General features: G+C 44.6%; 3 protein-coding genes across 18 annotated transcripts; 1 reads left to right on the forward strand and 2 right to left on the reverse strand.

Annotated features, from left to right (window-relative positions):
• Positions 1 to 4,796: 4,796 nt before the first annotated feature.
• On the reverse strand, positions 4,797 to 184,565 carry ATXN7 (ataxin 7). 15 transcript variants are annotated; one of them, XM_089781268.1, is made up of 16 exons: positions 184,425 to 184,557; positions 181,150 to 181,240; positions 164,249 to 164,323; positions 142,197 to 142,290; positions 122,035 to 122,168; positions 117,047 to 117,286; positions 116,365 to 116,433; positions 75,845 to 75,949; positions 24,227 to 24,479; positions 22,147 to 22,409; positions 20,891 to 20,973; positions 18,882 to 19,147; positions 17,355 to 17,553; positions 15,482 to 15,603; positions 10,729 to 11,677; positions 4,797 to 8,686 (listed from the first exon to the last, which is right to left on the reverse strand). In XM_089781268.1, the coding sequence occupies exons 5-16, from the start codon at positions 122,120 to 122,122 to the stop codon at positions 8,669 to 8,671; spliced, it is 2,655 nt and encodes an 884-aa protein (XP_089637394.1). In that variant the 5' UTR covers positions 122,123 to 122,168; positions 142,197 to 142,290; positions 164,249 to 164,323; positions 181,150 to 181,240; positions 184,425 to 184,557; the 3' UTR covers positions 4,797 to 8,668. The 15 variants fall into 15 exon arrangements, with proteins under 15 accessions (XP_089637394.1, XP_089637392.1, XP_075794607.2 ...); XM_089781266.1 differs by lacking the exon at positions 164,249 to 164,323; XM_075938492.2 differs by lacking the exon at positions 122,035 to 122,168.
• THOC7 (THO complex subunit 7) lies at positions 184,500 to 203,853 on the forward strand. The gene is made up of 8 exons (XM_075938503.2): positions 184,500 to 184,634; positions 185,746 to 185,863; positions 188,796 to 188,923; positions 189,282 to 189,368; positions 193,463 to 193,520; positions 200,590 to 200,656; positions 200,791 to 200,860; positions 203,418 to 203,853. Exons 1-8 carry the CDS (start codon positions 184,616 to 184,618, stop codon positions 203,483 to 203,485), a joined length of 615 nt encoding a protein of 204 aa, XP_075794618.1. The 5' UTR covers positions 184,500 to 184,615; the 3' UTR covers positions 203,486 to 203,853.
• Positions 203,854 to 273,214: 69,361 nt separating this feature from the next.
• On the reverse strand, positions 273,215 to 280,666 carry SNTN (sentan, cilia apical structure protein). 2 transcript variants are annotated; one of them, XM_075938489.2, is made up of 5 exons: positions 280,411 to 280,666; positions 278,278 to 278,312; positions 277,079 to 277,218; positions 273,824 to 273,945; positions 273,215 to 273,739 (listed from the first exon to the last, which is right to left on the reverse strand). In XM_075938489.2, the coding sequence occupies exons 1-5, from the start codon at positions 280,518 to 280,520 to the stop codon at positions 273,652 to 273,654; spliced, it is 495 nt and encodes a 164-aa protein (XP_075794604.1). In that variant the 5' UTR covers positions 280,521 to 280,666; the 3' UTR covers positions 273,215 to 273,651. The 2 variants fall into 2 exon arrangements, with proteins under 2 accessions (XP_075794604.1, XP_075794605.1); XM_075938490.2 differs by lacking the exon at positions 273,824 to 273,945 and having other exon boundaries at positions 280,411 to 280,558.
• Between the last annotated feature and the right edge of the window lie 7,692 nt (positions 280,667 to 288,358).

Here is a 288,358-nt window from a genome sequence, read left to right on the forward strand (position 1 = left end):
TCATCCCAGGGTGGAATCCCCATTTCTCCACCTGCCCATTTCTCTGGGCCCTCATCTAACAGCACAAATGAAAAGAAAAATCCCAGGCGGCTAAAACCCCAAACAGCCAGATGAAGGCTCCTGTTCAAAGCTGCCAGGCTTAAGGAGTGACAAAGACCTGGCTGACCAGCAGAAGCTCCCCGGAGGACGATGCACAAGCACCTCCTGCATTTAAACGTCAAGCTGCTCCCCGCGTGCCCTCCCTCTCTGTGACCGAACGAGGTGGCCAGCAAACGGGTGCTGCGGGTCTGTCCGCACTAGCGAGCTTCGTGTGGCTGCATCTCCCGCTATCGGCTGGACTCAGCAATTGGACTTGCTGAGAGCTCCACTTGAGATCAGCTGGGCACGGCCTGCGACTGGTGCCAGAGGGCCTGAGTTTGATTCTGGCACCGATACGCCGTGTGTGCTCTGGTTCCATTGACTTCTCCCGGGTCTGCCCATGGCTGGTCACTAGACCGCAGCGTGGCATATACTAAGGGAACAGAGCCTATGGGGTCAGTGTGCAGCAGCCTTGCCATGTGATCCTTTCTTCCCACTTAGAGCAAAGTGTAGGGGAGGAACTATGCAAATCCCGCCTGCCTGGGAGGAATGTGAAAGGTTAACGGGTGATACTTACAAATTCTGGTTAATCAGTGGGGGCTGAAGCAGCTCCCCCCGCCCATTATGGGCAAAGGCTGCTCCAGCCCTGCCCACCCCGGACAGGGGCTGCTCCGTTCGTCCGGAGCAGCCCCTATCTGCATGCAGCCCAGGTGCCCCATAAGCAGGAACTGCTGGGGCGGAACAACGTGTGCCTTCAGCAGGTGAGGGGCTACTCCAGCCCTGGGGAACCGGAGAGCCCTTCCACCCGCTGCGCCCTTTAATCAATGAGCTGGCTAAATGTTTACCAGTTAGCCAATGGAACAGGATATTACGCCCCTCCTGCCTAGCACGTCCAAACGCTGGCGCGCGCTCAGCCCACGTGGGTTCGCAGCCAGCAGCAAGACATGCTGGAGGTGGGGCCTCGGCCCCCTGCTGCCGCCTTTTGGGATAGGTTGGGGGAAGCTGGTCCCTTTGCATGAAGGGCGAGGGGAGTCGTGAGTGGCTTGTCAGTAACGGGCACCTGGACAGCGGGTGAAATCCCCACCCCCTTTGTTCACCCACCGCTCTGCTGAGCTGCCCAAGCCTGGCTGGTTCCTTCCCCTGCAGCAGCCCCCCCCCCCGTACCACCCCGAGCTCACCTGAGCGGCTTCCCGCAGGCATGTGTGATGTGGGCCCAACCCTGAGCTCTGCAGGAAACTGCTTGGGGGCCCCTCTCCATCCCGGGAATCACCGCTCGGTCTCTGGCTACTGTACAAATCACGGGTCACTGCAGCGGGGGGAGAGGGAGAGTGTCAGGAATCGAGGCACGTTCGGCACCAGCTCAGAGCTTGTGGCTTTCAAGTAAGCTGCACCAGCTTCAGCCTTCTTCACCGGGACGCGACACCGAGTTGAGCACCAGCTTCACTGCCCTGGGCAGCGGTGGGTCGTGGCTGGAGGGCGGAGGAGCCCTTTCTGTGCCATGCATGCTAGGTCTCAACCCGTGACCAGGCTTGTGTGCAAGTCGGTTTGCTGGCGTTTTTCAAGTAAAGCGTCTTCAGATCCGGTCACCGGCTGATCTGGGGAACCAGCAAACTGCCCACAAATTCCTCTTCTCCAATAAGCAGCCTGTGCTGCTGCCCAGTGGGGAATCAAACATGTAATAATTCTCCCTGAAATGCAGCCGGGGGCTGGTTGCTGCATTGCCCCCCACGGCAGCTGGTGCAAGTAGGAGCAGCTCACAGAATATGCTCACGTAGAAAGGGAAGCGTAGTTCACAGGTGGCCCAGGGGTGTGGATTCAAGACTAGGAGCCGCTTTTCCACTCCCTCCCCGAACAGCGCGCTCTCCAGCTGCACCATGCGCTTTGGCTGCCTTTTCCCCCTATATGTTCTACAGAATCTGAATCCACCCCGGAGGTGGCAGAAATACACCGAGCAGGGAGGAAATTGACATCTTTGGGTTCTAGCAACATGCTACCAATCTGGATCCTAATGTAAAGGGACTCTGTATGGGGAGTTTTATTTACCTCTTCCCATAACACAAGAACTAGGGGGCACCCAGTGCAATTAATAGGCAGAAGGCTTAAAACAAACAAAAGGACGTGCCTCTTCACACAACACACAACTTGTGGAACTCCTCGTCAAGGGATGTTGTGAAAGTCAAACTTCACCTGAGTTAAAAAAAAACCCAACGTGAAATTCACAGAGGGTAGGTCCATCAACGGCCATTAGCCAAGAGGATCAGGGACACAACCACATGCTGTGGGTGTCTCGAAGTCTCTAGCTGCCAGAAGGTGGGACTGAATTGTCCCTTTCCGTTCATTCCCTCCGAAGCATCTGGCACCGCTAACTGTGGTAAGACAGCATACTGGGCTAGCTAGACCATTGGTCTGATCCAGCCTGGCCATTCGGATGTGAATTTGCTTTAAGAGCCCTGCCGTTTTCAGCAGGATAGGCATTGGGAATGTCATCTGGTGGGCTCACACTTTTTTACCTTACCAGTCTTCTCTGCTGCTGAGAACTGGTTAATGTGCTAGGAGAGAAACTGCTCTTTATGGGCGTTAGAAGTCAGAGGGGTGTGACTGGGCTGGGTCACCGGTAGTGCTGCCTAGCAGTTAGGTCTTCGCATCCCATCCAAAGGGAATGCCAACTCCTATGTCAGTGGCTCTCCTGTCTCCAGCATTCCTTGCCAGTGATGTTGTGGGCCCTCGTATGGTAGGTAGCATCTCAGTCATCTGGCCAGGACCCCAGTGGAGTCACCCCCTTCTGAAGTAACAGAGCCCCTCCAAAATATATACCTCCATAGGTAGCCCCAATCGGCAGCGCCAACAGCCGGCCCAGGGCACTTGGTCCTGCGCAAATGAATGTCCCCTCTTCCTTCCCCGCTCTTTTCATGCCATTGCTTCACTCTTAGCACAACGGGTAACATCTGCACTTTGTTGGCAAGTGATGGGTGAGAGGAAATTTGAGGCCACGTTAAACACTAGCAACGAAGAATGTCACCCAAAACCTTGACATCCTTCTCTAGTAGTTGAGGCGTTAGAGGAGTAACCAAGTTAACCAGCGGCCTGGCCGGGTTGGAGTAGCTCCCCATTGGTGTGTGGTGGGCCTGGCCTGGCCATCTCCTGCCTGGAGCATGGTGGACCTGGCCGGCCTGAGCAGCCTGTCGCGCAGAGGTCCCAACTGGGCTGGAGTAACTCCCCCTCCTGCCCGCAGTGCCACGGGCAAGGGACTGCTCCAAAAACATTGTTTAAATGGCAACTTACATCCCTACCGCTACATGGGTTGGTGACTTGCCACCCAATCAAATTCGTTCCTCGGAAGTGGTGGAAGTTTGGTTATAAAGAATCTAACTGCGGGGGGAGAGGGAGGCGGTAAATCCTACCTTCCCTGAGAAACTCAATGCCTCCTTCGCCCTGAGAGTCACTACTGACCCCTACAAGATAAACGGGGATGAAAACATGCCCTAAAACCAAGGCGGGAGCTCTCCTGCATGTACAAGCCCACGGCCTGTCTGTCCGCTGCGCCTTTTAAAAGAACAGTTTAAAAACTCCTTCCCTTTGTGCCATAAAAGCAACAGAGAGGATTACAGCTACTCTGCACCCATGGAGTGCCACGCCACTAACAGACCTTGACCCACGCTTACCCAATCCTGCAAACCAGCCCTCGCAGGCGGAGCAGCCCCACAAGCCTCCAACTAAGTCTACACTTTACTGTGCTGCAACTATCTGGCTCAGGGATGTGAAAAAACGCCTTCCTCCTCCCCCACGCACAGCAAGATCCAGTGCTGCAAAGAGCCTGTGTAAACAGACTCCCCGCATGGCTCCCACTCCCCTTGTGGTGGTGGTTAAACAGAGTGCTGGGAGAAGGGATAGCTCAGTGGTTTGAGCATTGGCCTGGTAAACCCAGGGTTGTGAGTTCAATCCTTGCGGAGACCATTTGGGGCAAAGTTTGTCAGGGATGGTACTTGGTCCTGCTGTGAAGGCAGGGGACTGGACTCAATGACCTTTCAAGGTCCCTTCCAGTTCTAGGAGCTAGGCAATCTCCATTAATTTAAAAAAGAACTCTCTCCTGCCATGGCTACGCTTTCACCGGAAAGCGCTGCCGCTTCCATTTTAGAAGCGTCGACAAAGCCTACAAAGTCCCCTCACTGATCGTCGTTCTGTCACCAAACACTGCATGCCTGAGTGAAGCCAGACCCGATGCTTTGGTATCTTTCTGTGGTTTTCCACAGCTTTTTAAAATAAAGATTGTTCGGTACGTTGCATTTCGTATTTCAAAACAGAAATATTAAAAAGCTTCTTCCAGTCATGCTATTCCACTCCACACACTAAGAATCTTAACTAATCAAACTTTTTGTGAATAGGCAAAAGTATTTAAACACATCTCAAGAATATACCAAAGCAAACAAGGTTGTACTTCTTAAAGGATCGGATGCGCCCAGCCCCTCTCAGGCTGCGGTAAGGGTCTGGCAGAATCTGACCCAAAGTAATTCTCTGAAATTAGTACACCAATATGGATGATTACCTTCAATGCTAAATTGTTTTGCTTGGAATTATAACGAAGTAGAAACATATTATGTATTTTATGTAACGAACCTCATTTATTGAAAAATCCTAATTTTATTGCCTTGCTTAGTAACGTCCGTTTTGTTCGACAAACTAATTCTTTTTCACGAAGCAAAGCACAACTTTTTCTTATAAATAGTATAAATTATTTTATTTACAGAAACTTGTTACAAAACAAATAGACTATATATTTCTTTTCTTTTAAATATCCAAAGTAATTTTTCTATCCCATGACATTTGTTCATATTCTATACAGCAGCCAATGCAAAGTTCAGCTGATCAGATGCTCTTGATTATGTATACAAATTATCAAACTATTCACACATTTTACACAGGAGATTGCTTTTTAGAACCAGGCTCAACACGGAGCAAGAGACTTTTGAGGCCTACATTCACATTGACATTATGTAGTGCTCATTTTTAAATTACCTTTAAAACATAAAATATTTTGCACAAAATGTAAAAATGATTTTCTGCTCAACAGTGAAAAGTTAAGATTTTTTTCAAGCCCAATTCCCTCCCCCAAGACAGAAAGAGTGAGACACAACAGATATTCCTTGGCAAGAGAACTCTTAGAGGAAGACAACTGCCTTAGAAATGACATTTGGAAATCACACTTTTTAAAAATGTTTTAAGAGGTACTTTATCTGGTTTTTTTCTTTTTTTTTTTTTTGTTTGTCCCCCCGCTCCCAGGAATACAAAATATTTTCAACATTCTCTTTTTCTAAACTATACTGTTTAAGAATGAATAACCAAAAAAGGAGACAGTTCTGAAAATGTCTGTTTGAAAAAAAATATGTAACCCTTGGCATTATTTTGAGATGCATGATTAATGGGCTTGTTTCAAAACAAGTTATTCAACTGAAAATGCTTTACAAAAATCACAAGCATCAGTCATTTTTGTTTTTCGAACCCCTTCGAATTAAAATTTTAGAAATATATAGGTGGAAAAAGCAAGCTCCATAATTTCAACCGAACATTCAAGTCTTTTAAGGAGAAGCTGTCTAAAACAGTCCAAGCTTAAAACTAGTTATATCAGGCACTTTCAGTTTTTCCATTAGTTTTAAACCACGAGACCCATACAAAATGCGCACGCGCGCACTCAGACACACACACACGCACACACACGCACACACTAAAAAAAGAGAAGCAGAGTGTCACTTAACTAAATGTAGTCTTCTGGGAATCTGGCATTGCTTATCAGTTGCCTTCTAGACCATTTAGGTCCCAATCCTGCAATCAGATGATCATGGCAGATCTCTGCATAGATCCAGTTGCAGGATCTTGGGTTTAGCTTGTACGTTTCCACTCCCAAGACACTAAAAGGGACACAACTTTCACAAAACAAAGGCATCCCTTAATTTGCAAAGTAGGCATGTTACTATTAGCTTGGCAGTGAACCACTTCAAATTATAAAAAAGGTATTTGCTATTTTTAATTAATAAATAAATACTAGATGATCTCAATTGTACCAAAACTGGATATAAGAAAAAAAGACCTGTGCAAAAATACATATTTAAATATGTACAATCAATTAACAAAATATGTCTTCTGAAATAGGGATACTTCAATATTTATAATAGAACAAGAAATTCCAAAATAAAGGTACAAAAGTATGTTTTTGTATAATTCTTTGTTCATCATTGCAGCGATATTTTAGGCTAAGAAAACTGCAGGAGTCATAACGAGAAGTTGGAAAGCCTATAAAAATTGTATCTCTTAAATTACTATGAAAATCCGTCTAGAAACAACCCAGCCACTGCAAATTCATTTTTGCAAGGTAAATTAATGTTAAGCTTCCTTAATTATTTACAGTAAGAATTATACACGACAAAAAGCTTCAGGAACAGTGTTCTGTTTGGAACTAGGATCTCACCTGTAAAATTTAAGCAGGTCTGTGCTCAAAGGCGGATGAAATTTAAGATGTCCTCACTTCCTAGTCCCAGTAGATTAAAACTACGAGCCCTGTTGCAGATGTAGTTAGAACCTGGCCCTACATGAAGCACAGTGATTAAATACTAACTTTCACATGTCTGCATGGTTTTGAATAAGCTTTGCCTTGCCATTATGTATTCAGATCAACATAATATTTACACATCTAATGATGTTCCACGGCTTAAAACAAAGAGGGTTGATTAATATACATTTCTGTTTGCCTGAAATGTATGTCTAGCCAACCAAACTGCACTTGTGACTGAAAGGGGTGAACGCGTGGGCCAAAAATTTCACTCCTGCTGTGCAGGAAACAATCCTTTCAACGGGGCATCATATTACATCTTCACTTTTTGTTCCTGAAATACAGTTAGTTTATGTTTGCATAATAAACGTCTCAAGTGTTTTTTCTTGGTGACCTTTTATATAAACTCAACGCTAAAGTGTCTGCATAGAGGCTTGCTGTTATGTTGTGGTATATAATAATTCTGCAACAAGTTCATATTAACTTGGAAATGTGAACAGGTAACCAAGTACCTGCTGCTCTCAGTGGCTTGAGAATCCCTGATGTACAATGTGCCACCAAAATGGGGAGAAGGCTGGGCCAGGTGAATAATTTGATAGGCTCAGATTGTCTGATCTCAGCAATATCTGGTGCCGCTTTAAGGCAAAGGAGTATATTCTTGATTTATATTTTCCTTTATATTTTCTTTTACTTCCCCCCATTAACAAAGGTTCAAGTAAAGTCTCAAAATTCACTGTTAAAAAGCATATTGAAAATATCCCGATCAATTCCATTCGAGTAACACGAAAGCCCTTTTAAAGGATCTCATTTTTGAGATGTTTTAAAACAAGATAAACTCTCTCATGAAAACTGACAGTCTACTCCGGGCTATGGCATAGTAAAGCCCCTTTCTTCACAAAACATGGGTATGCGAGACTAAGACGACCGTAACCCATATTCTTGGCGCACTTAAAGCTGAACACAGTTGCTAACCAGCATCTAGTGCAGCATTTTGAAATATTCTCTTGTGGGTGGTTGAAAGCAGGACACAATGTTAATGATTTGGTTACAAGCACAAGGCATAAACTAACTGAAAATCTTTTAGAAAATATTTAAATATTTTAAAAATTTTGTTTTAAAAGGGCTGTTTTTACAGGCTGGAAGATACAACCAACCTAATTCAACTAGCAGAGTTCTTTAAAGTAACAAAGGCTTCTGGTATACAGTATAGGTCAAAAATATGTTCTTTGGGAATAGATTTTTAAGGGAATTTGCCTTTGTTGACTTGATACTTTTCAGATTTCCTTTATCAAAAGGAATTAAAAATGTTTACTTTCTTTTGCAATAGAATCTTATTCAAAATATTCATCACTTTTGCATCAGGCAAGTACAACATTAGTTTTATCTTTGTTTTTTGAAAGGTGGCCTCAAAGAAGTTTTTAAAAAGTTTTTGGAACTCCTGACAGCTTCTTATCCCAAATTACTTGCAAAAGGCTGGGCAAAACACAGACTATTTAGTTTCTGAATTGTGCTATTTTTGTGTTCCGTTAAAGGAGCACTGTTCTAAAAACACTAAAGCCGTATTCCCTTCTTGAGGGCTTCTTTTCATTGTGCCTAACACACTGTACCCCTTTTGGGGGGGGGGGGGGATCGTTCAATTGACAGTGTCTATCAACCTACAAAAACACCATCGGGATAAAAAGAGTCCACAGTAATGGTTGTCCCCACACATTCTTTTGCCCAACCAAACTATGTCAAATAGTGGCAAGATGATGTACTCCTGTAAGTAAAATCTCACAGATTTGTAGCAAATAGTCCAGACCACTGTTAACACTGGTAAGAGCAGGTATGTGGCTGAACTTCATCCAGTGTCCATTTACAATATTCATTGCTACAGACATGGCTTCAGGGAAATTCCTTGTTTGAATGACAGTCCAGTAGACTTCCACACCTGAGGACCATGGAAAGCTGGGATAACTCAAAGGCATCTTGGAGTCCAGAATTCCAGATGGAGGTTTTGCTTAGAATGAACGTTGTCCAGTTCTCTCCTCGCCATGGAATATTCAGCTATCAAGGACGTGCCTTTGGCTTTGAAACAAAAAAGAAAGGGGTGTAAGCAAGCATGTTGTAAGAGACACAGGAGAGGCCACATCAGACAGCACCTTGCTGGAGAGAGAGAACACATTAGAGGGTGTTCCAAGGCACCCAGGCAGCATTATTAACAGCTCGTCTGCTGGTTTGCATCTGGAATTCTAAAGTTTCTGCTTTCCCAAGTAATTGGGCTCTCCAATTACACCCCTGGGATCGCAATCATGCCAAGAGTCAGAAGCACTAAGGTGCAGCTTTCCTCTTTTCTTAAGCATACTCATTCAATTTAATTATTTAACAAGTGGCTTCCCTCCCTCCCTCCCTCGTCCCCTCAGTTTGGGGGCTCAGTTTAATTAAATCTTTCAGGAAGTACCATAAATGAAAGTTCCTAGAGCAATGCTGGATGAACCAGACTGTCCACAGATAGTAATTCCTTCTTCCTATAGTTTGTACACCAATCAGCAAACAGCAGCAAGCACAGACCTGGTTTTTAGAGGAAAGTGAACACCCAGGGAACTGCCCATGATGAACTTTCATGAGTACTTAACTCTCCGACTATATGAGCTTCCACAGTAGAATGGGAAAAAAGCAAAGCGGGGAGAATTTGTAAGACTGGAAGAATTAGAGAGACATTATGAATATTTCAACACACTAGCAAGCATACCATGGCAATCTTACAAGTGTCTGGGATCTGATCTAATAAATCTTCATATCTAGCTTCTATGAGTCCATTTGTTCCTTTAAATTGTCTCTTTTCCTTTAAGTGATTTTTCCAACCTATTTCTTGTAGTTTTGCTAAAACATCCTTCTCTGATTTGTCCTCTGATATTTCCCAGTACTCTCCTCAGGACCCCGCTATGCAGGGCAAAATTGGAATTAAGGTGTTGCTGAAACCTTATATTGTTTTATTTTACCTGATCACAAGATCTGCCCCCATTAGGTTTTCCTTGTCATTTCTGCTGGCTTTAAAATACCTCAAGTAAATTTTAACTACTCTTTTCTCCTGTTAATACTGCAGAGCCAATCAATAGAGCTGTGGGGGAGGGTGCTGAGTTTTACTGCGGCTGAGCTATAATCAAAATGGTTACATATGTTCTGACAGTAGAGTACTTATTGCTGAGGATACGGAGGCCAGGAAGAAGCCAGTCTGACTTCCAGATCCTTGGCTCCATTTGCAGGCCTGACACTCCGGAAAACTTACTGTGACTTGCAAAGAGTGGATTTCACCTGGGAGCAATTAGATAACAGTTAGGGTGTGTCTAAACTACATGGCTCCATCGATGGAGCCATGTAGATTAGGCTGATCGGCAAAGGGAAATGAAGCCGCAATTTAAATAATCACGGCTTCATTTAAATTTAAATGGCTGCCGCGCTGAGCCGACAAACAGCTGATCAGCTGTTTGTTGGCTCAGCGCGATAGTCTGGACGCTCCCGCACCGACCTGAAAGCCCTTTATCGACCTCCCCGTTATGCCTTATAGGATGAGGTTTACCGGGGAGGTTGATAAAGGGCTTTCATGTCAGCAGGGGAGCATCCAGACTGGCGTGCTGAGCTGACAAACAGCTGATCAGCTGTTTGTTGGCTCAGCGCGGCAGCCATTTACATTTAAATGAAGCCGCGATTATTTAAATCGCGGCTTCATTTCCCTTTGCCGAACAAACAAATCTACATGGCTCCGTCGACGGAGCCATGTAGTTTAGACGTACCCTTATGGAACCCACTAGGTCACTTTTAGAACACAACTTTTCAGAGTAAAACCACACTTTCAAAAAGCGGATTTGTTGTAATAATCTGGCTGCAACAGATTCATAGGGAAAATAATTCAAAAGAGGAACAGTCGAACAGAAAGAGAGAGATCCACCATTCAGCGAGTCAACCTAAAGTGGGGCACAACGCAGCTGTTGTACAGGTCCCTACTGGCCTTAAACCTCTGTGATTGTGACTAATGTAACCCCGGGCAGCCACCACTGCAAAGCTGCTGATTCCAAAGCTCACCTGCCAAGCTTATTTCAGTGCAATAGCTCCCGTGCAAAACGTCATACCTGATGAAGTAGCGAATTGTTCATCAGTCCCTGCGTCCCTGCGATTGCACCGGCGTGTTTTGCATGAACATTGTTCACCGACGGCAATTTGGCAACCTTGTTTGATTTGCTGCTGTTTATGCTGCTTGACCCAGGGGAGCACTTCCTTTTCTTTCCTATGAACTTGTCTAAGGAAGGATGTGAATGTGAAAAGCTGCTGTGCGAATTGACAGTCAGTTCACTGGACTGATGAACAAATGGCCCTAAGGAAAGAGTGGAATCGCTACTGTTCATCATCACACTCATCCTTTTTATCGATTCGGCGGGGCTTCCCGTCGGAGGCCCCCTCCCTGATTGGTCATGTTTGAGGCTAACGGAGTTAGCTTTACTAGTCATACAATTGAGGCCAACGCCGTGGGACGAAGACGTCACCGCTGAGTGATACGAGGTCCCCGAGGTTCCAGAGTTAACCACACAGTTTTTCCTAAAGGATTCCGTGGAATGAGACGAAGGTGCTAGCAGCGCAGAACTGTTTTTACGCTTCTTTCCTGAGCCGCCGCTGCTACTGTTGCTACTGGTGCTGTTACAGTTGGCGCTGCTAGCAGAAGATTCCTTAGGTTTAAAAGACTTGCTGGATTTCAATTTCTGAGGTTTGCTGGGCATAGGTGAAGGTACCGAGGAAAGCACTGTAGGTGTAGAAGGGGACGAAGACACTTGTCTTGATTGCATACTGCAGAAAGGATCCATCGCACCCAGATTAGCAGGGTTGGCAGTTAGTGTAGTTCCGTGGGGTGGGACTGATTTACTCGTCAGAGACGTACAGGAAGGAGAAACCAACGTTGGTGAGGATATAACCGTGGTGGGGGAAAGGAAACCTGCAGCACCGACACCATACTGGGACGTAGGCATTGAGCTTGTCCAGTGCGGAGCACGAACAGACGCTGTGTTGCTGGATGCGGGAGGAATTTTCCTAGGATAGAAAGCGCGAACAGTTAGTGTTGGTCGTGCCTCGGCAGCGAGATACTCACACTGTCCTGCACGAGGATAATTACACTTTGCGTTTGTTCACTGCCAAAATTTTAATCTTATCAACCCCTAAAACATTTTGATCGATTAACCCAAGTATGCTGCAAACAAGCCAAGTGCGGATTAGTGATCCTATGCCTTTGGCGGTGTATACGTGGCTGGTTACTTACCTGTAACCCGATTGCCCTAAATACTACGGTTAGCATTGGCCCAACTCTGCTCCCACCGAAATCAGTGGGCGTTTTACAACGGATTTCTACGCTGAGTGCAAATAGCACCCGCAGCCTCATAGATCTTGAGCCAGGTAAAGACGTCAAGTCGCTGGGGGCACAGTGCCTTGAAACGGTGACCTAGGTATCACAAAGGAGGCTCCAGGGCAGCTCTCAGCACCGCCTGCGATGCCGTTTCTGCAGAAGCGTTGAGAGGTGACGAGCAGGACCCTCTGTATTGCGAGGAGGGGTCACAAGAACTTTTTGACCTCCCCCGAAGGAGAGGAAAGCAAATGGAGAAAGAGACCCTAAAAGGACTGCGCTCTCTGCTTGGTGTTAGTGACTGGGCTGGGCCAGGCACAAGCATGGGTCTAGGACAGCTAATGACCACGTGGGACCCAGAGCCAGTCCAACCCAACAATTCAAGTGCTCATGACACTCCCGCTCTCTACCATGCGCCCCTCACTGGATACCCAACAGCCTCCTTGTGAACACCTGCAGCCAAACTGTGTGGGCCCAGTAAGACCCTTCTTAAGTCTAGGGCCTTCATTTGTGGATACCTGGATACTGACAATCCACTCCTGGCCTTGAGGGTTACTCAAGACGCGTACGATGTTTCCTAAATGATCTGACACTGGCCTCAATGTAGATTGCACTGTCAGCTTCCCACCAGGCTCCCTGCCCCCGGTTATCTCCATATAGCCCGTCTCAAGGCAAAAACTTCGGAACAAGATTCACCTGCTGGTGAAAAGTCCCAAACACACGTATTAAAGAGTCTCTCAGCTTTGAGATACAAAGGTATGAAAGTTAACCTCACTGGCTGTTCCCACATCGGAGAGAACTGAGGGGCCCCAAACTCCTCCCAGACATGAAAATCCATCGAGGCTCAAAGAGGAAGGCCAAATGCTGACTAACCGGTACAGGAAAAAAACAGGGAGTAACAGGCTCGGAGGTAGCAAAGGATCAAGGAGCGACTCTCCTCTTTACTACAGCCTGGGGCATATCTGAAGGCTATTACTAGGTCTTCCCCACCTCCCGCAGACCTCCCCCCCCCTTCTTGTCTCAAGAGGAAACAGGGCCACTAGTTTCATGCCTCCCTCAGAAAAGGTCTAGAAACCCCAACCTGCCATTTTTGTTGCTCTCAGAAAGATTTGGAAAACTGGGTAAAGTGCGGTGAAGTACCGGACCCAATGCTCAGGGGTAGGGTAGGACAACACTCCTGTACATACACCTTGGAAAGATCCTAGTCTTTCTGAATCCGCTCCCTCGCAGTGCTGTCTCCCGCCCAAGGGAGAACACCGCCACCCCACAGATCGACATGGAGGCTGCAGGTAGGACACGAAGTCACGAGCTTAAGCTGCAGCAAGGGAGATTAAGGTGCGAAATTAGGAAAAGACCTTTCTAAGTATGAGGAGAGTTCAGCGCGGGAATACACGTCCAAGGGAGGTTTGGGAGCGAAGGACGTTAGGGTAAGGGGCCCCACTGCGGCTCTGCGGTGTGAACGTAGGAGGAGCCGGGCGGGCAGCTACCTTTAAACTGCAGCGCTGCAGTGGGGGCAGGTCGGGGACATGGTGCGAGCCGGGACTGCTGAGCCACCAAGCTCTTTCTACATTTCCAAGGCAGCGCTGCAGAGGGGGGCCCAGCATGAGCTGGGACTCGGGAGACCTGGCTTGTGCCGAATCCCAGATCGCTGTGCCTCTGCCTTCCCTACCCCACTCTGCCCCACAGCATCAGGCCGGGGGGGCGGGGTTTATGATGGGTCCCCTAAGCAGTGGTTTCTGCCCCCCCAGTGGTGGGCGTGGGAAGCGAGTAGTTGAGTAATGATTCGACTAGTCGCTTCCATCCCATTTTGGAATCCCTGTCATTTTCAACGATAGGCCGGACAAGACAGCTGTCAGGGATGGTCCTAGATTGACTCGGTCCCAATCAGTGCAGGGACTTCATGGCCCTCAAAGTCCCTTCCAGCCCCACGTTTCTATGGCTCTCTGGCTAATTACAATTTGCCACACGCCACACTGCTAGAGAACGTAACGTGAAAGCTGTACACAAAGGAATTGTTTAAGCTACTAACACAGTAAGAAAAGCTAAAGAAAACAGATGGGCTGGAAAGGGCCATCTAACTGGGGCGAGACATGGATTCAGCATGCGGGAGGATGAGACACAGTGAGGGTTTGAGGCACTAGAAGTTTGGAAATGGCAGGAGATTTCATTTCTAGGTCCAACAGGAAAGCTCACGCTTTCAGCCCCCATCCCTATACGATTTTTTCCCGACACACAATGGAGTGACATCAGCACGTCCCGCTGCATCCCGCCTGCCTGCTCCCTCTCTCCCCCACCCCCAGCCCGACCTCGCTGCTTCCCCTCCCCGCTTGGAATGGCTCTTTTAAACCGAGCCCCTGCTCCCCTCCCACCACCCCCACCCCACGGGCTTTCAACGCCAAGACACACGGCAGAGTAGCCGGCAGACCCCACATCGCAGCCGTGACAGCCCGGGGCAGAGGGTGCTCAGGACAGCAGCCCGGGGACAGGTGCTAGGATTAGGGCTCCCAGCCAGGCTCATGTGCCAGCAGCAGGCTCTCAGGGCCCCCCCGCCGCCAGGCTCTTGCGGAGTCGGAGCGCGGTGCCTAGAGTCCGGCGGCCCCCACAGAGACTCACCCCCTCCCCAGCAGCTGCACTCACTGCGGCTGCCGGAGCCCCCCCGAGCCGCCTGGGGGGCTGTCCGCACCAACCTGTCTGCTCCCTGCTGGCGGGAGGGCGGCCCTGGGCGCTGCGGGCAGAGCTGGGGGGGTGAGCAGCGCAGGCGGGATCGCATGGGGGAGAGGCTGACACGGCAGCCCCCGCACTGCTGCTTTCCCCACCGCAACAGGCTGCAATGCCCGGAGCACCGTGTGCACACGGCACTACCTGTGCCTCCCCGGCCGCCAGGGTTAGAACCAGGCCTGGCACGCGCTGTGGCCGGGAGGGGAGGGGGGGAAAAGGGGCTGGTGGGGGGAGGGAAGGGACCTGGGCTGGCAGCAGTGGGAGGGAGAGAGGGAGGGAGAAGGCGCCCAAGCTGGTCGGGGGGAAGAAGGGAGAAGGGACCCGGGCTGGCGTGGTCACAGCTCAGCCCTCCCTGATGGCCTGCGGGAGAAGAAGGGGGAAGAGCCAGAGTTGCCTGCCCCCCACGAGAGGGGGGCTGGCGAGCACAGCGAGCAGGGGTCACAGCCCCCTAGTATTGCTTAGAAAAGGCTCCTGCTACTTTCAGCTTAGCGCCAGAGGAGCTCTGTGGGCACGGATTCATGAAGAGGTAGAGGTACAGTCTCCTGGTGAGTGTAACTCAACCCCTCCTACTCTCCGCATGGCTGTTAAAACAGACCCACTGCTCACATGTACCATGGCACTGGGACGCGCTACTTTAAAAAGAGGTGAGAAGAAAGTTGAGTTTATTCTTTCATGAATTATTACACCAGGCAGACCAGTCTCCCCTTACGCTTTATCTATTGAGTAGCAACAACAATAATAATAATAATAATTTAAAAAAACCTGTCATTTCTACTCACTTCCACATCTGTGAATTAAGATGCTTGTCCACCATGAAGTTAAGTGCACATCGGATATGGTTCCACCGCTTATCAAACACGTAATAACCTCTTCCAATTTGCCAGCTACCAAATGTGCAAAACTGAAAATACAGATTTGATTTTAGTGTTTTCTAATTTGAACCACTCCCCAAATAATACATTAATGCACTTAATTACAACCCAATAAGACACAGGATCAGATGGAAAACATGTACATTAGGTCTTTGATCCTAGGAGCCTATGCAATATGTTCAAGTCATATTCCCAAGTAGCTCGTGCCCAGCCCGCAAGAAGGACTATATTTCTGTGAGATGCTGCCACTTTTAATTGGCGTCTCCTTGATTACAGAGAGAGGGGGAAGGGAGTACTTTTTTGGGGGGAATGTGGGGGGCAGGGAGCTGTTAGGTTTGCAACCTGCTCCCCATACTTGCTCTCCTATTCAGACCACGCTGTAAGGCAGGGGTGGGGAACGTTTTCTGTGTTGGGGGCTGCACACAAGTGAGAAGCAAAAAACCCCAAAAAAACAAACCCTCACTGATGTGGCCCCACATTCCTCACACACCAGAGACTACAGAGGGGCCCAGCATAGCAGATTTTGTGTCCTCCAGCCCCGTGGGGAGGGGGAGGGCAGATGGAGCGCCAGGGTGGGTTCCCCAATGCAGGGGGAGGAGGGAAGGGAGGCCTGAGCTTCAGGGGTCGGATCCAGGCAAGCCTGGGCCTTACGTTCCCCAGCCCTGCTGTAAGGTCTATGTGGAAAGGTTTGTGGGGAGCTGCATTTGCTCTGAAACTTTTGAATCTTTTTGTGAGATAGTTGCTAGTTTTTAGGTGAGTACGTTTTTTCAATTCTGTCAAAGGCAACTAGGAGAGACATTGAACAGAGGAGATGTACATCATCCATCTAAATAAATATCTGCTAGCTCTCTAATCCTAGGGCTGGAAGAGGCCTCAGGAGTCATCAAGTCCAGCCCCCTGCCCAAAGCAGGATCAACCCCAACTCAATCATCCCAGCCAGGGCTTTGTCAAGCTGGGACTTAAAAACCTCTAGGGATGGAGATTCCACCCCCTCCCTAGGGAACCCAGCCCCATGCTTCCCCACCCTCTAAAACTGTTTGCAGTCGTTTAAAATCTGTTCTTAATGATCCCTTGAAAAGATCGAAGAGTTCAAGTACATCGCATGCACAAATATTTCAGTGATTTTTTTTTTTTGGCTTCTGGAAACGAAAGTATGCCCCACGTACCACAGACTTTCACATGAGGCCAGGTTACTGCATTGTTTCTCTACAGACATATGGCTAGCTCCAGGATTTAAAACCAGACAGGGTACTGAAAGTGTTACTGAACCATACCACTATTTTGCATACATCAGTTCCACATCTACCCTTTTCTCAAAACATCTTAGTGTTTCACTCCCACCTCCAATAGGGGCAGAATAGTGATAGAAATGTAGCCGTGTTAGCCTGGTGTAGCTGAAACAAAACACAGGCCTCTGTAGCACTTTAAAGTCTAACAAAATGGTTTATTAGGTGATGAGCTTTCGTGGGAAGTGGGTCTGGCCCACGAAAGCTCATCACCTAATAAACCATCTTGTTAGTCCTGTCTTTTGTTTCAGCTCCAATAGTGGCAGCATTTTGATTTCTCTCATGTTACAGTGGAAGGAGCATTGACTGTGTTCTCATAGCACATTCACTCTGCTAACTATGATTAAGCCCTCCCTCCATAACCAACCAATTTTCCTGCGGCATGAGAACGTTTTAGCGAACCCACCAAAAAAAACAGACAGTTAAAAACCGTAATTACGGTTACCCCAAACGCAAACCCAACAAAGGACTTAGACGTTTCACTTGCAACATACAGCGGCTGGCTGAGGATGATGACCTGAATAACGACAATCCAGTTTTTCAACATGTTCTTCTTTCTCGTCACCCTCTCCCTCATCGCTGGATAAACGAGACGTTGGCTCAGCTGCAGGCAAGGGAGGGTGTGGAGATTCATGGACCGAGAGAGAGTCACTAGGGGCATTTCCGCTGTGCTGGGCTGGACAGCCTGCAGGCCTGGATAAGAAAATACATTTGAAAAGGGTTTACTGGACAAAGGCTATGCCTGGAATTTGTGGCTTGTATATAGAAAGGTAGGTTTTTTTAAATAGGTTTTCCACATTTTCATACTGTCTCTCACGATTCGATTAAACCAGGGATGTCACCACTCTTCTGGAAAGGAGGAATAATTATATCCATTTTGCACAGGGCCGAGACACCGATTAAAGTGGCTTATCAAGGCCACACAGTAAGTCAGCAGGCCCTAGTGTACACTAGGATGTTATTTCCAAATAACCCCCCTTAGGTTGAATTTATAAGCGGAGCATCCACACAACCAAGTCTGTTATTTCAAAATAACAGGCCGCTCATTTCAAAATCTGCACTCCTGTTTCTCTCAGGGAATAATGCTAATTTTGAAACAGTTATTTCGAAATAGAGGTAAGGTGGATGCTCTGGGGCCGCTATTTTGAAATAACGACTCCCCAGAGTCATTCAAACTAATTACCACAGTGCTTCCTGGGGCTCTAAGTTGAGATAGCACATCCACAATAACGGAGCCTGCCTCGGACTAATTTCGAGGCTTCCCTGGAGCGAGGACATGCTAGTTTGATTTTGTTATTCTAGGAGTTATTAAATCGATTTTGGTTATTTCGAAATAGGGCATGTCTACCCTGGGAAACTAACAGAGGTAGAAATTAAAAAAAAAAAACACACAGTCTATTCCCTGCTCCCAGTCACCAATCACTTCCACCAGTTCCTCCCAACCACTAGATTTTTTTGTTGACCCTTCTTTGTCTCCTCTCCAAAAACTGCCGAGTCTTTTTAAAAGCTGGCAAATATAAGCTCATTAAAGAAAGATATCGCCTTCATACAGGAGCCTGACTTACTGATATACTGGATCCTGATGTACTGGTACACCAGATAACTTGAATGAATTTACTGTTGCAACAACTTCATTTTGCATTCTCTTCCATCTCCTCTGTGCTCCTAAATCACCACATTTCTATCAGCCATCTTCGCCTTGCTGGAGCACCAACACTGAACAGTTCTCACAGAATGGAGCTTCTGGCTTTCGTTTACTTTCCTGGACCACCCATCATGGCCTCTTGCTATAAGGGCAGGAGACAAAGCTTCCCTAAGACTAAGGATATGTCTACACTATGGGGCAGGGTAGACACAGCAAAGATCCAGTGTGGAATTTTTGAGTGAGCAATCAATTGGCACAGACCAAGAGCTCTCTGGTTGCGAAGGAATCTGCATCTAACACGTTGTAGCACTCACTGCCACTAAGCCATCAGCTTGCTCCTAATTTCACACTTGGTGGATAAACAGATTTCACTTACCTTGGAAGACTGGGAGGGTGAGGTTTGGGTTTATTGGGTACTAAAGGCTTTGATTCTGTAGGAGTAAGTCCATGAGAATTTTGGTGCAGCTCCTGGGAAGTTTTAGAAGGGGAGGGATGTGGTTCCCTGAGAGGGGGCATCTGCTGATGATGATCCGAATGTCGAAGCAATTCCTTTTCCCTGGTTTTGCTTTTGTGCTCAGCTAATAACACATCAAATCGTTTTCGTCGACCCTGTACAGCCCTCCGCTGGGTTAAGGAATGTGTCTGCAAATCCAAGCATCAAAACACTAAACAAAGGTATTCAGATTTGCAGAAATTAAGCACTCAAACAGATACCGAACAATTCTAGAACTCGGCCAATAAAGCAAGAGATGGCTTTTACAAGAAACTTAAAGGTGGCCTAACGAGTCTTTATATTTCTATTTGATAAGCCAACAATAATTAAAGAGACTCAGTGCTCTTTTAAAAAAAATCAAAACCATCGAAGGTCCTAATAAGCGTGGAGTTTGAAAGTCAAACCCTTTTCAGTGTCTCACTTTCATTCAAAACAATGACACAATTTGACGGGATCAATTAATTTTATATATTGTGGAAGCAAACAAGTCTTATATTCCCCCCTAGTAATAAGCTCTGAAAAGGTATAAAAGCAGCATTTTTGAGGGGTAAGTAGAGTGGAAGGAATTTCCATGGGATACTCTTATTTTTTGTAGTGCATTCCCCAGTATTTACAAGCCTCTTTTAGAAACTCAACACTTTTCCTTTGGAAGAACAATAGCCATGTCTTCAAGTTTTCTTCCTGGTTGTCACTAGTATCAGTTAGGTCAATGCTTGTTCCCGGCCTGATTTATTTGTGATTGTTGGTGGTCCCTCTGCTGGCAACACAATTGCTGTGCAGGAGCACAGCTACATATTTCAAGGATCACACGATTCATATCTTTCCTTTTTTGTAACTTCTCAGGGACAAGTGATCGCTTTTGTTCAAACTGATATTTAGAGCCAGACTTCACCAGACTGTAAGTTTGAAAAAGATGTTTTGTGCACAGCGTTTGACCTCCTAGCCAGAGCCTCTTTAGATAAGAGCTTCTCAGAAAAAAGACGTGAAGCATTATCAAGCTACCAGTCCATCAAGGAAGCAGCATTTGGGTTGATACAACCACCCTCTAAAATCTGCTACAGACTTGGTTCTTTGGTGGGAAAAGTCTTGCTTTGTCTAGGGCCCATCTCAGCAGTGACTATATTTTTAATTTCTTTGTGATGGGTGGATTTTTTAAAATTAATCTTCATAGCCGAAGAGCCATTCCCCAATAAAAACATCTAACCATTTCGAGCTGGGTAAAACTGAGGCCTGAATACTGCCACAATGCATATGTTTATGTTTATGTTATATTATATTAAATTATATTATATTATGGGGTCAACCATTACAAAAAAAAGGCAGTCTGGGCTACGATATGTACTTAAAGTCGAACTGTGTGAATAATTATTTAGGGTCAACATTAAAATTCATTTTGAATTACTTGGTAAATTGAAAAAAGCAAAAATGAATAAATTTTATATATATTTGGAAAAAAAAATATATATATTTGGAAAATGTTTCATATGGTATCACACAGACAAATTTGCTTGACTATATATATGTTTACCAAGATAAATCTTCTGTCTGATCCGAAATGAAACATTTTCAAGGTTTTTTTTTTTAACCTAGCTCTGTTTTACAGTGGAAAAGTCATCAAAACCTATTCATAGATATTACCAATGACATTATTAGTTTATAAAAATCATTAGTCTTTTTTAACAGCAATTTCTATACCTTAGCATAATTTAATTAAAACTTTGGAAAAGTGTTTTTTCCCACCAGCATCATTTTTACCAATTTCCACCAAGAGTTTATTTGAGGATGCCATCCCTGAATTTTAGCAGCGAGCTGAACGATATTCAGTTCTCTGTTATGATCCTCAGAAAGTTTAAACTTTGCTTCATAAAGATACTCTGAGGAACGTGTCCTACCTTGCATGTCAAAGACCTTGTACAGGGTTTCTTGGTTTCCACATCAACGACGCCACAATATATATCAGGATCAAATTCTCTCTCTGTCAAATACACATAAATATACCATTATTGTAAAACCAGAGATGTCATGAAATATTTTTCGAAAATACTGGTTAGAATTTTAATCATAACAAACTATTCTCAAGACACATAGAATTGGTACTAAATATTAGAAACTGGCGAATTTTAAAAACATTTTCTTTTTTTTCCTAGTCAAGCTGAAACTTAGGCCCCAATCCTGCACCAGGAACTATACAGACATATATGACTGTGCCAAGTTTCACAGCAGAATCAAGTGTAGTCATATAACAATCACAACAGACTTTAAGGGGAACTACAGCCATTTGCATATTGATGGCCACATTTTTTTAATCTACTACAAGTAACACCCAAAAGCACTACAGCAGAAAGATTAGTGAAAAGTTTTTCACTTTGTTAGGCATTCACTTACAGGTGGGTCTTTCACACAGCAAGAGAAAGAGGAAAATAGAACTGTAAAAATTGGGGTATTCAGGGTACATCTAGATTGCAGGCTTCTTTCAGAAGAAGCTTTTCTGGAAGAGATCTTCCAAAAAAACTTCTTCCAAAAGAGAGCACCCACACAGTGAAAGCACATCAAAAAAGCGATCTTTTTCAAAAGATAGCATCCACTCTGAGTGGACGCTATCTAGCATGTAAGCTGTGATTCCTATGGACGGAATGGCCACCAGGGCACCTGTGCTTTTTCCTCTTTCCTCTTCTTGCGAAAGAACTCCCTCTTCCCCATCCACACACACCTTTTTCCGAAAGAGCTTTTTCAGAAAAAGGCTTCTTCCTCGTAGAAAGAGGTTTACCAATGTTGGAAAAACCCCTCTGTTCTTTCGATTTTTTTGTCGACAGAACGCAATTGCAATGTGGACGTAAGTGAATTTTTTTTCAGAAAAACAGCCGTTTTTCAAAAAAAAAACTCTGTAGCATAGACAGAGGCAGATGTAACGCCTGAAGCATGTTATCAACTCATTTATAAAAATGAGTACCAACCGGCTAGTGCCCCTTTCAGAAATGAGTCACTTTAAAGCAAAACATAGAAGATCAATCCCAACGCTTAAATGGCCATCTTTCTGCATTGTAATTAAAATGTATCAACTACCTGTTTAAACGAGCACTTTTTTATTATATTTATAATGCTATACATTACCGATAATATGAATATAGCAAACAATAGTTTTAATTACCTGATAATCTTTTATGTAAGAATTTCCTATTATTTGTACTATCTTCTGGTTTCTTTTCCAAAAATGGAGGCACAGAGAGAAGTCCTTTACCATTCAGTATCTGTCCAGGGGAAGGCAAGGGTGGCTTTGGTATTGAGGGACAATTAAGGCCAATCTTTGTTGAGGAACTCACAGTAGTAGAACAAGTTGGACCAACAGCAGTTTTCAATAGTGCACCATCTATCTTTGGATGAATCTTTTCCACTTTGACAGATGGAGTCATGCTGTAGTTAGTGGGAAATAGAGGAAAAGATCATTTGCAAACAATTGTAATATCCCATGCTCGTGATTATCACAGCTACCGAATAAGTGTTCCATTGCTCAAAAATATTCTGAATTGTTTTGTTCACAACAAAAATATAGGTAATAATAACTCTGTCTCTTTCCCCATTTTAAGATTTTTAGAACTTGTCCGTTTTATTTATACATCTATATATTTTTTGCTACTTTCTGATATCCACGATAAGGTGAAAGGCAATCTTTTCCTGCTCTCTTTAAATGATCTCCTCAGAAACGTTGCTACAGCATTAGCAAAGAACTCAGGATGTCTGGTTAGCACACGGCTAGGTAAGGTGCAGCCTGGGGGCCGGATGCAGCCCCCCTAACACTTTGTCCTCCGGACTGCATCTGGCAAATTTCTATTGATGCCCTGCTGCCCATGCCACCCAATTTCCAAGCCGTGGCTCAGGCAGCAGGCTCCTATTTAAATGGCTCCCGGTTGTGGTGCTACCCTAGCAGGGGCAGTAGCCGTAGCAACCCCTTTGCTGTGCTTTTAATTCAAAGCCTCTGGTTCCAGACAACTCCAGGGGAAGGCTAGTCCCAAGCCCCGCCCCTTCCAGGGATAGAGCAGACCCATGACCACATACCAAAAATGCATTAAGTGTCCCTCCCCTCCCTCTCCGGTGAAAAATATTGCCCACCCCTGGGTTAGCAACAGACAGCTGTATTACAGTTATACTCTATTGCACAAATAGCTAGGATGGCCCAATTTTGGCAGAAGAGCCAGTGAGAGATGCCCTGTTTTGAGGACAACCAATTAGGGTGCTATCAGATGTATGCAGGTCAACCCTTAAGTCTGGATGTGAAGTGTCACTGAAGTCCAATCGGACCATTAGGGATGTGAAGGTTTCGTCAACTAGTCACTGCCTCCTCTTTCTGCCTCTATCAGAAAGAGGCAGCAGGGGAGGGGAGGAGGAGGGAGCAGGGGATACTTCAAGGTGGCAGCAGACCCCGGGTTCCATGTGGCGCTGCCGCTTTGAAATGCCACATGCAGCCCGGGGCCAGCTGGGGTGTCCCCAGGCTCCACGTGGCGTTTCAAAGTGGCAATGCCATGTGGAGCCCAGGATCAGCTGGGGACTCCTGCGCTGACCCCTGGCTCCATGCAGTGCTGCCACTTTGAAATGCAGTGGGGAGCCCAGCATCAGGCTATGGGCAGTGTTTCAAAGTGGCAGCGCGACGTAGAGCCCAGGATCAGCTGGAGTCCCCAGCTGATCCCAGGCTCCAAGCACCGCTTTCGCCTTTGAAGTGTAGCAACAGCCCCAGGGTATGTCTAAACTGCACGCCTATTCCAAAATAGTTTATTTTGAAATAGCACGTCCACACTGTAGGGAAGCCTCAAAATTAGTCCGAGGCAGACTTCCCTAATGTAGATGTGTATCTCGATTTAGAGCCCGAAGAGGCACTGGGGAGGAATAACTTAGAAATCTCCTCGCCAGGGCCAATTTCAACATAGCAGAAGTGGAGCATCTACACACGCCTTATTTCAAAATAGCTATTTCAGAATAGGCGTTATTCCTTGTAGAATGAGGGTTACAGATTTTGGAATAAGCCGTCTGTTATTTCGAAATAACAGAATGGCTGTGTAGACACTCGCACTGTTATCTTGAAATAATGATGCAGTGTAGAGGCACCCTTTCCAACAAACTGTTACATTTCACCTTTCATAACCAAATGCACAATATATTTCCAACTGCTCCAAACTGTTGCCCTTGGTTCATGGAAGGGATAACACTGAAATTCATTCTCAAAAGAACACACTCACATTTTATCGTGGGGAAGTTTGCTATGCTGTACCGGATGCATTAACCTATTGTTTCCACTGATCTGCAGCTTGTCTTTGGGTGATTTCAGCAACTTGGAATTGGATGATGATGCACCAGGACCTCCGCTGGATGAGCGATTGCTCCCACTTCCATTGTTACCTTTGCTTTTCGAGCACACAGATGAAAAGAAGGAAAATACTGAAGAGGAAGGAGGAGTCAAAGGCAGCTTGCTGGAGGTGCTGTGTCTTCTTTCTGAAAGGAAAACAAGTGCTTGTCAATTTCGGCATCAACACGGAAAGAATTCCAAAGTTCCTTCCTTCATCATTTGTACCATTAAAATTGTTCTTCGCTGGTCTAGGGGTGCCCTACTCTACACAAACACTAAAGAATTCAGCACATGGCAGTACTGAAGCTCCATTCAGTTCTGCTCCCTTGTCAGTCACAGGATTCCACCTTGCAAGGTTTACCGCTTAGCTGAACAAGCTGCCTTATAAATAATATTCCCACGTTCTTCTCAATCCAAGGAGCAGGAGACTGGGAATCGGATCCATGTCTCTCACATAGGAAAGCACCAAACTATCATCAGCTCAACCAAGTTTAACTTTCAAATTTCATCAAGAATAATGTAAAAGGTTTTGTTCTAATGCCGCCTAATGATCAAAATAGTAAGAGGATGAAAGAACTTTCACACTGATCATTGGCCACTGTCTACTAACTCTTAGGGCTTGTCTCCACTTACCGTGAAATCAATGCTGGGAGATCGATCTACTGGGGTTCAATTTAGCAGGTCTAGGAAGGATCCGTAAATCGACCACTGGTAGTCAACCAGGCCGCAAGTCTATGGGAGAGTTTCTCCCACTAACCTCCTGCAATGGGGTCACGTGGAAATTCGACCTAAGGTACGCTGACTCCAGCTACACTATTCATGTCACTGGAGTTGCGTTTCTTAGGTCAACTTTGTCCGCTAGCATAGACCTGGCCTTAGATCTGGAACCCCATCAAGACAGGGGACAGTCACTTCTAGAGTTCTACTATAATTTTCCCTGGAAGCAATTTTATTCCCCTTTCATCATCTGACCAGACCAGTTATGGCAGAATTCTATCTTACAGCATCAGACATCCGTGACTCACAACATTCATAGGAAAAACAGTTATTCAGGTGTTAGGTCTGTTTTTACTCACAAAAAAGATATCTGAACTGCTGAACAAAGAACATTAAGAGATTCCCACAGTGCACATTTCAGAAAAGAAACGACTGAGTTTATGGAATTAAATGTAATAAAAGGATAGCCATGTCATTACCATTCATAAATGTTTAGATACATTTCATTTCAAATGTATAGTCTGCAGGTTTTAATTGCGGATATGTCATTACAGTTAATTGCTGAACGCCACCACTTGTATTCCTCACAGCTTTATGGGACACCCACTTCCACCTGCATATGGATGCAGTAATAAGCCATTTGCTCACCTGATATGTGGGTACCCTAAACTCCCAGTGGGATAACACTTATAGGCAACTATCCTGTTTCCAGGCACGTTCGTGTTCTAGTGCAGCACACTAGACCACAGAGCTAGGGTGCGTAGATGCATATGCAGGACGTGGACGGGCACATACTTGCTATTAGTAATAATGTTTCTTCTCAGCCAATACTGTTATCATTGGCTAAGACTACCCGGTTGGCTACTGCAATCTCAGAAATGCCCACAGGGCTATGACAAAACCTAATTAAACTAGCAGGAAGCTTGGGCATCAAACTGTAAAAAAATTCTAGTGAACTCTGTCACCGGCTGGATTTACATAGTGATCACGTTCACCTCTCCATACAGCCCGCGTGATGGCCCACCCAGCACAGCAGCATGGGCAATATTTTGCTGAGATTCTTCTAGCTGAATTCAGGGGGGAAAAATCCTTCCCAGCCCTAAATATGTCAATTAATTTGACTTGGTGACTACTAATGAGGATCCCAGTCACAGGTTGAAGCCATCCACAGAAAATCTCCAGCCCAAAGCCAAACTAGCCAGCAATGGCACCGCCACCCCCAACTCTCAGGAAGAGAGTCAGGAGTAGGGATGTAATCGTGGAGTCGATTAACCAATAAGTAAAAGCATATAGGTTAATGCTTTAGACTACAGGCAGTCCCCGGGTTACGTACAAGATAGGGACTATAGGTTTGTTCTTAAGTTGAATCTGTATGTAAGTCGGAACTGGCGTCCAGATTCAGACACTGCTGAAACTGACCGCCAGTTCTGACTTACATACAGAATCAACTTAAGAACCCCAGGCGTCCCCAAGTCAGCTGCTGCTGAAACTGATCAGCAGCTGATTCCAGGAAGCCCGGGGCAGAGCAACTCTGCCTGGGGCTTCCTGTAGTCAGCGCTGGTCAGTTTCAGCAGAAGCTGACTTGGGGACGCCTGGGGCAGAGCAGCTGGGGTGCTGCTGGGTTGCTCCAGTAGCGCCGCTCCTGGGTGCTACTGGACCAACCTAGCAGCACACCATCTGCTCTGCCCCAGGCGTCCTGATTCAGCCGCTGCTGAAACTGACCAGCAGCGGCTGAATCAGGACCTGGGGCAGAGCAGCTGGGGTGCTGCCGGGTTGGTCCAGTAGTGCCCGCTGCAGGACCAATCGGCAGCGCCCCAGCTGCTCTGCCCCAGAGTCCAAAACAAAAGCCTGGTCTGCTGGGGGGGGGGGAGCACACTAGCTGCGCCCCCCCCCTCCCCAGCAGACCAGGGACACGGGGAGCAGAGCCTCTGAGGCTTTGCTCTGGCAAAGCCTCAGAGGGAGGGACCCCGCCGCGGCTGCGGCTTCAGTCCGGGAGCCTGTGGTCTGCTGGGGACGGTCCCTAGCAGACCACAGGCACCCAGATTGAAGCGGCAGCAGCGGCGGTTCCCCGCGCCTCTGAGGCTTTGCTCTGGCAAAGCCTCAGAAGCGCGGGAACCCGCCCGGTGCCCCTGGTCTGCTGGAGACGGTCTCCAGCAGACCAGGGGCACCGGAGCAGCTTACGAACAGGGCTTTCTCGCCCCGACTTCCGGGGCGAGAAAGCCCCGTTCGTAAGTGCGGATCCGACATAAGTCGGATCCGCGTAAGTCGGGGACTGCCTGTACATGCATTTCCCTCCCTCCTCCCCTTGCCACTACATTTTTTTAGCAGACTGGCCAGCCACCTGGATCAGTCCTGGCTTGCAACGGTTCTGGGACCTACCCCCACTGCGGCTCTGCAGTTAAAGTGTATTAGGAGCGAGGCGGACAGGCAGCCTGGCTCAGTTCCAGCTCGTGCCAGATCCAGGAGCTCAGACCCCCTCTAGACAGTGGCTACTGCCACTCCGCCCTGCTGCCTCTTTATCAGAGGCAGCAGCTCAGGGCAACAGGAAGTCGGTCCGTGAGGCGGGTTGGTTTTCAAATGGTCTCCCCTTGCAGACCAGGGCCTGCCTGGCACCCAGCACTGCTGCCTTTGATACAGAATGCACTGGCTGCCGGCCCCACCCCTGGGGACTACAGACTGGTCGACTAACCGATAAGAATTCATGAGGTTACTCAACTATTCAATTAACCAATATTTAACATAGCTAGTCAGGAGAAAAGTAAACATGGAGAAACGAGTCACCTCTTCCCATTGGGCAAGAAAGGTGTAGGAAGCACTAGACTGAGGCCAGCAAACTACATCCCCACGCATCTGGGAGCATTTTAAACATGTTTGTTGATTCTGAACTCAAGTATTTATAATTCAGGAGATGAACAGGTTAGATCAGGAAACTAGAGTGTTGAAATGGGCTCTTTAACTGACTCACTGACTGTCTCTCGAGCCTCAGTTTTTCTCTCTATACAATGGGTATAATTACTGACAGCGCCCTACAAGAATATTGTTAGGCTTTAAATAATGTTTATAAAGAGCTTTGAGATCCTCAGATAACATTCTCACAGAAGTATAAATAACTGCAGTAACTATCACCACTTTTTCTTTAAAAATACCCGATGTAAAATGATACAAGAAATCTTCTATGATGTCCAGTGATACCCACTTAATATATTTACAAAATTGGAACTGTATAAGAATTTTCAAGCAAAGTATATTAGCATCTTGTATCCTAATAAATGGATGTGCTTCTAACATGACATACTGTTTATTGCCAGATGTCTTTTTATAGCAATGCAAGAATCCCTGGGTAGCTTTGATAAGTTACTATTTGAAGGCCATTAGTTCAGTGAAGTTTTATGATGCAGCTAGAGTCCGTACATAAAGCATGACAGAACCGTTTTGTGAATTCGAGATAAATTAGTCAATATTCCCCAACTAAAGTCCAAGTATTTGTCTCAGTTAAAAATAGGTTTTGATAATTTCTCGGATCACCAATGTAATCTATTTTAACTTAATTTATTTTAAATAAAAAAGGGTATTTCTTCATTTAAGTGTGTTCAGAAACAAAAAATAATTAGGACAAATACTGATGTTATGCATTACCTACCAAGTCACTAGTGTTAAACTGTGTAAAATAGCAATTTATTAATAAATCCAAATGATATGAATACATTTTTTTCTACAAGTTGAACTTCTCTAGTCCAGAACTCTTTGGTCCAGAAACATCTGTCACCCAGAATGATTTTAGTTAACTGGATGGATGTCCACTTTTCATGGGTATGACCAAGTTTCCGGGGATCCCATAAAATTTGTTTACAGAAACCAGTCCTGGCTCTCAGTGTTCTGTGCTGTTATCTAGCTCTAATTTACCCCTACACGTCCTCTAAAAGCCCAGCAAGCAGCGGAAGGGTTGGTAATGCTGCTAGAAAATACTGACCTCCCTTGGTCCAGAAAATTCTCTCATTCGGAACCAGTCAGGTCCCGAGAGTGCTGGACTAGAGAGGTCCAACCTGTAGTGAGTTTGGTCAGGACTGGCTTAAAGTTGGACTGAAAGACAGACAGACAGACTATATATACTCTGCCCACACATCTATACAACAGACACCATCACAGGACCTAACCACATAAGCCACAACATCTGGGCTCATACAACTGCACATCTTCTAATGTGACATATACCATCAAGTGCCAGCAATGCCCCTCTGCCATAGATACTGGCCAAACTGGATGGTCTCTATGACAAAGGATAAATGGACACAAATCAGACATCAGAAATGGTAACACACAAACCTGTAGGGGAACATTTTAACCTGCCTGGTCACTCAGTCATAGTCTGCAGAACTGGAATTCATCTACAAATTTGACACTGTTACCCTGGGCTAAAATAAAGACATTAAATGACATGCATCTGACGAAGTGGGTCTTTGCCCACGAAAGCTTATGCTCCTGCACTTCAGTTAGTCTATAAGGTGCCACAGGACTCCTCGTCGCTTTTATTAAATGTTTGGTGCATTATAAAGACAAGTTCTTCTGCCTTTAATATTCACATTTCCACATCAAAAGCTATGAATGACACACATTTTGGTTTCTGCAAAAGCGACAAGGAGTCCTGTAGCACCTTATTGACTCACAGATGTATTGGAGCATAAGCTTTCGAGGGCAAAGACCCACTTTGTCAGATGCATGTAGTGGAAATTTCCAGAGACAGGTATAAATATGCAGGCAAGAATCAGGCTAGGTAAATTCATTCAGGGAGGATGACGCCCACTTCTAGCAGCTGATCTGGAGGTGTGAACACATTTTAGGGTTCATGTTTTCAATCTTCACCCACACACCCCCTTTTATGTTTCCTGGCTCCCTGCGTACCCAGGTGGTGGCGGCTGCTGCACTCCAATTTATCTGATGAAGCGGGTTTTACCCACAAAAGCTTTTATATATATGTTAGTGTCTAAGGTGTCACAGGACTACTCAATGTTTTTGTATTTGGTTTGTATTTGTACAGCTCCTAGCACAATCGGGCTAGGTGTATGACTGCGACCTGTACACATTTCCATGGTTGCTTTCACTGTTCAGAACTATGTGATTAACAGCAACAGCAAGCTGTGAAGTTATTCGCGAGGTAGTGAGGCTCACTTGATAACAGTGTCACCGTGGACCACACGGATCAAGGTTTTGTTTAACGATAGGTCGTCATTTGAGAAGCTTTTCCTATGGTGGGGTGAGACAGCTTATGCTGTTTATTGCAGGCTGTTTTTGTGAGCTGGGAATATGCTACCTGTTCCAGTTTTATTTAGCGTGACAAATGAATAGGAAATGAATAGGACTCACTGACAAAAATTACATTGGCTGGATGACTGGCTACATTCCACATCCTAATGACATAAAAAAACCAAACAATGGGCACTTAAGAACAATTAGTACCTTCTCCTTCAGCTTTATGTAGCACGGACATGCTAATTGACTATTTTTTTTCCTTTTTTTCTTTGTTTCCCCTGCTTTTTCCTTTCTCCCCCAATCCCCTATTTATTTAGAAACTGGACCTTTAATAACTCCAGTCATCTGAAGAAGTGGGCTGTGCCCATGAAAGCTCATGGTACCATCAACATGTTTTGTTAGTCTCTAAGGTGCTGCAGGACCATTAGATGTTTTGTAAGTTTTTCCAGTTACAGACTAACACGGCTCCCCCTCTGAAGCTTTTGACATAAATTAATATACTTAAAGTTGTGGGGGGGGGGGTCTACCCTCCATTTAGGGAACTAAATAAGTAGCCTGATTTTCCAAGGTCCTCCTGACTTTAATGGGAGCCAGTGGGTGCTCTCACACCTCTGTAACCCCCCCCCCCTTTTTTTCTTTTTGCAATATCTTTTTTCAGGAGAGCATGACCAAAACTATCTGCCAGCACACCAACAGCATGGGACAGAGAGATAACAGTCCCTCTCTGGCGACTTTTCCACCCTAAGGATGGCATCCACAATACTGACTTGCCCTTCAACCCAAAAAACCCCAAACCAAGCAGCGAATATACAAACAAAACCTGGAATAAATTCACCTGCACACAAACAAAAAGGAAATGAACACAATCTAACAAATAAAACCAGAAACATTACCCTAGAATTTTCATAGTAAAAGAAGAAAAGGACCGTAAGAACGTAAGAACGGCCATACTGGGTCAGACCAAAGGTCCATCCAGCCCGGTATCCTGTCTGCCGACAGTGGCCAATGCCAGGGGCCCCCCAGAGGGAAGGAACTGAACAGGTAATGATCATGCGATCTCTCCCCTGCCATCCATCTCCACCCTCTGACAAACAGAGGCCAGGGACACCATTTCTTAGCCATCCTGGCTAATAGCCATTAATGGACTTAACCTTCATGAAGCACTATAGACTTTGCTACTGATTTTGCATGGCAGGTGTCAGACACTACGGTGGTGGTTGGCAGTGCATGAGAAATATAAAGCTTTGGTTTAGTTATATCTGGAATATTATATTTGCTTCTGGGTTTCTCATCATCAGGAAGAAATTGACCTAATACTGTCAATTCTCATGATTTCCTAGCAAATCTGGAGATATTCTTAAAGATTCAGCATCTGTAGTTATGCGAATCTCTCCTGCCTTCCCCTTCGCAGACCTCAAAATCCTGGAGTAAAGCTTGAAAACATTAATCCTAAAGGATTACATTTCAGGAAGCAAATAAAAATAACTGTATATTTTAATTATTTTTAAAAAAAATCACGATTATTAAGCCAATCTCAATTTAGCTCTTAGGGGAGGTAATACTGTTGAAAAAAGGAACGAGTTCAGATAAACAAAAAATGGCGAAAGAACAAAACAGTGTAATTGAAAGTTTTACTTTTGCTTTTCCCCCTGTTCATATATAATAGAGAATCGGCTTAGGAATTTCTTAAATCTTTTCAATATCAGTCACCAAATAATTTTGGCTAATTATATCCAATCTGTAGATTGTACCCAGGCAGTTCACTAAGAATATTCAGTACTCATTTGAGCTCTTTGGAGTAGATTTTGCTAGACTCCGCACTCACTTCTGTCCTGCAAGAATGTAACTGAGAATCAAACTCCCAGTGACAATACTCATTTCTTAATTCAAAATGTGTTGCTAATGTTCTCCAATATATTCTTAAAATTAGCGATTTCTATTTATACTCGTCAGCAAATTCATTTTCTCAAATGGACAAAAAAGTAAACAAAATGCTCTACTTATGAGAAAAGATTAAAAGAACTAAATACACAGTACTTAGTTAAACTAGAAGTAGGAGATGGGAAGAGACATGACAACATTCGACCACACAATACCAGGGCTGGAAAGGAAATTAAGGCCATGAGCAGAAGTAACAAAATGAAATTAAAGTCAAATTTAGGTTAAAGAGGAGAAAAAGATCTGGAAATTAAAGATCTGTTGGACCAGTAGGGAAATGCAGTACAAGCTCTCCTTATAGATAAACACCAGAAAATATACAGTCAGATAATCCTGCCTTGGCAAGGCTGTCTCTAATTTCTATAGTCAACACTGAGACTGCTACCGACAATCATGAGACAGATGCAGCTTATGCCAGATGCACAACCATCACTGGAATGTGGCGCATCTCTGGGAAGAAATGAGGTGCAAAAGGGGTAAGTGAATTTAAAACAAATTTTTAATTTTAAGTCATATTTATATTAAAATTGGAGCACCAGTATGTTAGTCAGGGTGATTTATTTGCTCCAAGTATCATAATCTATTAACAGAGGTGTAAGAAACAACAACAACAAACATTTTCAGAAGAATGACTGTAAAAGCTGGTATGTATGATGTGTTTACCTAATTTAGCAACATTGAACGCACTGGATTGATGGGTTGTGGAAAAAAATACACACCGTGGAGATTACTTGGGGTATTTTGTTTGGATTTCCATTTCAAACAACAAAACAGAACCTTACCCAAACAGTGTTTATATATTCATATATATTCACAAAATGAAAAAAACCAACAAACTAAGCTTGTGTTAGTCTTCTTTCTCCTCCTCCTGTTGCAGATGCTGCATTTGTTCCAGTTTCACTGTATCTGTCAGGAAAGTGTCCATCAAACATTAAATTAGACCCTCTTACAATACACAGCATCCAACAAAAGACCATTACATCTATTATAAAATACTGAAATAGTAAAAGTAACTAGTATGGTAATGATGGAATAGTAGGAGATGCAGACTCAGTCTTTATATAACAGATCATTACTTTTATGGTGGTGCAAAATAAAATGAGGCCTTTTTCCCCTCAGCAATTTCCAAGCCTTTGTTCTCTAATTTTGGATAACCTGCTTGTCTCTGCTGTTGAATGATTTACCAGATATAGGGGTGCTGTTACTATTGGTAGTTTGGGAAGACAGCAATGGGAACCAACAGGGCACTGTTCAATCACCCTATATTACCAGCAACATTACATCTGAATCTTGGAGTTAAATTCACATTTTCAAGGGAGAGTTTTTTTCAGCTGCATCTTGTAAAACTAGTTTAAGGAATATAGCAGCTCTTTCTTGTGTGAGAAAGTGAATATTCTTTTCCAAACTTGACATTCATTGTCGGCTACGATGAGACAGATTTAGTATCAGTTTGACAGTGTCCTTTAATGGAACGATTACATACAAACTTACAGAGCAATCGAGAAGATCTGGCATTCTATGCTAAACATATTACATTGCTGAACACTGCTTAATCATCTGCCAGCATTTTACAGTTCTCATTTGTCACTACCTACGACAGAATCTAAAAATAAATAAAAATAATTATGTCCAGGTACTCTACACTTTCTATATCATCCTTGTTTCTTTCTCTTCAAATAATTCTCCCAAAGTCAAAAAACTATATTATAATAATGTCTGATTTGCCTTTTCTAGGACAGCTGAAAAGATTTCAAATGATACAACAGTGATTTTCCAAGCTAATAACTTGATTCCAGTAACGGAAGTCTGTTTAAAAAAATATCAAAAAGATGTAATGTGGATTGTGGACAAACAACTTAGCTGTATGTTGTTACCCCCTTCAGACATGTACTGGATACACAACAAAGCCAGCTGCACAAAGAAAAGTAAAAATGAAACCACTTTTCCCCCCCCACTCTTCAAAGGCTTATTCTCACCAGGTCTCTCACACTGTCACTTTCCCCATCAAAACCACGAATGTGATGGGTGCTCAAAACTTTGCAGGACTGAGCCTCAAATACATGTTAGAGCTAACTTTCAATCATACTGTGACACATCCTCTGCCCAAAGTCTTTGCCACCCATTTGCACCGGCCTCCATACGGTGAGTAAAATTACATAGATCCACACTTAGAGCCCTCCTGGGACAGGGCATGAAGTTTTGCAACTTCTATTAATACAATCACCATTCTGAAAGATATTTCCTGGGTTCCAGTGGACTCATGGTAGAGCAAGACATTTTCATATGAAATGATTCCTGCCTAGCTGGTACAGAATATTGCAATAGAAAGGAAAATCTCCACTTGAAATTCATTCACAATAGAAAAAGAGGGAAGCAGTTTCTAGCCCTTCACTTGCCCCTTAGTCCTACTACAAAATGTGTGGTTTTGTACAAACATTTCAGTTTTTGTCACTGTTGCTGTGTGAAAACCTCACATGCAGAAAAAAGGAGCCAACGGACTGCACAGGGAAAACCTTTAAACTACATACAAGTGCTGTCAAATGCATGCCACAGTGAACTGGAAGTGGGGGGAGGAAGCGGTCACTTTCTGTTAATATTAGGGTGTTGTACCACTAGTGGGTAAACAGTTTTCTGACAAGTGTGATTTTTAATCTTGCTTCCCCTTAAGACTTACACCACATCAGAAGGAATCTCTTGTATCAAGTTGAAGAGATTGTTTTAGATAAATCACCACTCTCACAGCTGTTATTTTAACCCAGCAGCTGCAGCCTTTCAAGTTTTCCAAATGTTCTCTTCAATATTATACTTAATTTAATAACCAAGTTTTTAGGAAGCTGTTGAAGGTTTTTATTATTCCTGTATGCCAATGGGTATAAGCAACAGAATCTAAAACGAACCCACAAAGTTTTGTAAACTCAAGTTTTGTACCGACTCCTTATGTAAGTATTGGGCAATGAATCAAACTGTCCTGTGCCAGTGCTAATAGAACACGCATTAAAAATGAAGTAAACATACTCAGCTGAACACACAGAAGTTGACTTCTATGAAAACTGCGGTAACCTTAATTTTCATTCGGAATGCTGGAGCTGTATCACTTACATGAAATAATTACATTTTGACAGTGGAGGTACTTAGACAAATATATTTTTGCTACAAGGAGTAAAGAATTATTTTATGTTGAAAATTCATTTTGTTTATTATCTCACACTTCTAATTTCTCCTACAAAGATATCCAAGTGCTTAAGGTTTTCCACTAAGAGGAAGTCGCAAAGTGCACAATTATAATATTTTGGCTACTCTTTGATGGTGTTATTCGACTGTTCAAGTGTTCAGACTTACAGTATTATACTATTTCAAAACAAAACACTGAAATAACTCAGGATTTCACACAAACCCATATCAACAAGGAAATCTAAAGTTTAAACTGATGCTTCTTCCTGCAAAGTATTTAGATCACTGTGGGATTCTGTGAATCAAGCAGAACTGTATCTATGGAACATTTAAGATGAAGACTTGGACATAATTTCAAATTTGCATTTCATGTGTGTGTGTGTCAAACACAACACAGCAATGGTATTTCATCTGCTTCCTTCCTTCTATTGTCAGAGAAGTGCACAAAGCGGATCCAGTTAGAAAAAGGACACTGATTAAAGGTAGTATTAAAAAAACTTCAAACCCGTAGATACTGTACGCAGGGTGATGCTATGCTGGCAGAACGTCACTGGCTGAGAGCAATCACCTATGAGATATCTTGGTCTGCTGCTCCCTTCCTTACTGCTTTTCATTATTGTGTTCTAATCACGGGGCCTAGATAGAAGCATTCTGCCTTAATCTTCAATTGATGTTCCTTTAATCATCCGTTTTGTTTGCCTTGCAAATCAGGCCTAGGCCAGTTCAATTTCTATTGTGTGGTACTTAAAAGTACGTTATTTATTGAACAGACTGTTGAAACAAGCGATACTTCTAAAACAAGAGATCTAGACAAACATAGCCGTCAGAGAGCACAGGTTATTGATCTGAGAGATTACCGAGGCTCGTTAAGTGATGTTCCAATTAGGGATGTAAAACGCCGGTTACATAGGTAACCATGTAACCGCTGAAAATCTCAGCAGTTACAGGCACTGCGGGCTCTGCAGTATAAAACTTAAATAAGCTTTATATGGCAGGGTCTGCCATGAAGCTTCCCAGAAGCAGGGATGCCTGCCCTTGCCGGCCCCACTCCCGGGGAGGTGGCTTCGCTGCACGCTCTGCTGGCCCTGCTCCAGGGGGACCAGTGTGTAACCTGCAGTGGCAGAAAGGAGGATGGGTTGGGACGCCATGGGCAGGGGTTGCTCCCGCCAGCAGTGGGCCCCTGCCTGGGGTTGGAGCTGCTCCAATCCCTGCAGTTAACCTTTCACACCCCTAGTTACACCCTTCACACAAGAGTTACACTATAGAAACACTGTGTTCAGGTGAGTTAGTGAAGGAATTGCAGTGCATCAAGAAATGCAACTCAACTGCATGGCACAGCTGCAGGTCAGCGCTCCTCCACCAGCGGTATGCATATCCCTGGGAATTCGACGAGATCTTCCAGGGAGTACATCAACTCATCTAGCTACGTGCCTTGTTTTACGACACGGTACGTTAAACGCACTAGTGAAGTCAGTATACGTTACAATTTGTATATACTGTTTTATATACACCGAAATGTATGATTGAGGATTTATTTTATAATGGTATGGTAAAAAGAGGAAAAAGAAAGTTTGCGGTAATAATGTGCTGTGGTACTTTTCTATTTTTATGCCTGATTGTGTAAACGAGTAGTTCTTAAGTTAGTTGAAACTTGGGGGAGGCAAGAGAAAAATCAGACTCTGGAAAGGTAGCGTATTATGGCATTTATGGCTGTACATTTCGAGTACAAGGAGGCCCTAGATCTTGGCTGAGGTCTCTAGGTACTATAAATAAATAATACACAAACTATTTAACTAGGGAAACAGTAAGAGAAAATATTTCTTACGTGCAATGTGACCAAGTTAACAGTGCTTTTGCAATCTTCATCCCTGCGTTTCATGATTTTTTTTTTTAAATAGGCTTACAACAACACAGTGTGCGCTTGCTTTGCCTGTGATTCACAATGCCATCAATTAACCCCCTGATTAGGATCTAATGACGAAACTTCATTAAGAATACAAGGTGCGTCGTTTGTCAATGAACACAACTGAAAACCTTAGAGCTCATCTCCACAGCTGACACACGGTAAAATACAACTTGCCCTGTCTACACTAGAACTTCAAACTGTGTCAGCTTCTTCAGATGAGTGGAGCGGCAGAGAAGAGTGAGCTCACACAGGTCATGCTTTTGTTCGGCTGGAGACCGTTTTCTATCCATGTTTAGTGAGATGGCTCTATCTGCCTTGTAGAAAAAAAGACAGCGAAAGTCTTGTCCCTCCCTTTAAAACTTCAAATCTGCATAATCATAGAATCAGAGAATACTAGGACTGGAAGGGACCTCGAGAGGTTATCAAGTCCAGTCCCCTGCCCTCATGGAAGGGCCAAATACTGACTAAACCAGTGGTCCCCAATGCAGTGCCCACGGTGCCCACCAGGCCATTTCTGTGCGCACGCCAAGCGATCGGGAGCCGACCCTGCCCTCGGGCACGTGGTACATGGGCAGTCCCACCCCCGGGTGCACGGCACAAGGGCTGTGCCGGCCCAGGGCATGTGGCGTATGGGTGGCCCCGCCCGCATGGCACAGGAGCGGTGCTGACCCTGGGCGCATGGCGTATGGGCAGCCCCACCCCTGAGCATGCGGCACAGGAGCAGCACCAGCCCCGGGAGTGTGGTGCATGGGTGGCGCCGGCACCGGTCATGTGGCGTATGGGTGGTCCTGCCCCTGGGCGCAGCCCCACCCCAGGGCGCGCATGCAGCCCCGCTCCTGGGTGCCCGGCGTGAGTGGCCCCGCCCCCGGGTGCCCGGCAGCCCCAAAAGGTTGGGGACCACTGGTCTAGACCACCCCTGATAGACATTTATCTAACCTACTCTTAAATATCTCCACAGATGGAGATTCCACAACCTCCCTGGGCAATTTATTCCAGTGTTTGACTACCCTGACAGTTAGGAACTTTTTCCTAATGTCCAAATAATACGTACTGTGTGTCTAAATAACGATAAAGGTCCCGCCCACCCCACCGCCCAGGAATGACAGGATTCACAATTCTTCACCCTTTACAGACTTGCTCCTCCCTGCTTGTTACAACAACTTTCTGGAAGATACTGCTGCGTGCACTTCTGTGAGGCACCCACAATCTCTACCATGCTACTGTATTTCCCAACAGCCTCCTACTGACTGAGCCCTACAGTCAAGCCAGACATGAATAGGCAGAAATATCAAAGAGGTGAGACTTCATTAGACGCTGATGAAGTCTTAGCTTAGCAAATATTGATTGAGCATGGTTAGAAAAGATTTTTCAGTCCTTAATACACTGAATTCCCCCTCGCCCGCAACCACTTCTCACTGAGGACTTCAGTTTTTAAAGAGAGCTACTTTTTTAAAAAATTGTTTTAGGGCCTCATTGTGTAGGCACTGTATATACATGGCTAGGAATGAGAGAGTATATTTTTTCTTCCCTCCGTAGTCATCAAACCCAAAAATATTACTGAAAGGATTTTCCCTTAAAACAACTCATAAAATAATCACCATCAGGTAGAGAACAAGCAAAGATTTCAGTCCTAAAAAAATGCATGTTTAGAAAAAAATTATGAGCATATGAAAATAGCTCACTATCAAGCAAATTGTTTTACAATTTTCAGTGCAGCAGGGTCATTACAGATGTCATGCTATAAGAAGAACAATAATGAATAGTACCCAGCATTTATATATACAAATACATGTACCAAAAATTAACTCCCTAACACCTCTGAAAGCTTGGTGAGCAACATTATTGCAATGTGCATATGTCAAGAGGAGGAGATACAACTTGCCCAAGGACACACAGCAAGTCAGTGGCAGAGCAAAGGTAACATCCAACTCAAAAATCTCTTGGTTCTCAACACCGCACTCAACTCTTCCAACTTTGCTGTCTCTTAACGGCGATTGCAAAGGACCTAGAGGCCTGAATTAGGGATCAAGGCCCCAACGGTCCCTACTGCAGAGAACTTCACTAGTAGTTGCTTAAGTAAACTTGCTTTTCCAACCGGATTTTAAATCCTGATGTAACACCGATAGGCCAAACCGAAAACCCGGGATCTCTGGAGCTTAGTGCATGAGCCTCTACCACACGAACAAAAAGCCAGCTGGCTCTCAGCTAAGGCTATGGAGTAAACTCATTTTCTCTCTCTCTTTCTGTAAGTGGTCTAAGGGCCACTCCTCTCTCCTCTGATCCTACCTCGGAATACCAAAAGAAATTACTCTGTCTCCTTAAAAGCCTCCCTACAGCTACTCGGGAACAAATCCACACAGAAACACCTTCTGACCCCCGACCAGGATTTTTCTATCTGCTTCCCAAGATCCATAAACCTGGACACCCCGGACGCCCAATCATCTCTGGCATTGGCACACTCACTACTGGTCTATCCAGCTATGTAGACTCTCTCCTCAAACCCTACGCAACCAACACCCCCAGCTATCTCCGAGACACTACTGACTTCCTAAGGAAACTACAAAACATCGATAACCTCCCCAATAACACCATCCTTGCCACCATGGATGTAGAAGCACTATACACCAACATCCCACATGAAGACGGATTACAAGCTATTAGAAACACTATCCCAGAGGACACCACTGCCAACCTGATAGCAGACCTATGTAACTTCGTTCTCACCCACAATTATTTCCAGTTTGAGAACAACTTATACCTCCAGATCAGCGGCACAGCCATGGGTACACGCATGGCCCCACAGTATGCTAATATCTTTATGGCTGACCTAGAGCAACGTTTCCTCAACTCCCGTCCCCTTTCACTCCTTCTCTACTTACGCTACATCGATGACATCTTTATGATCTGGACGCATGGCCAAGAAACACTGGGGACATTCCACAGAGATTTCAACAACCTACACCCCACCATTAACCTCAGCCTGGACCATTCCACACGAGAGATCCATTTCCTGGACACCACAGTACAAATCAACAATGGAAAATTAGACACCACCCTCTACAGAAAACCCACTGACTCATACAGTTACCTACATGCTTCCAGCTCCCATCCAGCACACACCATATGATCCATCGTCTATAGCCAAGCCCTTAGAGAAAACAACCGCATCTGCTATAATCCCACTGAGAGAGACCAGAAACTTCAGGATTTATAAACCTCAACTACCCACCCGGAGAAATAAAAAAGCAAATTGAAAGAGCCAAACGAATACCTCGAAACCATCTACTACAAGACAGACCCAAGAAAACCAACAATAGAACACCACTTGTCATCACCTACAACCCCCAACTTAAACCTGTCCAACACATTATCAATAAATTACAGCCTATACTGGAACAGGACACTAAACTCCAAGAAGCTCTGGGAGGCAGACCCAGTCTCCTATAGACAACCACCTAATCTCAAGATGATTCTTACCAACAACCACAGGACATACCACACTAATACCAACCCTGGTACTTTCCCTTGCAACAAACCCCGTTGCCACTTTTGTCCACATATTCACTCTGCTGACACCATTATTGGGCCTAACCAAGTGAGTTATAAGATCAAGAATACATATTCCTGCGCCTCCAGAAATATAATCTATGCTATCATGTGCCGAAAGTGTCCGTCTGCTATGTACATTGGAGGACAAACGTCTCAGACACTTCGCCAAAGAATCAATGCCCACAAAACAGACATTAGGATCACAAAGAAAAAACAGTTGCTTGCCATTTCAACCAGAAAGGACACGGTCTCAATGACCTACTCACCTGCATCCTACTTCAGAAGACATTCAAATCTGCACTTGAAAGGGAATCCTCTGAACTGGCATTCATGCTAAAATTCAACACTCTACGCAGGGGGCTGAACAAAGACTCCAGCTACCTTACCCATTACAGAGATAGCTTCCCCAATTATCACCTCTAATACTATTAACTCACAGACATTTACCCTTCTCCACCTCTAATATCATTAACTCACAGGCATTCACCTTCCTGTCTCCCCCCCCTGCATCCTCCTTCTGTTCTGAAATGTGATTTGTCCTTTTCATATGTGTTCATTTTTTTTAAATTGTATCCTTTGGTATATATGGTTGTGACTATTTTCTTCCACTATTTGATCTGAGGAAGTGGGTCTGGCCCACGAAAGCTCATCATCTAATAAACCATCTTGTTAGTCTTTAAAGCGCTACATTGTCCTGTAGGTGGTACAGTGTACCACACCCAGTAGGTATGTGGGTTATGCAGGCCTCTGACACAAACTAGGGACTCTGGAGTAGGGATATAAAATCCTGTTTACTTGGTTAACTGGTTGGCAGGAGGGACCCTCCAGCCCAGCTCCCCTCCTGGAAGCCCCTTCTGCCTGCGATCCTCTCACCTCATGTGGGGCTGCTCCAGACAATATAAAGGGGTGAGGCTTACCGGTTAACCATTCATATCCCTACTCTGAAGTAGGGTGACTTTCCTGAGGCGTAGAATCACAAGATGATGATCAGGTCAAACAAAATAAGCAGCCGTTTCTGACCATACTGAACATTTGGGAACACACAAAGAAAGGCTGGTTAAGAATGCGAGCCCAGAACCATCAGTTTTAAATGCAAGTATGTTTTTTTTTTTAAATCAGGAGGGAGGGATTTCAAAATGGGAACGATATAAGATACATGGCTCTCATTGTAAGCATGTGACTTGCTGCGTTCTGAATAAGCTTCATGACCAAAACAAAAAAACAACAATAAAAAAACCAAAACCAAATAAAGTGATCAATACCTTCAGGTGAGACTCTCCAATATTTATTTACCTCGTTTGTTATGCTATAGTGACAGAGATTCTATCTATACGTTAAATCAAGCTTATGAAAACAATCTTAGTTTGCTCATTTTTGCTATTTGCGGTGAATACAGGAATGAAACATCTCACATGTTGTGTAGCTGCCTTTTTTTTTTTTCTTTTAAACCAAAAAGGAAAAGAACAAGGATTCCCAGGATTAAGAACTGGGGCGGCAATTTTTACACTTCTGCCCAAAGCTCTATTTAAAACATCCCCCAGAATAACAACAACAAACTAAAGTCTCTCCTTAATTTGGAATTTTGTCATGAAAAATGAACAACTAAACCTCACTACAGAGGAGCCAGCAGAACCCAATAACATCCTGGGGACTTTGATATTTCAGGTAAGTCATCTCAGCTGGCCTGGTTGAAACATTATTAAAACTGGCAGCATATAAAACAACAACAACAACAGATTACAAAGAAAGATTACTACAACAAAGAAAGAAAACTGAATGGCTCAGGAAAGTTTCTAAGAATATAGCAGAAATGGAACAAACTAAGTAACCCTCACTTGCTACCCCTCTTCTCTTTCCCTTTGTCTCATAACTATATTCATCCGTAATGCTAGTTTTCAATTTTTCCATATAGATAAGATGACTAATCTGTTTAAATCCCAGCTAAACAGAATGCAGGGGCAGCTCAGTAATACATTTTTACAGGATTTAAGGTATCTTTTTTGGTTTGATTGGGTATTTTTTAGCCCTTAGGGTTAAAAATAACTTTCAAAATAAAATTAGATGCAGTGCTGTTTTCCCAAGTCTGCAGAAAGAGGTCTTCTGCCTTTTTCTGCTCTCCTGAGAAGTAAAAGAATGAAATTAGCAACATACTGGTCCGGTGTTTTTCAGCTCCTCAGAACCTTATGGGTCACATTAAAAATGTCAAAAACCATGTGGGAATGTCACAGGGGCAGAGGCAGGGTCTTGTAAGTAGCAGGACAGAATCATTAACAAAATGGAGCCACAGACAGGGACTATCAGGAGGCTAAGGGAGCAGACACATCTCTTTTTCAGTAGCCAGGTGGAATAGGGCCTTCAAATTTACCATATGCCTACTAAAAAGAGAAAGATGCAAACAACAGCACCACTGAGCAAACTCAGGGATAGCACCCAGAGAGGAATCCCAACACAAACCCACCAACAGGAGAAGAGGTCAGGGAGGGACGGATTTCTCACCAGGAAATTGCCGCTGCAGCTCTAGGCTACTAGATGTCTTGTAAATCCATCAAACCCAGGAACATGGGTATTGTAAGGTTATTATGGAAAGACAGAGCATCTGCATGGTCTCAGGTTGTAATCGGGCCATGCGGAGATTACAGCCTCCACAGTGGAGTATCGGATCACTAATCTCTGGGTTACCATATCCGCATGGTTTGATTACAATATTAGACACTGATTAAACCATACTTTGTCTATACTAAAATTCACTGATGTGATTTTCAACAAATCATAGCTCACTTTAAAACGTGGTGATAATATATAAAACCACTGGTAAACAAAGACAACTTCTATCTAACCAGTAATGCACACTAAAGTACCACTGGACTCATAAAAAAAAAAAAAAAAAAAAAAAAAAAAAGGTTTGAGAAGTTTCTGGGGAATTCTCAGTCACACACAAGCCGAATGACCTTAACAGGACATTATAGATTTCCAAATCAATCAAGCACACAAGCCATGAAAAACTCAAAGAATTCCCTTTGAGACAGTCTCACTGAAGGTTTTACAAAAGATGAACTGTAAGAAAGCATGGAAATACACAGAGCTCTGTGCAGATGGAAAACGTGTATCCGTAACCATATCTGCAAAAATCCTCATCCCTATTTGCAGATGTAGACATCTGTGGCTGCAAAGCAGGTATCTGCAGATTTGCAGGGCTCTAGAAATACAGAGTTAAGGGCATCTTAACTTTATTTCTTACTTGATATCTCTGCTCATCCTACACTCAGCAATTAGAACAGGAACAAAACAAAACAAAAATTACAAGGCAACATTACACCAGCATGGTGTTCCTCTTCAACACTGACAATGTCAGTTACATGATCATATTACATATCGGCAGGATAATGCTAGTGTATCACGTTCACTGAACTAATGAAAACACCACTTGCCCCCTACATGTGTGACTACAGGCTATGCTCCAAATTCATCTTTCCCTGAAGAAAGAGCATCACGTCATGTACTAAAAGACCTATCTTGCTTCTAGCTTGCTTTTTCGTGTCACTTCAAACCACAGTTGTGAATTTTACCATATTACTCTTTTACTATCTGAATCCTCATACGCTCACTGGTAGCGCATGAGTACTCTGCCAGGAAAACCATGCTGAGTCTGCAAACTTCTCCAAATTTGCAGCTGAACCACTGAATAAGGAATGTTAAAATGGCCCAGCTGCTCGAGTTCCTCACAGACAGGTCACAAAGATGTTAAGGCAATGAGATTTCCATATGAATGGACAATGAAAAACAGTGACTGTTTAGTGTCAGGACGAATGAGCAGGAATAGGATAGAAATGTATAAAATAATTATGTAAAGTAGGTAAATGAGACCCACCTTTTTACAGTCACAGGAAACCAAAGACATGGGGACTGCCACAGGGTAGATGTTATCTAGCTCTAAATTACCCCTACATGTCCTCTAAAAGCCCAGCAAGCAGCAGAAGGGTTGGTAATGCTGCTAGACAATATTGACCTCCCTTGGTCCAGAAAATTCTCTCATTCGGAACCAGTCAGGTCCTGAGAGTGCTCGACAAGAGAGGTCCAACCTGTAGTGAGTTTGGTCAGGACTGGCTTAAAGTTGGACTGAAAGACAGCCAGACAGACTATATATACTCTGTCCACACATCTATACAACAGACACCATCACAGGACCTAACCACATAAGCCACAACATCTGGGCTCATACAACTGCACATCCTCTAATGTGACATATACCATCAAGTGCCAGCAATGCCCCTCTGCCATAGATACTGGCCAAACTGAATGGTCTCTATGACAAAGGATAAATGGACACAAATCAGACATCAGAAATGGTAACACACAAACCTGTAGGGGAACATTTTAACCTGCCTGGTCACTCAGTCATAGATTTAAAAGTAGCCATTCTCCTACAAAGGAATTTCACTATCCAATTACAGAGAGAGTCTGCAGAACTGGAATTCATCTACAAATTTGACACTGTTACCCTGGGCTAAAATAAAGACATTAAATGTTTGGTGCATTTTAAAGACAAGTTCTCCTGCCATTAACATTCACATTGAAGCTATGAATGACACACATTTTGGTTTCTGCAAAAGCGACAAGGAGTCCTGTCCACCTACTGGCTTTCTCTTCAGAAATGCTACAAGTTATAAAGTACAATGCAATGCTTTCTATATAAGACTACTTAATCCACTAAGTATGGGAGGCATCAACAGGAGTGTCGTGGGCAAGACATGAGAAGTCATTCTTCCGCTCCACTCTGCACTGATTAGGCCTCAGTTTAGTTCTGGGCACCACATTTCAAGAAAGATGTGGAGAAACTGGAGAAGGTCCAGAGAAGAGCAACAAAAATGAGTAAAGGTCTAGAAAACATGAGCTATGAGGAAAGACAGAAAGAACTGGGCTTGTTTATTTTAGAAAAGAGAAGACTGAGATGGGACATGATAGCGGTTTTCAGGTATCTAAAAGGTGTCATAAGGAGGAGGGAGAAAAATTGTTCTCCTTAGCCTCTGAGGATAGGACAAGAAGCAATGGGCTTAAACTGCAGCAAGGGAGGTTTAGGTTGGACATTAGGAAAACGTTCTTAACTGTCAGGGTGGTCAAACACAGGAATAAATTGCCCAGGGAGGTTGTGGAATCTCAAACATTGGAGATCGATATAAGAACCGGTTAGACAGACATTTATCAGGGATGATCTAGACAGTGCTTGGTTCTGCCGGGCGGGCAGTGGGCTGGACTTGACCTCTCGAGATCCCTTCCAGTTCTAGTGTTCTATGCTTCTTAAAGTAAAAGCACTACAGAGCAAAACCTATTTAAAACGGTAACACCGTACATGCATGCTAGTGAGATTACCACAGATCACCCCAGCTCCCATGCGGGGTCTGGCAGGAGCAGTCCTTCAGCTCAGAGGACTGCTTTTGGTTACAAGCTCCTCACAGCTTCAGCTCAGAACCGAGTCCTTCCAACCCTCTCTCAGCAGGCCAGAGGTCCTGTCCATGTGTTGGATCAGGAAGAAGGCCCTGAGTCAGTTTCAAGCCAGACAATTTCTCCTCTCTCCTCGTCCCCCCCCCCCCAAAAAAACCCCTCCTTTGACTTGTCTCTTGGTCCCTGGAGAATCCAGTCTGAACTAGTATATGCAATTCTCTCCAGGGGAATGGCTTCAAAGGGCAGATAATGGAGGAAAGCGCATTAGCATCATCCTCTCTGCTAGAGAAGGCACATAAAATGGCACAAAAACGCACACACGGTTGCATTTTAATACAATGTACCCTACCAAAACATCTGAACCTTAATTGAGTTACAGTTTATCTTAATTCCATAAAGTTAGTTCAGGACATTACAGGATACTGTCAGTTTGTTACAGGGACGTTCAAACAATTCCTACAGTGCTGTCTTCCTGCATCGGAGGTGCCCTTGTAAACATCTGCAGAGGTACTTTATTACCCTCGTTCTAATACCTCCTTTGCCATGACACCTCCAGACTCAGCAGTTAGGTTGCTGGTCCATGGCTATCCCTTTGTGTTGTACTAAGCAATAATCTCTTTTTGTTCTTGTTCTCTGTCTGTCTGCATCTCTGCTAACTCAGTCCTCAGGCTGTAAACTCTTTGGGGCTGAAACTGTCTTTTTGTTCTGTGTTTGTGCTAGGGATGTTAAACTTCGATTATTCAGTCCAGCCGGCTCTTCCTACATTGAAAAGGCAGAGCCGCAACGTTCCAGAGCCAGTGCAAACCACAGCTCGTGCCAACCCCAGGAGCTAACCCCACTGCACCTCTGCCTTTTAAATGTAGTAAGAGCCCACTGGACTGCAGCAGCCTCCCCCAGCCCACAGGCTCCCCACAGCACCGACTCCTGCTCCCCTGCAGCCTTGCTGCCTCTAAAAGAGGCAGCAAGGGGTGTGTGTGTGTGTGTGTGTGCGTGCGTGTGTGTGAATAGTCAACTCAACTACCCGATAAACCCAGTCTTATCGGGTAGTCAACTATTCGACTATTCTTTTACACAGCTAGTTTGTACAGCACCTAACACAATGAGGTCCTGGTTTTGAGTAGAATTCTAAGGAGCTATGGTCATATAAATAAAATAATAATACACTTTTACACCATATAAAATTAAACTGTGGAACTCATTGTCACAAGATAAAAGCGAAACCCAAAGCTCTCAAGGAAGGATAAACATTTACGTGAATAAGTAGAACAATAACAGCTATATTAAAAGTGATACAAAATATACGACACCTTTCGGCTTCAGGGAATAAGATAATCACTAACTGTTGGGGTTAAGAAAGGAACTTTCCGTATGGACAGGTAATTCCACTATTATATGAAACAGCATCTCTTGTGCTTTCCTAAGAAGCATATGGCACTGAACTCTGTCAGAGATAGAATATCAGGCAAGATGCACCACTGAGCTTATTTAATAGGACAATTGCTATATGATAAGAAATGCAACTAACAGCAACATCAAGGTGCTTATCATAGTGAGTATATCAGGGAAAATAAAAAGGTGCCAGCATACAGTGCCAGAGCTCAGACTGATGGCGGTAACTCCATTTTCGTGCTTTCCAATTTTTGTTGTTGTAAATGACAAGCCATAAGAATTGTCACATTTCCTTTAGGGGAGATGGAAGGGAAAGTAAATAATAATATTTTTCAAGGTTCTTGGACTTAAGATACTTCTAAGTTTGGGAAACCTTCTCTTCACTTTAAAGTTCTGCATCTTGGAACACTTGCTGCACCACACAGCCAGGACAGGGCAGAAATAGTATTTATTTGTTTTAGGATCAGATCCTTAATGCTATTTTACACTGGGTTTAGGACACTGTAACACAAACATTTTATTGAGCACAGGAAAAGAGCCATCATGGGTATTCCATTAACACTAACACAGTTCATTCAGAGAAGTAAAGATATACAAAAATTCCTAGGATCCTGCAGATCCTTAGCACCTCGGATATGTTTACTAAATACTGCCTAAAATGTTACCACAAAAGTTTTAGTACACACAGAATCTCACTCGGCCATTTTAAATTTGGGACGTGACAGACTAACACAAAAAAATAATGCTTATCTAGAAACCCAGATATGTTTTATTTCAACACATTTAGGCCAATCATTTATTTTTATATTTCAGCCCAGTGATTAGCAGAACAGCAAAAAGATCGTCCTGTTCCCTCTGCAGACCTTGGTTTATAACAAGGAACGCACTAGATCTCTGACTTTTAAATTGCATTGCTGGGTGCCACAAGGAAGACCATTACAATAAACATGTTCTTAACTAGTTTCATCTCCTTAATTAATAAACTGACAAAATGCTACTGAATTGCATAGCAGATTGACAGGATATAATCCATATTTTACATGTTTGACTGCTGTTTCTGTCCTCATTAATACAGTTTCTTTACATAATTTGTTTGGATTTCATATTTCTGTAGGGAAATAGCTTTAATGTAACAGATTATGCTTGTTCTCAGCACTTCCTGTATCATAAAACCACAGTTACCACAAATAAGATATCCCCCAACCCAGTTAAAACTTTAAAACATTAACTCCAATTTTAGACATCAACTAGGTAAACAATCATACTGCTTTTTAGTACATTTAAAAAAATTACTGTTTCAGGATACTTGGATGGTTTAGTGCAAACCTCAGCATTTTGAATTAATAGCAAACTCAACTCCCTTCTGCTTTTGAACTTTGGCCAAATCTCTCAAATGACATTTCAGAATGGCTTATGTGGGCCGCTTGCAGCAGTTAATCCCTCATTTTGAGATTATCCACTCTGATCAACTAACTGCGAAGACCATCTACACGACTTCACCAGTGTTCAGCTCTACCTCTGGCAGAAGTATAAACACACTTAGAAAACGCACACCGTATACGTCCTTTAGTTCCATGTAGTGTTAGTACAGAACTATACCAACCTCCTGCAAACTCCATGCAGATCTGGGCTGTTTGCCAATTCCTGCCTCTGAAAACTGCACAAGAAAAGTTACCCAGAGCTTTGAGCCCTGTGCAAAAAGAAAGGCTGTTCTGGAAAGCCTTCTTGTTAACTTCCATTCACATAATTTGATTGTGCTCCATTGCACCCTTGGTACTAAAACCTTGCATCATAATTTGGGTCTGCCCACAAACTCCAAACCAGCTCCATGTTTGGGTTTATGTAACATTTGCTACTACAGTAAAGTGCACTTGAATCGCAAAGGTCCTGGCAGATAAATAGTAAAACAGGAGGAGGAGTCTAATTTTATTTAATATGGTCATACCAGGAGTCCTTGCTGATGTAAATTAATCCCTCTATTTTCACAGCTACTTGCTAGAGTTTAAGAAGGTGGCATTTACGATGTTAATATGCTAATCACTTACTGTCCCAATTTTATGACTGTTTCTTTAAAGTAACCTTAGCACCTCGGATATATTAGCAGATCTACACCGACTATACAGTACAACAAACAGACATTATTTAAAACTATCTAACATTAACGAGAATATTAATACCCCCGTTTACAGCTACTAGGCATATAATACTCAAGAACAGAATGACTGTCTCAAATTACTTTGTACTCTAAATGTCAAGAATCTCTCAATCTTATTTTCTTTTCCCATAGGACTCTACCCTTTTTAACATTTTCAAATGCAATACAGTTTAGACGTATCTTTCATGGGCTATTTTTATATCTGAATGCTAACAAGAAAAATATGAATTTCTTCCCCACAATTGTTGTGTGGATACTAACAGATGAAATAATGATTATATGCCTATGACAGAAGACTAACGTAGAACTGATTAGTATGGAATAATTTGCTGTAAACTCTGCCTACCCTATTTAATTTTATAAAATCCATTTTGCAAACATCCCATCTACACAGCAGCAAAAAACCAAACCAAACCAAACCAAAAACAAAAAAAAGGGGGGGGGGGGATCATGTCTGACAGTTCATAAACCAAAAGTGTGGCTAAAACCTGAAGTCAGGTATTAGTTGATTATTCACCCCTCCAAATTACACTGAAATGACTCACTATGGCTCAATTACTAACTTCTGCCCTATTTTCTGACTGACCAACTGAAAAAGTTCCGTATGCTGCTGGAGAGAAAAGAATACGAGAGGCAGTTTGGCGGGTGTTTTTCTTGGGTTGTGCCTTTTTTGTTTGATTTTAAATGACTATCAAAGCCAACATTTCTTTTCACACGTATCAAATTGCTTCCAAATACATTTTTTAAAGTAAACAACAGCTTCCGTCTCTGAAATACAAAGGTGCCCAGACAAAAGTCATCTGGCTTCTACTAGTGTCTTTGTGTTGTCAGCTGATTTGTTTCACCACCCAGAATGGCCAGCAGAAGCAAGGAATAGCATTTCAGCAGCTTCCTTTTCAGGAAAGCAGGGGAGCCTGGGGACTACTGTTCTAATCAAACAGATCAGAAACAAATAAATCCAGGCACGGCCGAAGCTCACTTCACAGGTTTGGCATGTTTATAGCATCAGATAGCCATCAGTGTTTCCCTTTCCCAAGAACTTCAAGAAAGAGACATAAATGCTGACTGACCATTAACCACATGAAAAAACTTTGTGCTACAAGGATATTTTCCTGGATTTTCCTTGTGAAAATCCACTTCACCTATAATCCACTGTTAAAATTAATTACCAGAGGCATGTATTTTTTTCTTTGTTTGTTTTGTATTTACTGCATAGTATCTTAGTGGGCCACTAAGAATTACATTCTGGAAGTCCGCTACTTCTATTTAGAGGTTCACAGAATTCAAGTACAGGTTGAACCTCTCTAGTCCAGCACTCTCTGGTCTGGCAACATCCGTGATCTGGCATGATGTTCGTTAGCCGGATATCCACTTAATATGGGTGTGGCCAAGTTTCCCACAATCCCATAAAGTTTGTTTACAGTCACCAGTCCTGGCTCTCAGTGTTCGGTGCTGCTATTTAGCTCTAACTTACCCCTAAATGTCTTCTACGAGCCCAAAAAGCAGTGGAAGGGTTAGAATCATAGAATCATAGAATACTAGGACTGAAAGGGTCCTCGAGAGGTCATCGAGTCCAGTCCCCTGCCCTCATGGCAGGACCCAGCACTGTCTAGACCATCCCTGATAGACATTTATCTAACCTACTCTAAAATATCTCCAGAGATGGAGATTCCACAACCTCCCTGGGCAATTTATTCCAGTGTTTGACCACCCTGACAGTTAGGAACTTTTTCCTAATGTCCAACTTAAACCTCCCTTGCTGCAGTTTAAGCCCATTGCTTCTTGTTCTATCCTCAGAGGCCAAGATGAACAAGTTTTCTCTCTCCTCCTTATGACACCCTTTTAGATATCTGAAAACAGCTATCATGTCCCCCCTCAGTCTTCTCTTTTCTAAACTAAACAAACCTAATTCCTTCAGCCTTCCATCACAGATCATGTTCTCTAGACCTTTAATCATTCTCTTTTAATCATCCTCTCCAATTTCTCCACATCTTTCTTGAAATGCAGTGCCCAGAACTGGACACAATACTCCAACTGAGGCCTAACCAGCGCACAGTAGAGCGGAAGAATGACTTCTCGTGTCTTGCTCACAACACACCTGTTAATGCATCCCAGAATCATGTTTGCTTTCTTTGCAACAGCATCACACTGCTGACTCATATTCAACTTGTGGTCCACTATAACCCCTAGATCCCTTTCTGCCATACTCCTTCCCACACAGTCGCTTCCCATTCTGTATGTATGAAACTGATTGTTCCTTCCTAAGTGGAGCACTTTGCATTTGTCTTTATTAAACGTCATCCTGTTTACCTCAGACCATTTCTCCAATTTGTCCAGATCATTTTGAATTATGACCCTGTCCTCCAAATTAGTCGCAACCCCTCCCAGCTTGGTATCATCTACAAACTTAATAAGCGTACTTTCTATGCCAATATCTAAATTGCTGATGAAGATATTGAACAGAACCGGTCCCAAAACAGACCCCTGCGGAACCCCACTTGTTATGCCTTTCCAGAAGGATTGTGAACCATTAATAACTACTCTCTGAGGGCGGTTATCCAGCTAATTATGCACCCACCTTATAGTAGCCCCATCTAAGTTGTATTTACCTAGTTTATTGATAAGAATATCATGCAAGATCGTATCAAATGCCTTACTAAAGTCTAGGCATACCACATCCACCGCTTCTCCTTTATCCACAAGACTCGTTATCCTATTAAAGAAAGTTATCAGATTGGTTTGACATGATTTGTTCTTTACATAAGAACGGCCGTACTGGGTCAGACCAAAGGTCCATCTAGCCTAGTATCCTGTCTACCGACAGTGGCCAGCACCAGGTGCCCCAGAGAGGGTGAACCGAAGACTATGATCAAGTGATTTGTCTCCTGCCATCCCTCTCCAGCCTCTGACAGACAGAGGCCAAGGACACCTTTTTATCCCCTGGCTAATAGCCTTTTATGGACCTAACCTCCATGAAATTATCTAGCTTCTCTTTAAACTCTATTATAGTCCTAGCCTTCACAGCCTCCTCTGGCAAGGAGTTCCACAGGTTGACCACACGCTGTGTGAAGAAGAACTTTTCTTTTATTAGTTTTAAACCTGCTCCCCATTAATTTCATTTGGTGATTTACAAATCCATGCTGGCTGTTCCCTATCAACTTGCCACTTTCCAAGTGTTTACAGATGATTTCTTTAATTACTTGCTCCATTATCTTCCCTGGCACAGAAGTCAAACTAACTGGTCTGTAGTTTCCTGGGTTGTTCTTATTTCCCTTTTTATAGATGGGCACTATATTTGCCCCTTTTCCAGTCCTCTGAAATCTCTCCTGTCTCCCATGATTTTCCAAAGATGACAGCTAGAGGCTCAGATACCTTCTCTATCAGCTCCTTGAGTTAGTAATGCTGCTAGACGATATTGACCTCCCTGTCGTTTGGCAAATTCTATGATTTGGCTCCAGTCAGGTCCCAAGAGGGATGTTAAAATGTATAACTGCTGAAAATGTCAGTGGTTACATGGTTACACGTATCAGTAGGGCTCGACAAACTGCGGCGAGAGCTACTCGCTAGTCCCACACTGCGCATGCACGCAGTGCCAGTGAATGGGGCGCACAGAGCGACCGGCTGAAATCCACTCGCCACGGGCGAGTAGAAACAGCCGTTTGTTGAGCCCTATGTATCAGAGGCAGCAACATTTCTGTCTATTCCCTTTTAGGAGCAAAAAGGTGCAGATCCCAGAAGTACTTTATTTGCACAGCAGACTGCTAACGAGCATCATGCAATCACCGGCTGTTGAAATCGAAGGTAGCAATATTTATAAAATCATCCGGCTGCTGACCGGGATTCGGGGAGGTGAGTGACGGAAAAGCAGGGGCAGGGAGAGGAATTAGGAAGCGGGGTCATTTTAGGTGGGGAGAAGATTAGAAAAGGGTAATGGAATGGCCGTACAATTGCTTTGAGGGGACATGCTGTGATTTTATGCCTCTGCACATTATGCTAGCAACACTCACATTGACCACCTCTGTTATTTCAGCTTTTTCACACATTTCCTGTAACTCCTTTATAGCTGGCTGACATGTGGCACATGAGATGGAAGCTTCCAAGCAACTTTAAACTGTCTGTAGTAGGAGTTGCCATAAAACCTGGCCTTTACGGTGCCCAGTGTATGTTTGGTTCGAACCTCTGTGGTCTGGGACTCTCCTGTCCAGAAGCATCTGTGACTGCTGGACCCTGGATATTGCAGAACCAGACAACCGCAGCCACAGAAGTTGCTAGTGGCTGGGAGCTAAGCCAGCAGGCAGCCTGGAGGACCAGTGGCCTGGGAGCAGGAAGCCCAGCCAGCGGCTGGTACTGGCATTCGGCGCAAAGCTGGGTGGGGAGCCCCCCACCTGAGAGCAGAGCTCCATTAGCCGGGGGGTGCGGATCTGCTGCTGGCTAGGGGCAAGGAGCCCCAGTGACCAGAGGCATGGAGCAACCCAGCGGGAGCCCTATCAGCCAAAGTGGGGTGGTATCCAGGAGTGGCAGCACACTGGCTGGGGCGGTAGGCAGGAGGGGAGCCCCGGGAGAGCCCAAACCCTGACCTTCCCTGGCCTGGCAAACTCCCTTCTTCAGGATCACTCAGGTCCCAAGGGTGCCAGCCCAGGGAGGTCCAACTTGTACTTCAACTTAACGGCATTGTAAAGTGCTTTTCTGAAAAAGCCAAAAAATACCGGTCTATGGTAATAACACTGAAAAGGGGGTTGAGTTTAATTGTCTTATGGCGTGAAAGATCTTAACGGGTTTTAAGTTTGGGTTTCTGAAAATACTGCTCAAAGTTGTTAAAAAAAATATTAACGGTTCATAATCACGCAGGAAGGGCATAACAAGTGGGGTTCCACAGGGGTCTGTTTTGGAACCGGCTTTGTTCAATATCTTCATCAACAATCTAGATGATGTCATAGAGAGTATGCTTATTAAGTCTGCGATGATACGAAGCTGGGAGGGATTGCACGTGCTTTGGAGCGTAGGATCCATGAGAGCAGGGGACTGGACTCGATGACCTCTTGAGGTCCCTTCCAGTCCTAGTATTCTATGAATCTATGATCATAATTCAAAATGATCCAGACAAACTAGAGAAATGGTCTGAGGTAAACAGGATGAAGTTTAATAAAGACAAATGCAAAGTGCTCCACTTACGAAGGAACAATCCGTTTCACACATACAGAATGGGAAGAGAAAGGAGTCCTGCAGAAAGGGATCTAGGGGTCACACTGGACCACAAGCTAAATATGAGTCAACAGATATGGCAAAAAAAAACAACTTGGTTCTAGGATGCATGAACAGGAGTGTTGTGAGCAAGACACAAGAAGTCATTCTTCTGCTCTACTCTGCACTGATTGGGCCTCAGTTGGAGTACTGTATCTAGTTCTGGGCACCACATTTCAAGAAAGATGTAGAGAAACTGGAGAAGGTCCAGAAAAGAACAATAAAGGTGATTCAACGTCTAGAAAACATGAGCTATAGGGGAAAGACTGAAAGAATTGGGCTTGTTTAGTTTAGAAAGGAGAAGAGAGAGGGGACATGATAGCGATTTTCAAGTATCTAAAAGGGTGTCACAAGGAGGAGGGAGAAAAATTGTTCTCCTTGGCCTCTGAGGATATGACAAGAAGCAATGGGCATCATTTGCAGCAAGGAAGGTTTAGGTTGGACTTTAGGAAAAACTTCCTGTCAGGGTGGTTAAACACTGGAATAAATTGCCTAGGAGATATTAAAAAGCAGGTTGGATACACATCTATCAGGGATGATCTAGACAGTGCTTGATCCTGCTGTGAGGGCAGGGGACTGGACTTGATGACCTTCCGAGGTCCCTTCCAGTTCTAGTGTTCGATGATTCTATATGTGCAGCAAACGATTTAATCTGTCAGTTAACAGGACCATTTCCAGGTTAAGAAGCCTAAAATTAGCTGTACGAACAGAGATTTAGTTTGCGTGTAGCCATCTCATGCTGCCCTCCCCCCCCATCTCCAATACACTCACTTGTCTGCTCCATGCTAGGGAGTAGGCAGAGTATAAAAGCATCACGCTTTTAACTGCCAGCTTGCTTACAAGAATGGAGCAGACAGGTAGAAGCAGGGAGAAGGGCAAACAGTCAGATGTGCCTTTAAGAAAGAAGCGAGTTCCCCGGTCTTTGTTGCTATGAGATTCCCGCAGCAGAGTAACATTAATTGAAACTACACTGGAACTACAGAACTGGGAGAAAGATGGCTTCCCTGGGGTCAGCAAAGCGTGAAGAAAAACGTGCCTCCATCTCTTCACTGCATGTGCGCAGCACTACAAAAAAAAGGGGGATGTATCTCAATGCATTAATACCGTTCTGCACACACAGAATACCAAACAGCAGGGCAGAAAGGGTTGCACTGGCATGAGTTTTAGAATGTTGCCAGTGGCAACATTATGAATGAATAATGCAGATCACCTCTCATAAATGCCAATGAAACTGCAACACCACAGCATAATGAATTCTACATATTTTGTACATGAAGCAAAACTGTTCTAGAAATGGCTAGTGAGCTTAAAACAAGTGTAATTGGTCTATTTTTTGCATCATGAGCCCTGTAAACCCAGAGAGCTTATTCGCCATGTGAGATGACTGTGTAGCTGTTGTATAATAATCCAAGAATGCTGCCATATGAGAATTTTATCAATGCTATGCGTGACCTTATCAGTGAGATCGTTACTGCAGAACCCATAGTGGTGATTAGAAATTCTTGTAGGCATGTACTGATCTAACTTATACTGGGATAGTGGAATGTTTCCGACCCACTTATAACGACTGATTTCACGAATTCTCCCCAGGAGGAAGATAATGGTCCCAGATAAGGACATCCCCTCATACAGGAAAGACCACGGGCAAAGTTGTGTAGCTCTTACATTCTCCTCACAAACCCGGTTCTGCCAATGCTAGGAACTAGAAGAGGACAGGGGTATCAATTCTTAAAATAGTGACTCAGTCTTGGAGAAAGGAGGTGCTCCAAAGGGTTAGGAGGAAGCATTTAAAAGACTCTCCCCCTGAAGTTGAGAGAAATGGTCTCTCTCTAGGGAAGTGCCTACGATGCTTCAACATAGCGGACTCCCCGTGTGGCAGATGGTTAGATACCTGGCATCTAGACATGCATGCCGTGCCGTTGGTTTAATTCTTCTCAGACTGGTCGCCTCTAAAATGCTGTTGTTGTACATAAATACTGTTTTGCTTTAAGGAGGCTGTTTGATCACTGGGTACCTCTGTGTCTGCTCCCGGAGGGAACAACACTTCAGGGTCTGACTTTAAGCCAGGCCTGCTGAGGTCATCACGGCTGATGACGGGGGCTGCAGCCCAGGCCTGGTTGGAGAGTAGGGCGACTAGATGATACCACCATAAGCTAGAGGTGACAGCTACAGATCGAAGACCTGAAAGGGGGTTGCATGCAAAGAGACTGGTGAGCCGAGCTGCAATGAGCCTGGGAACTATGCCACAAGACCAACTGTACAGGGATCCAAAAGAGCCATAAAAAGCATGGCTCCAGATTTTATCCGCTTGTATCAGATTTTAAAGCCTGGTATCTTTTTTTCACCCCCCAGAACTAGAAGTGAGGGCTTCGTGCTCTCCAGTGAACTCTCCCAGACCAATAGTATTAGCTTCTGTGTCGAGTCCCTGCAGTGACATCACACAATGGGCTCTCGGAGTCATGACATTTTTTAAGTCTAGAGCAGGGGTTCTCAAACTTCTCGGCCTGCAGCCCACGCCGCTCAATGCAAACCTTTCCGCAGACCACCAGCCAACCACCCATAATGCCAAAATGCCTTCGCTCCTCTCTAATTACCTTAAATACTATATTATTCACATTGGGCCACTAGCGCATAAAAATTTAACTACACAGCTGTAATGTAAGGGGGCATATATAACCGTAAGAAAGGAAATATTATTAAATCAGATTAAGCCTTTTAACTTTATCATGTCAATTTACAAAACTTCAAATTAAATACTAATTTATGTCCAAAACACAAGGTTTCAACATTGTCTTTATTTATGGCAGGGACAGGGAACCTCTTTGGGTCGAGGGTCACTGACCCACAGAAGAAACAGTCAGGAGCCACACAAAAGTTAAAAGAAATAAAAAAAATACCAATAAAATCAACAAAAAGCCCAACCCTCAGTGATGTGGCCCTGGACTGAGACACCTCACCTCACCTCACTCCTTTCACGCTCCATCCCCATGATGGAGGTGGGGAGAAAGGAAAGGGAGGACAGAGGTTTAGGGCTTCCCCAGGTCAGATTAGCTCTTCTGGGGTCACAGGTCTATAGATTTTGTGGGCCCCCTAGACCCTGGGATGGGTCCAAAAATGAGGAGTTCAGTGTGTGGGCTGCCAGGGAGTGGGATAGGGATGGGAGTCTGGATGAGAGGTGGGGTGGAGGAGGGGATGAAGGAGCAAGGTCTGGCAGGGAGGTTGGGTACAGGAGCAGGCTGAGGGCAGGGTGTGTCTTGGCAGGAGATGAACTGAAGTGGGGGGTAAGGTATGGGTAGGAGTGAGAGTACTGGAGCAGGGTGGGAGTGTGGTGTCTCCATGGTGTGTGTGTGGATGTGCGCGCATGCAGGATTGGACATAAGAACAATAGGGCGGTTCTTATCTGGCTCCATGCACTCCGCTGCTCCTATTGTTTGCAACTGCAGCCAATGGGAGCAGCAGGAAAAACCGCTAGGTGAGCAGTTTCCTGTGGTGCTGTTTCCCAAGCCACTGGGAGGGCGAGCAGCAGCGCATGGAGCTGCTTCCCCCACTGCAAGTCGGATCCGGCCTGCGAAGCTCAGAGCTCTCCCTCCTTCCCTTCACAGCAGGAAGCCAGTCCTGGCGCTCCAACCATGCAGGGAGGAGCAAAGCAGGGCTGGAGCGCCAGCGCAGCTCCCCACTGCTGGGGTGGAGTGAAGGGTTGAGCCCGCCTGCAAGATGGTCACAGACCACTAGGACCACACTGGGGGACCCCCTGGTCTAGAAAAAACTGCCCCGAGCCATAACTCCATTTCTCTTCTCCTGGGCCTCGTACAATTGTTTTTGTTGATTTGGGGGTTTGGCAGGGCAGCATTGAGAAGAGAGGGCGAAAAGGAAGAAACACTTCTGGCCATTTGATTTAAAAAAAAATCATCAGCTGCTGGATGCTCCTCAGTGTTTGGAAAATTAGCATAAATCCTGGAAAGATGAAATGGGGACAGAGAGGAGGTGCCTGATAAATTCCCTGGTATATGAACTAGTTACACGGTTCTGCAGTCTGGCACATGGAACTATCAACTGAGAATATGCAGGCGCTTTTTATACTAAAATCACCTATTACTGAACACAATCATCATATTCACACTAATGCTCAAAAACTGCCCTATCGATGTTGTTGTTTTTTTTTTTGTTTGTTTGTTTTTGTTGCTTTCAGGGATTACAAGTTTTACAGAAATAGAGGGCTAGTAAATACGTTCACATCTCAGTGACTGCTGAACATGGCTAGTAGGGTCATCGGGGGTGGGCCACAGAAGTAGCAAGCACATTCTAAATAACCGGCAGGCCTCTTGCTTCCCCATGGAACAAACTGAGGGTGCTGCGGAGAGAGCACGATTGCTACCAAAGATCAGCCCCACTGCCTTATCCCTGTGAATCGGGTATTTTGAGACACCCACCGCCCAGAAAGCACACTCCCTCCTCAGCGGCAGAGTCCACACGATGCCAAAAGATAGCGCCGGCTGCCGAAATAGCCACTCTGTACTAACACACTGCGGACACCGAGGCATACCGCATGACAGACACCTGTATGTTAGACCAACCGCAAAGCAGAGAGGGATATTTTTAGAAGTTGATAAAAAGATAGACAGCTTTGTGGCCCAGAGGCTGGGTGGTGGTCAAGAAGGATGGAGGACAAAAGGGAGGTGGCCTGCTCTATGCCACCTTCTTCCCAGCAGCATCGTGAAGTTTAATTCCTGTTTCCGAAGCACTCTGTTGAAAGGCACAGAAGAAATTAAAAGTATTAGTTGAAGCACTTCCTCCTCACCAAGCAGCTCACATGAGGTATGTGTGACGGACGTGACAATTTCCTGCAATCTCCTTAGGAGGCCTGAATTAATTGAAGTGTCTTTGGGGACCACCATATGAAATAAACGGGTTATGCATTTATGTGGGCTGGGACTGGATATACCCTCTTGAAAATGGGAGCTGTGACAGATCTGAGATCTGGGTGTCAAAGGACGATCTTGAGCAAGACAAAAATGGACTCTTGGAACAAAAAGCATCAGTGTTTTTTCCTCAAGAATATCTAGGGGGAAATGAATGCAAAGCCCCCACCTCCGGTTATGCAAAAACCCAGCCTGCTTTTTGAAGTAATGCTCTTGGGGGGGAGGGGGCTGGTTGCCTGACTGATGATCCCCAATTATCCAAGACCAAGATCTAAGCATCTAAACGAAAGACTGAAAGAGCCATGGATGGCTACTTTTAAATCTGTTATTAAGTGTCCAGGGAGCTTAAAGTGTTCAATAGGTTACCTTTCTTGATGTCTAATGTGTGTCCATTTATCCCTTTAGTGCAGAGACTGTACAGTTTGGCCAATATAAATGGCAGAGAGGCATTGCTGGCCTATATGTTAGGTTAGCAGATGGATGTAATATTTTGGATAATGTTACTGTTATCCCAACTAGCCAATGATATTTCACATATTCAGCTAGGCTGGCGTCTTAAGCGCGCGCGTGTGTGTGTGTGTGTGTGTGTGTGTAAATTTAACATTATCTTGATCTACTTTAATTTTCTAAACCTTGAGAGGATTTATAGTTCTGGGGGAGTTGCACAGTGCAGAAACCACATTATTTACAAAAGGAAATTATGTGAAACATTAACGTGTTTTATTGCATGGCATAGCCAGTACACTCCTAGCTGGTTCAGAGAAGGACACACACGGAAAACCAAATGTAGGTGACGACTATAACAGTATAACATTACTGTTAAAATTATTAAATATGACATGAATTACAATGAAACATACTGGACAAAATGCTTTACTTTAGCCTCCCATTGCTATCAGAGGGATACTTTTTAGAGTACTACAGAAAAAAAGCAATAGTAGAAATCTAGAAACCATGCTGGCAAATTTTCTTGTAATTATCCCCACAGCATGACTCAAACAGGCGTGGGAACATTCCTGTAAGTACAGCCAATTGGACATTGTCGGTCAGAAAATGGCAATTAGTTAAACCTCAACTGTCTCATGAAAGTGAGCTGCAAATTATCTGGTTCCCTGTCAGTGGGCTAGTGAAGAGTCGGGGCTTCCAGAGTTTGCTGCTCCAGGGCAGCCCCGTCATGCCAGGGCTTGTAGGCTCCTTGCCACGGAACAAAGACTGGAAGGCTTCGGAGCGGCAACTCTAACGGTAGCTCAGATCCTGGATCTACAGGAGGGCGCGTGGAAGGCCCAGCTCACAAAGGGGCTCCCAAGACTCCCAGGTTCTCTGCTGCAGAAATGGGCACCTAGAGGTCCTGATAATATCTTTCAGGGTCTGTGGCTCCCACTCCAAGGCAACCAGTTGGCTCTGCAGTCTGGAAGACCCAGTGTCGCTGGGCAGTCTGCATGTCGGGGTTGTCCCAAAGCCCCAGACCTTAGAAGTCCAGAAACGGACCAGAAGGTCAATTTTGCTTGGCATCTGCTGTCCTAAGGAGAAAATTTCACTTCTGATTCATTTTTCAGAATTCCCAGTTTGCAAGAAGTATCCCAAACATTTGGGTACAATCGGAACTGGATTTATCCAAAGCCAGACAGCCTGCGTTATGGCCAGGTCTGCCAGTAAACAAGTAATCTGCAGTTTGATGTGTTTGTGGTCCTAGTTCTCCTCCTTCCAACCTGCATTAGCATATTAAATACTCTCCTAATATTAATTTTCCAGGGACCCAAGTGTCACAAAAGGATATCATAAGATTGCATGTGGGAGAAATGATGGTGTGTGTAGTTGCAATGGGGAGGTGTCGACAAGACAATTTGTGATCTACACTATGACAAGTGAGAGAAATTGTGCTGCAAACCCCGAAATGTGAATTTTCCTGACGTGCACCAGGAATCCGATTAGATTCAACAGGGCTACTCACATAAGGGTTTACAAGATCAGTTTTAAATTACCCAATTTACGTAATCTATAGCAACAACTATCTTTAATTTGCTACACTAATCATTATCATGAGATATTTAGGGCTACTGGCATGACAAAGTTATTTCAAAAGAGGTTAGGCTTTTACCACTTTTTGAAAATTATCCTACAGAAGTAATCATGTTCCACTAAATCATGCAAAAAGTCACACTGAGATAATGGTAGAGCTACTTTTGTCATTCATTCTCAGTTTCCTTAATGTTGGGAGGTTATGTCAGCAATATAGGCTTACTTATTTTTTAAGTTCTCTCTCTATATAAATCACATATTTATTGTTTAGCTATTTAATAATATGTTGGCAGACAATATTACATAGGGAATGTTATACACTCCCTCTTCTGGTCATACTTAAAAAACACAGTTTGTAGGCTTTAAATATATGAGATGTGTATTAGATATCAGTTTCTTTGCTTTGCTTCTTTCCAGGAATTAATAACATTGTTACTATGAAGAAGTTACTGAAAGGTCAAAGAAAACTGGTACTCCATAAATGTGTAAATAAATACTCAATCATTTAAAAAGTCAGTGTCATGCGTAATTAAAATTAATTAAAAATATTTTTTCTATTTGGTACACATTAACCTTCTATAATTGTATAACATGAATGCAGCTTTTTGGCTAGCTATAATTTTGTGAGAACACAGCTTTGGGAATGCTGCTTGCTTGCAAGAAGGAGCAAGCATGCACAAACCACTGCTTTTTGCGTCAGTCTGGCATGAACTATTTTCTTCCTTCTAGTAACAATCCCGGGTATGTACATATGCTCTGAGGTCAGGGAGCATTCCTGTCCATGCTGTTATAAAAGCAATGATATATCTTATTGAGTAGAGCTGAAGACACGCCTACACACCTTAAGTGCCCCTTATTTTCTAAGAAGCATTACTTACATTAAGGAAATAAAATTCTCTTAAGGAGAAAATGCACCGAAGAGTTACACAGGTAAACCTGCACATGAAAGTGTTCTAGTAACAGTGTGTGTGCGCAGACATATGCATCATCCCAGGCAACATGTGATAGAATGGGAGAAACAGCCAAAATAGGCTGCTGCTTTTTCCCAGTGCATATAGAATGATGTAAAGTGGTGCATTCACACGTTATATTAATGCAATCACTTTCGCTGAAACAGTTGTAAAGGAAGAAGCCATGACAGACTGTTGCATTGTAATCCTCTTTCCCTTCTTTTCTTCAATATTTTTCTAGTTTTGAAGGAGGAAATTTACTAGTTTGTATAATTCCAGCTGTTTTTTATGATGCATTTTCTCCTTTGAGTCAATTTCCCCTAGCTTGCTTATCTTGTTTATCTTATTGATAAACTAGGCAAATATAACTTAGATAGGGCCACGATAAGGTGGGTGCATAACTGGCTGGATAACCGTAGTCAGAGAGTTGTTAACGGTGCTAAATCCTGCTGGAAAGGGATAACAAGTGGAGTTCCGCAAGGGTCTGTTTTGGGACCCGTACTGTTCAATATCTTCATCAATGATGTAGATATTGGGATAGAGAGTACGCTTATTAAGTTTGCAGATGATACCAAACTGGGTGGGGTTGCAACTTCTTTGGACGATAGGGACATAATTCAAAATGATCTTAGCAAGTTAGAGAAATGGTCAGAGGTAAACAGGATGAGGTTTAATAAAGAGAAATGTAAAGTGCTCCTCTTAGGAAGGAACAATCAGTTCCATACATACAAGATGGGAAGCGACTGTCTAGGAAGGAGCATGGCGGAAAGGGATCTAGGGGTCATAGTGAACCACAAGTTGAATATGAGTCAACAGTGTGATGCTGTTGCAAAAAAAGCAAATATGATTCTAGGTTGTATCAACAGGTGTGTTGTAAGCAAAACTCGTGAAGTCATTCTGCCGCTCTACTCTGCACTAGTTAGGCCTCAGCTGGAGTACTGTGTCCAGTTCTGGGCGCCACATTTCAAGAAAGATGTGGAGAAATTGGAAAGGGTACAGAGAAGAGCGACAAGAATGATTAAAGGTTTAGAGAACATGACCTACGAAGCCAGGCTTCATGAACTGGGCTTGTTTAGTTTGGAAAAATGAAGATGAAGGGGGGACATGATAGCGGTTTTCAAATATCAAAAAGGGTGTCACAAGGAGGAAGGAGAAAATTTGTTCCTCTTGGTTACTGAGGACAGGACAAGGAGTAATGGGCTTAAAGTGCAGCAGGGGAGGTTTAGATTGGACACTGAGATTTCCTGTCTCTCGTTTGTGCACTGCTTAGACCCAACAAGAGAATAAGTGAATGGGAGCTAGATGACTGCGAGAAGAGGGTTAGAAGTGAATGACGGGAGGACAGAATCTGTGCAACAAGAAACTTGTATGTATGCACAAAAATAACTTTGTTTTTTGAGTCAAAAAAAAAGTGTCTTTATTTTTGTAGTTCAATGCTTAACAGTGTTTAAAGAGGTTCCCAGAATACTCCTTTCTGGAATTGTAAGTGTTGTGGTGTCCATCTGAGGTTTGCATTTCTTGGAATAGTCTCCAATAATAAGAACACATACTTCCCAAAAGAAACAAGCCAGGAAGTCCTTATAAACATACAACTGGCTTATAAGCTTCAGAGGGGTAGTCTGTAACTGGAAAAAACTTAAAACAACAAATAGTCTAGCAGCACCTTTTAAAGACTAACAAAACATGTAGATGGTATCATGAGCTTTCGTGGGCACAGCCCACTTCCTGGTCTCATTTCAGGATGAAACCTTTTGACAGCGTCCTTTGAACAGCAAGTCCTTGTCTTAGAGTTTTATGGGCTACTATCCCTTCTCTCCTCACTGATCCCCAGGCCAGTAAGAATCCAGTTTCTTTTTCTTCTCTGGAACAAGTCTCCTCCTACCTTCCTGGCATTCCCTCCCCTAAACACAGGTTGCAGCTTCAAACTTCTGTGTACAGTGCTACTCTGGGCTCCCTGCCAATTCCTCCACACCTCTGGCCTGCCCTCTCAATGCATGCCACCTCCTCTGGCTGGGACTCAGGCTGAAGGAGTGGTTCGAGACGAGAAAGAGCCCTTACAGTGGTGAAGAAATCCTTCCTCGCATACCTAGCATGTAAACTGAAGCAGCGTTGCTTTTCCTGAGTCTGCAGAGAGTCTGAAACAGTAACTCCAAGAGTGGTGTGATCTTCCCCATGCATCTTAATGAGCTCTAAATGATTGAACTTAATTCGATGATTGAAAAGGCAGTATCATTAACTATTTCGGTGCCAACCATTTGAGAACAAACAAATCAAGTGGCTTATCCCGCAATCCCAAATAATTCCTTTAAGCTTCCCAAGTGGGACGTTAGTTATGTGCCCTTAACAGCCATGGATTAACTTACTAAAATTCTGTAACCAATCCTCGCTCGGTTCTATTTAACTATATGCTGCATTTAGTTAAATTATTCCTCCCTCATGCCCAAGATTTGATTCTCTATAGCAGGGGTTCTCAAATTTGTGATACTTCGACCCCCCCTCTCAGTTGCCCCTCTAAGTTGCTCGCAACTCCCCTCTAAGTTGCTCGCACTGGGACCCACAGTTTGAGAAACGCTGCTCTATAGGAACATTAAGATGATTTTTCTTTCTTCCCCACTAATACTAACTGTTGCTTCTTCCCCCACTTTTCACTTTTAGATATCACTCCTGAAGAGAGAACCATCCACATATAGTTCCACACTGGGATCATATCCAGAAGGATCACTGTATCAGAATGGGATTTTCACTGGAAGACTTTAAATCTATACTTAGTTCTTCCACTGGAAAATATTTCTCCTTCAACTTCTCCCAAATACAAGAGGAGATATCCTCTCTCTACTGTGTTTCAGTCATTCGGTGATTTCTGCATTGGCAGATTAGCATGAAATTCAATTGGCACTACCCAATCTGAGGCAAAGAGAGAAGAAAACATGCCGCAGCAATTTTACATTTAAAGAATCTGAGCACATGCATATGTATTGTAGATTAAGCAGTAAATTGTACAATGACTTTCCTGGATTTTTAAGTCAAACAACAGCGTGGTGTTTTGTTATCAGATACTACTACCAATGTATACACACAATCAGGGCTTGAAAAATCACGTGCCTATAACAAGCAAGTAGCTTTACCGGGAAACTTCCATTAACTTCTTGAAAAAAGTACATTTTCATTAAGTTTATAAGTTCTTACATGTGTAATGAAACACTTCTAAGTATGAAGTGATTGTGACATTACAATTAGTCACAGTGCACAAGTACTGCATTCTGAGAAACTGCAAAGAGCGTGGACTTCTGTTACTCTTCATGGTAGCTAAGAGACTTCGTACTTAGCTAATAGGTTATGGGCCTACATTCCAAGTTCTGTCTCTCTCTAATCCGCGTTTATTTACAGTGCGTTCCTTTCCAGGTGGTAGTACTTTTGTATGTAATGATGTTCTATTTAAAAATAACTAATGAATCACTTGAAAAAATTTCTGAAATAAATCCTATGCTAACCTCTGAGCCTTTCTGGGAATATGCCAAAATGATTCTTGCAAAAGATATAGAATTTCATATAGCTCTGGCAAGAAGAAATTAAACTAGTCGTTACTGGACCCAAAAACTAAAATCCAGCTGCTGGACACTACGGTATGAGAACTGCTCGCATGTCTAAATGGAACCTGCTGAAGTTGACATTGATAATTTGCTAAAAATCACAGAGATTTAACTTGGACTGAGTATGTGTCAAATACCACCTTTGCCTATTGGACAATACAGTTGGCAGATTGCCAGCCTATTTGTAAAAAAAACCCCTACAGGGTCTAGAAAATTCTATTTTGACTATTAAACCCTTATTGCAGGAAGAGGGTTTAGGATTACTGATCTCAGCTGAAATTCTGACGATTTGTATAAAGAATTTTTAGATTAGTTAAAAGTTCTAGATAACCAGCAGGCACTGTATTGATGAGAAAAATTAATCAACTGCCAAACAGATTGCTAAATGTAATGATGCCCCCATCCACCCAAAAGACACAAGCGCCCCCGCAGCCTTCTACAAAAAGCCTAGGTCAATGACTTGGGAGCCAGATTAAGATTATTCCTTTCCTATTTGCTTTAAATATTGTCTTGTACTCACACTCCATCTCTGACTTTGTGTATTTGTTAAACACTTCCCCTACCTTTCTGTAACCCCCCATAAAACAGTTAACAAAATATGTAAATATGACAAATACAGATGTTGAATTTTCATTTTGGTCAGTTAATGTCAATTCTAGTTTATAGTAACCAAAGGAGACTTAGATTTATGTTCAGCAACCCAATGTGTTATGTTATGATGAAGGGACCATGATACTGAGTTACGTATGCTATCAGAACACAACAACATATTTCAAGGGTCAAGTACAGAAACGGTAATTATAATTATCTCTGTCAAGCCCAAGGAAAGCTAATGAGAGCATTTATCCTGACTAAAATCAGGCTGGATGTATTATTTCTAACCTATTTAAAAGGGCTTGAAAACGTACTCTATTAGGCAGATGGAAGAGAACTACAACCTGCTAATCAAAAATAGATACAGCCCCTGAATGAATGTGTGGGTGGAGGCCGGAGAGGGTAAACTAATGAGTGTAGGCAGTGAGATAGTCAGATGAAGGTAGCTCCTGATAAAGAAGTCCAATCTAAAGCTTTTAGTTGCTGAGAAGAGAATTGTTGCTCGGATTGCTATTACGGTGTTGTTCTTGAACCCCAAAACCAGCCTCTAGCTAACAAAAGTATCCGACAACGTGTCGCTCCCCTTCTCTCTGCCTTCTGTCCCTTCTCTTCCTCCTGGCTGTGCCCGAGTGGCGGCAAAGAGCAGGTCAAATATTCTATACCGGTTTATCCATTTCACATTATCCATTTTTTAGGTCCTTCCTGCTGCGCAGAGGTTTCCAAAAGAGTAGCAAGGTGAAGCTGACATTCTGAACAGCTCACTGTTGCCTACACAACAACAGAAGTGAAGTGAAGAGAATCATAAATCTCATTTGTCGCTGCATGCCGGAGTCATGAGAAGCAGTAGAGGCACCAGACAGGCCTGCCAAAAGACTCAGCATACTGTTCCATTTTCTCTCTCCAATATTTAACATCGGTATAACTTTCTGCAACCATTAAAAAATTCAACTGACACCACCACCATGGGTCTCATTCGTAGATCTCAAAATAGTTGATAAGGTGGGTAACCACTATTATTTTCCATTCTAGGTGTAGAAACTGAGGCAGAGAGAAGCTAAGTGACTTGGGCAAAAGCATTAAGGCAGTCAGTAGCAAAGAACGGAATGCAGGGAACCTATTCCTTGCGAAGTCATGTTTAAATCCACAAGCACATGTTGATTCTCACACAATGGAGCTGCCTCCCTTCATGGGGACAGAAGCCAAACTAGCTATTTAGCAGGGATGCAGCTCATTGCTGACTCTTGGCTGGCAACCAGCGTGAGTGGGAAAAGCTGGTGAAAGCTCTAGAACCACCACCAATCAGCCAGATGTCCCCCCAAAACATGCCCCTGCTCTGAGATCTCCACTAAAAGTAAGGGACCCATGGGAATGGGTTTCACACACCACCAAGCCCAGCTATGAGCTGAAGTAAGCAGAACCATGAACTTAAATATTTCAAGGAGGGAAAAATCTCCAAACCAACCAACCAACCAAACACAACAATGCATCCACTGGAACAGACTTTCAAGCCTAGCCATCAGTCTCCCTCCGTTTAGAGTTGTCCCCTGAAACCACGAGAGCTGTGTGAAACCACGCAGGCCCTGGTTCTCGTGGGGGACTTTAATCACCCTGACATCTGCTGGGAAACCTATACGGCAGTACACAGGCAATCCAGGAAGTTTTTGGAGAATGTTGGGGATAACTTCTTGACACAGGTGCTGAAGGATCCGAGCAGAGGCCGTGCGCAGCTTGACCTTCTGCTCACAAACAGGGAGGAACTAATAGGGGAAGTGGAGGTGGGTGACAACCTGGGAAGCAGTGATCACGAGATGGTAGATTTCAGGATCCTGACCAAAGGAAGAAAAGAGAGTAGTAAAATACACACCTTGGACTTCAAAAAAGCAGTTTCTGACTCCCTCCAAGATCTGATGGGCAGAATCCCCTGGGATGTTAACATGAAGGGGAAAGGAGTCCAGGACAGCTGGCAGTATTTTAAAGAAGCCTTATTGAAGGCACAGAAAGAAACCATCCCGACGCGTAGCAAGAGAGGCAAACATGGTAGGAGACCGGACTGGCTTACAGGGGAAATCCTTGGTGAACTTAAGCACAAAAAGGAAGCTTACAAAGAGTGGAAACTTGGACAAATGACCAGGGAGGAGTTTAAAGGTATGGCTCGAGAATGCCGGGGGGTTAGTAGGAAGGCGAAAGCGCAAATGGAATTGCGACTGGCTAAGGATGTGAAGGATAACAAGAAAGGTTTCTACAGGCATGTTAACAAGAAGAAGGTGATCAGAGAGGGTGTGCGGCCCCTAATGGATGAAGGAGGTAACCTAGTGACAAATGATGTGGGGAAAGCTGAAGTACTCAATGCTTTCTTTGCCTCTGTATTCACGGACAAGGTCGGCTCCTGGACTTCTGCGCCAAGTGACGCAAGATGGGATGAAGATGGACAGCCCGTGGTGGGTAAAGAACAGGTTAGGAACTATTTAGAAAAGCTAAACGTACATAAATCCATGAGTCTGGACTTAGTGCATCCGAGGGTACTGAGGGAGTTGGCAAATGTCATTGTGGAGCCTTTGGCTATTATCTTTGAAAAGTCGTGGAGATCGGGAGAAATCCCGGATGACTGGAAAAAGGCAAATGTAGTGCCCATCTTCAAAAAAGGGAAGAAGGATGATCCAGGGAACTATAGGCCTGTCAGTCTTACCTCGGTTCCTGGAAAAATCATGGAAGGGATCCTTAAGGAATCCATATTGAGGCACTTGGATGAGAGGAAAGTGATTAGGAATAGTCAGCATGGATTCACAAAGGGCAAGTCGTGCCTGACCAATCTGATTAGCTTCTATGATGAGGTAACTGGCTCGGTGGACATGGGGAAGTCAGTGGATGTTACATACCTTGACTTTAGCAAGGCTTTTGATACGGTCTCCCACAATATTCTTGCCAGCAAGTTAAGGGATTGTGGATTGGATAAATGGACTGTATGATGGATAGAAAGATGGCTAGAAGGCCGGGCCCAGCGGGTAGTGATCAATGGCTCGATGTCAGGATGGTGGTCGGTTTCTAGCGGAGTGCCCCAAGGTTTGGTTCTAGGACCGGTTTTGTTCAATATCTTTATTAATGATCTGGATGAGGGGATAGATTGCACCCTCAGCAAGTTTGCGGATGACACTAAGCTGGGGGGAGAGGTAGATACGCTTAAGGGTAGAGATAGGGTACAGAATGACTTAGACAAATTAGAGGATTGGGCCACTAGAAATATGATGAGGTTCAACAAGGACAAGTGTAGAGTCCTGCACTTGGGACGGAAGAATCCCAAGCATAGTTACAAGCTGGGGACCAACCAGTTAAGTAGTAGTTCTGCAGAAAAGGACCTGGGGGTTACAGTGGATGAGAAGCTAGATATGAGTCAACAGTGAGCCCTTGTAGCCAAGAAGGCTAATGGCATATTAGGTTGCATTAAGAGGAGCATTGCCAGCAGATCCAGAGATGTCATCATTCCCCTTTATTCGGCTTTGGTGAGCCGGCATCTGGAATACTGTGTCCAGTTCTGGGTCCCCCACTACAAAAAGGATGTGGACGCATTGGAGAGGGTCCAGCGGAGGGCAACCAAAATGATTAGGGGGCTGGAGCATATGACTTATGAGGAGAGGCTGAGGGACTTGGGTCTGTTTAGTCTGCAGAAGCAAAGAGTGAGGGGGGATTTGATAGCAGCCTTCAACTTCTTGAAGGGAGGTTCCAAAGAGGATGGAGAGAGGCTGTTCTCAGTAGTGACAGATGGCAGAACAAGGAGCAATGGTCTCAAGTTGCGGTGGGAGAGGTCCAGGTTGGATATTAGGAAAAACTATTTCACTAGGAGGGTGGTGAAGCACTGGAATGAGTTACCTAGGGAAGTAGTGGAGTCTCCATCCCTAGAGGTGTTTAAGTCTCGGCTTGACACAGCCCTGGCCGGCTTGATTTAGTTGGAATTGGTCCAGCCTAGAGCAGGGGGCTGGACTTGATGACCTTCTGAGGTCTCTTCCAGTTCTATGATTCTTTGAAAGATCAGCTAGGGATGGGACTGTGAGGAAAGAAGGAATGCAAGACAAAGCCCACAGAGAGGAGAGCTACAAAGAGGAGGTGTTCACACACCACATTAACAAAGCATCCACACTACCAAACCTGTCATTTCAAAGTAACAACTCCTGTTTTTCATGAGGAATAATGCTCATTTCAAAACAGAAGCAGTGGTGCCGCCATTTTGAAATAACTACTCCCCAGAGTCATTAAAACTAATTTCTCCTCAGTGCTTTCTGGGGCTTTAAGTCAAGGTAGTGCGTACATATTAACAGAGCTTGACTTGGACTAATTTTGAGGCTTCCCTGTGTTGTGGGCACGCTATTTCTAAATTATTATTTCAGGACATATTATTTCAAAATAATTTCCTAGTGTAGACATGCCCTAAATAGAGTAAGTCTCTGCACAGACTGCTATTACAGGAAAAGGAAAAGTCACCTCAGCGTCAACGGAGTTTATTCTCTGACAAGACAAAAAATAAGGATTTTTTTTTTTAAAATGGAGATACATGTATCTCACAAAGCTGGAAGGTACCTTGAGAGGTCATCGAGTCCAGTCCCCTGCCCTCACAGCATGACCAAGTACCATCCCTGACAGATTTGCCCCAGATCCCTAAATAGCCCCCTCAAGGATTGAACTCACAACCCTGGGTTTAGCAGGCCAATGCTCAAACCACTGAGCTATCCCTCCGCGCAAAGTCTCTTCTGACTGAGCAATGTGTTTTTGACATATGCTCACCATCATATATTAAAAGCGTTGAAGACAACGCACAACATAAGCAATCTACCCAAGGCTACATAAAGAAATTGTTCAAAGTTCACTGTACAGCCCATGATATTTTTTTCCTACCCAGGACTTAAAACTAATTATCACTAACAGAAACAAATACATTTCTTCACTCGACTAGAGCTACTTTAAACTAAACAACAACAAGGTGCAGGTTGAACCTCTCTAGTCCGGCCCCGTCAGCACCTGACCAATGCCGAACCAGAGAATTTGACAAACCATGGGAGGTCAGTATTGTCTAGAAGCATGACACAAGACTACCACTGCTTACTGGGCTCTTAGAAAACATTCAGGGGGTAAGTTAGAGCTAAATAACAGCACAGAACACTGAGAGCCAGGACTGGTGACTGTAAACAAACTTTATGGGACTGAGGGAAACTTCGACACAGCAATCATAAGTGGACATCCAGCTAACAAAAAAATCATGCCGCACCACAGATGTTGCTGGACCAGAGAGTGCCAGACTAGAGAGGTTCAACCTGTAGTATCCAAATCAAATATGAAATTGCATGTGCAGTAGAATTTTAATGATTATATGTCTTCTATAACAAACCCCAGTCATAACTGACAAATTACAATTATTAAAGTATTTTATGTATTTTACTGCCCCAAGAAAAGTAAATTTTAGTTTAGTAATACAATAAATATCTTTTCTACCGCAGAACAAAGAACAGCCCCAAATACAGACAAATACAAATTGGACACAAGTCAAATTTTAAATCGGTCCCTGTGTGTATTTATAATATTTTACTAAGATATTAAACATGGTATATTCTGAGTAAAAATTATATTTCAATTTATCTAACTATATGTGGCCTAGAAGATTTTAACATATGAATTAAAAAACCCTTTCTGATTAGCTTGTCTTGCAGTTTATTACCAACAGGCTTTGGAAGAAATTAGCTTATTAAGTTCTATGAGTAGTTTATTTACCCTTCCTCTGACAAAAGTGACATTTTGAAAAAGTATATTCTACTGTGGAAACTAAAAAGCCCACCATGACAAGCTTCAAAGAATACCAAATACAAGCAATACACAGCACCAAAAGCTGTACAGTATTTTAAGAGACCAACTCTCTAACAATATTCTAAAGCAACAACAAAAACACCGGAAAATTTATAAAAGGTAGGACCTTCAATGCACTTGGGATTTTTCCCAAACCTGGGGACACATTACAAAAAATCCTGAAATAAAACCACTAATTATAGATTTCATTCAGTAGAAAAAAATTCTTTAAAAAAATCTAAAGAAAACTATTTTCATCCCTTTTAAATACGTGCACAAATCCTTTATTTAGTTTCTTAATAGAATTTGCCAATGTTTGCATTTTACTTTATAAAATGTTATGTTTTCATTACTTCAATCATTTCTGCACTTTAGGCATGTGGAGTCAGCGAAGTACATTTCATACTTGTCGTATTGATGAGCAGCTTCCACATTCGTTATGGTTAAAACAAGAAAACCTCCAAATAAACTGAAGACAGGAAACAGCTAAAAGATTAGCTAGCCAGCTGCATACAGAACCACACCATTACATGTCCAGTGTACCTTCCTGAAATTACTTAACAATCCAAACTCTTGGAATAGTTTACAACTCCACCCAATCCATTTCCTCCACCACTAATGGCTCCATCTATTTCCCTCTCTCAATTTCTAGACAGTTGCATTAGAGAGACAAGGTACCTAAGGAAATATTTTTTTTGGACCAACTATTGCTGTCTCTCTTACCAGAAACTGGTCCAAAAGAAGATACTATCTTGCCCACCTTGTCTCTCTAATATCCTGGGACCAACATGGCTACAAGTACACAATGTAGACAACTGTATTGTTCGTCATAGGCCTGTCAGACATTAACATAAATGGAAAAGGTAGTGATGTTAGTGTTATTGTTAAAGTATCTAGTTCTCATTTACAGATTTAAATGACAGGCTAATATTTCTAGTATCAAACCCATTTTAGATACATGTTACATGCATTCCGTATACATAAAAAAGTGACAATTATTTTTTAAAAAGGATAACATCAGAAAAAAATCATTTTTAAAACGTAAAAAAACCCCCACAAAAACACCACACATTTTTTCCACAACTCTGCTCCACAGCAAACCCTTCTCTTTTTAGGTGAATATAAGATTCTGAATTATCAAGCTTGCAAACAAATCAACTTTTTAGTCCCAGAACAAGCTCTATGGTGCCACTGGTAGGGTAAGCTTCCATACACCACCCAACTAATACCTTCACTTGGTAAGGGTGAGACAGGCAAGTCAGTTTCTAGGCCCACATAATTCTTGAACTGTGCACTGAGCTGGCCAACACAGTTGTCATGCTAACAAATATGACAATGGTTTCTATGATGGAGAGATCTTTCTGTGAGGAACTGGACAGAGATCACCAATGGCTTGTCTAGATCCGTGATGTCCAACATGCTAGCCACTAGCCATATGTGGCCATGTGGCTGGTTGAGTGTGGCTAGCTGGAACACAAAATTATTTACATTTTCAGAATAATTTGGCTAGTTCAGAACTGATTGGACACTATGGGTCTAGATGATGGGGGCTTCCGCAGCATACATACAGACTCACAGATATGCAGCTGTCACCCATATCTATAATTGTGGCACAAGTACAAATGTGAACTGCTCCACTTCGGAAGAAACAATCTTGGACACATACTAAATGGAAAATGACTATCTAGGGAAAGGATCTGGGGGTTGTCCTAGTGGATCCCAAGCAGAAGAGGAGTCAAAACAATGTAACGATGTTGCTAAAAAAGCCAACATAATTCTGGGATGTATTAGAAGGCTTGTTGTGAACAACACACACACAGTATTTTTTCTAATTAAGGTTTCCACCGGAGTACAGTGCCCAGTTCTAGGTGCCTACATTTCAGGAAAAATGTGGACAAACTGGAAAAGAGCAGTAAAAATGATTTAAGGTCTGGAACACATGAACTATGAGGGAAGACTTTTAAAATTGCATTTGTTTAGTCTGGAGAAGGGAAGATTGAGGGCGAGACATGATGATAATTTTCAAGTACTTAAAAGGTTCTTAGAAGGAGAAGGAAAACGGGTTTTCTTCTTAACCTCTGATGATAAACCAAAGCAGCAATGGACTTACACTGCAAAAAGGACAGTGTAAGTTGGACATTAGGGGAAAAAAAAATCTTCTTGTAAGGCTGATTAAACACTGGAATGATTTGCCCAGGGAGCTTGTGGAATCCCTGTCATTGGAGATTTTTAAGAGCAGGTTAGACCAGGAAGGTCTTCCCCCCCCCCCCCACTTCCCCCCACCCATTGACTATTTTATATATAAAACTATGGAATACTTGAACTGTAGAGCACTTGAGATAGTCTTAGTCCTGTACAAATACTGTGTTAGTTGATGTTCCCCAGACACCTGAGCATAGTTTAAACACAAAAACTTCATCTGACTATTAAAACTAACAACAATTACTGCTTTTCAACATAAATAAGTACAGGTCTTTCACGTGCACAATGTCTACTCTATAGCAGAGTTTAGTTTTAGCTCAAATGCAACTGTATGGCATTTAAAAATAGTCTTCACATATTAAGAAACATACACACATACACCATTTCAAAAGTGGACAACGCTGATGCAGTATTTAAGGGGGAACATTCTAACACTTCACTAATATCAACAAGGACCATCCTTTTGCATTCATGAACCTTATGTTTAAAAAAGCAAAACATTCTGCGATGAACACGGGCTACTGTTTTATACTGCATTTACATTAGATTGCTGCGTGCACCATCAGCTTTAAAGATCACGAAGAGGGATAATCAAAAATTGCCAGGCTTAATCCTGATTTAACCTCACCCTTAATTATTAAAAATGGTTAAGCACTTACCATAATGTGATTGAAATGCCTGTGGTTTTACGACCTGATTACAGTGGTTACACATCACCAAATAGAAATCATCATGAGCCGGGCAAAGACCAAATATTGGCATATCTAAAACAAAAAGACAAAGGGCATATCTCTCAGCTGCTTACAATTACTGAAAAACAATGGTGTTAGAAGGCCATATGATGCTATCACTGAACTATCGTTTATAGCACATTTCAATGCATTCTGAAAGTGAGAAAAAAGAATGTTAACTACCATTGTTAGGTTAGTGTTGAAATATTACACACACCACATATTTTCCATCCAAGGTAAGTATCCCATCTCGGTTTTCTCCCCTCCCCCTTTTGTCTTTCTTTTTCTCTCCAGCATCTGAAGTGAGGTGTAGCTCACTAAAGCTTAAGCATTAATATCCTAATAAATATCTTTAAAGTGTCACCAGACTCTTTGTTGTTTTTATAAAATAAAATTGACTGTTGCTTATAGACCTCTACCAGCAATCTGATCTAGGAGTAACTATTTCATACCAGATGCAAATAGATTACAAAAATCATTATATTGTGATGACTACAATGTAAGATATGCTTTATGTATTCAGAAAGCAGTTTAAGTTCTATTACACTTTCTTCAAATAAACTAACTTGAAGGCTGTTTTCCATTTATAATTTTCTAACCATTTTAAATGCACAGTCATTTACCAAGCAGTATTATGTGTCTAATGGTCTTATTTGTTTAACAGTGCATTATATTCCAGCCATCTGGTACCAGAGATCTATGTAACAGGCATATAAGAGGGAGAAAGAGATAACAGTATGTCAGTGCGTATATGTATTTCAATGATAAGCACACATACTTTCAGTCATTTCAAGTAAAATTAGTTTCGCCAATACTTTTATGAAAACCAGTCCCTTCAGAGAATTGCTTAATGTTTAAACACTTGCCAGTGGTTCAAAAAGAAAAAAACCTCACAAAACTCACAACAACCCCAACCCCAAAATATAGCTAAGTATATAAATACAGTCTCCCAAAGATACATGGCCTAATGCAAAAGTAACATTAAAAAAATTGTTACTAATTTCAATTGTTAAAAGTTGCTTTTTACCTTAAAGAACACTAAAATAAAATGTGTCCATTTCTATGCAAATATTAACATATAATTAAATGTAACACAATTATTAATTTAGCACTGACTATAATGTTACAGTTTTTAAACATGAACATGTCTCAGGATTACGAAAGAGATTTCATATATTTTACAGGCATAATACATTCTGGAAATTAAAGACATTTGAATAATGTAAATATTTAAAATTGTGTTCATAACATGTAGCCCTTTCCTGTGGAAATGAATATGGCCACGACCTTGCAAGATGATCTACATGTGCAGATCCTTGCATTCATTTAGAAACACACTTTCAACAGGGCTCTCCACAGATCATCTGCTAGAATTAGGCCCTACATTTGTAATAAAATATGATACTTTCAAATGCAAGCATATTTTCTGCCTTTAAAAAAAAACAACCTTTAACTTTTTAAAATGTTTATCTGAATTTTAGATTAAAATTATATAAAACAAACACCCCATAAAATGGCTGCCATTGAAATAATTTGTTTACACAGATGGGGCTAAATCAAATATGGATTGAATATGAAGGTGATAGATCACATCTACATTCAATTGTTTTAATTTTCTCTCGTATATTTATATTTTAAGGGCCTATCTAAATCATAGCTACTTATATAGAAATTGAAATTACATTAAAAGATATTAAGAGCACGACCGTAATTTGATACATGATCAGGATCAGCCATTTTATAATTTGAGTAAATACAAAGTCAAGCTTGTACATAAACAATTTAGGAGATGTCATTCGAGAAATATATGATGAAACATAAGAAGAGGACATTTAAAATTACTGTGAACTGGGCAAAGCACAAGCAAATACCTAAAAACCAGGGGATGGGCTAGCTTAATGAACAGCTACTTGCCAATATGGCTATCCCAAGAAATATTAAATTGCTTCATGAAAGTAACGGCACAAGCAGAAGAAAGCCATACGGTGAGATTCGGGGATGTGCCTCAGACATGGCACTCAACTCTCAGCCTCGGTGGAGGGGACTAAGCATGACATGCTTTTAAGCCACCTGGGTGCCTCCTTGCTACTGGGCTACTCGTGGGGCCAAAGAGACACGTGGTGGAAGATGGGCAGCTCGCAAGGCTGGTTAAGTGTCAGCATGGGACTGCCTTGTGGGCTTCAGTGCTAAGTGATATGGCTTCTACTCCTGATACTTCTTCCAGCCCCCTAACATCCCCCACACTAGTGACGTTAGCAAACCTTTATTTCTGTAAGTGTGTGTCTAAGACTACGGAGATTTTTTTCGAAAAAGTGGCCTTTTAAAAAAAAAAAAAAAAAAAAGAAGCTTCACCTGCATCTAGACTGCCATCGCGTTCTTTTGAAATTAAATCGAAAGAACACAGCTTTTTTTTTTTAGATCAGTAAACCTACTTTTACCAGGAAGAACGCCTTCTTTCAAAAGAGCTCTTTCGAAAAAAGGCGTTCTTGAATGCAGACAGGGCTTTTTCAAAAGAGCGTCCAGATTGCCTGTGTGCTCTCTTTCAAAAAAGTGTATCGCTTTTTCGAAACTCTTGTGGCTGTCTAGATGATCTCTTTCGAAAGAGGCTTGTAGTCTATATATACCCTAAATGTGTAAGCGCTGAATTTTTTCAGTGGTTCCATGTTTAAATGCAGGGAGGGAAGGAGGAAGCATATCAGTTAATTGTGTAAAAAACTAAACATTAGCATCACTACCCCACACCAGGGCTTATGATGGGGTCCTTGGAAATCAGACTTACAGGTGTGCTCCACAGAACCCAAGTAACACATGGGAGGGAACAAAGAGAGATTTGATTACATTGTAGGCTACCCCTCATTTCAAACAGAATGCTAAAGAATGGTTGCCAATATGGGGGAATATTGCCTATTCCCACTTAATTGGCAAGAGAGAAAGGACTTCTTGATGCTAGTAGTTTGAGCAACCGACATTCTAAATATAATAACCTTTTATGAATATGTACGATATATCAAGGTATAGTTTCAAAGTACGGGTGAATTATCTGAATGGTTCAAGGTTCGCCAGAAATTTTCATGTAGATAAAACAGTATTCCTGCCTAAGTCTGAAATTCCAGAGCAGTTTCCACATAATATGGGCGTTCCTTTTTCAGAACATATGGAAGGAATACATACATAAAAGGAACATTCGGAATAAATTAGTTTTATCATCCGGCGAGAATAAAAGCACAGGACAGATTTTCAGAAGTGTGTACGTCAGACTCCTGATCTACTCCATAATCATCTAGTTTAGGATTTTATGTTGCTGCCCTTCAATATAATACCTCAGTGCCTTCCAATAGCAGGGTGCTCTAGTGAACTTCATGGAAGCCCTGGCTCTTCTGTTTTGGGGCAAAACTCTTCTTAAAAATGTTAATTTTATTTTTTTAATTTTTTTTAAGGTTGGAGGGTGGGTATCTGGAAAGACCAATGCTGTGAGTTTTATTCTTGCTCTGGCATCAAGACTTTTTTGAGGAGAAAGGTTTTGCAGCATTTCCTAAAGACAGACTCTAGATTCATAAAAGAACATAAGGACGGCCATACCGGGTCAGACAAATGGTCCATCTAGCCCAGTATCCTGTCTGCTGACAGCGGCCAATACCAGATGCCCCCAAGGGAGGGAACACAACAGGTAATCCTCATGTGATCCCTCCTCTGTCACTCATTTCCAGACAGAGGCTAGGGACACCATTCCTACCCATCCTGGCTAATAGCCATTGATCAACCAAACCTCCATGAATCTATCTAGCTCTTTTTTGAACCCTGTTAAAGTCCTAGCCTTCACCACCTCCTCTGGCAAAGAGTTCCACAGGTTGACTGCGCTGCGTGAAGAAAAACTTCCTTTTGTTTTAAACCTGTCGCCTTTTAATTTCATTTGGTGACCCCTAGTTCTTATATTGTGGGAACAAGTAAATAACTTTTCCTTATTCACTTTTTCCACACCAGTCATCATTTTATAGACCTCTATCATATCCTGCCCCCTCCCCCCCCCCCGCCATCTCCTCTTTTCTAAGCTGAAAAGTCCTAGTCTTTTTAATCTCTCTTCATATGGGACCCATTCCAAACCCCTAATAATTTGTGTTGCCCTTTTCTGAACCTTTTCCAACGCCAATATATCTTTTTTGAGGTGAGGCGACGACATCTGCATGCAGTATTCAAGAAGTGGGCATACCATGGTTTTATATAGAAGCAGAAAGATATGTTCTGTCTTATTCTCTATCCCCTTTTTTAATGATTCCCAACATTCTATTTGCTTTTTTGACTGCCACTGCACACTGAGTGGATGTTTTCAGAAAACTATCCACGGTGACTCCAAGATCTCTCTCTTGAGTAGTTGTAGCCAAATTAGTCCCCTTCATATTGTATGTATATTGTATTGTGTAATCAACTCTGCCAATTTCTTCCAGAGCTGGATCCTGTTAGCCAAAAGTGCTCTGTCCTCAGCTCTCCTACATATCATATTGGAATATAGGACAGTGCTGTCCCACAGGAATACAACTGCCTCGAAGGATCGACAATTGATTTTCAGTCTTTAATGTAGCTGGGGTCGCCCATTCATGAAGTGCTCTGACAATCAAATCCAGGGCTTAAAATGGCATCTATGGGACTTCACCGCAGATGCAACGTGCTCAGTGTGAATTAACTATTTACCCAAATTAAGAGAGACTCAATACCCAGTCTGAGTAACATTTATAGACTCGCAGAAATGTAAACTTGGCTCAAGAAGCCACCAAGTCCAACCCCCGGCACTGAGAGAGGAGCATATAAACCCAGACCATCCCCGACAGGTGTTTGTTTAGCCTCTTCTTAATCTCCAATAATGGGGATTCCAAAACTCTCCTGGGAAGCCTACTGCAGGACGTAACTTCCTTTGCAATTAGAGCTTTTCCTAATGTCTAGGGTAAACCTCTCTTGCTGCAGACCAAGCACGCTACTTCTTGTCCTTCCACCAGCAGGCACAGAGAACTATCAACCCCTGTTCTCTTCATAACAACCCTTACCATATGTGCAGAACTTATCAGGTCTCCTCTCAAGTCTTAACCTTTTTACCTTTCCTCATATGCCAAGTTTCTAAACCTTATATCGTTTTGGTGCTATCCTCTGGACTGCCCAGTTGTTCATTTCCTGAAGTGTGGCGCCCAGCACTGGACATGACACTCCAGTGGAGGCCTCCCCAGTGCACAGTAGAGCAAGAGAGTTACTTCCTGTGTCTTATACACAACACTCCTGTCAACACCACCCAGAGGGATATCAGCCTTTTTTGCAAATGCATCACATTGGCGGCTCATATTCCATTTGTGATTCACTACAACTCCCAGAGCCGTTTTCAGCAGCTGGTGTAGTCTGCACATTTTCAGAGCATGTTCTTCACTCCATTATTCAAATTACTGATGGTAAATGGCCCCTACAGTGCTCCAATAGATATGCTCTCCCAGTTTGATAATGAACCATTGATAACTGCCCTTTGAGTAGTCTCCATCTGGGCACCTACCTTCCAGTAGTTTGATCTAGATTGCATTTCCCTAGTTTGGTTAGGAGAATTTAATGTGGGATTGTGTTGGAAGCCTTCCTAAAATTAAGATATGTCATATCTACGGCTTCCACCCATCCACTAGACCGGTAACACCATCAAAGTAGAAAAATATGTTGTATTTCAATTGTTCTTCTTATTCTTAACATATTAACTTCCTCAGTGTGGGATACTATTGACAGAACACTCACTTCTCTGCAAGGTGACCAGAGAACCGCAAACATGGTGTGTGTACTTCTTTTTGATGTCACACAAACACCTTCCTTCTGCTCCATCTGTTCATTCTTTCGAGAAAAACGGGTATGGAAACATACCCACTCTGAGCAGAATTTCCAGCACGTAACGACCAAAGTTGGCGTGAATTTCAATGCCCCCACTGCTCACAAGAACAGAGAACCGAGGTAGGGTGGAAGCACTGTGCTACATGAAATGAATACAGCAGGTGGTCTGAGAATTAGATCCTGGCAGATTCTCTTTTGCAACAGCAGGCTAAATCCAAAATTCTGTATTTAAAAACCACACAACAAGATATACATTTAGATAAACCTTACACCAAGAACTTTTTTGAAAAGTAGAAATATTCTGTAGCTCAAATACTTACAATTCTAATTTTGAAAATTCTAGGAAAACAGTTCCAAAGAGCTATTAAATAAATTGAGTGAAAAAGAGAGCAAATTCAGGAGAGAATAATTTGAATACAAAGTAAAACTAGGTAAACCTTAAAAAAAAAAAAAAGGCATTCACTGTATACTGACCTCAAGGGAGGTGCACACACAGGTCTTGGCAGCTCATACAAATCGACGAACTCCACTTTCAACTCACATCATTACCACTCAACTACTTAGATAACAGGGTATCATCTAATTTAGCTTTTAAGAGCCTTTTGGAGTGTTCGTGTCACAAATCCAAGTGCTTTGCCATGCTGTCTAGCACTTCATCTTCATTTATATTGGGGCCAACAAATGTATTTTACTTGTTGTGTATGGATGGAAAAACTGAAGAATGGAACCAGGACTGGCCACAGACTTCGCCAGTCCGTGTGGTGGCAGGGTGAGGGGTGGGTGAGGCCCCAGGCAGAAGGGGCAGGGTGAAGGGAAGCCAGCCCTCAGCACCATCCGGACCATGCTACGCCTCCCCCAGCCAGCCATTAGTGCTCTCCAAACCACACTGTGCGGGACTCCAGGAGGAATTAAAGGCCCCACAGCTACTGCTGTGGTAGTGGCGGCAATCCAGGCCCTTTTAAATTGCCGGGTCCCAAGTCCTGCTATGGTCTCCTCCACCCGTTAGTCCTGAATGGGGCTAATGCAAGCTATCCAAGGTGGGGGGAAAATCACAGTAATGACTATCAAAATTATTCTTAAAATATGTAAAGTGAAATCCTTAGCATTAGTTTATTACTATTTGAATTTCAATATTGCCTAGAAATCACAAACAAGCTCAGGACTCCATCGGGCTAGGCACTGGACAAAAATATAACAAGAGGTAGTCCCTATCCTACGTGGTTGGAAGAGTGCCTCCAACATAAGCCCGTCTCAGAGGTCTGGTAGGAGACCTGGATTAAAGTAGCCTTCAAAACTTGGCTGCTCTAAAGAAAAGTTACACTGTGCACAAGAGGCGTACTCTGCTCCCAGAATCTGGCAACAACAGGGCTGATCTTGCAGAAATGCACATTCCTATGAAGCGCTAAGCACAGAACACACACACACACACACACACACACACACACACACTCTCCCCCGCCCCCCCGAAGGATGGTCTCAGAACACCCAATACCAAGGATGGTACAGACACAGTCCCCAAGAGTAACAGGAACATATCAACTCCTAAAGACAAGATCAGAATGACGATGTGATGGACAGAGATGTACAAGGCGACGGGTGGTTACTGGCTACATTGCAGGGCGTTCGCTATGTCTGAAGGGCAATACTGTTTGTACGGATATATAAAATGGCATCTCAGCAGGAGTATCTTTGGACAGCCTAGAGAGCAGCGGAAAGTCCTGCCACTGAACGAGCAGCATCCACTGTTATGCACATACAGGCCGTCCCAACATACGTTCCAAAAAATTTGGACTTAAACAGCGAAACAATTTAAAGTGGGGAATTTTTTTCCTGTGACTGACTTCCATTTGCACGAACCGAGGTTCTTCTCCCTCGTGACAAAAGTAAGGAATGGGAAGACTTATAACGCATCGGTTCCTACAAGCGTCAACAACTTAAGTCAATGGTCCCCAACCTTTTGGGGCTGCCGGGCGCCCGGGGGCGGGGCTGCCCATGTGCTGCGCACCCGGGGCTGGCGCCACCCCTGTGCCATGTACCTGGGACCAGTGCCACACCTGTGCCACGCACCTAGGGGCTGGCACCGCCCACACGCCGCGTGCCCTGTGCCGGCACAGCCCTTGCACTGTGCACCCAGGGGTCGGGGCCGCTCATGCACCACACTCCTGGGGCCGGCACCGCTCCTGTGCCACATACCCAGGGGCGGGGACGCTCAGATACCATGCGCCCAGGGCTGGCACAGCCCATGTACTGCTCGCCTAGGGGCCAAGTCGCCCATGTGCTGTGCGCCCAGGGGCCGGCACTTCCCATACGCCGCATGCCCAGGGGCGGGGATGGCCCCGAACACTTGGCAGGTGCGCAGAAATGGCCCAGTGGGTGCCATGGTGCCCGCGGGCACCGCGTTGGGGACCACTGACTTAAGTGCACAACGGATGTCTATCAGGGTGACTTACAGCTGGGACACCCTGCCCACGTATTAGTGGTCCACTAGAGTCTTCAGGATACTAGCACTGTTCTTCATCAACTAAAAACCTGGCTGGGTGCCTTCATACCTTACCGGATCTTGTGATCATTGTCGGACAGTTCACTCAAGGTGTGCGGTGCCAACTGTGCACACAGAGCCAGGCCAGCACCCAGGGAGCACAAACACATGCAGCTGAATATCAATCAACACCCTGGCCATCTCACAATCTGACTAGACAAGGCAGACAGGGAATGGGAGAAAGGAAGTTTGTGTTATCTTTTCACAAACAGGAAACCAAGGCCTACCGAAATTAAGTGGCGCGCTCAGGGTTGCACAGGAAATCTGTGGCAGAGCCAAAAAATGGAACCCAAATTTCCCGAGTCCCAGTTAAGCACACACCTAGTGCTGGCATGTTAGAGGGATAATTTTCTTCCTCTTTATGGACCTGATTTTGAAATAATTACTGCAGCATTATTCAAACGGAGCAAAAAGCAGTTTTCAGAGAAACTGCATCTTTAGTTCAGAAGAGGAATTTAACCTTTGGAATGGAGAAACAGCCATACCATCATACGCGTATATTGTGCAAGAAGTATATTATAATTACCAGACAATCTAGAAATTTTTTTACACAAAGACATTTCAACGCCAAATGCCTATTGTGAACTATGAATCCTTCACGTGGTTTCTTGACCACATTTTCCTCATATAGAATTTGCAAAATTTTGTAACTGATGGCATATAAGACTATACTTTTCTGTTCATCTGATTCGACGCCATGTAAATTCAATCTTCATTTCAAAGGCTAATGCAGCTCAGACCACGCCAGTTCCATTGTATTATTACTTTGAATATAAAGATACCCTTTTAAAATACTTAACAGTAAAGCTCATGCCTCTCAGAAGTGAGCCCACACCTGTGACCTACACATTCATTTCAAGGCAGGGCTACTGTAACTTGCAACATGTAGGGCTGTCGGTCAAGGCCAAACCAAAAATTTCACTTGAGTGCTGCAACTTTTATTTGTTAATAGATGTAGTATTTACATGAGCCCAATGAGGAAGCAGTATCTTTTGCAGATGGTGGGTATCATAGGAGCTGAACTAAATCAAAGCAGACTTCAGATGCCTTTACTACCAAAGTACATCCTGTGAGCACCACACGGGTTTCTCCCTGTCAATGCGAGCAACTTGGCTGCATTTCCTGCTGTTGTGTATGTTCTTCACAGGTCAAGCCTTTGCAGTGAATCTGAGAGCAGCTATATTTGGCCTACAAGCCACACTTACGTCTTCTCTGGGAGTCTGGGGTGGGATTATTTTCATTCCAGTGTTGTGTTTTACTCTTGGTTTCTAAGAAATCCTGTCCCCTAGCTTCCTACTGCTGTATTCTTCACAGATGAAAGAATTGTCCATGCTATATACTCAAAGATCTTGACAACTTGTTGCATTACTGCACGTTTATTTCAGAAACAAAATGCTTTATACTACAGATACGCCTCTCTGGTCTTGCAACTGGACCATGGATGTTGCCAAACCAGAGCACCCCAGGGGCTAGGAGTGAGGGCCAGCCGAGAGCCTGATGGCAGAGCGACTGGGAGCAGAGCCGGGGGCGGCCGGGAGAGTTGCCAGGGCTGCTGGTGCTGTTGGCCAGGAAGCAGGCAGCTCCTCAGGAAAGCCTAGAGCCCTGCAGCAGGTTGCCAAAACTGACCTTCCCTTGTCCAGCAAACTCCCTCACTGGATGCCAGATGAGGGAGGTCCAACCTGCAGCCAAAAACCAAGTGCAAAATAGCATCTAGAGAAGAGGAAAACGGTTGCTCTCGAAAGGGCAGTTTGAAATAACCCACTGAACCACGTAGCTAGCTCCCTGCGAAAGCCAAGTGCTTTGGATACTGGGCCCTTGCCTTGTGTTCTCCACATATTTTTCGTACTCTCTTTTCAGCCCCATTTCACTGGGGAAATTCCTGCTCCCAGGCATAAAAGCGAATAGCATCCACGTATTCCTGCTCCAGGATAGATCATGGGCAATGCAAATGTTTTTTATGTTAATCTCCAGCTTTGGCACCATTCTGCAGCTGATTCCTAGCTCCAGTGCACTCCACACACTCTCCCGATCTCATCTCCAAGCTAGCACACTGACCCAGCGTCACCTGCATCCTTAAGAAGGGGCTCAGGGCAGAGGGACGAGGGTGTCGGGGATGCCGAAGTCAGAATTGGGGATTGTGTGTGTGTAGAGAGGTGGATGGAGGGACTGAAGCAGCCCTCCCCCCCGAGATTCATACCGGGGCTGCTTGCTCTTCCCGGCCCTGTCAGGAACTGAGCGCAAAGCGTTCCCTGCGTTCCCCAGCCAGAGTGACGAAAGCAGCAAACTGTGCCCTTTCCCCCTTGCTCCCTGCTGAAGGGGAACAGCCAGCAATGCTCCCGCATGAATTGGGGAAAAGGGAGGAACATTCAGCCTCTCCAGCCTCTCTAGAGTGAAGGGGCGGAGGCTTGGGGATGGGGCAGTCCCATATGGGGGAGGGAGGGATCCCTAGCCAGCTCCTTTTACCTGCTTGGTGACTGCTTCTCAGAAAACCACACAGAAAAGCGAGAGAATCCCATTCCAGGCACATCCCATTTTCCTGGCACAATGAACGAGGGATGTTAAAATTAGATTAATCCACTAATCGAACAATCGATGGAATTTCCATAGACTATTTGGTTAGTCGGTAAGGACGCTTCCGCTTTGAAATATAGCAAGAGCTGCCCAGGGGGTCTTGTGCATTTCAAAGATTGAAATGCCACATGGAACCTGGGGCCAGTGGTGAGTTTCCCCACTCACTCCGAGTTCCCCTGATGAGGCTCTTGTACATTTAATCGCTCAAGCACTGCATGGAGCCCGGGGTCAGCGGGGACCGGCCCCGGACTCCATAGGCATTTCAATCTTTGAAATGCACGAGAGCAGCAGGGACTCTTGTACATTTCAAAGGTGGAATGCTGGAGCTGGCTTTTAGGGACATTTACAATATCTACCACCCACTCAGACAAATTTTGATTCCAAAATTGCTCTGGGGGCAACTCTGAGTTAGCTTCAATGCTGAATCTGAAATAGTGGAAAAAAATCTAGTGGAAGAGATCAAAATGAGACCTAAATCTGACTGCTTTCAGAAACTAAAGCACACAATTTCTCTTTTTTGCAGAAGTCGGCTCACTGCAGTTTAAAAACCCTGAGATGATGAGAGTCAAACTGAGGAAGAGAAAGAGAAAGCAAAAGGGCAGAACACAGCAAGGCTGAGGGGAAACTACAGTACTTCTTATCTGATTTAAAGGATACAAATCTGAAGATAGATTTAAGCATAAACACTACCCATAAAAATACAGCATTAATATTTCCAGATCTAATCTTTCCGGAGCGCCACCTTTCACCCTGTATGTATTTTCTAATTAAAAATAGCTTGGTAAAACTACATAAAAATAACCAGGCCAGACTAATGTAATATTAACAATATGTTGGTGTGGTTGCTATTTAATATAAAATGGCAATGTGTTTTCCACAGGATGATGCAAACAGCAAAATGTTCCAAGTATCAAGAACATCCGAATTCTACAAAAAGGTGGAAGAAAATGCCTTATGTACAATATAAATCTACTATTACAGTTTTTAATCAAGTACAGTATTGCTCACTGTAATGTAACATAATAGATAATCCACATAATTTCCCATTAAATACACATCTTCTGAAAGATTGGGGAACTGCAGTTATATTTAGCTTTCAATTAATAGCTTTGTGTTTGGCCCTAAAACTCCACAGAAAGAGTCCCATTGACTTCAACAGGTTTAAAACTAATAAACTATTAAAACTATTTTGGAGAAACTCGGCAAATACAAATTCAAAAAAACCCAAATACCTTTAAAACAAGATACTTTAAGAAACCATTGAGGATGTTTTGCCAAACTGAAAACAGATTACACAAAGGATACCTTGTGTCTCATTCAGTTCAAGGAAAACTTAACTTATAAAGTAACTTTTTAGTAAAGTGCATGGAAAGCCATCATGGATACTTGAAGACATTTCTTTTCATATTGACTCTGTCTTTTCTATTCCACTAAAATTAATTAGGGTTCAAAATAAATTGAATGCACCATGTTTTAATTTGATTTTAAGTGTTATTTGAGTATTTAGTAAGCTAACAGTTACAATTATCACATAAAAGGATGTTAAATATAGGAGTCAAAAATACAACTGTATAATGTCAAAAGTTCGTAAGGTGACTCCAACACAGATGTAGGATATGAAACTATTCAACACCTTGTTTAAAAAAATACATTACTAACTCTTGCCATTTTTATCTTGAGTCTTGCAGTACATTTCTGCTGGAGCCAACTTAACCACAATATCTCAGCTTCTGTTTAAAATAGAAAGGATGTTTGTAGACCTCATGGTGATGGGGAAAAGTGTGAACCCTAAAGGCTGAATACCAGGAGTCAAATAAAACAAACCATTGGTTATTTTTTAATTCTCGTAACTTGAGGTGGTGAGTTCAAGTCCTGATTTTGGACATTTGAGGTTGGCCATTTCAGTTTAGCATCGGGGCAATATATTTCAAATGGAAAGCATTTGTTTAAATGCAGTTTAACTGGCACTGGTTTCTACCACCGGGTTTATAGTCAGCACCATCAACAAGACAAAACAGTACTAAAACCCCATTTTGTTTTGTTTTTTAAATGTTCCACTAAGTTCGACTGGATATGTGGGGGATATCAGTTGTCACAATCACATAATTTTCATGGTACAGGTAAGACTTGCTCTTCGGGGCAGGCACTGTGTTTGTACAGCCAGAGGTACATCAGGGAGGACTCCCGAACTCAGGATGTAACAACAATAAATAATAAATGCAAGAACTTACCCTAAATAAAGCCTGCCCTTGTCCTAAAACAGGTATTCCCTGTTTTTAGAGAGGCCAACTTCATCTTTGCACTAAAAACTTAAAGGAGACCTGGTGCCATCAAAGTTGGCATCACAAATTTAACTGCACCTTGTACACACACATTCAGCTTTCTGGAATGCTTACATATTTTTTAGATGTTTTATTGCCAAAACAATATGCTTCAAATACTATTTTTCAAGAACAGAGCCAACAGTTTAGCACTCATGGGCATTCACCGCTATCTATATATCAATATTAAAGTGAAATCAAATTGATGTCACACTTCTGTGTACTTTAGTGGTCAGTAATGTAATGAATTACATTTTTAACCCAATGCTCATTTTTAATTCACAAAGGATATCCGTCGAACCTTTGATAATACTGGCTACGTTTTAGGATATCAATAAGTTATTTCCCTGAATATAAAACAAAAATGTTTCTGGTAAAAATACTTCAGCTTTATCTTCATTTTCACAGGAATGTATTATTTAGTATGTAAGAATAATTTGTTTGCCCTATTAATAATATCTAAATATCTTCAAAAGGTGTTTTGAAACCAATGGAAATTTTCCCATTTCAAACATATTTAATATTCCTATAGGCAAAAGTTCAGCTCATTTGTTTAAAGAAGAAAATATTTTACCAATAGTCCCTTTACGTCTTTTAGTTTTGTGTGCATGTACACACATATACATATGTCTGTTTTTAAAACGGATTTCTGACCTTCATGGATAATAACAGTTCATTCACGTATATAATATGCGATTTAAAAATTAGGTGGTACATCAAATATACAGAAGATTAAAAAACAACAACATTGTGTTCTCTGCAATCTACTTTAACTTTGGTCACAGCAAAATAAAATTAGGAGATAAATACATGGTCAGTAATAGTCTAATTAACCCCTCCTCCCCCTCCAATGCAAGACAATACAAAGTGAGACAAACCTCATCTATAGCCTACTTCATTTTATGTATGTTAAGGACCCAACAGTGATCCATAGAGACCTGTCTAATCTAGTGCTTATATTTAAAAAGATATAACACTGCCAGACTGCATTACCTAAGAATAATCAAGTTAAAATGGGAGTTTGACTTTCCTTACTTTGCAAGAGATTTATATAATTAGTCAGTGAATATACATATAGTATAGCTTTGCCATTAGCAGTGGGAAAATTAAGGAATATGTATTGATTTTAAATCAGTGACAACTCTTTGGCTTGGGAGAGATGAAATAGATGAATTCATCCATCCTGATTTAGCGTCTTTTGAAACCATTTCACTTCAGGAAAACTGTAAACAAACATCGCATGCAGGCACATTTTCTTCTGACTTTTAAATGTGCATCTGCTGTCATTTGTGGATGCATATAGCATGAGCTCCTGCAAGCATCATTTGCATGGGCAAATCAGATACATGTTCAACCATCCCATTTGCATGCACAGATTTAGATGCTTTTTGAAAGTCTGGTTCTAATGTTTCCACTTTTGTTGTTGCAAATAATAAAGAACTTTAATTTAAGGATGAAATAAGGCAAGACAATGGACATTCCCCACAACATAAGACCACAGTTAACAATCATCAGAGATGCCTAAGCTGGAATTTACTTGGCATATGAGGGAGGCAGTTGCTGGCACAGGATTCTCCACAAGGACCCTTTGACTTTGGATTCACAACCCATCCCCACCTATGCAGTCTGAAATGGTCTAAATATGTAGATTTTCCGGGCACACTGTAAAGCTCATCTGTTTGGGAAGGCATTTAGGAGGAGATGGCTGCGAGACGGTTCTTTGGGGGACATAAAGATGAGATTTTATTTGCTAGTATGTTTTCTGATGGAAAAAGGGAGTGAAGAAAGGAAAGGCTGCCTATTTTGATTGTTTATTTTTATATTGCATTTTCAGTTAATGTAAGAATACGCAGAACTTAGCTGTTATATTTAAACCCAAATCTACTATATATTTAGCATTAGGGTTGCCAAGTGTCCAGTATTTACCCGGACAGTCCATTTTCGTGCTCTCTGTCCAGTAAAAAAAATTCCGAAAATACCGGACATATGCAATGTCCGGTATTTTCTGCTTTTCTGACTGGGCGCCCGACGGAAGCCTGGCAGGGGTGGGGGGAGTGGCTGGGGAGATGGGGTCGCAATTGGCGCTGGGAGCCCTCAGTTGGTTGTGTCTCCTTGCGTCTGACATAGGAGTGACGCCGTGGGGAGGAGGAGGAGCCCCATCCGTGCTCCTGGGCGCTGTTCAAGTACGTTGTGCAGCCGTAGCCCGGGAGAGAAGCCTGCGGGGGCTTTGTAGTTGCGTTTAGGCGCCTTCCATGGGCTCTCAGCCAGAACTGACTGGGGTGGAATTTCTGGGCTACCCAAAGACCTGGCTATGGGGGAGTCACCTCCTACCCACCCCTGCTGCCTGAGCTCAGAGTTCCCCGTGGCTGGCTGCCTCCCTCCCCACCATTGCGTTGCCCTGGGGTCTGCCTCTCTGCTTGGGGTAGCAGGCAGCTGGGCTGGACTCAGGCGCTGTATGACCCAGGCTCCCTTCTATGGGCAGGGAGCACGGGTAAGAGCCAAGCTAGATGCAGAGCTCTTCTTCAGGTCTGAGAACAGGGCTCGGTTTAGTGTTGCATCAGTGTTGCACCAGCAGCTCTTTAGCAAAGGTGCTCGGGTGTAGGGTTGCCAGCTGCCGGTATTGAACCGGACAGTCCGGTAAAAAAATTGTCCAGTATTTTCTGATTTTTTCCCAGCCAGGAGGCGAAAATCCCAGGTGCTTACCGGGTTCCGCAGGGGCGCAGTTATTTTTGTTGGGGGGGAGGGGTACTTGGTATTTTTTGTTAAGCCATCTGGCAACCCTATACATATTTGAGTTTCTGTCGGTGAGTCTGTTTCTTCAAGAACTCCTCCTAAATCTAAACGGTAAGAGCTAGGACCACTGACTTCGGTATACAGCCTCCTCTTATCATAACTTAAAGCAAGGTCGCAATGTGGTTGTGCTAGGACAATAGGAGGGGCCTAGAATGTGATTGTTTCTTGTAAAATGGACAGGGAAGGGTTTTCTAGCAGGCACCATTCTACTGCAGAATAACCACAAGGGGCAGCAAGGGGGGCAGAGATGAAGATCGGTTCAACTATAACCCCATTGGTCAAGCAGGTGACAGAGGAGGAGAAAGGGACAACTATTTGAGAGAATTTATCTGTTTATGGCTGGCTGTCCCTCACCCGGGGACAGGCATCCCTCCCCGGCTGTGCCCACTACAGCAGGCCATGGATTCGGGATGTCAACATGTAGTCTACTACATGATTAACCGATAAGCCTGGGTTTATTGGTTAATCCTGTCGACCACACGCACTACCTCCACTTATTGCCACTGCATGTGGAGCCTCTGTATTGGGGCAGGAGCTGGTGCTGGTGAGGAGCCAGCTTTTAAGCCGGTTCCCAACGAACACTGGGTCTGATAGAGCCACCTGCCCCCATCCCTGTACTGCTGCCTCTCTATCAGAGGCGGGAGAGGGGGAGGCAGACAGGAGCCAGTATGAGTGGGAAGCTGCTTTTAAGCCGGCTCTCCACATGTGCTGGCTCCACAGAGTCACTTGCCCCCCACAGAAGCGGAGGGGGGCCGGGGAGGCAAGAGCTGGTGCCCCCCCGTGCTGCTACCTCGAATAGAGGCAGCAGCACAAGGAGGGAAGGGGAGGCTGCTCCGTGGGATGCTGGTGCACACATGATTCAGAGGCAACAGTGCAGTGAACAGGGGGCTCCCTGGGAGTGGGGCCAGGAGCACACTGGCTGCCAGCCCCACCTCTGTGGACTATCGAATAATCGTGTAACCGGTAAAATCTGATGCAGTTACACGATTATTCAATTACATGCTATCTAACATCCCTGCCATGGAGAGGTGCTTCCCACTAGGCCCCAAGCGGCTGCAGTGACAGAGGGCTGGGATTGTCCTCTCTCCCCAGGGCACCCTGAACCTCTAACCCATAGCCCACCACACCAGAGCAATGATTTAAATGAAAAAAACAAACAAACATTATTTCAGTTAAAGACCTGAGCAACGCCGGGTAAGTCCTCTAGTCAATGAACAAAACACAGTAAGGATACCCAGATCGATAAATCTCTCCGTCAAATGACACCCATTACACGGCCAAAAGACGATCTATATTGATGCGTAGGCGAACTGCAGTACTAGATCTCTGACCCATAAACAAATGAATGGCATTGTTACTGGCCAGTACCACTATTCCAAAGGAGAACTTTTAAGAGTAATCCCAGGTCTCTAGCCAATCTCTTGCACATAGACATTCTGTTCTTCCAACAGAGCCAAATATTGCCAAGCTGAGAAACAATGATTTGCATTACAGATAGGGTTTTTTATTTTCCCAGTATTAATGCCATCCCGTCCCCACCAAAAATTAGATATCTGTCCACCACACGCGTGCACACACACTCTCTCAAAGAAAGAAAGAAAGGGAGCTTTGCAATGTATTTTAAATTAAAATTACTCTCTAGGAACCCTAAACACGAACCCACAACACTATTTTTCTTGCAGCACCATCAGCAAATACACAGTGTACTGTTTTTGCTCCTGGAAGGATACAGAATATTGAGACTTAAAATTACCCTGCTCTCCAAGATTCAGAATTCTTGAAAAATTTCAATATGCTGACAACTGACAAGAGCAGGGATATAAGAAAAGGCTGTCCTGTATTCATGCACCTATAATACATGTCTAATTGCAGTCCGAAGACATCTAGAAAGCATACATATCATATCAGGCAATAACAATTAAATATTTAGTAAAATTCTCAGAGCAAATTCTGTTATACATAAATATATTGAAAACCCCCAAACACAGTTAAAGCTACATAATAACCATTACTGATTACAACGCTATTTTTGTTCAGATGTGTTATGTTCAATCCTCCATTTATTTCAAAGAGCCACCCAAATACTGCCCTTTTTTTGGAATTTCACATATAGGTACCATAAGATTTAAATCCTTTCAGCAGAAAACCTCACCACATACAGTTGGCATTCTATTACATGAGGTTTTCATCAGATATGTGAGTAATGACGATAAGTCCACCTGCTGCAAAGCATATTCCCCATTTGGTCTTTAATTACTGTTCACAGAATTAATGGCATTTGAAATTTCCCTAGCCGTTGCTGTGTAGTTTATGGTACATAAAAAAAAGTTTATAATACATAAAAGGGCTTTAAAAACAACGAGAATCTCTAAGGTGCTACAAGGCTAAACACAAATATATAAAATCATGAACACTAATGGGTAAAACCCACTTCCTCAGATGACCTGGAGATGAAGTGGGTTTTACCCATGAAACTCATGATTCTGTATATTTTTGTTAGTCTCTAAGGTGCCACAGGACTACTCGTTTTTAAAGTTACAGACAAACACAGCTACCCCTCTGACATAAAAAGGGCTGTATGTACATAATAGTGACATATATGCACAATTTTTCATCATAGTGCATGTCAGCAAAGAATTCATGCTAAACCCTACATTATTTTAGATCTCACAATATCAAAGTAATTTCAGAAAAGTCAGTATATTACTAGTATTTTTTTGTGGTAGAAAAATGTTCAATATGTACTCATACAAATAAACTAAAAAGCTCTACATCAATTTAGTGTAAAGACTACAAAATAAACTCAACAGAATGGAGGAAATAAATAAATCAAGGTTTTCCGATGAAATAAGTATTTAAATTTATAGTTATAATTATGTCGCTTTTGTACTAGATACTTTTTTTGGTTTTGATGTTGGCTGTTTACACAGACAAAGAAAACTGGTTTTCTTTATGGCCCCGTCTAGACTAGGCCAAATGGTGGAAAAGCCTCCTCTTTCGGAGGAGCCTTTATTCCTTGTAGAACGAGGTATACAGGGCTCCCCGAAAGAGCGCATTTGTTCTTCCGCAAAAAAAGAGCGGAAGAGCAAATGCGTTCCCTGGACGTGCTGGAGTATTTCCGGGATATTTTTGGTATCCCGGAAAACCCCCGCAGTCTAGACATACCCTATGGTAGCTGTGTGCTCGTATCAGGGGGAAAAACTATATTTTAAAAAAATGAAAACATAAAAAGATTAAAATAAATTGCAGAAAAAAATTACTTAGACACACTATAAATGAAGAACAACTTTTTTCATGCTTCACATTTTCTTCTTCACACAGCATGTAGTCAACCCGTGGAACTCCTTGCCAGAGGAGGCTGTGAAGGCTAGGACTATAATAGAGTTTAAAGAGAAGCTAGATAATTTCATGGAGGTTAGGTCCATAAAAGGCTATTAGTCAGGGGGATAAAATGGTGTCCTTGGCCTCTGTCTGTCAGAGGCTGGAGAGGGATGGCAGGAGACAAATCGTTTGATCGTTGTCTTCGGTCCACCCTCTCTGGGGCACCTGGTGCTGGCCATTGTCAGTAGACAGGATACTGGGCTAGATGGACCTTTGGTCTGACCCAGTATGGCCGTTCTTATGTAAACTTCTCTCTTCCATGACACAGGCATGATTTTAAAAAAAGGATCTTGTCATATCAACAAAAATATTTATAATCCTCCCTCATGTAAATTATCACAGCGGAAGTATACATAAGAACCATCAATTCCCTCAACCAACCACATTAAATTCAAGGAGACAGGTCTGATTAGGCACTGGTAAAATCTTAGTACATACTGACTCAACAACAGAGCACTGGTGTTTCAAATCATTTACAGCTTTATCTGTTTTTCCCCCAACTGAGAGCTCAGAGGATAGAATATAAACTTGACTATCACTTTTATGACAGAGAAAGCTATTATAATAATATGGCAATTCACTAATTTTCTAAAGAATATAAAATTAAATAAATACACCCTCAAAAATATTATAGCTTCTATTCTACCTCTTGCATGATGACAAGAACCAGAGAGGGAGCCAGGTTATTCGGTTTTGGTAAAAATAACAAGTCATCATGGAGCACCTTAAAGACTAGCAAATTTATTAGGGCATGAACTTTCGTGCGCTGCAGCTCCCTTCGTCAGATGCATGAAGTCCATGCATCTGATGGGGTGAGGTGCAGCCTTCTAAAGCTTAAAACCTAATACATTTATTAGAGCATAAGGTGCCACAGGACTCCTCGTTATTTTTATTCTCTCTCTAAAATAGTTATAGCACTTTCTACCAAATCAATTACAGGTTAAACCACTCTAGTCTGTCAACCTTGGGACCTGAAGGGTGCTGAACCAGAGAGTTTGCCGGGAGGTCACTATTGTAGCGAGTGGGTCTCTCTATTTTTACTTTGATGAGGCGAATAAAGAGAGCAGTGCTTGTAATTCTGCTGAATAGCGTATGGCTGTACTGATATACCCTATATAAGCCTATGCCTAGCCAAAGCTTATCAGCTATCCTTGTAACAAGGTGCGGATGCTGATACACAATTTTTCTGTATTGGCCCAAGGAAATAAGTAGATAAAGCATAAAAACTATGCTAATGTTTAGCAGCTCAACCAACACTTCATTTCTTGCTAAGCCCTTAGAAGACATTGAGGGGTAAATTAGAGCTAAACAACAGCACCGAACACCGAGCGCCAGGACTAGTGACTGTAAACAAGCTTTATGGGTCCATGGGAAACTTGGCCACACCCATCATAAGCGGGCATCCAGCTCACTAAACTCATGCTGGACTATGGCTGTTGCCGAACCAGAGTGTGCCAGGCTAGAGGCTCCATCTGGAGTTTGTATTAAAAAAAAAAAAAAGTTAGGAATCATAGAAAATGGTGGTATATTTATACAAATAATTTAAGAAATCACAACAGTTTTATATACAAAATGTCATCCATTAACTCCGATTTTGATTTGCCTGGTGCATAATATTTACTTCCTATCCCATATTGTGTTAGGCTTTGAACCTAACTGTTCTAATCTCTTTCCTGCTGTCCATAACGGGAACACCTGTGTGATAGCAATAGGTTTCAGCATTCTTTGAAGTGCCACTTCAAAGACTATGCATCAGGGACATGACACAGCACCCCGGAACATTTTACATCACGTACCTAGTACCGGAGACGGCAAGTCAGCAGTTACAAACAAGAAAAATCACAAAGGTTATTACTGATGATCTTTCAAGTGATCCTGAGTTCAGATGCATTAACAACTAATTTCGTCACCTGAAAAATGCTAGTCCTGCTTCATTCCCATCCCCCATGTACTTGAACATCAACTTCATAAATAAAATGGAGTTTGTTTTAATTAAATCTAAGATGATTTTAAGATTAACGGCTGCTTTCCAGTTTTAAATTATGATTCATAGACGTTAATTATTTTAATCAATCACAGAAGACAATTGCTTATTGTATGCCTATTAGGAACTCACTTTTTATATCATTAAAAGAATACTTGATTTGATTTAACTTAAGTACCTGTACAATACTTCAATGATGAACTGAAATATTTTAAAAAGTATTTCCAAATGTATAAGCAGCACACTTGTCAAATAAGTATAATTAATGAGTATTTCACCAGGGTTTTTTTTAAGCAAGGAATTAGTATTGTTGATGCCCTGCTACAGAGCTAATATTGACAGAACCCCTTGTGGAGAAGGGAATCTACCTACAGACATTGTCATCTCCGTTTGATGCCACATGGTATAACCTTTCTCTGATGCAACACAATATATGAAATCTTAGATAAACAAACGGTGTACAAACTGAAGCATCACTGGCCTACCAGCCCAGCCACTCAGGACAATCTTCGTAATGGTTTGCTAAGCAGCTGTTTTATAACACCACCTCTCTCAGGGCTGGGCAAGAGGCTATCACTCAGGCCAAATCCGGCCCACCTAGCCCTTTTATCTGGCGTGTGGCAGCTCCCAGCCCCTCCCCCTAACGCGCTGCCTGGCAGCCACAGGGACCCTTTAATAAAGGGAGTTGAAAGGGCTCCCAGCTCCGCCGCTAATGTGTTACCCTGGGAGCCGCAGGGGAGGCATGAGCCGTTTCAACTCCTGCTATGTAAAGGCTCCGCTCCTTCTGCCCTGCCCCTTCTGGGTGGCCTGCGACCACTCGAGAAACATTTCAAGTAGCGCTCCCTGCAACAATGAACGCCCACCCCGACCTTCCTGCACCCGACAGCATCTTCACCGAAGGGGAGACTGTCAATTGCGCTACAACTTCAAAGATTTCAAGGGAGCAATTTCGCTTTTGCCCTTTCACATCATCTGTTGCTCCTCTCCATTCCCACGTCAGCACCGCTTCTCTCCACGACACCAGCAAGGGTTTTAAGCACCGTGAACCCCCTCTCTCAAAGAAGAGTCATGAAACATTCTTAAAATAAGGGAACCGGCTTAAGCAGAACAGACACCATGGATAGGGGAGTGGGAATGTCCTGGGAAGAACCCACCCGGGGTTATGTTTTCTCACAGCACATTATTGGAAAATGAAAACAAAACACCACCTTAGATTAGTCGCTGATGCAGAAGGAAAGTCTGAAAAGGTTCGATTTTTTGGAGGTTTTTCTCCTGCTTGTTTTCAATTAGAAATCACAAGCTTTTGATCCGCCTGTTTCAGATGGAGGGCTCCATAGACGATTAGAGAACCACGGGTTGGACCTCTCTGGTCCGGCACCACCGGGACCTGACTGGTCCCAAAGGAGAGAATTTGACAGTCATGGGGAGGTGCAATCCAGGGCCCCCTGACACCAGCCCCCAAACCCATTGTCTGCTGCTGCGAGCAGGTACCCTACCTCACCCTCCCCAACCCTCTCTCCCACCTGGCTGGGCTGTTTGCCCAGCTGCTGCCAGCTCCATGGACAGCACAGGCTCCGGCTCTTGCCACGGTCTGGCACTCCAGGGGGCTGCCTGGAGACCCCGACCCCACGCTCCTGGGGGCTGCCTGGAGACCCCGGCCCAGGGCTGCTGCAGGGCTCCGGCCTCAGCCCCGAGCTCCCAGGTGTTGCTGTGGGTCTCTAACCCCAGGCTGACCAGTGCTGCCGGGACCGCAGCCCGGCCCTGCACTGCTGTGGGCTGCTGGAAGCTGCTGTGAGGCTCCATCCTGCTCTCGTGCTGTCCCCAGCTGGGCTGCCAACCCTGCTGTCCCAGCCCAAACTGGCCCGTCTGCCCTTAGGTTCCCAGGCTCTCTGTTCCAGGAGCATCTGTGGTCCTGCCGGACAATGGATGTTGCCGGACCAGAGAGTGGCAGTTTTTGGAGGTACAATCTATAGTCCTATTACGACACAACTAAACATTGAAATCTGGTAAATCGAGGGAATTTATTCCGACTGTATAAAGCTTTGGCTTTACAGGCTATGATTAACTACTAAAACCCTTGGCAAGCACTTAGGAGAACACCTTCCCTTCCCTTCCTCTAATGTTCCCTGCCTCTCTCGTTGAGGGCTACATAAGCTTCACTCCCACTTCTTTGGTCCTCCAATTAAAAACATACTTAAAACTGTAGAAACAAGGAAAGACAAAGACAAAATACACATCCCACCCTTACCCATCCTACGGAGAGAAGCGGCACTTTCCTCCCCTTTTCTATGTCAACTTTAAGAATGGGACAGGAAACAAGTAGTATCCTGTTACAGAAACGTGCGGTATGCCCTCAGATCAGACAGAGCCTTCCATTGGAGACGTTTCACATCGACAAAGGACACAGTAGGAATGGAAATGAGCAACCAAAGTGATGAGACAGAGAAAGGCTTCCATAGCCATGTTAACGTGAATTAGCAACATCTAGTCCTCTGATCCTGAGATGTGATTCATGCCTCGTTCTCTAGATTTCACTGGGTGGAGCAGGAGTGCCAGTTTTCTGAACACATCACGCTGAAGGATTGGGGCCTCAATTTGAAAGGAAACTCAAGAGGAGATATTAGATGGGGATACAAAGACCATGAATCACAAACTGCAAAGAACAACAAGATTCTCCGACTGCATCCAATCATACGAAACAAGACTCGTTGAAATTAAAAGAAAACAATGTAACATGGCAAAGTAAACTTACTTCTGCACTAGGACTTTGTGAAACTTACTGCCTCACAATATTATTGAAAACAAACAATGGACACTCTGTCCTATACGAGACAAAAGATAACTACAGCAAGTCATTAATTGAATGACACAACTTAAATTTACAACAAACTGCAGAAAATACATTGCCTGGCACAGCTACTGTATGCACGTACGTTTTGGTATTGGCTACAGCTTCTAGGCTGAGGTCCTTAGCTCAAATCTGCCTGAAGACAAGTGCCGTCTACAATGGTTTCTCTTCAATGCAGGCAAGAAGCCAAAATCACCGCAGTTGAACTTGTTCAGCCAGTCTTCTAAACCCCGTCCCACAATGCAATGTTTCATATTTGGAAATTATTCATAAGCTCTTGTTGCCAGCAACAGTGCTGAGCACTTAACGTTAGATTCTTTAGTTGTCCCAGAAAAAAAGATGCCTTATGACCACCAAAATAATGTGGCCATTGCAAAATGCTTCTATCAAAAGCGGTGTTACTGTACTGCCATATTACAGCATTGCAGACAGATGATACAATCATTTCCAGCAGTCCATATCCCTTCTACACTATCTTCAGGAGAGCAGGAACTGTTTTAGCTTTAATTTAGTTTAAAAAATACGTTTAAATTATCAATGAACTTCATAGTTACGTATCTCACTATCAGGTCTCCATATTTTAATCTAACGATCTTCAAGTAGCTTAAAAATGATGTTGGTCTATTATTTTTCAGTCGATAAGTATGCCTCTGCCACAAAAGGAATCTGTAGCACCTTTATTGAGAGTCTCAGCAGGAAGGCCAGGAATTAAATTATTACAGAGACAACTATCTCCTTTCCACTCTTGAGGTGATCTGCAGGTCATAGGGGAGGTACATTGGCAGAGCAGTGTACAGAACTCCAAACTCTCTCTGTGCTGCACCTGTTCTATGGAAAAATAGAGACCTTTTCAAGATCATAAATTCAGAACATAAAAAGCAACTGCAGATATTCTTCTATTTAGTTGGGGAGGGGGAGGGCAGATGCACACACATTTCTATGTTAAAAAATGAAGGCATACCAACATTCACACTTCATGAGAAAAGTCGATTACCATACGGAGCCAGAAAGGAATTTCCCCCACAATACTCCACAACTGCCCACATGTGCTAGGGTTCCTCCTCCTCCGAGGCTATGTCTACACTACAAGTTTTTTTGGCAGAAAATATGCTAATGAGAGACTTGTTAGCATAAGCTGCAACATCATTAGCATATTTTCCACTGTTTCTGTTTTGCGCAAGGGGTTTTTGTGCAAAAAAGCAGCAGCAGAAAATATGCTAATGATGTTGCAGCTTATGCTAACGAGTCCCTCATTAGCATATTTTCTGCTGAAAAAACTTGTAGTGTAGATGTAGCTGGAAAGTTCTAGTACAGGTTCTATTTGAGTCCCTAAGATAAATCAGACAGGTGACGGACCTAGTCAGCTATTTTAAAGAAATGTCTTTGGTTTAAAACTATTTCTGTAAAATAAGCAACTATATGCTCTGAGAACCTTTTATCCAGCCTACGTATAAAGCAATATTTACTCAAATCAAAATTCTTTATTAGATCTATTTTACACAATACTATACCATAATTAGAAATAAATGCACCACTCCAATAATGTAGCTACCAACAAATCAAAATGTTTAAGGCTGAACTCTGAAATCAGAAGTATGAACATGGGCTGCGTTGACATAAAAAAGTGAGATACGTATACACATGCTGAATTTTGACAGTCGCTTTTTCCTCAAAATATAGAAACCGCGTAAAAAGAAGGTCTTCTTATAAATGGTGGCTTTGGTTGAAAATTGTCTTGTTTAAACAAAATAGAACAAGAATTAGCGGAATGGCTTTTTGAAATTCTTCTTGAAATCTCCGCCCCCGTCCCTTGAGCACGGGGTGGGATGGGCGAGGGATTTGTCTGATTGGCTAAGAGAGGAAAGCAATTCTTGATGGCTTGGGGGAGGAAGGGAGACATCAAACTGCTGGAAAGGGTCAACATAGTGGCTGACTCACCACCTAGGAATGAGGGGTGTAACAAGATCAGCCTGTGCCTGCACCCTCCCATTTACATGGAGCAAGCTAGGCAGCACTCTCTCACCCTCCCTATGGAGGTGATAAATATACCAGGTTATTGGCCACATCTACTGCAGACTAGCTGTCCTGTTGAGGGGGGCTGGGCAGGAATTGTTCCCTTACCACCAAGGTGGCCCAGGGTGTTTTCACCTTGCTCACCGCGGGTCCAGGTGGGCTGTGTTCACACAGAACAGGACAGGCGGAAGGCCATATGCTGCAGCTCATTATTGAAGTACTTAGCAGATGTTCAGTGCAGGTACTCCATAAAAGAAGGCACACAGTAAGGGATAAATGGCTTGGAAAAATTGAGGAGAGGTGCTGGGTGACTGAGTGAACTGGGGATAACTGAGGGCTCCTATGATTGGAACCAATCCCCCGGTATAGTCCACCTTACCCCTGCTGCAAAGCAGGTGCTGGAAAGGGGGGAACCTAGTAACCCTTGCCCTCTCCGCCCCATAAATTATGGGAGAAAATAAGATACATTTTATCTGCTGGGTGGTCCCAGACATCCAATAATAAAGTGGTAGCCCTATTAAACCCGTATCAAATGTCTCCTGTCCTTTGGTCAGAGCCAGACATATCACCTTCATGAAATACAAGCATTCTGACTAGAAATCCACTTTTAAGTCTCTCCTCCCAAAACTTTCTGTTCGGTGCCAGAGAGAAGAAGCTGCCTTCAGTCTACCTTAAAGTCATGCATTGGAGTTTAAATACTTCGCTCTGAAGCACAGAGCCTGAATTTCAAACACACAAGAACTGCTACAAAAAATGTACTGAAAGTCAAAATTATATTCTTCCCATGTATTCGGCTACTCCTTGTGTTCCGATGGCAGTCAGAGGCCCTAGTAATGCCATGCCACTGAAGCATACTCCTTGCATGGGGGCAAATCAAACTCCTCTAGTGTGTTTCAGAAAACCCCAACTGCAAGGAGGAAACAGACAGTTTTACTTTTTTTTTCGGGTAAAAGTGAAATAAAATCCATTCGAGAGCTGCTTTGCAGAACTGTTTTACCTGGTGGATGTCCATATTAATCTCATATGCGCTAAAACTGTATGGCACAGATATTTTCTGCCCTATTGAAATACCCTATTAAAACATAACCCCTTTTCATCCTTTGCAGAGTCCCTAAATTAGGGAATGGCTACTGCTAACTACTCCATGGCCGCTCCCAACTAAGTGGATCGATTTCAAAGAAAATACAAATATTCAAACTTAATACAAATATTCAAATTTAAACTGCTTAAAAAAAATCAAAGACTTTACCCATCTTTTCCTAGGCAATAACACCTGCTATGTAAGATGAACGTAAGTGGTACTCCAGCCTTTCCCTAAGCAAGGAGGGTAACTCAGAGAGCAGGCCCGAAATGTGAGTCTCTTCACAGAAAGTAGCCATGAATTACTTGAAGCCATTTCAATTAGACAATGCTTCAATCTCACTAATTTGCGTTTTGATACATACTTACAATTGTTGAAAATTAAAAATAAACACCAATCCCAAACAGATTCAACACCTGATATAATGTAACTCTAATCTCTCCTCTACTTTTTCTGATCTATTTATAAAATTACTACCAACCCAGACTGCCACTACTTGTTATCCACTGAAACGTGGCGGCTTCCGATTGCTACTCTTTTCATTCAATGCTGCTGCTGCTATCTTTAAACATAACAATCAAAGGAAGTTAGCTGTACAATATCCAGCCATGTCTTTCTCAAATTTGACACTCCATTAAAAGATACATATTACAGCTGGGCTCAGTGAATTTGCAAATTCATAGCCAGAGCACTTGTTGCAAAGTCCTTCCCCTACCGCAGAACTGTGCTGCTGAATTTAAGAGCTTAATTTTTTTCTTAGAGAAGATATCCAGCTTCATGATTCTGAAAAATAACCTATGAGCTAGGCTGAAGCAGGGACTGTTTCAGTACTTCTAACAATAGCTCTGAGGTGTCAACAGGACTGTATTTCAGTGCGCTAATCACCATGAAACCTAGAGATGACGATTTAAGTACCATCACTCTCAATATAGTCGTTCACTGCTGATTGTTTGATCGCAAAGTTCTAGCTAATCTGCTTGGCCTACAATCTCAAAGCACCTTTCCCACCTACCCTACTGCCCAGGGGACTTGATCATACATGCTGTTGACATCAACGGCAAAACTCCCTAGGGCAAGGCTGGGGAACCTCAGGCCCGATGCGGTCCCCGGCTTGCCTGAATCCGGCTCCCGAGACTCAGGGATCCTCCCTGCCACCCACCCACAAGGCTGGAGCACACAGAATCTACCAGCCTGGGCCCCTCTAGGCTCTGGTGTGCAAGAAGAATGTGGGGAATATCTTTTTCCAGCTCACTCAGGGGCTTCCCACTTGTGTACAGCCCCCGACTGATTTTTCTGCGGGTCAGTGGCCCCCAACACATAAAAGGTTCCCCACCCCTGCTCTAGGGCTTCCGTGGTGCAAGACCAGGTCTCAAACCCCAGCTATCCCTTACTCAGCTGCCAGACCTCCAGCTTCCCCACTGACAATGCCTCTTATGCATTTATGAATTATCCGTACAAAAATCTGTGGCATAATGAAAACCAAGTCTGAGCAACAGCAAACAACAAATTGCATTTGACATTCAAAAACCAAACACAACTACTGCATCGACTGAACTACTCATTTTTCATGTTTTCCTTATTATAAACTTCCATCTTTATGTTCATGGCTGTCGGCGTAGTACTTTTGATCTGCCATATACCAACGTGCCACAGAAGGTAGTCCACCAAACACTCCCAGCACCTATCATTCAAAACTGCTTACACGCTGTTTGAAGAGGTCACAATACTCAGCAGAGACACAACAAAAAAAATAGCTGTGTAAGTACTGTATTTAGGACTCTAAATACATCTCTCTCCTTTGGGAGGCCATTAAAATACTACCACGTACTGGAAATGTAGCTGGTGAAAGGTACCAGACACACCAAAATTAAGTTCTCTTTATTCCCAGAAAAGACATACCAAAAGCATCAGCAGTCCAAGTCTTCCTACACAATGCCCTGCTTCAAATGTTTTGGTGGGATTACAATCAAAGGCTGAGAGGTCAGTTTATTATCCATGGTCTCTGCAAGGGATGTTAAATATCGGTTAATTGAATAGTCCGGCTGCCTGTTGCCCTGCGTTACTTCCTCTGATACAGAAGCAGCAGCGAGGGGCGGCAGCAGCTCCTGGGCGGGGGAAGGAGTCTGAGCTCCCAAACTTGGTATGAGCCAGACCTGAGCTGGGCTGCCTGCCCACCTGGCTCCTACTACACTTTAAATGCAGAGCCACTGCAGGCGTAGGTCCCGGACCCGGCGCAAGCCAGGACTGAGCCAGGCTCCTGGCCAGCTTGCTAAAAAAATTACTGGCAAGGGGGAGGGAAATGCATGTAGTCTATAGCATTAACCAATATGATTTTGCTTATCAGTTAATCAACTACACTATTACATCCCTAGTCTCTCCTGAAGCTATCCTCAAGAGGACAAATGAGTAACAAAGTATTTTTATAATGCGGGTCTTCCCCATTAGGAAACCTATTAAGACTAATAGCTCATTTCACACACTCCAAACAAAATTCAAATTAAGATATTTCTGATGTGTAACTGAGATAATTACCCAGAATCCTCATTGCCAATCCATTACGCGATACTGTCCTGTTGGACAATAGTTGCAACGTCAACAACTTTTTTCTGGGGTGATGGAAACAGGTGGGGGGAGGGTACATCATAAATACAATTCACCTGCCAGGATAATGTTAGATTTAAAAGCTTTTCAGAACAGAGGGAAGTAATTTGTCTGCTTCAGGCCCTTGTGCAGCCATGTCTGCTAGCCTACACCAGAAAGTGAATTATTTTACCATGCTTTAGCACATGCTGGAGAAATCTTGCAGTGTATAAATACCAATTTGCTCCATCAGTTCCTTGTGCCCTCTCCTACACCACTGCCAGAGCACTGAGGAACAGCAAAGAAGGGTTCGTACATTCTGGCACCTTCCACAGTAGCCTTCCATTCAGAAAGGAAGAAAAGTATAATTCTTTATTACCACTGTAATAAAAAGCAATTTTGAGTCAGATAGTCCTGTGTTTTGGGGAAGATAAAACTTTGTCCATACGCTTGTAGTTATAATAGATTTTAGGTTCTAAACTACCCTTCTCCAGACACCTTCTCAGACACATTTTCACTGATTAACTGAGCCGCCCTCCTCCCTCTGACACTTTGCATAAAAGCCACCACTGCCACCCATCTCCCTCATTCCTTCCTTTTCTCAAATGTATCATTGTGTCTATTAATTTACAACTTGAAACACACCACAATGAGAGACTGTAAACCTTGCTGTTACGCTTTGGCCAAAACCATACATTTGAACACTTCTGGTGCTGGGTTGTGTTCTGAGTTGGGCTGCATAATAAGTGATAAAAGTTAGATCTGGCCCCAGCCTGCACTTTGGCTATTACTTCCCCCAAGCATGTGTGTCTAGAAGAGAGAGATGGAAATTACTATGTGCATTGTCCATTACCATGAAAGAAATAGCTTTCAAAATCTTTTTTGATGTTGGCAATTTTAGGATAACTTTTGATTGAGATAAGCAATGCAGAAATAATGTTACATGTGTGCTGATGTGATAAACAGTTGCAAGGATGCTCTATTTCAGTTTTTCCATTAAAAGCATTTGCGGAAAAGAGCGTCTAGATTGACACGGATGCTTTTCTGCAAAAGCACTTTTTGTGGAAAAGCATCCGTGCCAATCTAGATGCGGTTTTGCGCAAGAAAGCCCCAATCGCCATTTTCGCCATCGGGGCTTTTTTGCGCAAAACAGTTTTTAGCTCTCTACACTGGCCCTCTTGTGCAAAAACATTTCCGGAAAAGGGCTTTTGCCCGAACAGGAACGTCAAAGTATTTGTGCAAGATTCACTGATTTCGGACAGTAGAACGTCAGTGCTTTTACGCAAAATCAAGCGGCCGGTGTAGACAGCTGGCAAGCTTTTTACACAAAAGCGGTTTCTTTTGCAGAAAAACTTGCCAGTCTAGACGCAGCCAAACTGTGCTCCGCAGAGCCCCAGGGCTCCGCAAGACATCTCCAGGGGCTCCGCGAGGTTGACAAACTGGAAACATTGAGAGGCACAACACATACAATCAGTGGACCACTGGGGCTCTGCATAAATTTTTACGCACGAAAAAGAGCTCCGGAGCCCAAAAAATTTGAGAACTGTTGCTATATTTCAATACCCCATTTTCTGAGCTATTCTCATTTGCTTGACTTTCATTGTTGTTTCAAGAATACAGCAGAAGACACTGAAAAAAGCAATTTGCGCCAAGCATTACCAGACATCTCCGATTCCAAGTATTGCCAGATATTTTCTACTCTAAGAGTAAGGCAAATCTCCACTGATTTCCAACACCATCTTTTGGAGAACCACTGGGTCATGGTGAATTTTTATGTATGACAGAATTGAAGCACTTCTCCGTTCTTGCTTTTTGTAGGGTTTGAAGTACTCCGTATCCTCAACGCCTGTGGAGACTCTAGGTCTCTTGCGAGATCAGGCTCATATGATGATGGCATCCCCGAAACACGCTGAGTGCTATCCAAGCAGAAAGGAAGAGACAGTCCCAGCTGAGAATCTAACATTCTATTTGCAGCACTATAATCACCTCCTCTGCAAGGACGGCCATGTTCCAGTCGAAACCTGGGTTTCAAACGAGAAACACGGGGATGGCGAGAATGAAAGCAGACACTACAGAGCAGGGGTTCTCAACCAGGGATCCGGAGCCCCCGGAAGGGCTCAGAGAAGGTTTCAGGAGGGCTGCCACATGGGGCCTGCATTTGATTTGCTGGGGCCCAGAGCAGAAAGCCAAAGGCCCTCTGGCCAGAGCCTTGAGACCCACCACCCAGGGCTGAAGCTGGTGCCTGAGCAATTTAGTTTCACAGGGTCCCATGTGGCAGGGAACTCGGTCAGTGGCCCACTTGCCTTGGCTTTTAAGTGCAGAAACACCAGGGTGGGCCACGGAGTTTTTATAGTAAGATGAGGACGGCCTCAGAGAGAAACCTTGGAAGTAGCATCATCTCTGGCCACAAGATTTTTCAAACCGTTTCACAGAAACACTTACGATTTGTAAAGCATCATAACTTACCTTTCCAGTTCACTTGTAACTTCTTGTATTGTCTCCAAAAGACCCACAGGCCCTGTAAACACTTTGTATGATGTCTGACTCTTCACACCACATGAGGTGCGGAGAAGAAACTTTCCTGATAAAATATTCAGTGTGTTGCGGAGCTATTTAATAGTGGGGTCGATGTTGGAACTCGGGCTGGAGCCGGACTCTAGGACCCTGAAACAGGGGAGGGGCTGGAGCTTGGGCTGCCTAGATGGACTGTCTATACTGCAGCCTGAGCTCCCTGAGCCTGAGTCCAATAGCACAGAGTCGCTGCAGGAACCTACCTGCAGCGTACTCATATGCTAAATGGATTAGGTGATACAGAAGTGTCATGAGCACACTGAAAGAACTGCATCTAAAGCCTTTTAAGTAACCCTCCTCGCAGCCCCAAGCACACAGAAAAGAAGAGGAAATACAGTAAGTCCTACTGAAATTCACATGACATTGCCATTGAGGGGGGAAGTGCAACGGTCTCACCCACCTTCTGGGAATGCTCTTCAAAGAAAAAAAAAGAGAGCCGGCCATGGCAGCTGACAGGGAACATACTGCAAGCTGCTGACGGGTCTAGTATCACAAAGGACACCCATCTGCCAATGCAGTTCTAGCTCACATCCACGTCGGCACCCTCATTAACACAGAGATCTGAAGCATCTAAGTATTCTCGAACTCAAGCGCATCTGAAGAAGTGGGTTGTGCCCATGGAAGCTCATGACACTATCTATATATGTTAGTCTCTGAGGGTACGGCTACACTTGCTTGTTAGTTCGAGCTAGGTAGGGTAATTAGGGCAAGCGGAGTTGCCCGGGCTTCCTTTGCATGTTCCCGGGCGCCGCCATTTTTAAATCCCCTTTAGTCCGAACGCCGTGCCCGCGGCTACACGCGGCACGGACTAGGTAGTTCGAATTAAAGATTCTAATTCGAGCTACCGTTACTCCTCATTCCACGGCAGTTCGAATTAGGATCTTTAATTCGAACTACCTAGTCCGTGCCGTGTGTAGCCGCAGGCATGGAGTTCGGACTAAGGGGGATTTAAAAATGGCGGCGCCCGGGAACATGCAAATGAAAGCCGGGATATTTAAATCCCGGGCTTCATTTGCAACTCCGCTTGCCCTAATTACCCTACCTAGCTCGAACTAACGAGCTAGTGTAGCCGTACCCTAAGGTGCCACAGGACTACTTTTTTTTTTAAATTACACACTAAAATAGCAGTGGTGCACAAATTTTTGCTCGACCAACATTTTTTTTTCTTTGCTCAACCAAAATTTTCCCAGTGTTGGGGGTCGCCAATTAAAAAAGGTTGAGCACCACTTTTCTAGAGCAGTGTGGTACAAGTACCCCTACTTGAGAGAAGTCTGGGGGTATGTAAACACAACTGAAATTTGGAGAAAACTGAATTTTTGTTTTAAGTTTTACAGCGCTTTATTATTTTTGTACTTTTTACACTCAAAAATTTCATCGCACGCCCAGCTACGATTAAGTTGTTTAAACAAATGTGTTGCAATGGTAGAAAACAATTGTGTGTGTCTGAAAACTGTAGGTACTGGGGGTACTTTTCTTTTAAAGGGGTACTTTATAAAAAAAGTTTGAGAAACACTGTTCTAGAGCTGTTTTGCCACAACCTTCTCTATAATATTAAACAGAAGTACAAGATTTTTAATACTGGACAAGTTAGCCATATGTGAGTGTCAAGTGATGACTTCTTGAGCAAATGCGACGTAACTTCTTCCTGGTCTTGTCTTCACTAAAACATTAGCTATCTTTAGAATAACCTTGTGGAATCATGTTAACCAGCATGGTGTTAAATGTGACTTTGCCGTGGATACAAATAGGGACAAGCCGTATTTAACATCTCATTAGCTGACAGTGATTAAAAGCTATAGTTCCCATAGAAGTTTAAACACAGCCAGTTGATATATTAAACAAAACTTGTCCCAGTCTACAATAACCACAAAGTCATATTAGTGGATATGATTCCTCAAGATTATGTTCTAATTTTCTAGCAATGACAAGGGCTAAATAAAAGCGGCAACCTGCCCTTCCTAAGGGAGGAGTTAATCTCCACTGGTAAGGTCTTAGTACTTTTCCACTGGCTATAACAAGACTGGAAGAGCATAGAATTAGAGGACATGCTGTGACATGAAGTATTCCCAGCACTATGTTAGTGAGCATTACTGGCCTACACTCAACCCAATCAGATCTAACATCAGTCTCCTTTCAATTTGACTCTACATCCATGAAGCAGGCAGCTGAATCTACTCAATTTTGTCCACAAAATAATCAGAAATTCTCTCATGACAGTAGGGACTAATCAGCTACTGAGTTCGATCAACTAAAACCAAATCCACTGGCATGCTATACTGGAGACAAAGAACCTCGTCTTCAGCCATGGAATAAGAATTCAAAAAATCTTTGAGATATCGATTCAGGCCAAGACTTTCACCGCACATGCTATCGTCCCTTACATGTCATTTGTTGCAGATCGTGTGTAAACCGTGTGGGAGAAGCTCCTGAAGCAGGCACATAGGGACTACCCTATCAAGAGAACAGAAACATTTTTATGCATTATTTCTATTTTTCAATGGGTTTTTTTCCTCTTCAAAATATCAAGTATGTCAAGCTTGGGTCTTCTCTTTTTTTCCCCGTGGACTTGTTGGGGATGGGGAGTCTCGCATGTATAATGTGCATGCGCGTGAATTTATTGAAGATGTGTTCATTACACATCATAATTTAAGTGGATGTTAACAAAAAACAGACACAAGCAAAACAATTTTAACCAACCCTAACCAAAAGGCCCTGTCTTTTTTAACTGCTCTGCACTCGACCTTGTGATATTATAATTCCATTAGCTCTTTTCTTAATACAGAGCTTTCCAGGGAAGGCAAAACATGAACATATGTAATAAACCAAACAATTTCCTCCCCTAACCATTTTGGAAGGTTTTATACAGGCATGTAAATATAATATCAACGATGATGGCAGATATCTTTAACAACCCCCCCCCCCTCGTCATAGTGTCCATATTTGTAATTACTAAAATTAAGTTAAAATACTACAGTAATTAAATTTCTGTTGATTTCATTTTAGACAAGAAGTTTGCCACTATCAGTTACCCTATTACATGGCCAGTTCTTTTCCCTTACTATTTGTGTTACAAAAAAAAAAAAAAAAAAAAAAGTAAAACTACAAAATGTAGAGTGGAAATGAAGGACGTAGCATGTCTAATTTCACGGCTGTCCCTAATGCTGCTTAGAATTTTGCTAAACAGCAGCAGAGTGAAGCCAACCTAAGTCTTCTCAGTTTCACTGCTGCTTAAAGGATCCTGAACAGCGACCTTTTTGCACCTTGCTGAAACTGATCAAAGTGAGGAGCAGCAGCGCTAGAGTGGGCTGCAAGGTTTGGAAAGACAACACTGTCGTGGTTTACGTGTTGTTCCATTTAAAAGTTTCCCTTCACAGCAACACAGGCTACAGACGTTTTTCTGAACAAAAGCTTTAGATTCTGCAGGAGCTGGTAACGCTCTTCTGGAAACGCTTCTCATTTGCCATAGAGGAGAAGATTTTTCAAGCCCTGTTTACTACGACTTTCAATTTCCCCCCAGAATTATTGACTTCAAACGAAAGCACAGAGACATACAACGGACATGCTAGCTCCCTCCCGTACGATAAGCAAGAACCAGACTACACGTTTGATGAATGAGGTCCTCTGTAGAGCTCTGCGTGGATACACAGTTTATATCCATGGATATAAAGGGGTTATCTGCAGAACTCTACCAACAATGAAGGAGACCAGCAGGGCCATGACCAGTGACCAGACCAGGGAAGGCAGCAGCATTTTAGGCCTTTGCTTGCAGAAGCCAGCACCCAGCCCGGGCAGCTCCTGCAATGTGGCCATACTATCCCCCGCCCGGCTCACTAGCAGTGATCCCTGGTCACGCAAGTGTGTGCGAGCGGCTCGCCTGTTCCCAGACAGGCGTCCCTTCCACGCAGCGCCTACCCACTGCCACACTCGGCCGCCAAGCCTGGCAGGCAGACCTGGGTGGGAAGTGGAAGGGGCAGTGGAAGGGGCTTCTCACCCTGGCTGTTTTGGTCACTGCTCAGTGCAGCGTGGCGGCGGTCAGACTGAACCTGGCTGGGGAGGCGGTGGCTGGCTGCCCCTTGCCAGAACTAGCCACCGGGAATAGAAGCCAAGCAAGCTGGAGTCCACTCTCCCCTCTTCCCCACAGCAGGTTTCTGGCTTGCTTGGCCACTGACCCCAGCAGCTGGGCCTTAGGGTGCCGGCTGCCACCCTCTCACCAGCTACGCTCTCACAGGCAGTTGCTGCGCTGGTCAGTGAAGTGCAGCAGCCAGCTTCAGTCATGTGAAAAACGCTTCCGTCCCACTCCCCACCCAGGCCCCTCTGCCAGGGGTAGCAGCCAAACATGCTGGGGGAGGATAGCGGGAGGGGAAGCAAAATACAGGACTATGTAGCACTTTAAAGACTCACAAGATGGTTTATTAGATGATGAGCTTTCGTGGGCCAGACCCACTTCCTCAGATCAAATAGTGGAAGAAAATAGTCACAACCATATATACCAAAGGATACAATTAAAAAAGGAAGGTGAATGCCAGTGAGTTAATGATATTAGAGGTGGGGAAGGGTAGATGTCTGTGAATTAATAGTATTAGAGGTGATAATTGGGGAAGCTATCTTTGTAATGGCTAAGATAGTTGGAGTCTTTGTTCAGCCCCCCGCGGAGAGTGTCGAATTTTAGCATGAATGCCAGTTCAGAGGATTCCCTTTCAAGTGCAGATTTGAATGTCTTCTGAAGTAGGATGCAGGTGAGTAGGTCATTGAGACAGTGTCCTTTCTGGTTGAAATGACAAGCAACTGTTTTTTCTTTGTGATCCTGTCTAATGTCTGTTTTGTGGGCATTGATTCTTTGGCGAAGTGTCTGAGACGTTTGTCCAATGTACATAGCAGACGGACACTTTCGGCACATGATAGCATAGATTATATTTCTGGAGGCGCAGGAATATGTATTCTTGATCTTATAACTCACTTGGTTAGGCCCAATAATGGTGTCAGCAGAGTGAATATGTGGACAAAGCTGGCAACGGGGTTTGTTGCAAGGGAAAGTACCAGGGTTGGTATTAGTGTGGTATGTCCTGTGGTGGTTGGTAAGAATCATCTTGAGGTTAGGTGGTTGTCTATAGGAGACTATGGGTCTGTCTCCCAGAGCTTCTTGGAGTTTAGTGTCCTGTTCCAGTATAGGTTGTAATCTATTGATACTCTGGTGGGGCAGAGAGAGTGCGTCTGCCTTAGGATGGGCACAGGATGGGGGAAAAAAAAAAATCAGTGGGCAGAAGAGATACGTGGGGCCGCCACCCTTCTCTTGAGATTGTCCGTCCTTCCCAGAATGGGGAGGCACAAGAAGTCGATGATAAGAAGGATGAGCGTGAACGTTACCCTACCCGGAGATTTCAAGTTCACACCGGGAAGGTAGATGAAAAGGATTAAGCTTTCTGCATCACTGTTTCTGAACAGCACCTAGTGAATACAATGCTGTCTGGTTTGGTTTAAGTGCCAAAGCAAGAATCGCAGAGGAACTGAATCCCTGGATGGTTCGTGGACAGTAGGTGATAAGATGCTGGGTAGACTGTGCTCCAGTTCATCCATCACAAACAACGTAGATAAAAATAATTGTACTGAGTTATTCTCAGCACACTCTTACACTGAATGTAGCGAAACACTGAATGTATCCTTTAAAATACCACTCTTGTGAGCTTAAAAGGTGCCCAGTCTTCAGTCCCAGTTGCCAAAGACCTCTCAATCCAAAAGCGTGTCTAAGATCTTGTGCTCACACTTCACACCAGCGGCTGTAGTCCACGCTGCGTTTCAAAGCTCAGCATGAACCTTAAAAAGCAACAACAGACTGGGTCCACTTAGATGCTATCTTTGATAAACGTCCTTGAGGATCTGAGAACAAATGACTGTAATAGCATGTGTCAACCAAAAAGAAAGGAGTGGCCGCACAGTGAGAGACAAGTAGGTACCAACTGAAAGAAACGATGGTCTGGTGGCAAGGGTGCTAACCTGGGACTTGAGTTTAAGTTCAGTTACCAGTTCTGTAACAGACTTTGTATGTGACCTTGGGCAAGTCACTTATGCCCAGAGCCTCAAAGGGAGTCAGGTGCGTAAATATCTTTGAGGATCTGGGCCTCAGCTCCCCGTTTATAATATGCAGATAATGGCATTGCCCTGCCTTCTAGGGGTATTATGAGACTAAATATTAAAAAGATTGTCAGGCCCTCCAATACTCTGGTAATGGGGATGGTGGGAAGAGAAATACAATGGAGAAAACAGAACAGATATTTTTGGTGCAGAGGCCACTCACATAAAAAGTTTCTCTGGTCAGACTTGTTAGCATGCAAAATTTTCCCTGGCAAAAGACTGTGTGATTAAATCATAGAAAACTAGAACTGGAAGAGACTGTGAGAGGTCATCAAATCCAGTCCCCTGTATACATGCTGTCATTTGTTGTTGCCCATCAGCTTTACTAGCAAACACTAAAGCATTAATAAAAGTATGCTTTATTCCACGAAAAGTGATTCTCTCTGAACCAGGTAATATGTATTATACTCCCGTCAAATACAGGATAAAAATGTGAATGACTTGCTAAGATAAAAGACTGAAAATAAACAAGGCTTTTAGACTCTTTACAGAATAGTTTGTCAATTTAATTCAAATAGTATATTATGAATTCCTTCAATTTCAGGCCCCAATCCTGCCTGCTGTTAATGAGATTGAAGTCAATGGGCTTTGGGCAAGTCCTTCACCCTGACTGTTAACCTTCAAAATACAGAAACCGTAGAAGTTTGCATTTTAATATCAGAAGGTAGGAAGAAAGAGGTTTGAAAAAAAATTACCCTTAACTGACGGCACTAGGGTTACATTAGTTAAGGTTGCAAAGATTTTTGAAGTCTCCATAATATTTTGCACAACATTTAATCAAGCAGGCACAACAAATAATGCTATTTAAGCGCCTAGGAAAGTATCAGATCTGTGTTGAAGGGATGGAATTATACAATGATTAAAACAGATATACCCTGGGACAATGACAGAAGGTTCACAGTGGTTTTTGAGTCACATAGCACGCATGCACTCCACTGCTATTCTATGGGGCTGCTGCTTATGGATTTTGACCCAGTCTTTGGTAGCGAAATTCTCTACTACAGTATGGCTGTAAGCTACCACTGACATTTTCAACTGTCATGTCAACCATTCAGAACAGGTCCACTTGAGTCAATGTGTAACACACGTGTGACTCAGATTACACTTCGTAATGATGCCACTACCAGTGGAACACAACCAATGTTAGCAACATTAGAAAATTCTCAGGCTATTACTCTGGCATAAACAGCATTTTTTAATTGAACCAAGCAGTCAGACAGAAACACCAGACCTAATACTGTTCTTTCAACTCCAGTTCCAAAATGATTAACAATACATATCATTCAACTGTGGTCTACACCTGTAAACAGTATTTCTACCTGTCAAAATTCAGTCTGCTTACCCTTGCTTACTGCTGGCTATTGGTACGCCACTATGTATTAAAAGTGTGCTAAGTAATAAATGTGAGGCACTGACTCGATTGCAGGGAGGAATAGATCAATGCTCTAATATTAAAACAGAAGTGATTAAGTCAACTATTAGAACAAAACTGAGGATACCGTAGAATAGTCCGGGGGTGCTGTTCCCAAAGATATCATGGCCTGCTAGAGCCTATTTAGAGCCGTGCTAACCAACAAAACACCTGGCCTGAACAACACAAGTCAGATTTATTATAATGCTTCTGGTTGAGTGCATTTATTAACTTAAGCCCTCCACTAAGGAACTTCAGGTACGTAACAATGGTTCTGAAAAATCTGGTGAGTTTTCTCCATATGCGTGTTCTAACACCATCATTACAAGCAGCGAAACTGCTTTGTGCAGCTTTATTCTTAGTAACAAATCATGCTCACCTTCTCTACAGAGTCGCATCGCTTCTCGATTTTTCCCATACTCCTTGAAACTTTCTTCCAATGCTGTTCCTTTAAAAAACAAAACCAACACCCACATTTCAGGCATCCTTGCACGCAGTGCTTAGAGCGCGGCGGTGACAGTGTCACCCACCAGCGCGCTCGCCAAAACGCTGGGGGGGGGGGGATCCTACACCGATAGGCAGGTGAGGCGGCGGGGAGAACCTGCACCTACACCATAAAACCCAGCACAGATTGGAGGTGCAAACAACCACTGATCCACCCAGGACCCAAGAGCTCAGGCAGGTCCTCCAGTAGTGTCCCTAGGAAGGGTGATCCCCTGCTGGGGGATGATGTCTGTAGGGCATACAGAATCGGGGGGGGGGGGGGACTTGTCTACAGCTCCAGCTGGTGCCCCTGGGATCGCATGGGCCCAAGGTGCCCGCCGGCAGGTTTCTCTCGCCCCCACCCACCCACCCCCCCTCCAGGGAGGGGGTCCCTGGACTCGCACAGCCCCACCGGGGCACCTCGGATCCCGGGGGCAGGGGTGCTGCAGGAAGCGTCCATCCGCCCTGCCGCCGGGGCTTGCCTCCAGCAGCGTGCCCGGGAGGGGGGTCCGGCCGCGGAGCGGTGCCCCCCAGGGGACGGAGGGAGCTGGGGGGGGGTGGGGGGGCGCTGCGCTCACCCTCGTTTCCGTGAAGTTTCGCAGCATCGACCCAGTGGCTCCAGGGCTGCCCCAGCATCGCCTCCGGGCTGGGCAGGGACCTGCGCTCCCCGACGGTCGCCATGGCCGCTGTGCTGGCGGAGGGGCCGCTCTCCCCGCCTCCCGCGCCGTGCCGGGGCCGCCGCCGCTGCCTGGCCGCCGCCGCTCTGCGCTGCTCCCCTCTGACGTCACCCGCGGCCCGCGCCGACATTCTTTCCGCTGCTACAATGTAACGAGACGAGTCAGCGGGCGCTTAAGGGGGCCCCGCGCGGTGGGGCCCCGCGGCCGCCGCTCTGCAGCGCCCGGGCCTGCCCCCTCCTCGCTAGGGCTGGGCCTGCCAAGCCAGCTGGCCCCCCATTGCTGGGCAAGAAGCTGCTGGGCCAAAGAGGGGAGATGGGTGAAAATCCCCCCCCCCAAAAAAAAACACCCCCCAGGGGGGCAGGAGGCGGCCGGCCGCAGGGAGGCGACTCTCTCCTTTGCCACACGCGCGGCCGCACCCCGCGCACAAATCGGGCCCCCGATTCCCGCAGCTCATCCCTGCCCCGGCTGCTGGGCCAGCGGCGCCTCCTTAAGCCGGGCGCCTCCCTCCCCACCTTACAGCCTGCACGTCACGCCCAGGAGCGGAGGCTGGATAGGAAACAAGCAGGAAACTAGCCCCATGTATGTAACTCGTCCGCACCCCACCCTGGCCACGCCGCTTTCACACGGGTCACCCACCAGCCTTGCCTTAAAAGGTGGCAGCGGCCTCGGCTACACCGCGCATTGTCTCCCCCCGCCCCCCAAGCGAGAGGATGCCACATGGGAATGTTCACGACTTTACATCTGTCAAAAACACGCATGAGGATACAGGCTGCCCCTGCCAACTTTCTGTGCGCTGGGTTATGGGGGGTTAAAAGGAAAGAAGAAGTAGCCCCCCCCCCTAAAAAAAAATCCTGTTCATTAAGTGAGCAAGATATAAAGCTAAAACGATGACTAGGAAGAGAAATTATTCTAAAGACTCCTTAGTTTTTTGAAGCAAAATACAGGACAATGTAGCACTTTAAAGACTAACAAGATGGTTTATTAGATGATGAGCTTTCGTGGGCCAGACCCACTTCCTCAGATCAAATAGTGGAAGAAAGTAGTCACAACCATATATACCAAAGGATACAATTAAAAAAAATGAACAAATATGAAAAGGACAAAAAACAAAGGATGTTTAAAATTGAACATTTTAATTAGATTGATACCTTTGTGCTTTTTACATTCCACACAATGCACAATTAAAATATTTTGAATAGATTAATTTCACTTTTGTTTTTACTCAATTTTTTTTCCACAGTTATTCTCACAAATTATTGGTTGTTCACAAAACTACTGGGGCATTGTTTCTTGATTCACAGATTTTGGAACTACTGACCAACATTTTCTTTTTAATATTGTCATTTGTTGCCTAAGCTAATAGAGGGCATTGAGTAATATTTAATTAAAGGTGTATAATCCTTTGGTGAAAAAAATATGTTTGATATTAGCAACTCTGTATGCTTGGAAGGAACAATTAAGTTTTGCAAAATTAAACTTCTATAGACTGACTTCAGATATTTTTAAAATTCAGGGATTTTTTTTCCCTGGTAACTAAAATGTTAAACCTAAAGTACCATTGCCAATTTAAAAATCATAGGTGATGATCTTACAAACTCTTAGAACATGCCTTAGACCACTAACAAACAGCAGGGCAGCTCTGCTGTTACAACTGCAAGATCGCCTGTATAGCTGCTGTACGTCAACAGGAGAGAGTTCTCTCATCAGCTTCATAAAACCCCTTCTACCCTGCCGACATATCTTGTCTATGCCTATCCTTCTGTCAGTGGAATATGTCTTCTCACATCTCTGTGCGACACAGTGTAATTTATACTGATAAAAATGGGTAGTGTAGACAGTCACATGCTTAGTGCTATTGACTTTAATCTGATTACTTACACAGCATACAGTTAAACAGGTGTGTAAATTTTTGCAGGACTTCAGCTGTATACTGTGTAAACACATTTATCTTTGTTACTTATGACATCTCGCAAAAGATTTATGCACATGCTTCACTTTAATTGCAGTGAGTAGTGCCGTTGAAGTCCTAGAGCTCCACATGCAAATACTTACACAAATGCACAATATTCACCTGTATCATCTTATTGAAGGCAATAGGACTACTTCCGTGAGCATTGGTGGGCACACATGCTTAAAAAGTTTCCAGGACTGGGATTTTAGATTATTAAATAATAATGAATTTTGAAACTCCAATTTGCCAGTTACCACTTTTGCTCTTTATTTACCTACTGAAGTGGACACTATGCTAGGGCTGTGTTTCTCAATCTTTTTTTTTTAATATATAAAGTACCCCTTCTTTAAAAAAAATATAAGTACCCCCAAGTACCTAGAGTTTTCAGACACAATTTTTTTTCTACCATTGCAACTCATTTGTTTAAACAGCTTCATCATAGCCAAGCGGGTGATGGAATTTTTGGGTGTAAAAAGTACAAAAATAATAAAGCGCTGTAAAACTTAACACAACAATTCAGTTTTCTCAAAATGTCAGTTGTGTTAACATACCTCCCCCCCACGCACTTCTCTTGAGTACCCCAAGGGTACTTGTACCACTGGTTGAGAAACACTATGCCAGGGAGTGAGAAGCAAGGCTCTTGGTAAATTTGAGAATTAGTCTCAAATCAACAAAATAAAATACAGGCAAGTGCAAAGTACTGCACTTTAGGAAGACAAAGTCAAACACACAAATGCAATGTGAATAACAACTGGGTAAGCAGTAGTACAGAAGAAAAGGCTCTAGTGGGTTATTATCGGTCACAAAATTGACCACAAGTCAACAATGTCAACAAAGAATACAACATTCTGGGGTGTATTAACCAATGACTTAAGTAAAACACAGTAGGTAATTGTTCTTCTCTACTTGGCACTAGTGAGGCCTCAGCTGCAGAACTGTCTGGTTTTGGATGCCACACTTAAGAAAGATGTGGACAAATGGGAGAAAATTCAGAGGAAAGCAACAAAACCCATAAAAGGTTTTAAAAACCTGACCTATAAAGGAAAGGTTTAAAAAAGAACTGGCTATCTAGTTTTGAGAAACGAATATTGAGGGGGACCCTGATAACAAATATATTAAGGATTGTTAAGAGGATGGTGACCAATTGTTCACTGAAGGTAGAACAACAAGTAATGGGCTTAAACTCAGTGGCTGCGTCTAGACTGGCAAGTTTTTCCGCAAAAGCAGCTGCTTTTGCAGAAAAACTTGCCAGCTGTCTACACTGGCCGCTTGAATTTCCGCAAGAACATTGACGATCTCATGTAAGAAATCAGTGCTTCTTGCGGAAATACTATGCTGCTCCCGTTCGGGCAAAAGTCCTTTTGTGCAAAAGCTTTTGCACAAAAGGGCCAGTATAGACAGCTCAGATTTGTTTTGCGCAAAAAAGCCCTGATCGCGAAAATGGGATCGTGGCTTTTTTGCGCAAAAGCGTGTCTAGATTGGCAGGGACGCTTTTCCGCAGAAAGTGCTTTTGCGGAAAAGCGCCCGTGCCAATCTAGACGCTCTTTTCCGCAAATGCTTTTAACGGAAAGCTTTTCCATTAAAAGCATTTGCGGAAAATCATGTCAGTCTAGACGTAGCCAGTAAGAGGGATTTAAGTTAGATATTAGGAAAAACTTTCAAACTGAGGCTAGTTAAGTACTAGACAGGATCACAAAGAAAAAACAGTTTCTTGCCATTTCAACCAGAAAGGACACTGTCTCAACGACTTAATTACCTGCATCCTGCTTCAGAAGCCTTTTAAATCTGCGCTTGAAAGGGAATCCTCTGAACTGTCATTCATGCTAAAATTCGACACTCTACATGGGGGGCTCAACAAAGACTCTGGCTATCTTACCCGTTACAAAGATAGCCTCCCCAATTATCACCTCTAATACCATTAGCTCACAGACATTTACCTCCCTCCCCCTCCCCCCCCGCATACCCCTTCTGTTCTGAAATTTGGTTTGTCCTTTTCATATGTGTTCATTTTTTTAAACTGTATCCTTTGGTATATATGGTTGTGACTATTTTCTTCCACTATTTGATCTGAGGAAGTGGGTCTGGCCCACGAAAGCTCATCTAATAAACCATCTTGTTAGTCCTGTATTTTTTTTTTTATCAAGGATGGTTATGGAATCCCCTCACAGGAGTTTTTTAAAAACAGGTTAGACAAAACCTGTCAGAGAGGGTCTAGGTGTATGTGGTGTGGCCAGGGTCATGGGTGGAACAGACGACCTCTGAAAATTTCTTCTACTCCTACTATGATTCTATATTAAAAGGTCATGCTCAGAGTTGATATAATATCACAAACCTAATACAGAATATTGAGGAAGTCTTTCTTTCTTATTGGTTACTGTAATAGTGTTTAGCTCCTAAGAAAAGACAAGTACTCTAGTGAAACCACAATGAGCTTTAGATAACATATAATAGAAATAGAGACCTCAGATTTGGATTTTTTTCAATTGTCCTAACTTCTTCCAAATGGGCCCCAATTCCGCAAACAAGCTTTATGGCCAAGAGTAGAATCCCAAATCAATGGAACATTTGTAGTAGTAAAATTAAGCACGTGAATAAGTATTTACAGGATTGGGGATGTGGTCATTAGCAGCCAGAAAATATTCATTCTGGAGGACAAGACTACAGTTGTTTCATAAATTATGCAAAATGCAGACATTATACTCAATATTTAAGTCTATGACATACGCAAAAACGCAAGTGATTCAGGTGGTAACAGATCTCATAAGATATGTCTACACAGCAGCCTTATCTCAAAATAATTACGTAATTTGTGCTACACCGGAATAGCACACCGGTTATTTCAAAATATATTTCAAAATAACACGTACGTTTAAAGACCCGGAATTACTATTTCGGGATACTTTCGGTATCCCGAAATAGCGCTGCTATCTAGACGTACCCATATTCTTTTCAGAATGATACAAAACTCTTCTTCCTGATATAGAAGCTAGATGGAAGACGACCCTGCTGGCTTCTCCCAAATTCATAGGGAAGCTGACATCACATTATCATCAAACTCAAATTCTTGTATATCTAGGGAAAGTTAAAAAGAATTATAATCTTGATACTGAATTTTTCTGACTGATGTCACAACCCTTATTTGCTAACACAGTTCTGGCTTGTTATGGAGCAAACTTTCACTACAAGAACAGGAACCTTGATCCAAAACTATCTAGGCCATGTCTCCTCTACAAAATTAAGTTGGCCTAATCTACGTCAGCATGCAGCCGCCACAATAACTACCTTGCTCGTTTTTGTCCACACTTTTCTTCTTGTGTTGGAGATGTGCATCTCCATCAGAACTTATACTGATTATACTATCAGTGTGGGGAATTGTGAGGTGGCTCCTAAAAGCCAGTAAGAGTTGACTCAAGCAACACAGTGCTGATACTGATGCTGCATCTACTGGGGATGTTATGGATAACTGGGGATGCTTACCAGTTAATCGGTACCTGAGGAGCAGCCCCGCTCTGCCAGCAGCCAGCTGCAGACAAAGGGCTGCTGCAGCCCTGAGAGGGGCTGGAGGCAGACAGGTGGAGCAGCCTCCCTGCCAGTCCCCGTTTAATCAGCTGTCCGGTTATACTTAATGGATTTTACATCCCTAGCATCAGCTTAACTATACTGATCACGACTCTATGCCATGTTCGGAGGTAGAGAGATTCAGATGGCCACGTAGTGCGCTTACATCGGCGGGAGCCAAAATTGAAGTACAGACACTCCCATAGTTAGGTCAACTTGGTTGCGTAGACTGGGTCTTGGCCATCTGCAGCAGTTTGTCTTCATAAAGACTTTTCCACCATAAAAATGACAATCACAATACTGTCACCCTCCTTCTACTTCTAAACCCCCTATGAAAAACATCATAGGAGCATAAGAATGGCCATCATGGGTCAGACCAACAGTCCATCCAACCCCGTATTCTGTCTGCCAACAGTGGTAAATACCAGATGCCCAGAGGGAGGGAACACAAGTAATCCTCACGTGATCCCCCCCCCCCCGGCCCCGTCACCCACCTCAAGAGAAACAGAGGTTAGGGACACCATTCCTACGCATCCTGGCTAATAGCCATTGATCAACCAAACCTCCATGAATCTATCTAGCTCTTTTTTGAACCCTGTTAAAGTCCTAGCCTTCACCACCTCCTCTGGCAAAGAGTTCCACAGGTTGACTGTGCGCTGCGTGAAGAAAAACTTCCTTTTGTTTGTTTTAAACCTGCTGCCTATTAATTTCATGTGGTGACCCCTAGTTTATATTGTGGGAATAAGTAAACAACTTTTCCTTATTCGCTTTTTCCATATCAGTCATGGCTTTATAGACCTCTATCACTCCCCCCCCCCCCCGCCCCCGTTCTTTTCTAAGCTGAAAAGTCCCAGTCTTTTTAATCTCTCTTCATACGAGATCTGTTCCAGACCGCTAATCATTTTTATTGCCCTTTTCTGAACCTTTTCCAATGTTAATACATCCAAAACCAAAAATCCTACCCCAAGCAGAGATATTATCCTAAGGGAGAAGTGCCAGAGATTCTATGAGGTCCACTAAGCATTTCTTTATTGCTATTTATTTGATATGCTCAGACACCACAGTGCTGAGCAACCGGATAAAACAGAGAGGCTACATCTACACTGCAGGCTTCTTGAGCAAGAACTGTTTTACATAAGAGTTCTTGTGCAAAAGGTCTTCCACAACAGTGCGTCCACACTGCCATGTGCTTTTGTGCAAGAGCGTCCATGGCAGAGTGGATGCTCTCTTGCACAAGAAAGCTCTAATAGCCATTTTAGCCACAGGGCTTTCTTGCACAAGAAACCTCTGTTTCCTGTCTACACTGCCTTCTTGTGGAAGAGCTCTTATTAGCCACAGGGCTTTCTTGCACAAGAAACCCCTGTTTCCTGTCTACACTGCCTTCTTGTGGAAGAGCTCTTATGCAAGAGGGCTTATTCCTCATGGGGAGAGGAATAACTCTTGCGCAAGAAGCCCTGTTTTCCGACACTTTACTGTAAATTTACTTGCGCAAGAATGCGTGTGCAGTGTAGACACACTGCAAGTTTTTGCACAAGAACAGCTGTTCTTGTGCAAAAAGCCTGCAGTGCAGACATAGCCAGAGAGATTGAGATCATGGCTGACTGGAAAGGTCTCTGAAATATGGTCTTCTGGAAGTTTGTTTTTAAATAACATTTATTTCTTTTTAATGCTTCATTACAAGTACACAATTTGCTTTAAATGAACTGCACTGGTTTTATCCATGCTTCTTGTTACTGAATTTAGACCTTAATACTCAGTTTAGTGCCATTTTCTGGTATGCTTCTCCTCTTCACCAACCCTTCTACTAAACCAAATAAAATTTCCACGCGTTTTTTAATACCATATGTTGGGGCTAGCTAGTTTTCTCTTGGCCTCCTTCATATGATGAGCAACACAGCTTTTTGTAGATAAGGAAACTGCAGATGAAGGGGGAATGGTAGAAAAATAAATAACTTAAGAACTCTGTCACCAGATGAAATGTTGCTTAGTTTTTACAAGATGCTGTAAATGACTTAAGAGAAAACTAAGAGGAGATAGAAATATGGGACCAAATTAGACCTGTGTGTAAACACATAGAATTTGGCTGTATCCCATCCACATTGTGCTGAATTTGGTGCACTCTGGATTAAAAAAAATACTTTGGAAACCTGAGACCTTAAAAGTAGTGTTTTCAGGGTTGAAAGTACAGTACAGGCTGCATACTAATTCACTTTTTTGCCTTTCGCGATTGTGAGCTAGTGCTACATGCGATTATTTTTGTGATGAACACCTCTAGGAAATACACTGACGCGTTCCTTGTAGAACAAACTGTCAGTGAATGGTACCCTTTGGGCATTACCAGGCTGTGCAAAATCAGAACTGTTGACATCTTGCCAGTCTTCTGACCATTGCTTTAGTGTGCACCAAGAGTATTTTAAAAGCAAAGGGACCTCGAAGTCCAAATGTACCGGTATTAGTATTACTATACGTCATGTCATCATCCAATTGGTTTCTCTTTAGTAGAAAGATTCTTAGCATGACAGACCCACTAAAGGATGTCTCAATTCACAGTCACAGGCATGGTAACCAATAGTTTCTCCTTTGTTTGTTTTGCACATTGTTGAGGGAGATAAACCACGTTAGCCAAAAGTAAAAAAGACTTTATTTTGAAAAAAAAATTATTAGCCCTTACAATGAGCCACTATGTTTGCCTATTTATCTGCTTAATGTTGACAATTATACCAGTTACTGCTTTAAAGCCACCTGTGCCCATCCACTAAACATACACCGCTTTTATATTTATTTTTAATGGACACATGTACAGTAAAACTCCAATAGTCCGGCATCTGACAGTCTGGCACTCCTGATGGTCCGGCACCATCAGGAACCCTGAAGTGCTCCGGACAGCCGGACCATTGGAGCTGCTCTGCCTCTAGCTTCCCAGATTCAGCCGCTGCTAAAACTGACCAGCGGCTGAATCGAGGAAGCCGGAGGCAGAGCAGCTGGGGCGCTGCCAGGTAGGTCCCCTAGCGCTGCCCCTCGGGGCTGCGGAACCAACCGGGCAGCACCCCAAGTGTCCCCAATTCAGCCGCTGCTGAAACTGACAGGCAGCTGACTCGAGGTGCGGAGCTACTGGACCAACCCGACAGCACCCCAGCTGCTCTGCCCCAGGCGTCCCCAAGTCAGCCGCTGCTGAAACTGACCAGCGGCTGACTCCAGGAAGCCCAGGGCAGAGCAGCTCTACCCCAGGCTTCCTGGAGTCAGCCGCTGGTCAGTTTCAACAGCGGCTGAATCTGGACGCCTGGGACAGAGCAGCTGGGGTGCTGCCGGGTTGGTCTCGCTGCACCAAGGATCGGCGCTACCGGACCAACCCGGCAGCACTCCAGCTGCTCTGCTGCAGGCATGCCCGATTCAGCCGCTGCTGGTCAGTTTCAGCAGTGGCTGAATCAGGGACGCCTGGGGCAGAGCTGGACTATCGGAAGGGGGGGCTATGAGGGGTCTGGGGTGGCATCCCCCCCACCCCAGACCCTTCATAGCCCCCCCTTCCGATAGTCCGGCATATTGATAATCCGGCACCCCCTGGGTCCCAAAGGTGCCAGATTATCGGAAGTTTACTGTATATTGGATATACATGTACACTGGATTTCTTGCTACTGTCTGTTCTTTAAACCTTGTTATCTCCCTCCAACAAAGTTTTTGCTATATAGGATCCTGTGTGGCCCTAATTCTGCATGTTGGGCCTCAGGCTGCCTTTTGCTATACTATTTGAAACATTTTCTCTAGCATGTCATGAATATATCACTATTCCGGCAGACGGTGAAAAGTGGCAGCAGAAAGAGAAATTCATCAGTTCAATGGACAAGATTACTGACTGTCAAATCAGAAACCAGGAATAATAAAGTCAGACAAGAAGCTGATTTTATGGGACCAATGGATTGAGTGATAATTTTCTTTTTTGTGGCTTGAGCAGACAAAATGTGTACACTGCGAGATGAGAAAATTACCATTCTTGCACATGCATGATTTGTACCACTGTTTTAAAGTATAAAAATAGTTTGGGGGCAGTACTAAAAAAGAACTATCAATAGTTTCAGGGGGAGAAACAATTTTGAATGAACAATCAGGGTTTGAAAACCTCACTTGCTGGGGGCAATAAGGAATTAGAAAAAAAAGGGGGCGGGGGCATACAGGGACCTGAACAGTATGAGCAAAAAGGAAAGCCTCAGAGATAAGTTATGCAGGAGCCAATATTCCCTTAAGAGAAAGGAAAGTGGACCTGTAGTACTGCTAATAATTTCTTGTAGGAGGGGTTTTAACTGATGAAGCAGAGCAGTCCAAGGGCTGCTGTTATTTTAGGTAGACCAGGATGCAGAAAGGAGTTTGTGGGCAGATGGATAAAGTTGTCGGGGGAAAGAAATATAGAAGAAAAAAAAGAAGGGGTGAAGGTACGAGGGGTGAGTGAGAAATTGAGTAAGGGAAAGTAAAACACAGAAACACAGGCAGAGAAAGACAGATCTGTGGGGGAAGTGGAAGACATATGAAATAGAAAATATGGGTGAGAAGGTACAAGATGTAGGAAAGAAAACCACTAGGTATAAAGGACACTGAAGAGGAGAAGGAAAAGAAGGGACACCACATACTTAAAGCAACACAGACAAAAAGACATAATTGATAATAGTTAAGAAAAAGAGGAGGGAAGCAAGAAAGGGAAACCAGGAAAAAGGAGTGAATTACAATCGGAAAAGTTCTTTCACTAGAAAGCTGATTGACAATACTATAAAGAAATAGAATACAAAACAGTGAACAGGTTTTAATTGTGGGTGTCCTTACTGGGGGCCAAGAGGTCTAAGTTTTGTTTTACCTGGGCAGGGAGGCTTCATCCTTGTGCTCAGTGGTGCTGGAAATTTTTTTCAAGCTCAAGTCCTAAGTACGGAACATAACAGCCATACTGGGTCGGATCAATGGTCTATCTAGCCCAGGGGTGGGCAAGAATTTTTACCAGGGGGCCACTTCAAAAATTTTTTAAGTAGCCCAAGGCCATCCTGGAAGGGATGGGGCCTAAACAGGAAGGGGTGGGACCTAAATGGGAAGGGGCTACTGGATCCTCAAACCATGATTGGTCTGGGGGTGGGGGAGCCCCTATGCCCCCCCTTCCCACTAGGCACCCATACCCTGGAAGAGGCTTTGCACGCTCCCCCACCTCCAGGCCAATCAGAACCTGGGAGCAGGGAAGCACCTGAAGCCTCTTCCCGCCCTGTAAGGAGCACGTGGCACTTTGAAGTGCCATGGGCTCCTCGCAGGGCGGGGGCAGGGCAAAGGAAGCTTCATGCTGCCCCCCTTCCCCAATTGGCCTGGGGGCGGGGGAGCACGCGAAGCCTCCTTTGCTCTCCCCCCAACCTTGCGAGCAGCTCGCTGCACTTCAAAGCACCATGTGCTCCTGGCAGGGCGGGAGGCGGCTTTGGGCACTTTCCCACCCCTGGGCCCTAATTGGCCTGGGGGCAGGGGAGCAGCAAGGCCTCCACTGGCCGGATTCACCCACTTGGAGGGCCAGATCCGGGCCACAGAGGCCCCTTTTCCCACCCCTGATCTAGCCAAATATCCCGTCCCTGAAAGCATCAAGGGCCAGATGCTTCAGAGGGAATTAACAGAACAGGCCAATTTCAAGTGATGCATTCCAGCATATCTGATCCCAGCTTCAAGCATTTGGAGGTTTAGGGAGCCCAACCATCATGGCTAACAGCCATCGGTGGAACTATCCTTCATGAACGTATCTAATTCTTTTTGGAACCCAGTGACTTTTTTGGCTTTCACAACTTTCCAGGGCAACAAGTTCCACAAATTCATTGTGTGTTGTGTGAAGAAGTACTTCCTTTTTATTTTAAATCTACTGCCTATTTATTTTTATGACGACCATAACGTGTTATATAAAGTGGCAAATAACACATCCCTATTTACTTTCTCCATACCAGTCTTAATTGTATGGTAATTTATCATATTCCCCTTAGTTGTCTCTCTTCTAATCTGAGCAGTCCCAATCTTTTAAATCTTTCCTTGTATGGACGCGGTTTCATATGCCTAATAACGTTCCTTGTGCATTTCTGAATCTTTTTCAATTCTAATATATCTTCAAGATGACGCAACTTGAATGACACACACTATTCAAGGTGTGGGTACACCATGGTATTAAGTTGCATTATGATAATAAAACTGAAACCAGCTACCCCTTTTCTCACGGTTCCTAATAGTCTGTTGGCATTTGACTGCCACTGCACGCTGAGCAGATATTTGCAGAGAACCAACCATGATAACTCCAAGAGCTCTTTCTTGAGTGGCAGCAGCTAATTTAGAACCAATGATTTTGTCTGTGTAATTAGATTTACCAGCCTACAATTTCCAGCATCACCTCTGGGGCCTTTTTTTTAAAATCAGCATTACATTAGCTATCCTGCAGTCATCCGGCAGAGAGGCTGGTTTAAGTGATAGGTGGAATACCAGAGCTAGTAGTTCAGCAATTTCAAATTAGAGTTCCTTCAGAATTCTGGGTAGAACACCATCTGGTTCTCATGACTTACTACAAACTACAATTTTTTCTAAAACCTCCTCGACCAACACCTCACTCTGGGATAGTTCCTTCAATTGTCGCCTAAACAGAATGACTTGACTGTGGGGCTCTCGCTGAGTGCAGGGAAGATTGTTGCAGAGAATTCATGTAATCCACACAATGGCCTTGTCTTTCTTGAGTGCTCCTTTAGTGCCTTGATCATCCAGTGGCCTCACTAACAGGCTTCATGCTTCTGATGTACTTAAAAAAAAAACAAAAAAACCTGTGCTAATAGATTTGTTGTTCTTGACTATTTCCTCTTCAAACTCTTTATTGGCCTGCTGCCTTGCACTTTTATTTTCGACTTGACAGAGTTTATATTCATTCCTATATTTCTCATTCAGATCTGACTTCCAATTTTCAAAGGATGCCTTTTTGCCTCTATCTGCTCTCTTTTACTCTGCTGTTTAGCCATGCTGACTTTTTTTTTTAATATTTGGGATATACATTTAGTTTGAGCTTCTATTATGGTGTTTTATATGATGTTCCATGCAGTCTACAAGCATTTCACCTCTGTGACTGTATCTTCTTTTTTTCTGTAGTCCCTTTAAAAAATAAAATACATAAATGCTACTGTGATGGGTTTCTTTAATATTCCCCCCCCCCCAAAAGAACATTAAATTTAAATTTAAAACACATTATTGTCGCCTCTCCCAAGAGTTTCAGTTATATTCACCTCTTGGGCTGGATCCTATGTTTTACTTAAAACTAACGGTACGTCTACACAGCAGAGCTCAAGTCAAATTAAGCTACGCAACTTCAGCTACGTCAATTGCATAGCTTAAGTCAAAATAGCTTAACTCGGCTTTTGGCACTGTCTCCACAGCAAGAAGTCGAAGGAAGAACGCTCTTCCTTCAACTTCCCTTACTCCTCGTGAAATGAAGGTTGCAGGAGTCAGAGTAAGAAGTCCTCCAGCTCAACATTATTTCAAAATAAAGGCTTATTGTGTAGACATGCACTATGTTATTTGGAATAACATCAGGTATTCCGAAATAACACTGCTGTGTCAACGTACCCGAAAGGAAGAATTGCTTCTCCCCTTGTGGGTTCCAGGACACACTGCTCCACAAAGCAGTCTTTCTAGTTTGCATTAATCTTTCTTGAACCTGAATAACCAGAATTCTACACAGATATCTGTCTAGATGAGATCTTACCAATGCTTTACACATTGACATTCATGTTACCCTTTTTCTACTGAAAATGCACTCCTAGGATGGATCAGAGGACTTATTTGCCTTTTCTCCCATGGCTATGCACATAGATGGCTCCCAGTCATCCGCTGATCCACTACTACATTCATATTGCTCTACTCTCCTGCCATTTCCAACTGACAAGGCCCCAGTTCATAGAGTCATAGAATATTAGAACTAGAAGGGACCTCAAGAGATCATCAGGTCCAGTTCCCTGCCCTCAGTTTACAGCAGAAATTCTTGGATTTAGTCTTTAAGTGCATAACTGTGCACTTTGTACTATGAAAGTTGGGAAGTGTTGCAACTGCTTTGGAGGACAGGATTAAAATTCCAAATGATCTGGACAAACTAGAGAAATGGTCTGAGGTAAACAGGATGAAGTTTAATAAGGACAAATGCAAACTACTGCACTTAGGAAGGAACAATCCATTTCACACATGCAGAATGGGAAGTGTCTGTCTAGGAAGGAATACTGTCTAGAAAGGAATCTAGGGGTCATAGCGGACCACAAGCTAAATATGAGTCAGTGTGACGCTCTTGCAAAAAAAGCAAACCTCATTCTGGAATGTATTAGCAGGAATGTTGTAATTGAGAACAAGAAGTAATTCTTCCACCCTACTTCGCTCTGATTAGGCCTCAACTGGAGTAATATGTCCAGTTGTGGGCACCACATTTCAGGAAAGAGGTGGACAAATCTGAGAAGTGCAACGACTTCTAGAAAAAATGATCTCCGAGGAAAGATTGAAAGACTTGAGTGTGCTTAGTCTACACGTAACAATTTTCAAGTACATAAAAGATTGTTACAGGAAGGAAGGAGAAAAATTGTTGTTCTTAACCTCTGATGAGAGGACAAGAAGCAATGGAATTAAATTGCAGCAAGAGAGGTTTAACATCAGAAACACAAGAATGGCCATACTGGGTCAGACCAAAGGTCCGTCTAGTCCAGTATCCTGTCTGCCGACAGTGGCCAATACCAGATGCCCCAGTGGGAGGGAACACAACAGGTAATCCTCACGTGATTCTTCTTCTGTCATCCATTTGCAGACAAACAGGCTAGGAACACCATTCCTACCCATCCTGGCTAATAGCCATTGATCAACCAAACCTCTATGAATCTATTTAGCTCTTTTTTGAACCCTGTTAAAGTACTAGACTTCACCACATCCTCTGGCAAAGAGTTCCACAGGTTGACTGTGCGCTGAGTGAAGAAAAACTTCCTTTTGTTTGTTTTAAACCTGCTGCCTATTAATTTCACGTGATGACCCTTAGTTCTTATATTGTTGGAACAATTAAATAACTTTTCCTCATTCACTTTTTCCACACCAGTCATGATTTTATAAACTGCTATCATATCCCCCCACCCCTCTTAGTCTCCTCTTTTCTAAGCTGAGAAGTCCAAAAGTCTTTTTAATCTCTCTTCACATGGGACCTGTTCCAAAACGCTAATAGTTTTTGTTGCCCTTTTCCGAACCTTTTCCAAGGCCAATATATCTTTTTTGAGATGAGGTGACCACATCTGCACACAGTAGTCAAGATGTGGGCGTACCATGGTTTTGCTTTTGACAAAATTTGCTTTTTTGACTGCAGCTGCACATGTAGTGGATGTTTTCAGAGAACTATCCACAATGACTCTAAGATCTCTCTTGAGTAGCTGTAGCTAAATTAGTCATCATATTGTATGTATAGTTGGGATTATGTTTTCCGATGTGCATTACTTTACATTTATCAAAATTAAATTTCATTTGCCATTTTGTTGCTTAATTACTTAGTTTGTTGACATCTTTTTGAAGCTCTTCACAGTCTGGTCTTAACTACCTTGAGCAATCTGGTATCATCTGCAAATTTTGTCACCTCACTGTTTACCCCTTTCTCTAGATCATTTATAAATAAGTTGAATAGGATAGTTCTCAGGACTGACCCTTGAGGGACCCCCTCTAGTTACCTCTCCACTCTGAAAATTTACCATTTATTCCTACCCTTTGTTAATTGTCTTTTAACCAGTTCTCAATCCATGAGAGGACCTTCCTTCTTATCCCTTCACAACTGACTTTACTTAAGAGCCTTTGGTGACGGACCTTGTCAAAGGCTTTCTGGAAATCTGTATCCACTGGATCCCCTTCTTCACATATTTGTTGACCCCCCTCAAAGAACTCTAGTAGATTAGTAAGGCATGATTTTCCTTTACAGAAACCATGCTGACTTTCCTCCAACAAATTATGTTCATCCATGTGTCTGACAATTTTATTCTTTACTACAGTTTCAACTAATTTGCCCGGTATTGACGTTAGATTAACCTGTCTGTAATTGCCAGGATCACCTCTAGAGCTCTTTTTAAATATTGACGTCACATGAGCTATCTTCCAGTCATTACGTACGGAAGCTAATTTAAAGGACAGGTTACAAACCACGGTTAGTAGTTCCGTAATTTCACATTTGAGTTCTTTCAGAACTCTTGAGTGAATGCCACCTGGTCCCAGTGACTTGTTACTGTTAAATTTATCAATTTATTCCAAAACCTCCTCTAATGATACCTCAATCTGGGATAACTCCTTCTATTTGTCACCTAAAAAGAATGGGTCAGGTTTGGCAATCTCTCCAGTATCCTCAGCCATGAAGACTGAAGGAAAGAATTCATTTAGCTTCTCCGCAATGACTTTATCATCTTTGAGTGCTCCTTTAGCACCTCGATCATCCAAGGGCCCCACTGGTTGTATAGCCAGCTTTCTGCTTCTGATGTATTTAAAAAACATTTTGCTATTACTTTTTGAGCTGTTCTTCAAACTCCTTTTTTGCTTTTATTATTATATTTTTACACTTCATTTGACAAAGTTTATGCTCCTTTCTATTTTCCTCATTATGATTTGACTTTTTAGAAGATGCCTTTTTATCTCTCACTGCTTCTTTTTAAATGGTTTTTAAGCCATGGTGGCTCTTTTGGGGTTCTCTTACTTTGCTTTTTAATTTGGTTTAGGTTGAATATTCGGAAAAACTTCCTCTCAGGGGGGTTAAGCACTGGAATAAATTGCCTAAGGAGTCAAAAATCTCCAATGAGATTCCACAAAGAGCAGGTTAAACAGACACCTGTTGGGGATGGCCTAGATGATTCTTAGGCCTTGCCTTGAGTACAGAGGACTGGATTAGAGGACCTCCGAGGTCCCTTCCATTCCTAGGATTCTACAATTTCATCCAATTTCTATTGCTCCAGTCCAACCAATTCATCCTACATAATATTCCAGTCCCCCTTTGTATTGATGATGCCTCCCAGCTTTGTGTCATCAGAACATTTCTTTAGCACAAGATCAGTCCCAAGACACATCCTTGAGGAATTCTTGCTACCTCCTTCCAGCCCTGAAAGTTTCCTTTCAACACAACTTTTGGTCATCTCTCCTTTACCCAGTTCCTTCTCCACTAGGAATGGAAAAACCACCAAGAACCAGGTAAACAATTTAACTGGTTCACCATCCACTGTGGGCGGTAGGGGCTGCTCTGGCCCCAGCTCCCCATGGCTGCGGGGGCTGCTTCGGCCCCACTGCCTGTCGTGGCTGGGGTCCTGTCAGCCAAACCACTATGGGAAGAACCCTGCAGTTAACCATTTAGCCAGTAAGGCTACATCTAGACTACAAGCCTCGTTCGAAAGAGAGCTTCTGGACTGAAACCACTTCTTTTGAAAAAGCAAGATGCTTTTTCGAAAGGAGAGCACCCAGGCAGTCTGGATGCTCTCGTTTGAAAAATCCCTGTTTGCATTCAAGAAAGCCTGTTTTTGAATGAACACTTTCGAAAAAAGGTGTTCTTCCTTGTAAAATGAGGTTTACCGCAGTCGAAAAACTGCCGTGTTCTTTTGATTTAATTTCAAAAGAACTTGGCAGCAGGCTAGGTGCAGGGGAAGTTTTTTTTAAAAAAGGCCACTTTAAAAAAAAAAAAACCCTGTAGTCTAGACACACCCTAAGAATGCCGGTAAGGCATATGCTTACCAGTTAACCAATTAGTGTAACATCCCTGTTCTCCACCTTACAATTCTTGTATCAAACCCCATTTTTTCCAACTTAACTAACAATCAGTCATCTGATACTATGTCAAACGCTTAAATGAAGTCCAGACAGATTTGCTCTACCACCTTCCCCTTGCCCAAAACCATCTTTTACCTCAAAGATAGACATTGTGTTAGTCTGACACGGTCTACATTTAGTAAATCCATGTTGTATTTTATCCCATTTTTCATTTAGCTCCGTGTCTTTATTCTTTACTTGAATATGTGTTCTAAAGCCTTGTATACTATTGAAGTCAGACTAAGAAATTGGTAATTGACTAGATTACTTTTTGCCCCCTAAAAATACTGTATTTACTACTCTCACTCATACAGTACCATGCCCCAATTTTGATAGAGACATAAAAAATTCTTGCTACATGACTTGCAATTTCATATGGCAGTTCTTTTGGTATTCTGGGATGGATATTACCTGGACTCCTCCCCATTAACCTTGTGCGCATTAAACTCCAAATTTTGCTTCCAACATGGATGAAGTCATTCCCATTTCTATACTTCACTCATTTGCCAACCTGTCTTTGCCCCTGTGATCTACATTATCATCTTTGCCGAGGCAAAGTAGTTAAGGATATTCTAGGCACAACCAAAAATTGAATAGTTTGTCCCATCTTCACTGCTTAGTGCAGGGGTTGACAATAAGTGACCAGCAAGCTGGATGCAGTTTTCAGGGTCATCCCTTGGCTGCCACCAGATGCTTTATTTACCTGCATCTCACAGCTCCCATTGGCTGTGGATTGCTGTGCCTGGCCAATGGGAGCTGCAGGAATTGGTGTCCTGATCTGCACCATTTCTTGTAGCTCCTACTGGTAAATAATCTATAGCCAATGAGAGCTGTGGACATACAGGTAAATAAAGCATCCTACGGCCCGTCGGGGCTAACCCAGGCTAACTGTGTCCAGCCTGTGAGCCGCTTTTTGCCCACCACAGGCTCCATTTATTGACTTTTTCTCTTTATTTCTATCCTTTTATTATTTGTTTTAATTCCTTTTGCAAGGAATTCCTTTGACTTGGGCAATTCTCACTTTCTCCCTACACTTTCTGATCTGTACAACAAAAATTCTTTCAGGTGGTTATTCAGCCAGTTAGGTACGGAGCCTTTCCCTACAATTTTCTTACTCACGCTTGAGATACAAACTCCAGAAAGGTTTTGCACCCTTGACTCAAATCAATTCTAAGGGCTGGTCTTCACTGAAAATTGACATCAGCATAGTGACATGTCTGGGGGAAGAGGGTGGGGGGCAGAAATCCACACGTCTGGAGAGACCCAGCCATGCTGATTTAGCTTCTAATATAGACAGTACTAAGCTGACAGAAGAATTCTTCCTTAAACTTAGCTATCGCCTCTTGAGAAGGCAGATAAATGACAGTGGTGGCAGAATCTCTTCTCTTGCTGTACTGAATGTGCACACTGGAGAGCTACAGTGGAGAAGCTGCAGCTGTAGCATTTGAAGTGTGGTCATAACCCCTGGTCTCCACATTTAAGTCCCTAAGCTCTGCAGTCCAGCTGAAGGGGAGAACGATTCTGTACCCTGGAGATCAGGACACTGTCCTGAAACATGAGACCCCCAAGTTCAAATCCTCTCTCCTCATCAGGTAGAGGGGGGGACTGAAGCTCATGTCATCCCAGGGAAGTGGTGCAATTACTAAGCTAAAGGTTATAATGCAAGTCGCCTCTGGAGGCATCTACCCTTTACAAGTGCCCAAAGAAATCCATTTTAGGGCGCATGCAGCATCTTCTTAGTCCCCAAACAGATGTGTGTGGGGGGGGGGGCGTTATTTGCCAAAATTTTTCACAAGTTTTGAATATGGTTCGACCTGAGCCAAAGTTTTGCTTGAAAATACATGACCTGACAGCCAACTGAACACACATTTTTTCCCACCCAGCTCTACAGTGGCTAGCAGCAGTGCAGCTGAAAAGTATGTCAACATCAGCTGTCAGGGCTTCTCCGGGTCCCAGCTGTGGCCAGGGAGCAGGATTCCGCAAAAACCCCAGTGAGATATGTGCACCACAAACACAGAGGCCCAGAACTCTTTGAAAGGCATTTAGGGGCTGCTGCTCTCCGCATCGTGCCTGACTGATTTAAGAGCCTAACCCTCTTCCTTTCACACGCAAAGGAAGACGGTTCCAGAAGTGGATCGCTGAAGAAGAGCAGTGGAGAGTTTTGTTTTCACGGAACATAAATGTACCTTCCAGGAAGAGGAGACCAAGCGCCTTAGGGACAGGCTGGCAAGAGCAGTCAGGATGGGGCTAGACTAATAGCAAAAGTAAATTATTATTAATAAATAATAATAATAATAAAAATAAAGAGGTAAGAAATGAGGACACTGCACACAAGTCGAGATGCCAAGAACAACATTAATGAAGGAATCAAGAGACAAGAAGAATGTACCAACGCGAGGAGCCTGGGCAACAAATAAGAGTGGGCCTGCTGATGGGGGCTGAGGAGGACAAATGCAACTGCCAGGGCCCAGTGACTCTAAAGAGCCTGGAGCTGGGGGCCCTTGAAATCACTCCTGGAGTGCCGCAGGACATGCTCTAGGGGGCTCCAAGGGAGCCGGCATCCAGCACTCCGGGCGGCCCGGAGGGCTGAATGTTCTGGCCCCACCCCTCGTGCCCAGGGGCCCAGCATGGCTGCCGGCTTCCCTGACCCAGAGGCACTGGAATTGCTCAGTTCTGAGCATACTCTCAGTCTAGTTGGCATTACTGAACCTGGTGAAATGATCTGATTTGAATGTTGAAATCAACCGATATAACTGACCGGACATAAGGGGAAGGGCAGTGGCACTATGTCAGAAATGACATTACCTGTTTCTGGGCCACAGATAGCTAAGAAGAAAATGATCTTGAATGGTTACAGATCAATGTTTTAACAGGTAAAGCACAACATGGCGTATTAGTTGCTGTCTGCTACAGACCACCAAATCACACTTGGGAACAAGATGAAAGCTCCTTACTGGCCTATCTACAGCATGTAGGGAAAAAGCTGCATGATTTTTTGGCGGGGAGGGACTTTGATTGGAGTGACATATGCTGGAGGTCTCTCGTTGCTAGTACTAAACCATGATAGCAACATGGGAGAATTCGTTATTAGACCTTTTCCTAAGAGGAACTGATTAAAGAACTAAAAATTACTAATAGTTTAGTTACATTTATAATGTGCAAGCAGGATAAAGTAGTAAACTAGTAAAATTGCATGTATGTATTATATACCACCCACCTACACACACACACACCCTAACTGATGCTTTAATGGGGCCAATTCCGCAAAGCTGAAAGTAAGTATGAGCCTAATCAGCTAGCAGGAGAATTTAATTAGAATAAATATGAATGATATTTGGGCATAATTTAAGAATCCCTTACTAAATATACAAAAAACCACAATTGAGGAAGAAGACTATACTTATTAAAAATCAATCTGGTTTAGAAGGGAAGTAAAGGTAGCTATAACAAATAAAATGGTAATATGGAAGACAGGAGAAATTGATATCCATGAATGCAAATCAGAAGATAGGAATTGTAGAAAACTGATAAGTAGAAGTCTATTGCTACTAGAGTTAAGGACAGAGTTTTTAAACTGTGCTAGGAACAAAAAGAATCCTGACAATGCTATTGATCCAATATTATATGGACTAATAATGACAAAAAGACAAAAGTATTCAATAAATATTTTTCTTCTATGTTGGGGGAGGGGGAACAGATGCAGTCTCGTCATGTTATAACATTCTTCCTAGCCAGCTAACCTCTGTGGATAAATCAATAGGATCCAAAAGTTTTTAAAAATGGCTAAGGAGTTTGCTGGGTGATTAAATGTTGATTTTCAATCAGTCCTGGAACACTGAGGAAGTTCCAGAAAACTGGAAAAAAGCTACAAATATGCCAATATTTTAAAAGGCTAAATGATATGGTTTGAGTAATTACAGGCACATCAGCCTGATAATGATCCCAAGCAAGATAATGGAGCACCTGATACAGGACTCAATTAGGAAAGAATTAAAGACCAGGACTTTAACAGGGTTCAAAACAGAACTAGATAAATGCATAGAGGTTGGGTCCAACAATACTTATTAGCCAGGATGGATAGGGATGGTGTCTCTGACCTCTGTTTGTCAGGTGCTGGGAATGGGTGATGGGGGAAGGAATCCCTTGATGATTTCCTGTTCTGTTCTCTCCCTCTGGGGCACCTGGCATTGGCTAGTCGGCAGACAGGACACTGGGCTAGATGGATGTTTGGTCTGACCCAGTATGGCCGTACTTATGCTCCAAGAAGGGTAATATAATCCATGCGTTAATAGAAAACAGATCCTGTCAAATTAACTTGATTATCTTTTTTCATGAATTTAAAAGTTTAATAAAGATGTAATAGGGTTGATGTAAAATACTTAAAGTTCTGAAAGGTGTTGACTTGATACCACATGACATTTTGATTACAAAACTAGAACTATATAAAATTAACCAGGCACACATTCAGTGAATTAAAAACTGGCTAACTGATAGGTCTCAAAATGTAACTGTAAACAGGGAGTCCTCATGCAGAAGTGGATCATGCAGGGGTCAGCTTTTGGCCGTATGCTATTTAACGTTTGTATCAATGATCTGGAAAACAAACAAACATAAAATCATCACCAATAAAGGATGTGGGTGGCATAAACTGGGGGAGTGATACATAATAAAGACCAGGTCACTGTTTCAGAGCAATCTGGAATCACTTGGAAAACTGGTGGTCAGCAAACAATCTGCATTTTAATATGACTCAGTGTAAAGATATACACATCTAGGGATAAAAATTGTAGGCCATACTTACAGGATAGGGAGACTCTCTCCTGGGAAGCAGAGACAATGAAAAGGATTTGTGGATTGTGATAGATAAGCAACTGAACATGAACTTTCAATGTGATCCTATAGTGAAAAGCACTAATGTGATCCTGGGATGCAAGAACACGGGAATCTGAAGTAGGAGTAGAGAGGTTATTGTAGTGCTGCACTTGGTACAGGAGTAACTACTGTTGGAAGAGTGTGTCCAGTCCTGGGGCCCACAATTCAAGGAGGATACAGATAAATTAGAGAGGGTTCACGGAAGAGCCATGAGAATGGTCAGAGGATTAGAAAACATGTCTTATAGTAACAGACTCAAGGAGATCAATTTATTTAGCTTAACAGACAGAAGGTTAAAGGGTGATTACAACCTACCCCAGGATTATGGATTATGTGTATCTACACAGGAAACAGATATTTAATAGGTTTTTCAAGCTAGCTAAGAAAGGTATAACACAATCAAATGGCTGGAAGCTAGACACATTCAGGCTGAAAATAACGTGCACATTTCTAACAATGAGTAATTAACACCACTGAAATGTGGTAAATTCTCCATCACTAACAATCTAAGTCAAAATGGGATGTTTTTTCCTAAAAGATCTGCTCTAAGAATTATTTATGGCCTGTGTTATACAGGAGGTCAGACTAGTTGTTCACAATAATCTTTTTTGTCCTTAGAATTTATTCATTTATTTTCCAAAGGGATTCAGACACTTTCAACTCTAAATCCCTTTTGAAAATAAGATTTAAGCTCCTAAATCAGTTAGGTCTTGTGACACTAAGGGCATATCTAGACTACGCACGGCTTCCGACAGAAGAAATGCAAATTAGGTGTGAATTTGCATATCTTTTTCCAGTCCCTTTTTCAGAAGAGGCTCTATTGGAAAAAAGAAAAAGCAGTCTAGATGGGGGTTTTTTGCATGAAAAAACCCTTTTTCAAAAGAACCCTTATTCCTCAAAAAATGAGGTTTACAGGGTTCTTTCGAAAAAGGGGGGTTTTGAGCACAACTCCCCATCTAGATGGCTTTTTTTTTTTAATTTCTGAAAAAGGGATCAGAAGAAGATATGCAAATTTGCACCTAATTTACATATCTTCTTTCAGAAACTGCAGGTAGCCTAAGAGAAGGAGCACCTAAATACCTTTCAAAATCTGGACCTTTGGCTTTGGGGATGGGACATCTTTTCAAAATCTTGAAAATATCCCCAGGGTTGAACAGGCATTTCTCACCCATCTCTACTAAACTGAGGTGAAAAAAATTAAAATAAATGCCCCTAGTGGTGTATTTAGTATGCATTTGCATGTTTATAAACAAAGGAAAGAGAAAAAATAAAATATCTGGGTCCTGACTCTCCATTGACCTGCATACTGTGCTGTAAATTTATACTAACAAAGTCAGTGTAAAATGCTACTATTGTGACAGGACAGCTTTTAAAACCACTCTGCGCTCACTTTGCACTAATGCAAATGACTACACAAAGTGTACTCCCAATGTACCCCACACTATGAATTACTGGATTCTTCAGTCATCTCTATTTTTAAAATCCTACAATGTACCAGGAAGATAAGCCACAAAGGAAAAAAAATCCTCTTTTCTTCTGTTGTTCTATTGATATAAAATTGCTAATATCAAGCATACAGCAGGGTACTGTATTAATATTGACTGAAGTATCCTTCTGGCAGAGTCAGGAATTGAGTAGCCCTGTATGAATTTAATGCTTGAATGTTGTTCATCAAAAGGAACGTAATTACCTATAGGAGCAGTATTCCTGGTCTTTGTTGTGGGCACAAAGATGCAGGTTCACTTGATACATGCTGTAACTGCTAGGTCTAACCTGTGCCATGCGGCACACCAAGTCCTAACTGTTGGGCTCTGAAGTGAAAGTCCCAGCTGCTGAGCCACAAATCCGTCCCTCTGATTTTACATGCCAAAAATCATATGACCTTGCAATGTGGGTCCACCGATAAATAGTTCTACAATGTCTTCTTCCCTTCAAATAGCACCTGACTCATCATTACAATTTCAAGGAAATGTTTTCAAAGAAAAAAAAAATATTGGTTTTAGCTGAGCTGCTCAAGAGACGATATCAGTAAAGCCATACTGTGTAAAAAAAAAAAAAGTCACACTGTGACAAACATTCCCTCACTCTTTCCCAGATTATCTCTGCCACTCAAATGAGTTCTGCTTCATTCGGCTTTGCAGACCAGCTCCATCCTAAATTTACGGCAGTTTCTATAATAATCTATTTTTAAAACCATAACAAAGCAGGTTTTGCACAGCAAAAATTAACTAGAGTGCAGTGGGCTCTTCAAATTTGTGCATAAAAGGCAAATACAAACTTAGAACAAATCCACTGTTTTTTTTCTTCACCGTATCAAACAAAATGACACACAAACATGTAAAACGTAGGTGAAGAGGCACAGGAGAGAGAAATGTAAGGGAGACCAAAGGAAGAAACTGTATCATGTGACTGTCCAATTTTGTACTATATCATAAAATAATGCTTTTACCCAAGACTATATGAATACAGGTAAAACTGAAATTTGATGATAAACCGTAGCATCTTCCGAAGTACATCAAATACACAGAAAATATCTCTTATACACAACTCTGCTCAGTCAAGTTACTTTCATATCCCCCATCTCATTCAGATTAATGAAGTCTGATAACATGTCTTGAGGTTTGACTGGTACGCGCAGACAGCTTGTTCTGGCTGTTTGTAAGATCTCTTTTACTTCCCACTGAAACATGAATTAAACACCTGCATCTTATCAAAAGATCAACAAACTGCATCTGGTAGCACTTTAGTCTAGCTTTGTGACCTTGTGAATATCCTGTTCTTCATGTTTCTCACATCTAAACTACGAGAATACGATGTTTAAAAAAATATATGTAGGTAAGTATGTCACAGTACCTTGAAAGTATGGTAAAACACTGGGTTGATTTAATCAATTGATCGTCATCTGTTTGGATTGTGGAAGCTCTCTCTGACTTGCAGTCGTTTAACTCTGAAATTAAACAAAAAAATATGACTACAGCAGTCATAGGAAATCTGCAACTTTATTTAGCTGACATTCCATAATTGCAATTTTTGTTTTGAAATATTAGTGCTCTAGTACAAGCATTTTACCTATTTGACACCCAAGAGGATTTAATTTTTACAGTGAATTTAAATGTTAATATATATTGTAAGCACTAGCAGAGAATGTCATTCAGCATTATGTCAACAAATCTTTCAGTAATAGCCAACCAGGGTGTGTCCAGACTACCTAGTTTTGTCGACAAAAGTGGACTTTTGTCGACAAAACTAAACCAGCGTCTACACTACCGCTGAGTTCTGTCGACATAACGTCGACAGAACTCAGCAGTTTTGTCGACGCTGGTATACCTCATTTTACGAGGCATAACACCTTCTGTCGACAGAACTCTGAAGGTGTTATTGCCTGTAACATTGCGTCCAGACTACGGAGTTCTGTCGACAAAGACGCTCTTTGTCGACGGAAGTTTTGTCGACAGTATCTGTCGACAAAACTTCCGTCGACAAAACGCGGTAGTCTAGACGTACCCCCAGTGTCCAAACTAATATTTGTAAAAAATTGCACCAATTTAGTCTCAACCATCAAACCAGTAATAAAATTAATTTACACTAAAAATGTTGGTGTCTAATTTAGGTTCTAATCTTGCAAACAGGTGCACTGGTGTGGACCCTTGTGCACATGCAGAAACTGCTCCTGCGTGTCTGCAGGTTCAGGGACTTAGCAGCCCATTTGATACTAGAATTTCTCCCTCCGCGATGCAGCTCTACCAACAGTAGCAAAGAAGAGCTGCTTGTGTACACTGACCAGCAGCATTTACACACCATGGCATGTAACTCGGTGCCCAGTGGTGATAGTTTACATGTAAAATTTTACCTTATATCACCACTGACAAATCAGAGGGAGGGGCATATAAACGCCTTATCTACATGAGAACATTGCATCAGTTTAACTTAAAACAATTTTTTAATTAAACCAGTGCCAGCCTCCTCAACACACGTTTTGGTTTAAGTTACAGAAATGTAGGTACTTACAAAGACAGTTAGCTCCTAGTAATCCTCTCTGATGCCCAGTGTGAAAGGTTGTACCGGCACCCCTAATATTACTTTTTTCTCTCTTGTCTGCGAGGCCAACCTTTTTGGTTTGTATACATCCTAATAGAATGGGCCCTCTAGGTACTACGACAATAATACAATTTTATTAGGAAATAGAGAACCCTCTGTACGTAGATGTCCTCTACTTGACTTGTCCTCTATATTACCTTTTACAAAGTTCTGTGGAGCAGAGACTTTTTGCTTTCTGCTTCCCTCATCGATAAGCCACACACTTCCAAGTTGAGTAAGGTAGTTCTGCATGCAGAAAACCCACTATTTCCTAATCAAATTAAATTATTTATATTTAAATTATTGATATATATTATTTACTTAGAAAGCCCAGGCTTCTTGTGCTAGCTGATATGCAAATACAAACTAAAAAGTCTATCCCCCAAAGAGAGTACAATCTAAGTAGAAGACAATAAAGAAAACTAATATTATGCATGCAGAGGTTGCTATAATCTGTGCAATAAACAGAGTGGTAAGCCGTTACCTAACCACGTCAGTATCACTGCAGAGGCGGACAATGTGGTAGCTTTAAAGATTTTATGGGAAGGTCCTTCTGTGCTTAAGAGGTGACAAGGTGAAATGTAAGAAGGTGCTGGTGAGAACTTTTACAAAACCAGCAATCAAAACTGGCAAAGTCTGTAGAAAAACTGTGTATCAGGGATGACAGGGTAGGTTAGGGATGTTAAACTGCGGTTAATCAACTAATCAAGTGGTAGATGGAATTTAAGAGCCTGGCGATTCTTAATACGTTTAAAAGGCATGGGCCTAGCATCTGGGACCGGGCGCGAGTGGGCATCAGCCAATTCCCAGCTTGCACCCAGTCCCCCCCCACGCCTTTGCCTCCCTTGCCCCCCCCCCCATAGAGATGGTGCCGGGGAGGGAAGTGGCTTTTAAGCCAGCTACCCCGAGCACCGGCTCCTGCTCCCCCTGCCCCTTGCTGCTCTCTCAGAGAGGCAGCAAGGCGGGAGGGGAAGCGACTAGTCGAGTCACTACTCAGCTACCCAGTAAGCATATGCTTATTGGGTAACTGACAGGTTGCTTACATCCCTAGAGTGGATGAAGATGAATTATGCACCTTATAAGAGAAACACATATGAGGTTTGATACAATGGAGATAGAGAAAAACAGAGAAAAAAGGTACAAATAGAAGAGTCAAAACACCAAGCCCGATATTTTCAAAACAGCATGTCAGGTTTTAGGTCATACTTCTCCCATGAAAAAGTCAAGGGGAAAAAGTGTGGCTGCAAACCTGAAGTAAAACTTTAAAAATTTGTCATTAAAAAATAAACAGGAGTAATGTTGCAATGCACCAGAGCAAAAGCCAAATCCCAGAAAACGCATATCTGTTCTAGTTAATAAAAAACAAAAAGCCCAGGAAAAACATTAAACAGTCAGGAAATTGAAAGTTAAGGTTACAATAAACTTTTAACGTCAGAGTTTACTGACATTCAAATTTAAGGTAGCCACACTACTGTTGCTCCTTTTCAAACCGAGCAATTTCCAGGCCCCGGGAATGTTCCAGCTGGAAACAGAAACTAATGGAAGTCTTTTATTTTCTTTGATGCAATCTTGTTCATTTACCAGGACTGTACAAGTCCTAATTCTCCAAGCACAGGAGGAACCAACAATAAAAGGAGCAATTTCCTAGCGTATCACTCCAATGTTCATTAGCCAGCTCCAGATTCAAAGATCTCTCTAGCTTTTCCTAGGGTCACACTGTGCTCACAGGGTGCTTGCTTGGCTTTCTCAGTTTTTGCCTTTGTCTCTTCACACTCTATGTTCTTGTCTGTTCTCAGTTTGTGCATGTTCTCTAGCAAGTCCAGGTCACTGTACCTACTAGAACAACAACTCATTTAGTGCTAGATTCTGGACAGACTCGAATAGCCCTTGTTTTAGAACTGGGCCCCTTGCCTGTCTTTTATAACTATGTTAACTGAAGAGTGTGTTAACTCACTCTGAATCTGAACAAGGTTTTAAGATAAGCCATAACAGAGCTCCACCCAGCACATAAAAGCAGCCCATTACACATCTTTGCCCATTATCCCAAAGTAGCCTAAACGGTGACCCCCAATAGCTCATTCAAAATACAAAAAAATGTTACAAATGATACACAATTGACTATTTTCAGAGATACAGTATCCTTCTGCCGGAAAACGCTTACAGCTCCAATATGAAAGTTACTGATGCCCAAATCCTTTCTGAGCTTTGCCTGGATTTCCTTTCAGCCGCAGGGGATGGGGGGAGGAAGGACCCCTTTCAGTCAGTCTCTGAGGAAGGCATACTCTTGTTGCGGAATTGGTTGGCTGAGGCAGACCCAGACCATTCTATCTGACTAGGGGATTCATCTTTGTAACAACTCCTCTTCCAACCTCAACTTCCACAAATATCCTCCCCACCCCTTACATTTGGGAATGTTATTAGGGAATAGGCAGCTGACATGCTATCACCCCAACTGCAAACACAAGTATCGTGTCCAGTATGAAAAGGGCTTGAAACTTTGCTCCTGACTTGGCCTCTCTTTCTCAAAAGCCTTTTTCAACTCTAATAATGCTAAATAACACCCCAGGGACAACATGGTTTTCCTTCTCCACTATTTGCTACTTGTCAGAAACATTCGGCAAATAAACATGGATCAGTTCTTCTTTCCAACCGAGAAAAGCTTTGGCAGCTGAAATTTCCTTGAAAACTTGGGTCTCCAAACAGGTTTTAACCTCTTCCGAAGACTCTCTTGCTGGAAAGTTACCACAGCATATAGCTGTTATAACGGTTTCTACACCCTGGGGCAGGACTGCAAGCCGCTTGCCTACAAACCATTTATTTCACCTGGGCCTTATTTTTAAAGGGCATTTCCGCTCACTGAATTCGAGAGACATCTTTCCTGGCATTGATTACACAGTTATTAGCCATAACAAAATCCAACCCTGGATTTTGTTGAGCTTCTTTCCCATTTCAGCTACCCAGATTTCTTGTTCAAATTCCAAAAGGTGCAATTTTCCAACCCAATTCTCTCAAATTTTGTATGGGTGCCCTGCTCGAGTTACTGTCTCCATTGGAGTCCGACTAGGTGGGTCAGTTTTGTATATCCCCAGTTCCCTGGCCTTTTTAGCAAGTCTTGCTTAATATCTCTTATGTTTCAGCCCATGTCAATCACCAGTATGTTTTAGCCCATGTCAATCACCAGTATGTTTTTTACAGAGTCTATTACCCATCCATTAGCCAAATTCCTTTTATTGTTTTTTACACTGTCAAGAACTAAACAAAAACTGGGGGCTGATCCTAGTATCTCTACTGAGCTTTACTCCCTCAGTTTGGGGCACCCCCATTTCCTGAATGGCAAGAGAGGACTTTCACTCGACACTTGCGACAGTCTCTTGGTCTGTCATAAATTTATTCAAGTGCTTCTATTTGTGGCCAGTTCTATCATTTCAATGAACCGTTTCCTTTAATTTTTGCATTAATCCCAATTTTCCTTTACAAACCAATATCAGACTTTTTAATCCTACCATAAAGGCTTTGAACCCAACTAGACTCCCCTCATTCATTGTACATGTTTGAAACAGCGCTGTCTGCCGATCATGGTGATCAGCTTCCACCTCTGGGCATCGCCGCAAGGAAAGATCCAAGTTCTGAGGCAGATTCCACCAGCTCTCACAGCGTCTTTGGCCTCTTTTTGCTGATGCTGATCATCAGCAAGTCCAAGCCCAGCTGGCAAACCATAAATAGGTCCAATGCCTGTGTATCCTGAAAGGCCTCAAATATCTGGATAGGCCACGAACACCGGCCTCCATAGGTTCACTGCGAATTCAGGTAGAGATTCTTCTTTCAGGTCTTAGCAAAGCCCTAGCTGGCTCTGATTGGTGGCTAGCTCCAAACTGCATGTCAAGGGCTTGCACCAGGACTGGGCAAGTCTACACAGCATTGGCTCAGCTGCACTAATGCCACTGAAGCACATCTGGTGAAGACTCTGTCATCAGTATCATTACTCCACCTCCGCGAGAGGCAGAAGGTACATCTGCGGGAGATCTCTTCCCAATGACAGTGCCAGTATTGTCAGCGCTTCGGTCACTGTAACTTTAGTTGCTCAGGGGATTTTTTTTTCCCCACACCTCTGAGTGACATAAGTTACACCAACTTAAGTGGTAGTGCAGACCAGCCATCATTTGAGCTACAATGTTTGTGCTGATTCAAATAAACCCCTCAGAATTTTTCCCTTATGATAATGGCTTTTGAATTATCTGAGGTAGGACAGCCTGATCTCGCCTCTGTACTGTAGTTCCAAATAGGATGACAAATTCTTGTAAGCATCTGGTCTTAGCCAAGTCCTCTGGCTGCCCCAATTCTTCATCCAGATGCTGTCCTCCACTACAGCAGATGACCCTTTGATTTCCAGCTGTCGATGAATATTTAGTGCCGTAAGTTCTTGCTTCAGCTTCTCTGGGTTGGCAAGTTCCCAACTGGCCAATGCTGGCTCAGTCGTAAGTTTCATGGACAAGCTCCTGGTCTGTGGCAGACTGTTGGTCGTCTCGTCAATCCATTTTACCCCTCCTACCTGGGTGTGTGCAGCTGGGCTTCCCAGTCTGTCCAGACACTGTATAGTTGCTGCTCCAGAGATTTCACCTCCATTCGCAAGTCATCTCTGAGCTCTTTCTAACCTCTAGATGCTGCTTTAAATTCCTTTTGGGACGTTTCCAGCTCCTGTTTTAGGTCTCGTTTTAAATCCCAATGGCTACTTGTCTGTAAGCATCTGTGTTACATGTTCCATCTTCAATCAGGAGGAACATCAGCTCACTCTCTCGGCGTGGAAATTGGTTCCCATTACTAACACTAGCGCTGCCTGTTTTAACCTAAGCAGCTAGTTTCATTTCAGAGGCTTGAGACATTCCAGTTGGAAACAGAAACTGATGAAGTCTGGTATTTTCTTTCAGGCAAACTTTTTTATTTACAAGGAGCGTAAATAATGAAAACTGGTTCTCCAAACGCAGGAGAAACCAAAAACAAAAGAGGAGCAATTTCTTAGCTTACCGCCTCAATACCCATTATGCAACATCAGACGCAAAAGTTCTCTCTCTACCACTCTCAAGCTTTTCCTAGGGTTGCACTGTGCTCACAGGCTACTACTTAACTTCCTTGCTTGTTCCTTCTACCTTTCTCTCTGTTCTGCCTGTTCTCATATTCTCTGTATTCTCTCACACAATACCCACTGAAATCCCCACGCCCATATGGTGGTAGTTTCTGGACAAATTCTAACAGTTCTTGTTGCAAGTGCTGTTCCTTACAACTATCTTAAATGAAGGGTGAGTTCTCACATCAGTCTGAATGAGGTTCTGACTCAACCCACTATGAAGTTCTACCCAGTGCATATTCTGACCCTACAAAACACACCATTCCCCAATCCCTCTTTATTTGCAGTTAGAAGAGCACCAAAAACACGTATTACAAAAAAAAAGTATCTGAATTCTGGAACTTGATCCCCTGGTTAACTGACCAATGTTTAAGTTTAATGATCTTTAGGGACAGTGCACTGGCTAGGTGTTACCTACAGATGCACGTCCAAACCCTTATTCAAAAGGGAAGTAAAATAGCCCCAATACTAGGGGCTTGTCTATACTTACCCAGACAACACTCTGGAGATTGATCTTCCAGGGTTTGATGCTGCAGGTCTAGTAAGGACCCACTAAATCAACCACTGGCAGCGCTCCCATCGACCTTGGTACTCCACAGGGTCATGAAGAGTAAGGGAAGTTGACAGTTTCCTGTCTATTTCCCACAATGGGGATACCACAGATTTTCAGGAGAAGATACACAACTCTAGCTATGAGAATAACTGGAGTCGACGTATCTTAAGTCAACTTTCTCCCCCCATGCAGAGCTGGCCTAAGATGCTGTGTTCAGGAGTAGTAGAACAAGTCTAGCTCTCCAATGTAGAAAGTCACCAAGAACAGGGCTGGTACAATGGCCCTAAACCAGTCCCCTCTTCTAGCTGCTCCCCACAAACTAAGGGTGTGCCAGGGCAAGAGAAAGTCAATTGGAAGAAGGCGTTATAAGCACAATGCAATGAACTATGGCTATTCAGGGCTGTTGGGTGGTCCCTGAATGACTGTTGTATCCCAAGATTAAGACAGAGCTGCTCGAGGTTGAACCAGCAGCCCACAACTCTAGAGGTGTGAAGATGGAGTAAAGAAAATAAATACAAAAAAACCCCCCAATAATTTGTTCTCCTCCTCCATAGGTATAGTACCCATTTTTACATGTATGGATTACAGAATTAAAACGTAAGGAGCATGTTTTAAGTGGATACCCAAATGGAAAGTAAGGCAGAATCTTGAGCTTTACCTTTTATTCAGCTGCTCATGATTCTACAGTGTTGTAATTTATACTGTGATGCTGCTTCCCGTTGCTATTTGGATATTTATTATGTATTGTTACAAATAAAGCACAATGGATTTCCCAGTGGAAAGACACAGATTTTTCCTCAAAATCCATCAAGCTTTTCTTAAACATTTCCAGAGACATATAAATATATTTACTGATAATCAGACTGTTGCCAATAATATCTGACAGTCAACAGACAACCATCAAAATCTTGTATGGAACTCTCTCAACATGTTGGTACTGGAAATCTGTCAATTCAACTCTTCACACTAAAGTTCACTTGAAGTGTTTTTACTGCTATGTCTGCTGTTTCTATCTGTATAATTATTGCACACATATTTCCAAATGTATTGTTTTTGCCCAAACAGCCAATTATGGAGTTTTGCCAGTGGTTTCAGCTGCATCTTCAGTCATTTTCCTTTTAATTTCTAGATCGTACTCAGCAGCAGGCAGTAAGGTTAATGCTATAATAAGATGTCTTTGCATACTATGCTTCAGCTGTTTAAAGTACAACTACGTGAAGTATAAAGACACAGACTAGGAAAATATATGGAATGAAAATTTGGTTGCAGTTTCCCTAATATAAACAGGCAAATCTACTTTATAATCTAAAGTACTGTGTCTTATGAAAAATTTTAAGCCACCATTCCAAGATTCAGCACACAAATAGCACTAACATGCAGCTAGGACAGATAAAGACAACTGAATAATATTTTCACATTTTATGTAATATTTCACATGTGAATAACTGCAGAAAAACAAAGTGAAAATCTAGTATGTATTTTTGATGTTATAAGAATATTTAATGCTGATCACAACTTCTTATATCAACAACTCTTGAAGTATTCTACACAAAAGACTGGTAGGCAAGCACCTAACTAGACTCCATGACTTTTTAGATATTGATGTTTAAACAAAACAAAACAAAAAACACCCCTTTTATTGCACCATTTAAAAATGATGGCAGGAGAAATGTATATTATGTCAAACAAGGAATACTTAAAGCATTAAAACATAAACAAAGACATACTTTACAAGGGGGACAGGATCTAATCAAGACAAAACAGATTAGACACATAATTAGACAATTTACAAAATGTATTCTTGAGCTTCTTTTCAGTGTAAAAGACAGATAGTGGATTATTCAATGTACACAGTTATGGTGACTACAAATTTAAGATTTTAAATTAGCTCTCTGAAGTAGATTGTTATTTTAAGTTGTAGATCAAAATCTGTACAATTTTAAATTACCACCTTGTAGGGATCTAAATATACTAGCAATATAATATGCAGATCAATATAATCTGAAAATGTGACAAATTATTTAGGTGCTATACCACTAACCTTAAAAGAGACGTTGATTCTTATACAGGTACATCCCTGTTCTCAATGTAAACAAAGGACAGTGGCATGCACCCCAGGGTAAGGATGTCAGCATTTTTCAAACACCTTTCTGACTGTTCTATTTTATGGTGATGCAATTTGACCTACATTTTCAATGGCTAAAGAGAGACAGAGAAATACAAAAGGGAGAGATGGAAACGAGAGACATTTTCTGTCCTCACCCTCCATTAACTAGATCTTTGTCCCTGAAAGGAGTATTAACGGGAAAAAAAAACAAGGTGGCATATCCTAGTAGTAAATTTGAATAGAAAGCTTAAAAATGGGAGGGGGGGGGGGAAGAGGAAGAAAGACATAAAAAAGGTTTTTTTCTATGATCCTGTATCCTCCATAAATAAAGCAAAACATAATGCAGAATCAATGTTAAATGCCAGAAATAGGAAAGCTCTTTTTATTTAATTAGATCTCCCATAGTAAGTGGTAATGGAATGGGGGTCCCTTGCTTGACATACCAACACGCAATCCTGGCAAAATTCCGCCAGTACCTAGGCCTCTACCCTATTGTCTGTGAAGTTTGTATGCAAAACGGTACTAGATCATTGTCAACTCTCACAAAGCCAGGATTTTAGGTACCACATGTATCCTGTACATTGGACTCTGGCTAGAGTTATTTCCAGCCTAGAATTTCTTTCAACTATTGCTGTAACAGCTCATACTCCCCTAGTGTCTGCTGTCAGTTTTACCAATTTTATGTCTAATTTTAATCACCTATAATCTATCCCAAAGCATGCAACAAACCCCCCACCAACAACAAACTTGAGGTTTAAAGTAAAACCCACTATCACAGATAAACTTAAGTACAGAAATACCCATGAAAACAGTGGTACAAAACCAGGCTGCTAGTATTCAAATGATGTCGTCCTATTGTCAAGTATTCCTAAATCAGCTATCTACATTCATTTAATCCTAAAACATGAGATAATGAATATGGCATTTTCAACTTCAATGGTTTTATACTGAAGACAGAGAAAATAAAAGTTGAAATGTTTTTGTCATTCTATTGTAAGTGAAGTCAGCTTTGCTTTTAAAACACATTTTTGTAATCTCTGAGCTAAGTTACTATAGTTGAAATGTTTCAGATGGGGCAGCTGCGTTTGTTGTTTTTTAATTTTTTTCAGTTACAGACTAAGGGTACATCTAGACTACAGGCTACTGTCGACAAAGAGCATCCAGACTACATCCCGTTCTGTTGACAAAGCAAGCTGCTTTGTCGACATGAGAGTGTGGACACAAAGGACAGTGTAGATGCAATAACGCCTTCTGTTGACAGAACTCTGTAGACAAAAGGTGTTATTCCTCGTAGAATGAGGTTTACCACAAAACTGCCGAGTTCTGTTGATCTTATGTCGACAGAACTCAGCGGTAGTGTAGAAACAGGTATAGTTTTGTTGACAAAAGTCCACTTTTGTCGACAAAACTCTGTAGTCTAGACACACCCTAACAGTCCAGCAGCACCTTAGAGACTAACAAAAAATGTAGATAGTGTCATGAGGTTTCATGGGCACAACTCACTTCTTCAGATGAAAGTTAATGATACCATCTACATTTTTGGTTAGTCTCGAAGGAAGAGCTACTCAACATGGGGCCTGTTTGTTTGCAGCCCGCGATACAGTTTACGTGGTCTCAACACGTGGCCTGTGGGTGGGATCCTTTAAACGTGGCTTCCACTGGGAACATGCTCCACAATGGCGAGTCAATATAATGGTCTTCTGTTTATATGAATTTTAGTAGTTAAATTCCTGGACTGTCATTGCTCATTGAAAGTGCTGTCATAGGGGGTGGAAATTGGGTAAATATTGCATTTTATTAATATCAGCAGAACTGACTTAAATGGGGCCTGTGTTTGGTGTAGTCTTGCCTTATTCTTTGTATTCGTGCCTGTCAGTATGAAATCAACTATTTACATATATATTTGCACGAATATGCAACCACACTTAAGTTGCGGCCCTCGGCATGCTGTGAATATCATTGTGGCCTCCGGGGCTTCCAAAGTTGAGTAGCTCTGCTCTAAGGGTATGTCTACATGGCACACTTATTTTGGAATAAGCTATTTTGGAACAGAAACTCCGAAATGGTTTATTTGGAAATAGCACGTTTACACAGCAAATGCCCACTGAAATAGAGCTGAGCTATTTCAAAAGAGCACGTCCACACTCATTGGATGCTGAATCGCATTTAGGGCCACCCGGAAGCACTTCAGGGAGGGCATCAGGCACTTCCTGGAGCTGCTTCCTGAGGCTCTCTCCCCCCCTCGTACAGCCATGTCTCAGGCTCCTCTCCTCTCCTTTGCCTACCTCATTAAGGGACAGCAAAGCCTTCTCACTGCCTCCTCTGGCTGCCCTTGCAGAAACCACAGCTCTTTAGCCATGGAGTCAGACCTGCCGCCAAGCAGTTGACGGCTCATAGACCCCCGGCACCTCCTGCTGAAGTTACTGCAGGCTGCCCTTGTGGCTCTGCAAGAACAGGACCTGCCACTCACTCTGGGGCCTCCTCTCCTCTCTCCACATGCTGCTCTGGCAGCATGATCCCTCCTGCCATTCCCTGCGCACCGTGCACCTGCCGCTTCTGGCGCCGGAACACCAGCGTGACTGGATGTCATGAAGCAGTGGGGCGACCAGCAATGGCTCTAGAATTTCCGCATGCGGAAGGACACCTTCACAGAGCTCTGCCAGTTGCTCGCCCCTGCCCTCCAGCGACAGGGCACCCACATGAGACCTGCCATCCCTCTCCAGAAGCGGGTCACCATTGCTATCTAGAAGCTCGCCTCACCAGACAGCTACCGTTCCGTCCAGAACCAGCTCGGCATGGGGAGATCGGCCATCGTAGTCATGCAGGTATGGCGCTTTCCTGCAATTGTCCCAGGAGGGCAGTGAACTGTCGGAATGGGGTTCCCTAAGAGAAGGTGCTACTGGGGCCCCCTCCACATCTCCCCCCTTGCCCTCCTGGCAGGCTCCCCTGGCAGGGGACCAGTGTCCTCTGCCTCACACCCTTGCCCGGGAGTAGATGCTGCCCCAGGAGTGCAGGCATGTCCGTGTGCTGTGTGTGTGTCTGTGACCCATCCTCCCTGGGGGTGGCCTGTGGTGGGAAGTTAGAAGTAAGGCAGGCCTCTCTGGAAGCCCTGCGAGCAGGGGCGCAAGGTTCCCGAGCAGCTGCCTCAATGCGGCTCTGTGCTCCGGACTGCTGCTCCATGTGCAGCCACCTGCACAGGCTGCTGTGCCATCCCCAGCAAGAGAAGGTTGGGTGAGGAGTGTGCAGCCCCTTGCCTCCCCCGTGTGTAGCCCCTTGCCTCCCCCGTGTGTGTCCAGGGAAAGTCATGGAACTCACCTGATGGGCCGTCCCCAGCCTCGTCCGAGCCCTCGTTGACATCCTGGGAGAGGGGGTACCGGCTCCAGGGACAGGGTGAGGTCCTGAGTAGCGGGCATGTGGAGTGTGGTGGCCACCTCCTCCTCATTGTCATCCTCCTCCACTGCCGCGCCCTCCGGGAGGCTGACACCAGGCATCTCCAGGCTGGAGTCAATGACAAGGGGAGGGGAGGTGACCTGCCCCCTTTCCAGGATGCCATCGAGCTGGGTGTAGAAGCAGCAGGTCCAGGGTGTCACTCCCGACCGGGAACTCCTTTCCCGAGCCTTGGAATTAGTCTGCCGGAGTTCCTTGATCTTCATTCTGACCTGGTTCTGAGTGCGACTGTGCCCGCTGCGGACCAGGCAGTTGGCCATGCGGACATACATTTCAGCATTTTCCCATCTGACGGGGAGCTCCTGGCCGTTGGACTGCTCCCGCCAGATCTCAATGAGATCCAAGATCTCCGCGGCCGTCCATGATGGCACCCTCCCCCTTCAGCCCCAGGCAGGGGCTTGGGAGCTGGCTGCAGATGGGCTGGCAGCTGTGGAGGCCTCAGATGGCAGAGGTAGGGCAGAGCAGAGCACTGCTGTGTGCCACAGGCCCTTTCCCTTTGGCGGCAGCTTTAAGGGCTGCAGGGGAAGAGGGACTACAGAGTTTTGATGAGTGGCCAGAAGGGCACCCTTGGGAAGCTCTGGAGGCACCTTATTTTGAAATAACCACAGCTGCGCTGTCTACACACGCCCTATTTCGAAAGAACGATTTCAGAATCAGCAGTATTCCTCGTAAAATGAAGGTTACGGATTTAGAAATAAGGTGCCCGTTCCTCCAAAATAATTTCAAAATAACAAGTTTGCTGTGTAGATGCTCGCTTTGTTATTTCTAAATAGCACTACTATGGAGACATGCCCTGTGGTGCTGCAGGACTATTCATTGTTTTTTACATTTTTGTAGTTGAAATGTCAGCTGCTTGCTATTATACAGTCATTGGTGTAAAATAAAACTGAACCTTTCCGCTTTAGATTACAAGATACTTGGCTGTTGTTCAGCATGTCTGCAGAGTGCCTTCCACTATCCTCATTCATGGAGTGCTGCTGCTAAGCACCACAATACACAATGGCTGAGTCTAGACTGGCAAGATTTTCTGCAAAAGATTGTCAGTGTTCTTGCGCAAATACTATGCTGCTCCCGTTCGGGAAAAAGCCCTCTTGCACAAATGTATTTGCGCAAGAGGGCCAGTGTAGACAGCTAAAAAGTGTTTTGTGCAAAAAAGCCCCGATGGCGAAAATGGCGATCGGGGCTTTCTTGTGCAAAACCGCGTCTAGATTGGCACGGACTCTTTTCCACAAAAAGTGCTTTTGCGCAAAAGCATCCGTGCCAATCTAGATGCTCTTTTCCGCAAATGCTTTTAGCGGAGAAACTTTTCCGTTAAAAGCATTTGCGGAAAATCATGCCAGTCTAGATGTAGCCAAACAGTAATAAAAAAAACTGCCGTAGCACAGTAAAACTAAAGGACAGGCTTTGATCTTATTTACACCCGTGTAAATCCAGTGGCTCCAGATAAATTTCTCTGGATTTACACCCATGTAAATGAAGGCAGAATCCGTGCTAAGTGTTGTTTCAAGCCACAAATCAATGTAAAGTTTATATTAACTCCTAATAGTGACCAATAAAGGCAGCCCTCCACTTACCACACTGCATTGCAGCTGGGCTGTTCTAGCATTTGGTGAAGACACTACTATGCCAGTGTGAGAGCTTCTTCCATCAGCATGGTTAATCCACCACTGAGAGAGGCAGTTGTTCCTATGCTGACAGGAGAAAAGCTCCCATCAACACAGCATCCGGGTGAGGCTGGTACAACTATGCTACTCTAGATTTTTGGCACTCCTGCGTGGCATATTTATATTGATGCACGTTTATTGTGTAGACTTGAGAAGGAGGGATAGCTCAATTGTTTGAGCATTGGCCTGCTAAACCCAGGCTTGTGAGTTCAATCCTTGTGGAGGCCATTTAGGGATTTGGGGCAAATATTTGTCAGGGATGGTACTTGGTCCTGTTGTGAAGGCAGGGGACTGGACTCAATGACCTTTCAAGGTCCCTTCCAGTTCTAGGAGATAGGCAATCTCAATTAATTATAAGATATTACTAGGCTAACTTTCTGGTTTATGTGGTAATAGCTCTGTCCTGGACTGCAGACCTTCTTCCCCAATGGCTGCTAGGTGGCTCTGTATATCTCCCTCCAGGCCTGCTGCCTCTGCTGTCATAGCAGTGGTACAGGCTTAGTCTACACTAGGAGTTTAGGTCAAGTTTAGCCACATACAGTTGATTTTCTAAGCAGAGTTCACGCTGCCAAGTCCATCCTTTCCCTTGAAAGAGCTGCTGATGTCGATTTCAGCTCTCCTGCTTTTCACAAAGAGTAATGCAAAATTTGACCTTGCATGATCGAATTTCTGATAGAGTAGACACAGTGTCGTGACAGTCGATGTTCTTGGCCTCCAGGAGGCATCCAACAGTGCCCTGCTGTGACCACTCTGGCCAGAGCTTGCGCCTCTACTGCTCTCCGGGTGAACAAGAAAAGCCCTGGGAAAGTTTGAATTTCATTTCCCATATGGCCAGCATTGTGAGCATGCCTAAGAGCAGGCAGCACACCTGAGCAGATGTGGCCACGAATTCAAGTTCCACAAGTTCCAGTTGGCAGGGGTGCAAAAGAGCACTAGAACGGAGTGTGAAGGAGATCTTGGATCTCTTCAAGGCCTGGGGAGAGGAATCGATTCTGAGCTCCAAACCAGCAAAAAAAGGCACTGCAATCTATGCAAAGTTTGCAAACTGCATGGCGGAGAAAGGGATGCCTGGCAGTACTGTGTTAAAATAAAGGAGGTGTGACTGTCCTATCACAGGACAGTGTGGTGGTGGAAACGAGGAAGATGAGACTGGCCAGCCAGAGAGTGGCAGGAGCCAAGAAAGTTTTCTAACCCTGGAGCCAACCCTCTCTTCCCAGACATCTCATGGTTGGGCACTGATCCCGGGTGGACACTTCTGGTGAGTTCACAATTATTTTCTTACTACCAGAGGGTCACAGCAATTATGTGGCATAGTCTATGCCGACAGTGCAGGGGGGCCGGAATAGCTTGTTCACATGAATCGAGATGGAGGAATCCTCCCAGAATATCTCCACGAAGCCCTCATACAGGAACTCTTTGATCCTTCTCACAAGGTTTCTGGGAAGGCCTGCCTTATTCTATCTTCCATGGCAGGACAGCTTCCCATGCCACGCCTGCAGTAAGTGGTCTGGTGTCATTGCCGCACAAAGCATTACGGCATAAGGCCCAGGTTTCTGACCACATTCATTTGGCATCTGCTCCCGATCACTGTGTAATTTGGAGAAGATGGTATCTCACAAGGCAACCTGAATGAAGGAGGGGAAGCTATTAGCTGCTGCCTCTTCTGCTAGCATGGCATGGGCCTCATGGCTTCCCTCCCTCCTGCTCTTGGCTCTCTCCCAGGAAATTGAGTGTGGTGGACAAAGAGGAGGGAAGCCACGTGACCTGCCGCCCTGCTCCACTACCTCCCACCCCATGATTATGCCCTAGCCAGGCCTCTTACCATACCTGCCTCCAAACTGCATAAGTTCAAATGCTCCCTTGAGAACTGCGCTGTGTACCTGCTCTACAGTGACCACTTTAAAGCATAACTTTGGTCTTGCACAGAATACATCTCCGTTGTCCTTAGAAAGTCCTTCACCCTACATTAACAAATTAGATTTTGGACTTCACAATGCATCTCCTATAATCTGTGCCCCTGTAACTTTTCATTAAGCGGGAACAGAGGCAGCTTGCTGCATATTCTCCCATCTACAGCAGCTGTCCAGCTTGCACAAATCCACAGGTGAAAACAGACAAGAGACAACATGTTTAAGGAGCAAACAGAGTGGAGGAACACATTCCTGGAGGGGATACGAGTGGAACGTCAAAAGAGGATAGCAGAGTGGCAGGAAAGGAGAACATGCAGGGAACTGCAAGTGAGGCACCAGGAGAACGTCCTTTCATCCCTGATGGCTGTGATGGAGCACATGGTGGTGTGCCTGGAGAGGATCCACACACACACTCCTGGCAGAACACCAGTTCCTTAGTCTCCATCCTCAGAGGCCCTAGGACATGGAGGTTGTGGACCTCAACGGCAATCTCACACTCAACCTCCAGTGCCTCGGGAGGCAGAAGGCTGTCCTTGCGTTTCTGATTTCCCACCCCTTCAGGTTCCACCATGGACTCCTGTTCTGTCTCTGCTGTCTTCCCTAAATAAAACAAAAAAACCCCCACACGATTGCTGAATAGTCTCTGTATTGCTTTTGGTGCAGGGGTCAGGTGGAGGATTACAGGCAAGGACGCTGAATACAGGGGCGCCTCGTTAAGAGCAACATGCATGACTCTCAAAACTGGCTATTCATAAGACCTTCTTTCAAAGCCTTTCTGATTTGCCCTGCCCCGTGCTGTGCTCTCCTTATTGCCCTGGTGTCTGGCTGCTCAAAGTCACTGGCTAGGCGCTCTGCCTCAGTCTCCCGCCCTGCCAGATAGCATTCCCCCTTGCTCTCAGAGATTTTGGAGCACTCAGCAGGCTACCACCACAAAGGGGATGTTGCATTCGCTGTGACCTAACCTAGTCAGTAGACTCCTAAACCTACCCTTTAAATGCTCAAAAGCACATTCAACCACCATTCTGCATTTGCTCACCCTTTAGCTGAACCGCTCCTTACTGGGGTCCAAGCTGCCCGTGTACGGCTTCATGAGCCACTGGAGAGAAGGAGTAGGCTGGGTCGCCAATAATGATCGTTATTGGCATTTCCACCTTTCCAATTCTGATTTTTTGCTCTGGGGAAAGAGTTCCAGCTTGCAGCTTTCTGAAGAGGCAGAAGTTCCCAAAGATACATGCATCAAGCACCATTTCCAGCCATCCCACGTTGATGTTGGTGAAACGGCCGTGCGATCCACCAGCGCCTGGAGCACCATGGAGAAGTACCCTTTGTGGGTTATGAACTGCCTGGCAAGGTAATCAGGAGCCTAGATAGGGATGCGTGTGCCATCTATCACCTCGCTGCAGTTAGGGAACCTCATCTTGGCAAAGCCCTCCACCCCACCGTGGCATGCATGTTTCCCAGTTACTACCCTCCGTAGTAGAGTGGTATTGATTGCTTTGGCTGGTTGAGTAACAGCAGCCACCTCTGTAGATTTCCCCACTCCAAACTGATTGCCAACTGATTGGGAACTGTCTGGTGTTGCAGGCTGCCAGAGAGCAGTTGCCATGTGCTTCTTCACTGTCAAAGCAGGTCTCATTCAGGTGTCCTTGTGCTTCAGGGCAGGGGAATGCCACTCACAAACTTCGTGGAAGTGGGCTTGCACATTCGGAAGTTTTGCAGTCACCACTGACTGTCCCATACTTGCAGCACTGTGTGGTCCCATCAGTCTGCTTGTCTCAGCACCAGAATCAGCATTCCATTGTTTCCACGAGATCGAATGCCAGCTACGTTTCCAATTCACTCAGCCACCCAAGGGCTTGCCTGAATAGCAGACCCAGGGTTTCCTAAGATTCCTCCTCATCCTCTTCCTTGAATGAGGTGCATACACACTCAACATACTCCACCATTAGATACGTGAAGGTAGACATCAACGTCACAATGCTGTGATGCACAATGCGATTCACAAGGGGGGGGGGGGCACGCTCATGCCGCGATGGTGTCTGCACAGGTAGCCAGGATCAAAAAGGGCACCAAAAGACTGTTTCCCATTGGTCTCAAACAAGGAGGGAGGGAGGGAGGGAGTAGAAGAGCACATTATGGAACTCCAACGACATGAACCCAGAACTACTTGCTACACTATTTTGGTCCCAGTGTGCACTGGGAGCATAACCCAGAATGCAAAGTGGCACGCGCACTGTGGGATAGCTACCTATAGTGCATAACTCTCAAAGTCAACAGCAGTCTCTCTACTGGGGACATGCTACTTTGAACTATGTTGAATTCTTGCCCACAGTGAGAACATGGACTTTCGATTTTACAAAGTCAGGTGGTAAGGAATCAACCTTAATTAATTTGACTTCATCTCACAAGATAGAAATTGCCTCAGTAGTGGCTTGGGGTGGGAAGGTACAGAGTAACTTGGTGAGGGCAGGGAAAGAAGGGGAGGAAGTAAACTTAAAGCCTACGTTGACTCAACAGAGAAAAGGCAGAAAGAAGAATCACGGGACGGGACACAATCTGGAGAGGGAAGTACTGCAAGGATGAAGGAAAGGAATTAATTTTTAGAGAGTTGGAGAGCACTGTAGAGGGAAATCCCTGGATATGGGCAGAGACAAGGCTGAAATAAATACTTCCCAAATGTATGAATTCCCCATGCCTACAAGAGCATGGGGAAATTCTCCCTCTTCAAAACAAAATTCAAGTCATGCATTCCTTTACTTTTATTATCCCTCTGTCTACATCATCTTTATCTCTCTCTCTCCCAGTGAGCAGGTCTTATTGCCACAAAAAGTGTAATATTTCTGTATACACAGTTGTTTGAAATTGACTTAGAAAGGAGATTCTGGATTTTTTCAAGGGCTGTCAAGCAATTAAAAATTTAATCATGATTAATTGTGCTATTAATTTCATGTGCTGCCTCTTTGAAATTCTGCGGCGGCATTTCAAAGGCACAGTGCTGCGGAAGCCAGGGATCAGATGGAGTCCTCAGCTGACCCCAAGCTCAGTGCAGCTGCCCCTTTGAAACACAGCAGTGGTGTTTCAAAGGGGCAGCACTGTGGGAGCCCAGGATAAATTAAATTATTGGAGATTACCTGAGATTACCTAACTCCTAGAACTAGAAGGGACCTTGAAGGGTCATGGAGTCCAGTCCCCTGCCTTCACTGCAGCACCTAGTACCATTCCTGACAAATTTTTGCTCCAAATCCCTAATGGTCTCTGCAAGGATTGAACTCAAAACCCTGGGTTTAGCAGGCCAATGCTCAAACCACTGAGCTATCCCTCCCCCCAGTCCCCATCTTACCCCAGCTTGGTGCAGTACTGCCTCTTGAAAAGGCTGCCACAATATTTCCAAGGGGCAACACCGCAGGAGCCTGGGGTCAGCTGGGGACTCCAGCTTGGGCTCTGTGCAACCCCTTTGAAGCACCAGAAAAGCACTTCAAAGGGGCAGTGCAATGCGGAGCTGGGGATCAGCTGGGCACTGCCCCTTTAAAGCACTTCAAAGGGGCAGCGCAGCATTAACGCCTGCGATTAACACGTTTAAAAAATTAACACGTTAATCCTGCCCTGAGTTAATCGCAGGTGTTAACGCACATCAATTGACAGTCCTAATTTTTTCTGTTGCAAACACAAACCTATTTCAGTTTCAGTTACCCTAAAGTTTCCATTTCTAATATGGAAAGAAGAAAGGGAGCAGTGATTCACAGGGCTTTCTTAATTAAATTTGCCATTATTAAAACATCTTTGTTTTTGGTTGTTTCATAGCCCTGGTGTTTGGTTGGTTGGTTAGTTTTTGGAGTGTTCCTATTGTGTCAGGACATGTTTTGCTTCATTTGGTTGATTTTTGGTTATGGAGAAAAATATAGGGATTACAGTAGGGATTACAGACAGAGGAGTCATGTCATCAATGTTTTGAGATTTGCTTAAAAATCATGAGTTCTTTTCATAATTATGTATTTTGCATTTAGAATGCAGGCAGTTCATGTTTTCAAGCTTTCCTCTGAAACAATGAGGGCTAGAAACTTCTGTTTGAAGATGAGTCTCATGTATTTACCTGGCCCTAGAAGCTAGGCTTTTAAAAAATACACCAAATATTGCAAGACTTGTGATAAAATCATGAGAGCTGGCAACACTGTGATTATGCAAACCACACACCCAGAACTACAGTGCCGGGAATAGCATAACTGGGAGGGGGGAAAATAGTTTAACATAATAGCAGCATTCCAATAGTTCAGTTGAGACTATTCCATTTCTGTGAAACGCATGTTGTAGATGAAGAAAAACTAAAATATTACTATGCTGTTTCTCAATTACCAGCTATTTTAAATGTATGGGTATTTGGTACCATTTTAGAGTCTATGATCAAGACCTCCTTGTTTTGTTCAGAACAGGCAAAACTAAACAAACAAAAAACACCTCTAATCAAACTTATTTATGTGACATTTTATCTATGTGCCATGTTAAAAACCTAAATAAAAAATTTCATCATTGAGGTCATGTCTACACTACGCGGAAGATCGACGCCACTGCAGTCAATCTTCTGGGGTTCGATTTAGTGGGTCTAGTATAGACCCAATAAATAAAACTCAGAGGGCGTCCCCATACTCCTGCTCCCCACAAGGAGTAAGCGAAACCAACAGAAGCATTTTCTCCCGTCAACCTCCCGCTGTGTGGATGGCGCAGAAACACGATTTAAGATATGTAATTACATAGCTGGCGTTGACATATCTGGAGTTGCATATCTTAAAGTCGACTTTCTGCTGTAGTGTAGCCCAGGCCTGAGTGAATGTTTAGTTGTAAATTTTAAACTCCTAAAGACACTGGTGTCACTGCAGAAATGCTGGCAGAACTTTAATACTAATGACCCTGATGAATTTTAACACTGATGCTAGGGACTAGACTAGATGACCTTCCCATGTCCCTTGCAGTCCTAGAACTCTGACACTTGTGAGAACCACAAATCTGTTTTTAAAAAATTCAGTTTTCACTAACTATATTGAAACATGCCCCAATTTAGCAAAGTTTTTAAATAAATGAGCTGCCTCTCCCCCGAAGTTAATAGGGCTACTGACACATTTCACAATAGAAACGTGCGTAAGTATTTTACAGAGACAGAACAAAAATGAAACATGATAAACATTTAATAGCTAACTCCCAAATGCTGTTCTCAATTAGGAATATAAAAAAAGGAATAAAAATATTAACAGTGAAAACTATAACCGTTCTATCGGTTACACAGAGATGCCAGTGCTGCTGGGGCTGCCAGCAGCCCCATCCATAGTGTAACCATTAATGCTAACTGATAAGCATCTGCTTCTCAGTAACTGGTTAACCACCTACATCCCTATTCTCAATCTAGTGAAGCAATTTAATATGGCATTTAAAAGTCTGTTATTAAACAAATAACTATGGGCTAGTCAGGAAAAGTATTAGAGGAAGGGAGTTCTGGTTAATCTCTCTCCTCAAAATAATAATAATTTGCAATGTTACTTCATTTCATTGGGTGTCAGATATTCTTGGTAAATGATATACTCAAACAATACTTCCAATCTGTGTAAGTACCACTCAGACATTATGTAGTTACCGCCATTATTCCCTAACATCAGATTCACGGCTATTGGTCTCCTGCAAGAAAAACAGTTCACTAGTTTCTTTATTCTTCTTCTGTCTATGACCAAACACGCTGTTCAAGACGCACTATAAAAACAACACTGTAAAATTCTTTATAGCTTTATCAGTTGCATCCAATATAACAGTGTTATTTAGTACACCTCCTACCGACTGCTACTCGCACCCAGAAATGAACACATGCCAAAAGACTGATACAGTCACAGGTAAAATGGAATTAAATAGGATTAAGAAACACATTGTTCACACGGTTAGCTATTTATATACCAGATGATCTAACTGGCAGTCTTTTGAAATCAACTATTTCTATCACCTGCACATGTGCAACCACAATAATAATTGGTCAGAGAAATATACTCACATAACAGTTCTTCTCCACAAGGAACAGCATGAAGCCCCTTGTTTCTCAAGCAGAAGTGACAGCTTTACAATTGGACTGTGTATATAAAAGAGGGCAGGTACTCTTAACAGGATACAGAACTTAGAGGATTATGTGTCAAAAATAAGATGCTTAGGGAAACACAACCCTTCTTGATGTTGCTTGATGTGGTCCCCCCCACCTGGACAGCTGGAATTCAAGTGTTGCATTCCGCCTCTTTCCCTTGCTCAGGTAAACATTTCTATAGCGTGAGCAGTTATAATTCTACTCAACTGGAATCAAGGAAGCAAAAAGGGAACCAGTTGCTCAGTCATTGCCCTCCTCTCCATAATTTACCCTGAAATGATAGACAACTCCATGGACACATTCCCATCGTTAACTAAAAAAAAAAAAAAAAAAAAGTGGAGCCGAAAGACAAGATAAAGGAGGTAGTACATAAACGAGGCACAGGAATTGGAATACAAGATGTATTAGCCCATATGTTCTAATCACTCCTAAGGCAAGTAGGTGTTAAGAGTGTTAAATGCCCTGGTTGAAATAGACAAAGCACATTTTTCTTAATCTAGACCATGATTATCTCTGCCTCTGATACACAGATACATACATGCAAGTTGTTGTTCTTTTAATTTTTTCAGCGCATCCTTGAATTGGATGTTTGAGACTCCATAAATAAAATAGCATGCATATCAGAAATATTTCTTATAAAATAACAGCAGAATAAAACTAGATGACAGAGCCAACATAGTGGCTCTTATGCCATGCCCTTCGGTCCCCCATCCAGCACAGGGTCACGGTAAAAAAGAAGAGAGCACGGCCATGGAACTTGGCGATCGGGGCAGGTCCCGGATGATTAAGAAAAGGTAAATACAGTGCACATCTTTAAAAAGGGAGACGGAGGAAGATCCAGGGAACTACAGACTATCAGCCTCACCTTGGTGCCTGGAAAAAACCACAGAGTAGGTCCACAAGGACACTTGGGGGAGAGGAAGATGAGCAGGAACAGTCAACATGGATTCACCAAAGGCAAGTTATGCCCGAGCAACCTGATTGTCTTCTACGATGAGCTAACTGGTTCTCTGGATATGAGGAAAGCAGTGAACATGATAGATCTTGATTTTAGCAACTTTTTTATATGGTCTCCCATAGTATTCTTGTTAGCAAGTTAAAAAAGTATGGCCTGGATGAATGGACTATAGGTCGATAGAAAGCTGGCTAGATCATTGGGCTCAATGAGTAGGGATCAATGGCTCAATGCCTAGTTGGCAACCAATATCAAGCAGAGTGCCCAGGGTTGGTCTTGGGTCTGGTTTTGTTCAACATCTTCATCAGTGATCAGAATGACGGGTCGATTTGCATCCTCAGCAAATCTGCAAACGACACTCAGTTGGGAAGAGGGTTCAATATGTTGGAGAGCATGGATAGGGTCCAGAGAGACCTAGACAAATTGGGGGATTGGGCCAAAAGAAATCTGATAAGGTTCAACAAGGACAAGGTCAGAATCTTGCATTTAGGATGGAAAAATCTCATGCTCTGCTACAGGCTAGGGACCGACTGGCTAAGCAGCAGTTGTGCAGAAAAGGACGTGGGGATTACTGTGGATGAGAAGTTGGCTATGAGTGAACAGTGTGCCCTTGTTGCCAAGAAGGCTAACAGCGTATTGGGATGCATCATTAGTAGCATAGTCAGAAGATCGAGGGAAGTGATTATGCTCCTCTATTTGGCACTGGTGAGGCCACATTTGGAGTATTATGTCCAGTTTTGAGGACCCACAACAGAAAGGATGCAGACAAACTGGAGTAAGTCCAGCATAGGGAAATGATTAGGGGGCTGGGGCACATGACTTATGAGCAGCAGCTGAAGGAATTGAGCTTATATTTAGTGTTCAGAAAAGAAGAATGAGGAGAGATTTAATAGCAGCTTTCAGCTACCTGAAGAGGGGTTCCAAAGAGGATGGAGCCAGGCTGTTCTCAGTGGTGGGAGTTGACAGAACAAGAAGCAATGGTATCATACTGCAGGAGATCTTGGTTGAATATAAGAAACATATTAGGATGGTGGTGACGGTGGGGGTGATAGTAGGAGGGTGGTGAAGTACTGGAATGGGTTACTTAGGGAAGGGGTGGAATCTTCATTCCTAGAGATTAAGTCTTGACAAAGCCCTGGCTGGGATGATTTAGTTGGGGTTGGTCTTGCTTCGAGCAGGGGGTGAACAAGATGACCTCCTGATGTCTCTTCCAACCCTATCGTCTATGATTCTATGAACTGCTACAATCAGCTAAATCTTATTGACCATAAATGACAGATGGAGCAAACTAATACAGCACTGTTGCAAGCTAGGAACAGCTTGGTGTCAAGGCAGTATAAATATGACTTAGGACCCTCTGCATATACCCGATCTCCCAGAACTGTGCTAGATAGGAGATAAACCATCTTAAGGAACGGAAGCAAAAAACAAATGGAAAGGCAAATGTATAAATAATTAAAAATGGAAATATAGGTTAATATATTTTTCAAGAGAAGACAGGGAAGTCCATTATTAACTATAAAAACCAGAAACACGTAAAAAGAAAAAGATCAGAATAATTCTGAAAAGAATACAGGTAAATCCCCGGTACATCCACATCTTGAATATTGCATCTTGTCATTGGAAAAAATTCAGAAAATAGCAACAAAAGTTATTAGGGGTATGAAACAGCCACCATTTAAGGAGAGATTAATAACACCTGGACTTTTTAGCTTGGAAAAGAGACAACTTGAGGGATATGATAAAGGTCTATAAAATGACTGGTATGGAAAAAGTGAATACAGAGTTAATTATTCTGCCCCATAACACAGGAAATAGAGGTCACCAAATGACATTAATAGCTAGCAGAGTTTAAAACAGATAAAAGAAAGTACTTCTTCATACAAAATGCAGTCAACCTGTGGAACTCCTTGCCAGAGGATGTTGTAAAGTGCAAGACTATATCACAGTTTTTAAAAAGAACTAGGTAAGTTCATGGAGGATAGGTCCATCAATGGCTATGAACCAGAATGTCTTGGAAAGGTGTTTTTTCAGAAGCTTGGAATTGTTAGCCGGGGGATTACCTGTTCTGTTCATTACCTCTGGGGCACCTGGCATTAGTCATTGTCAGAAGGCAGGATACTGGGCTAGATGGACCTTTGGTCTTGACTCAGTATGGCCATTTTTATTTTATGTATTTAGGTTAAATATATATTAGCGATGAAAAATCCTGTTTAATTAGTTAACAGTCTTCCAGCCAAGATAATAAAATTGGCATTGTAGTGTGAGCACAAATATAAAAAGGAGATTCCCTATAGCAAATCAATGAATATTCCTGCTGACCTCACTTATCGTGCTGGCTGACAAAGAGAATAATCTCTAGGCACTAGAAAGGAAATAAATTGATTATGAAGTGGAAAAGGTAACAAAAAAAAATTTAATCTGAAAGCTTCAAAGTTATTTTTAAGACAAACAGAGAAGTGTACAGGCCATCCTCACTATACGTTTTGGGGCCAATTTTATTTAATCTTTTTATTGCTGACCTTGGCACCAAAAGTGGAAGTGTCCTGATCAAATTTGCGGATGACACAAATTTAGGAGGTATTGCCAATTCAGAAAAGGATTGGGATATCATTCAGGAAGATCTGGATGACCTTGTAAATTGGAGTGATAGCAGTAGGATGAAATTTAATACAGTAAACTTCCGATAATCCGGCACCTTTAGGACCCAGGGGGTGTCGGATTATCAGATATGCCGGACTATCGGAAGGGAGAGCTATGAGGGGTCTGGCCCCAGACCTCTCATAGCCCCCCCCCTTCCGATAGTCCGGCTCTGCCCCAGGCGTCCCTGATTCAGCTGCTGCTGGTCAGTTTCAGCAGCGGCTGAATCGGGGACGCCTGCAGCAGAGCAGCTGGAGTGCTGCCAGGTTCATCCGGTAGCGCCGACCCTTGGCGCGGCGAGACCAACCCGGCAGCACCCCAGCTGCTGTTGGGGACGGCTGCAGCAGAGCAGCTGGGGGGCTGCAGGGTTGGTCCCACAGCGCTGAGGTGCGGTGCTGCGGGGACCAACCTGGCAGCACCCCAGCTGCTCTGCCCCGGGCTTCCTGGAGTCAGCCGCTGGTCAGTTTCAGCAGTGGCTGAATCGGGGACACCTGAGGTGTTGCCGGGTTGGTCCCTCAGCCCTGAGGGGCAGCGCTACAGGACCTACCAGGCAGCACTCCAGCTGCTCTGCCCCCAGCTTCCCTGATTCAGCCGCTGGTCAGTTTTAGCAGCAGCTGAATCGGGGAAGCTGGGGTCAGAGCAGCTCCAATGGTCCGGCTGCCCGGAGCACTTCTGGGTTCCTTATGGTGCCGGACCATCAGGAGTGCCGGACCATCAGAGTTTTACTGTAGTCAGAAGTGTAAGGTTATACATTTAGGGATTAATAACAAGAATTTTAGTTATAAGCTGGGGACACATCAGTTGGAAGTAACGGAGGAGGAGAAGGACCTCGGAGTCCTGGTTGATCACAGGATGACTATGAGCCGCCATTGTGATATGGCCATGAAAAAGGCTAATACGGTCTTGGGATGTATTAGGCAAGGTATTTCCAGTATGGATAAGGAGGTGTTAGGGCCGTTATACAAGGCATTGGTGAGACCCCATTTGGAATACTGTGTGCAGTTCTGGTCTCCCATGTTTAAGAAGGATGAATTCAAACTGGAACAGGTACAAAGAAGGGCCACTAGGATGATCCGAGGAATGGAAAACCTGTCTTATGAAAGGAGACTCAAGGAGCTTGGCTTGTTTACCTTAACCAAAAGAAGGCTGAGGGGGGACATGATTGCTCTCTTAAAATATATTGGAGGGATAAATACCAGGGAGGGAGAGGAATTATTTAAGCTTAATACCAATGTGGACACAAGACCAAACGGATATAAGCTGGCTAGTAGGAAATTTAGACTTGAGATTAGATGAAGGTTTCTAACCATTAGAGGAGTGAGGTTCTGGAATGGCCTTCCAAGGGAAGTAGTGGGGGCAAAAGATCTATCTGGCTGCAAGATTAAACTAGATGGCTCTGTCTACATTGGCACCCTTTTCCGGAAAAGGGATGCTAATGAGACAAGTCGGAATTGCAAATGCTGCGGGGGATTTAAATATACCCCACGGTATTTGCATGAACATGGCTGCCGCTTTTTTCTGGCTCGGGGCTTTGCCGGAGAAAAGCGCCAGTCTAGACGAGATCTTGCGGAAAATAAAGCCTTTTCCGGAAGATCCCTTATTCCTCTTAAATTCAGGAATTTAAGGTATAGACCCGCTAAATCAAACTCAGAGGGTGCCCCTGTCAGCTCTGGCACACTTGTTCCTCACAAGGAGTAAAGGAAGCCAATGGGAGCATTTGCTTCTGTCCACCTCCTGCTGTGTGGATGGCATGGAAACACAATTTAAGATATTTCAACTCCAGCTACATAATTAATGTAGCTGGAGTTGCATATCTTAAGTCGACCTTCTGCTGCAGTGTAAATCAAGCCTTATGTATTTAACTTACCTACATCCCAATGAAATTTCCCACCATAGTAAGGTTAAATGGATATATTTGTGTTTTCAGGATAAGGAAACAAGGCTATGTTTACACTGCAGAGGTTTTGTGGAAAAAACTTCACTTACATCCGCCCTGCAATCGCGTTCTTTTGACAAAAAGTCGAAAGAAGAGAGGAGTTTTTCTGACAGCGGTAAACCTCTTTCTATGAGGAAGAAGTCTTTTTCTGAAAGAGCTCTTTTGGGAAAAGGTATGTGTGGACAGCCTCCAGAAAAAAGCACAGATGCCCTGGTGGCCACTCCGTCCATAGTAATCACAACTTAAATGCAAGATAGTGTCTAATCAATGCGGACACTACCTTTCAAAAAATCAGATCACTTTTTCGATGCACTTTTGCTGTGTAGATGTTCTCTTTGAAAGTTTTTCCGGAAGAAATCTTCCAGAAAAGCTTCTTTTGAAAGAAGCTCGCAGTCTAGACGTAGCCCAAGATTTCTATAACTTCAACATTTTAAAGTATTTTTTTCTGTTTTTTTTATTTGTTTGACAGCATTTTGTGCACAGTTACTTTCACAGTTTTTGTGGGTCTTTCATACAGCAACAGGGAAGACTTTTAAAAACAGAAAAAGTTAACTGTGAGACCAAAATTTTATAAGTAAACAAATTTGATGCAGTGACTTACGGTCAAATGTGTTTCCTGTAACTACTTTTAACTAATTAAGAAAATATATATTAGATTTCAAAGTGATATCACCTTAGATAATTCTTATGAACCAAGACAACAGATTTATTTTGTATTATTTCTATTGTTCTGCATTAGCTCAACTCTACACATTAGCATAATCTACAGTCAGGAAATAGAGATAAAAAAATCATTAAATAAATGCAAGTGCCAAAGCACTGTAAGAGTGAAAAAGGAAGTGAAAATATTTACAATAAACCACACAAAAAAAGTCAGATGCATACTTAGTGTTATTTCTTAATATAGTTTTGTTTTACTTTCAGCTCTTACAGGTCAACATTCTGTTTGGTCCTGCCGTGAGGATGGGGACTGGACTCAATGACCTCTCAAGGTCCCTTCCAGTTCTAGTGTTCTAGGATTCTACTTTGTATTAAATAATTAAAGAGGCACAGAACTAGACAGATGGGTATGATTCTACAGACCAACGGTCAGAGCACTCACCTGAGAGGTGGGAAACCCCTGTTCAAATCAGTTCTCCTCATCTGGTAGAGGAGAGGAGAATTGAACTGGACTCTCCCATATTGCAAGTGAATAAATACCATAATCATTAAGCTAAGCTAAAGCTTATAAAGCAATAGCCTCCTCCTCTCCCCAGCCCATTTTCTGCTGAGTTAAGTGTGCTCAGAGCATACCAGACTGGGAGGCCACTGGCGGGATAGGCCTAGCAACACTTGTCTGCACCTAATGTAAGGAGCACTCTTTGGCTTTGGTGGGAGACAGAAGTCTGGGTGCCTACCTGATGCAGAGATATGCATGGCTAGGAGCAGAAATGTAGGTGCTGATAGAGTTTTGGTGCCTATGGAGTTAGATATCAGCTGCACAAGATTTTTCATTATTGCACTGGAGCCTAAATCTGGATTTTAAGTGTTCAAGTCCACTTATGGCTTCATACGTCTTACCCAAAACATTATTATGATTATTAATAAAATAATTGTAATAATAAATTTGACCTAGGTCTTGTATAGCATTTTTCAACAGCAGACCTACACACGTAAGTCATTCCAGTCACTATACCCATGTTTCAATTTCAGTATGTGCACATGTACTGGCAGGGCTGGGACTTAACAGAGAAAATGTGGAGACAGAACATCTTGCGGGTCCCCATTCACTCCAAAGTTCATAAACTGGACTGAGTAAGATGTGATTGGGGGGAGGGGAGAAAGCCACAACCTACAATAGGTCAGCAGTAGAATTAGTTAGTAATAGGCAAGCATAACCCAAAAAGGGAAGTATGCAGATCAGCACCTCTGCTAAAAAATTCCAGCTGGTACAATTCCACTGAAGCCCCAACAGGTATTAAAACCGCTATTTCCCCCTCACCCAAATGGAAACCACACACATGACAACCCAGAACCATTACTCGCTACCTGGAACTTATTTCCCTTTAGATGCAAGGAACTTAGCTTCAGCAGAATAAATAAGGAATGTAATTTACACCACCCTTCACTAGCATAATTTAACTGGCCTTATATGTCCTCTGAGAAAAGCCAAATTACCTTCTGTCAATATACAATGCTTTTTAAATACGGAGTTAACCCATTTGCTATTAACACCGATATAAGAGTGATATTTTAGCAAGCATTTAAGTAGATTCTATCTTTGGCCCTCTCCTCAGAGAAAAGTTAGGGCTTGAGGAGTTTCTATTTTATTTTAGGATTTTATGCTGCTGCCTGTCACCACAGTATTTGAGCATTTTTGTTATAGGAGCAGCAAGAGAGTAAAAGCAACAAAACATGAATCAAGGGGGTCTCATGGTAGGATTTTGCCACAACTCATTTATTTAGGCATAAGTTTGAGTGCTGAGAAGTGAGATGTGCTGGGGGAAAAAAAAGCCACAACCTACAATAGGTCAGCAGCAGAATTAGTAAGAGGCAAGCATAACCCAAAAAGAGAAGTAGAGAGAGATCAGCCCCTCTGCTAAAAAAAAAAAAAATCCAGCTGGTAGAATTCCACTGAAACCCCAACAGGTATTAAAACCGCTATTCCCCCCCTCATGCAAATGGAAGCCACAAACATGACAACCCAGAACCATTACCCGCTACCTTACAATCTGAGAAGTCCAGATACTGCAGCACAGCACGCCTTATCACATTTTAGGAGAATTTTAGGTGCTTCATACGTCTTACCAAAAACATTATTATGATTATTAATAAAATAATTGTAATAATAATAATTTGACCTAAGTCTTATATAGCATTTTTCAACAGCAGACCTCAAGGTGCTTTACTTTTATTTCAAAATATGTTAAGCCAATAAAAATAAAAGATAAAGCCATTTTAAACTAAAAATCATGTTTATTAACATGGGTTCGACATTTTCTTCCTTAACATTCTACAGACAATGGCCTTTATTCCATACTGCTCCCACACTGTCTGGATTTCCCATTGCTGTGCTGCAAATTTTTTTCTAACATTGAGAGTTTCCTTGTACTACTGCTGGGAGATTTTTTTTTAAAGCTTTTATGAAACATTTAAAAGCTGACTCAGAAGTTACACACCGCTCTGATTCAGCTTTCTTAAACTCAGCCGAAGAAGCTGATGCATGATAAGTAACGTGCCGTTCAGATTTCAGAGGCACGAGTAGTAGCTGCAGCGAGGAGTCCTGTGGCACCTTATAGACTAACTGAAGCGTAGGAGCATAAGCTTTCATGGGCAAAGACCCACTTCGTCAGATGCATGTAGTGGAAATTTCCAGAGGCAGGTATAAATATGCAGGCCAGAATCAGGCTGGAGATGAGGAGGTGGATCCAATCAAGGAGGATGAGGCCCACTTCTAGTAGCTGATCTGGAGGTGTGAATTCCAAGAGAGGAGAAGCTGCTTTTGTAGTTAACGAGCCATTCACAGTCTTTGTTTAATCCAGAGTTGATTGTGTCAAACTTGAAGATGAACTGTAGCTCAGCAGTTTCTCTTTGAAGTCTGGTCCTGAAGTTTTATTGCTGCAGGATGGCTACCTTTAGATCTGCAATTGTGTGTCCAGGAAGACTGAAGTGTTCCCCTACAGGTTTTTGTATGTTGCCATCAGATATTAGGAATGGCAACATACAAAAACCTGTAGGGGAACACTTCAGTCTTCCTGGACACACAATTGCAGATCTAAAGGTAGCCATCCTGCAGCAAAAAAACTTCAGGACCAGACTTCAAAGAGAAACTGCTGAGCTACAGTTCATCTTCAAGTTTGACAAAATCAACTCAGGATTAAACAAAGACTGTGAATGGCTCGTTAACTACAAAAGCAGCTTCTCCTCTCTTGGAATTCACACCTCCAGATCAGCCACTAGAAGTGGGCCTCATCCTCCTTGACTGGATCCACCTCGTCATCTCCAGCCTGATTCTGGCCTGCATATTTATACCTGCCTCTGGAAATTTCCACTACATGCATCTGACGAAGTGGGTCTTTGCCCACGAAAGCCTATGCTTCTACACTTCAGTTAGTCTATAAGATGCCACCGGACTCCTCACCGCTTTTGCAGATTCAGACTGATACGGCTACGCCTCTGATACTTGAGTAGTAGCTGCTTTCTGAAGGGGAAACTACTGTTTTACCTGCATAGCTTTTCACAAAATTTCCTCAACTGTACCAACCCTCACTTAATTACGATACTTTAAATGTGACAATCACAACTCCTAGTACACATACTAGATTTAAAATTATCGTTGGACAAAAACATTTACAAACTGCTCAGTGACAGTCAGGCAATAAATATTAAATCCCACTTAAGTTCTCTCTCTACTGGAAACATTTGAGAAAAGCAGATAGCCCTTTCCTTGTGTCTTGAAGGCCACCGAACTCGTAAACTGACAAGCAGGATGAATAAGGCTATGTCTACGCTACAAGACAAGGTAGAAACTTTTATGGTCGAATTCTGGTACCCAATGTTGCAGAGTCAAAAGTCTGTATCCTCACTGCGGGGGAGAATCCAGTATAGTCCTAAGTAGCGCGTCCCCATTAGTGAGCCTTCTGTCAACTCAGAGCGCGATGCACCCTGGGTAGATATCCCACAGTGTCTGTGCTGCTTTGCGTTCTGGATTATGCTGCTGCTGCATGCTGGGACCAAACTGTGCAATGGGTGATTATGGGTTCCTGTTGTCAGCAGCGTTCCATAATGCACTCATCTAGTCCTGTTCTCCTTGCTTGAGATTAACAGGAAGCAGTCTTTTGGTGCCTTTTTGCCCAGGTTGCCCACGCAGATGCCACAGCAGTGCTAGCACGGATCCCGTTTTGCAGCAAGCCATTGCAATGCCAACGTCTGCCTTGGTGCGCCTAATGGCACAGTACTTTGAGAGCGTACGCATGTCGCTCCACCAGGAAGAGGGTGAGAACAAATGCCAATTTAGCATGGAGTCGCTGCTCCTGCAAGCCCTTGCGCTGATGCAAGCGCAGCCACCAGTCAAGCCTGTGGACACAGTGGGACGCCTGTTCTACTGCCACGAGACAAGCAAACTGGTGTCACTGCACTGCAATGGAGACATGGGATGATCAGCAGTGGATGCAAACCTTTCAAATATATAAGACTTCTTTCTTGGAACTTGGCGAAGCTGTACCGGGCAGCCTGGAGCCCAGTAAAGAGCAATTCAACTACAGGGTGAGCAAGTGCAGAATGGCAGTTGAATGTGCTTCTGGATGTTTAAAGGGTAGGTTTAGGAGTCTCCAGACTAGGTTGGATCTCAGCAAACACAACATTCCCTTTGTGGAGTCAGCCTGTTGTATGCTCCACAATCTTTGAGAGAGCAATTGAGAAAGTTATCTGGCAGGGGGGGTTGGGGGGGGTGTTCCTGTCCTAGCACTCTGCCCGCATCTCCTCCAAGAGCATGTTCGCGCAGTCCACTTGCTGCTTGAACATATCCTCCCTTTGTATGTTTTCACCTGCGGATCTGCACCAGGCAGAGATACTGGACCTGGGGGCATACACATTGCAGGAGATACATTGTGTTATGCCTACTCCATATCTGTTAGCATACAGCAAAGATCTCTGTAAAGACAATGGAGATGTGTTCTGTGCAAGGCCAAATTTTTGCTTGAAAGCAGCCACTATACAGCAGGTACAGAGTTCTCAAGGGAGCATCTGTACTCACATGTCTTGGAGGCAGGCAGGCATAGTAAGGGTCCTGCCAAGGCAGGAGAGGATGGCACCTGGCCATGCTGGAGGGGTAGGAAGGTGTCTGGCACACGCTGCCTCCCAGGACAGTGCTACTTTCCTAGCATGCAGGCGCCTGCAGGTGGGGAGGAAGAAGGCAAAGCGGCTCCCCTCTGTGTCTGGCACACTCTGCTTTCCAAGACAGTGCCACTTTTCCAGCCTGCAGGAGTCTGCTTTCCCAGCCCGCAGGGAGGGAGGAAGCATGTCCGGCACATGCAGCTTCCCAGTGAGAGTGCTAATAATTTTCCCTCCTCCTTTATCCAGGTTGCTATGAGAGATATCACTCTTCTCTGAATCACACAGAGCAATCGGGAGCAGATGCTGACTACCTGGGCCTTATGCTGCTGCAAAGCTTTGTGGTTCAATGATGCCTGACCATGTACTGGCGGCTTGGCGTGGGAAGGTGCCCTACCGTGGAGGACGAAATAAGGCTGGCCTCCCCAAAAACCTTCTGAGAAGGATCAAAGAGTTCCTAGCTGAGAGCTTCATTAAGATGTACAAGGAAGATTCCTGCTCTATCTGCTAACACAGTAACAAGCTATTCCAGGCTCCCTGTGCTGTGTGGGCACAGCGCACACAGCACATCACATCCTATAGCCTTATCCCACTTGTAGTAAGAAAAATAGTGAACTCACCAGCAGTGCCTTCCCTGGGGTCGCAGATGGACCGGGAGACATCCTGGGAGGAAGGAACTGGCTCCAGCATGATGAAAAGTTCTGGCTCTCACTGATCACAACTGGCCATTCTCCTCCTCCACATCTTCCCCCTCTGCCACCACGCTGTCATCCACAGTGACGCCAGGAGCATCTGGGCTGGACTCCATGGTCAGACTTGGGTAGCTGGTCGGGTTCCCCCTCCTGAACTGCATCCATCTGCTCATAGAACCAGAATGTGTGCAGTGCTGCACCAGACCATCCGTTTGCCTCCTTTGCCTTTTGGTAGTTCTGCTTCAGCTCCTTGATTTGCTCCTTGATTTTGACACTGCATTGCCCGTGTCCATGTTTAGTTTGCTGGTTTGGAGTTTGGAGAGAATGGATTCCTCTCCCCACACCTTGATGAGGTCCAAGATTTCCTGGACACTCCACATTAAGCTCTTCTGTGCCCGTTGGAGATGGAGCCCACGGGACTTGAAATATTTGAAATCACTGAAGTATTAGAAATGAAGTCACGGCCACGTGTGCTATCGTGTGGCGTGCTGCTTACTCTGAGATGTGCTCGCAATGCTGGCCACACGGGAAATGAAATTCAAACTTTCCCGGGGTTTTTTCTGTTCTCCTGGAGAGCAATAGAGGCACAAGTTCTGGAAGAGAGGTCAGAGCAGGGCACTATGGGATGCCTCCTGGAGGCCAATAATCTTGACTTTCTCCACACTATTGTAAACTCGACCAAACAAGGTTGAGGAGAGCATTATTCCTTGTCGTGAAATCAGGATTAACCAACATCAACTTCCGTGACCCTTAAGGTCGGAGAGACTGGCTTCATAGTATGGACACAATTAAAAAAAACAAAACAACCACCACCATATGTGGCTAAATTCAGTGTAAACTCCTAGTGTAGATCAGGCTTAAACTGCAGAACTGTGGATCCCATGCTGAAAACACATATCTATAAATCAATAACCTTACTAACTAGAGCATGAAGACTGATCACAACTGCCACAGAATCACAAAAGAAAGATTATCTCAAAGATCATGGATGCATAAATCAGTTAGGATTTTACAGGCCACACCAAACATCTTAAAATTCACCCGTAAATCTACTGACAGACAGTTCATATCACGGAACACATATTCAATATACTATTAAGGAAAAATCTCAATAATGGACAGGCATTTTCATTCTATAATGCCAGTCATTTCCAGACAGTTTTAATGCCTAGCCCCATGTAGTCTTCAAAGCAGTAATCTGATTTAGAGAGGACAATGGTGACCATAGTCTCAAATGTCTCAGCTCCTTTGCAAGCACTGTCAGAGATAAGATACTGCAAGTATCCCATAGAAATTCTACCTCTTAGTTCTCCTACTTTTGAAGTATTACCGCTGTTTTATCCAGGTTAACCTGTATCATCTAGTCCCCATCCATACCCTAATCCAGGGCTACTCAATTTTGGAAACCCCAGGGGTCCACAAAGATATTCGCAGCACATGCGGAGAGCCACAACTTGCGTGTGGTTGCATAAACATGCAAATACATGCAAATAGCTTCTTCCACACTGATGGGCATGAATACAGAGCACTTCCCACAATGCCCCGGTACTCCCAGCACCTCCTCCCTGGGGGCTAGAAACGCCAACGCCCTGTATCTGTCTGTTCCAGCCAGCCCATCTGCTTGCATCTTTTAATGTTCACACAGACTAGGAGACACCTTGCCGTTCTGAAGCATGTTCCCAGTGGAGGCCACATTCAAAAGATCCCACTCGCAGGCTGTGGGCTGAACCCTGCGTAAACCCAAATCACCGCAGGCCCCATGTTGAGTAGCCCTTCCCTAATCGGTCAGAGCCTTATTTGACATATATGAACTGAATGTTTTCAGCAGGTAGGATAAAAAGGGCAATTCATCATCTCACGCAGGTCTGTGTGCCCAAACTTGCAGTGACTTAAAGGTTCAACTTTGGCTTGATGAGTATAAATGACCGACCACCTTCAATTTATATGGTAATTAATTTCAAAACTCTGAGAAGCAAAAATATTTAAGAGGACCAACAAACTATATCTGGAAAGATGTGACAGTATTCCTGGGAAAAGATCTGGAAGAAGAAATGACCAACAATGCCATCACTAAATAAATAAGGAATCAGATCCTAAATGTAGGAAAAGTTATTAAAAGAATAGTATTTAATAGCCTACAAAAAAGGGCAAAATAAGTCTATATCCCCCCCCCCCCCCCCACACACACACACTGAATACTGGCAATGTATGGCTTCTGACAGCACAAACTATAAATTAATATTGGGTAAGTGATGTCGCCCTCTATCAAGTACCTCAACCCACCATTAAGATGATAAAGAAAGCGGTATAATCAAAACAAGCTGTTTGTTCCTGAGCTCCAAAGAGACAGGACAGGGAGTTCAAGAAGAACCAGCAGTCAAGATGGGAGTTAAACTGCCCATGATGACAGTCTATCCTATTGTAACAAAGAAGGATCTTTCCGTTCATGTAGTTGTTGTGGGGGGCATAGAAGAACAGAATGAGCCATCATTACAGGAGGATTAGTGGCAAGATCACATTTCCAGCAAAAGTGCAGGTAATATTTGAGGATACCATGCAGAGCTTCCAGAACTGTGTAGGATGTGCATTATTGTCTGAAAATGGACATTTTAAAAGCATGATATTAAGTACAATTTTTATCAGTCATAGTAGTACAGACAAACTAAAACCCTGACTTCTACATGGTTAATTGGATTATTATTTTTTATTAGCAGTAGTGTAGTAGTGCTAAGTTTTGTACCCTTTCCCTCACTTTCCCCCCTATTCTGTACAAATATCTTATTGTGAGGCCTGCAAAAATGCTGAAGTCCCTATAAGCAAATCTACTGCATCTATACAGTTCTTCCTAATAAATGGTGGACTGCTAAGTATGTACCCCAGGGAAACAGACATAAATTAATGACTATTTTGGTATGAAAGATTTTATTCTGTTTATTAAGAATTCTCTGTAACAGATGGCTAATCACTACTATAAATTGTGGTCTTTAAGGGTCTAGACTACATGACTCCGTTGACGGAGCCACGTAAAGTAGTTTACTCGACAGTCAATGAAGCAGGGATTTAAATAATCCCCGCTTCATTAAAATAAAAATGGCCGCCGCACCGTGAAGGCAATCAGCTGATCCGGCACAGCGCGGCAGTGTAGACGCGGCACGGTCGATAAGGGAAGCCTTTGTTGACCGCTCCAGCATGCCTCATTTTGGAGGCATACCGGAGCGGTCAACAAATGCTTCCCTTATTGACCGTGCCACGTCTAGACTGCAGCACTGTGCCGGATCAGCTGATTGCCTGCATGGTGCGGTGGCCATTTTTGTTTTAATAAAGCAGGGAGTACTTAAATCCCCGCTTCATTGACTATGTCGAGTAAACTACTTTACGTGACTCCGTCGATGGAGCCATGTAGTCTAGATGCACCTTATGATGTGAAAATTCCAATGAACAGAGCTTTTGGTTCCATTAGTATCTGTGTTCAGCTAATACTAATACACTATTGAAAAGGGCAGGAAAGACTAATACTAGGATAGCGTCTAATTCTGTAGGGGGTTTCTTTTGTGCATATGTCTTTTATGGCCATAAATTGTGTTGTTAGAGCTACTTTACCTGTTTTGCAGGATTTTTAAAGTTTGTTAGCTTTATCTTTATTTTTGAAGTGTTTTTCCCTTGAAGAATTTACACTTATTACACCTGCGGTACCTACTTTTCTTAGTCCACGATCACATAAAATCATGTGTTATGTATTTCAATTAATGCTAAAAACAGTCAATAATAATGCACAAGAGCAGAAGCGTTCAAAATATTTTTGTTCTTGATTTCAAAAGAAACTGTGTGAGGCTTTCATATCTCATAATATCAAAAGACTTTATATTACATCAGTGACTAGGGAGGATTTTAAAATTGTATCTGATTTTTAAATCTGCAGAATTACATAACTTGCAATCAATTAATTAGATTTTCCAAAGTAAAGGAGAATCATACCTGAAATGATTAATGGGGAATCATAACTGAATTTGTGTGATTCTAGTTGTGTTCTACAACAATATGTTCCTGCCCTATTAATGTTTGATATTTTTATCAATAAGCTGGAAGAAAATACGTCCTCTGCAAATTCTACGGCAAAGATAAACAATTGTGGAGTAATAATGATAAGGACAAAGAGTGATCTGGATCGCACGGTAAATAGGGCTCATTCAAATAACATGCATTTTAATACAACCAAAATTAAAAATTATAAACATAGTAACAAAGAATAGTTGTCACACTTGCAGGATGAAGGACTCTAATCTGGAAAGCAGAGATTCTAATAAGATATCCTGGTGGATAACCAAGTGAACATGAGTTCCCCGGCTAAGGCTGTGACTAAAAAGGGCAATGAAATCTTTAGATGTATAAAATGGGAAATATCAAGTAGAAGTAGAGATATGGTATTGTCTCTGCATATAATATTGGTGAGATCATTACGCTTTCCGGTTCAAGTGTCTTCTTCATTTCCTAAAAAGATGCTGGAAAATTGAAAATGGTTCAGAAAAGAGCTACAAGAATGATACGAGTTTTGAAATCCTGCCTTTCAGAGACCCAGAAACTCAATCTTTCTCTTATCAAACAAGGTTTAGAAGGGACTTGATCACAGTTTAAAAGTACATGGAGAGGAGATTTCATTTAGCTGTAGGTTCTTTAATCTATCAGACATGGTCCAATGGATAAAAGCTGAAACTAAACAAGTTCAGACTGGGAAAAGGTGCAATTTTTTTAATAGTGAGGATAATTAATCTTTAGTACAACTTACCAAGGAATGTAGTAGATTTCCATCACTTGAAGTCTATCAGACTGGATATCTTTCTAAAAGACATACTCTAGTTCAACCAGAAGATAGGAACCTGAGACAGGAATCATTTGGCCTGTGTTATTCAGGAGATCAGATTAGATCATCATAATGCTCACTTCTAGCCTTAAAATCTATGAAGTGTTAAATTGCATTTAAAATCCTGTAATTTTATCAAACAAAAGCCATTGATAAGAAGACAGAAGTACAGGCATTTTCCTTTAAATCAAAGTGCTGTTAATTCAAGCATGAGTCAACGACAGAGATCAGTGGAACCATTCTAGAACCCTGAAATGTTCTATAATCAGTGACACATGAAGACATGAGTCACACGAACATCATTAAACAACATGAACTACTCATCTGGACTACTGGATTCTAAATGAACTTTAACCATTAAATAAAAGTATGTAGATAATACTGTGGAGTTCAGTGTAAACACCTGATCAATGGACAGTGGTAATCAAAAACCAAAAAGTCTTAGAGTGGATGAAGAAAGTGATAAAAATAATATAAAATAATATGTCATTATATAAATTAATTGTGGTTTTTCGGCTGCAATATAATATTCAACTCTGGCCTAAAAGGACATTGCAGAAAAAGAGAGAGTCCAGAGAAAAGAAATTATTAGACATGAAGGAAGATTTAAAATGTTCAAGACAATATAGTTTACAGAGCAAATGAAGAAAAGGTGATTAGATAGAGGTATGTAAAATAATGAACTGTTAAAAGTGCCTGCTTAAACTTCTCTAATCTATCATTTCTTATAATACTAGAAGATCTGGATGATAGGTGCTTTAAAAAAGCAGACTAGAGGCATCCAATGAAATTAAATGGCAACAAATGCAAAACTGAAAAAAGGAAATGACTTATTTAAACCATACAAAATTAACTGGTGAACTCACTGGCATGAAGTATTATTGAGGCCAAGAGCTAGCCCAATTTAACAAAGAATTAGACACTCATATGAATAATAAAACTATTGAGAGTTACATACTATCATATAGTCTCAGTTAATCTGTAACTGAAAAAATTTAGCAAACAAATGGTCTGGTAGCACTTTATAGAGTAACAAAACATGTAGATGGTATCATGAGCTTTCGTGGGCACAGCCCGCTTTTTCAGAGGAAAGCTCATGATACCATCTACATGTTTTGTTAGTCTATAAAGTGCTACCAGACCATTTGCTTGCTGTTTTTTTTCCTGTAACAGACTAACTCAGCTACCCCCTGAAGCTCCTGAAAAAAATTAAAAAACAATGAATGGTCCTGCAGCACCTTAGAGATTAACAAAAAATGTAGACAGTATCATGAGTTTTCGGGGGCACAACCCACTTCTTCAGATGGATGTAGTGGATTGTGCCCCCGAAAACTCATGATACCGTCTACATTTTTTGTTAGCCTCTAAGGTGTTGCAAGACCAATTGTTTTTTAAGTTTATACTATAATATAGAAAATTTAAGAGATAGAAATTACTTATCTATGGTTATTTCTTCTACTATCATCCATCACTATAATATCTCAAAACCTAAATTTATGCTTCAGGATGTAAACCAAACACGAATTACTTAGGATTAGGGAGAAACCAATTGTCCATTATTGGCATTCTTGTACCTTCCAATAAAATATCTAATACTAGCCACTATAAAAACAAGATACTGAACTAAATAAGCACTGGTCTGATTTGGTATGGCATTTCCTATGTACCTATTAAAGACCATTCTCAGGAGCAAAATTAATCCCTGAGCAAGATCACCTTTAAACCAGGAAACTGCAAAACATTACAGTGCTCTCACACTTTTTACTGTATCCTAGATCAATTTTCAAAACAAAAAAATGACCCTAGTGAGAAAAACAAATATTTTAAGCGTACAAAGAAGCACATAAGTTATGTAACATGTGACGATCAAAACAAAAACAGAAGACTATGGTAAAAATATATATGAATGAGAGCATCCAAGTAAAGTCCTCTAAAATGCTTGAAACGTGAATGCTTATTAAAGTATACCACAGTAACACCAGCTACAGCTAACTACACCGTTACTACAGAGTCACAGCTTGTGGTTCCACATGCTAACGCTAACCATATGGCATAAATAAAACCCTAATCTCTCCACCCCCTTGTTCTCTCCCCTATGGTTCCTAGCTTGGGTCCGCATGGATCTCCTCAACAAAGAGCGATGAGGCAGATACCAGACCGGCTAAAACAACAGATGGATTCTCCCTTGGTGTAAACATCTTTAGCGTGGGCATAACTTTTATTCCCACTGCAAACTGATACTTTGTAGGTCAGTAAAAGGGTAAACAAGGTGCTGAGGACAACTCCAGTTGGTGAGCAGCTACCTCACTGGGTTTAGTAGGACCAGTTGGGACTCTGGGGCATCCTGCCAGATGCAGATGTCTGGTCCTTCTTAGCATAGACGGGAGAATGAATTTTTTTTTGTTTTTTTGCTCAGACTATTTTATATTTTAAAATTAACAGTGACACTGCAGAGTACCGCTTGTTGAGAGATAAGCACAGGTCCAATGTGGTTACTGTCAATGTTTTACCTCAATGAGCTAGGAAAGGGTCAGTCATACCCAACCGGAGTTAGAAATTGCAGTGGTAGCACAAATATAAGGGCGACAGTGATAAGGGACATGGTAGCAATGAGACAAGTGCGTAACACAGCAGCGAAAGCAATGAAGGAAACAACGGCCACAGCAACCAGGAGAAGGGAGATGGTGGGGAGGGATGTTAATTCTAGAGAGCCGATGGTAACGCCAACACGCGTGGCGGTGAAGTTGTCGTGGGGAATAACGGAAAGGATCACATCAAGCGAAACGATGGCGAAGGCAACTGCGATGAGAGAAAGGGTGGTAATGGAAGCCAAAGGCAACATGGAGCACGATGGCAACCGCGGCGGCTCAACGATGGCAAACGCAACCCAACGGAGGAAAATCACGGCCACCCCGGGGCACGATGCCAACGAGGGCGGCAGAGGGAGACGGTGCGAGGCCAATGCCATGGGGGCACCCCAGGAGAGCGTCAACGAGGCCGGCACCCACCCCACGCTGCCCGTGAGGGAGACGGGGGGCAGGACGCCAGCCACGGGCACGCGGGCGGTGGCGCGGGGGCCACGCGTGGCGCACGACGGTGAGGGGGCAGGGGGCCCCCACGCACCCCGCACCCGGGGGGGGCGCCCAGGAGGGGGGGGCCGGGCGAGGCCGGCGCGCGGGGTGGGGCCGGCCGCCCCTCACCTGGTGAGGCCGGTGCCGCGCGGGGTGCGCCCGCCCTCTCCCCCGCCGGCCGGTGGCGCGGCAGCGCGGGGCCCCGGGTCCGCAGGGAGCAGCTCAGGCCCCAGCCTCCGCCTCCATGGCTGCCGCGGCCCCGGCTGCATTGTGGGAAGCTGACCTCACTCGCCGCCGCCCCGCCAGCCGCCTGGGCCGCCATGGGCGCCGTGACCGACGGTGAGCGCGCCCCCAGGACCGCCCGGGCCTCCCCTCCCCTTATAGCGCCCGGGACACGCGGGCCTCCCCTTCCCCCTTATAGCGCCCGGGCCCCGGGACACGCGGGCCTCCCCTCCCCCCTTATAGCGCCCTGGACACGCGGGCCGCGCCTCCCCCCTCGGGCCAGCCGGGCCTCCCCCCTTATAGCACCCGGGCCCCTCGGAACAACCGAACCGGGCCTCCCCTCATCCCCTATAGCGCCCGGGCCGGGCCTCTGCCCCCTCCCCGTTAGCGGCCGGGCCTCCCTCCTTATAGCGCCCCGGGCCAGGCTTTTCCCCGGTACCGCCCGGGCCTCGCTTCCCTTCCCACCCCCTTATACCGCCCGGGCCAGGCCTTGGTCTCGCCTCCCCCCTTGTACCGCTCGGGGCTCCGGAGCTTCCCCGGCCCGGGCCTCCCCCGGGGTGATAGCGGGCCGGGCCTCTGCCTCTCCCCGCGGCCCAGAGCCTGCCTCCTAGGCCCCAGCTCGTGACCCAGCCCCACAGCGTTGGCCTCGGAGCGCCCCTCGCTCCAGAGACCACAGCGCTTTGGGGGCCCCTACAGGTCCCTGGGGTGCCCCCCCATTCCCGGGTTTGCCCCCGTGTATTCCAGAGAGACCCCCCGCTGCTGGGGTTCCCAGTGGGCCCCCGTCCACCCCACAGCCCGGCCCCCTGTCGGCTCCCAGCTCCTGCCTCCCACACCCCAGCTGTGAACTCCAGGCTTCTCCCTTTTCCCCTGTCCCCTTCCCCTTCCAGAATCTCTGCCTACCAGCTGTCTTCCCTTCTTTCCCACTCCAGAGCTACCGCCCCCATCCACAGAAACAATCACACAACCCTAAACACCAGGCAGGCCCCATTGCACAATGCCCCCACTCAGTCCTTCTCAATTTGGGAAATTAAGGGGGGGGGGGTACTTGTTGGCAGGGAAGTAATGGGGAAGGGAGGTTGGATACACCAAATACCCTACAGTCAACCATAGAAAATGTTCTCTTCAGTGCCAGGCTGTAATGGGAGGGATATTGTTCAAAACCAGGATCAATCATAACTCGAGGCTGTAACTTACCATGTTTTTAAAATATGATCTTCCTCTACTCTAGATGAAGTTATTCGTAAACGACTTCTAATTGATGGAGATGGTGCTGGTGATGACAGACGAATTAATTTGTTAGTGAAGAGCTTCATTAAATGGTGCAACTCTGGATCTCAAGAAGAAGGGTATTCCATTCTCTGTTTTTCTTCTTTAAAGCAATGTGGTCTAGATACCAGTAGTTCAGAGCCAAAAGCTTGTTTTGATTATAAAAACATTCATTTCATCTTAAAACAATTCATTTAATCTTAAAACATATTTTATTACATTTAAATAGGACCTTGCATTGTTTACAGTCCAAACTCTGCAGCAATTATGTAACCCAGATAATTAGCACTGTAGAGTCATTTTTTGCCAATTCCCTTGATATTGGTATTTTATTTAAAGCTCTAGGTCTTGGGGTTAAGTAATTGGATGGGAATGTCAGCTTTTTTTTTTCTTTACTTATCTACTCCCATTGATGTAGACTGAAAAGTTTGTACTCTAAGCACTCAAAAGCCAGAAGGCTAATAAAAAACCCTTTTTAAAAATCTCAATTTAAAGTGAATTATTTTTTAAGGCCTGATTCATTTTTTTAAAATATTTTGGGTTGGTAATAGTGAATCTACGCTGTTGCTTAAGCACTGTTGAGAGTTCAGTAGTGTTATAATCTTTCTGCTATAGCAACTGATTTTACAGGAACTCACAGCTGTAGTATAGTACAGAGTTTCTCAACCTTTTTTTATAAAGTACCCGCTTTAAAAAAAAAAAAATTATAAGTACCTCCAATACCTACATTTTTCAGACAGACAACATTTTTTTCTACCAGTGCAACACATTTGTTTAAACAACTTAATCGTAGCCGGGCGGGCCATGAAAATTTTTGGGTGTAAAAAGTACAAAAATAACAAAGTGCTGTAAGACTGACAACAAAAATTCAGTTTTCTCTCAATTTCAGTTGTGCTGACTTATCCCCCAGAGTTCTCTCGTGTACCCCTAAGGGTACTGATACCCCTGGTTTAGGAACTCTGGTATAGGATGACTGACAGATATGTCCTGGAGAAGATAGTATGTTGCTTTTGTTCCTCTGTATAAAAAAGTGTCAACGAAAAAGCCCATTAATTAAACTCCATTCAAAATGAAAGGGAGGACTTTATTAGAGACAACACTCTAAAACTAGATGCTTGGAGGAAGTTTTCTTTTGGGTGACTATAAGAGCATTCTGCAGAGCGTTCAGAGCAAGACGTTGTAAAATAGAACTGACAAAGTAGTCTAGGACTGTTAAATTGCGGTTACCGAGCTAACAGAATAGTCGATAGGACTGCTATGCAGAGCTGCAGTGGGGGTAGCTCCGGGAGCCACCCATGCTGCAGCTCTGCGTTTTAAATGTAGTGAAAATCGTCAGGCTCTTACTACATTTTAAATGTAGCGGCACCGTGTCTGCGCGAGCCAGGACTGCTCGGTCCTGGCTTGTGCTGAGTCCAGCAGCCCCGTTTGTGGCAGCCAGGGTTAGCTGCAGGCAGGGGCTGCTGTCAGAGCAGCCCCTACCCCGGGCAGCCCTGGCCACCATGAACTAGCACTGCTTCACGGCAGCAGCCCCTGTCCTTTGGGCAGAGCTCACCGAACCGCACCGAACCCCGCTCACCAGCCGCGCATGTGCAGATCGCCCAAACCCGGCTCTTCCGGGTTGCAATCTACTCACCACAGGCAAGTAGATTGCATTATTTGTCGAGCCCTGCCTATGGGAGGGTCTCGGCTCCCTGCTGGGACTCGTGTGGACAGGGGATGCTTCACAGCAGCCTCCCCTATCTTCTCCCCGCTGCCTGTATTGGAGGGGGAGGTGGCACCCCAAAGCCAGTGCTGGGGGGAGACTCGCTTTTAAGCCGGCTTTCCCCAGCACCAGCTTGTCTCCACCTGGGGGGAGAGGGAATGCCACAGGGAGCGCAGGGCGAGGGGGGAACTCAAGCAGTCCTGCTCCCCCCTTGTTCATACTGGGGCACTTCAGCCTTTGAAATGTAGCAAGACACAGGGCTCTTGCTACATTTCAAAAGCTGAAGCGCCGCAGTGGGAACCAGCACAAGTTGGGACTGCTTCAGTTCCCTACTCACGCCGTGCCACTGCCTCCTCCGTCCTCCGCCCCGCTCTGGAGACTGTGCCTGGGGGAACTGGCTTTTAAGCCAGCTTCCCCCAGCACCGGCTCCTGCTCCCACCGCTTGCTGCCTCTATCTGCAAGAGGGGGAAGCAACTTGTCGAGTCACTACTCGACTATCCAATAAGCTTATGCTTATCAGATAGTCGACTAATCACATCCCTAAAGTAATCCATATTGTAAATGAAATTTTTATTCAAATTAGAGGCCAGTTTTAAATTAAATCATTAACCATTGGAGAACATATCAATAGAATGTTAGTGGTTTGACTTGTGAAGCATTGGATTCATACTAGAGGTCTGCAAACAACACAAAACATCCTTGTGTGGAAAGGTTACATGCACAAATTAAAAAACCTGCATCTTGCACTTATCAAAATAAGTATCTGAGCGCTGTGATGGAAAGCAGGAGTCACTGGAGCAAGGAACTTGTATTTCTGTACTATTCAATTTTAATGCTATCGTTGGATATACATTCCAAAACACCCATATAGAATCATACACATTATACAAAGAAAGAGAAGCTCTTTGGGGCAGAAATCCTGTCCTCTTGCATTTTTATGGCAGGAGCACCATGGAACTCTAATCCAAACGAGGACCTCTGAGTATCACTGTAATATAAATATTAAATACTAATCTCACTGGATAAGCAGCCTGCTATACTGAGACAGTTACAATCCATGAATCAGTCTATTATGTTAATACCTATTTGGCATCCTAAAAATAAACTGAAATACTTAATGCTTTAATTAACCAGTGGTATATGTCTAATTAAATTTTCAAGAATTCTTACCTTAAATGTTTGCAATATTATATTTTTTCAATTGCTTTTATATTTGAGATATTTAGTCTTCCATGGCACTACAATAGTAAATGAATATTTCCATGAGAACTTTTTTTTTAGCTGCTTAATAACAATTTATCCACTTTTAGATACAGCCAATATCAACGCATGCTGAGTACTTTATCACAGTGTGAATTTTCAATGGGAAAAACTCTGCTTGTCTATGATATGAACCTCAGAGAAATGGAGAATTATGAAAAAATCTACAAAGACATAGGTAAAGAAAACTAAACTTACTAATCAGTATTTGTGGTAACATCTATAAGGCTTGATGTTTGAGACTCTGGCAGTTTTAGTATCATTTGTTTACTGTTTCTACAAATATATATGTATTTCAGTTTTTAATGAAAAACATGCACACACAGGTTTTGAATATCCTGCTAATATTTAAGTACAGATTCAAAATATACAAGGGGATACATCTACTAAAAATGTCCAGTGGGGCCATAGGTTTGCAGTCAGTTGCACTCAGCGATATTGACGTTTAGAAAATTGACTTAATGACACTTTAAGTACTTTTGAATCAAATACTGTACCTCTTACCTTTTGGAATTCTTTTGGTTTTGTTTGCAAAGAAAATAGTATAGCTGCAGCACATGAGAAGATTGCTGAATGTAAAAAGCAGATTCTGCAAGCAAAAAGAATACGAAAAAATCGTCAAGGTAAGGTTTTATTTTAGATGGAGCAAATGCCTGTACCTAAAGTTGCCTGTTTCTCATCTAAAAGGACTCTTTTGCTCATTGCCCAAGTCCAAACAAACGGAACATTAAAACATAAGAATGGCTATACTAGGTCAGTCCAAAGGTCCATCTAGCCCAGTATCTTCTCACAGTGGCCAATGCCAGATGCCCCAGAGGGAGTGAACAAAATTGAGAATCATCAAGCAATCTCTCACATCACCCATTCCCAGCCTCTTCACAGAGGCTAGGGATACCATTCCTGCTCATCCCAGCTCATAGCCATTGATTGACCCATCCTCCATGAATTTATCTAACTCTTTTTAAAGTCCCAGTTTTTTAATCTCTCTTCATATGGTACCCATTCCACCCCCCTCATTCTTGTTGCCCTTTTCTGAACCTTTTCCAATAACAATATATCTTTTTTGACATGAGACGACCACATCTGCACGAGGTATTCAAGATATGGGTATACCATGGTTTTATATAGAGGCAAAGAATTCTAGTAGATTAGTAAGGCATGATTTCCCTTTACAGAAACCATGCTGACTTTTCCCCAACAAATTATGTTCATCTATGTGTTTGACAATTTTATTCTTTACTATAGTTTCCATTAATTTCCCATTACTGACATTAGACTTACTGGTCCGTAATTGCCAGGATCACTCTAGAGCACTTTTAAAATATTAGCGTCACATTAGCTATCTTGCAGTCATTCGGTACAGGAGCTGATTTAAAGGATAGGTTATAAACCACAGTTAATAGTTCTGCAATTTCACATTTGAGTTCTTTTAGAACTCTTGGGTGAATGCCATCTGATCTGAGTGACTTGTTACTGTTAAGTTTATCAATTTGTTCCAAAACCTTATCTCATGATACCTCAATCTGAGGCAATTGTCCAGATCTGTCACCTAAAAAGAACGGCTCAGGTTTGGGAATCTCCCTAACATCCTCAGCCATGAAAACTGAAGCAAAGAATTCATTTAGTTTCTCTCAATGACCTTTTAATCTTTGAGTGCTGCTTTGGCATCTCAATTGTCCAGGGGCTCCACTGGTTGTTTAGCCGGCTTCCTGCTTCTGATGTACTTAAAGCACATTTTGCTATTACTTTTTGAGTTTTTGGCTAGTTGTTCTTCAAACTCCTTTTTAGCTTTTCTTATTCTATTTTTACACTTAATTTGACAGAATTTATGTTGCTACCTATTTTCCTCACTAGGATTTAACTTCCACCTTTTAAACGATACCCTTTTATCTCTCACTGCTTCCTTTACTTCGGGGGTGGGCAGTAGGGCATCCATGAGCTGGACCCAGCCTGCCAAGTTCCTGGCCCCTCCCCTTCTCCCCGAGGCGGCCTGGGGCCACTTCAAAAATTTCTGGAGTGACTCCCCCCTGTCTAAAATTGATAATTCCTGTTTTACTTGGTTGTTGAACCATGGCGGCTTGTTTTGTTTTTGTTTTTGTTTTTGTTCTCTTACTGTGTTTTTTAAGTTGGCGTATACATTTGAGTGTCCATGCAGCTTGCAGGGATTTTACTGTTGTCACTGTACTTTTTAATTTCTATTTAACCTCCTCATTTTTGTGTAGTTCCCCTTTCTGAAATTAAATGCCACAGTGTTGGGCTGCTGAGGTGTTTTTTCCACCACAGGGATGTTAAATTTTATTACATTATGGTCACTATTTCCAAGCGGTCCAGTTATAATTTACTCCTTGGACCAGATCCTACACTCCACTTAGGACTAAATCAAGAATTGCCTCTCCTCTTGTGGGTTCCAGAAGCAGCTGCTCCAAGAAGCAGTTTAAGGTATCAAGAAATTTTATTTCTGCATCCCGTCCTGAGCTGATGTGTACCCAAGTCGATATGGGAATAGTTGAAATCCCCCACTATTAAAAGGTTTTTGGAGTTTTTTGGATAGTATCTCCCTTAGCATTTCTTAGTCTTTATCATGGTCCTGGTCAGTAATATATCCCTACTGCTATATTCTTATTATTAGAGCATGGAATTACTACCCATAGAGATTCTATGGAACATTTTGGTTCATTTCAGATTTTTACTTCATTTGATTCTACATTTTCTTCCAGTATATTTTGTACCCTGGTATGACTGTGTCCCAATGATTGTCCCTCATTCCACTAAGTTTCTGTGATACCTATTATATCAATATCCTCCTTTAATACAAGGCAACCAAGTTCACCCATCTTATTATTTAGATGTCTAATATTTGTGTATAAGCAATTTAAACATTTGTCACTATTTATCTGTCTGCCATTTCCTGATGCATTAGGCTCTTTTTCATTTGATTGTTTCTCATCTGATCTTACCCATACGTTATCATTTTCCATGCTCTCCTCTTCACTAGAACATAGAGAATCTCTATTAATAGACCTTCCCCTAAGAGCTGTCTCTGTCCGATGCACATGCTTCTCCGCACCCATCAGCTTTTCCCCAGCCCTTAACATTAAAAAGTTTATAGAACAGTTTTTAAACTAAGTGCCAGCAATCTGGTTCCGTTTTGGTTTAGGTGGAGCTCATCCTTCTTATATACGCTCCCCCTTTCTAAAAGTTTTTAAATGGAAGTTTAGCCATCAAGGGAAAAAATCTGATGTTAGATTTTTATTTTTTAGGTAAAATGTAAAATTTTAAATGCACTTAGTAGGCCAATTTGTGATGAGTATTTAGACTCTAATCCTTCTAAACATGCTTCATTTTACAAATTCTAAATAATCACATTCAATTTAATGGGGCTACTCACAATCTGTGTAGCTAAGCATCTGCTTAAGTCTTTGCAAACAGGGATGTTGGACCTCCATAAGCTAGAACTCTCTGGTCTGGCAACATCCATGGTGTAGCAGGACTACGGATGTTCCAGGATCAGAAAGTCCCGGTGCGCTGCAAGTCGGGGGAACCCGGTATGATGCAGGGGAGGAGGGTGGCGTGCAGCTCAGCTGGGCTGCGTTGGGGGCAGGAGTCAGGAAGCCTGGTGCATGGCTCAGCTGGGATGGGAGGGGGGAAGCCTGGGAGCTGGCACATAGCACAGCTGGGCTGGGGCGGGGGGAGCAGGAAGCTGAGTGAGCAGCATGGGGAGAAGGGAGTGGGAAGCCACACAACCCAGTTCGGCTTCCTGGGGAACTGGGAAGTTGGGGGGGATTTGACCAGCAGCAGGGTGACCAGAAATGACCTCCCCTGGTCTGGCAAAATCCCTGATTCAGGACCAGGGAGGTCCAACCTGTACAAGATAAGACTATTTTTTAAATACAGTATCATACCATTGTGCTAAAACTGTAGCTGTATGCGGGTATTTATCAAGATGTGTGTTAGATTAAGAGGCTGAAAACCATGTGTATTTAAAGTACACAGTAAACTATGTTAGAGATGTTAGAGTATAACTGATTACCTGTTTAACCAGTAACTTTGGGTGGTGGCTTTACTGTGGCAGGGCAAAGGCTGACTGACGGGGAGGAGGCTTTGCAGTAGCCTCATCCCCAGGAGTGGGGCGGGCAGGAGCTGGCCCCACCCCTAACGAGGCTGTGCTGTGAGCTCTAATACTACGGAGCCCACAGCGCGGGTAACCATGTACAGGGCGTCCCTGCTATAAGTCACCCCAGTAAACATCTAAAGTCATTGACATTTGAAGGAACTGATGCATTATAAGTCCTCCCATTCCCCGCTCTTAAGTCATGCAAAAAACACAAACCAAACCACTCCAGTTTGTGCAAATGAAGTCAGCTGAGTGAAAAAAATTCCCCACTTTTAAGTTGTTTCGATATAAGTCCAAGTTTTTTGGAACGTATCTTGGACTAACAGCGAGGATGGTCTGTAACTGCTGAGATTTTCAGTGGTTACACAGTTACCCTATTACATAATTTTTAATATCCCTAAAGTATACTTGCACTACAAATGGGTATAAAGGTTGAACAATAATGAAAAATTATTAGAGGAGATAAACTACCATTGTACTCCCAGGTCCAGCCCTTCAAATACTTAGTGCTTGTGCTTTCCTCTGAGTAGTTCTATTTACTGGATTAGGCTTTATTAATCATCATCCAAAAGATTTTAAAAGGATGTTTTTTTTCCCTTTCAGAATATGATGCATTGGCTAAAGTAATACAGCACCATCCAGACAGGCACGAAACATTAAAGTAAGTATAGGACTGAATGAAATGAGCATAAGTCAACTACTATTTTGTCCCTTAACATATATCATTTATTTTATTATGGATCTTTCGTATTTTAAATTAGATCATATTGTAGAGGTTTAGTTTATTAATCAGTCTGCAAAATATTTTTGCTTGTGACCTGCAACAAAGAACAAAGTGCATTTATTGGTGTCCTGTTTTGGAAACAAACTTACTTTTACATCTAAAGAGAGAGAAGATGAATAGACCCCACTCAATGAATGATATATAAGCAGCAGACCTACACTTAACTATTCTTAGGCATGTATACACAGACCTCCTATTTTCTTCTAGGGCACAAGAATCAGATCATAGATTTAAAGTTGATTTTTAGTAACAAAACAAAAATATATGTTTGGTAAAGTATACTTGGTTGCTAGGTGTTGTAAAGCAACTGGGGGGAGGAGGGGAGAATAGATTAAAGTACAGAGAATTGCTTCCCTGGGATTCAGCTTTAGATACAGTAGATGGACAGGGGAGCACGTACTTAACACAGAGCAGTTTAACCAAACAACAAAACAACATAATCTGATCAAGTCTAACTAAAAACATTCCCTATCTATTCACATGTTTGTACTGCCAAGGTCCAGCTCATTTCTAGGTATGGGTATTCTTTTTCTGGGCATGGGTATCCCTGTGGTTCAGTTCATCTCCTGCCTCCCCCCCCAGCTCCTAGTTTTAAAACACCAATCAAGAAAACACCAAGCAGCTTCCCTTTCCATTCTAATCTCACCAATTTCTTCCTGTTGGTTCTCCTGACAACATTTCCTAGCTACCTGGGTTTAACCCTTTAGGTACTGAATGCCAGGATGTTTAAAAAAGAACAGCACTCCTCCCATCCATCAAACCCCTTTACATGCAGGGGATATGTAAGGCATTTAATCAATCCCTATTTCATACCTAAGCTAACAAAACATTGTCATACTCTCATTAAAAAGAGAATGGTCCAAAGCAGTGTTTCTCAACCTGTGGGGGTACTTGAGAGAACTCGGGAGCATATGTCAACACAACTGAAATTTGGAGAAAACTGGATTTTTGTTAAGTTTTACTGCGCTTTATTATTTTTGTACTTTTTACACCCAAAAATTTCATCGCCCGCCTGGCTACGATTAAGTTGTTTAAACAAATGTGTTGCAATGGTAGAAAAAAATTGTGTGTGTCTGAAAACTGTAGGTACTGGGGGTACTTATATTTTTTTTTCCTAAAGGGGGCACTTTATAAAAAAAGGTTGAGAAACACTGTTAAAAAATGTCGCAAAGTGGAAAAATTGTATCCATTATTTTAAAAAGACCCTAGGAATTATCTGGATAATTATAGATTTGCAAGCCTTATGTCCATATCTGACAAGTTGGTGGAATTGATAATTAAGACCAATACCAAAACATTTAGAAGATCATGATCCAATAGGGTCTTACCAACACAGATTCAGCAAAAGCAAATTGGATCCAACTAATCACTTAGAATTCTCTGAATGTGTCAGTAAAGGAGTGGCTAAAGGAGAACCTGTTAATTTAAATAAACCTCCAAGAGGCCTTCAACAAGGTACCTCACAAGTGGCTACTAGAGGAGCTGAGTACTCATGGGTGAGAGGAAAAATATTGTCTTGAATCAAAAAGGATCTGCAAGAGAGAAAACCAAAAGAAGGATTTTATATCCTAGCAAAAGATTAACAGTAGGGCTATGTCTACACTGGCAGCTTCTTGTGCAAGAACTCTTTTGTGGAAGAGTTCTTGTGCAAAAACTCTTCCAGAAGAGAGCATCTACACTGGCATGTGTTTTTGCGCAAGAGCATCCATGCCAGTGTAGACGCTCTTTCACAAGAAAGCTCTGATGGCCATTTTAACCATAGGGCTTTCTTGTGCAAGAAATTAATGTTGCCTGTCTACACTGGTCTCTTCTGGAAGAGCTCTTGTGCAAAAGGGCTTCTTTCTGAGCGGGAGCATCAGAGTTCTCACTCAAGAAGCCCTGATTTTATACATTAGAACGTCAGTTTACTTGCGCAAGAACATGCGGCCAGTGTAGACAGGCAGCAAGTTTTTGCACAAGAGTGGCCGCTTTTGCGCGAGATCGCACCGGTGTAGACACAGCCACAGGTGTCTTAAGGATTTGGACTAGCTCCAGTGTTTAGAGTAGTGATCGATCTGGAAAGGTCACAAAATGTGCAGACGACAAAGTTATTCAAGATGGTCAGAATCAGAGAATATCATGAGGAACCTGAAAATGACCTAAACCTGATGATGGGAGATAAAAATCAGTATTGATAAAAAGCAATAGAAGGGAAAAAAATGTAAACTACTTACATCTTACAGGGTTCTAAATTAACTGCACCAGTACAGATAGGGCACCTGGGACATCACTGTAAACAACTAAATGGAGACCAATGACTGTCAGAAAAAAAAAACACAGTGTTAAGAATCATAAGAAATGGGATGGAGAATAAATACTGAACATTTTAATGTCTTTGTGGTGCACTCAGCAATACCGATCACCTGATTTCAAAAAGAACATCATAGAACTGGAAGAGAGTCAGAGAAGAGTGACGAACATGACCAAAGACCTGGAAAAACTCTTAGGAGGAGAGTGATTGTAGAGGCTGGTATTGCTTGCCTTAGAAAGAAGAGGGAGAAGGGGCCATTAGAAAAGTACATGAAAATAATGAGTGTTAGAGAGCAGGTAGAACAGGAGCTTCTGTTCTTTCCTATAATGCAACAATAGGAGCATATGAAACGAAATGGTAGGAAATTCAAAACCAACAAAAGGAAATACACTTTCAAGATGTGTCACTTATTACTACAAGAAGTCAGCAAGATTTTTTTTAAAGTATATAGATTAAGAATGTTCGGAGTTATAACTAGTGACCACATCATTTTTAGAAGGAATATTAAACCGTGTGCATTGATGTGTAAGCCAGTTTCTAGCTAGTAGAGAGTTGGGTGAGACCTAATGGCAGATCAGGGCAGATTAATCCACATAAGCCACTGCAGGGTTCTTACCCTTTAAGCTGCGTGGCCGTGCAGCTGCCTGTTAAGCCCCATGCAAGAGCTTGGGGCTGCAGCTGGGAGAAATACCTCTCCCCAAGCTCTGAAGCTACTGTGGCTAGCAGAAAAACACCCCTCCTCACCAGCCCCAAATTGGAGCTGCCACAGCCAGGGGAGAGGAGTCTCTCCCAGCTGGGCCCTACCCAGCCTAGCCCAGACCTGCCCTAGGTGGGGGACAGGTGCCTCTCCTACAGCCATGGCCACTGGAGCTGTTGGGGCAGTAGAGAAGCACCTCTCACCTAGCCCTGAGCTGCTTCAATGAGAGTGCTAGAAGTAGTCTTCTGTCACCAGGGCAGCCTGCACCCCAAGCCCTCAATCACCCCCCAGAACCTGTACCTTAGCTGAAGCTGTCACCCTCTTGTACCCCAACTCCAGCTCTGAGCTCCCTCCTGTACCCCAACCCATCGGCCCCATCCTCACCACACACTGTGCATGTGCGGAATGCCTTGTGTTATATGCACCTATAGGGAGATGATGTATCAAAAGTCATTCTGTACATGGACATAACAATTAGAGGAAACACTGGTTCTTCAAGAGACTTTTGTCGACAAAACTATACCTGCATCTACACTGCTGCTGAGTTCTGTCGACATAACGTCGACAGAACTCAGCAGTTTTGTCGACGGCTGTAAACCTCATTCTACGAGGAATGCCTTTTGTCGACAGAGTTCTGTCGACAGAAGGCGTTATTGCATCTACACTTTCATGTTGACAAAGCAGCTTGCTTTGTCGACAGAACTGGATGTAGTCTAGATGCTCTTTGTTGACAGAAGCTTTGTCTACAGTATCTCCCCCCCCACCCCGCTCCTCAGTTCCTTCTCTACTGCCTCCGGCTACAGATGGACTGAAAAACCAGTTAAAGTTCATTATAATTGTTAATTAGTTAGTTTTAAATAATTACTTCATTAGTTAAAAATATATATATATATATATATGGAGAGAAGAAAAGAGAGAGAGAAATATTAATTAGTATAAGGGGTTTTCTTCCTTTTTTTCCCAGCTAATCCCTCCTTGCAGTCTTTGGCTACTTACCGGGACATGCCTTGATCACCTGGCTTTAAACGCTGCACTTCATGTAAAGACCGTATTCCACTCTTGGACGGTCACTCACAATGCGTTCTTTGTCTTGGAGAGCAGCATATCTCTCAAATACCCTCACTGCATGAAGCTAAAATCACAGGCGTGGAAAGACAGAGACCTATGACTCAAATTGGTTTTATTAGAAAACTCACTTCCAGCAGCCTCCGATCTGGGTCACCAACCCGAGGAACCTTATCAGCGGGGATCCAAAAAGCGAGCCTCCTCAGTGCCTCAAGGGGCTATGGCACCGAAACTGCCATCCCCCTCACGGCCAGCGCCAAGAGCAGCGGCGGCACCGCGCCTCAGCACCTATGACGCCGGTGGCTGAGCCCAAGGAACCTATGTTCCAGAGTCTCCTTCTACTCACCAGAACCATCCGTCTCCATGACAATAGATGCATCTCGTACAGGATGGGGTGCCCATCTACATCATCATACCTGCCAGGCAGGGCCTGTGGTCCAGCACCAACAAGAATATGCACATTAACGTCCTAGAACTGAGGGCAGTCAGGAATGCATGCGCCAAATTTCTCCCATTCACCGCCAACAGCCACATCAGACTGCACAAGACAATGTCTCAGCAATGTTTTATATAAATTGTCAGGGCAGAGCCCAATCTCGAGCACTCTGCACAGAGGCCATACCACTTTGGAACTGGTGCCTGAAATGCAACACAATTATCACCTCAGTGCATCTTTCAGGCATCCTGAATACAACAGCAGACGCACTCAGCAGAGCCCTCCCAGCCGAGCACGAGTGGCAAATGAATCCGCACATATTGGTGGGCATCTTTTGCCGATGGGGTCACCCTACCATAGATCTGTTTGCCATGCAGTCCAACAGTCAAAACCCCCTTTTCTGTTCCAGGGCAGGAATAGGAAAGGGATCAATGGGGGATGCCTCTCTCATTACATGGACGTCCCACCTATTCTACGTATTTCCTCCGAAACCCCTGTTGAATAGGGTAGTTCACAAAATAAGGAAGAACAGGGCCTGTCTCATACTTAAAGCACCAGCATGGCCTCACCAGCCATCGTTTCCCTTCCCATCACCATGTCCCACCAATCCACTTACCTTGCATCAGGGATCTCCTTCTTCAGCCGGGGTCCCAAGACGCCCACCCGAACCTCCACTCACTACACCTGAAGACATGGCTCCTGGATGGTTCTCCAGCCTAGAGTTGACTTGCTCACAGAAAGTACAGTCCTTCCACACAGTAGGGCACAGAGTACCTGCAAGACTTACCTTCAGAAATGGAAAAGATTCTTGACGTGGTGTGCGTGTCACCAGTTGGTTCCTTCAAGAGCCCCTTTACCTACCGTCCTCGACTATCTTCTGTACCTTAAACAAGCGGACCTCGCAATGAGCTCCATTAAAGTTTACCTTACAGCTATTTTACAACCTTCCACTCTAAGACAGATGACTTGTCCATATTTGCTCATCCACTCACCAAGAGGTTTTAAAGGGCCTGCAGGCACTTTATCCAGATATCAGTCCACCAATGCAACCGTGGGACCCGCATTTAGTATTGAATGCTCTAACGAGGCTGCCCTTCGAATCAATGGCGATGGCCTCATTATTACACTTGGCCATGAAAACGGTTTTCCTGATAGCCATTACCTCGGCCAGACGGGTAGGAGAGATCGCAGCCCTAATGGCGGACCCCCTATGTACTATCTTCTTTAAAGACAAGGTCACCTTATGTACCCATCCCAAATTCCTCCCCAAAGTACACTCATCCTTCCTCCTCAACTAGACAGTACACCTTCCCACCTTCTTCCCGAAGCCACACGCCAACTCTTTTGAGATGAAAATGCACACACTAGAGCTGCGCAGAGCGCTCTTCTTTTACTTGGCGCGAACGAGACTGTTCGGAGCATCTCCCAGACTATTTGTTTCAATAGCAAACCACAATAGGGGCCCGGCCGTCTCATCACAGAGACTCTCCCACTGAATCTCTGATTGCATCAAGTTCTGCTACACACAGTCAGATGTGCTCCCTCCAGAGAACATATGGGTGCACTCAACCAGGGCCATGGTTATCTCGATAGCATTCTTCAGTAAAGTACCTGTAAGAGACATCTGTGCAGCTGCCATGTGGTCCTCCGGCCACACATTTGCAAAGCACCAGGCACTTGTGCAGGGACCTCCTTCCAACCTGAAACTAGCTAAGGCAGTTCTTTCCACCGCTTCTCTGCCAGATACGAAGTCCCTACCTCCCTAGCAGGGAATTGCTTTGTAGTCACTTCATATGGAGCATCCACGAGGACATCTCTCTCGAAGAGGAGGTTACTCGCCTCGATAGTAACTGACGTTCAAGATGAGTGTCCCTGTGGGTGCTCCACAACCCTCCCTTCCTCCCCTCTACTTCGGGATCCTGGCCTTCCTAAGCCATGTTTTCGGGGTAGAGATGGAACGATGGGGTGAGGGAGGGGGATCGCTCATGCACAAGGCCTGTAGTTTAACAGCGTGCGACTGCTGGTGCATGCCTGCATGGCTCCAGGGACACTGCCATGAAATATCCGATCTGAGGCTCGGCAGCGGCACACCCATCTAATGTGGAACTCCCATAAGGACACTCATCTCAAAGAACGTCAGTTACTATCGAGGTGAGTAACCTCCTCTGCCTCCATTATCTACTAAAGCATCTGGTTCCAGCCACTATCAGAAATGGGATACTTAACTAGATGGACTTTGGGTCGGAGTCAGTCTGGCAATTCTTGTATTCCTTTCTGTCGTTATTTCTGATATGCTCCACTGTGCCCTCCTGTTATTGCTCTTACAGCACGCAGTGCTTGATGAAATAGTGCATACTTGTGAAAAAATCAGATTAAATTACTTTTAATAATTCACAAAAGCTGTATGTAATCTGTTAATACACTTTGTACTATGACGGTTATTGGAATTTATTTGCAGGCAGCTAGAAGCTTTGGGAAAAGAACTTCAACATCTTTCTCACATTAAAGAAAATGTTGAAGATAAGGTAGGAGCTTTCTTTCTATATTTGTATTCACATAAACATAATTATGAGAAATCTTCTGAAAGTTTCAATAGAGTATGTATATCCACACTTAAATTTGCCATACTTTAGTTGGTGGGTTGTCTTTGTCATTCTAGCTGGAGTTGAGACGAAAGCAGTTCCATGTGCTTCTGAGTACCATCCATGAACTTCAGCAAACTTTGGAAAGTAAGTGATTTCTACGTGAAAACGTAAGGACCAAATCCTCCTTCTGTGTTCACTCAGTAGTTCTATTACAGTCAGTGAGACAACTTCCATGAACAAGAAAAGGAGAATGTCTGTCTTTTTTCCAGTTAGTTTATACAGAATAAAGCCTTCTAGCACTGAAATTACTAAAATTGTAGTAGTATCTATATTTCTCATCTTAAACTACAGCTTGAACCTCTTGTCCCACACTCTCTGAACCTGACCAGTGCCAAACCAGAGAATTTACTGAACCAAGGCAGGTCAATAGTGTCTATCAGCATTGCCAACGCTTCCACTGCTTGCTGGACTGTTAGAAGATATTTAGGGGTAAATTAGAGCTAACTAACAGCACCAAGCACTGAGCGCCAGGACTGGAGGCTGTAAACAAACTTTATGGAATCGTGGGAAACTTGGCCTCTCCCATGATAAGTGGACATCCGGCTAACGAACATCATGCCGACAACTGATGTTGCCAGATCAGAGAGGGCTGGACTAGAGAGGTTCAACCTGTACTGCATTCAGTACTACAGTCAGAGAATATTTTTCTAAAATTAAAAAAAAATCTACTCAAACTTTATTCTAGCAGCTAGTTATGATGGAGTAGAGTAGCATCAAACCTCTCTGCTGCCAATAAGGTCTATGCAAATCGTTCATAGTCTTTAATAAAACTCCTTTGAAATTTGATTTTTTTTCTAAATGTAAAAATAGCTGTTACCCTTCATACGTATTTGTTGAACTAACCAAAAATGTTTTTTGTTTCTGTAATTTACTGATACGGCTCCTATTTCTGTGGTATTGGACATCTCAATCCTTACTGTATTTATCCTAACACCACCCCTCTGATATAGGTAAATTAATAGAGAATCGAGGCCCAGAGAGTCTTTATTCCCAAGGGCCATGCAGGACGTCTGTGGCAGAGTACAGAATTGAACTTGGATGGCCTGAGTCCCGCACTCGCATCCTAACCCCCAGACAATTTTTTCTGATCTAAATCTTCAGATCGTATACTCTGACCCCAGGCGTTTACCTGTTCCAAACAAAACCTGTTCCTGTCTTTCCAGAACTGAATATCTGACATAACTAAGATTACAATTTTGTCATGGAAGTTTTTAATAATTTCACAGCAGAGGTGCAGATGAAAAGCGTTAAATTAGTCAAGTATTAGTAGTTCTCTAGTAAAGGAGTTCAGAACAGGGGTCGGCAACCTTTCTGAAATGGTGTGCCAAGATTTAACTCCCCTGCCCTGGGCCGCGCCACTCTTCTGCGTGTGTGTGGGGGGGAGGACTCTCTCCACCAATACCGCATTTGGTCTCCTGCCCTGAGCTCCGCTCCGGCTTTTCCTGTGATGCTTTCACAGTTTCACTTTTTTTTTCAACATTAAGTGATTCATATTAAACATAAAATAAAAAGAGAACCCCAAAATAAACACCCCAAATCTTTGTCAATAATAAAGCAACTAAAACAATAAAAATGATCATTAAAATACAAATTTAAAAATAATTAACTATTCTTATAAAATACAAAAAATAATACTACTTAAAATATTTTAAAAGCTCAATAAAACACACACACACACACACACACACACACACACACACCCCACACACCCCTTACTACTCATGTTTGGTGGCTGCTCCAGCTCTATGGGATCTAGTGCACCACAGGCAGGGACGCTTCCGACTGGCAGGATCAGCCCCCACCTCAGCTGAGGCCGCTGCCTGACATATGGTCTTCAGCTCTGGCCCCAGCCAGGCCCACCAGAGCAGCTGCCACCCGACATGAGGCCTCTGTACGTGGCTGAGCTTCTGCTGCGTGCCACTCTAAATCAGCTCATGTCGTAGGTTGCCGTCCCTGGTTCAGAATATGAAAAGCCACTCTTAAGCAAGGGCATTAGTAATGGAAGCTGTGATACATAAATTTTGTACATTGATATTACAGGATTCTCTATATGCAAATGAACAAAAATTCAGGCCTGGTCTATACTAGATCAGGCAGGTTGGCTTAAGGTATGCAATTCCAGCTACGCAAAATGAATAGCTGGAGTTGGATTACCTTAAACCAAGCTGTGGTGGTGTCCACACAGCAGGAGGCCGATGGGTTCAAATGCTCCCATCGGCTTCCTTTACTCCTCGCAGAAGGAGTACTGACACCGACAGGGGCTGGCCTCAGTGTTCAATTTATGGGTCTATACTAGATCTGCTAAATCAACCACTAGAAGATCGACCTTAGGAGCGTCGATCTTCTGGTAAGTACAGACATGCCCTAAGTGTTGTAATAGCAGAAACAGAACCAATTCAGGGGCAAATATCAGTCTTTCCTTTGAATGTAGTGTGTTTTCTTTTTCTTTTTTCTTTTTTCTTTGGGGGGAGGGCGGCATCACAGTCTTAGTTATTTAATATTCTGTATAATGTAGTGCTAAACCACAGATCTTAGCTCACTAATGCATAAAGTTTATATTGGGATAATATTTTCCAGTAAAGTTTATACATAAATATCAAGATTGAGCATGTTTGATTAATAGCCACAATCTAAATTTCAGATGATGAAAAACTTTCAGAAGCAGAGGAGTCCCAAGAAACTCACATGGAAGAAGAGACTAAACAGTAGACAGACTTTGGACTTACTCAAGAATTTCCATAGCTTCTGAATTTGTGCCGAAACTCGTTATCTTGAAACTTTTCTAAGAAATTAAATCTTGCGGCTGTTTTTTGTGAATTTGTATGAATACCAGGGTTTTTTTTAAGACAAATACAAAAAGTCTTGTTTTGGTAGTGCTACAGTAAAACAGTTACTGCTCAAGTAACAAGCCTTCATATACGTGTGGGCAGCACTCCAGTATTACACAAAAAGCTTTAGATTGTTTTGTGAACCAGGAAAATATTTCAGGCTTGTCAGTTCCAGAGTGTAAAACATTCCTGTATCGTAATCTGCTAAGATGCTAACACGGTGTTGAAATAAAACATGTTTACAAATAATTTCCTCCTTTCTTTTGAGTGTTTACAATGAAGCAGTAAGGCCCTGATTTTGCATTGAGCCTCACAGTCAGGATTCCTGTGTCTGCTTGCAGCTGCAGTCATGCCAGTGGCCTCTTCCCATATGCACGAGTTCAAGCTACACGACCCAGATACAGGTTTGGAATCTAAGCCTGGACCAAATGCTTTGCTGGTCGTTTCAGCGTAGCAGCCATGTTGTCTATTTTAGAACCCACCCATGAAAGTCAGTAATCATTCCTTTGTTTCAAATCCACTATAAACTTCGAGAATCATCTTACCTTAGTATATGAAAGTATAAGAGACTTCTCAGACACTTCACCAAAGAATTAATGTCCACAAAACAGACATCAGATATCTTCACAAGGAAAAACCTGTTGGTCTGCATTTCAGCCTACCTGGACATAGTCTTAACGACCTTACTACAGGCATCTTACTTCAAAGAGGCTTTAACACCAGATTAGAGAGAGAAACTTCAAAACTTTCATTCATGCTTAAATTTGACACTTTACGAATGGGCCTTAACACAGATGCTAATTACCTTACACATTAAACGACAGCTTCCCCACTTATCACCCCTGATTAGCCATTCATTGACTTATAAACAGCTATTCCCTCCCTCTGTCTCCCACGCCCCACCTTACGTAAGAACGGCCGTACTGGGTCAGACCAAAGGTGCATCTAGCCCAGTATCCTGTCTGCGGACAGTGGCCAGCACCCGGTGCCCCAGAGAGGGTGGACCAAAGACAATGATCAAGTGATTTGACAATGACCTTCTGTTCTAAATCTGAAGACAATGACCTTCTGTTCTAAATCTGATTTGTCCGTTTAATAATGTATTCACTTTTTTCCTTGTATTCCTTTGGTATATATGGTCATGCCAATTCTCTTCCAGCATATGATCTGAGGAACTGGGTCTGGCCCACGAAAGCCATCACCTATTAAACCATCTTGTTAGTCTTTAAAGTGCTACATAGTTTTTCCTTTTTTTTTTTAACATCTGAGGGTACGGTTTAGTGCACAGCGAGCTGGGATATAAACAGCACAGTAGCTTGTCATGCTCAAACTGGCCATGTGAATCCTGCGACCACACACTTAAAAGGTCCCTGGTGTACTTTGATCTCCTTGACTTTGAAATGGGAGTAAATCAAAGTGCACTATGGCCCTTTTAGAGCAGGTTCCACATGGCCCGTTAGCAGGCCACAGTAGGCTGGCGCTGTAGATTTATATCCTAACTTGATACAAAGTAACTAGCCATATAGACAAAGCTTTAGTGTTGTATTAGATCCTCCTCTTCCCTCATCTCAGTTTTTTCTGTGCTTTGACACACACTGAACACCTGTAGGTCTGCGGGACTTGCAGCTCCAGCCCACGGCACTAGAAATTGAGCAAATTCAGACAGTCTATGGACCTCAGACACGTCCAGTTGCAAGCATGTTCTCCTTTGCTATTCTCAATAGGAAGACAAGCCACTCAATGCAAAGTAATTACCAGAATCTTGGATGCCTCCGTAAGTGGCTGATTTTTCCAGACGAATGGGATTGTTTTAAAAGGCAATAATTCAGCAGGAAAATGTGAGTTTAAAAAGCTACTAGGTTCAGACTGAGTGCCAAGATTCCTGGATCTTTTCCCAAACCCCCTCTTCTGGCCTTCAAATAATCCCCCAACTACCCCACAAACCACCAGAAGCAAAGTCCCTGCAGACTGGATCACACCAGTGCAAAGCAGCATCAGACCCTTCCTGAACAAATGCAAAACCTGCAGAGAGCTCTCCACTGTTGCGGGGATCAGTAGCCCCCCCACTCCCCAACACCAGCAGAGCAGTCCTGGTTTTTAAGGGCTGGTATTCCGCCCTTCATAGCTGTCAGAATTAGCCTGCTTTTACGTGGGGCTCCACTCCCTCTAATTCTGCACCTGGCGCTTCACTTCTGCCCCCAGCTGTGGCTCCAGTCTCAGCTCCCTTCCCCTACCTCAGGGGGGCATGGTATGGTCAGAGGATAGGAGGGGCATGAGGTAAGGAGAGGGCTTTTCAGTGGTGCTGGCTTTCAGCATCCCCGTGATTAAAAACATTCCAGCACTGCAGACGTGGCACTGCACCGCTGGTGCCTATGAGGTCGTGCTGGGCAGAGGATGCATTTTGAGAATAAAATGGCGCCCGAGTCACGAGGGCTGGCAGGTGGCTCCAGCGTGATGCAGGCCCACTACAGTACAACACACTTTTCAATGTACGAGGGTCTCCCCCCTCTCCCCCCACACACGGGGGGGGGGGGTGTTCCTCACCCAGTGCCCTCAATGCCCCAACTACTACAGGTGCAAGCGCAATCACTCCCCTTGTCAGTGAGCCACGTGGCCAAGCCATACAAGACAACCCCCCCAGCCCATTACCTGCAGGTGACACTGTCTGCAGAGCGATCACTCCAAGGCTGACCGACCAGGCCTCACAGGCCGCTGGCTCCCCATCACCTTCATCAGGCTCGTGGGACGTCGGGCTCGTCTCCACCGCCACTTACTTCGGTGTAATTGTGTGGCTCAGGGGTCTCAACGATCCAAACACGAGAGATGGGCGTGACACCTGTCATGATTATGAGGGTTAGCCAGCACCCTGGGGATTAAGGGGTAAACTACACCTAGCCAGGTGGAGTGACCAATAGGAATGTAGGTGGGACTTTCAAACTGGGACAAAGGAATTTGGGTTTTTTCCTTTCTCCTTTTGTCTCTCTGAGGCTGTGTCCAGACTCAGGGGTTTTTTCGGGAAAAGTAGCCTTTTTCCGAAAAAACTTCACCTGCGTCTAGACTGCAGCCGCGTTCTTTCGAAATTAAATCGAAAGAACGCGGCTTTTCTTTCGACGGCGGTAAACCTCATTTCACGAGGAAGAACGCCTTCTTTCGAAAGTGCTTCTTTCGAAAGAAGGCGTTCTTGAATGTAAATAGGGCTTCTTCAAAAGAGAGCATCCAGACTCACTAGTGCTTTCTTTCGAAAAAGCGGCTTGCTCTTTCGAAAGTTCCGCGTGCAGTCTAGACGCTCTCTTTCGAAAGAGGCTTGCAGTCTAGACATAGCCTGAGAGAGTGAGTCCTCTGCAGCTACAGGGAGGGACAAGCATGTCTCTCTCTCCCTCCAAGAAACAATGCTTCACTTTCTGCAAGTAGGGTAACGTTTAGGTAGTTTCGTTAGGCTTTATTGTTTTAAGGGTTGGGTATGGGATCTGAGATCTGGCACTGTTGAAAAGATGTTTTGGTTTTTCTTTGTTACTAAGTTCTAGGCCCATGGAGTTTCTCCATGAGTATATTTTGTTACCTCCCTATCTAGTCATTATACTTGCAACAGGAATATTGTTGTAATAATAAAAGTTCTTTCTTTTCTTTTATTAACCTGGCAGTGGTTAATGGTGTGCCCTGATTTTTATTTTAGGGGTGAGATTTCCCAAATGATCTTTCCCCTGATTTCTTTATCAACATTTGGGTGGTGGCAGCAGAAGTTTTATTCCCAAGATCTAGGTTTTTAAGATTTTGGGGGAAGTTTTATACCAAAGCCTGGTAGATAAGGCTTTGGGGTACACTTGCTGGCCCCCACTTCTGCATTTATCATGCCAGAGTGGAGAATGAGCCATGACAACACCGCCCTAAGCACCGGTGCCGATGGCGTGAGGCGGGCAGGAGAGCTTCTCCCCGCAACACAGCTGCTGCCTCTCACGAGGGTGGAGTAATTCCCCCACAAGAGCTCCCTGCTGCCAGCGGAGCGCGCTTGCACCAGATGTGCTGCTGCGATGACGCCATGGTAGCGCTTTAGAGAAGACTAGCCCTGCAATTCACAATGGCTAGACACCAAGCCATGCGGTGGGGATGCCGGTTTCAGTGCTCATTACAACAGTCTCCCCTACGCCTGAGGGTTAATTCTCAGCGGTGAACTGCATCAAACTCCTTTTACGTCTGATCTTTATTGCCCGCTCCAATTCATGTGGCCTCCTACAACAGGGGTCGTCGCTAATGCTCAACAAACTGTCCCAACTTGTGGTTGGCTCAGACTCAAGTTGCCTTGCCTTGACCAGAAGAGTTCTGGGTTGATCAAAAGTCTCTACCCCCCACCCGTGAAAGGCGGCCAATAAAAGAGATTAGCCCACCTACTGTGTTGGTCTCAAATGCTAGGCCCAGCATGGCCGATCACTGCATTAGACATCAAGTCAATTCAGAGACAGAAAAGTTCTTCCAGGCTGCCGCCTCTACATGCAAAGTAGTTCCTATCTAGACAGCATAGCAGATACCAACCCCGCTCTTCACCATTTTTTTCTCCAGATCAGAAATGTGGTGTTACTGGTGGCACACGCTGAGGCCGGACAAGGATGGTAGTGCCGCAGCTGGGGGACCTGAGCCACAGGGGTGGGAGGAGACTGGATTAGTGGGGACGGAGTGGAAGAGGTAAGCCAATGAGAAGAGGCTTCAACGGGAAGTAGGACCTGTCTTGCCAGGCTACGTCACCTGATGAGGCTGTAGGCTGATCTCACACGGCTGCAGCTGGGCCAGTCTGCTCCGGAGACGTGCGCGCAATTGCAGGTGAGCTGGAGAGGGGCGCGGCGCAGCCCTGACCACCTGGTTGTGCCACACAGGAGACGGCAGCACAGCGGGAGCCCTGCAATAGTCAAAAGGGCCAATCAGGCGACACGATCACCAAGGGCCCACCCAGGCCCAGGGAGGCTACACAGCACCCTATAAGCTGGCCGTGAGCCTGGCCAGAGCCCCACATACTCCAGTGTTCCCCAGCTACGGCAACAGCCCCTTCAGGGGCACAACTTCAGGGCCACTTTCTTAAAAGTCAGGGTCCCTAAGTTTGTCCCGAGAGAGGCCCAGGACTTCTAAAAATGGCCTCACGTGGTCTTTTAGGCATCGGTAGCACCTCGGCCACCGCTGCGGCCACCTCTTCCTATGGGTGCCGAACCCTAACTTCAGGAGAAGATTCCCAGCGGAGAGTCCCGACTGCAGAGAGGCTCCTCCCTCCAGTCCACAGTCAGGCTCTTAAGACTCGTTGAGGGCAGGGATTGGGCCCCGCCCCCAGCCCTACCAACAAGGGGGGAGGTAAAGAGGGCAGCTGCCCGGGGCCCGGCAAGTCAAAAGGGCCTGTGGCTCCTGGCCCACGCTGCTGCTGTTGCGGAAGTGGCGGTGGCTGGAGCCCCAGGCCTTTTCAATTGCCTCCAGTGGCACGCCCCAAGCAGTGCGGAGGGTGGCTGCCTCAGCCCCGCCCCTTCCACCTGAGGCTCCGCCCCTTCCTGAGGCTCCGCCCCTTCCATCTGAGGCTCCGCCCCTTCCATCTGAGGCTCCGCCCCTTCCGGGGGCATTAAGCCAACCCTAGGGGCCCAGCGTGGCTGTCAGCTCCCCTGCTCACCCCTCTCCTTGGCAGCTCTTGTTGGCTAATAAAGGCATCTCACTGCTGACCGTGATGGCCACACCTGACTCTCCCCACACGCTACCCGGGGACGGGCTGCCTAACTCAGGGCAGCTGATTCCATGAGGCAACAGGACACCTAGAAGCTAGGTGCTACAGTGCTGAGTCTCATCCTCTCCAAAGTGCCATGGCCACTCTGACAACAGAACTCCTACGGCTTTGAGAATTTTACTCGGCTCCTGCAAAACTGTCTGAGAGGGTGTCCCTGGAAGCTGATATTTATGGATCCTACTGTTGATATGATCCCCAAGCCCAAGACTAGTTGAATTGTGGATATTAACAGTGACACGTGGTCTGTTTTACAGAATCATCTCTGGAAATGAAGGTTGACTTGGAGACCAGCGTTGCTGATATTGTGGAATGAAAGTGTGGTATTTTTGATCATCGATATTTGCTACAGTAATTATCTGGGTGATTTATAACCGACTTAATTAGGCCGAAAAAGCTCTACACTGTTTACAATGGAGATGCTACACAATATAATGAAATAGAGAGGTAGCCGTGTTAGTCTGATCTTGCTAAAACAAAAGGAAAAACTATGTAGCACTTTAAAGACTAACAAGATGGTTTAATAGGTGATGAGCTTTCGTGGGCCAGACCCACTTCCTCAGATCATATTCTGGAAGAGAATTGGCATGACCATATATACCAAAGGAATACAATAAAAAAAGTGAACACATTATTAAACTGACAAATCAGATTTAGTACAGAAGGTGGGGCGAGGGAGAGGAAGGGAGGGAATAGCTATTTATGAGTCAATGAATGGCTAATCAGAGGTGATAAGTGGAAGTCTAGACGTGGATCGGTCAACAAGCGAAGCCTTTGTCAACCGCTCTGGTAAACCTCGTTTCACAAGACATACCAGAGAGGTCGACAAAGGTTTCGCTTGTCGACCACGCCACGTCCAGACTGCCGTGCTGTGCCGGATCAGCTGATTGTCGGGGCAGTGCAGCGGCCATTTTTATTTTAATGAAGCGGGGTTTATTTAACTATGCTGAATAAACTATTTTACATGGCTCCGTCGACGGAGCCATGTAGTCTAGACGTACCCTAGGAGACTATGGGTCTGTCCCTCAGAGCCTCTCGGAGTGCAGTATCCTGTTCCAGTATAGGTTAATCTACAACCTCAACGAAACAATATTCAAAGTGTGAGCTAAAGTGTGCACATGTAAACCTTAAACTGAGAACTACTACTACTACTTTTTAGTTTAATTGTTAGCAAACCTGATGATTTCTGGGACTTATTAAAGGCCAGTGTTTTTTTCAGAGCCATGTAAACTCTCATGAATGCAGCCCTGTACTTCTGAGGCACACAAAATCCATCACTGAGGTTAATGAGCGAGAGAAACTGAGGCACAGAGATTGCAGGACTGACTTTTCATTCAGTGTTAAAGTACCATTCTGAGAAAGTTTCCGCGCTTTCATTTCAGGACAGCCTTTGGAAGATGGTAACTCCTTAATTATTTTTGGAAGATGGCTGCATGCTTCAGAAAAAACCATCTGCTCTTAGCTAGTTAGCGGTACAGGGCTGTCATCACGTAGCTTGAGTTCTTTGTGTGTTCTTTGATACGACAGAAGCATTTTCCCCATTGTTGTCTTCATGTGTGTCATACAACCTTTTCTTCTCATCTTCACAGATTGCAAGACATCCTGAGTCACTTCCACCGGAGGAGTCATCTTTTTTTGGGTATCAGGAGATTTTGTTTCATCAAGTTAATAGGCACCTGAGATAAAGAAAGAGGATTAGTAATAGCATATAGTAAATATAGAATTCAAATACCTTGTGATTGACACCAAGGTTGTTTATTTAAAGTTCTCTGTTTAACACTGAGCCTAACCCAACAGAGCAGAGCAGCTACAAAACCATGAATGGGTGAAATGCTGGCGCCCATTAAATCATTAGGACAGCCACGAAATCTCAGTGGGAGTTTGCCCATTTTTTCCTATTCTAGCCTATTGAAAATGTAATGATCCTAGAGGAGTTTGACATTCCTAAAAGGCGTGGAGGAAAAAAAAAGTCACCTCTGACCCCCACAAATACCAAAATACCGGAAATGTGGCATGTGGTATTTCAACCCAGCCTCATTTTTTTCTTCTGTGAAATATGGTGCACCCCCAAAAAAGCATTCTAAAGGGAATCGATATCTTGAACGCTGCTCGTAAGTTCACTTCTGAAAAGTTTTGGACTCGGTCTCTCTCGGTCTCTCCAAGATGCCGGCCTTTCTATTTTGCTTAGTGGATCTGGTGCCAAGAATAATATTTGCCTTTTAGTTCTTTGGGTGTGTGAGTTGGGGAAACACTTAAGCATGTACTGAAACGGTGACTTCAATAGAATTGAAGTGCTTCGCTGAATTAGAGCTGTACTGGGGAAGTTGCGACTGTATGATGTGGTTTGTGAAAACACGGTGGTAAGGAAAGCGGGAAGCAGGCTCACGAGGAGCGAGCGGAATGCTGAGGAAGAGGGAATTATGTGCCCACACCGTGCAGTCAGGCAAGCCTGCCAACAGGGATGGGGTGGGGGTGGAGGCAAAGGGACAGTTGCCCTACAGCCCGGAGATTCAAAGAGGCCCAGATCTCCTGGCTGGGGCTGTCGCTACTGCAGCAGTAGCAGTGGCCAGAGCCCTTTGAATTGCTGCTGGAGCTGCACACGGCTCTGAGAACTTGGAGGGATTCGCCACTGTCTGGGCAGTGCTAAGTGCTGGCTGCCTGAGGCCCTGACTTTTCCCGGGTGCGGAGCTGTCCCTCCTCCCCCACCTTGCCTCATGGCTCACTGCAGTCAGGAAGCAAGAACTAAGAAGCTCCTTATAAAACCCCCACAAAAAACCCAGAAGGTCATGTCTCCATGAGGACATTCAAGAAATCCGAATTAACTCAGTGGATGAGTTAAACTGCACTAAATCCTGATGTGAGCACTTCTAGGTAGAATTACAGATGCCTTCATTTGTTTTTAACTGAATTAAGGCCACTTCACTTATGAGGCCAGGTCAGAAGGGAGAAAGTCGACCCAAAATACACAACTCCAGCCACGTGAATAGTGTCGCTGGAGTTGATGTACCTTAGGTTGAGGTTCTGCAGCGTCCCCACTGCAAGAGGTCAATGGAAGAAACTCTCCCATTGATTTCCCTCATGACCCCCAGTGGCACACCAGAGTCGGCTGGAACGTAATCAGCAGTCAATTTAGTGGGTCTTTACTAGACCTGCTAAATCAAACCCCAGGAGATTGATCTCTGTAGTGTTGATCTCCTCTGGTATCTCCATAAGGATTTAATGCAGTTCAAGGATTCGTTTTAAATTCACACCTTTGGTTAATTCAGATTAATTTTTACTGAAGGGTCCCTAAGGTTCTTGTCTACATGGGAAAGTTTTACAGTTATACTGGAATAAAGGAGGCTTATAAATGTATCAGAGTAGCTCTTGGACGGGTTCAGCCTATTCCATTTGGCAAAGTGTTTGAGCTAAATCAAAAAAGCCACACTTCTACTAAACTAAGAGGCTGCGACTAGACTGGCATGATTTTCTGGAAATGCTTTTAACAGAAAAGTTTTCCGTTAAAAGCATGCAGAGAAAAGCGCGTCTAGATTGGCACGGACACTTTTCCGCAAAAGCACTTTTTGCGGAAAAGCGTCCATGGCCAATCTAGATGCGCTTTTGCGCAAAAAAGCCCCGATCGCCATTTTCACGATTGGGGCTTTTTTTGCGCAAAACAAATCTCAGCTGTCTACACTGGCCTTTTTGCGCAAAAGGGACTTTTGCCTGAACGGGAGCAGCATAGTATTTCCGCAAAAAGCACTGATTTCTTACAGTAGGAAGTCAGTGTTTTTGCGAAAATTCAAGCGGCCAGTGTAAACAGCTGGCAAGTTTTTCCGGAAAAGCAGCTGATTTTCCGGAAAAACTGGCCAGTCTAGACACAGCCAGAAGGTCCAAATGGGGGATTACTCTGGCATGGGGCAGTTTAAATTCACACCTTAACTTTGACCCTGTCTACAGAGAAAAGCTTTTCTGGGGGGTGAGGAAGCGGAAAGTGATATAAGCTATGGCTGTTTATTTCCTTTGCTGCTGACTCAACCTTGAGCAACATGTTTTTTTCTGGGTTTGGAGCAGGCTGAAGCAAGTGGATAGAAACCACTTGGTCAGATGCATGGATGGTGTTTATCCACAAAAGCTTATGCCTGAGGCTATAAGGTGCTACAGGACTCCGCATGAGTGTGGGTGCGTCTACTCGAGATAGGAATCAGCTCTCTAGCTGGACGAGTAGACAGAATTTGACATGCCCCTCCCACCACCTCTCATCCTGGGACTCAATTTTTCCGAAGGGAAAGCCTGCCTAGGGTGTCACAGATCTGACCAAAGTAACAGCTAAGATGCCCAGATAGTCTTTAGTACCCCTGTGGCTACACAGAAGCTGGGAGGGTGATCTTTAGCCTGGGCAGACAGATTCAGATTTGCATGGATGATGCTGCATGGACAGCATCTTAGGTTAGCCAGCCAAGCATGGACCCCAGCCATGCCAAGAGCAGCTACCTGCAGCGTCTCCCCAGCAAGTCTCCCAGCAGCAGTGTAGACACACCCTTGGATCTTGAGAGGAGTGTACAAAGCTCAGACCGGCTTAGTGCAGCCCGGAGAAGCCGAGACAGATCTCACCCCACGGAAAAGGGGAGGGAAAGAAGGGGCAGTTTCTTCCTAAAGATGAGCTCCCTTCCCAGGCGAAGGCTGAGGGGCATCAGACCTGCCTCTAAGATCACAAGAGTGTGACGACAGGAGGGGGAGATGCCGGTTGTTTCCAAGTGAGGGAACCAAGGATTCAGCGGAGCGAGGGTGTTATGCGCTCGGGGACAAAGTCAACATTTCCTCCCCCCCTCCCGCTATGTGGCGGGACCCCGAACCTGGCGCCCAGCTGAGCCCGACCTTGGAGGAGGGGGTGAGCTTGTACCGTGTCTTCCTCCACCCCGTCCAGTTTGGGGCTGGGCCCCTGCATGCACTAACCTGGCGGCGAAGAAGGAGGAGGAACGGGACGGGGGCGGGTGGAGGTTCCAGCCAGCGGCGGCAGGCAAGCCGAGGGATGACGGGGAGTGGAGACACACTAAATTCGTGCCCCCACCCCCAGCGTGGCCCCCCTCGCTACTCCACTAGTGCCATTGGAGGGACAGGCCTGGGTCTTCAGATGCTGCTAGTGGACCTGTAGGAATCAACATTAGTCAATTAGCTGAAAGACGAAGGAGCCGGGAGGGAGAGCACCTCTCAGGGGACTGGAAAAGAGGCTGTAAAATGACCTTCACTAAAGCCACATGGCTGAGACTTACATGGCCTGACGGGCCCAATTCTCGAGCTGTGGCGGTCGCTGCAGCCCCAGTGAAGCCAGGGAGCCAACCAGATTTGCCATTCCAGGAGGGTCGAACACAAGTAGCACTGAGGATAAATACCCCTAAGGCCGGCAACATTGGACTTGCTAGCAAAGAGAATAGCTGTTGCGGGGGCAAGAGGTGTTGGCGCAGAGTAGTGACTTGTGCAGCTGCCTGCTCAGCATCTATATTTGCCGCATGCCGTGAGCCACAAACAGCTGATCAGTCAGAGCAGAAGCTGGGTGTGAAGGTTTTGCACAACTCGAAAACAGAGTGAATGGTCAAGTCCCTAATGTAGTAATCCGCAACAATGCTCTCTGGTTTAAGAGTAAGCTTGCATTGGCGCCTCAACGCCAGCAGATGGCAGCACAGCTTAACAATGCCTCTTTTCCCATTCTTGCATGCTGTTCCTGGTGTTTTCTTTTAACATATTCATAAGCCAATTTCTCCTGCCATTAGCATCTGCATTTCAATTTCTTCTGCCATTAACATCTGTATTTCCACATCAGACACTATGAATGGGACACGTCCAGCCCATTTAATTAGCCTCATTAACACGGGTCCTGCAATTGACAGGTGGTACTTCTGCTGTTACATATCTCTCTTGGTTTCTGTTATTTCCACTCCAATTCATCTGAGGAAGTAGGTTTTGTTCACGAAAGCTCATGAGTCTATATATTTGATAGTCTCTAAAGTGCTACAGGACCCCTCATTGTTTTTAAGGTTACAAACTAACATGGCTACCTCTCTGAGACATTCAGGAATACTTAGTTGTATTACAGTAGACTTCCGATAATCCGGAACCTATGGGACCTAGGTGGTGCCGGATTATCAGATATGCCGGACTATCAGGAGGTACTATAAGCTGGTTATATATATACTGTATACCCGTGGTCACCAACCAGTAGATCGCGATCTATCGGTAGATCTCAGGGGCTCCAAGAGTAGCTCTTGAGCCCTCTCTGAACTGCGCACCTGCGCAGTACATTTACATTAGATTTCCTCATGTAATGTAGGCGGGGCTTCAAGGAAGGGGCGGGGCAGTAGATCTTCGCCTGTTCTGAGACTTAAAAAGTGATCTTGGGTGTAAAAAGGTTGGAGACCACACTGCTGTATATAAAGTGTTCTTAACCCTTTATATTGTACATACTGTATGCAGTATACTGTAATGTTTTAGTTTAAGCCTTTTTTACCCTTTTTGCTCAGTTCAGCTGCTGCCGCTGTTACCTTGTGACTCATTTTTTGCCAAAGCTCACTCACTAAGTCCGGCATCAAAATGGCAAGAGCCATCAGGAGTGCCGGACTATTGGATGCCGGACTATTGGAGTTTTACTGTACATGTTGTGTCACAAACTGGTATTTTAAGTTCAGTCCTGCCCATTACAGGCTACAAAATGTTTAATTTGAATTGTCATAAGTCCTGTGTTCTGATACTGTTTTGCTTTCTTTTAGGGAAAACACATAGGCTACGTCTACACTGGCGCGTTCTCATGCAAAAACTCTTTTGCAGAAGCGTTCTTGTGCAAAAACTCTTCCAGAAGGGGGGGGGGTATGTCTACACTACCCCGCTAGTTCGAACAAGCGGGGTAATGTAGGCATACCGCACTTCCAAATGAAGCCCGGGATTTGAATTTCCCGGGCTTCATTTGCATAAGCGGGGTGCCGCCATTTTTAAAACCCCGCTGGTTCGAATCCCGTGCAGCGCGGCTACACGGGGCACGAACTAGGTAGTTCGAACTAGGCTTCCTAGTTTGAACTACCGTTACTCCTCATTCCACGAGGAGTAACGGTAGTTCGAACTAGGAAGCCTAGTTCGAACTACCTAGTTCGTGCCCCGTGTAGCCGCGCTGCACGGGGTTCGAACCAGCGGGGTTTTAAAAATGGCGGAGCCCCGCTTATGCAAATGAAGCCCGGGAAATTCAAATCCCGAGCTTCATTTGCAAGTGCGGTATGCCTACATTACCCTCCTAGTTCGAACTAGGAGGGTAGTGTAGACATACCCAGAGTGTCTACACTGGCATGTGCTTTTGCAAAAAAGATGTGCTTTTGCGCAAGAGCATCCTGCCAGTGTAGACGCTCTCTTGCGCAAGAAAGCTGATGGCCATTTTAACCAGAGGGCTTTCTTGCGCAAGAAATTCATGTTGTCTGTCTACACTGGCCTCTTCTGGAAGAGCTCTTTTACAAGAGGGCTTATTCCTGAGCGGGAGCGTCAGAGTTCTTGCACAAGAAGCCCTGATTTTATACATTAGAACGTCAGTTTACTTGCGCAAGAACACCTGGCCAGTGTAGACAGGCAGCAAGTTTTCGCGCAAGAGCGGCCGCTTTTGTGAGAGATTGCGCCAGTGTAGACACAGCCATAATGCTTGTTCCAATTGGAGGTTGGAATTGGGCTGATTTTTGGTGTGGATAATATGCAGAATGGTTTAAGAACTATACTGATACTGATATTTCCAGGGCTTTTTACATACTATGGCCCTGATCCTGCAAAATTTACATATATCCTTAATGTATTCACAATTAGTCCCTTTGTGGTCTACGGAACGGTTTACCAGCAAAGAGTGAAGTTTATTTGCATTGGGATCACGGCCTATACACATACAACTTTAAAAAAACAACAAGTAGTTCTGTGGCACCTTAGGGTATGTCTAGGTCAAATTAAGATTTGTACCTTCAGCGATGTTAATTGTGTTGCTGAAGTTGAAGTACCTTAACTCGACTTTTGGCACTGTCCACACTGCAGGAAGTCGAAGGGAGCACACTCTCCCTTAGACTTCCTTTACTTCTCGTGGAAGCAGGACTACCGGTATCGACCGGAGCGCCCCTCTCAGTTCAAATTAGCCTGTCTTCACTAGACCTGCTAATCCAAACCCTGGAAGATCGATAGCAGCAGCTTCAATCTTCTTTGTAGTGTAGGTGTAACCTTAGAGACTAACAAAACATACAAACAGCTTTACTCAAGTGCAGTAGGGACAGTTGAGGTAGAACTGCTTGACAACAGAGAGGTTGTTAAGGCAAATATTTACAGTTATGAAAATACTACACCTTCTTTCCCGTCCACACAAAGCAGGGTCTTGGTGTTCCGAGTCTCCTCTGAAAGCACCACACAAAAAACGGTGGAATTGACGTGTTTTGATGATAAGCCCTTTTTTCATGTGTGGAGCCCCTCGCATGCTGTGAACACAACATAGTAAGAATAGCCTTCCTAGCTAGATGAAATGGGCTAATTCACCTTCCTGGCAGGTACAGGCATTTCTAAGGAGATGGTTTAAGATCAGAAGGTGAAGTACCTCATGTAGATGGAGTTTGGACTTGGTAAGGGCTTAGCTTTGCCAGTACTTAAGGATGTACTCACCAGTAGTTCTATTGCCATGTAGGGAACAACATGGAATGAAAACGGTGCCATTTGTGGCTGGCAGCAATGCCCCTCTACCATGTATACTGGCCAAACTGGACAGTCTCCATGACAAAGGATAAATGGACACAAATCAGACATCAGGAATGATACCTGGAGGGGAACGTTTTAACCTACTTGGGCACTCAGTCATGACTTTAAAAGTAGCCATTCTTCTACAAAATTATTTTGCTATCCAGTTACAGAAAGAGACTGCTGACTTGGAATTTCTTTACAAATTTGACACTGTCACCCTGGGCCTGAATAAAGATATTAACTGGTCAACACACTACAAAGCCAATTTCTCCTGCCTTTGACATTCACATTTTCACATCAAAAGCTATGAACGGGACACATCCAGCTGATTTAATTAGCTTCCTTAACAGGTCTTACAATTGACAGCAGGTTCTATAATTTCCACTCCAAGTCATCTGATGAAGTGGATTTTACCCATGATAGCTCATAATCCTATATATTTGTTAGGGTACGTCTAGACTGGGTTTTTTTGGGGGGATACTGGAGGTATCCTGAAAAAACTCCACCGCATTCAGGGAATGCATTTGCTCTTCCACTTTTTTGCGGAAGAGCAGACACGCTCTTTCGGAAGCCCTGTCTTCCTCATTCCACGAGGAAGAAGGGATTTTCCGAAAGAGGGTTTTTTCCTGAAATTTGGCCCAGTGTAGACAGGCCAAATTTCAGAAAAGCCTCTTCTGAAAAAAAAAAGAGTGGGAAAAGGTACTCAAAATGCAGAGTACATTTTGCATACCTTCTTCCGCAAAAACATTGTAGTCTAGACATGCCCTTAATCTCTAAGGTGCCACAGGACTACTCGTTTTTAAAGTTACAGACTAACATGGCTACCGCTCTAGGACTCTTTTTTCAATTTGGGACCATTCCGATTCAGGCTTTGTGGTATTAGGACACCTGGCTGAAAGATGCTGAACTCATGTCATTGAAAGAGAGCTCTGAGCTATTTTTTAATAGAAACATACATAGACAGCAAGGATATACAGTTTCAAAATTGTTCTTGTATTTAGGGAAAATATTTGTTCCTTGACAATTTGTAATCAAGATAATGTAAAATGTATCCGTGTGGGAAAAGGCTCAGACCTGAAGGATTAAAATTTCAGTTGCTTAACACATTAGTGTTACATCACAGGTATGTAGTGGAAACAATATATTGTATTTTGTGCAACAAATTAGCCTCATTAGCACACCCTTTTGGCACAAAACATAACTTTATATGCTATCAGCTAACAGGCCAGGTTGTTTGCTAATGACTTTCCAATAGCTCTTACATAAAATACGCCATTCAACTGAAGTCTCCTTTTACACCAAGTCAAGTGAAATTAATCGGTTGCATTTAAACTGCTGTGCAGAATTTTGTGTCAGCCAGGATTCCAAGTCAATTTTTTTCCCGTACTATTGTATTTTATATATAAAAAAAAGAAAGCCACAAAAACAATCCTCCCCCGCTCCCAAACAAAGCAGAGTCAACATTTAATGACTAGCTACTCAATTGTCAACTATACTTTCACACAGAGCACCTGGAAACAATGTTGTTCAGAACAACATTGACTACTCACACTGTGGAACTGTTGTGTTCACCTTTAACTGACTTTCCATACAGTAAGTGGAAGTCATTGAAATGCACACATAATCCGTCCAAACAGAATTGTGTTTCAATTCTAAGTATTTGTGTTCTTCTGTAGTTGGACATCCCTCTAGGTCAGTAGCTGGATATTTTGATTCAGGTGTTATGAATTTGATTAAATCAATTCAATGTGAAATAAAATTGAACCAAGAATGTTAATTAAGCAAAAGTTACTTTGGTAAATTTTTGCTATTAAAAACATTAAAAACATTGAAAGTAAAAAAAACAAAAACCCAAATCCCCCCCCCCCCCCCCAAAAAAACAACAACCTCAATTGCTTATATGAATATGCATGTCTGGTGACATCTTAAATTGGCTACAAACATAAAATCATTCTAGATTTCCAGAGCGTTGATTAGATGAACATCTCAAGATCAGATTCTTTATTTTTGTAAGTGACAGATCAGTGGAAGTCTCTGGAATTAAGAAAAACACTTCGGTATCTGTCCAATTTCTTAATTCACAAACTATGGCCCTTCACAACAGCGCTCACTTGAGCAAATCCCCCAGTGGTGGGAGTAAGGAACGTCTCCAGGGGTAACATCCGAAAATAGAATGTCACGCTAATCAACATGAGCACCACATTTCATGAACCCACAGACGCACCGAATGAAAACGGAATCAAATACAAGGCCTGACGAATGATTTCATAAACACGACATCAGCTAGTGGCACAGTCCACTTGGATTCGCTGCTGGGTCTAAGCACCGCCAATCTGCAAAGCTGCATGGCCAGAAAAAAGAGGCACGATCAGCTGATACGATTTTAAAGAGTATGTTAGAAACACTTGGGCTGTGTCTAGACTGGCAAGTTTTTCCGCAAAATCATCTGCTTTTGCGGAAAAACTTGCCAGCTGTCTACACTGGCCGCTTGAATTTCCGCAAAAGCACTGACGATCTCATGTAAGATTGTCAGTGCTTTTGCGGAAATACTATGCTGCTCCCATTCGGGCAAAAGTCTTTTTCCAAAAAACTTTTGCGCAAAAGGGCCAGTGTAGACAGCAGAGATTTGTTTTCCGCAAAAAAGCCCCGATCGCGAAAATTGCTATCGGGGCTTTTTTATGGAAAAGTGCATCTAGATTGGCCACGGACGCTTTTCCACAAAAAGTGCTTTTGCGGAAAAGCGTCCTGCCAATCTAGACACGCATTTCCGAAAATGCTTTTAACAGAAAACTTTTCCGTTAAAAGCATTTCCGGAAAATCATGCCAGTGTAGACGTAGCCCAGGTCTTAGGCCAGCTGCTAATGCCAAACAAGCCCTGTTCTACAGAGCAGTTGTGTACAGATCCAATCAATGAATCAATCAGCCCCCCAACCTCACAGACGTGCTGTAGCAAATACACTGTGCACAACTGCTCTGTATTGCTGGGTTGGGTTTTCAGCACTTTTCTCAAGTTATGTAGGTCCCTACGGGCTAGAGGCACAGAAAGATCTCGACACCTACCTTCCTGTTTTGCTACCTCCGCAAGGCACAAGACTCCCCATCTCCATCCTGCACTGAACCCAATAGGTGCCTACCCCCGCTAAGTGCTTATCTTTCCAGCATAAAAGCTTCCTAGGCAGCTGTGTCTCTGCATCATGGAAGGCACCCTACTGTTCCCCTGTAGGCATCTGTGTGCCTGCCTCCTGCCTAAGCTGCAATGCAAAAGACCTGGGGATAACTGTGGATGAGAAGCTGGATATGAGTCAAGACCTTGCAGCCAAGCAGGCTAACGGCATATTAGGGTGCATTAGGAGGAGCATTGCCAGCAGATGTAGAGAACTGATTATTCTCCTTTACTCGGCTCTGGTGAGGCCACATCTGGAGTATTGTGTCCAGTTCTCCGCCCTGTTACAGAAAGGATGTGGACGCATTGGAGAGGGTCCAGCGGAGGGTAACAAAAATGATGAGGGGGCTGGAGCACATGACCTACGAGGAGAGGCTGAGGGATTTGGGCTTGTTTAGTCTGCAGAAGAGAAGAGTGAGGGGGGATTTGAGAGCAGCCTTCAACTTCCTGAAGGGGGTTCCAAAGTGGCTGGAGAGCAGCTGTTCTCAGTGGTGGCAGATGTCAGAACGAGGAGCATGGTCTACGTGGGGGAGGTCTAGCTTGGATATTAGGAAAAACTATTTCCCTAGGAGGGTGGGGAGCACTGGGATGGGTTCCCTAGGGAGGGGGTGGAATCTCCATCCCTAGAGGTTTTTAAGTCCCGGCTTGACACAGCCCTGGCTGGGATGATTGAGTTGGGGTTGGTCCTGCTTTGGGCAGGGGGCTGGACTCGATGACTCCTGAGGTCTCTTCCAGCCCTAGAATTCTGTGATTCTGTTCTGCCTCGCTGGCCTGCAGTACCCGACCCTAATTATAAAAGGTCTCTCTCCGGGCCCATGAGAAAGCAAGTATAAGAGTAAGCCTGTTTGCTAGAGCTCTCACTCAGAATACAAGCGCCCCAGGACCTGGTACCTCTGACCCAGCATGGCTAACCAGCCCAGTATCCTGTCTTCCAACAGTAGCTGGGACCGGAAGCTTCAGGGAGCATGAACAGAACCGGGCAGTATTGAGCGATCCAGCCCATCGTGTGGCAGCCAGAGGTTTGGGGACACCCAGAGCAGGGGGTTGCTTCCCTGTCCCTCTTGTCTAATTTCTTGTTTGGTTCTTCACAGCATCCCCTGGCAACACGTTCCCCTGGGGGCCTGGGCGTGGTGTGAAGGACGACTTCCTTGTGCCGGCGTGAGTGAGCCCTGCTGCCTGCTAATGTCATGACAGCCCCCTGCTTCTGGCGTGGCGGGAATGCCAGAGAGGTTGGCGGGGGAGAACGGCCAGCGCAGACAGATGCCGAAGGCCTTTAGCTCAGTGACTCAGCTCACAGGCCTCTTGTCAGCACCCCCTGGACTAGCTTGGGTAGCTCCCCACCTCACCAGCTGGCTTTGGCGCAGCATGTTTTAAGGCATCACTCACTCTGCATGGGAGGTGACAGCTTGACCGGGCCCCTGGGCAAGGGAGGGGGGCAGCTCTGTGCTCCCAGAAGGGGCGGGGCATTGGGTGGAAGGGGTGGGGCTGCCCTCAGTGCCACCCAGACTACACTGCGCCTCCCCAACAGTCCTCAGCACCATCTGGAGCACACTGCCCCAGGCTCTGTTAGTCCCCGGACCACATTGGTTTGGGGGAAGAGGCAGGGTGGGGGAGGAGCAAGGGTGTGGAAGAGGCAGGAACAGTATGGAGCAAGGATAGGGGGAGACAGGGCATGCGGCAGAGAGGGGTTGCCCCGGTCCTTCCTACAGATATGGGGCTGGTGGCCCATGGGTCTCCCTTCCTCTCTCACCCTGGCATGATTTGTTTTGGTTGGGCCACCAAAAATGTATTAACCCAGCTCTACTCATTCTATACATTCAGGTCCACTCGGACACACGCTTTCAATGGTCAAGGAAGCAAAACAAGGAATATTTTAGGGTCACCAAAACCTGCAATCCAAGGAGAACCTATCAGAATGAATACAGAAACACTCGGTCATGTTTCCTTTTCCATGTCGTAACCATGAGCACCCATGACATCAGTGATGACGTACGAACCAAATGGCCGTATTAAATATATGCTGTTGGAAGCCATTGAGTAGATTGTCTATAAATCAGTTTCACATGGAAAATAGTGCCAAAGAAAGTGAGCAAATAACCCCGGTAGCTATTTATCTTGACATTTCAAGACATGTTAGAAAGTTAATTTACCTTCCTATATTTGTGTTATCCTATCATTATCCATTGTTTAGTTCCCTTCCTTTGCTTGTTTGCTTTACAATTACTCATCCAATTGAGGAGGGGGAATCTGGCAGCCAGTCAAGTGAGAGAATAGCAATTTCACAGAGAAACAACAGTAATGGACTGAAATGAACTGATTATATAGAGACATCAATGTAAATGAGACAAGAAACAGTCCAGTTATATAATCTTCAAATTGCTACCTGTCGGTTGCTCTGCCTGCGATGAGCTACATACGTTGTACTGAGAATACGCAATGAGAAAATGAACTGAGGAGACTCATTTTGGATCCAGTCCTGTTCCTATTAATTTCAATGGCAAAGCTCTCATTGACTTAAACAGGAGCTGGTCCTCTGTGTTTACTCCAGTATTATAGAGCCCATGGGCTGTGTACTCAAGACAAGCAGAGGGTGATGGAAAGCTGTTAGTTTTCCAAATACAGAATTTCAAAATATATTTCTTTGTCTTCCCTATGAAGTTAGATAGAAATGTAGGAGGTCAAGACGTTAAGGATGTACTCATAACAGTAAATACATTACCGATTTCAACTTTCTTACATTGTACCTCTTCTTTCTTGGTCAATTAATCACCCTAGCTGGATTTCCAAACAATTGTCCTGTATCTTCACCAGTAGCAGAAGAGGTATGTCTCCACTTACTGGAGGACTGACAATCCCGCGATCGTTCTGGCGTTTGATTTAGAGGGTCTAATAAAGACCTGCTAAATTGAATGCTGAGGGCACCCATGTCAACCCCAGTATTCCAACGTGTCACGAGGATTAAGGAAAGTCAATGGGAGAGTTTTTCCAATCAACCTCCCACTATGGGGATACCCCAGAAATTTGATGGAAGTATGTCGAATCCAGCTACGCAATGGTCCACCAGTGTAGTTATGACCTCAGGGAACTTCAGCATCTAAGACAATCTTTGGCCAGGTCTATTCTAGGGAAGCAAGTCAACCTAAGGTACACAACTCCAGCTCTGAGAATACCATAGCTGGAGTTGTTATACCTAAGGTTGCATTTCCCCACTGTGGGAGGTCAATGGGAGAAACACTCCTGTTGACTTCTCTTACTGCTTGTGATCCATTGGAGTACCAGTTCACGGGGGCACCATTAGTGGGTGATTTAGCAGGTCCTTACTAGACCTGCTAAACAGAACCTCATGATATCAAAAAAACTCAAATGTGAAATTGCAGAACTATTAACTGTGGTTTGTAACCTATCCTTTAAATCAGCTTCTGTACCTAATGACTGGAAGATAGCTAACATGACGCCAATATTTAAAAGGGACTCTAGAAGCGAGCCTGGAAATTACAGACCAGTAAGTCTAATGTCAGTACCTGGCAAATTAGTTGAAACTATAATAAAGAATAAAGTTGTCAGGAACATGGATTAACAAAATTTGTGAGGGAAAGTCAACATGGTTTCTGTAAAGGGTAATCATGCCTTACTAATCTACTAGAGTTCTTTGAGGAGGTCAACAAACATGTGGACAAGGGGGATCCAATGCATATAGTATAGTTAGATGTCCAGAAAGACATTGACAAAGTCCCTCACCAAAGGCTCTTAAATAAAGAAAGTTGTCATGGGATAAGAGGGAAGATCCTCTTGTGGAATGAAACCTGGTTAAAAGACAGGAAACAAAGGGTACAAATGAATGTTAAGTTTTCAGAATGGAGAGAGGTAACTAGTGGGGGTCCCCCAAGGATCCGTACTGGGACCAATCCTATTCAACCTATTTATAAATGATCTGAAGAAAGGGGTAAACAGTGAGGTGGCAAAATTTGCAGATGAAATTAAATTGCTCAAGATAATTAAGACCAAAGCAGACTGCAAAGAGCTTTAAGAAGATTTCACCAAGCTAAGTGATGAGGCAACAAAATGGCAAATGAAATTTAATGGTGATAAAGTAAAGTAATGCACATTGGAAAAAATAACCCCAACTATACATAAATTAGTCCCTATCATATTGTATCTACAGCTACTCAAGAGAGATCTTGGAGTCACTGGGTACGTCTACACTACATGGCTCCGTTGACGGAGCCATGTAGATTTGTTTATTGGGCAAAGGGAAATGAAGCGGCGATTTAAATAATCGCTGCTTCATTTACATTTACATGGCTGCCGCGCTGAGCCGACAAACAGCTGATCAGCTGTTTGTCGGCTCAGCGCGCTAGTCTGGACGCTCCCCTACCGACATCAAAGCCCTTTGTCGGCAGCCCCGGTAAACCTCATCCCACGAGGAATAACGGGGCTGCCGACAAAGGGCTTTGATGTCGGCAGGGGAGCGTCCAGACTAGCGCGCTGAGCGCACAAACAGCTGATCAGCTGTTTGTCGGCTCAGCGCGGCAGCCATGTAAATTTAAATGTAGCGGCAATCATTTAAATCGCCGCTTCATTTGCCTTTGCCTATAACCCTCATCTACATGGCTCCGTCGATAGAGCCATGTAGTCTAGACACAGCCACTGCGTGTAGTACTCTGAAAACATCCACTCAATGTGCAGCAGCAATCAAAAAAAGCGAACAATGTTAGGAATCATTAAAAAAGGGATAGAGAATAAGACAGAGAATATCTTATTGCCTCTATATAATACCATGGTACTCCCACCGCTTGAATACTGTGTACATGTGTGGTCGCCCTTATCTCACAAAAAAGATATATTGGCATTGGAAAAGGTTCAGAAAAGGGAAAAAAAATTATTACGGTTTTGGAACGGGTCCCATATGAAGAGAGATTAAAAAGACTGGGACTTTTCAGCTTAGAAAAGAGGAGACTAAGGGGGGTATGATAGAGGTCTATAAAATCATGACTCATGTGGAAAAGGTGAATAAGGAAAAGTTATTTACTTGTTTCCATAACATAAGAACTAGAGCCTACCAAATGGAATCAACAGGCAGCAGGTTTAAAACAAACAAACGGAAGCTCTTCAATGCAGCACAAGTCAATCTGTGGAACTCCTTGCCAGAGGATGTTGTGAAGACTAGGGCTTTAAAAGGGTTCAAAAAAGAGCTAGAGAGATTCATGGAGGTTAGGTCCATCAATGGCTATTAGCCAGGATGGGTAGGAATGGTGTCCCTAGCCTCTGTTGGTCTGGAAATGGATGACAGGAGAGGGATCACGTGATGATTACCTGTTGTGTTCACTCCCTCTTGGGCATCTGGCATTGGCCGCTGTTGGTGGACAGAGTACTGGGCTAGAGGGACCTTTGGTCTGACCCAATATGGCCGTTTTTATGTTCTTATGATCTCAGGGTAAGTAGAGGCGAGGCCTTTGTTCAGATTGCCAAAGTCAGTTTGACCAAAGTATGAAGAACTTCGATAGGCACGAATAATGTGGTTGCAATGAGCCTGATTCTGTTCTCACCCATGCAAGAATCTTGAACAATGTTTTTCAAATCAGCAGTGTGCACTGGGTTTAGGCTCTCAGAGTCCGACAGTAGTTTCTTTGGGATAAACAAACATGAGGCAAATTTGTTCCATATCCCAAAGCTGGTGTTCTGCAAAGGACTTCCCCAATCAGGAAGGCTGAGCTGCTCTACCCCTCCCCTCTGACCCAAGTTGTGTCTCCAACCAGTCCTTCAGAAGTTTTGGAGCCCAGCATCACCATGGCTTTGATGACAGGTCCTTATCCTTGGAGGTGCCTTCCCCATGGGCAAAGTGTCCATGTGGGGGGATGACTCAGATGCTTAGTTTCAGATTCCTTAGCCTGCTGTCCGTTCTCTTCTGGATGAGATCCGTGGTGACTGTTTGGCGATGCAGTCTCTGGAATGGATGCTGGATCTGACTGGAGACCCTCTATTGGCCCCAGTACCTGGATGTAGGCTAAGAAGAAGAGAGGTTTCCCTACCCCACTAGGGAACTTTTTTTGTTCCTGATGGCTAGGACACCTCTGCAGAGTCTTCCTCTTCCCCTCTCCTCTTTGTCTGGAAATGGGAGACAGGGGATGGATCACGGGAGGGTTCCCTGTTGTGTGTTCCCTCTCTCTGGGGCATCTGGTATTGGCCACTGAGGGCAGGCAGGACTCTGGGCTAGATGGACCTTTGGTCTGACCCAGTCTGGCTGTTCTTACGTTCACTGAAGGAAGCTGTAATACGGCACTAGTTGGTCTAGAAGTGACTGTGACAGGTTGGATCACAGAGGTCCCCTGGGGACTGTCACCCACTGTGCTGATCACGCAACTGGGCCCACCTACCCGCTGTCTGGGGTGCCCCACCACCTTGACTTTCTGGTCCAGAAGCTCCGGTCTCCCCCAGCCTAGGCACACAGTTGGGGTAACAGCCCCCCCACCCGCAGAGTAACACAGATGCTGAAACAGCTCAGCTATAGGGACCTGATAGCACCCTGGAAAAGGATCCAACCTCCCAAATAAATCTGTTGTACGCCGTATAAAATCTTTACAGAGAAAAAGCTCATCAGATTCACTCTCTTTATCAATGAAAGAGATGCACAGCTGTAGCTCCCCCCAGGTAGCAATTATTTACCCTGGGTTTGTTAATACTCAAAAGTGTTTTATTAAGTATAAAATGTAGGATTGAAAGGGTACGTCTACATAGAAGTGTGTACCCCGAAATAAGCTATGCAATTTGAGCAAGGCAAATTGTGTAGCTTATTTCGAAACAGCTTATTTTGAAATTTGCCACTGTTCACACAGTGCTAAATTTTAAAATAAATCACTATTCTAGCAACTTTAAGCCTCGTTCAACCAGGTTTACAGGAAACTGGAATAAGAAGCCCATTAGTTTGAATGTATTTTGAAATAACGGGCTCCTTTGTTTAGACAGCGCAGAACGCTGTTTTGGGATAACAGACATTATTCTGAAATAGGGTACATGTAGACAGCAGCGCTAAGTGGCTACAAGTGAAAACAGATAGATCAAAGCAAGTTACTAAGCCAAAAATAAACAAAACACGACCAGCTAATCCTAACACACTAAGGGTACGTCTACACTAGCTCCCTAGTTTGAACTCGGGAGGCTAATGAGGGCAACCGAAATTGCAAATAAAGCACAGGATTTAAATATCCCGCACTTCATTAGCATGTTCCCGGGCGGTTGCCATTTTGGAAACTGACTAGCCCAAACTAGGGATGCAAGTGTAGGCATTCAAAATAGTCAATGAAGCGGGGATTTAAATATCCCATGCTTCGTTAGCATGATCTCGCCTGTGCGTTATTCCAATCAACAGCTGTTTTGAAAGTGAAAGTGCATGCTGGGATGCGTTATTTCAAACCAAACCCCTCGGTTCGAACTAACGTTACTCCATTTTTTGAGGAGTAGGGTGCAAGTGTAGACATACCCTAAGAGAAACTGTTACAGATCATAATTCTCACTCTAGCTCTTATTTCAGTTAAAGTCCTCTGAGACAGAGCAGATATTGTCTCTGGCCTGGGTCTAACAACGTCTTTTCCTCTGAGTTCTTTGTTTTCGGGTCACTTCATGTGCATCCTCTTCGGGTGGGGAGTCTAAATGGAACCTCCTCAGTAAGGCTATGTCTACACTCTTTGGCTTCTTGCATGAGAAATATGCAAATGAGGTGAAGCGTGGAATATCGCTGAGCCTCATTTGCATACCTAATGAGCCACCATTTTTGCAGAAGAGGCTCTTGCGCCAGAAGGAGCTGTCTACACTGCCCCTTCTTGCGCCAGAAAACCCCTTTTGCGCAACGCCATTTTTCCTGAAAAGTAATCAGCGTAACGGCATTGCGCAAAAGGTTTTTCTTGCACAAGAGGGGCAGTGTAGACAGCTCCTTCTGGCGCAAGAGCCTCTTCTGCAAAAATGGCGGCTCATTAGGTATGCAAATGAGGCTTGGCAATATTCCACGCTTTTATTCCACCTCATTTGCATATTTCTCGCGCAAGATGCCGCGAATGTAGACACAGCCTAAGTGTTCGGACAGAACATCAGGCGGAAGAATAATGGATTCAGAATGGGGTACATTTACCTTTGCACAATTCCCTTGAAAGTGAGAGGAGCCCAATCCCGTTCTCATTTACAGTGGTGCAAGAGAGAGAAGTTGCGCCAAAGTGAGTCAGCGCTGTGGCCAATACACGTTTGAAAATGACTTTGGTGTAAGCCAGCGGTCCCACAGGGATACACCCTCAGGGCAGTACGAAGGAATCTCCAGGATATAACAGGGCCCAGCTAACTCCCAGGGTGGGCAAAAGGTCCAGGAGGCATGGACAGAGGTAAAGGGGGGCACAGTGTAAAAAGTTTAGGGAGCACAGGTGCAAACCCCAAAACAGCAGGAACTTCAACTAAGACTGAACATCTGCCCTGACTTTATGGAACGAACTTTGCTCTCATGGTGGGGATAGGGCAGCACAAAATCAGAGCCTACAGTCTTCCTTTCTGGAAGTCATGCAGGAGAAAGTAAACAAATGAACGGGATGTTGTAATGCAGAAATGGCTCTAATAGTCTAGCCTTCGACCTTGATTCAAGTTGGCTAAGTTTCCTTCTGAGCACATTTGAACCTAGAGCCACATTTTGCAACCTTTTACTCATGTGAGCAGCCCAAAAGAAATTTTTCACAGTCAAGAGTTGTGGTCTATCGCAAGTTAGCATAATATTAAAGAACTAGTCATGCCGGGAAGGGACCTCAAAAGGTCATCGAGTCCAATCTTCTGCCGTCACGGCAGAATCAAGCACCGTCTAGATCATCCCTGATCGATGTCTGTCTAACCTGCTCTCAAATATCTCCAGAGATGGATTCCACAACCTCCCTGGGCAATTTATTCCAGTGTTTAACCACCCCGACAGTTAAGAATTTTTTCCTAATGTCCAAGCTAAACCTCCCTTGCTGCAATTTTAAGCCCTTTGCTTCGTCTCATCCACAAGGTGGCATTCAAGTTCATAACATACATTAGCTGACAATAACTAATGTGCTGTAGTTAAAAGTTCTATATAGATCCTCAAATGGTAGTAATAAATACTCAGTGCTTCTTTAAGATTGTACATCTTAGAAGCATCGAGCAAACTATACTGTTCAGGTGATATTATTCAGGTACCAGCGTGACACTGTTGTGAAAAAAGCCAACATGATTCTGGGAGGCATTAACAGGTGTGTTGTGAGCAAGTCATGAGAAGTCATTCTTCCGCTCCACTCTGTGCTGATTAGGCCTCAGTTGGAGTATTGTGTTCAGCTCTGGGCACCGCATTTCTAGAAAGATGTGGAGAAATTGGAGAAGGTCCAGAGAAGAGCAACAACAATTATTAAAGATCTAGAAAGCTGTGAGGGAAGACTGAAAGAACTGGTCTTGTTTAGTTTAGAAAAGAGAAGACAGAGGGGACATGATAGCAGTTTTCAAGTATCTAAAAGGGTGACACAAGGAGGAGGGAGAAAAATTGGTCTCCTTGGCCTCTGAGGCGAGGACAAGAAGCAATGGCCTTAAACTGCAGCAAGGGAGGTTTAAGTTGGACATAAGAAACATTTCCTAACTATCGGGGTGGTTAAACACTGGAATAAATTGCCGAGGGAGATTGTAGAATCTCCATCACTGGAGATATTTAGAACAGGTTGGATAGACATCTATTAGGGATGATGTAGATGGTGTTTGGTCCTGCCATGAGGGCAAGGGGCTGGACTCGATGACCTCTCGATATCCCTTCCAGTCCTAGTATTCTATGTTTCTGTGATTCCATTTAGATCACTCAAATTCTGCAAATGAACCATGGGTCACAGTGGAGATTTCATATAGTTAATTACTACTTGCGCTCTGAAACAGATGGAAAATATTCTAAGTTTTATCATTTAAAAATAAAAGCCAGTAAAAACATTTGCTAATTCTGTCATTCACTTTCTAACACCAAGTCCCAATAAAACGTCTGTAACCAGTGACTAGTATCGTCACTTTTAAATTAGAACCTTTGCACAAACTGTTGAAGGACAAGAATATGAAAAGAATAAAACGATATTTTTTTCTAAAAATGCATCTCTGCTGAGGTTAAATCCCTCTGGAATATTTGTTTACATAAATATTTACATTCTCTATGTGCGTACGGCTAGGTGTGCAAGGCAAAACAGTTAAGAAGAAAGAACTGCCCTGCCTTTATAGTCCATTTATTTTCTTTAGCGTGTGCATAATTGTCTAGCCAATCAATGGCCTCTTGGGTGGTGTGGTCTGTGACATGGTCAGCAAGAGAGGACATCGCTTACTCTCAAAGCGAAGTTTGATTTTAGCCTCATTTCCAGCAAGCCTGCTTGGGTAAACCATGTGGCCCATTGGGGTTTCAGGGCCGTATGCAGGAGGGGTGTGAAGGGTGCGAACATACCCCTCATGGTCCGCCAAGCAAGCATGCTTCGGCTGGCTGGGGAAAGGCTGAGGCTGATTCCTCCTTCTCCCAGGAGTGAGGCCTAGGGCGGGGCTGGGTTTCGCTCCTGCGGGGAGTGGGAAATTGGCCCCAGCCTTCCCTCAGTTGGCCGGGGCAGGCGGGAGGCAGGCTCGGGAAATGCACCGCTCCCACCTTCCCCTGGCCAGCCGGAGCCAGCTTACTTGCAGGACCATGGAGGTCACGTTTACAAAAAAGCACCCCCCCCCACATTCCTGCGTATGGGCCTGGGTTGTACGTGTGACTCACGAGACATGTTGGCTGCTCCAAAGAGTGGAACGTCTCTTCTTCCTGCTCACAGGAGCACAGACTCCAAAAGGCGGCATGTGGACTCCAGGCCTGTACTAGGAACGGGTCTCTACCCTGTGACCCCAAATTGAGCCTGTGGGTAAACAGCTCGTCAGTCTGAGCGCGCGGATTCCTGAGGAAGAGTTACCCGAGGCAGCATTTCCCAGTCCCGATTTGGGCAGGCCCCCGGCGGAGTTCAAGGGGAACATGGCCTGGGGTCCGCCTCTAGCACGGCGGTTCTCAAAGCGTGGTCTGTGGAACACTAGTGGTCTGTGACCATCTTGCAGGAGGGCCGGGAGCTTGAGGCTTGGCAGTGGGGAGCCAGCACAGGTGCTCCAGCTGTGTGTCCCCCTGGGTGTGTTTGGGGGGCGGGGGGAGGGAGGAGGAGCCTCGCAGGCCGGATCCAGCTTCTGGGGAAAGGAAGAGGCTCTGCGGACTGCTGCTCCCCTGAACCCCAGCCGGGGGGGGGGCCGGCAGTGCAGGAAATCACTCGCCTAGAGGCTTTTGCTGCTGCTCTGATTGGCCAGAATAATGGCCAATGGGAGCAGCGGGGGCTGTGATTAAGAGTGGTGGGGTGAGTAGAGCCAAGTAAGCACCTCTTGTGCCCACATCCCCATTGCCCTCACCCCCCCCACTCCTGCTAAACCCTCTACCCTCAGCCCGCTCCTGCACCCAACCTCCCGGCTAAACCCCCCAACCATCAGACTGCTCCTGCGCCCAACCTCCCGGCTAAACCCCCCAACCCTCAGCCCGCTCCTGCAACCCAACCTCCCGGCTAAACCCCCCAACCCTCAGCCCGCTCCTGCGCCCAACCTCCCGGCTAAACCCCCCAACCCTCAGCCTGCTCCTGCGCCCAACCTCCCGGCTAAACCCCCCAACCCTCAGCCTGCTCCTGCACCCAACCTCCCGGCTAAGCCCCCCAACCCTCAGCCTGCTCCTGCACCCAACCTCCCGGCTAAACCCCCCAACCTCCCGGCTAAGCCCCCCAACCCTCAGCCTGCTCCTGCACCCAACCTCCCGGCTAAGCCCCCCCAACCCTCAGCCTGCTCCTGCACCCAACCTCCCGGCTAAGCCCCCCAACCCTCAGCCTAAACCCCCCAACCCTCAGCCTGCTCCTGCACCCAACCTCCTGGCTCAACCCCCCAACCCTCAGCCTAAACCCCCCAACCCTCAGCCTGCTCCTGCACCCAACCTCCCGGCTAAACCCCGCAACCCTCAGCCTAAACCCTGCAACCCTCAGCCCGCTCCTGCACCCAACCTCCCGGCTAAACCCCCCAACCCTCAGCCCACTCCTGCAACCCAACTCCCACCCAGACCCCCCCACAGTCTCCCTGCTCCTGCATCCATTTTGTTATCACCGGTGACTAGCTGGTGGCCTGCAGAAATGTCTGCGTTGAACTGGACGGGTGTTGAGCCAAAAAGTTTGAGTGCCACTGCAACATGAGATGGAGAAGGCCTGGCTTGCTGGCAGCCCCACCTCCAGCCGTTGCTGACATTCACACTCGAATATCACTGGATGGCCAGGTCAGTTCATTCGCCAGCTGATTGCAGGCCACTTCAGATAATGCCTTGATTTCACTGAGGTAGCTTCCTCAGCAAGTCAGCTGCCTGCTCGCCTGTACATTGCCTAGCAACCATGCCAGCCACACTACAGATGTCAAGCTGTACCTCCCCACAAAACCGTATAAGAACATAAAACCCAGGAAAAAGCGCTGGCTGTAAACTCAAGTTCTCACCTCAGGTTAGAGAAACGGGGCCTGGAATTTGGAAGGTGGCTGAAAGGGTCACAGGCCAAGCACCCAAGTGTATCTGCTCACAGAGCAGCGTAGCTAAACTAGCATCCCAACACAGCCCTGTGGACAAAGGGGGACCCAAAAAGGATTCCCCGTGATAGCAGGATCAAAGCCGTCTGCTTTAGTGACTCGTTGGACGAAGGTTTTGTTTGGCCACCCAACAAACTAAAACCCCGTTCTTCACCCAGCTCTAGCCTTCCGCCGCGGGCTCTAGGTGCAGATATCTGGGCCTCACCCTTACGGCTTTATGAGACTGACCCAGCCTGTAGTTCTGACCTAGTCTTCTGCTCGACCAAGTCCCTTCCATGCCTCTCACCCCCCCGACTAGGTCTTCTCCTCTCACTCCTCTCTCAGCCCCTTCCCTCAGTTCATGGCGTCCCCAAACCAGCCCTAGGCAAGTCCCTCCTGAAGACACTTCCTGCCCAACCTCAGAGAGACAAGCCGACTCCTTCCGCTGGGTTTCCCGGAGCTGCGTCGTGTCAGGCTGTGCGCGGCCTCGAGAGTCCTGAGGAAGCGTATGCACCAGGAGCAGCTAGTTCACTAAAACGGCTGGAACAAATTCACTCTCCATTCAGCGCAAGCATTAACGTTGCCAGCTGTGCCAGACTCACAGGGCCAGGTGGTCAAAGGAGCGTAAGCAACTAAAGATGAACTTAACATAGAAATAGCCATGCTGGGTCAGAGCAACGGTTCCTCTAGCCCAGCGTCCGGCCGTCCAACAGTAGCTGGTGCCAGATTCTTCAGAGGGGGGTAAAGAGAATAGGGCAGGGGAGCCGACAGCCTCCACAGGCCCCTGTGCAAGGTTGGCGGGCGGGGTGGGAATAGTCCTTGGCTCTGTACACCCAGAAGGGGCGGGGACTCAGGTGGAAGGGGCGGGGCCAGGCAACCAGCCCTTTTGCACCACACCAGCTCCCAGGCAGCTCACAGCGCTGCCCAGAGCACAATAACCCTCTGTCCCCAAGCTGCCCAGAGCACCCGGTGCAGCGCTCCAGCCGTAATTTAAAGCCGTACCTTCACCCACGCCCACGGCTGGTCTCCACTCAGTGGGTGATGAAGGGGCTGGAACACACGGCCTATGAGGAGAAGCTGAGGGAGTTGGGTCTGTTTAGTCTGCAGAAGTGAAGAGTGAGGGGGGATTTGAGAGCAGCCTTCAACTTCCTGAAGGGGGGTCCAAAGAGGATGGAGAGAGGCTGTTCTCAGTGGTGGCAGATGGCAGAACAAGGAGCAATGGTCTCAAGTTACAGTGGGGGACGTCTAGGTTGGATATTAGGAAAAACTATTTCCCTAGGAGGGTGGTGAAGCGCTGGGATGGGTTCCCTAGGGAGGTGGTGGAATCTCCATCCCTAGAGGTTTTTATTTCTCAGTGTGACCAAGCCCTGGCTGGGATGATTGAGTTGGGGTTGGTCCTGCTTTGGGCAGGGGGCTGGAGTCGATGACTCCCGAGTCTCTTCCAGCCCATGGATTCTATGATATAGGAAGACAGAATCCCTCCTCTCCCCCACCACAAACCCAGACATGTGAAAGCATTTCACTCTATTTCCACTCAGCAGAGAAATCATTTGGATGAATCTTTCCGACAAAGCAGCTTCACACAGCACATGTTTTCTGACCCACTCCACAGGTCAGCTCACTGCACACCCAGCCCATACAGGGCTCAGGGGACCATCGCTGCAGAGCTATGGCTTCTTCTCTGCGTCTGCCTACATATACTATGAGAACTAGAAACACCCTCCCCTCCACCCCCACTGTTGTGTTACACACCGATAGGGCCAGGCATGGAAAAGTTTAGAACTTGGATCATCCTCGCTCCACGGCTGGGTCTGGACTGGCATGATTTTCCGGAAATGCTTTTAATGGAAAAGTTTTCTGTTAAAAGCATTTTCGGAAAAGAGCATCTAGATTGGCACAGATACTTTTCCACAAAAGTACTTTTTGCGGAAAAGCGTCCGTGGCCAATCTAGACGCACTTTTGCGCAAAAAAGCCCCGATCGCCATTTTCGCCATCGGGGCTTTATGGCGGAAAACGAATCTCAGCTGTCTACACTGGCCCTTTTGCACAAAAGGGACTTTTGCCCGAACGGGAGCCGCATAGTATTTCCGCAAGAAGCACTGATTTCTTACAGTAGGAAGTCAGTGCTTTTGCGGAAATTCAAGTGGCCAGTGTAGATAGCTGGCAAGTTTTTCCGGAAAAGAAGCTGATTTTCCGGAAAAACTGGCCAGTCTAGACATAGCCCACCTGTATGTCACGTGCTAAGTGATGGACCGTTTGGTGAAAGCTCATGGCTTTTTTGTTGTTGCAAGTTTTAAAACGTAGTCCTCGTATAACACGTCTTGGAGACATTCGCCTGTCTTCCCTGCTCTGCTTTGGAATGTATTTAGCTGTGCCGCAGTGGGAAACAGGCCTCTTCCCAGCACAGAATGGCTTCTCATTAAGCGGAGAAGTGCAATAGCCAGATGTGTAATTTCCACATTGCCGGGCATGAAATGAGTCAGGACTTTTGGCTTCACTCTAGGTGGCTACTGCAAGATGTTTAAGTGGTTAAATCAAATGTTACAAAATTTGCAGTCATCAGAAGAGGTACCGGTGTTCAGTACTGACTTACCAGCTGCGCTGGTGCCTGGTGATTTAAAAGGTCTTGGGACCCTTTAAATTGCCGTTGGAGCCCAGGGTGGCATGTGCCAGCAGTCTGGGGGAGTATCGCCTCAGTCCCACCCCCTCCGGGGCCCCAGAGCCTCCCCCTACCTTGCTCAGACCCCAGTGAAATCTGTCGGCAGCCCTGGTAATACATTAAATGGTGCCAGCTCGGATTTAAAATGTTAGAGATCCATCCCATTGTTATTGGTTATTCCCTATTTTTTAGGATCACCAATGTCCATGGACTGACAGATTTTAAAGGCTAAAAGGGACAAATAGAGTTGCACAACAGAGGCCATAGAGTGTCACCCACTGACATTCCTGCACTGAGCACAATAACTTGTGATTGGATTAGAGCACGTATTTTGGAGACACAACTCGCAACTATCCTGGAACCTGCAAAGTTACCAACATCACATGCAACATATTTTAGAGAGAGAGACCCAGTCTTGACTGCAAGACTCTAAGCGAGAGGTGGTAAGATGTTCTAAAGGTTAGTTATCCTCACTAAGACAAAATGTTTGTTTCATTTCACCCAAGTGCAGCTTCCACCCCGCTGGTTCTTCCTATGTCTTTGCCTGCGAAGCTGAAATCGACCTCAGACTCAGTCTCATAGGACCGAGCAAAGTCTGCAGCATAAAGGTGACTTCCTGGGTTGTATCTGAGGCAGAAGTGGCCAAGAGTTGGACAAAAAAAGTGTAACCCACACACCTGCTGGGTGTGATGTACTATCCCGGCTTGTGGTCCCCACCTACTAGTCAGCTGGCTTGTAGCTCATGCACTAAGCTTCCCAGGTTTGATTCTTCCTGTTGACGTTACAAACACACAGCTTTTTCAGCTGAAACAATGCCGATCTGTCAAAACCAACAAGAGGTTTTGGAAAATGGGATCAGTTTCAGTGCATCTCCAAACTTGAAAAAAAAAAAAAAAAGTGTCCAAGTTGTTGGAATGACTCATTGTGATATCTTCAAAATAAAAAAGGCTTGGCTTCAGAGTGACTTTTCATTTCGACATTTAAGCTAGTTACTGAACAAAAAGGTGAAAGAAAAAAAAAAAGGAGTCAACATCAAAGTACAAATGTTTCAAAATGATCAGAATTAAGTTGTTTTGGTTGACCTGAAAAAAGATTCCATGGAAGATTTTGCAAACCAAAATTGAGCTCCTCATTTCAAACTGGGCCAGCGAAAATGTTCAAAGTCAAAAATATTTGTGCGAGGGGAAAACCGTTTACCACCCAGCTATACTGGCTTGGCAGCACAAAACGGCCAGGATGGATGGCAGCAATTATGCCTCTATTTTGGTAGAATTGGGAACTCAAACCTAATATAAGAGATTTAAATACTCAGACAAAATTCTGCCCAGTGCCTGAAATATTCCTATCCTCAGTGTAAACATACCTAATACAAGTATCCACTCCAGCAATATTCAGATTATGTTTTGATTTTTTTAAAGAAAGTCTTCTAAAAAGAAGATAGTTTAAGAGAACCGAGCCTCTATACTACTAGGCTGTGTCTAAACTGGCCAGTTATTCCGGAAAATCAGCCGCTTTTCTGGAATAACTTGCCAGCTATCTACACTGGCCACTTGAATTTCCGGAAAAGCACTGACGATCTAATGTAAAATCATCAGTACTTTTCTGGAAAAACTATGCTGCTCCCGTTCGGGCAAAAACTGTTCCGGAAAAGGGCCAGTGAAGACAGCAGAGATTTCTTTTCCGCAAAAAAGCCCCGATCGTGAAAATGACAATCGGGGCTTTTTTGCAGAAAAGCGCGTCTAGATTGGCACGGACGCTTTTCCGCAAAAAGTGCTTTTACGGAAAAGCATCCTGCCAATCTAGACATGCTTTTTCCGAAAATACTTTTAACGGAAAACTTTTCCGTTAAAAGCATTTCCGGAAAAGGATGCCAGTGTAGACCTAGCCCTAATGTAAAACCATATTAAACTGCTGAAAGTAGTTCCATTTACGAGATCATAAATATTCAAAAGACTTTTGCTCTAATAATTTATTCATTTTCAAAATGCAAATGAAACACTAGATTCTTCATAACACGAGAACTAGGTAAAAGGGTTAGAATGAAGGGTGGAAAGGGGAAGGAAAGAAACATCTCCGGGATCTGCATTAATCAGACCCCTCTAAAAAGTCAGCTCAAGTTGTTCTGCATTTTTCTTCTCCAGAACGCCAGGCAAGTAAAGCCACACCCCTCAGCCAGGTACCAGTGTTTGGTTGGGATTGATGTTTCCATTTCGGCAGGATTAATTTTTTAGTGAGCTAAGTTGGATCCATGCTGCCTTGTTGCCAGGCAACTTCCAGGTATCAAAACCATTTTAATACTGGATAAGTCTTAAAGGCAACGCTTTGAGTTTGTTCACTTCTTCTGCACAAGTATCACGATCCAGGGAAGATTTATTTCTGATCTAAAAATAGCAGCTCTGTCCTTTTCACAGAATAAGCCAAGCAAAAGACCTACACTTTTCCCCTTCGAACATCATTGTTGCCTGCATACCAACCAGACGCAAACAGCATTCTCCGCTAGTACAGCCATGGGCAACCAAGAACAGTGAGTGGACCGCATGAGTGATCCTCCATCTCAGTGGGCCTCATTACAGGCAATTTGTGGCCTGTGGCCTACTGGGGCTCCACTGACAGCCCACACATTCCCTCTCTGCCCCCTTTTCACTTCCAACTCCCTGTAAAACTTACCGTGAGTAATGTACCCTGACACTTGATTGCAAATGTCCAAACAGTTTTGTTCAACCTGCACATCTCAATCTCAGCTAGTGCTGATTATATACAGTACCTATCGTACGAAAAACATCTCTGTAGACAATCCAAGCATGGCCCCTAGCTGTATAGACACTCTGGCTTTGTCTACACTACGAGTTCTCGGCAAAAAATATGCTAATGAGGGACTCATTTGCATAAGTTGCAATCTCATTTGCATCTTTTCTGCCAATCTGTTTTTTTGCTACGGGTTTTTGCACAAAAACAAGCAGTGTGGATGTGTTCTTTTTGCGCAAAAACCCTTTTCCCCGCAAGATCGGTATACCTCCTTTTGCTGTAGGATTTTTATCAGGATGTGTGGCATATATAACATGAGAGAGTCATTCAAGAGCCGTCCCAGTCTGATACTTGTGAAACCACCATATTTAATGGTCAAACTTTTCACAGGGAGTTCAGGAAGACAAGTATACACACTGTAATATACTCCTGCTAGCAATCAACGGCTTGCCAGCAAGCAAGTGGGTTTTACTGATCTTGATTTATGGAGTACTGTTAGTGCCAGGATGTGTTTTCATAGCAATCAGCTTTTAAGTGTCCAAGTTAAAAACCATTTTTTTTCCTGCAGTCCAAATGGCCAAATGAGCTAATCAGAGAGACAAGATGTGTGAGGTAATCTCTCGTACTAGAACTAGACTAACCACGGTTGGTGAAAGAGACAAGCTTTTAAGCTTTCATGGAGCTCTTCTTCAGGTCTGGGAAAGGTTTTAACAAGAGCTGGTCTAATTACATCTCATCTCATCCATCTTGTCTCTTTAATATCCTGAGACCAACACAACAACTAGACTGCAAATAAATTCACTGATTTCATTTGCATTGCTAATTTTATGTGCCATGTCTAGTGTGCCTGTGTAACTCACTGCCACAGGAGAGTTACCTCTATGGGATTCTTAAAGGCATTAGATATATGCTACAAGTGGGGAGGGGAAGTCACAGCTGCGGTGATTAAATTACCATTCCAGTATTTTTATCAGGATTTATATGAATATGTTTCACTTGCTCCTGAGGATCTGTTTGGAATGGTCTGAATTGACTAGACTAAATCAAGCAGAGAGATGCATTCTTATTTTCCCTTAAGAACTGAAAGATCTTGGAAGCTCTTTAGCCCATGGAATGTGTCATGCTGAATTTCTAAGGGAGCATGGAAAACAATCCAAAACTCTTCAATCTGCTGCTTTACCCCTTCAGACGCCAATTTATCAAGGATTTTTAAGGACACCTCTTAAAGTAGGAAGTAGCAGAATAAATTGACTATTCATGTTTACAGTCAGGGATGTGCTTCGCTGACCTGGATTTTAGGCTACACATGTACAACAGCCCAGATCAACGTGCTGAGATCGATCCACCGGCAATCGATTTAGCAGGTCTAGTGAAGACCTGCCAAATCAATTACAGATTGCTTGCTCTCCACTCGACCTCATTACTCTACCCCGGATGAGAAGAGTAAGGAAAGTTGCCAGGAGAGTTTCTCCTATTGAGTCTCATATAGTGTAGACCCCTATGGTAACTCAACCTGAGGTACGTCAACTCCAGCTACATTATTCACCAACCTGCAGCCGGCGGGTCACATGTGGCCACGTTGGGTTCCACCAGCAGCCCACATACCCCTTGTCTGGTCTCTTTCCCCATGCACCTCATGCACAGGGACACAGCAGCCCTGCACTTCCTACTCCTTCCTCTCCCTCCCAGCTCTTTTAGAGCGGTATGAATCTGCTGATCCATCGCCACTCTGCCCTGAGCTGGAACGCTGCAGCTGATTCAGCGCATTGAAGCAAGTTCTGGTCAATAAGTTTTTGTAGAACCATGAAATATAAGAACAGAAGAATGGCCAGACTGGGTCAGATCAAAGATCCATTTAGCCCAATATTCTGTCTGCTGACAGTGACCAATGCCAGATGCCCAGAGGAAATGAAGAGAACGGGTAATCAAGTGATCCCTCCCCTGTCACCCATTTCCAGCCTCTGATAAACAAAGGCCAGGGATACCATCCCTGACCATCCTGGCTAATAGCCATTGATAGACCTATGCTCCATGAATGTATCTAGTTTTTTTGAATCCTCTTAAAGTCCTGGTCTTTGCATCCTCTGGCAAGGAGTTCCACAAGTTGACTGCATTGCATGAAGAAATATTTCCTTCTGTTTGCTTTAAACCGGTTATCCATCAATTTCATTTGATGACCCTCTAGTACTTGTGTTCCTAACAGTTCTGAGCACTGTCAGTCACCGCAGCTTTACTGACGACAGCAGAAATACATCAGTTTGCTTCAGCTGAGCATGTGGCGCACCGTCTGACTGAAGGGGTGTCGATATAAAAGCACTGTCATACCAGTTGGGCACTGCTGGAGGATAATTACAGCAATTGCTAGAATACCCATTTCCTTGATGTTTTCACGGCTTCTCTCAAGTTCGATATACAACCACTGAGGTACCGGTCAATAGTTCCACTGTTGCTGAGCTGAAATGTCACCCTTGGATCATCTCCTCAGCTGGGCTTTCCTGTGCATGCAACAGGGGGCCAGCTGGTGCAGAGAAACTGACGGGTCTCCGGGGCTGCCAAATGGGTGAGCAGTTTTCCAAGCAAGACAAGCGATTAGAAAAGAACTGGAGGATCCAGAGGCAATTGGAGTAGATGGGCTTCTATATTACAGATGCTTGTTCCGCCTCAGACCCCGAAGCCCCTATCTGAGTGAGCAACAAATTAACCACAGGGACACGCTTTTATCTGAGTTAGTACGTAAATACACATCTCTATTACAGCTCCTCTTTAGGGATGCTAGATAGCAATTTAATGTAATGTGGTTATGCGATTATTGAATTTAGTGGTTACACGATTATTTGCTAGGCACCAGGGGCGAGGCTGCCAGCCAGTGTCCTCCTGGCCCCACTTCCGGCGAGCCCCCGCCACCTTGCGCAGTGCAGAATAAGTTTTGTTTTACGCACTAAGGCATATGTGGATGTGCACCACCAGCAGAAAAGCATGAAGCCTGGGATTCTTATTGCCACCCTATGGTTTTTGGCTGCCATGGGGCTCAGCTTTCAGCCCCATGTGCTAGTGTTCTATTTAGAGCTGTGCATGCCGGGGCCCAGGAGCTGAGACCCCAGCGCTCGGGGTCCCAGCTGCTGGTCCCTGTGCTGGGGCTTTGTGCTCAGCCTGAGCTGTGTATGGAGCTGGAGAGGAGCACGGCGGCTCAGCATCTCCATTTTTAAAAATGTTCCCACGTCACTGGTGGGCACTCTGCTAATCAGCTGGGCGGCATTTGAATCTCTCCAGGGTTGCCGCCCAAGTGCTCAGCTTACAGGGAACACGGCTCTGCAGACAGATGGGTTTGGTCAAATACCCCCGGCTCGACCCTCTCAGCAACCAGCTCTCTTTGGCCTCAGTCCCCTGCTTCCCAGCCAGCTGCCAGCCCCTGTCCACACCCTTCCCCTTCCCAGTCTCAGCTGTTGGACTTCCTGCTTTTGAAGGCCAGACCTGACACAGATGCAATGGGTATTGCTACCTGAGCCTGAGTCTGGCCTTCAGCACTTGTTAGTCTCCTGATGGGTCTCCCCTCCTCACATAAGAATACAAGAGGTTTTGTACAATGAATGGGGTGGCACTTCTCAGGCATCACCGGGATGGAGTTTGGCACCAGGACTGCATCGTCGTGAAAGGAGAAGACGGAGCGAGAGAAATTAGTGAGAGTTGTATGTGAGGCTAGCGGCCGAGGGATTCTACCCTCCCTAACACCTGACTCAGGAGTCACGGCAGCTCAAGACACTTTTTTTTGGTGGTTTCCTTTTCTTTTAACTGAACAAGTTCCCAAAATGTTACCCTTGTCATCAGCTGAAATGGGCTTGGATAACTGGAGCCAGTGAGAAAAACGTTGCCAGAACAATTTTCCATTGTAAAATGCAGTTCTATAAAAACTGAAATACATTACAAAAGTCATGTTAATTTCACTGAAATTTTGTTTTAGAAACAAAAAGGAGGGAGGGGAGGAAAGTTGAAAAGCCCTATTGCAATGTTTTCAGCGTATGAGCTTTTTCTTTCAAAAAATGGGTTGTGTTTTGGAAGTTTGTTTCTATTAAAATAAAAAAGCTGAATTGAAATGAGTTGTTTTGATTTTCACCATTGTTATTGTCAAAATAAAAAAAATCCCCACTGATCTGATCTGAAATAAAGTTGTTTGGAATTTTCTACTATTGAGAATTTTGAAATTTCCTTCTGAACTGGAACAAAAAAAAAAATCTATTTCAAACTCACAATATTCTAAGAAAGAGAAATTTCCAAAGAGATATCTTCGTTTTTAAAAAGTAAGAACAGACAATTGCCTGTATGGTGTCTAGATAATTATAAATTGTTAAAAATTATATAGTTCTCAAATATTGAAAGTAATTTTCTTTGATGGAGTTTGACATCATTGTGGATCCAGAGTTGGCAAAAGCTGTTTAGTGAGAAAGCATTCTTTAAATTGCAAATAATTTTCCAGAAGAGGAGTTTTAACACACACACACTAAAGTTCCTTCACATTGTGCTGTAAGTCACAAGGGAAACATAATTCATTTACAATAGTTTTCAGCAAGGAATCTTGGCAGTCTTTCACCAAGTTTCATAATTGCTCTATTTTAAACTTCACCTTGAAGATACTCAAGATAGCTTTTAGTTTTATTGAAAGGTTAATTTCACACCTACGGAAAAATATCTGCTTTCCATTCGATTTAACAGAGTGTTAAATGTGAAAATTACAGTCTCTTCATCTGAATGTGCAAGATTTGTTGCATTTTTAACTCTTCTTGCTTTCCAGACTCCCATAGCAGAATTAAGGAAGATTAAGCAGTACAGCATTGTCTTCTTACCATTATTGTCAACAAAGCTTGCTGGTTATGTTTTGCAAAGAGAGATGGTTTCACATTCTGTAATGGGAACTACAGGATGGTGTCAGGCCATGATAATTACAGCACTGACAGTGCAGAGCTCTGGGTCAGCAACAAGCCAACAAAGAGACAATACGAAATCATGTGAATCCTAATGGCACAAAGAGGGAATAAGCACATAAGAATGGGTCAGACCAAAGGTCTATCTAGCCAGGTACCCTGTCTTGACAGAGGCCAATGCCAGGTGCCCCACAAGGAACAGGGAATAATCAAGTGATCCCTTACCTGTCATCCATTTCCTACCTCTGACAAACAGAGCCATCCTGGCTAATAAGTATCGATAGACCTGACCTCCATGGATTTATCTAGTTCTTTTTTGAACCTTGTTAAAGTCTTGGTCTTCACAACATCCTCTGGCAAGGAGTTCCACAGGTTGACTGGTGTGCAGAAACACTTCCTTTGGTTTGTTTGAAGCCTGCTACCTATTAAAGACCTTTCATCATTTTTGTTACTTTTCCCTGGAACCTCTCTACATCTTTATTGAAATGTGGTGCTCAGAAGTGGACACACTACTCCCACGGACGCCTAATCCGTGCAGAAAAGCATTACCAGAAACTGTCCTTGAGGCTCCAGTGGGATTTGAATGCACAAACCTTGGTTTGCAAGGCTAATGTGCTAACCCCGAAGCTACGGAGCTTGGCACAAGAATACAACACACAACAAAAGGAGGCCTAAGCGATTTCCCAAAGTCGCTGGCAATTGTTTTGGGTTCTCATCCTTCGGCAGTGTGAGGTATCCAGATGGGTTCAGTGGGCATGAGGACTTCCCAACCCTATCCTTCCAAGCCCTTCTAGAACATTCCTAGAACTTCTCTCTAGGTCAACCTGAGGAGTTTTTAACCTGCTGCTACCTGTACGACACCACTGGCACTTGTAGCCATACCTTACATGTGGGGTGTCCCATCCGTAGGAGTAGGGCTGTCCAGAGGGACGGGAAGGGAGGGTAAAAGGGGTGGATTCCCCACCTGAGAGCGCTTCCAAACCGAGTGGCACTGTACCCTTGCGTGCTGGGTCGCAAGGACAGCCAGTGACATTCAGCCCAGAAGCCTCTTTGAGCCTGCCAGGGCAAACCGGGCTGATGCCAGGCTAAGATAAAGTGAAAGTGGCTCAGTTGTGCAAGCCATGTGGATAGCATTGCCAGATACTTTCACAAAAAATCCCAAACATGGCAGGTGAAAAAAAATTGGTTGAAAACAAACTAAACTAACAAAACCCCACACACACCTAGAGACCAAGGAAAAGAAGAAAATCGCTGTGCACCTTTAAGTTCCCACATTCCCCGCTCCCCCTACCCCCACCAGACGTAGCAGGGGAAAAATTTCCCCGCAGGCCTTCCAGCCGAGAAAAACAGAAAATACCAGACATTTTGCATGTCCGGTATTTTCTGTTTTTTTAACTGGACAGAAGACACAATTACCGGACTGTCCGGGTGAAAACCGGACACCTGGCAACCGTACACGAGGAAAGTGTCCAAGGGTTTCTGTAATGAGGTTGAGACTCACTGCTGCAGCACCACCTGCTGGTCACTCCGGGAATTAGCTCAGTCCTCAGCAGAGTGCCCCCTTCTGGCCGGTGTCTCGCCTGTCGTTGCTCTGCGCTCTCTTCACATTCTAGCTCTGGACCCGGGCAGCTCCCAGACCATGGTGCCCTCTCCGGGACACAGCCCTCTGGTACTGCCCACCTCTCTGATCTCTTGCCTCCTTCTGGGGGTAACAGCAGTTGTCAGTCCAACCCCTCAACTCAGGGGCAAGCCAATCTATAAAGGCCACTCTTCAGTGTGTCTAGGTGTGGTGCAAAAAGGGAAGGGGGGCCCCCCAGGAGGATCCAGGGACCCTCTGGAGACAGACCTCCAACACTCCCCTCTATTTCCTCTCACACCATGGGCCACTTCTCCGTAACTCTTTGCACCTTTCCAGCCCTTGTGCAAGGCCACAGCCTGGCAGGTATCAGGTCGGGATGGTGCATGTCGGTGCATAGCTTTCTCCATGTGTCTGTGCAACCTCAGAGGTGTGGCAAAGTTGCAGTCTTGCCTCAGCACTGTTACTCCGGGCTGTTGAAGGCGTATTAATTAGGGCTTTTCTGATCCACACGCTGGAATCAAGATAGGCCAAGAAGTGCTCACAACGCCGACTTGCTTCTGGGGAAGTAAGAGAATTTCACCCCTGCCTTCCAAAGTCTCCCAGATGCTGACTAGACTATGGGGTGGAACCTCTACTGGAAAAGGACCACAATCCAGAACTTCAGAGACAGCCTACTGTGATGGGCCAACCCACACCTTCTCCTGATCATTCTGCCAAAGAGCTTGGCAGGTCAATGCCCTTCCTCATGTCTGACCTCCTCCCTTCAGCAGCCCCTTCAGGAACCAGTGGCCTGTTTGTGACTCGGCCCTCAGTCTAGTCACTACTGTGGTTTCCCATTCCAGAAGGGAGTGTATCCAGGTTCCTGCTCTTCAGTGGTCTCGGGAAGTCCTCAGGGGTTGCCATTCTCTTTACTCCCTCCTCTAGGCAGTTACTTTAGGCAACTCACCTCTGTAGCCCTCCAAAAACTTCTCCCAGGGAGTGACTTCAGAGCACTCCCTGCTACCTCCTCTGCTTCCAATTTCACGTACAACTAGAAACGATGAGTAGACTTGTGGCACCACAGTGACTAATATATGGTATCATGAGTTTTCATGGGCAAAACCCACTTCCTCCAATGATCAGCTGGAAGTTCTTCAATTAATAGATCTCACTTATGGACACAAAACCAGTTGTGCTGAGACAGTTTGGATTTGCCAAGTCTGCCTGCATTGCTCGATGGGTCAAAAAGCTGGACCTTCTTACAAGTAGAGGGCTGTGGGCCTTGACCCTTCCTGGCTCTGCCTAGCGGCCCGCCACAGAGATTCATCGGTTCACAAGATGAAAAGCATTCTGGGAACTTCACTGCAAGATGCCCGATGTGGCACCATCAAGCCGGCTGGCACAACCGTCCTCAGTACCGTGTGGGGATGACGATGGTTACGAAAGCCGTCGGCCGCAAAGAACGCCTCAGAAATATGAAGAGATGTCCACGTGAGTCAGCAGAGAACCCAAAACATTGGCTGGGAGAAGAGCAAGCAGCCACTCATCCCAGATAACATGTCCCACGGTGTCACTACTGTTAGCTCTTTCAAAGGCGAGGGTGGGTCACAGATCTGTACAATGTGTTGTGTGTAAGGTCTCACTGCTGTACCACATGTGGGCACCATTTGGAAGATACCATCACTCCCTCCCCCTTATCAGGAAGCAGAGCCTCTGGACAGCTCCAAGTCCCTTGGAGGGGAGAGGTCACACACGAGCATAGTTTGACCGTTTTCTGCACATGGACCATCTAATGGGGTTTCACAAGGGTGGGATTTGGAAAATTGTCCCCTCTTTCCTGCCCCAGGCATCCATCTCAGCTCAAGCTTTCCTTTTCTGCACCACTTAGATAGGAAGTTACAACTAAAATCTGACCATGTCCTTGAGAGATGCTTATTTAATTATCGCTAGCAATTAACAAAACACACAAGATACAGGTTTTCCCCCCTACCCAAGAAATAGACTTCACCTTTAAGCAGGACTCTTTTTTGGGGGGAACCCAGGGAGTGATCAGCATCCACCCCTTCGGGTGTGTCTACACTGCACCCCTAGCGCAAAATAAATTACAATTAGAGCTATGCAAATTGCGTAACTTATTTCGAGTTAATTTTGAAATAGCTTATTTCGAAATTTGGTGCTGTCTGCCCAGGGCCAAATTTTTGGCATAGAGAGCTATTCCAAAACGTCCCTTAATCCTCGTGGAACAAAGATTACAGGGACGTCAGCACAAAAGCTGAGTAGATGAGTTTACTAGACATAGAAAAGTGAAGCAGTGATTTAAATAATCGCTGCTTCATTTACATCAAAATGGCCGCCGTGCTGTGCTGATCAGTTGTTTGGCGGCACAGCACGGTAGTCTGGACGCTCCGCGGTCGACAACGGAAACCTTTATCGACCGCTCCGTTATGCCTCGTGGAATGAGGTTTACCGGAGCAGTTGACAATGGCCGATCAGCTGATCGGCACAGCGCGGCAGCCATTTTGATGTAAATGAAGTGGCGATTATTTAAATCGCCGCTTCATTTTCCTATGTCTAGTAAACTCATCTACATGGCTCTGTCGACAGAGCCATGTCGTCTAGACATACCCTATGTAGCACTTCAGCAGTCTAATGCAGGGGTGTATTTTTGCTAACACAGAAGGCTTCAGAAGTTCTCGGATGATTTTTTTTTTTTTTGCAAGCTTCATCCTTGTTATTTCTTTATCGCCTCTTCTGTCTGAGGATAGTAGACTCCATAAATAGGGGAGATGATTCACGTTTCACCACTGGACTGTCCAGATGTGGATGTTTCCCACCTTTTTACAGTGCTGTGTTTAATTGTCAAACTTCCTAATATTAATAGTCATTGTGTTTCTCTTGCCGGCATCTCTCAGCAACATTCTGAAGTTCTTCCTGAGTCGAAGCAATGCAAACTACATCACTGGTGTATTTTATATTGCTGCGGCATGTCATTGCCCTGTATGCCTGGGTTTGCATCTTTTAAACTGTCCTTCATCTCATCTTATATCTCTGTTGATTAGTTGTATCTTTTCTTCATGCTGCACCACTCAGTTCATAGTGTGTATTGTTGCTTAAAAAGTACAGGCTTTTTATTAACTGTAGATCATGAGTCAATATTACATTGTTGCAGAACGTAAACCATCCTCTTGTGTTGGAGGTTGTCAAATGCCTCTCTCAAAAAACCCTAGAGCACATAAACACTTCCATTTTCACACATACATAAGATTTTCAGGGCAAAAACTGCCTCACTCCTACAAAACCCAGAACAGATTTTGGCTAATTCTTATCTCAGATGTTGATCTATTTCCTAGAATCTGGGTCTGGATGACGGGATGGATCACTTGAGGAAGTCCTTGTTCTGTTCATTCCCCCCGAAGCATCGGGTATTGGTCACTGTTGGAAGACAGGATTCCAAGGCTACGTCCAGACTGCGGCGTTTTTGCGGAAAAAGCTACGCAAAGCGTGCTCTGCATTTTGCGTAACTTTTTCCTGCTTGCCCCCCGCCTCCCGCCACTCCAGAAGAGACTTTTCCACCATTTGGCCCCGTCGAGACAGTGGAAAAGCCTCCTTTTGGCAGAGCCTTTATGACTCGTGCAACAAAGTATACAGGACTCCCAGAAAGAGTGTGTTTGCTCTTCCGTGAAAAAAAGTGGGGCTGTATTTTAGGGATGATGTGAACGTGTCAAGTTCCAATTGCTGCCACTCAGAGCATTGTTATTTTCATGAGGAATCGATCCACCTTTGCCGTCTGGTGAAAACGGCTGGATATATTTACCGAGTGTTACTGCAAAAATAATTCCTAAGTATTTGCCGTCAAGTCTGAGAGCTGATATACTGGAAAACAAAGCGCTTTCTAGATTAAGCCACACTGCTTCATGCAGTCCTACGGGACAAAGAAAAATCAACAGCAGACGTCACTTTTGGTGACATTAATTTATAGACAGAACTCACATTTTTTTCAGAACTCATTACAGCTTCAATAGGGACAGAGCAGGGTTTGAACCAGAGCAGATGGGGGAAGGGGAGGAGAATGAGCCATATACAGACAGACTGGCTCATTGCTTTTAAGAGATAATTTAGCTCTGTCAGTAGCAGCTTATACACTGAGGTCCCAGGTTCGATTCTGGCTGTGGGCATTACACATGCTGGACAAGTCATACAGAAGTGCCTTGATTCCACCAGCACCGTGGCTTTGTTTCCCTTTCACTCTGCATTGCACCGGAAGGATCTGAGTGTGGGGAGGAACCCCGTGAGAAACCCACCGTGGTCAATCGGGCTTGGGAGAGAGGCAGCCTCTCCAAGCAAATGCAAGGAAAGCTTGTGCCTCATGGTCTGCTGCCCAGAGGGGCAGTGCAAAAACCGATCGTCCATTGCGATGGCACAGCCTTCCCCTTAGCCATCTAAGGTACGTCGCTAGCCGCCATGACCACAGTCTGCTACCTCCCTATCGTCAGAGCACTGCTGAGACAGCACAACTCCACTCGCCAATGGTACCGCGGCATCACGGCTCCACAAAGGTCGTTAGGCACTCGACTTCCTAAGCACATCAGAACGGCCATGCTGGGTCAGACCAAAGGTCCATCTAGCCCAGTGTCCTATCTGCTGACAGTGGCCAATGCCAGGAGCCCCAGAGGGCGTGAACAGAGCAGGGAGCCATCAAGGTTCCCTCTAATCTTTTCCCACCCATGTGTGGAATAATTTTTTTCTACGTGCACTGAGGCATGTGTGTATGTGCACCACCAATAGAAACAAAAAACCTGGCTGGGGATGCTCTGTTAATGAGCTAGGTGGCATTTGAATCTCTCCCGAGTCGCTGCACAAGCACTCAGCGGACAGGGAACACTGGTAACCATCAAGCAATCCCTCCCCTGATATCCATTCCCAGCCTCTGACAAACACCGGCTGGGGACACCATTCCCGCCCCTCCCGGCTAATAGCCATCGATGAGCCACTGCGGCTTACTACTGGAAAATGGAAAGCAGCTCAGCCCTCCCCGCCCCCCTTTTCCAGTTTTGTAGCTCCAGCGGGAACGGTGAGCCGAGGGAGTCCGAGCCACGGCGGATGCCCCCAGGGGCAACATGCGGCTCTCTGTGCTGTCAGACACACCGAGAGCTGCTCTGCAGCTCGGCTGGTATTTTCGACTGTGTGGGGGTTGTTGTTTCCCGGGTTACTGGGACCATGTTCATTCACACCTGCCGGCAGAGGAGTAAGGCGATAAAAGGAGCAGCTTGGCCGATTAGACGTTACAACCCCCGACGGCGTTCGCTTGTCTATCCCAGCATGCCGGGACGCTGCAGCCTACCAGCGAGGGAATGGGCAGGCTGGCAACTATTCCAGAGGCAGGCCCCCGGCTCCCGTTGAATGGATTCCCTCTCTCTTTCGGAGGGGGCGAAGGGAGACTGCTAGGCCGTAGGATGGAGTTCTGCCGACAGCAGTGGTCATGGCTACAGTCTTTACCAGTGCCATCCTCTGGTGTCCAGGGCTAGGGTGATACATGGAGCCCTGTGCGCTCTCCCCGACACACGCCTATGAGTCGGGCCTGCTGCAGCCACTTCTGGGGTGCAGCGCAGTCTGTGGTGCAGGACAGGCAAGGAGCTGCCTTAGCTCCTCCCACTGCTCACCGGCTCCCCCTGCAGCAACAAGACCCAGCGCCCGACATTCCACCCCCCAGGAATGGGTCATGACCCTACACTTGTAAACCACTGGCTTAGAACCTCCTGCCCCCTCTCTGGAAACAGCTGGAAAATGTATCCTCTAAGAGCAGCTACTTACTGCCTGGGTAAAAATAAACTTCCTCTCCGAAAGCGACCAGCGCTGCACGGCTCCTAGCAGACACAGAAGCTGAGCTCGGCTGCTGTGCTTTTGGACAGCTGCCTAAGTGCCACATAAAGCCCCCTCCAATTTGGCCGAGTCAATAAAAAAAACTGAAGAAAGTTAAATCATCTGTCCAGGGTGTTCTTACAGGAGACAAGCACACCGGGATCCCCCCATGAATGTCACAGGGGAAGTGCCATTACTCCTCCAAGAGGCAGATAACCTTTCTGCTTTCGTCTGGCGTTCAGTCACTGACATTTTGGAGTCACTGATCCTTTCGACTTTTCGCTGCGCAGCGACACACCCTTCTCTCCCTTTGGTGATATTCTAATTAAGAAAACCGAGACGAAACACTAACGATGGCCATCACGCATGTCAAATCCAGCGTCCCTCCTGTCAGCAATCAGTGTTGAAGCTCACACACATTTTGGGAAGGGCCTCCATGCTAGAGAAAGAGTCAGATTCCACTAACCTCCTGCCATTAGAATAGTGATAGAGATGTAGCCGTGTTAGTCTGGGGTAGCTGAAGCAAAATGCAGGACAATGTAGCACTTTAAAGACTAACAAGATGGTTTATTAGATGATGAGCTTTCATGGGCCAGACCCACTTCCTCAGATCAAAATGAGATTTTGATCTGAGGAAGTGGGTCTGGCCCACGAAAGCTCATCATCTAATAAACCATCTTGTTAGTCTTTAAAGTGCTACATTGTCCTGCATTTTGCTCCTGCCATTAAGCACAGATTTAAAAAAAATTAGCAACAAAAACAAATTCATTTGCCATCTGCTTTGTTTTCCAGCCTTTCGATTCTGGTGTGGTTGATCGAAGTCCCTTTCATACTCACAGTGGAAATGTGGGGAAAATCAAATAACTTCATTTGTGTCTAAGAGGGGACTGTGCAGAAATCAAAACTCTCTAAAAGAAAACTGCTGTAAGGGTTAAGTTTTCCAGACCTCTCTCCCTGTATCAAGTGAAATCAAATTAACTCTAATCAAAGACCCTTACATGCCTATCTCAAATTCATGGATACTCCTAGTTTGTCACAAATTATCATGTAAACTCTTATCTTTGTCACAGTTTGCCTTGTAAGACCACTCACTCCACCTTCTCATGTGCCTTTGTTTTGTAAAACTTACTTCTAGCACTCCTGGGGTGAACAGAAGTCTCAGAGTACTTCTGCTGAGACTTTGATAATGTTAAAGAAAAACAATCCACAACTGAACTGTCTAAGCATTCTGTATAAAGGATCCAAAAACCTGCAACTCAGGGCTGACTGCGATGGCTCTGCTGTCAGCCTGCATGCATGCATCGTAAAGTTTTTCCTTCTAGATTTCTCTCCTGCCTCACTGATTTGATTTGACCTCTGGCCTTGAACCCTTCTGGGGGCTCTGTACCCCAGGGGAGCGAGATTTCCCCCTCAGAAACGACTGCTCCCATTTCTCAAAATAAACGGTATCTGGGGTAGAAATTACAGCCCAGGAGGGAGACAGAGGTGCTGTGACAGTCCCCTTGCTGTTCAGAGGCGTGGGGTTCTGCTTAGCACAGCATATGGCTGATGTCAGCTTAGAAAATAGGAGAAAATAGGAGACTAAGGCGGGATATGATAGAGGTCTATAAAATCATGACCGGTGTGGAGAAAATGAATAAGGAAAAGTTATTTACTTGTTCCCATAACTTAAGAACAAAGGGTCACCAAATGAAATTAATAGGTAGTGGGTTTAAAACAAACACAAGGTAGTATTTCTTCATGCAACACAGTTAACCTGTGGAACTCCTTGCCAGTGGATTCTGTGAAGGCCAGAACTTTAACAGGGTTCAAAAAAGAACTAGATAAATTCATGAAGGATAGGTCCATCAGTGTCTATTAGCCAGGATGAGCAAGAATGGTGTCCCTAGTCTTTGATGGTCAGAAGTTGGGAATGGATGACAGGAGTGGGATTACTTGGATTGCCTGTTCTGTTCAGTCCCTCTGGAGCACCTCACATTACTTGTCAGGATACTGAGCTAGTTGGAACTTTGGTCTGACCCAGCGTGGCCATTCTTATGAGCTGGGCTGCCCAGCATGTTGGAGAAGGTAGAAATGGGGCTAGCCCTCCTACACACAGTGGTGGTGGGAGAACACAGTTCCTCTGCAGAGCCATTTTCCTCTCCCACACAGCAAGTGATAGTACAGCTCACGGCGCTGAGAAGCAAAAGCTCTCGCTAGCCCTTTACTTCATGAGCTCCTTGCCTCCAAACACTTTCCTTCTCCAATCAATGACTTCACCAAGCGACTGCATCTGTGACACTCCAAAGAGTGCTAGCATAACTCTTGCTGATCGCCATCCTGCTCCCCATGCCACATGTGACAGCTGAGCTAGAAGGAATCGCTCCCACCTTTGCCGTCCTGTTTGAGGGCCACCGCCTCTCACTCGGATCCACGTGACGTATCCTGTCACTCAGCCAGGCACCTTTTCCTGAACCAGTTAAGAGCTATGATATTTCTGGTTTGCTCTGTTTTCCTCTTTAAAAAAAAAAACTTCAGTGACTTTGACAGAGACAAGAGCTAAAAATGATGAAGAGGAGTTAATAAAGCATATTAGGGACAAAATGTCAGTATACAAGGAACTAAAAAAAATCCCAACAATAGAATAAATCCATCACGAGATAAAAATAGTAGAATTATTCATAATAATGCAGAAAAAAGCCAAAATGTTCAATAAATATAGCTGTTCTCTACATTGCAGGGGGGAATAGGTGATGTAATCCCATCATATGGTGCTAACACTCTTCCCATTCCTTTAGCATCTCCTGAGGATGTTAAACAGCAAGTGTTGAAATTTGATATGAAGTGAGCAGGCGCAGGTAACATGCATCCAAGAGTTTTAAAAGAGTTGGCTAAGGACCATTCATGTGGATATTCAATAAACCATGGAACTTCCCCATAGTTTCAAAAGACTGGAAGAAAGCTAAGGCTGTGCCCAGTGTTTAAAAACTGCCAACAGGAAAGGCAAGGAAATTATAGGCTTGTCATTCTCACAACATTTTCTGAGCAAGATAATAGAATGGCCGATATGGCACTTGACTAAGAAAGAATTAAAGGAATGTACTAGAATGAACATTGGTCGATACAGACTTATGGAAAATGGATTCTGTCAAACTATCTTGATATATTTTTTGATGAGATTACCAGTTTGGATGATAAGAGTAATAGTGGTGATGTGCTTGGAGCTGGTACTGCATGACATTTGGAGTAAAAACCTAAGCTATACAATTAACCATAGCACCCATTAAATGGATTAAAAAATTAGCTGAAACTGAAACATAGGTTTCAACATGTGATCGTAACTGGGGAATCATCACTGAGTAAGTGTGTTTCAAGCGGGATCCCTCAAGGACTGGTTCTTGGCTTTACATGCTAACATTTTTCTGTGACCTGGAAGAAAGCAAAAATCACTGCTAAAGTTGTATATGACACAGAAATTGGGGGATAGATAAATAAGGAAGAGGTTGTTGACAGACAGCACTGGATCAAAGCAAGTTTGGAGTCAAACAAAAACATTATTCCTAGACATTTAGATTTAGCCATATTAAAACATTGTCAACTTCCCATATTCTCCGTTGTGATGGCTAATCAGCTGAACATGGACTCCGAGTGTGGTACTATGGTCTAGAGGACTAATGTGATCCCTGACTGTATAAAGAGGGGGAATCTCAAGCAGGTAAAAAGACATTATTTTACCTCTGTGTCTGGCTCTGCTGCAGTTGTTGCTGGAATACTCTGTCCAATTCAAGAAGGATTTTGGAAAACTGGAGAGGGCTCAAAGAAGAGCCCCAAGAATGAGTAAAAAGACTTGGGAAACCTGCCTTATAGGGCTAAGCTAATTAAAGCTCTGAGTGTAACAAAGAGACGGTTGAGGAGCGACTTAGTGTCTACAAGTATCTAAAAGGGGAATAAATATTTAATAATGGGCTCTTCAGTTTTGCAGGGCCATGCACAACATAATCCAATGGCTGGAAACTGAAGCTGGACACATTCAGATGGGAAATAAGGAGCAACTGTTTAACTGAGAAGTAATTAACTACTGGAATAAGCTACCCAAGGGCCACAGGAGATTCTCCATCACTGATTATTTTAAAAATAAATAAATCTTGAACTTGGAAGTTTTCCCAAGTGATCTGCTCCAGGAATTATTTTGGGGACGTTCTAGCACCAGGGTTCTTCAGGGTATCAGGATAGACCATCAGAATGGTCCACTGTGGTCTTGGACTCTATGAAAAAGAATCCCAAGTTTTGCCGAGTTTTCCCAAGTCTTAGACATCAATATACTTTATGGACTAGAACAACTTCCATGTGCTTTGCTATGAGCCATGAACGGAGAGGTTCAGACTACTTAGCATTTGATTTCCTATCCTAGTTCTCGCTAATAAACTGCAAAGAATGGGCTAAGTAACCTTCAAGTTCTAACACAATCTGACCAACGCCAGGCTGTTCAAATTCAGAACACATGTTTCTGTAAGACTGGCCTTCATGCTACATTGGCAGAGTATGATTTAAAAGGCAGGACATCCGCCTTTATTCAAACGACTGGGCTTTTATCACACACGGAGCATTTGTCAAACTTCAGTTATTTGCTCTGGACTGTGTATCATACCGACAACACACAGAAAACAGAGGGTGACAGACAATGAATTGTTAGCGAGTGAGATGATGTATGGACATGAGAAGCCGTGTAATGGAGGCCAGGGTCAGAGGGGCAGAACACAGCAGAGGGCGCCCATGCAATGATGCAGCTATAGCATTTTGAGAAAAGTCCACGGGTTCCTTTAAATGGTGTCCTTTCCATGGAGATGGACACTCAGTCTGATAAAAATAAAGCCAAAAAAAATGCATTGGCTTGTGCTTCAAATCCTAGGTTACAGGGCATCCCTGCTATAAGTCGCCGTTCCGCACTAAAGTCATTGATGCTTGTAGGAACTGATGTGTTATAAGAGCAGGGAATGTGAGGACTTAAGTTGTGCTACACAAGCCCAATTTGCGCAAATGGAAATCAGCCACAGGAAAAAAATCCCCGCTTTAAATTGTTTTGCTGTAAGTCCAAGTTCTTTGGAATGGATCGTGGACTTACAGCGAGGACGGCCTGTACTTGTAAGATTTGAAATTCAAAACTAGCCAGTCAGCATTTGTCTTCAGCTGGCATTGCCACAGACCTGGGTATCATTTCTCCGAGAGGCCCATCAGCAGCAGGCATGGCTCCTGGGACCTAGTGGTTCTTCAACCCCACTACAGCATCTCACACTCACCTAATTAACTACAATTATGATCCAGCTACTTGCTTGGGTAGACAGCAAAGCCGGGTTCTCACATTTTTTGAATTCCTTCCATCCCACCCTTCTGTCCATAGAACCGCCTACAGCTCCCTCTTCATGCAGCAAGAGAGGGTGTGGGCTTGCCAGAACCTAACGCTCTCCTCTCAAGGGTCTCACTTTCCCTGGAGGCTGAGGTGGGACTTGAGTTTTATTTCTCCACAGTTCCAGGTCTCTGGCTGGAGCCCCTCAAACCCACCCTGAATCTACATGAGCAGGCTACAGGGCTCTGCAGCCCGTTTCAAAGTCACCATCCACGTCCCCAATGTCACCGTCCATGTCATCCAGTTGTTCTCCCCTCTGCCTCTCAGCATCTGCCTGGCCAAAAATACCAGCAGAAAGGTTCACCAAAAGGCTGTAGGTGGCACCCAGTATGTTCAGGCGGCTTGTGGACATTCAGTTTGGCAGCTAACACAGAACAAGCGATGAGCATGGCTAATTGTCCACAGTGGGTCACATTTCACCCAAGAGAAGGGTGGAGAACAATACAAGAGCAGCCAGACGGAGTCAAACCAATGGTCCATCTAACCCAATATCCCGTCTGCTGAGAGGCCAAGGCCAGGTGCGTCAGAAGGAATGAACAAAACAGGCAATAAACAGGTGATCCATCCCCCCATTGCCCTCTCCCCGTTTCTGGCAGTCAGAGACTAAGTACTGCCAGAGCATGGGGCTGCATGAATTGTACTAGTAGTAGCTGATTAGCATTAGAGGACTTTGAGAAAGAGAAGATACTCTTGCTACCCAATAAGCCCTATGCCCACTGGTTAATGCATAACCAGCTCATCTGGTCTGGTTAGAATGCAGCACTCACGCCGGGGTGTTAAGTATTCCCTGGCCTACATTCAAGAGCTGCCTCATTTTCTTCTGGTGGTTCACCTGGATGTTGTGCCAGGCATGTCCTCCCACAGTCTTAGAGTATGTCTACACTAGCCACCCTAGTTCAAACTAAGGTGGCTAATGAAGTCATTCGAACTTGCAAATGCAGGAAGAGTAACGGTAGTTTGAATTAGGAGCTTTAATTTGAACTACCTAGCCCGTGCCGCGTGTAGCCGTGGGCAGGGAGTTCGAACTACCGGGCATTTAAAAATGGCAGCGCCCGGGATATTTTAATCCCAGGCTTCATTTGCAAGTTCGAATGACTACATTATCCACCCTAGTTCAAACTAGGGTGGCAGTGCAGACATACCCTTTGATACCAACATCACTCGAGGCATATTCTGGAAACACAGCTGATAGGCAACAAACAACGGAGGCCTCTTAACATGGAAATCTGGCTGCCAGTCAGCCAAACTACACTTGACTTTCCCAAAGCACTCCAGAAACAGAGCATTCAGCCACACAAGGATGCTAGATAGATAGTCATGCACCAGGTCTGCATAGGCGAGCTAGAGAGCCACGCTTCCCAGGCTGCTGGCACACTGCACTAGCAAGTAAGATGGTGCAGTCCTGTCTCCTCCTACAGTCAGCCAGCATGGCTACCTGGTGGGAGCTTAGTGAACCATCCCTGTGCTCAGAGACAGTAACTCTGAGTTGCACATGGGTGCCAGATACTTTCACAAAAAATCCCGAACATGGTGGGAAAAAATTGGTTGGGGGGAAAAAAAAAATGGGGGAGCAAAGTTGTTGAGCAAAAAGAAAAAAAGGTTGCTGCGCCTTTAAATCCCCCTGCCCCTGCCAAACATGGAAGGGGAAGAATGTCGAGAAAACCAGAAAATACTGGACATTTTACATGTCTGGTATTTTCTGTTTTTTTTAAACCAGACTGGAGCCACAAATACCAGACTGTCCAGGGAAAAACCAGACATCTGGCAACCCTACTGGCCTGGATGGGCAAGGAGCAGCACAAAGCACCCGGCATCCTCCTCAACAGAACTGCAATGCAGTCCTTGACTAACCACCAGTGTCCATGGTCAGTTTCACGAGCCTCTTGCAAGGTCAGCGCAAGCTGCAGAGACTCAGTGATCAGGTGATACCCGTGAAGTCGATACACGGAGTTATCAGCACACCGACGCATTCTGGCGCATGCCTTAGCTAATTCAAAAGGCCCCTTGTGTGGGTTGGAAATGCTGACCTTCCTGTTTGCAACTGCCCGGGATCAGATGACGGGACAGAAATGCTACGATCCGAGCAAATGTCATCATTTATGACATCAGCGCACACACTCATGTGGTCCTCAGGAACGGCTCAAACCCATCAAGCTGCTACACCCCATTCGATCAACAGTGCAACTTTTATCTGGCACCGGTTTGCACAGCTGTCAGACAAGACGGCGCAGAGAGTGGCAGGCAGACATCGTGCTCCAAATATGCTGAAGTCCATTGGCACCGCTGCATTACAAGAAGGAACTAGAGTGTTTTACACTGGCCAAAGATCTGGCCCTTTGAGGGACAGAGAAGGGCAGGGGTGAGACGCAGTGAAGGGAAAGAGGGCTGATGATACATAGAGGAGCGATAGAGAAAGGCTGCGCGAGAGAGCAGATGCTGGGAAGCAGCTGTTAAGTTGTTCTAGAACTGCTAATACACTGGTCCTCCCACCACTGCTGTAAACAAAGGGCTGCTGAACGCTTTTCCATTGCACGGCAACCCTTCATGTCACAGCTGATCCTTCCCAGAATGCACCTCACTAGTGATTCACTAACTCACTCTTCCCGGCCCAGTGCCCAAGGACTCTCTTTAGCCTCCCCAAGTCACTTATCTAGAGAGTGATCATGAAATCCATTCTTTTCCACTGAGAAAAAATAGGGAGACTTACGGCAAAATTCTTCATTTAAACTTTTCATTTTGATTTTTGGAAATGAAACTATTTGGGGGGCTTGATTTTTAGTTACAGGATTTCCCTCTCTCTCCCCTCCGCTTTTGGCCCCAGGTTCAAGAAAAATCAACAAAGTCCAGAGAAAGGCAGGTTCCTCACTTTTCCTGCCCTCTCTAACTATTCCAAAGTTCCCCTGCTCTGATAAAGTTACTGAGCAGCAAAAGGAAATGTTATCATTCTGCAACTCTGGAACCTTCCTTCATTTAGCTGCATTCAGAGGGACAAAAAAAGGAGACAAAAGGGAAACAACAAAAATCCCAAAGGTGTGTTTCCCCCAAAACTGAAATCCAATTTCAGAACAAACAAAGCTTTTGTTGTATGTCAGAAGTCTTCTTGAAAAAAAATGAAAACATTTCCCATTAAAAGTTTCACAGTCAATGAAATCCCATGTGTTGGTATGAAAATGTGTTGGCTGAAATATATCAACCAGCTGTTCACTTCACCTTGTCATGATGGACAAGAGCATTGAGGCCATGCCCCAATCAGAAGGCTCTGATGTAACAACATTCTAGAATGGCATTGTCAAGGTTCCATCCCACCTCCTTTGATCCGAGCAATGATGCCCAGACCACGCTGTCTACCATAATCTTACTAGCAAAAGAATTTTAAGTGCTCTTTTTTCCCAGGTAATTATACAAATCCCAGAAGCCTCCCTGAGGAATTGTCAGCGAACGGCTCACAGAGATCTTATTTTGGAGATGCGGCTTTCAGCTCACTTTAGCATATGTCATATGGGTTGTTAGCAAATATTTGGCTCACACCGTATACACCTGTTACAGTTGGTTTCTGGGGAAAACAGCATCATTTTTCTGCAATAATCATCCGCCCTTGATGCAGTTAACATTCAGCGGCTTGCTACAGATAAAAGGGCAAACAGCATTACGAATATACCAAAAGGAACACTGCTGTTTTTAGAGAGACAAGAGGGATGTTACTCCCTGTCACAGGGTGACTCACCGCTGCGGTGCCTCCTGAGGGGTGCTCCAGGGAGTTAGTCCTCCATCAACATGCTGGTGTCTCATCTGCCTGTGAGCCAGACTCTTACTCTGGACCCACGTCGCTCCCAGACTGCGGTGTCCTCTTTGGGACGCTGCCCTCTGGCCGTGCCCGCTCCAGTGGCTTTCCGTCCCCCTTCCAGGGATCAGCAGCAGCCCTTCCTCTAGCTCCTGCCACTGTGGTCAACCGCAGCCTGAATCTAGCCCCTCATTTCAGGGGCAGCCACAGTCCTTCCAGGCTGCACTACAATGGTAGCTAGACATAGTGCATGGGGGGGGGACCCAGACCCACCGCTACTCTCTGTTCCAACCCAGCGACCCTCTGGCAGCAGCCCTCTACTGCCTCTAGTTCCCTGGGCCACTTTCCCTCTGACCCTTTGCACCCCCTGACCCTTGTAGCAAGGCCAGCGGCCTGGCAGTTTCAGGATGGAGCCTTCCTCTCTAACTCCCCTGAACCTGCCCAGCATAGCTCTCTTGAAGGTGCATCTCTGGGAACTAAACTCTGCACCTTCCCTGCCCAGAATCAAACTGCCTACTTGCTACTGGGCAGCTCCTTTTATACAGGGCTGCCTCAGCCCTCCACCTTTTGGTTGGCTCTTTGAAAGCCACTCCCTGATTGGCCAGGACTCTGCACCAGCTTCCTCCAGCCTGCTTTAACTCCTTCTGGCCAGCGTGGGGCAGTCGTCCCCCCACACTCCCTTATAATAAACTCACTATATTCAGGAAAAACTTTAAAAACAACAAATACGCTGGTAGCACTTTAGAGACTAACAAAACGTGAGTGCTATCAGACTATTTGTTGTTTTTTAAGTTTTTCCTGTTACAGACTAACTCGGCAGCCCCGCTGAAACTTTATCACTGTATTCAAGTAGGAGATATTGTCAACGCTGGATGGGATGGAGAAATAATTCAGAAGGCCCTTTGCGTGGGTGGGAAACAGCAGTCTTTTAGGGAGGTTTGTTTTGCAACTTTCTGGAACCAGATGATGGCACAGAAACACGAAGATCTGAGCAAAGCTCAGCTTTATGGTATTTCCAGCCATACCAACAACATCTAGGCTGTGTCTACATTGGTGCGATCTTGCGCAAAAGTGACTGCTTTTGCGCCAAAACTTGCTGCCTGTCTACACTGGCGGGGAGTTCTTGTGCAAGAACACTGACGTTCTAATGTATGAAATCAGGGCTTCTTGCACAAGAACTATGATGCTCCTGCTCAGGAATAAGCCCTCTTGTGCAGCTGTTCTTGCACAAGAGGCCAGTGTAGACAGGCAACAGGAATTTCTTGCGCAAGAAAGCCCTATGGTTAAAATAGCCATCAGCGCTTTCTTGCGCAAGAGAGCATCTACACTTGCATAGATGCTCTTGTGCAAAAGCACATCTCTTGTGCAAGGGCACATGCCAGTGTAGACGCTCTCTTCTGGAAGAGTTTTTGCACAAGAACTCTTCCGCAAAAGAGTTCTTGCACAAAATCATGCACAAATATGAAAAGGACAAATCACATATATTGGTATCTATGGTTGTGACTACTTTCTTCCACTATTTGATCTGAGGAAGTGGGTCTGGCCCACGAAAGCTCATCATCTAATAAACCATCTTGTTAGTCTTTAAAGTGCTACATTGTCCTGCATTTTGCTTCAACTACCCCAGACTAACGCGGCTGCATCTCTATCACTATTCCACCTAATAAACCATCTTGTTAGTCTTTAAAGTGCTACCTAGTCCTGTGTTTTGTTTCATCTAAAGCAGGAGTGAGCAATCATTTTTGTAGGGGGGCCACCTCACAAATTTTGGCACAGGGTTGTGGGCCAGAAGGGGTGGGGCCTCAGGCATAAAGGGGCGGGGCTTTTGGACAGAAAGGGGCGGTTCCCTCTAGGTGCCATGCTCCCTGATGGGGAGGGGAGAGACTTTGCGTGTTCCCCTGTCTCCTGGCCAATTTGGTTCTGGGGGCAGAGGAGAGGCAGGGCAGCCACTCTAAACGAAAAGCACTCGATTCTGGATGAGGGCGGCGTGGGCACTGTCTTTGGAGTTTACTATTTGGTGCTGGAATGACAGCATTTCCAATCCTCTTGAACATGGTCCCTAAAATGAAACCAGATTTACAATGCTGCCCGGGATGATCTAGAGCAGGGGTAGGGAACCGTTTTTGTGTTGCGGGCCACTGACCCACAGAATAATCAGTTGGGGGCCGCATACCAGTGAGAAGCAACCCAACCCCTCACTAATGTGGCCCAGGTGGGGGCCCCCGAGCCTCAGGGGCTGGATCAAGGCAAGCTGGGGGCTGCATCTGGCCCCCGGGCCTTAGGTCCCCCGCCCCCGATCTGTAGTGTAGTTGCTCTGTCACCCATCTCGCTGCAGGCGGAGGCTCGTGACTTCCAGCTGCAATGACTCCTCTGGAAGTCCGGCCGAAGTGCAAACCGTTCTCGTGTGGGCGGGTGTGACGCGTCCCCTCTGCAAAGAGCAAAGCCTGCACTTGCAGCCCAGCGGACGCACTCGAGGGGCAGCAACAAGGAGCTATTCTGAAACGAGAGGGCAAGCGGAATGCCTGTCTCCGTTAACCATCCTGCCTCCTCGCGGGCAGACCTCTGCTATTGAAAGCTGCAGCGCACAGCATAGTGAATGGCAGCCGGCGCGCCCGCTGCATCTTTGCTAACGCCGTTGTGCAAAATGACGCGCCTCTCGAACTCAGACCCGAGGCCCCTGGCGAGACGCTCAGAACAGAATGGACAGGCCTTCGCTGTCGAAGCCACAGGGGCCAGCAGAAAATGTGTCACCCGCAGTGCAGAAGAGCCTGCTGTGATTAGAGAGGGGCCCAAGCGCCGTTTTCAAAGTCCTGAAGGTCTGGGGTAGCTCTTCACGGAGCAGAGGGCAGCTATGCCAGGTGCAATTCACTCTGCGTGCAAATCTCCATTCCCACCAGGCCAGACGGTGGTGAATATTTCAGACCTGCGCTGGCCGGCCTGGAGTGGCAGCCTCGTCGGTAGCCTCAGCTGAGAAACCAACGAGGCACGGTGGCTGCGTCACCCTCTCACACCTCCAAGGAGCGGGATTGATTCCTTCAGATCAGGATGAGGTCCGCTGACCGGGCAGCTTGAGGGAAGCCGGCCTTTCTGGGCACGGAGGCCGTACTCCCCAAACGACTGAGGGGCACAGGAGAAGGTGTCCAGAGGCAGGTACCAACGGTGTCTAACTCAGCGGTTTTCAGACTTTTCCCCTCATAACTGAATTGAAGAAAATTGTGGATGCCACAACTCACATCATTTGGCTAGAGTGTGGGCAGCTGGGGGGGGGGGGGGAGCTGAGGAGGAGAGCTTTGGGATTCAGGAGGGGGCTCTGGCGGTGGGGGGGGGCTAAGGCTTCCTGCCTTTCTTGGCAGCGCAGGCCATGCTGCGCCCCGGGTTCCCAGCCAATGGGAGTGTGGGGCTAGTGCATGGAGGTATCTAAAAGGGTGTCACAAGGAGGAGGGAGAAAACTTGTTCTTCCTGGTCTCTGGGGATAGGACAAGAAGCAACGGGCTTAAACTGCAGCAAGGGAGGTTTAGGTTGGACATTAGGAAAAAGTTCCTACCTGTCAGGGTGGTCAAGCACTGGAATAAATTGCCCAGGGAGGTTGTGGAATCTCCATCTCTGGAGATATTTTAGAGTAGGTTAGATAAATGTCTATCAGGGATGGTCTAGACAGTGCTGGGTCCTGCCATGAGGGCAGGGGACTGGACTTGATGATCTCTCGAGGTCCCTTCCAGTCCTAGTGTTCTATGATTCTATGGAGCCCTCTTCCCCCAGGATCCAGGCCTGCTGCCAGCCACTTCCGGGGCGTAGCGTAGTCTGCGGTGCAGGACAGGCAGGGAGCTGCCTTAGCTCCCCCCCCCCACACTGCTCACCTGATCCCCCTGCAGCATCGAAACCCAGCGCCCGACATCCCATCCCCCAGTCCTGGCTCAGGACCCGTCTTTGGAAAACCACTGGTTTGACGGACCCCTGTAGCTCGAAATGACCCCAAGCAACCACCAGATGGCAGCAGACAGCAAAGGGTGTAGCTAGTCAAGTCAAGCAGGCGATGCACAGGCCTGGTCAGGCAGCAGACTCCCAGGGCAGGTCTCTGCTCACTTGGCACCTGGCTGACATCAGGGGAACTCCCTGCACTTGCACCGTCCACCTGCCCCAAGCTCCTGGGGCAGGATTCAGAGTCGTTGTCTCCACTCTTACCCACTAGCCACCCCCTCCAGCTGCCTGGTGCCGCACAGCTTCCCGCCACTCTGCAGAACGCGACTGCACCAGCCGAGATGGGCCCCCCCCAGATTTCCACCTTTTGTGCCTTCCAAATGGCCGGATGCCTTGTATCGCACGCACACAATGACGGGGCGGACACCCCCCTTTGAAATCCGTACAGCACAGCACTGGGTAACCAGGAGAGTCACGTTCCCACCTCCAGCTAGATCCTGGCAGCTCCCAAGCCAAGCCCACCTTGAGTCAGCCAGGCAGGAAGGACTCAAGGTGGGGGGAAAGCCATCTGTGCAGCCTCCGTGTCCTTCCAGGGTGAATTATGGGTACCGATAGGGTCACTCCTTCCTTCCTTCCTTCCCTCACTCTGGGAATGTCTCTGGCCTGATTCTTAATTTGCACGAAGGCTTTCGCAGGGTAAGGAGTCTCAACTGCAGTTACACTTTCATCCCCAGCCTTAGACCCTCTCAGAGGGGTGCAAAGGAGAGTCAGACTTCTGGGGTTTTATTAGAATGAAGGAAGGGAAAGAAACTGACGACATGTGGGTTGATCCTCTGCTGTCTTAGCTCTCTTGGCTTCACCAGATGGGGAGATGCTCCATAGGGTGAAATCTGCCTCCCCCCGCTTCCAAGACATCAAATTCCCATTCATGTTGATGGGGCCAGGACTATATTTAATGCTACTTGAATCTCAGGAAAAGAACTTCTTCTGTTAGTAGGTAAAATAAGATGTCGCCTTTGTAAGATCTCCCCAAAGATTAACTCTATGGCTGCGTCATGACTGGCAAGTTTTTCCGCAAAAGCAGTTGCTTTTGCGGAAAAACTTGCCAGCTGTCTACACTGGCCGCTTGAATTTCCGCAGGAACACTGACGATCTCATGTAAGATTGTCAGTGTTCTTGCGGAAATACTGTGCTGCTCCCGTTCAGGCAAAAGCCCTTTTCCATAAATGCTTTTGCACAAGAGGGCCAGTGTAGACAGCTGAAAACTGTTTTGCGCAAAAAAGCCCCAATGGCGAAAATGGCGATCGGGGCTTTCTTGCGCAAAACCACGTCTAGATTGGCACGGATGCTTTTCCGCAAAAAATGCTTTTGCGGAAAAGTGTCCGTGCCAATCTACACGCTCTCTTGCACAAATACTTTTAACGGAAAAACTTTTCCGTTAAACGCATTTACGGAAAATCATGCCAGTCTAGACGCAGCCTATTTGTGAAAATATGGCGTAAGGACAGCACTTGACTGCGTTACAACGCTTCTGCAGTCGAAGAAACAATAAACTCAGGCAAACGCTTCTCAAGTAACCACCCTGATATGCCAAAAATGAGTTGGGTTTTGCCTTGTGAGACCCGAAGCACCTGGGATTTTTTGTAGCGACACTTACTAACCACGACCCTTGACCCTTTGGCGTATGGAATCTGAAGAGAAAACTAAGAAGAAGGAATGTCAGCCAAGAAGTGCCTGCTGAATAACACACAGCTGCACCCCGGCACCTACATTTGTTGGGATGAATGCGATGGAGAAAATGGAAATTCTGTTTTCCCGGCAGCTGAACGCATAAAGTCTGGACTGTCACAGGGATTAGCATCCACGGCTGTTACAGACTTAGCAATTTCCAACAGATCTGAAACCAGCAAGGTAAGGAGAAGGGTGAGAATGGATGTTGCTTCATGGAGCAAATATTTATAAGAGGAAGAGGAAGATTTGGGCGCTATACTTTTTAGCCTAGTCCTTACCAGGTATCGTTTAGATTTCTCAGCATCTTACTTAGGATCAGCCCCACCTGCCACTGACATCAGTGCGAAAACTCGGTTGGATTCTTTGGGAACGCTCAATCCTTTTAACCTCCACTGTTCAAAATTGTGGCTGCGGTGATTTGCATCTGCAAAGTGCATCTGCCAAAAAACCAGGTCAGGTTTTAAACATCTGCTCTTTGTGCTGCCTGGGCCACTTTTTCCCCTAGCAGGTCTCAAAGGGATTCTGCATGGATGTGGTATTGACTAAGCAGAAGCAGCTGCAACTTACAACCACTTCAGACCCTCTCTCGATTCCCTAGCCCTGGCTTGGGTTTGCTTTCTTTAGAATAAACGTGTGGGCTCTCACTCTCGGCCATGTGACTTCAATGGCAAGACTCCTATTGTCTTCCCTCGGATGAAGACCAGATCTTAAATGAAACATGACAGGAGCCTTTCAGGCAAAGGAAGCTTTTAAGCCGCCTCCGGAGGATGCAGCTTCCTGGACTGGGTATGTCAGGTGAGGCATCTAAGCTGCTAGACTGGAGCGCTCTGGGCAGCCACAAAAAGTCCAAGTTCACACAAGCACGTCCTTAGGAGCAGAGCAGCATACATGTCCACAGCCCACACTGTATTGGGAGTGCTATGGCCAGTGGGTCTCAAATATGAACGGCCAAATTGGCTCAGACCAGTGGTCTATTTAGCCCCGTATCCTGTCTCCAACAGCGGCTAATACCGGGAGAGGTACAGAACAGGGCAGATAAGGGATCTACCCCTATCTCTCCCTTCCATCATCGGGAGTGAGATGTTTAGGGTCACTCTGAGCATAGGGTTGCATCTCTGACCACCTTGTCTGATAGCCAGTGATGGACCTACCTCATTCTTTTTTGAATCTAGTTCTACTTTTGGCTGGCACAACATCCCCTGGCAAGGAGTTCCACTGGTTAACGGTGTGTTGTGCAAAGCTGTTCTCCCTCTTGTTCATATTAATTACTCAGCCTATTGCTTTCACCTGGCTGTTGTCTTGTGGGAAAGGGCATCAGGCAGGACTTCAGCACAAAGGATACACAGGCATAGAACCAGGTCAATCGCATGATGTGTCCCATTCTCTTCCATGGAAAGGCTTCTAGAAGCGCTCAGCTCCACAAGCTCGCCCTTCATATCCTGAATCTGATTAATATGCCCTCCTGATATATCAGCAGCTAAATCTCTGAACTGGTTTTATTCCCAGTTCTTGTCTTACTTGCTGAGCTTGGCTTTTAAAATTCAGCACTTCCATTTGCATTGCTGCTTTCAGCTTTGTCCCACCTGGCCCCGGCCTAGACTCATGTTTAATCAGCCCCCCCTGAAATGACTGATCATTGGTCCCCCTCCCTCCGATACTGTGCATCCTTTCTCTGCAGGAATATCCGCTGTGAAAAGTCCTGTTGATGTTTGGAAGTCGTGTCTCACTTTTAGGTCAGTGACCTGAATCTAATTCCTAAGCTCATACTTTTCCCCCCTCCGTTAGAACCAAAGGTCTACAACAGATGGGCTATTTTTTGCTCTTTCTCTGCTTAAAGAAAACGGGAAGGCTAAAGGGTTATCTCTGGTCTCTATGCTGCACCCGTAGCTCAAAATAAGCTCCTCAATTTGAACTACACAAATTGTGTAGCTTATTTCGAGTCAATTTCAAAATAGCTTATTTCCAAATGAGTTACACAGCACTCATTTCGAAATAAGCATTTTTATTTCAAAATGTCCCTTACTCCCCGTGGAATGAAGTTTACAGGGACATTGGAATAGCGAGCCCATTATATTTTGAAATGACGGGCGTGTCCAAAAGACGCGGACTAGCTATTTCGGGTATACCGAAACAGCGCTTCAGTGTCGCCGGAGTCTTTCAGCCCAGGAAAGAGAGGATTCGGAGGCTGTGTTGGCTGAGTTGGCTTTGCCATCGGAGTGGTCTCAAGATTTTGCAGGGAAATCCTCTTTTGTTCCCAGTTCCTCCTTCAGAAACTTTACTCAGGCAAAAACTGACCCCAGGACTGGTTTGGAACGGTTGGAGTTTGGCCGCGTTCGCTCGACCCTGCCAGGCTGTTTGAACAGCTGTGGGTTTTAGCTAGTGGGTGGGCGAGTGGGTGTTTTCACAGGGCTACGTCCTGAGTGGAAGTTAGAACCTCAGCTGGTCTGACTCAGTGGAGCCACCTCCTGATGTGTCAAGGATCTGGCCCTCATTCAGGCTGGGCTGTGTCAGTTTCACTAGCCCCCCCCTTTTAAACAAGTCCTCTCCCACCCACTTCTTGGGCAGTGGTTAGCACGGGCCTTTTCACATCCCAGCGCGGCTGATTTCGACTCGGTTACTGTGCGGGGGATGCTTTTGAGATGCTCCGGGCAGGTTCCGGGGTGGGGTTACTGGGCCCCAGAACCTGTCTGGGGCAGATCAAAAGCATCTTTTAATCAAAGCGGGCAGCTGGGTCCAAGGCAGGGAAGAGATGGGAGGCCTTGTGTGGCTGCCCCAGGACTCACCCGAGCAGGAGGGGGTTGGCGGCCTGGTTCTCTCCTGGCAGAGGGGAGGCGCTCGGGGCGTCTCCATGCAGCGAGGGCAGGTTTGTGGCCCTGGCTGGTGGAGGGAGGCCGAAGGTCAATTGACTGTGCTGTGCTGGGGTCCAGAATCGCTGTCGGGGGGACCTACGTTAGCTGACCTCTCCAGGGGCTGTTTTATTTTTTAAGAACATAAACACAGCCACGCTAGTTCACACCAATGGGAACGTCTCTCTGCCAGCAAGCCAGCACAGGGTGGGTCCGAGGGACTGAACAGAGCCGGGTAGTTAGCAAGTGATCCATCCCCTATTATCCTGCGAGGTCTAGGGACACCCAGAGCAGGGAATTGCATCCCTCTCTTGGCCTGTCGCCCTTGTCAGACCTAGGAACTTATCTCGCTCCTTTCTGAACCCGGTCGGACTTTTGGCCTTCCCCAAATCCCCTGGCAACAAGTTCCACAGGGTTGGCTGTGTGTTGCAGGAAAAAGTACTTCCCTTGGAGAGTTTTAAACCTGCTGCCTGATCATCCCCTCGGCTATCTCTACACTCGGGGCTTCTTGCCTGAGTAATATGCAAATAAGGCTAAGCGTGGAATATCGCCGAGCCTCATTTGCATACCTAATGAGCCACCATTTTTTTCAGAAGAGGCTCTTGCGCAAGAAGAAGCATCTACACTCATATGAGGCTTTGCGATATTCCACGTTTAGCCTCATTTGCATATTACTCGTGCAAGAACCCGCGAGTGTGGACATAGCCCTCGAGTGCCCCCTAGTTCGTGTGGTAAGCGAGGGGGTAAATAACACGTCCTTATTCTCTTTCTCTGCACCAGTCATGAACTTATAGACCTCTGCCACATCCCACCCACCCAGTCATCTCATCTCATCCCTTAGGGAACGTCTAGACAGTGGAGCTATTTCTGGTATCCTGAAATAGCTACCTCACGTCTTTTAAACGTGTTGTCCTGGGGGTGCCTTTCCTCCCCCCTCCTGAGGGGGGTAGGAACCCGAGTTCTGGATCTATCAGGGTCGACAGCCCACCCCTGCGTACCCCAAGCTGAAATAACTGGTGGGGTGGGGGCTGCCCCCTGGTAGGGGGACCCGGGCCCACCCTACTCCACCGGTTCCCGGCCCAGGGCCCTGTGAGTGGCAGGACGGCGTGTCACTCCCTCGGTGGGGAATCCATCCGAAATGCACCAAGGATTCCAGGGTGGGAGAGGCAGCTCCCGCACCCTCCCTGGGCCACTTCCTACCTGGTCCGATGGGGTCTCTTCCCACGTGCTCGCCAGGTCCACTATTTCCCTGGGGGCTGCTTCTCCCTTGTAGACAGCCATGGAGCCATCCCAACTGACCCTAGAGTCTCCGCTGTCTTCCCTCTGGGTGGCCGGCTGGGGCTGGTCAGGAGCTCCCTTCTGAGGTCCTTCCCCTCCGGCAGTCAGACCAGACTGAGCCTCTCCACAGGCTTTTATACCTGGGCTACAAACTGAGCATGCCCAGTAGGGTTGTGGGGGCAGGGCTCCTTTAGCCAGGGTTAAGGGTTAAGGGATCTTTCGGAAAAGGTTTTATTTTCTGCAAGATCAGTGTCTAGACTGGCGCTTTTCACCGGCAAAGCTCTGTGCCAAAAAAAAGTGGCAGCCATTTTTATGCTAATGAAGCGGGGGAGATTTAAATCCCCGTTTCATTAGCAATTGCGATACGTCTAATTTGCATCCCTTTTATGAAAAAGGGATGCAATCTAGACTTAGCCCGTGAGTTCAGTGCAGGGCTGCCTAGCCCCGTCACACGTGCCCATTATTTTGAAATATTTTTCGAAATAACGGGCTCGCTATTCAGGCATTCCTGTAACCCTCGTTCCTCGAGGGTTAAGGGATGTCTTGAAATAGTGTGTTATTTCAAAACTTGGTGCTGTGTAGACATGCCAAATTTTGAAATAAGCTATTTCAAAATACAAGCGAAATAAGATACGCAATTTGCAAAGCACAAATTGCGTATCTTAGGGTACATCTAGACTACAGGGTTTTGTCGACAGATAGGGTGTGTCTAGACTACAGGGTTTTGTCGACAAAAGTGGACTTTTGTCGACAAAACTATACCTGCGTCCACACTACCGCTGAGTTCTGTCGACATAACGTCGACAGAACTCAGCAGTTTTGTCGATGCTGGTAAACCTCATTTTATGAGGCATAACGCCTTCTGTCGACAGAGTTTCTGTCGACAGAAGGTGTTATTGCATGTAAACTGTCCTTTGCGTCCACACTACCATGTCGACAAAGCAGCTTGCTTTGTCAACAGAACTCAATGTAGTCTAGTCGCTCTTTGTCGACAGATGTTTTGTCGACACTATCTGTCGACAAAACTTCTGTCGACAGAAGCCTGTAGTCTAGACGTACCCATACTGTCAACAAAGCTTCTGTCGACAAAAAGTGTCTAGACTACATCCAGTTCTGTCGACAAAGCAAGCCGCTTTGTCGACATGACAGTGTAGACGCAAAGGACAGTGTAGATGAAATAACGCCTTCTGTCGACAGAACTCTGTCAACAAAAGGCGTTATTTCTCACAGAATGAGGTTTACTGCCATCAACAAAACTGCCGAGTTCTGTCGACGTTATGTTGACAGAACTCAGCGGTAGTGTAGACGCAGGTATAGTTTTGTTGACAAAAGTCCACTTTTGTCGACAAAACCCTGTAGTCTAGACACACCCTTATTTTGAGTTTACGGTGCTGTGTAGACGCACCCTTAGTCATCTCTTTTCTAAATTTAATAGCCACATCTCATCTCATCATCAAGACCATCTCATCTGAGGAAGTGGGTTTTGTCCATGAAAGCTCATGATACTATTTTAGTTACTCTATGGTGCCACATGACTACTTGTTGTTTTAAAAGTTACAGACTAACACAGCTAGCCCTCTGAGACATTTAATAGTCACAGTCTTTTATAATCTCTCCTCAAGCAGAAGCTGTTCCCTACCCCGAATCATTTCTGATGTGCTTCTCTGTACTTTTTCCTATTCTAATATATGTCATTTTGCGATGGGACAACTGAGTGCCGGGATACCATGGATTTACATAGTAGCATTATGTGATTTTCGGTTTTATTATCTCTCCCTTTCCTAATGGTTCCAAGCAGTGGTGGATATACGGCAGGGCGAATGGGGCGGCCGCCCCGGGCCCCACGCTTCAGAAAGCTCCCCGCGCATGCGCTGTGGCGCCGCTGCGCATACGCATGGCGTCACTGCGCATGCGCCGTGGCAAAGGGGGGCCTCGCGGAATTATGCTGCCCGGAGTCCCGCAAAAACGGTCATCTGTCCCTGGTTCCAAGCATTGCTAGCTTGGATGTTTTCAAGGTATTAACCACAAAGACTCCAAAATCTCTTTCTTGAGTGGACAGTGCAGGTCCATTAGTGCTAAGTCTATTGGGTGGAAGGTGAAACATCTAAGTGCTAAGAAGGTCATTATTACGTAAATGATGTAATGGAAATTCCATTTAGTCTTTTATGAGTGGAAGGTTCTACAAAGTCTAATTTGTAGAGGTGGCTGGAAAATGGTGTTTTCTGGGAATTTTTAAAAAAGTTATTAAAACATTTGGAGGAAAATTCTCTAGGAAATTTCCATTTTTAACAAGAAAAAATTGTATTGTTTTCCCAAACCTGAAAAGAAATAGTTTTTTCCATCCAAACACTGAAAAATGTCGAAAGAAATACATGTTGTCTTAGTTTTGGCCACCAGGAAAGAATCAATTAATAAATACATATCTAAAAACTTATTAGCTTAAATATTTTGGTGGGTTACTTTCTTTGTCAGAGGCTGGAAATGGATGACAGGGGAGAGATCATTTGATGATTCCCTATTCTGTTCATTCCCTCTGGGGCACCTGGAATTGGCCACTGTCGGCAGACAGGACACTGGACTAGATGGACGTTTGGTCTGACCAAGAATGGTCGTTCTTATGTTCTTATTTTTATGTTCTTATTTCTCTAACTTCCCGATGCAGACTTGGCTTTGATTCATGACCTCATTCTGAATGTTGAACACACGATTTCTTCAACAACGATCACTTAATGAAATCTAAAACATTGCATCTAAAGGAAACAAGCGATGGTCTTTTATAAAGAGATTTATGGTACACAATTGACTTTAGGCAGGAAAAAGAATGCAGTGAAGACATTGTGGTAGTTACTATGGGCAATGGATTTAAGGCTTATGCATCACTTACACAGCATTTCAGTGGGACATGGGCACTGTACTGGCCTTCTGTACAGATTTGAACCAAATTTAGTCCCTTTAAAATGAAATCGCATCCTTCCATCAAAATATTTACAAAGCCACTGATTCCTGTTTTCCTACTGATGGCTGCTCCTTCCACTATGTACACAGCTATCGCTCTCAATCTCCTTATGCGGGATGGCTCATTTTGTGGGTCTGACATTTCTGATCTCCTGCAGGAGGTCTGACATCAGAACGAGGCTGAGGAGCAAGATCACGAAATCTTCAAAATCCATTTTGTTGTCTTGACCCTCTTCCAGGGCAGACATGAGTTCCTGGTGCTTGGGTTTGCTTTCTTGGCCCTGGGGGAATTTTAATTAAAAAAAAATGGAACATGCAATTCCTTTTCAACAGCCTCTTCTCTAAAATAGAAACATATTTATTACCCGTTGATGCATTTTCCTGCCTTTCTATCCAGGTTCGTGTAGCTATGCCAGTCACGGAATTTTCTGCATGACTCACAAGAGATGAGTACATTGGGACTGTGGAGATCACGTAGTCTGAGCTCCTGCATGACACAGGCCCCAGAACTTTTCTTAATTAATTCCTGTGTGAACTAGAGCAGATCTTTTAGAAACCGCGCCCCCACCCAATCTTGATTTGTAAATTTCCATTGATGGGGCCTCTACTACAAAACTTGGGAAGATGTTCAGAGATTAACTACCCTCATTGTCGATCATTAGCACCTTATTTATAACCTGTATTTGTTTCATTTCACCAACGAACCACTGGATCTTCTTAAACCTGTGTCTGCCAGATTGGACAGCCCCATTATACCAAATTTCTGTTCTCCATATAGATACTTAGCAAGTGCGATCAAGTCACACCGTAACCTTTTACTTTGCTAAGCTAATTAGATTGAATCTTTCCTGACCTCCATAGGACCCCACTTGAAATAGACCCCTTTAGTTATCTCCCTGTTACAACTAAATGGTGAGGCATACCAGTTAGCCAATTTTCACTGTATTTAATGTGTCCTATGTAATGCTGATTTTGAATCATTCTCGTTTATTGATCAAAATATCACTTGGTACCAAATCAAATGCTTTACAGAAAACTACGTATATTACATCCAAACTATTACCTTGATCATCCAAACTTGTAATCTCATCTATAAAGATATCAAGTTACAGGTTGAACCTCTCTAATCTGAAACTCTCTGGTCTGGCAGCATCCGCGGTCTGGCACAATTTTTAGTTAGCTAGATGCCCACTTTTCATGGATGCCCAAGTTTCACACAGTTCCAAAACATTTGTTTACAGCCACCGATCCTGGCTCTTGGTGTTCTGTGCTGTTATTTAGCTCTAATTTCCCCCTCAATGTCTTCTAAGAGCCCAGGAAGCCGTGGAAATGTTGGTAATACTACTAGACAATACTGACCTCCTGCAAATTCTCTGGTTTGGCACCGGTTAGGTCTCAAAGGTGCCGGACTAGAGAGGTTCAACCTGTAGGTTGATATGAATCTGTTTTCATAAACCTGTGTTGGGTGCCATTCATTATATTATTCTCCTTTAATTCTTTATTATTCGAGTCCTGTATCAATCTTTTCCTCATTTTGGCCAGGATTGATGTCAGACTAACACGCCTTTTTATCCTTTTTGACTATTGGCACATTAGCTTTCTTCCGAACATCTAGAAGAGCTCCTGCATTGTCCATCGGTGGCCAGCTCTTTTCAAAGTCTGGGGTACAAGTTAATTGGATCTAGTCTGATTTTAGTGGCTGCTGTTTAACATATTCCTGCGTTATTGTTAGAATGGAAAACATTTAGTCATCATCAGGGGATATGAATACATCATCTGGCTTATGCCTAAATACCAGGCACAAATATTTATTGAACACTTCTGCCACTTCTGCATTATTATGAACAATTCTACTATTTCTATCTAGCAATGGACCTGTACCAATTGTTAGGATTGTTTTGTTCCTCATAATATTTTAATATTCCTTTGTTTGTCTGTAACTTGGCTGGCCAGGACTGCTGGTAAAAAATCTGATCTTTATTTCCTAAGCATGGATAATTCCTATTCCTAAACTGTGTATGTTTGAGCAGCCTCAAGGCTGCTTTAAACTGTACCCAGTGCTGGAGCCAAATGGAAAATCAGGCAGCTGTATTTGGCTCTCCAATAGGCTGTCCTCTCTTTTGCATCCAATGGAAGCCATGTGCATCATGGAATCCAGCCCCATATATTTAGAACCCAAAGGAAATAATACATTATTTCAACCTTCAATTAGTTCCCTTTCTTCTCTCCTACTGCATGTTTATTTCAGACAGTGCTAGGAAGGTTGAGATGACAAGATCCCTTGTTGAGCTGTCACTAACACTCCCCAAAATGAGGCATTGATAACATGGTGCTTTCAGCTCTCTATATGCTAGAGATGCCATTTGTGCTTCTGCAATGTATCTTGTTTCAACTGCCTTGGGGGTATCTAAGCCTGACTTTCATGTCAGGTGTTTATGATGCAATTGCAGACTCGTAATTAAATATGTGCGCACATTGCATCCTACCACAAATGCAAACTACCGGGTGTTTTGTAGGTGTCCTAGTAAGCTACTTGTGAGCTACTTTCTGGATAGAGATGCAGGCAGATGCATTAACAGGGGTTTCTCCATTTCTTCCCCTGTGTTGCATACGGAGGTAGCTAGGAATACAGACAAGGAATCCATCGAGAATGTATTTACACAGTCATTAAAATTTCACTGGGGATTTGCAAGGCGAGTTTATGTGTCTTGTATCTGTAGCCTCCAACATGCCTTCACCGGCCGAGGAATCATTTTGTTGGTCATTAGGGCTATGTCTACAATATGGCTACGTCTAGACTGGCATGATTTTCCAGAAATGCTTTTAACGGAAAAGTTTTGTGTTAAAAGCATTTTCGGAAAAGAGCGTCTAGATTGGCACGGACGCTCTTCCACAAAAGCACTATTTGCGGAAAAGCGTCCGTGGCCAATTTAGACGCGCTTTTCTGCAAAAAAGCCCCGATCGCCATTTTTGCCATCGGGGCTTTTTTGCAGAAAACAAATCTCAGCTGTCTACACTGGCTCTTTTGCACAAAACTTTTGTGCAAAAGGGACTTTTGTCCGAACGGGAGCAGCATAGTATTTCCGCAAGAAGCACTGATTTCTTACAGTAGGAAGTCAGTGCTTTTGCAGAAATTCAAGCGGCCAGTGTAGACAGCTGGCAAGTTTTTCCGGAAAAGCGGCTGATTTTCCGGAAAAACTGGCCAGTCTAACCACAGCCTATAGCTTTTTCTGATTGCTTTTCCGGAAGAGGCTTTTCTGCCATTTGGCCCCATCTAGAATGAGGTATACAGGGCTCCCCGAAAAAGCACGTTTGCTCTTTTTTAAAAAAAAGCGGAAGAGCACACGTGATCCCTGAACATGGCAGAGTTTTTCTGGGATCTCTCTGGTATCCCGGAAAACCCCCGCAGTCTAGACGTACCCTAGGTGAAAGGCAGACGGGGGGATGGGTTTGTGCTGGAAGGCATTTGGGAGCTGGATAGTCCAGTCTTGTCACACTTCCAAGACTGCTGCACTTGCGTGAACCGTGCACAAAGGTAATATCTTGGGCTAAGCCCCTCCCCGTTCTAGGGGGAACCAACACAGGGCGTGGTCCTGGACACCCGCGCTGCATGCGCCTACCTGTATGAAATTCACAAACTGGGTTTGCAGCAGGGTTTTGGTTTCAGCGTTGCTGAGTTTGCCCTCGGGGTCGGCCGAGTTGTTGTAAACCAAGGCCACTGTAGCAAAGGCTTTCTCCAGGTCTGAGCCTTTCCCCAGAGCTGGGGGAGGGGGGGGGAGGGGGGAGAAGGGGAGGGGAGGGGAGGGAGAGGGAGGGACGGAGAGGAGGAGGGAGACATTACAAAAGTTTGCAATGTTATTGAAAACTTTGTGATAAGATCAGGCCCAGGCGTGAGAGCCTGCCGCTGGGCCTGCCCAATCACAGTGCAGCTGGAACACAGCAGAACCATCTGATTGGCTAAGGCTGTCAGGTGCCTTGATCTTAAGCCCAGGGCTGCGCAATGCACACGAGGGATGGAAATACCCCCTAACCCAGGGGGGTTCACACTTTTTTTCCTCATGATTCAGTTGAAGAAAATTGTCGATGCCGCGACCCAACATCATTTGACTAGATGATGGGCTCCAGGCAGGGTGGAGGAGGAGCGCGTTGGTGTGGAGGAGGGGGTTCTGGCTTTGAGGGGGGTCAGGGATGGGGCGGGGCAGCTTATCTCGAGCGGCTCCCAGTCAGCGGTGCAGAGGGGGCTAGCGCAGCTTTCCAGGCACCACCGACCGGGCTACGCCCCAGAAGCAGCCGGCAGCAGGTTCCCAGCCAATGCATGGGGCAACAGGCTAGCTCCCTCAGACCTGGGTCCACCCTGAGGGAACACGGAGAGCCTTGCCATGCCCCAGAGATCTGTGCGGACCGTGGCTCCCCATTGGTCAAGTGGTGCCTGTGACCTCACGAGGCAGCAGCTCTACTCCCCGTGGCCCCTGAGGTGAGCTCTCTGTAGGAGGGAACGGACCAGGTTGGAGGCAGCACGGGGTGTGAGATGTACACTCCCCCCTCCCGCCTCCGGTTCCTCTGGACACATAGCACGGTCGGGGGTTAATTCCACGGCCATGCCCCTAAAAGGGCTCTCGCTGGGGGAAGCATCTGTCTGTGGAAACTCCAGCAGCGAAGGGCAGAGGGCTTGCTCACAGCTCTTCCCATTCTATTTGCCTCAGGCTGTGGCCTGAACCGTACGATCTTGGGATTGCCACGATTTCCTGCAGTGGATGTTTTGGCCTCGGAAATCAGAACCCCGAAGGATCACGGAACCCTGCGGAACAGGTGTCCTTACCTTTCACAGCAGCCAGCTGCTTGGAGATAGGTTTGCTGGCAATAAGAGAGAAGAAATGCAGTTATCCCGGTGAGCCCTGTGCGTCTAGTTTCTTCACAAACTCTGGGCAGGTCTACACTAGGAAACGGTTTCGAAATAACTGAAATCGATGTAATAACTCCTGAAATAAAATCAAAATAGCACGTCCCCACGTTGAGGAAGCCTCAAAATTAGTCTGAGCAGGCTCTGTTAATGTGGACGCGCTACTCCAGCTTAGAACCCCAGGAAGCACTGGGGAGTAATTACCGTGAATTACTCTGGGGAGTGGTTATTTCGACTTAGCGGCACCGGAGAGTCCACACTACTGCTATTTCGAAATAGCTATTTTGGAATTAGCGTTACTCCCTGAGGAAAGCAGGAGTCCAGATTTCGAAATAACCAGCCCGTTATTTCGAAATAACGGGCTTGGTAGTGTGGACACTCCGCTTATAAATTCGACCCAAGGGGGGTTATTTCGACACAACTCCCTGCTGGAGATCAGAGCTAATTGACTCATTTCTATTTACTTTATTCCATACCACAGCCATATTCCGCAGGGGGCCTCAGAGGGGAATGAGTTTCCTCCGTGATGGAAAGATCAATATTCTTTACAAACTACCATCACAAAAAAACCAAACAGTGAACTTCTGGTCCCCTGTTCCAGCTTCTGGCCCATAGTCTGTGCGAAGTAGGCAATAAGTGGAACAAACTGCAACGCAGTGGTTCTCAGTCATTCCAATCGACCTTACCCTGTCCGGAGTCGGATTTGTCTCACGTATTCACAGGCTGTGTCTAGACTGCTAAGATTTTCCGCAAAATCATCTGTTTTTGCAGAAAAACTCGCCAGCTGTCTACACTGGCCGCTTGAATTTCCGGAAAAGCACTGACGATCTCATGTAAAATCATCAGTGCTTCTCCGGAAAAACTATGCTGCTCCCGTTCGGGCAAAAGTCTTTTTCCGAAAGACTTTTGTGCAAAAGGGCCAGTGTAGACAGCACAGTACTGTTTTCTGCAAAAAAGCCCCGATCGTGAAAAAGGCGATCGGGGCTTTTTTACGGAAAAGCGCGTTTAGATTGGCCACGGACGCTTTTCCGCGAAAAGTGCTTTTGCGGAAAAGCATCCTGCCAATCTAGATGCGCTTTTCTGAAAATGCTTTTAAGGGAAAACTTTTCCGTTAAAAGCATTTTCAGAAATTCATGCCAGTGTAGATGTAGCCACAGTGTTCACCTCTCTGCTTGCTTACAAAATCAGACATAAAAATAGAAAAATGTCACAGCACAGTACTACCGACAAACGGCTGGCTTTCTCATTTTTGCTATATCATTATAAAGTAAATCAACTGGAACATAAATATTGTGCGGACATTTCACCGGATAGTATGCAGAGCTGTACTGTCTGAAATTTTACTTTGGTCTGACGTCGCTAGTGCTTTTTATGCCGCCTGTGGTAAAACTAGGCAAATATCTAGGGGAGTGGATGTACCCTGTGGAAGTCCACAGCGTACCCTGGTCAGGCCCATATGCAGAGGGGTGCAAAGGGTGCAAACATCCCCCTCCCCCACGGTCCTCCAAGCTTTGCCCCAGCCTCCTTCCCCCATGCTCTGGCCAGGGGAAAACTGAGACTGATTTCCCTCCTCCCCCAGGAGTGAGGCCAGGGGCGGGGCTGGGCCATGGGGGCGGGGCAGCCACCAGCCCCTCCCCCGGCTTGCACCCCCACCACAGAAATTCCTGTTTACGAGCTTGCTAGTAGACAACCTCTGCGGTAACGGAGGCTCATTTGGTAAATGCCGTTTTCAAAGCACACAGGAATTAGAAATGTTCAGACTTCATTGTGAGTGCCGAAACACAGCCGGGTCTGTGCATTTTCCACTTTGGGCGTGTAGCATATGTGGGTTGTATTTGTACCAGAAGGCATTTTGGTGAGAAGGCCTCTTCCTACTTGCGATTACAATTTAAAGCCTGATTCCTTTCTCTAAAGTGCTGGAAACTAATTAGCGTTGCGCCATCCTGCTGTGGAATCCATCTCTTGTGATGGCTACAGACGAAGCCGTCTGCATAAGGAACGGGAAGACATCTGCTGGGTTACTACAGTGTGAAGAACAAAACCATCACTTACCCCTTGGGCATGTTTGCTGCAGCTGAAGTTGCTTTCTGGGTCAAAGCAGCAGCAGGCTGGTTTCTGGAGGACAGGGCTGAGTTGGGCGAGCTGGCTGTGCAGCCACACATCCTGCACTCTCGCCTTGTTGTGTGTGATCGCTAAGCAACTCAAGGAATTGCAAACAGGTGACTTCAGCCTCCCGGCTGTGACGGGGAAAGAGAGCACAGCCTGTCTTCCGCATGCCCTGTCAATCATGTAAATGCCCCTCGGTCAACATGGAGCTAGCGAAATAAATCCACCTGTGTCAGACAATGGGGAGCTATGGGAAAGCCAAAGATTTTTGGATTACAGGAGGTCAATATTGTCTAGCAGCATCACTGACACTGCTACTGCTTGCTGGGCTCTTAGAAGACATTGAGGGGTAAATTAGAGCTAAATATCAGTACAGAACACTGAGAGCCAGGACTGGGGACTGTAAACAAACTTGATGGGACTACGGGAAACTAGGCCACACGCATGAAAAGTGGACATCGGGCTAAGTAAAATCATACTGGACAACGACTGTTTCCAGACCAGAGAGTTCTGGACTCGAGAGGTTCAACCTGTAGGAATGTTATTCAGCACACCCCTCTGTCCTGTGGCTATTACCTGTCTTCCTTCTTTGGGCAAGTTTCCAAGTGACTGAAACAAACCGATCTACACGCTCCGCTGAGCAATCATGCTCCAGACTGGGGTAGCCTTTCTACAGTATCCATGTGTGTGCAGTGCATTGTGGGCCAATAGTCATCCGTCGGTGCTCACGGCACCTGCTAGGCAAGTAAGTAGGGATCATTACGCAGTATACTGGGGAGGGGGGGCAAGAGAAGGGAGAGGGGACCAATATGGAGCCAGTTCTGGCTTCTCTGGCCCTGCACAGGTGAGAGAGCCTGGGGGCTGCGCCATCTTGGGCCAGTGGACAACAGAGCCTGCGCCCTCGGAGCTCAGTTTAGCCATGCCTCTTGACAGACTCACGCTGCACCAAGGGCACCCCCGGCCAGGGAACGAAGGCAGGACTCTCCCTTTGTCTGCAGGACCCCGAATAAGAGAGACGCTCTCTCATTGCCTCCATTTCTCAAGCCACAGCACCGACTCAGATGTGGACACTGGGTAATTGTCTTAGTGTGGACAAGGCTGGGGAAGTCAAGTAACTTGTGCTAGCGTGTAACACCGACAGGCAGAACTGAACCTGGCACCTCTGGAGCTTAGTGCAGGAGCCGAAAATCGGCTGGCTCTCAGCTAAGGCTGGAGAGCAAACTCAGTCTATGAATGGGACACTACCAGCCTGCCTCAATTAGCTTTATTAACATGGGTCTGACAATTGACCAATGTTGCTGTTATATACACACTGGATGCTGTCATTTCCACTCCAACTCATCTGAGGAAGTGGGTTTTACCCACGAAAGCTCGTGATGGAATATAGTTTAGTCTGTAAGGTGCTGCAGAGCTGCACGTTGTTTTTAAAGTTACAGACTAACCCGGCGACCCCTCTGAGACTTTCTCTCTTTGTAAGTGGTCTAAGTGCCACTAGGTGGGACAGTACGTAACACCCAGAACGTGTGTGAGTTACAAGGGCATACAGTAAATCATTATACATGGGATTAGACCACTTGCTAGGCCAGTGGTCATTCCCCACAGCATGCGGTCCCCTTTAAGAATTATTTCCGCACTGTGGGTGTGTCTAGACTTTTGTCGACAAAACTATACTTGCGTCAACAGTATCGCCAAGTTCTGTCGACATAACGTCAACAGAACTCGGCAGTTTTGTCGACGGTGGTAAACCTCATTCTATGAGGAATAACGCCTTTTGTCGACAGAGTTCTGTTGACAGAAGGCATTATTGCATCTGCACTGTCCTTTGCGTCTACACGCTCATGTCGACAAAGTGGCTTGCTTTGTTGACAGAACTGGATGTAGTCTAGACGTTCCTCATTCCACGAGGCGTACAGCTAGTTCGGATTAGAAGCCTAATCCGAACTAGCTAGTCCGTGCCGCGTGTAGCCGCGCAGCACGGAGTCCGAACTAGCCGGCATTTAAAAATGGCGCCGGCCGGCTTCATGCAAATGAAGTCCAGGAAATTCAAATCCCGGGCTTCATTTGCAACTGCGGATGACTACATTACCCCCGCTAGTTCGAACTAGCGGGGTAGTGTAGACATACCCCTAGAAAAGTTAGATGCCTGCAAGTCACCAGGGCCTGATGAAATGCATCCTAGAATACTCAAGGAGCTGATAGAGGAGGTATCTGAGCCTCTAGCTGTCATCTTTGGAAAATCATGGGAGACAGGAGAGATTCCAGAAGACTGGATAAGGGCAAATATAGTGACCATTTATAAAAAGGGAAATAAGAACAACCCAGGAAACTACAGACCAGTTAGTTTAACTTCTGTGCCAGGGAAGATAATGGAGCAAGTAATTAAGGAAATCATCTGTAAATACTTGGAAGGTGGCAAGGTGATAGGGAACAGCCAGCATGGATTTGTAAAGAACAAATCATGTCAAACCAATCTGACAGCTTTCTTTGATAGCATAACGACTCTTGTGGATAAGGGAGAAGCGGTGGATGTGATATACCTAGACTTCAGTAAGGTGTTTGATACGGTCTCACATGATATTCTTATCAATAAACTAGGTAAATACAACTTAGATGGGGCTACAATCAGGTGGGTGCATAACTGGCTGGCTAACCATACTCAGAGTTATTAATGGTTCTTAATCCTGCTGGAAAGGCATACCAAGAGGGGTTCCTCAGAGGTCTGTTTTGGGACCGGCTCTGTTCAATTTCTTCATCAGCGATTTAGATATTGGCATAGAAAGTACGCTTATTAAGTTTGCAGATGATACCAAGCTGGGAGGGGTTACGACTAATCTGGAGGACAGGGTCATAATTCAAAATGACCTGGACAAATTGGAGAAATGGTCTGAGGTAAATAGGATGAAGTTTAATAAAGGCTCCACTTAGGAAGGAACAATCAGTTTCATACATACACAATGGGAAGCAACTGTCTGGGAAGGAGTACGGCAGAAAGGGATCTAGGGGTTATAGTGGACCACAAGTTGAATACGAGTCAGCAGTGTGATGCTGTTGCAAAGAAAGCAAACATGATTCTGGGATGCATTAACAGGTGTGTTGTGAGCAAGACATGAGAAGTCATTCTTCCGCTCTACTCTGCGCTGGTTAGGCCTCAGTTGGAGTATTGTGTCCAGTTCTGGGCATTGCATTTCAAGAAAGCTGTGGAGAAATTGGAGAGGGTCCAGAGAAGAGCAACGAGAATGATTAAAGGTCTAGAGAACATGACCTATGAGGGAAGACTGAAAGAATTGGGTTTGTTTAGTTTAGAAAAGAGAAGATTGAGGGGGGGACATGATAGCAGTTTTCAGGTATCTAAAAGGGTGTCACAAGGAGGAGGGAGAAAACTTGTTCATCTTGTCCTCTGAGGATAGAACAAGAAGCAATGGGCTTAAACTGCAGCAAGAGAGGTTTAGGTTGGACATTAGGAAAAAGTTCCTAACTGTCAGGGTGGTCAGACACTGGAATAAATTGCCGAGGGAGGTTGTGGAATCTCCATCTCTGGAGATATTTCAGAGTAGGTTAGGTAAATGTCTATCAGGGATGGTCTAGACAGTATTTGGTCCTGCTGTGAGGGCAGGGGACTGGACTCGATGACCTCTCGAGGTCCCTTCCAGTCCTAGTATTCTATGATTCTATGACAAAAGCCTGTAGTCTAGACGTATGGGAGGAGGCGATGTTCTGTCTTTTCTTGGGCATCTCGCAAAATAGCATCCAAGAGTAATTTTCTATTTTATTTTAACTGAGGTCACCGCTTCCAAAACATCACAGCGCCAGACGACAGCCCAACCTCCCCCCCCCCCCCGAGAATGCTGAACTTCGTTGTTTCTCAGCCTGATATTTGAAAACACACCGGCACACGGTATGTGGAGTTCTTGTCAAAGTCCTCCAGCAGTCGCTTTGAGCATGGCTCTGTCCGCTTTACCGAAGAGCCTCTAGGCGTATACCTGAAAGTTGTAGCGGGCCTTTTTCCCCTGAAGGCTGGCCAGTGAATAAGATGGCTTTGGCAATTTCCAATTCACTTTTCCTGTGAGACGGTACCATACTACTGACAAAACTACCCAGAGCGAGACTTTATATAACAGGGCGCTCAAAGGCGACTGCAACAGATGGTCTAGTGATTTAAAATGTTTTCCTCATTTAGTAAAAGCTAAATTACTGAAGGCTAATGACTAAGAATGTTCACCACCTTACTGTTCTTGGGTTTTAATTATCTTAAAAGGCCTGGGAAAAGAGAACCCCTAATTTTCCATCTAAGAGTGTCATTACGCAGAAGCTCCGAGCCTCTTTTGAAAGGTTTAAGCTGTCTTAGGTCTCCAGTGCATTCTTTGGGACTGGCTCATGAATAAAACGGAGCCATAATTGCAGTGACGCAGCCAAAACACATATAATCAATGCTCATTATCCCATCAATTAACGCACTAAAATTAAAACAAGAGTTAGAGTTTAGTAATCTGCCATCAATTTTTTTTAAAAGGCCAACAAAAAAACCCTGGATCGTAGTGGAGTGATAATTCACTTTTTCATCTCTAGGGCTATAAAACAAGGCATCAACTGTCTTATAGCTTGGTTCATCTGCAAGCATTTAAGAACGTTTGATCTTAAAAGTCCAGGGTGAGATGGAAACAGGGAACTCGATGCATGTCTCTCAACGGCACCAGTGCGGAGGGGTCTGGAGAGCCAAAGGCAGCCCTCTCTCTGCATGCTTGCTTTTTGTAATGTTTAGATTTAATTTCCCAGACCTTGAGGGACCCACGTTGGTATTATTCTGGCTTCCTATTTTTCAGGATGATTTGAACTCCAGCAGAGAGGGCATTACACTAGGAAATTATTTTGAAATAACTGAATTGGAAATAATAACTCCTGAAATAACAAAATAGCATGGCCCCACTATAGGGGAGCCTCAAAATTAATCTGAGGCAGGCTCTGTTACCGTGGACGTGCTCCCTCGACTGAGAGCCCCAAGAAGCACTGGGGAGTAATTACTTTGAATGACTTGGGGGAGTCGTTACTTCGAAATAGCAGCAGCGGAGCATCCACACCACTGCTTTTCGAAATAACACTTTTAAAATACGTGTTATTCCCCGAGGAAAGCAGGAATACAGATTTTAAAATAACCAGCTTGTTATTTCGAAATAAAGGGCTTGGTAGTGTGAATACTCCACGTATCATTTTGAACTAAGGGGGTGTCAAGGGGTGTCCTATCCTTGAATGCTCCTCGAGTCTAGCCTGAGTCTAGCCTGAGTTCTGTTTGTGAGAAGCTGGGAATGGGTGACAGGGGATGGATTACTTCAGCGTTTCCCAAACTATAGGCCGTGCCCCGGTACTGGGCCGCAGGAAAAAAATACTGGGCCTCAGCGTGGCTGCTGGGAGGGGAGCAGAGCGGGGCAGGCTGGGAGGAGGTGGGGGGGAACTGGCCACCCGGAAGCAGGGCTGGGGGCAGTGGGTCTGTCCTGCAGAGATCTGGGCAGGTGGGCAGCAGAAGCAGGGATGGGGGTAGCGGGGCTGTCCCACGGAGATGGGGTTGGGGGGCGGCGGAACCAGGGCTGAACAGGAGCCGGGGGAGGGTAGCCAGGGGAGATCAGGAGGAGGAGGACGGGAGAACCAGCTGCCAGAAGCAGGGCTGGTTGGGGGAGATTGGGAGGAGAAGGGGGGAGGGTGCGGGACTGACCTGGGCACATGCAGACCCTGCAGACCCTGGAAGACGAGTGAGTCTGGTCGAGGATTCCATTTGGCCCCCCCACACACACCCTCCCTGGAGTAGTTGCGAACTGCCTGGCAGGTAGGCACACTCAGACAGCGTGAGCACATCTACCAGCCAGGAAGTTTGCGGCTAAAGGACTGTTACACCTAATTATAATAAAACTTACCTAATTAGAAAATACCAGGCATTTTAAATGACCGGTAATTTCTCAATTTCTTTCCCGGACAAAACCTTCCAATACTGGACTGTCTGGTACAAAACTGGACACCTGGAAACCCTACCCCTCCTTGCACCCTCCCTCCTAGCCAGATACCCTACCCCCAATCTGCTCCTGCTCCCGCTTCCTGGAGTGCCCATGCGGCGCCAGGTCCCCCACGCCCTGGCCCAGGCTGGGTGGAGGATGCAGCCGGGTGAAACACTGAAAATTTAGTCATTTTTCAGTCTTTTTTTATATGTGTTTATATTTTTGGGCTGCAAAAAACAGAACTAAAAAACCAGGTTCCAACTAAAGTAAAAAGTTTGGGAAACCTTGGTCTAGCCAGCTTTCTATCTATCTTACAGTCCATTTATCCAATCCATATTCCCTTAACTTGCTGGCAAGAATATTGTGGGTGACTGTATCAAAAGCCTTGCTAATGCTGACACTGGGGACTTTGGGAAGACCAGAAACAACCTATTTGAATATTCATCATTTGCTTAATGAATATGCAAATGAATGCTACCGGTCCTCCAAAAGCTCATGAATGGATTTACTGGTCCCCGTGTCAAAAAATTTGGGAACCCCTGGATTACTTGATGATTATCTGATCTGTTCATTCCCTCTGTGAAGCACCTGGCATTGGCCACTGTTGGAAGACAGCATATTGGGCTAGGTGAACCTTTGGTCTGACGCAGTACGGCTGTTCTCATGTTCTTATGACAGCCAATGCTGATCAGAGAAAGATGAAAAAAATCTCTATAAGGCAGCAACTGTGTCATGTTGTATTTGGGTGAGAATTCCAGTCTCGCATGGCACAAGCACTCAACTCCGACTCTGAACCATGAGATTTAACCACGCTGAGCTTGCACAGTAGCTGCACATGTTGTTAGGGCTAAAGACCCTTTCCACCTCTATTTCAAATTCAGCTGTAAATATTTGACATTTTGTAAACACATCATTGAAACACACAGCTACATAACAGAAAAAGGGCGATCTAGGCATACACTAGTAGGTGTTGGCCATCTGTCTTGTCTGTGATTCTGTGTTAATTATAGTCTATGAGAACTCCAATAGTGAAGAGAAAACAGACAGACAGACACACTTACGTAGGGAGAATAAGACTCTATGAGAACTCCAATAGTGAAGAGAAAACAGACAGACAGACACACTTATGTACGGAGAATAAGACTCTATTTGTGTAGCTGCACAGTATTCTGTTTTACACATGTAGCTATTGACTGGACACGTTTTAGCACACGTGAGTCCCAAAGTCACACTAATACATGCACAAACATGTGACTGCATAAATTAGTCACGCAGTCATTTAAATTAATTGCAGCTGTAGGAAGACCATGGCATGCAGTTCATTCTTGGCCTTCTTCCAGAGAGGTTTCCTTTTTTTATCCACTAAAGAATTCCTAAGCGTCTTGCAGTTTTACCTTTCTAATACAATGTGTCCCATGTAATGAGAGGGCCGGAGTCTACAGAGATGAACTCATCCAGGTGTCATGTTGAGGGACTATGTTAGGAGTTAAGACTTATACTTTAGTAGACATCGTTACAGCTACCACTAACATTTAAAGCCCAAGGAAGAATAATGGATTGGTATAGATACTCTTTCCCTAATATCTTTGGATTTTATAGCCCTGACAGCTCTTCAATTAAACCACTGTCGGGTAGTGTTATGGGAGTGGAAATGTTGCTCAATTGCCCACGAGAAGGTAACATATGAAAGTTTTTGTAAGGAGAATCTAATTCTCATTGGGATCTTATCTTCATATGAACTAATGAATTCTATGAATATGGATTATTATAAAATGTGTCCTTGTAAAGAGTATGTTTTAATAATAATTATCATGCCTATTTAATCAATCTTCCTTTCACTGCTACAATAAAGGAAGGCAATAATAATATTTTGCTTAGGTCATCTCTTGTTTTGATACTTGTAACTACTTATA

Source organism: Pelodiscus sinensis, chromosome 11 (genome assembly GCF_052426305.1).
Source record: "Pelodiscus sinensis isolate ZL-2025 chromosome 11, ASM5242630v1, whole genome shotgun sequence".
In the NCBI taxonomy this organism is placed as follows: Eukaryota; Metazoa; Chordata; order Testudines; family Trionychidae; genus Pelodiscus; species Pelodiscus sinensis.

Bases quoted from the DNA above. Each gene is read 5' to 3' on its own strand.
- ATXN7 (XM_089781267.1), bottom strand. From the start codon at position 122,122: ATGAATTTGGGAGAAGCCAGCAGGGTCGTCTTCCATCTAGCTTCTATA. The intron at 20,974-22,146 runs GTAATTAAAACT...TGTATTTGACAG, and splicing joins CTTACATAAAAGATTATCAG to AGAGAGAATTTGATCCTGAT. The intron at 11,678-15,481 runs GTGAGTAGAAAT...TTTCTATCCTAG, and splicing joins CTTAATTCACAGATGTGGAA to GAAAATTCCTCCCGCATCCA.
- THOC7 (XM_075938503.2), top strand. The intron at 185,864-188,795 runs GTATTCCATTCT...ATCCACTTTTAG, and splicing joins TCTGGATCTCAAGAAGAAGG to ATACAGCCAATATCAACGCA. The intron at 189,369-193,462 runs GTAAGGTTTTAT...TTTCCCTTTCAG, and splicing joins AATACGAAAAAATCGTCAAG to AATATGATGCATTGGCTAAA.
- SNTN (XM_075938489.2), bottom strand. From the start codon at position 280,520: ATGTGTGGCTGCACAGCCAGCTCGCCCAACTCAGCCCTGTCCTCCAGA. The intron at 278,313-280,410 runs GTAAGTGATGGT...TCTTATTGCCAG, and splicing joins GCAGCAAACATGCCCAAGGG to CAAACCTATCTCCAAGCAGC. The intron at 273,946-277,078 runs GTAGGCGCATGC...TGTGTCATGCAG, and splicing joins AGTTTGTGAATTTCATACAG to GAGCTCAGACTACGTGATCT.